Below are 288358 nucleotides of genomic sequence, written 5' to 3' on the forward strand. Positions count from 1 at the left end.
AAATAATGGCCTATTTACTGTAAGCATCAAGCCTCGGTTTAAAAATTGATCGTACTTAAAGCTCTTACGAATTCAAGCATCAGGAGAAAACAATAACATCAGATGCCAAGAGAAACTGATGACGAAGATCATATTTTGGTGTACCCTTTACAATTTTTTGAAAATATTTTAACCTTAAAATCCAAGTTTTGATACACGTGTCACTGTGAGCGTTGGCAAACTTCATTTGAAGCCCTTGACTGGTGAATGATGACGTCTCTATATGAAAATGATATACGGTAACAATTTTGATGAATTCTGAATGAAAAATTCTCAAATCGGTCGTAAAACAACAATCAATCAAGTATATTAATACTGGGAAATATTTGAATTGTAAAACTTCCAAAGTTGTCTATGAAATAGAATGTACTCTATGCGGACCGATTTATAGTGGGGGAAGCAAACGGTCCACTCTTCATACAAGAATGTCGGGGCATTAGTTTGAAATAAAAGATAGAGGCCATCAACATCTTTATAATTATTTAAATTCGCTAGACTACTCTATCCTTTCAATGAGGGTAAGAATTTTTGGAAAATATATCATCGAACAAATAATCTCACTTTAAGTACTCCATTCCTTAGACAGCGAAAAGAATTTTGGATCAGTAAACAAGGCACTGCATTTTCGTATGGTTGCAATGACCAAATAAATAATGTAGGTAACCTTTCAAGCATCAATCATAAAATTGTCCAAATATACTTGACATATCTTTTGATTCATTTTTTCCTTACGTCATTAAACAATTAAGTCCTCATTACATTCGCACTTAACTTTACTACTGATTTTTTATGGACTATTTGAAGAAGCTAAAGCAAGTCTATACTAGGATTCTTCATTTGCAGAATACAGTCAAGTGTTTGTGATTACTGATGATGCCAAGTAAAGGCTCTTTAAGCCACCATGTATGTTGGACGATAATACATCTGATTCAACCCTCTGTTCCTTTGAACTTAAATTTGTCAATAAAGGCATAGATGCTTTGAACATATGTAACATCCTTTATCATAAAAACGTTCAGTCTTCCACCATATTTGAAGATGAAGTCTACTCCCTGCATTTCCTACAGATATTTCCCAACTGTTGCTTCCCAACTTTTCAATTACAAACAAACCCTTTAATTTATTTAGTAATATTCTACTTTCATATGCATATAGTATTTATGTCTCCCAAATTATTAGATACTTAAGAGCATGTTCTGAGTAAGATCAAGTTTTTAACCGAGGCAGGCTACTGACAAATAAGTCGAGGTTATAGGGATTTCAACAACCTCATAACATCTTAAGTTGTTACAATGACCTTGTGAGCAGTAACAACTTAATACTGGGACGTATGTTTGACTGACATATTTCATATCAATCGTTAAGCAATTATTTTTATACTAAATTTCACTACGGATTACTCCGTCTAACTGATCAATACATAGGGCTCACGGCAGGTGTGACCGGTCGACAGGGGATGCTTACTCTTCTTAGGCACCTGGTCCCTACTATGGAATTTTCAAGGGTCTTTGTTTTATGTCCTGTTCAGAAATTTGTATTATTTTAAGGTTTTTTGAGATCTATTACTGTTATCTTCTTGTATTTCATTTGCAATTATTGCTTAATACTCGTGTGTATTGCTAATAACCGATTGCTTGTTTTTTCAGAGCAAATAATATAAGAGTTGAAAAAAATATTGTTTGAATTTACTTTAAAACGCTTTGTGATAGATTTGCTCAGCAAGACAATATGCAAATGAAAATGTAGACATTAGTCAGAAATAATTAGCCACAAACAAGAAAATGATGACAATTTACATGAACAATAGTCAATACAACATATAACCTTAACATTTCGGAAATAACTTTAAAAATTGCATGCCGGATTAACATTTCATATCTATTTACCAATTTCTAATTCACATCTATGCAGAAATCTAATGATTTAAAAACTTGTTAGACAGAAAATACTGTTACATAGATGTTGCAGTAATATTCTTATTCAGAAAATTAAAGACATTGTTTTATTACTTTTCACATCTATCTGCAATTTCTAAATCTCACTTATGCAGAAATCTAATGATTTAAAAACTTGTTAGACAGAAAATATTGTTACATAGATGTTGCAGTAATATTCTTATTTAGAAAATTAAAAACATTGTTTTATTACTTTTCCCATCTATCTACCAATTTCCAAATCTCATTTATGCAGAAATCTAATGATTTAAAAATTTGTTAGACAGAAAATATTGTTACATAGATGTTGCAGTAATATTTTTATTTACAAAATTAAAGACTTTTTCTGTTACTTTTTTGCTTCAATAAGTTTAATGCATTTAAAAAAGATATATATATATATATATATATATATATATATATATATATATATATATATATATATATATATATATATATATATATATATATAGAAGCAAAACCTTGTTATTAGCAGTAAACTATACTTAGGAAACATTGAAATATCCAATCAACAACGCAAATAAACATTATAACGATATTAATTGAATAATTAAACATATATACCCCTAAGAAATTTTATGAGAGAGCAGAACGAAGTTATAATATTTGAGTGCAAATATCAACATGTTTAAACACCATTTCCCAAGAATTCTCGATTGACACTATTCAAAATCAATGATGGAAAACCTGAAAGAATGTTACTTCATTTTTTTTTAAAAATCAAATTTCAAATTGTTTTAATCAAAAAATTCCAGAAATATAACTGACTGCGATAATTATTGCCAAAAAAGGTCCGGTTTTGCACCATAACATTTTTGAAATAATCTGATGGATACAAATTTTTGATGCGTCGTACGAAATCACTAAATTTGGAATGGTTTCATTTTCGCTGTTTTCGTGGTATGGTGAGACCTACAATTTCATGTCCTCCAGGAAATGTTTCAAGTAGAGTACAAATAAAATGAACATTTCTTTCAACACGAAATTGAATCCCCACGAATTACAATTGTTCCTAAAACCACGAAAATTTGACTCCACGAAAATGTGATTTTACAGTATTTAAATTGAGGTTCAATTGTTATAACTAATTTTAATTATGTGCCAACAACACCAGGTTATGAAGCATGTACCTATTTCCAAACAAAACAACCAAAGATTTTTTGTAATTCAGAATAAGTATGGTTTCTGTCACAGGAAACAATCTTTAAAAGTGTCTGTGCCCTGGAGTGATCGAATAATTTGATTGGCTCCTTCTTTTTATAACTTGTTAGACCCAGTTACATTTGTAGACCAACAAATTTTAATTCAATACAATCCGTTGAAGTTTTTGCATCATTTATTTTTATAGAGGCGTAAAACGAAACGTTTAATTTAAGACTATTTCTTTACAGAGGATATCAAAGCGCAAAAAAGTACAGAAAAACATTCTAAAAAGAAACATATGAACAGGTATTTATGGAAGTCAAGTAAATTAACACCGTAACCCAGCAAAATATGAGGAAGAATCGGTAAAAGAAATATTGTCTTGCTTTTTACATTTTCGTTTTGTCGTCTGACGGAAGGCGCAACCCGTGATATTTTTACATGAATCGATAAGAACATTTCTCTGTAAAAAACATTCACATTTTCAAAAGAAAAAGGTTACTGTTGTCGCTCATGAAAAAAATGTATCAATGCACTCTCCACATATTCCTGCTTAAAACACGCAAAAAAGAACACCTATAATGATTGAGTATTGAAAAATGTATCGAAATAATACAAAAGCAACCCCCCTCTCTCTCCCCTCTCTGTATGATACCAATTCTTAGGTCATAACGTATCATTCATGTGACTTCTTTTCTCATTTGAACTGTACTTGTTATTTTCAAGTACAAAATAGTTTAAAGGAAGTTTTGGCAGAGTATTTGCATAAATATCCCGATCGCCCCTATTTGAATATCCTGTCTGTGTCTTTAGATTTGCATATTTTCCAGTGTTTTCCTCGATGTTTCCTGTAATTCTAGAAGAATTGTTCGGATTCAGTGCAAGTGTAATATAGCTATCCCTAAGGCCTCGTGTATTATCAGCGATTGCATTTTCCTGTTTTCCGTCGATGACTTCCTTGATAGCATTTGCAGAAAACAGCACTTTGTTCTGCCTCAGTGCTAAGGAAACATAACTGTCCTCAGACTCTTCCGTTTGACTTGAAATAGCGACGCAACCTTGATCGTAAATTTCGCCTTCCTCTGTGTCATTGATTCTAGAAACTACGTTAAATCTTTTGTTGAAGCTCAGTATGTTGTAGTTGTTAGAGGCCCTTGTCATCTGAGAGTAGTCCTCTTGCGGCTCCTCTGATTCACGGCTTGAATTGTCGTTTCCAACATAGTTTGTCCCTATTCCTTCGTAAAAGATTGCTTTTATTTTTTTTTTCTTCAGAATAAATTTTAAATTTTTTTGAAAGATTTTAATAAAAATTGGTCAGTGAATATGTAATCCTTTATTTGTTAAGTTTCAAAAATGAATTCTCAATTTGGAAATTAATTCTTCAAATTTTATTTGTTTGATTTTAACAATATTATGCGAATACATGAACTTACTACTTGTCAGATACTGGCGTAGAAACTTTAATCTGTAAAGTCAGATGTTTCGATATTAGAACAACCAATTCTTTTTTTTTTTATTTTTAGCATGAAGAATTTATCTAGAGAATTTTGATGACTTTGACGCAAAGTGTTAAAGTGCTCCATTATCAACTGTGTTTCATCACTCCTGCGCAGTTGTTCTGTTTTCGTGTTCAAAACATTTTAAGAAACGACTAAGGCAATTCTGATTGGCTGCTTATACCTACGACGATCCTATTGGCTGCTTTTTAAGCGCCATGTTTATTTTACCAAAATACATAAATCCAATGTTAGTATAATGGGAAAATCAGGATCTATAAGGATCTATAAGGGGTGCGAGGTAGTGACCGTTTTTTTCCTCAAACTCCGGTTCCTTTATCTTTTCATATTTCAAGAGACACTCATATTAAAAAAAAAGAACAAGCAAATTCAAAGAATCGTGGTCCCCCGCTTTCGGTGTCTAAGTGGATTGGAAGTCGTTATTTATGGTATATTGTAACTGTCTTGTTTATGTGTTTAATTATTATTTATGCATCATACAAAAAGACATAAATTATTGAATTAATAACAGTTATGGCAAAAATTATATCTTCTCAAATCTACATCAAACTTCAAGGTCATGGGGTCAAATATAAATACAATTCGAAAGGTCTTGTCACAAGTAATGCACATGTGAAAAAATAGAATCAAATGTAAATGCCATCTTCTCTCCATCAAAAGTAATCAGCAATGTTAATTTTTTTGAAAATTAGGTCAAACTTCAAGGTCATGGGGTTAAAAATCAAAGTACATTTGGAAATGCTTGTCAAAGGTAATTCACACGTCAAATATGAATCCCCTATCTTCACTCCCTCAAAAATTAGCTACACTGATAAAATGTTTGAAAATTAGGTCAAACTTGAAAGTGAAGGTCACGGGGTTTAAATATCATGACATATATGAAAACATTTTGACACGGGTAATAATCACCAAACTTAAAATTTTTGAAAATTAGGTCAAACATAAAGGTCAAAGTCAAGGGGTAAAAAAATGCTCAGGAATATCTTGTCACAGGTAATGCACATGTCAAACATATCAAATATGAAAGCTCTATTTTTTCCTCAATCAAACGTTATAAAGAAAGATAATATTTTTGAAAAGTAGGTCAAACTTCAAGGTTACGGGGTCAAAAACCATGATATATTTAGAAAGTTCTTGTCACAGGTAATGTACATAGGTCATATGAAAGCTCTATCATTTCTCATTCAAATTTTTATGACCAATTTTAAGTTATGTCAAAATTTAGAAAAATAGGTCAAATTTGAAGGCCAAGGTCACGAGATGAAAAAATCATAGTATATTTGGAAATATCTTGTCACAGGTAATGTACATGTGAAATATGGAAACCCTATCTCTTCTCATTCAAATGTTATGACCAAGAGTTTTTGTGACAGACTGACAGACGGACAGATTTACGGATTGACAGACGAATGAGATTTAATGTCCCCTCGCTTTCGCAAAAGCGGTGTACAAAAAGGAACGAGAGATTGAGAAAAACTGGTTGCTAACTCGCGCTGGTTATGGAACCTATATATTCCCTCCCGCAACAAGTTGCGAAAGGATTACAGTTTCCTAATGTGTAGCAGAACATGCACGCTGTGTGAACAAGCTTGAGGGCAAGATTGAAAAAAAAAATCATACTAAGGATCATCATACTCTGTATAATTTTTTCAAATTGTATTAGGACATTTAGATTTAATTGTTCTTGTGAAGTTGTGTGCTATTTTTGTATATTTTTGGAATATAGTCATATTATACATATACGAGGGTTGTCCAGTAAAATCGTGGACACGTAGTTTTAAGTGAAAAATAATCAACACTGCTTTCTAAAAATATTCCCTACTCTTTAGAACATTTTTCATCAATATACTTAGCAAATTTCAAAGAATTATATGCTCAAATAAACAAATATGGGATATTCTGTAATGTGTGGTATCGCCTTACTACGGAAGCCAGTTGGTGCCAAAATAGAAAAAATATTTTATCTGGCGGTCGCCAGATAAGTTTCTGGCGGCCGCCAGAAAGTTATCTGGCGGCTGCCAGATAATTATTTGGCGACCGCCATATACTATCTGGCGGCCGCCAGAAGGTTAACTGGCGGCTGCCAGAAATTATCTGGCGGCCGCCAAATAATTTTCTGGCGGCCGCCAGATAAGTTTCTGGCGGCCGCCAGTTATTTATGTGGCAGTCGCTAGATAATTATCTGGCGGCCGCCAGATAAAATATTTTTCTGCCTGGCACCTACCGACTTCCGTACCTTACGATGCACGGATGATAACCTCAAAAAGTCTGAAGAAACGTCATGTTTCATATCGTACGCGTTGCTAAAAAAAGTTGAAAGCCATCAGTTAATTAAATTCCGGGAATTTTACTCACGCATACACTCCCTTTATTCCTCCATAAACAGCCGAGAAGCCAATCTCGCACACATATGGGGCCTTATTAAAATCTGTATTAATAAGTTATGAAAGGTACTCTAACTTTCACTAAACTAAATAGGCAGTTTTTTTGACAGTCTGCAATGACAGTGTCTTTCCATATTTTAAATACAATATAGCTAAATAATATTTACCCCAACCTTATTTATTTAATACAATTATTTCGAAATAATACTCGCATATTTCCTGATAAAATCCTGATTTATTGGTCATGCGCCATAGGGCCATACCCTGTGCACTTTCAAGTATAATAAAATCCTTATTTTTGCCTATAATAATTAAAAATATTAAGATGTACTTAAATATGATAAATAAACATTTGCTTAAATTTCAGCCCATAGCGTGCATTAACTCTCGTACATAAAAGTGATTACTGGAGGTGAACTTGTCAAGAGTTACCGAGGTTTGACTAATTAAAATAATTTGAAACATATCTAAGAATATTCCGGTTTTTGCAAAGGAATACTCTCCATAGCGGGGCATGCACTTGTTTAAATATAGCTAATTATAATAAAATTATATACAGTTTTTGAAGCGTTTGAACATTGGCCAGCAAATTATTCAAATTAAGCATAACTATTTTATCATAAACTTTTCTTTTCTCCTGAAAAGCGTAAGAGCTGTTTCCATTATTTTCAGGCCAAAGATATTTGAGCATGCAATAACTTTAAAATTACTAACCTCTCATTGAAAAAAAAGACGATGATGGCTAAAATTGATCCGACACTTAGAATTACTGCCATTGCAACAGCAACAACTGTATGAAGGTATGAGGGGTCGTTTTCTCTGTAAATCTCTGAATCTGAGTGAGATGTAAAATTTACAATATGAATATTTAATTACCTTACCACAATAACACTGCCAGAAATATCAAGTAATTTTAGCACCCCTTAATGAACCTTCCTTTCTGTTTTCACCAAAAAGGCAATGCGTCTAATTGACAATTCAATAAATCATTTGTGTCTTTATAATCACGTCAGGTTAGAGAGCGATTTCTGCTTCTATTAATTTGCTTTGACTTTCCAAGAATTACAGAATATTGAAAACCGAAAAAGCTGTTCTGAATTCAATGCAACTTGAATCTTCTATATACGGTATGTATACCAATAAAGGAAGAATATAAGGAGGCGTTTGTTGTTTACTACCATGAAGTGATATCACATATTCGAATAGTTTTTATCAGGTATTCAGTTTTTGATTTAGTGATATAACTTTTACGAATGGATATCACATTATATTTTATTTTGAATATTTGATATTACTTATTCGAAAAGGTGTTATAACATATTCAATCTATATATGAAATAACAACAGCTCCCCGACTATAATGTACTGTATGTATGCATGCATTTTATACAGAAAGTAAATAACATAAATACCTGTAATAAAAACAGAGAAATAGTATCAATAAATACAGCAACACTAACTGCAAATGAAATATACAAAATTTCAAAGGGACTGATGACATGTGATGTTTTCAAATTGCCTTAATCTATAACAGGGGAAAAGGACAGCCCGAATTTGCCTAGGGTCAATAAAAATCTAGTTTGTCATATGGGAAATCGTTGTTCTATGGGCCCTTTTCTTTTCTGTGCATTTAATGAATGGACACTGTATTCCCCCTTTATGCGAATGCCATCTTTCTTTTTAAGCTAGAATGTCTTGAAAGAGGGATCACTTATTATTCAATATAGTAAAAAATGCAAATAGAAATTCAAAAACGAAAAGGTGATTAGGTGATATCAACCATTTGAATAGTGCTATCCATCTTACATGCAACTTAAGGGGAAAAAATGATGTTTGCATACACTTATATTTACATTTGCTGTGTTTTTTTTTTTACTTAACCAACTATGACATTGATTTGAACATGTCATTTTCGTATATACTCACGCGTAGAAATATACACGGAGAAACTCGTGCTAAAGTGATGTCACAATGTGGCTACAGAGACGTTAATAAAAAATATAACAATATAGGACAGCGAGAAATTCAAACATCGAGTATATTTTGTTGCTTTTTAACATGTACATTGTAAAATATAAACAAGAGGCCCATGGGCCACATCGCTCACCTGAGCACATTGGCTGGGCAAAAGCACAAATCAGTTCAGTATTGAAAAGATTACCGGGAAGGGGGGGGGGGGCTTGAATTTTAAACTACCTGATGATGCTTCCATGTCAATATAACAAATGGCTTTGTTGTTCTTGAGAAGATTTTAAAAAAAATTTTCCCATATATTCCTTTGTAAAAATTTGATCCCCCATTGTGGCTCCTCCCTATCCCGGGGTCATCATTTGAACTTGAATCCACACTACCTGAGGATGCTTCCATATTAGTATGACTAAACATAGCTTTCCTGTTCTTGGGAAGAAAATATTTTTTCTATATGTTTCCATATCAAAATGACTAATCATGGTTTGCAGTTCTTCAGAAGATATTTTCCTTTACATTTCTATTTAAAATTTTGATCCTCCATTGTGGCCCCATCCTACCCATGGGGGTCATGATTTGAATAAAATAGAATCTACACTACCTGAGGATGCTTCCACATAATAATACATCAATCAGGGCTTTGCTGTTCCTGAGAAGAAGATTTTTAAAATTTTCCTATATATTTCTATGTAAAACTTTGATCCTTCATTGTGGCCCCACCCTACCCCCGGGGGTCATGATTTGAATAAATTTGAATCTACACTACCTGTGGATGCTTCCATATAAATATATACCATCTGGGCTTTGCTGTTCCTGAGAAGAAGATTTTTCCTATATATTTCTATGTACAACTTTGATAGTCCATTGCAGCCCAGCCCTACCCCCGGGGGTCATGATTTGAACAAACTTGAATCTACACTACCTGAGGATGCTTCCATATAAATATGGCTCATCATGGCTTTGCTGTTCTTGAGAAGAAGAGATTTTTCGTATATATTTCTATGTAAAACTTTGATCCTCCATTGTGGCCCCGCCCTACCCCCGGGGGTCATGATTTGAACAAACTTGAATCTACACTACCTGAGGATGCTTTCATATAAATATGACTCATCATGACTTTGCTGTTCTTGAGAAGAAGATTTTTAAAGATTTTTCGTATATATTTCTATGTAAAACTTTGATCCTCCATTGTGGCCCTGCCCTACCCCCTGGGGTCATGATTTGAACAAACTTGAATCTACACTACCTGAGGATGCTTCCATATAAATATGACTCATCATGACTTTGTTGTTCTTGAGAAGAAGATTTTTAAAGATTTTTCCTATATATTTCTATGTAAAACTTTGATCCTCCATTGTGGCCCCGCCCTACCCCCAGGGGTCATGGTTTGAACAAATTTGAATCTACACTACCTGAGGATGCTTCCATATAAATATGGCTCATCATGGCTTTGCTGTTCTTGAGAAGAAGATTTTTAAAGATTTTTCCTATATATTTCTATGTAAAAATTTGATCCTCCATTGTGGCCCCGCCCTACCCCCGGGGGTCATGATTTGAACAAACTTGAATCTACACTACCTGAGGATGCTTCCACATGAGTTCCATCTTTCCTGGCCCTACGGTTCTTGAGAAGAAGATTTTTAAATGATGCCATTATTTTTTCACTAAACCCTAATTATCTCCCCTTGAAAGAGGGCGTGGCCCTTCATTTGAACAAACTTGAATCCCCTTTACCCAAGGATACTTTGTGGCAAGTTTGGTAGAAATTGGCCAAGTGGTTCTTGCGAAGAAGTCGAAAATGTGAAAAGTTTACAGACAGACAGACGGACAGACAGAGGACAGACAGACAGACAGACGGACAGACAGACGGACGCCGGACAAAATGTGATCAGAAAAGCCCACTTGAGCTTTCAGCTCAGGTGAGCTAATAAAAGGGATGTTTTTAAATTAAGTGTGAATTATTGGTGTGTAAATCACACAGACTTGCACGTAGGCATATTTCTCTTGAAGCGCTAGCGTCACACAGACCTACTAGACAGGTCTGTGTGATTTACACATTAATAATTTACACAAAACTGTAAAAACATTCCTTAATTAATATCATTCAATACAAGGAAACAATCTAAAGTAAATCAAACCAGTCAAAAAGATTCATCCGGCTTATTAGAAACTTAATATACATTTTCTTTTAATAAATTGATATAGATTTAACAAAAATAGGTAAACGTAATAGATAGAAAAGCATTTTATTATATCACTCAAAAACATATCGCGTGACATCGTTAAATTATATAAGTCTTAATAAGGTAAATTATTCTTTCAATAAAAATATCAAGTAGTTTTGGAGATGGGGAAACGTGTATGTTCTGTTGCTACCATGTACAGTAAACAGAATTCAAAGCACATACCCAAATAAGAAAGGCAAACACAGAGAATTTCGTTAAATATACTTCAGAGCTCAAAAACAGTATAATACAGCATATTTTTCCCTGGATGCAAGCACTATCGTTTTAGATTCTCTGGGCATTTGGTATGGCTGCATGCTCTTTAATGTCTTGAAATGTTATATTCCCAAGTGCAATTACATACTTAGTAACAGTACTTAAAATAACTTTTTGATCGCGAGAACTTATTTTTGCATTATTACACGATACTGTCTACTCGCGAAAATTTCATTATCGCGTAAATTTTTATTAGTATAGATAATATACACCAATAACCAGAATTCGTAAAAATTTTGTCTCGCTTATAGAGACCAAATGCCTCAGAAATATATTAAAAAAAATAAGATGTCGCGGAAATAAAAAGCACATGTGGCCATTTTTCTTTTTTGGACACATGTTTTTGCCTAAAAAGTAAGAGTTTTTATTAAAGTGTAAATTTGCAAATAAGAGACAAATAATGTGGACTTAGAGATTTAAAAGTATTTCTGATTCTACCAGTAAGTCCTTACAAAGCATGCATTCCTTGTCAGAAAAACTGGTACAACTTTTGGGGAAATGATTTATTTCGAAATGATACTGTTTGAAAAAATTGATAACAGCCTAAAAATGCCCTTTTTCATTTGCCTAGAGCCAAATGTTTTCCAACCAACTTTTTGCCTAAAAGGTAAGAAAAAATATCTCAATATTTCATACGTGTTACGAGTGGTAATCAAAAAGTTCGGAAACTTATTGAATTGCTTCCATAAAAGAACTAGAAAAGCTTTTAAGGTTTCAGTGTTAATTATTTTTTAAAGCAGTCCTGTCCGATTTTAATGCATATCTGCCACCGTTCTGCCCATGCGCTAATCACGTGATCCAGGCGGTCAGGTGACATGCTCCGTAGCGTTCTATTCACAGAAGCTTAAAGATTTTTCCGAGTCCTATATTTTTTACCATGAAAGTTATTTTTTATAACAAGAACAATCCATTTGTCAGAAATGGCTAAATCTCGGCAATAGGATGGGTGGATAAGGATATCCTTTCCCAGAATGAGCATGGTGACCATAAAACCTGAGTCCCCTGTCTTGGGAGCGTCGTTTATCCAATGGATAAACAGGTCAAGGAATCTACCATATATGGATATTGTTGTTATTGCGCACAGAGGTGCTTACAGCGAGCAATCGTCCAATCCAATGAATGAGCCGAAAAGCATGATGGTATACTACATGTTTATATTTTACTACAAACACGTGGGTCAGGCAAATTTAGGACGCGATTTCAAATGACTGCGGGAAAGTCAACTAATAATTATTTTTAATGTTTTTGTGAAAAACATGAAGAATAGGTACTAATTAAGATTTTCCATGCTCACATTAGCAATCAAAGTCAATTTTCCGTGTAAAATAGTACTTTAAATACCGCTCACAGTCTTCACAATTAAATAAGAACCCGGTTTTTATAACTTGAGATTCTGTAAATTTGCCATGCTACTGGTGTTATTCGTTGTTATTTTGTTATTTGTTTACTAGAAATTAAAAGTGAAATTCATACTGAAAGATAGTATAGCACGGGAAAACTGCCAGGCTATTGTCAACAAACGGACTTATACAATGGAGTGGAGAAAACCCAAATTTTACCGTTGTAAAACATTTTTATGTAAATGTGAGCATGGAACTAGTAGATAACGATGTACATATTATACTAAGTGTGTAAAATGCTTGGAAAAATGCACCATGTCTTTCCGAGAGCGATTTCAAAAACTGGCTTTTTCGAAACGTACATGTAATATTTTTTGTAGTAACCCATAATGCAACTCATTCAGCTGATTGGTCACTTTACCAGTCACGTTGGGTGCCTCGTGTAGCATGTAAATTTATTCTGACGTCACAGAAAATAGTTTCCTCGACCTGATAAAGCATATGCGCCTACTTTTTATAACATCTGATATGTTAAAAATCTAAAGTAAACGATATTTTAAGGATTTAATAATTATATTATTGTTAAGATATTCAACTATTTTCTACGTGTATCTTGATGATCTTTCATAACAAATTGCTCAACTAAGGACACATCTCTTCCCCAGCTTGCCTTAACTGGGCAACAGAACAAACATCATTTTTAACTATCTCCCTTCCTTCACTAATACAATCGATCCAATTCATGAGTGAACTTCTGGCAAGTATTTTGTCTTCATAAACCTTGTACAAATTATTATATGTTAATATATGTTATATTTGTATGTATATGCAAAGGAATTTCCAAGATATACGAAAAACTCTACAGCCGTTCGTTGCTCGAGTGCGACTGAGTCAACCATTTTTTGTCACAAGTCATCCATATATAGACTTCATTTTCACACCGTAACATCACAAACATGGAGCAAAACATCACATAACATCTGCTATTTATAGAAAATTTGTACGACTATATGTATGCCAAATTTCATTCTGATCTGAATTATGGTTTTGTAAATATAGAGATAATTCGCGAACTTTTTGATCACCCCTCGTACATCTGACTAACGACTCACTGTTTGTTTTTATTGTTTAACGTCCCTCTCGAGAATTTTTCACTCATATGGAGACGCCACCACTTGCCGGTAGAGAGTTACAAATTTTTGACCTATATTCGGCACTTAGGGCCATTGAGCAGTGAGGGATATTTTTCGTGCCAGAACCCGCTGCGACACATGACCTCGGTTTATACGGTCTCATCCGAAGGACGGGTCTCCGCGTCCCACAGTGGGATTTCTCAATGTTTGTAAACAATGACTAAAATCAAAATATTCTGCAGATATGCTTTTTCACTATATGATGATTAAATAATGAAACTAAACTTAGTAGAGATAACTTTTTATATTCAACAGTAATTACCAGTTTTCCTCTTCAAAGTTGTCTTTTTTTCCCTAGGGATGCAAGACAGGGTTGGGGGTCGCTGGACTGTCCACTAGACGGCTTTTCAAGACTAGTGGGGTCTCTTAAGAGTGTAAGGGACTTCGCGTTAATCGTCTTAACAGGATCCGTCCATTAATATTTGGCAAACCCGGAATCTTCTGAATATTGCACGGAACACAACACTGAGTACTTTAATGGTCTTTGTATTTTATACAGATTGATAGACAATATATGAAGTCACCGTTTAGCTCAATATGATATTTACAATAGGAACAACTAAAATTAGTACATTAGAAGTAAGATCTCACTAGCAGTCATTAAGCTTAAATCCTATATAATTCCAATCTTAATTTGATTTATTGATTTCCTGTGTTTTGATTGGACGAAAACAAATTCAAGAAAAAGTTTACACATCGATAAATTCTCAATCAGAACTACCTTTCTTGACCTAGCTTTTATTGTAAAGAAAAATGAAACAAATCGTTACTTCTATTCTGTGTTTTGGCTAAACAATTACAGAAACTTGAAATTAAATAAAAACAAAACTGATGACACACAGGACTGACAGACGGAAATATTATGTTTATGTCACCGTCAGATCACGAGTGTGAATTTTTTAAATCTCTGAAGTCATATTCTCGACGTTCCTAATAGGCCTACAATACAAATCAGCTCAGTTCTCGGTAGCGCTGTGATAGGAAAGAGAAACGTACCTTAGACTCTTGCCTTATTAGCATCAAATTCATTTTTCTACATCCTATATTCTGTCCCGTCTTTGAACAAACCAGAGCAAATCAAAGTTGTCGTCGGTCTGCTACTTTCGTTTTAGAGCGTCTGTCGTTATGTCAACATGGTCAACGACGTCTACTTGTATTTACGATATTTGTTGACTTAAACAATATTCGATGAGTTTTTATAAGCTTATTTTATTTAATGTTTTGACAATCAAAGTTGAACTTTATCTACGTTCATCTCGATTGTGATTTATTTCCACATCGTGGCATAAAGTATTCCTACGCTGTACAGAAAAAACAGATTGTATGGAGGCTTCAAAGAGAAATAATTTTAAACTTCGTAATTGGAATTATAAGAATTAAACGTTCTTTTTTCAGAATTTATCGATGTGTAAGCTCATGCCTTTGTACTCACAAACTTTACATAAAAGTGCTTCGCACTTTTATTCAGTTTGTGAGTACAAAGGTACGAGTTTACACATCGATAAATTCTGAAAAAAGAACGTTTAATCCTATAATAAAATATTAAAAATGCACTGTACATGTAAACAAAGCACAACATAAGCCCTCTTGCTCTTTCCATTCAAAATGACTTCACAGCAATAAGTAACACACAAAAAAGCTCAGTTCAAGAAGGGTTCAGAGGGCATGATTATGAAATCGACAGAAGAAAATTGCAATATTACAAACACACACACAAACACACATTGATAATTTTTAATACATCAATTAATAAATGCATTGTCAATTAAAATTTTCTCTTTTTCCATTTGTACAGGTATATGTACATGTATACATTTACGTACACACAGTACAATAAATGCTAAATTGAATTGAAATCACAAAAAAAAACAAACATTATACATGTAATTATTTCACAAAAAAGTCTTGGATTAAATTCAAAGTAACGGTAATGATCGTTGTAAATTCATATGCATGTAGGTTAAAGATTTTGCACTAGTGCTGGCACCAGCACTACCTATTTCACCGAAAAAATTTAATAGAAAATCCTCTCCGTTGTTTTAAATTAGGACAAAGAGTAAAAAGAGCCTGAAATAGGGTATTTTTTAACCTCAATTAAAACTAAGATGTTCTCTGAGATTGTCCTTAGATATATCTTGATCCTAAGATACCCTTTAAAGCATGCCTGCAGGTGTGGATTTTTTTTTTTAATAAAGCAACTGTAAGATTACGGATTTTATTTTGGGGACAGAAATCTTTTAAACAGACGACAAAATATATTGAGCTGACCTAGGTCTACTAAACAGACACCAAGGAAAAATACTGACGAGTTCAATACATTTTACTCTGAATGCGTTATCATATATCTTGAACAAAACGAAGCTAATGCTGCATCGCTGAAGCAGCTGAAGATAATATATGTACACATGTAACTTCTAAATACCCTCATTTTACTGGTATGATAAGATTTCTTACCATTTAAAGTTTTGTTAACACACCCTATTTTCCTGTCACAGAATTGATTAGCGGTACAGTTACATTTACTCTCACATCCAAATCCATAGAATCCATAAGGACACGGTCCTCCTGAACAGTTATCACCATATGTACCTACTTCACAGGCTGTAACATTAAAAGAGCACATTTTAGATGTTTTGAATCACTCATTTGTTTCTTTTCCCGCGTGAGTAAGTTTTATTTGTCTGATCGTCATAAAAAAAGTATTAGAATTTTACTTCCATTATACAGAGTATTAAAAATTCTACGGCTATTTCAATCATTATATTGATTACTAGTGTGCTGCTTTTAATTAAAATCATTCTATGAAAGTGCGTGTCACTAAATCCTATTCAGTGCGCCGACTCTCGAAGTTATATATATATATATATATATATATATATATATATATATATATATATATATATATATATATATATATATATATATATATATATATATATATATATGTATATATATATATATATTATATAAATAGTGCACGTTTTTGAGGGTAACAGTTGAAATTGACACCCCAAGGAAAACCATTGTCAACCGACGCGTCAGCGGAGGTTGACAATGGTTTTCCGAGGGGTGTCAATTTCAACTGTTACCCTCAAAAACGTGCACTATTTATTTTATTATACTGAATGTCTTATTGATTTCGGGTGTCATAAAAAAATTCGGAGATCGTCGTTAAGTTCACGTTTAGAAAGCTTTCAAACTCCCCGCTTCTATTTTTCTCAATAAGAAAGCTTCGGAAAAGATTTACCAACCTCTTTATTGTTTGTTTGCTACTCAAAAAGTCCTTTATCATCTAAAGTGTGCACTCGCAAGGATGTTTCGTCTGTCGTTTGTTGTTTTCAGGTAAGCTACATCGGACGGAAGCTTTTATTGACGTAGTTTATTCGGCTTCTTTCAAACGCACAACCGACGTTTTGAGAATTCTACGGTGAACCGTACGCGCATGATTTGAACGCATGTGATATTTTCGTAATGTTACCCGTTGTCAAGTGTGTTGCTAACTCTGAGGGTAACATTACGGATTGTTAAATGCGTCTAAACCAATCAGATTTTAGTATTTAACATGAAAGTATAATAAATATATATATATATATATATATATATACCGGTATATATATATATATATATATATATATATATATATATATAGAGAGAGAGAGAGAGAGAGAGAGAGAGAGAGAGAGAGACATAGCGGGCTCCAGTAAATGTTCTATCAAGCCTCTTTCTTTACTCATCAATAAAATGTTAACAGTGAAGGAGAAACTTCAGGAGTACTGTACAACAATATATTCGAGAAGTGGTGTTAATTAATCAGTTGTGGATTCTCAAAAAACTCCAAGGAACTTATAGAAAATTTGAAATCACAATTTTTGTACCTAAATAAATAACATCAAAACGTTCGACTTTTCAACTCTTTATAAAACCATTCCCCACGATAAATTAAGGGGATGAAGGACACATGGTCACATGGCTCTGTTTAACTACGTCATAGTCTCCGTTTATATAAGTGCAAAACGTGTTAAGCATCAATTCTTGTATAATTTTTTGACATTTTTTAAAACTTGATTAACCATCTTATATAAAAAAAATTAAAAATTTTAACATTCTTGTAAACATTAACAAATTATGAAAAAGATTGATCCACTCCTCTGTTTCCCTAAACTGCGCGTCCAACGAGTCGGTGACGTCAATCTGTTAGTAGAGCAAGATCATACTCTGTGAACACAGGGGCGGTATTATTATGTAAAACAGGTCGTAAGCAGTATATGATGAAATATTTTGAGAAATGGGGAACACAAAAATTATTTTTGCATGGCTGATGACAGAAATCATATGTAGGTATATCTTATTTTCGCTTATTTAGCTTACGTGTGACGTCATAGTTGGTTTTTCCCGTACTCGAAAAATGTAACATGACACGTTTTTTGTTATGCTTATATCCTCTTTAACGATGTCCTGTGAAATAATGAGGTCAGCTTCATCATTCGAAATTTTTACAGTTAATCAACAATTTGAAGGATTTGCATTTCAACGTAAATTAAAAAATATTGAATGATAGAATTTTTTTTAAATTACGTTTTTTATTGTTTAAGTTGTCTAAAAAAGTGCGTAATTTTCCCTATCCAGAGGCAGTGTGATAGACAAAACTTGCTTTTTCGAATTTTAAATCCTAGTTATACTCTGAAATAATTTAAAAGACACATGTCCACTTTGATATTTTTATATTACTTAAAAAATCCCATTATGGACAGAGTAATGAGCCCGGAAACATGGAGAATTAAAACTCCAATTAGATACTGTAGGGCATAGTATTTGTCAATCTATATCTCCAAAATAAGGTAAGAAACCTAATGATATAACTGCTTTAAGATGTGTGGGACATACTTACTTAGAAATATACAAAATATGAAAAAAAAATGAATGACAAGTATTTTTTCAGCTCAAGGTCCTTTTCCTCCTTAAATCTAGCTTTTTGGCATCATACAGCTGCTTTTAAAATAAAAATGGAACTCGTAAATTTATTTATTTACCTTGTCATTGGTCATTTGCAAAATTACATGTATTTTAAAAAAAACCCCTCCTGATTGTACACACAGGTACTCTGAAGTAGATATTAAAAAAGATGATTGAGTTTTGATTGACAATATCTTTGTAGTTTTTAGAGATCAGGTCTTTCAAAAATCTGTCGGAATTCCCAGTACCAATTGCACCCCGTTATTAGCAGACTTAATTTTGTATTCATATGAAGTAGAGTTTATTTTAAAAACTAAAAAGGACGTATTATCAATTAACAATAATTACTTCCATGCTGGACACGTTACTACTGGTGACGTTAATATAGTTAATGATGAGGACCTTAGATCACTAATTTTAAAAGGTCCTTAATATAGGGAACCCCGATGCTTCAACTGGCGTCGGAATTTTATAAATATTATGGATTCTGTAGAGGATTACGCCAGGCGATCGCCAGACATGAAAAAAGAAGACCTTAACACTTTGTCAGAATGGATTAAATGTATCAGATGTATGTTAAAATCGCGCATTAAAAGATTGAGGGGTAATATGAGAACCATCTATTATTCTGTATTCAATAATCTAAAAGTGAAAAAAGAATTAGATAGATTACATAATCAGTACGTACTGGTCCCTGTTGACAAAGCAGGTAACAACATTGTCTTTGTTTGTAAGGCTCATTATATTAAATGTATTTTAGAGGAACTTGGATTTAATTCTACAAGTGGTAATCCAACTTATACTCATATTTCCCTTTCTAAGGAAGAAATTCTTCAAAATCATATGTCAGTTTTGAATATTTTTAATATACCAAACAACCAAAATGAATTTGAATTACCATATCTATATTGGATTCCGAAACTTCATAAAAATCCTTACAAAGATACATAGCGGGTTCCAGTAAATGTTCAACCAAGCCTTTTTCTTTACTCCTCACTAAGATATTAACAGTAGTGAAGCATATACTTCAAGAGTACTGTGCAACAATATATTCGAGAATGGTGTAAATCAGATGTGGATACTTAAAAATTCCAAGGAACTTTTGGAAAATTTGAAATCACAAGATTTTACCGAAATCGACAGCTTAAAAACTTACGACTTTTCAACTTTATACACAACCATTCCCCACGATAAATTAAAGTCCAGACATTTTGATATCATTGACAACTGTTTTTTTTTTTTTTTCAATAAAAATGGAACTCGTAAATTTACTTACATTGTCATTGGTCATTTGCAAAATTATTTGGTAAAAAACATTCTGATTATACACACAAGTCCTCTGAAGTTGACATAAAAAAGATGATTGAGTTTCTGATTGACAATATCTATATGGTTTTTGGAGACCAATTGCACCCCGATACTAGCAGACCTTTTTTTGTATTCATACGAAGCAGAATTTGTCCAAAATCTTATACATGAAAAAAAGAAAACACTTGCCGTGGCCTTCAACTCGATATTTAGATATATCGACGACGTATTGTCAATTAACAATGGTTATTTCCATTCTTATGTCGATACGATATATCTTGGTAAGCTTGAAATAAAAGATACCACAGAGTCTGACACATTTGTTTCATTTTTGGATATTTTACTTGAAAAAGATGTTAATGGTAATCTAACAACCAAGCTTTATGATAAACGTGATGACATTGACTTTAACTTTTCAATCGTCAACTTCCCTTACTTATGCAGCAATATACATGTACCTTCATCACCTGCATACGGGGTTTATATCTCTCAGTTGATTCGATACGCAAGAGCATGCTCTACCTATGTACAATTTCTAAAACGAGGTAAATTGTTGACAAACAAGTTGATGAAACAAGAATATCAGCATTCTCGTTTAAGGTCATCATTTCGTAAGTTCTATGGTCGATACAGTGACCTTGTCAGCAAATATAATTTATCATTGAGTCAAATGCTCTTGCGTTTTGTTCAGGCAACTTTGAGACAATTAATTTAAATGAATTAATTCATTATTAAACTTGTCGAGATCTTTCAATTGATTAAATGCCATACTGTAGTCTAGACATTACTGACCGGTTTATGCTTAGGGAAGAATGGAGAAAAGTAAAAAGAGCGATACAAGGGTGGCCAGGTTTTGCCATCCTGCAATCTGTGTAATAGCCACTTAAGACCACTGAAACAACTATTAATACAGTAGGCAATCATAATCATAATCGTTAGATTCATCCAAAAACTGAAAGAAAGCCGATGCGCGATTTTGATTTGTGAGCTCGTCAACTTTGTGTCAGTGTTCCCCTCACTCGCGCGTCTGTGTGCGTTATGCCTAATTTTTCAGCTTGTTAACAATGTATCTAGAGTTTGTCAAGACTTCCTCCCAAACATTCACATTAACACACTCGACTGGTGTCCATATAATCCATCTTTTTTCTCCAGTCGAACATCTGTGGGACTAACTGGACGGTAGGGTTTAAAGGCGTCGGAATATCCAAACAGTAGTTTGGATATTCCGACGCCTTTAAACCCTACCGTGTACCGAGACCAACTAAGCGCTGCCTTGCCGGATTTTTTTTTCGGATTTTAAATAAGTCATTAAAAAAACAAAACAGATGAAAACAAAAACAGAATCATCATAAGAGTCTTTTCTGGAGAAATGCTCCTTCAGTCGTAGTATCCGAGAGAATGCTCTTGTGTCCTCTCTGACTTGTTTTTCGTCTATCAGCCCCTTAGAGAAAAGTGAGATCTCTTATGCGGATGTCAGACGTCAGGGGTATGTAAGGGCTCATTCCCCTTGTAATACATTTTCAGAGTTCTTGGAAGCGTTTGGAGATTGACACTATTTTAGAAGTGACATTAATTTGGAAACTCTTGGGTATAATGTCAAAGTCTAAGTTAGGTCTGTAAATTCGAAACCCGGTGTTTTATTTTGATTGATTTTTGGTGTTGTTTCTCCATAACTTTGAATGTTGGATTTCTTTCTATTGCCATTTTGAAAACAAAATAAGATAACTGTATGCCTAACATAGGAGCAATGAACTTCATTGCTATAGGAAATAAGTAAATAAAAATGAACCAAAACTATGGAACGCCTCAGCTGCCTTATGTGGAGAACATTCATTATATGCTAATACTTTAACATTATATGCTGATACTTTAACATTATATGCTAATACTTTGTCCTTATATGCTGATACTTCAACATTATATGCTGATACTTCAACACTATATGCTGATACTTTGTCCTTATATGCTTATACTTCAACATTACATGCTGATACTTTGTCCTTATATGCTGATACTTCAACACTATACGCTGATACTTTAACATTATATGCTAAAACTTCAACATTCCATGATGATTCTTTAACATTTTAGATGATACGTCACTATATGGTGCTTTAAAAGTAGGATCGTGATACCAAAATCGCCCAAAATGCATGTAACAGAACGTGTGATAATACAATTTTAGACTTACACAATATTACATAAGTTTTTATTATTTAAAATCAAATCCGATGGAATTTTACATGTTGTTGGACGTATCCACGCCTTTTCTCAGCAAAACAGGTCTCTTTGGCCGGATTTTGAAAGTTCACGTGGACATGGACATTTCGATCGTCGTTCACATTCAAAGTCGGGTAACGTCATTTCACGGAAAATTAACGTTGTATTTTAAAATACATACCGGTATGTGTAATGCGAAAATCTTTATAGGGTGCTTCAGTGCATTTGTATTAATTCTTTTGATAAAAGTTTAGCAGATCCTTAAACCTAATTTATGAATAAAAGTATCAAGTTTGTATTTAAAAAGTTGTTTCTTGTTACGCTAATTAATGAATTTAATTTCAAAGCTGTATATGTATGTATATATGTATGTATGGCGTATCTGAGCTAAAAAATAAAAATATGATTGATTGATTGTATGTTGTTTCACGTCCCTCTCGAGAATTTTTCATTCATATGGAGACGCCATCACTTGCCGGTGGAGAGCTGCAAATTTTGTCCTATACTCGGCACTTACGGCCATTGAGCAGTGAGGGATCCTTTTCGTGCCAGCACCTACTGTGAAAGGGGACCTCGGATTTTACGGTCTTATCCGAAGGACCGGTCTCCACGTCCCACAGTGGGATTCGAACCCGCGACGTAAGGATCAACTCCTTACTCCGCGACTCTAGAGCAGACGCTCTAACCACTGTGCCACGCGGGAGACAATAAAAATATGAGACTGAGTGTAGATAAACATGATATATGTTATTTACGTTCAAATTAAAATTTTCACCGATTTTGAACTCGAATAACATCATGTTTCCTTAGTTAAATTGACTTTAAACTGTGTCTGTTATTTAAATGCAGAGTCGGTAAATAAATCGGTTGTTGTTTTAAAATTCTAGTATCTTTGAAACATGATTAATTTAAATTGTGTAATTTACAGGAAAGTCCTTTTCTTATATAAAGTAATAAAACAAATAGAAAGATCTTTTATGACTAAAGCAGTCTAAAGGATAGTGGCAAATATATGTGAAAGGGTGCCCCCCCCCCCCCCCCCCATAGCAGAAATAAGGAAGAGGATGAAAGAATGAAAAAAAAAGAAAACATTTTGTTCTTGATATTTAATAGAGAAATCCTGAGTCTTGAGAAGACCTTTGTTCTTATATACTCATTTTTACTACAAGTAATCTGAGTTTCCGTTGTCATTAATACCCCCCCCCCCCCCCCTACACACACACACACATCTTGATATACTGTATACGCCTCTGGAATGTGCTTACTGACTTACAAGTTACATAATTATATGTGTTAATGCAAAAACTGAATAAATAAATAAATACAAGTGTACATATTTTATCATGATTTCTTATAGATTAATTTATGCTGAGGTATAGTTTAATTGAAATTTAAGAAATTTTATTGAATTATTATGTTAGTTGTTTGGATGTTTAAAATTTTATTTAAATTTTATAAATTTTTAAGTTTATATTTAAAAAAATTGGTAGGGGAAGGGGGGGGGGTTGCAATATTACAACACCGTAAATATTCACAATGTTTAAACTAACTTCATTAGCTCAGTCTCGTTGTTTTACAGTTTTCCAAAACGATGGCGTGCATGGCATTGGATACATAGACCAGCTTAAAAAGTCTAGTTGACAAATGCAATGGCAGCTAGATTCTGGAAGAGGTTTTGAGTGATTAGTACCAAAATTACTATGTAGATGTCATAGCAATGAAATCCCTGAACACCAACCCCCGTCCTATTGAGTGGAAAATTACAACATATAAAAGTGCAGAGCTATCAAGAACTTAAGCGTTGACGCGTGGTTCTAGGGCCAGAACGACCATGTAATACTTGTGGGGAGGGGGGGGGGTGTCATATTGGAAATTAATAATCTGTCCTTGAAAATAAATCAATATGTCCTCCACTGGCAGGCACGTAGCATCGGAGCCCGTCCCCCATCCCAACTTTTTTCAAAACATAAGTTTTTACTATTGAAAATGTTCATTGAAAGGCCGGTTGGCCCCATCCTCCAACTTTATGTTGCAGTATAGTCAAATAAGGGTAATGTTCTAGTGTATCAATAAAATTTGTACTGAAAGAAGCTGGAAAGATGGAAACACCCATCCCCACCACCACCAAATAGGATTTTCGAGTTTGGACAATTTTTTTTTCTGCTTGTAAAGTTTTTTAGGTAAGTTGAATTTTTTTTCTCTGGCTGCCCCCCCCCCTTTTTCGAAAACGATGCTACGTCCCTGACTGGGATGGCTTTGTGACTTTGGCGTGGTGGTAGCCCCACCCCTCTCCCCAAAGAAAAAAGAAATAAAGTTTTCGAATTTGGATAGACCGTTTTGTTCAGTGTGTGTGTGAAAATAAATAATCTGTACCTGGTCATCAAGGAAATGAATAATATATGATTCACATAGTGACATGAAATAAATAATCTGACGCAAAAAAAAAAAATTGCACCCCCAAAAGAATCAAATATTTGTCCCCTAAATTATATTATTCTGCTTTCTACCATCATTGATTTTTCCAAAAACAGCCAAGTTTTATATTACCATGAATACATGTAGTTCCTGAACTTCCAAAATATCTCAAAATTTTTGCACAGTACACGCATCTTTGCAAAGATATCTTCGTTTAGTTCACTCTTAATTTTATATATTTACCCTCTATCCCTTCCAAAATCCACTACTATATTCAAGACTGTTTACATGCACCCCCCACTCTTCCCTCTTTCGTCCCATCAATTTGCCAATACATGTATATGCAGGGTATTTCAGAAAACATGCAACCAGGCGCGTAGCTGCCTATACGCAAATACGCAAGTGCGTACACATCATTTTCAGAAAAAAAAGAGATAAGAAAAAAGAGAGAATTATTCGGAGAAAAAAATCTCAGTACCATCCAACAAATATTCGTGTTTCAAATTATTCTGTGTCATACTGTGTCGATTTCAATTTTAAATTATCATGGCTGTATGACAAAATTTGAAATCTTTTATTATATAACTGCCAAATCCAAATAAATCATTCATTATTTTGTCATTGTTCTATTATACATCGATATTTTTTAAAATTTAAGTTTCAGCTACATCGTTAAATGCTATGATCTACTAGTATGATTTACAATACGATATTTTTTTGTTCATAATTAAAATTCTGTATACGTGTTTTTAAACGTTAAGAATGATTATATGAAACCAACTAATATATCGGTTAAATTTTTAGCCTCAATTATATGTTCAAGTTTCCATGGAATATTAATTTTGTGTTAAAACAATAAATATTACTATGTCTTTTATTTCCTAAACAAAAACTAAATGGCATAATTTTTATATTTCAAGAAAATGAATGAAATATTTGGTAAAACTCCTGAGCTTCTGGGCCCTCACCAGCAGGCACGTAGTATCAGTGGAGCCTCCCCCAACTTATTCCCAAAACCTAACCTTTTACTAGAGTCTATTGAAAATGTACATTGAAAGGGTGGACCCCAACTGTTTGTTGCACCATTGTTAAATCATGGTAATTTGGTAATACATTAATAAAAATTTGGTTTGTGAAAGATGGACACCCCTTCCCCCCTCAACAAACACACATCATACACACAAGAAATAGGACTTTGAATTTTGACAATCTTCCTTTTTCGTCCTTGCTTGACAAAATTTTTAAAGTTGTATTTTTTTCCTGGCTGGCAAAAGTTATATTACGCCTGACCAGAGCCCTTAAACAAGGGGGGGGGGGGCTCAAGATCCCCCTCCCCACCAAATCCCCTGCCGTTCTCTGCGTACACATCATTTCTATTCTGGCTACGCGCCTGGCAACCATTACCTTCTTTCACTATGTAAATATGCAAACAGAAACTTATAAAAGTTTTATATGAAATTATACTTAAAAGGCTTAAGATTTAATTGATAGGAAAAATTATACTAAAACTATGCAATTAAAAACAAAACTAATGTAGTAGATTTTTCCTCTTGTCAAAGAATTTTGGTATGGCGATCCCGATGTTTAATCTATTTTCAAAGCACCATATAGTGAAGTATCATCATATTTAATGTTAAAGTATCAGCATATAATATTAAAGTATCAGCATATAATGTCAAAGGTTAAAGTATAAGCATATGATGTTGAAGTATCAGCATATAATGTTAAAGTATCAGCATATAATATTGAAGTATCAGTATATAATGACAAAGTATCAGCATATTATGTCAAAGTATCGGCATATAATTTTGAAGTATTAGCATATAATGACAAAGTATCAGCATATAATGTTGAAGTATAAGAATATAATGTCAAAGTATCATCATATAATGACGAAGTATCAGCATATATATAATGACAAAGTATCAGAATATAATGAATGTTCTCCACATAAGGCAGCTGAGGTGTTCCATACAAAACCACATGTGAAGTCGAAAGATTCAAGGAACGATTGAAAGATTTGTCAACGTTACCTAAAACCCAAAGCTAAATCGTACACAAGTATTAGCTTTCCTAAAAAACTTGTCTGACTTGAGCAAACTTATTTTTACGCGAAGAATCAAGAAAAGTTAAATCCAGTGTAATCAACATGACTCTGAGTCATGAAATGAATTAGTTTGTTAAGAAACAAAAAAAGTTCAATTCTGTGGCATCAACATAAAATAAAACTTGATCACTGCATTCCTTGTAATTTCTTTCTTTTCATGGACATAGGGGGTGGGGTAGGGGTGGGGACCGTGCCCCTGATAATTTTGCCGATTTATATATATATAGCTATTTTATGTTTGTGTCCCTAACCCCTAAATCATGTAAATATTAACTTCTGAAGACTTTTTATATGCTCTATAAGGAATTTTTCCTTTATAGTGTCCATCCTAAACTGAAAATTTCTGAAATTTTGTCCAGCGGGCCTGTTCATGAATACAAAGATATAACCAATGCTTTTGAAAGAAAAAGTCATAACACGAAAAATCTAAACATCAATTGGTGAACAGTTTTGATAATTAAGAAACGTTTTATTAAAAAAAAAAAAAGAAGAAAGATGAACGTGTTACAAATGAGCTAACATCTTTGCATTTAAGCAAAAGAATATTCAACGTCTGTCCTTCATTTTGATATTTTTTTAACTATGAATAAATCACACGTCTGCAAGTTATGAATATGTGTAGATTTATAGAAATTCTAAAGATAGAAAGAATTAGTATGCATTGAAAATAAACATCCATTAGTTAATCTGATAAAGACAATCGACAAGTGTTGACCCGACCAGCTTCATTCCTTCGGTTTTGCCGAACATGAATGATGCATTCGAGAATGGCCGAATGTTATGTAATGTGTAATGTATAATGTGATAATAATAACATCAGCTCCAAAGCTCTGGCTTGTTTGGGTGTTTAGCATGTTTCCTTTTCTCAGCATGCACTCCAATTGATTAGTTAATATAGTATGAAGTTTCCAAGATCAAGTTATCACAAGAATTCTATTGAACGACTTCACCAACAAGCCTTGGCTAAATCTAGTACTGTCTGACGCCATGACGTCAGACAATGAATTAGGAATTCGATACTGAAATACAAAATGAAAATAAAAAAAAATCGAAGAAAAGAATGGAATGAATAAAAAAACACTGTTCAAAAAGAGATCTAAATGAATAGCAAGAAAACAAATGATGACCGAAATAAATAGACAAATCAAAGGCATAGAAATTTAAAAAAAACAAAACAAAACGGATAACCGGGTAGATATGAGAAGATACAATTGATGAAAAGACGAAATAAAGCACTAGAAAACCAACAACACTGCATATCCTATTTTATGTTCCTTTGTTATTCCTACAAGTCCGAAGCCAAGTCTACTGAGCTAGTTTTTGATGTACTAAGAGAAAAAAATAACAGCAGTATTGAAAGTGAAAAAAATGTCATTTATTCAAGTAAACGACGCAAAACAAAAATACACATAGTAAGGGGGGCAGAAGAGACTAGAAAAAACTTCAAAAGAACACAAAAATCTTTGGCATCATATTATTCAAGAACTGACCCCCTAAAGTTAAACATTCCATAAATCAGGCTTTGATATGCCTGCCATCAAAAAAGGGTGGGATAAAACAAAATGAACGCTAAAACAAAATGAACGCAAAATATGAACACTGATACATGTATAAGAATAATAAGAAAATGGTGAAAGAAAGGGGATGTATGGAAGGTTTTTTTTCTACAAAATTGGCGTGACTTTCTCCTTTGGTAAATCAACAATGGTAACGTGATTGGAAGAAGCCACGTTGATTGGCTGTAAATTTAGACAATCGTGTCAAAGATCAAAATTAGACAAATGATCCCGAGATAAATAGTTTGTTAACACCAAATACAAATACAACTAGAAAATCTGCTATTGAAAGCAATAGCTTATGTCACCCCGAACTGAACCATAAGCTCTAAAATTGTTCCTAAGAAAGAAAGTATTCGTAGAAAAATCTCCTGTCCTTCTCACTCAAGTTATATAAAGTATTGTCTAGAAGAAAAATGGATTTTGATAGATCTGATTGGTTTAAAGTAATTAATGTTTCTCTGATATTAGGAATAACAAGAATGTCTTCTGTAGAAGACGAAAGACCTTAATTTACAGAATGCCAGGTTCACGTCAAAATATGACTGACTAATTCGGGCATTTTTGCATAGGACATGGGCTAATTTTTTTTGAGATGATAAAATATGTGTTAACTTTTTTTTAGTTTAGCAGAATCATGAACATTTCCGGCGTGCTGAATGTACGATAGTGATGATGCTTTTACACACCTGCAAGAGGGGATCCCAAGATTTTCAAAATTTATAAAAAGATGGAAATTAAATTGAAATAATTCTAACTGATCAATGAATGAAATATTCATATGCAAGTAATACATTCACAAGAAAACGCGAAATGCTAATGAATACGGCTGCCACTCACTACTTTTCAAAGATAAAAATTCTAAGTAAAATAATTATAAATTCTAGAGACAAAACAAGAGGAAAATGAATGCTGGGAAAATATCGGAACTGAATTTTTTTCATGAAATTCTTAAGATTTCCTGTCAGTTGTAATTTTTATATCTGCGTTTCTACCTCGCAATTTCGAGGAAGGAGGGGGGGGGGGTTTAATCTTGAAATAGTATTAAGCCTTAGCATTTTGAGAACTTTGTGATAAAGGGTTGCTTATGATATGAAGTTGACGGTCATTTTACTTAGAATCCAAGACATAAAGGAAAACTTGCAATTAGGGAAAGATATATATGTATATATATAGAGAGAAGGGGGATGAAAACTGTGATTTGGACTTCTGGGGCCCGTTTCATCAAAAGTCGTAAATTTAAGCCTTAACTTAGGTGTACTTCCCGGGCTTACGCCAAAATTTAGTCGGACGTAATTTGCTTTTCACTAATTGGCATAAGTCTAGTCGTAAACGATATGCTTAGTCTCAGGACTAAGTCCTTGACAACGCTGAATTGCACATGCGCAAAAAACATAAACATATGTATTGTGTACAACGTATGTAGAACAATACACATACATAAACTTAACTGAAAAATTACATGAATTTTAAGGACCATGTAGAATACATGCACCTTAATCTAATTATTACAAAATATTAACTTCTTACAACATTCCATCCGATTAAACTCCAAAATTTAAGGTCTGAGAAAAGAAATGAATGTTCTTGTAAATGAATGGGGAAAATTTTTTTATTCTGGATGTTAACATTACCCCCCTTTTTTAATACAGAGAGAGAGAGAGAGAGAGAGAGAGAGAGAGAGAGAGAGAGAGAGAGAAAGAGAGAGAGGAGGGAGAATCCGTTTCAATTTTATGTACTTGTATATAAATATGTAACTGGGCATATGATGGACTACTAAATTATAAAGAATCGATAAAATAAAACAAAATATGCGTCATCATGAAAAAATAAAGATTTTTTTCCTTTTCATGTATGACATTACCTTGTACGCCATTCAGTTTGTTCCTAAAAATGTAGTACAAGGTGTATCATAATATATGTCACACATCTAAATGGGCATAATCTGAATATCAAGCATGATTTCAAAAATACCAAAATACCATAGACAATCATATTAATCTAAAATTATGATATTGCAAAATATCAGAAAAGTTATCATACCATGAAGTCAATGATGATGTAATCAGTGATGTCATATCAGCTGTTCTCAAAATGGAGTACAACTAGCAACAATAAATTTGATTTTGTAAACTTTTATTATAAGCACGATATCCTAAATATTGTACAGGGTGTGTCAGTGATGAAAAAAATATCCAGACCAGAAACCCCTATCTTGTTTTCATTTATTAAGGATAATTAAGAAGTCTGAAAAAAAACATAATGTAAAGATGATAGACAGTTTAATTCTTCCCCCCCCCCCCCCATGAGAACATTGTCAAATTGAAGTCAATAAGAAAACCTTAAGAAAGTCAGTTAGATCTGAGCTTAGAGAAATGGATTGTGAGAATGTAATTGTATCAAGTGTATTTAGAAATCTTGAATTGAGTGTGTCTGTATACAAAATTTCAGCATTGCAGCATTAAAAGCCAACTGACATTCAGAGTTGGTTAAGTTTGCAAAATTGATAGAAAGAGCGAAAGAAGTGGACGTCAGCACATACCGGTAGTTCTGAAATGACACATGTATTTAAATGCATCTTTAAATTAAAAAAAAATAATAAAAATGCACTTTGGGGGTTCTAAAAAGCTAGATATAAAACAAAAAATCTGTCAAGTGAAACGTACGAAGCAGTGGTCAAGAATTTCTGAACACGAGTCTCTTAAGATATTTAGGACATTGGTAGGGAAAGCACTTGTTTCCATGGTTACACTGCAAAGAAACAATTAATCCCAATTTTTCTTATGTTGTCGGTGTTGCAAGGCACTAAGGATGTATATGTACCAGTCATGAATTTTATCGTTTTTCCTCGAGATAGTAGCATTAACCCAATCATAGCAGCAGATTTTGCATAGTAACACTGTGTTACCATGGCAATCATGAACGTTATTTTAGAATAACATTGCCAATACCTGATTACTTAAGGTCAAATATTTTTCATTATTTTTCTTAAGTTGTTGATTAAGTTTGATCATGTAACATCTATCATTTGTGAATATTGAGCGTTTTTCAGCATTTTCCAGTATCTAAAATGTATTCCAAAGGTACCCATGGTTACCACTTACTTAGAGATAAATTTTAATTAGTTTCTTTATAGCATAAGTGGCAACAAGATGTCATGTTTTTGGAAGAATAGTTTGTTTGTTTTTCTTAGTCTTTATTGAGGCTTAATAAAGATTCAAAGTAGCTGAAAATCTCATTTTTGTTCAACTTTTCTGGCTGTTACCATGGCAACCAAGAAACATAGCAACATAGGTGACCATGCGTGGCAAAGAAGATTAAGTGGTCACAGAGAATTGCTATTTAAAACAGTTGATAAGTCAAGAGAGCAACGTTTCCTCACAATAAACAAAGGAAAACGATCAGTAAATGTTCCAGTTCTATGTGACAGGCATTTTAACTGCCCCACAGGGAAGAAGTATCTTTATTGAAATTTAATTGAATTAATCAAATGACTCTACTAAATTGCCCCAAATTAGAGTGCAGTAATGATAAAATGTCAAAATATTAGTTTTGCAAATTTCCTTGTGAATATTTTTAACCACACTGATGTTTTTAATTAACTTAAACAGTAATGACTACAGATTCTTTCAATTTGGTACATGAAGACACTGCAATGCTCATATTAAATAGGTCCAGTCATCCATTTTGATAATGTGGTTATGCATATTCAAAGATGCTTGTACACATCTTCTTTTCAATTTTAAAAATGAAAGCTTCATTTCCTAGTTCCAATGACCTAGTTCACTATATAACAGTTTAATTTTAGGGAACCCCGATCTTTAAACTGGCGTCATAATTTTATAAATATTATGAATTCTGTGAAAGATTACGCCAGGCGATGGGCCAAACATGAAAAAGATATTGACACTTTCTCAGAATGGATAAAAAGAATAAGATGGATGTTAAAATCTCGCATTAAGCGATTGTGGGGCAAAACCATCTATCCTTCTGTCTTCAATAATTCAGAACTGAAAAGATAATTAGATAGATTACACGATCAGTTTGTACTGGTCATAGCTGACAAAGAAATTAACAACAATGTCTTTGTTTGAAGTTCATTATCTTAATTGTATTTTAGAGGAACTGAGATTTAATTGTGCTAACGGTGATCCAACTTATACCCATAACTCCCTTTTTAAAGAGGAAATAATCATATGTCAGTTTTAAATATTTTTAATTTTCTCAACGATTAAAATGAATTTTAGCTACCATACCTATACTGGATTGCTAAACTTCCAAGCCTCTTTCTTCACTTCTCACTAAAATATTCTCACTAAATATATTAAGAGCGATGAAGGAGATACTTCAGGAGTTCTGTACAACAGTATATTTGAGAAGTGATGTAAATCAGATGTGGATACTTAAAATCTTCAAGGAACTTTTAGAAAATTTAAAATCACAAAATTTTACCCAAAACAATAACATCAAAACGTACGACTTTTCAACTCTTATACAAACATTCCACATGATAAATTAACGTCTAGGTTTTTGGCAGCACAGGCAACTGCTTTTTCAATAAAAAAAATGGAAATTGTTAATTTACGTACATTGTCATTGATCATTTGCTAAAATCACATTGTTAAAAACATTCTGATTGTTAACAGTACTTTGAGGTTGATATTGAAAAGATGCTCGAGTTTCTGATTGAACATATTTATGTAGTATTTGGAGATCAAGTCTTCCAACAGTCTGTTAAACTTTCATGGGTATCAATTGAGTCCCGTTAATAGCAGGCCTATTTTTGTATTCATATGAAGCAGAATTTATTCAAAAACTTGTACATGAGAAGAAGAAAATACCTGCTATGGCCTTCAACTCGACTCAGTGAACACTAGTTGATTCCATTCATACTCATATGGGCAGCATTATACTCGTATCACCTGCATTTGGGGTTTATGCCTCTTGACATTGAATTGATTCGATGTGCAAGAACATGTTCTACGCAAGAACAATTTTTGAAACTAGACAAGCTATTGACAAACAAGTTGATGAAACAAGAGAATCAACAGTTTCATATTTAAACAATATTTCGCAAGTTCTATGGTCAATACAATGACTTTGTCAGCAAATGTAATTTATTATAAAGCCGAATGCTGACTGATGTTTTATATAATTGTTATGCCATTATTTACACATTGAATTGTCTACGGATTTTTTTTCCGATCATGACAAGGAGCACATACATGTAGCGGGTGTGACCGGTAGTCATGGGATGCTTACTTCTCCATGACACCTGATCCCACCCCTGATGCTTTTAGAGGTCCGTGTTTACTCTGCTCCTGATCTGTATTTTTTCTATGATTTGATCTGAATTACTGTTCGTTATCTCCATATTTGATTTTACATATTGCATTCAGGTACTAAAATTACACATACTTTTAATTTCATATTCATAACAGATGCAAGTAAATGCTATTGTCTCCCCTGAAAATGCTTTTTTTTTTTAAATTTTCAATATCGAAGAACAGTTGTCATTGACTTACGATTGCAGTTGCCCTCCTTAGGTTGATAGTTTGTACAGCATTTTAGTTTTCCTCTGCAGTTAAACATTAAAATGCAATGAAATTCCTACTGTCGTGCAAAAATATTCACTTAAAAAAGTTGATATTTAACAAATTTGAACAATGCACTTACCCGATAGTCTTGCAAACCCCGGGTCCGTCATTGAGTACAGTTTCCACTGTGAAACATAAAGTAAATGCAAATACATAACACAGCGGAATCAGCTTCATAATGTTTCACAGATAGTATTGGTGTTGACGTATATCACAACACATATATGAATTACAATGCTAAATATCCATTTCCTTCCGATATATTTACATTAAGGAAATTAGACATACATAACTCAAAAAACTGTTTACCCTAACATACTTTTGTGAACTAAATAAATGTACATTTTGGAAATGAATATACTGGTGCTTTGCAAATGAGTAAAGAAAAGATATAATTTTTGCAGTTTTAGTCAAGATTTTATATTTATGATGAACTGTGTAGTTTATAGTTGCTAGCCTTTTTGCAATTAGGCATGTTATGAAGTAAGTTTTCACAGAACGTTTTTTATGAATTGAGTACCAGTCTCGCTGATGCATCGTTCACATGTCTTCTTTAGCCATTGGCTGGTTTTTACTAAATTCCTCATATTCCATCCTTAAATGTTCCTTGAATTGCTTTAAATTGACTTTCAGTTGGAATTACAAGGAGAGAATCTTAAGATAACAGATGTACAATATACATTAATTCTCATATATCGCTCAAACGAGATGTGAATAGGAATTTTCCTAAAAAGATTGTGCAAGCACTGCACAGTATTATTAAGTTTTATTAGATAACTATTTATTGTTTTGTTACGCGTAGAATATAAAAATTAATCATGCAACCCAACATGATCTCTCATCCATAAAATATTTTGTCAAAATGAAAATAAATCTAGCATTATGCCTGAATAGACAACTGAGCATTTTTTGGGTCTGGAGTGTAATTCCCTAAACTGAAATTGAGATTTTATTTTATTGTAAAACTTTTCACAAAGCCAATCACTTTCAAAAAAATTAATAATAATAACGTATCTCTTAAAAAAGAAAGCGCTTCAGAGAAGAAAAAAATGAGAAGAGGACGACAACCAAATAATTTTTTTTCTATCTATGAACTGATTTGCACGAGGCTCAGAGAGACTTCAAAATATTTCAACAATATTCACATGATTTGCAATAAACAGGAAAGAAATTATATAATTCCATATGCTTAATCTTATGTTTTAGACATCATAGTTTCCGTGTAAATTATTTAATCAATCTACGTTGCCCTCTTCATCTGATATTGTAAACTTTAGTAGCTAACGGTTAAGCATAATCAGAAAACTCATAGGTAAGGATATAGAGATTTATTGTTCAAAGGATGACTGCACTTGACGCCTGTTTTTGGGTCTTTTTGGGTTGCTTCTGATGCTTTTATATCTAAACCTTATCTCACATTTGTATGTTTATGAGAGAATGCTGTCAATTTGGAACCACCTTTAAATCTTAAAATGATTTTAGACTGTGAAAAAATAAAATTATTCAAAGTTTATTGTCCTTACTGCTTTCCAAATATAGTTAATTTACACTTACCTGCCCTTGATTGAACATTAGGCATGCATGAGAGGTGGAGCTAATATTGTAAGAATGGGTCTAAAATTAGACTTGATAAATAACAATGACATGTTTGGAAAAGCGAACGTGATCACTCTTTCCAATCTCTCTCTTCATTCCGTATGGCACAAATACTCTTCCGACAAAGGTTTCAAAACGAAATTAACAATATGAGCACGTCAATGTAATTAAATCAGATTTTATATTAATGCCAGATAACCTAACGTATTCGAACACAATGTTCTAGTTAGCACAAAACATGCTACCTTACAAGGTGAAACATAATTATTTATGCAAATATACAGCTACTGTTAAACGTAGAGCAATAGACAAACATGTGCTGACTATGTGTAAAGTCAGTAAAAAAGTAGGCGTCCTCATTATCGAACGGAGATTCAAGAAATTGTGATGACCCCTGCCTTTGAAAACAGATTCGAACTTCGTAAATACACACTTTTATTAAACGTAATTACATAAAGCTGTAGATTGGATGTTGATCATTCTTGCAATGAAAAGAAAAATGCTTGTTTTGAAAGTTTATTTTGTCGCAAATTCCGCATGTCCTTAAGTGAAGTCATCCTTTCAATTTTACATCAGTGTTAGGAAGTGTGTGTGCACTTATGAATTCTATTTGTTTGTTTCCTTGTTTAACGTCCCTTTGAGAATTTTTAACTTATACTGAGATGCCACCACTTGCCGGTAGAGGGCTTTACACAGCTTTGAGCAGTGAAGGGTCTTTTTCGTGCCAGCACCTACTGCGACACGTGACCTCGATTTATACGGTCTCATACGTCACACACCAGTGAATTCACAACGCAAGGATCAACTCCTAACTCCGCGAGAGCGAACGCTCTAATCTACGAAAGCCCAGAAGGCTCATTCGAAATTTGATTTTCCAAATACGTGATTCGACTTTCGAGATGTAAGATCTAAGCCAATCAATTATGTATATCAGAAGGAAGTTTAAAAAAATATTGGGGTTTTGGTCGCAAAATATGCTTAAATTTATATTATAACATCTTAAAAATATAATAAATTTCTATCAAGAATATCTATATCTATTATCTAGTTTGTTTACAGAGTCACTGTGGGGCAGGAGATGTGATCATTATAAATCTTGTTAGTCGGATTCTTTGAAAGTGAAAATAGGATTCGTATTGTAGTTGATGAGAATTATAAGCGTACAATATATCAAGTGAATAGAGAGTCATTGTAATAAGGTTTTAAAAGTGGATTGTTTGTGACAAGGTATTACAAAGTAGCTAGTGAACAAGTTTGAGAAGCCAAGATATAACCCCTTAAGTACGGGTGATTGAAACATACATGTTTGATAAAGATAATGATTTCTCTTTGTTCAGGCCCGTAGGAAACAAAGGGGAAGGAGGCACGGACCCCGTGGTTCTAATGCCATGTTGTTTACTTTTACAAATGTTGAAAAGTGTTCATTAATTTGTATATTCAACATTCATTGTCAATCTTGTGATGCATGGACAAAATGGATGCGAGGACAAAATCATTAAATATACGGTAACTATAAGAAAACCGCTCGGGTTTCACACGATACATAACCAATCAATACACAAGTTTCAATGTAGGGCATATATTGATTCACAGAATGCTGTTTTTTTTTTATCCCCCTCGTTCAGAACTGGAAAGGGTTGTATGGGTGCAGCTGAGGCCAAAATCTTGGAAAAACAAGCAAAAATCTGGGGATGCCCGGGTGCATTTTTGGCACAAGTTCACTCATATATGTAGATTATATGTTACAAGTTGACAAATTTTTTGAGGTATGGGTATATGAAGAGCAATTAAATAGCCTCCAAAACTGTCCCCACGTATCTGTTTTTATTCACCTCGTGTATATGTCTGTTTGGCAAAGGCTCAGTGAGAATCCACATGAGGTCGTATTTATTTGGCGGGATTATGGCAAACCCATTTTTATTTTATTTAACAAAGAGATATCTTTTTCAATAAGAGAGATATCTCTTTTTGCGAAAGAGATATATCTCCAACTTAGAGAGTTAGAGAGTAATCTCTTTAACTTAGAGAAATATTTCTTAAAGCTAAAGACATATCTCTTTAACGCTGAGAGGTATCTCTTTTTCAGCTTAAAGAGATATTTAGGTTAGAGGGACATCTCTTTAGATTTTCAAAAAGAGATTTCTTTCTACGTTAAAGAAATATCTCTTTTAATGAAAGAGGTATCTCTTTTTCATTAATCAATAAAATAAGATAATTATGTAACCGATTCTTGCAGAAATAAAACTGCAAAATGGTATAGGACTGGATTAGCTCTTTAATTCAATCTAGATATCAAAAAGAAATTTATAGATGATAATTTAGATGTTAACTTTGAACCCTAAAATAACAATAACATCATATAAGTACCAGACAACATACATGTATAATAGACAAGCACATTCACTTTAAACACAAAATGATCACAATTCAAACACAAAAACATTCATTTAGGCCATTACTTGACGCATCATACAAACACATTCGAAGGACAATAACTCTTTGAAACTCTTAGATAGAATAAATAATATTTCTCTATTGAAATATTTACAATACTTTAAGAATATGATAAGTTAAACACTGTAAAAGATACCAGATTATGGAACTGAGTAAATTAGCTCTCAGGATGACATTTACAATTATTTACAGGATGACCTACTAAATAAAATGAATTCATTGTAATTCAGAGCCAGATTTAATTCCAGAACATCTACATGAATTGATTGAAGTTCGAATCTCAACCTTATAACTTAAATAATTTTTCACTCTAAACCGTTCATACTCTTTTAACAAGTTTAACAAGTTAAAATTAAAATATCTTATTTCATCATTATCTTTAATTTTAGTTTTTGATAAATAAACTTAAGGATTATAATAAAGGGTTTACTTACAGTTTATTGGTGTCAATATACTCCATATCAAATTATAACACAATCAGAAACACAGATCTCCGACAAAATCTTTGTATAGAATCCTTAAACAAAGGATTACCTACTGAATGGACATCACTGGTCAAGCAATGACAACTGACCAAAAGAATTTATGTAGATGGAATCTACCCTTATTTATAAAAAAATGATCCTTAAAACTACCTTAAGTCATATTTTTTGGATTTAACCATTACTTAAATAGGGATCTAGGATTTTAAACAATAATAAATAAATAATAATAATAAACCTTGACATATTTGTAATTCGCAGTGCTTTGTGAAAATGTATGATTGATTGATTGTATAGTGTTTTACGTCCCGTTCGAGAATTTTTCACACATATAGAGACGTCACCATATGCCGGTGAAGGGCTTCAAATTTAGAATTTTACTCGGCACTCAGGGCCATTAAGCAGGAATTCGATTAAATTTTATTGGAAAACAGTTCAAATATAATTCATTACTAAATACTGATTACTCTTTACTAAATTTATCAACATCCTTGCTCCGCGTTGGTAGATAAAAATGTTAGGAAACCATCTAATTCTTTGCTATTGACTGCATTTTGACGTTAACCGCAGTGTTTACCCCTGTACTCAGGTTCTGACATGTAGGGATAAATATAAGAATAGGTCGAAACCACTTGGGTCGTAACCATGCGGGTTGAACACAGATTCGGAATGTAACCACCCGACACCATTGAACTGAAGGGTTCTTTATCGTACCAACGCCTACCGTGGCACGGGACCTCGGTTTTTAAGATCTCATCCGAAGGGCTCGCATCTTTCACTTCAAAGTTCCGAGAGCTTGGCGAAGGAACAGTTGCTACCTATTTTTATCGACTTAGATCATTCACGGCCGTGATTCGAACACACGACCTTTCGATCACAGAGCGAGCGCTCTAGAGACTGAGATACCGTGACGGCATGTAAATGTATAAATGAATGAATGAAAGAAATTCCTGAAATAAAAATATATAGCATTATTTGAAATAAAATAAAACTAAGTACAACTACTACAACTATTTCTCCATCATTCCACGAAAGCGAGGCTAGACGATGACATGGCAGTAAATGAGAAAGACAGTTTGGGCTCGGGATTTCGAGAAATATGGATGAAAAAGAAGACAGGTTCCGAAGTTGTAAATATATTGAACCATTAGTGTATTGTGTTTAAGTACAGGTATGTAAGATGGTAGAAGTTCAATGCTCGCGAATTCGTATCGGTTTATTTGTTCATTCCTGTAAAAAGTGGAAATAAAAGACTCATCTATGCAGACATGAACAGCATGGTTTCAGACATGGTGGAAATGGAGGCTTTTGAGCGTGGCGATGTTATTATCTAGTTTGTTACTGGGGATTGAAGTTAATCCTAGCCCGGCTGACCATGGACAGGCTGACAAAAAATACTACGCAAAGAAAGCTACCGTTTGAAAACAACCCCACCATCAGCAAGCGGACAGTCACATTGGTTCAAATTATTCGTGAATTGAAGGATGAGTTATGTAAACGGTAAATTAGACCAAAAAAAAAAGGAATCTAGACAGAATGATAGGCACAAATGATAGCTACAGTTATGAGGCTAAAACTATGGAACGCCAAATTAACATATATTCAAATATTTGAACCTATCTTCAATTAATTATACCTATCTTCAAATCAATTGTACCTATCTTCAAATCAATTGTACCTATCTGTAAATGAATTAAAGATAGGTTTAATTCAATTATACCTATCTTTAATTCATTTGAAGATGGTACAAACGATTTGAAGATAGGTACAATTGATTTGAAGATAGGTACAAATTCCATGAATTAAAGATAGGTATAATTGATTTAAAGAATTGAACCTATCTTTAATTATAAAGACACTGCAATAACAACTACTCCCCATAAAAATGCATTGTTCGGTTCCCTCCATGTTCAAGTCGCTGTTAGAGGGAGCTTTCATTATTTTCTATAACGCAAAATGAATTGAACCTAGGTATAATTGAATTGTACCTATCTTCAAATCCTTTGTGGATATGTTTCAATTGTACCTATCTTCAAATCAATTGTACCTATCTTTAAATCAATTGTACCTTTCTTTAAATCAATTCCACTATCTTCAAATGAATTAAAGATAGGCATAATTCAATTGAACCTATCTTTAATTGAATTAAAGATAGGTGTAATTCCATTAAAGATAGGTGTAATTTATTTGAACCTAGGTTTAATTATTTAGAGATAGGTATAATTATTTACACCTATCTTTAATTCATTTAGACCTATCTTTAATTCAATTGTACCTATCTTCAATTCATTTAAAGATAGGTTCAATTATTTGAAGATAGGTACAATTATTTGAAGATAGGTTCAAATATTTGAATATATGTTAATTTGGCATTCCATATAAAACACCAAAGACGAAATAATATCCTGATCGTCTTTGGGAAAGAAGAAGAACAGAAAGACACAGAAACTTAGGTTGAATGTGTTAAAAAAGGAAGACTATGATTTAAAGACATTCTTGCTATCCAGAGTGCAGATGATGAAGATAGAAAATAAAATCGTACTCGAGAGGGCACATAAACTTGGACAAAAACAGCCAAATAGCTCAAAAGCAAGCTGCATCATTGTAAAATTTGGAAGGTAGAAAAATTGACAAGTCGTTGGAGCTACACGGAACCCCTAAAGAAGAAAGAGAAAACAGAAAACATTATTTTCATAAGCGTGGACTTTAGCATGGAATCAAGAGAAGTTAGAAAAAGACTATTTATTTATTTTTTTCATTAGCACATTGACAGCATCCGTAGTAAATATAAAAAATGTAGTACTAGTCTTTGCCAAGATTGTGACAAAGGAACCGTACACAGTCTGCTGCACAGTCTGTGCCACTAGTAGGCATGTGGGAAAAATTGCAAATTATTTTCATGAATTTATTATGAAAATATTTAAGAGTCATTGATGAAAACATCATGTGTCCTAATTAAAATAATTTCAATTTATGGGGAAAAATAGCAGGAAATAATCAATATCAACATGGCATAGACAATGTCATTTAAAACTAATTTATATCCACATGTATCTGAATGTATATCTTGCAAGAATTGCCAGAAGCAAGTGCATTGAAAAGTCAAATAATCAGTGTATTCCTAAGCAACGGGCAAAAATTTAATTTGCAAAAGCAGAAGCAAATATGTAATTCTTAAAGGCAAAAAGCCTTGGTATAAGCAAATGCAAAAATCTGTACGGCCAAAGTATTCCTTTTCAGAAAGAACAATTTATCTTGATGGCAAAAACATTGCCCTAAAAATGTCAAGCTTAAAGGCCGTATCATAAGCAACAATTAATCTTGAGGGCAAAAACATTGCCTAAACAAAATGACATTGTGCTATGACAAATAATGGATGCGAAAACATCAACAACATAGTTTTTAATAATTAGTCATGATGAAACAAACAGAAAAGCAGCCATATTAAATGAACTAGTATGGCTGAAACTATGACCCCATAAATAGTTACAGCGCAGCCATGGCCCAAGGTATCCCTCTGCTGATGAAGCAATTAAAATCTGGGTTTGCTAGGGAAACCTGTAAAACTGGCTTAAAACTTAATAAAACAAGTTTATTTTGTAATGATTCAAGTTCATTGTTGACCTAGATATCAGGGTACAAGATATATTTTCCCTTGCCCACAATAATATTGATGACCAATCTATATTTTTGATGGCAACTGTTGTGCCAGCCTATATGCAGTGTGCAATTTATCTGAAGCTGTATTTGAGTGACAGGTATGTAGAACTTTACTCCCATCAGGAAAAACTAGATACTAAGTGAGGATTAAATCATAATCTGTGTATTTATTTTACCTACATCTAACCCAGCACCTTCATGAAGCACAAAAACATACAATGTATTATTAGTTACATAGGTTTTTAGTGACAGGGTACGGGATGATACCTGGTTAGTAATTTCATACCTGGCGAGGCGAAGCCGAGCCAGGTATGAAATTACTAACCAGGTATCATCCCGTACCCTGTCACTAAAAAACTATGTAACGAATTTACCCCACCGATAAAATATTTATGGATTGTCTGTGGTTTGTAAAATTGTTTTTCTCACTATATATATGTTTCATCACTTATACAATGCCTATTATGACGTCACGTTGTGTGACGTAATGTTGTTTTGCGAGTGTTTCGTGCTGTAATAACGTACTGACAGTTTTGAAGACTTTCAGTAAAGGGAGAAAAAGGTTCCATCTTCGTTACTTACATTAGTTAACTGTAACATTGTCAACAGACACTCGGCAAATCGCGTGAACTCGAGTTGCTCGAACGTTACAAAAGAACGATAACTCCGTATCTACCATGTATTGATTTTCAAGCGACTAGGTATAAGTAATACACCCCCTTCACGTGACTTCAACCAATCGTAAGCCAGGATTTCATCGAAAAATCAACAGAGGTGGGGTAAATAACAGTACATTCACCTGATCATGAAATGTTTTGCCTAATAGCCAGTGCAAAATGAGTGAATTTGTAGCATTTTCTAACTAAATTTAAGCTCCAAAGCAACTACAGCAAAAAATAATCCAGTTTATCCGGATAAAAAGTTTTAGACTGTCTAAAAAAAGTCTAAAACTTTTTATCCGGATAAATTGGATGGAATGTTTCAGTGTTAAATAGTTATCAGGAAAAATAGTTTTAGACTTTTTTAGAGGTCAACCGGGTTCAAAAGCAGTTTTGAATGAATAAACGAATCCGGTGACACAGATATCGCAAGTAAGTGTTCTACCGTGATGAATGTTTTTTTAAGTCAGCAGAATCGGTATTTTTGATCGCATTTCCATTGCAAAACAACATCTGTGCATCCAAAATATGTCTATGATAATCCATCAATCCTAAAACACCGATCGAAGTGGGACCCGGTTATGGTTCTTCATTTAGTCAATTTCTGAACTGCTTTCATTAGGCCTTTTGTGAGTGGGGTCTGTCAGCTAACATCCGTAACTGTACTCGGCAGTGCTGGTACCGGACATCCATGACTGTACTTGCTCACTAATATCAAAAACGGAATGTCAGAGCAAGATTTTCCGGATTGTTCAACATATTAAACTATATGTTGTTAATTAAGTATGGATTGTTTTTTAATGAAAAATACGAAATGTGTTAATATGAAGGAAAGAAAATTTCTGATTTTAAATAAATCTACTTTATGGAAGGCTGTAATTGCCAAAACGGTAATGATAACTAGCTTAGTGAATATATCGCGGAAAATATCAATGACTGTATACCTGTGCCTGATATACAACATCTGCGACTGTACCTGTGCCGTACATACACACGACCACTGACTCAACCCGCGCTTGATTAATAACATCCACAACAAAAAAATTCTGTGGATTTTCTCCGATTTAGATTTAGACTGAATTCAATCAAAGCGCAATTAACGCTAATCTTTATATTACCCATGACAGTGATACCGAGACAAACGATGTCAGCAGTGATTAGGGAAGGATCCAAAACTTTTACAGATTTAAATTTAATGTTCTTTATGCTCAGAGAACAATATGAGCCAGGTCTTTATTTATTTATTTTTTTTGGGGGGGGGGGTGGGCCCCGGGCATGATTTCAATATCCTACGTGCTCAATAATAATGATGACTTTAAAATGAAACGTGCTAGTATAATTATAGAAAATATACGAGTAAACAATAAACAAAGTAAAATAAAAAAGGAAATTAAAATAAATATTGGAATTAATTTGTAATCCTTAATTTTATGTTAGAAAGTATAAGTACGTCACAATATTATCAATTTCACCCATTTCATTTATCACACAAGTGGTGTCAATGAAAAACACAGGATTTTTTCCCCATAAATATATGTCTTACGATATATACGGGTGGAATGGGCTGATCCACGCGTTTTCAATGTGTTATATAGAAACATCTCAAGTGAAGTAGCCTCCTATGCCCTGAAAAAGAATAGCTCCTGACAACAAAACCTATATTTATTTACAAAGTACATAAAATTTACTAGGCACAGGTATCAAAGTTGTAAAAATAGGCTGGGTGAACACCCCCCCCCCCCCCCAAAAAAAATTCTCAAAAGAAATAAAAATTAATTTTATATGCATGGAACAATTAACATCTTGACTGGTCGATAACCGTGGTATGATACCTGAAATATGTAGTGTATGGTATTAAAATAAATGATCATATTAAAGGAAATCAATGCTATAATAATCGATAACATCCGAAGAAAATATTTGTATAAGTAAATATTTTTATTAGATCCACCTCTCTAAGATTCTGCAATCAATTGTCTGGAATCAATCTATAGGGAATATCGGTGAATAGCGTTAATAGCACCTTTATTGTGTTCAGCTCAAAGAAAATCGTAAGGAATTTCTTGGGATGCAACATCCACAACTGTACCTGTCCTGACAACTCTAAAAATTTTACACCATGACTGTACCGGTGCCTGATTGACAACATCCACGACTGTACCTGTCCAGTACACACACTTTGTGCCTTATAAACAACATCCCTGACTGTACCTGTGCAGTATACACATCTTACTCTACATCCATGACTGTACCTGTGCCTTATAAACAACATCCACGGATGTACTTGTCCAACACACACACTTTTTTTCTACATCCATGACTGTACCTGTGCCTTATTAACAACATCCACGACTGTACCTGTCCAATACACACACTTTATTCTACATCCATGACTGTACCTGTGCCTTATAAACAACATCCACGAGTGTACCTGTGCACTATACACATCTTACTCTGCCTCAATGACTGTACCTTGCCTTATAAACAACATCCACGACTGTACCTGTCTAGTACACACACTTTATTCTACATCCATGACTGTACCTGTGCCTTATAAACAATTCCACGACTGTACCTGTGAAGTATACCCATCTTACTCTACATCCATGACTGTACCAGTGCTTATAAACAACATCCACGACTGTACCTGTCCAGTACACACATCTTTCTCTGCCTCAATGACTGTACCTGTGCCTTATAAACAACATCCATGACTGTACCTGTGCAGTATACAAATCTTACCCTACATCCATGACTGTACCTGTGCCTTATAAACAACATCCACGACTGTACCTGTGCAATACACACACGTTACTTTACATATATGACTGTACCTGTGCCTTATAAACATCATCCACGACTGTACCTGTTTTGTATTCACACTTTATTCTAAATCCATGACTGTACCTGTGCCTTATAAACAACATCCATGACTGAACCTGTGCAGTATACACATCTTACTCTGCCTCCATGACTGTACCGGTTCTGTATTCAGACTTTATTCTACATCCATGATTGTACCTGTGCGTTATTAACAACATCCACGACTCTACCTGCCCTGTATTCACACTTTACTCTACATCCATGACTGTACCTATGCCTTACAAACAATATCCACGACTGTACCTGTCCAGTACACACACTTTATTCTTCATCCATGAGTGTACCTGTACCTTATAAACAACATCTCTGACTGTATCTGTGCAGATATGCACACTTTATTCTGAATCCATGACTGTACCTGTGCCTTATAAACAACATCCACGTCTGTACCTGTCCAGTACACACACTTTATTCTACATCCATGACTGTATCTTTGCGTTATTAACAACATCCAAGAAAAGTTACTCAAGGCCCTACTAAAAGTTTGTTCTTTTGTCCTTTGTGACCCGAACTCTCACCCCCAATGTAACCCCCACCGCGTCAAAAAAATTGAATCACATGCATGCAAGAAAGCGTGGGATTTAGACTTTTGTTTTTAAGAGGAAATACTCCTTCTTTCGATATACTCCATCCTCGCCTTCACAACCTCTGCAAAGTTTTATTATTATTGTAGAAGAGTTTATAAGTAATGGATTATTTATTTTAAAACCAGTGTCAAAAAGTTAACTGCTCTTATTTTAAACTCTTCTCATAAAGAGGGGGAAGGGTTAGACAATTTTATAAATTGAAATCGGGCTTTAAACATAACGAGTGAACCAGATTTTCAAATACTCATGGAAATGGATAATTAACCATCAAATCTCTCGGTATGTTTAACTTAACTTAAAGTCAACTGACATATTAGATTCATTGGCAATAAAATGACTATTTTTGCTGCTTTTATTCTGTAAACATATGTTCTACACCCACATCCACCCCCCCCCCCAACCCTTCCAACAACCTACTCCCCTGAAACAACAAACAATTGGTATAAATTTGAATTTATGAAATAACAATTCATAATACTTGAAAAAGGAATTGTTGTTTCAGTGAGGGGGGGGGGGTGGAATAAAAATATTTTCCGTTGATTTCTATAGAGATGAAGTTGTACCAAAATTATAGACTTATCTCTCTTTGTTTTCCCAAATAAGTTATGTTTTTTTGATAAAATTCACATAAATATTCGGTATATAAATATGAAAAAAATCATTCCAATATGTTAACTTTCTAGATTAAATGTTAAATAATACATTATACAGAACATCTGCTTTTTGTAATATGTGTGATGAAATTGAAGATATTAGACATTTACTTTTTGATTGTGCACATGTTCAAATACTATGGAAAAATCTGAGTTCTGTGTTAATTTTGATATACAGTGGAAACATGTCATATTAGAGAAATACCACATCTTATGAACGAACGTAACTCGCCCTAACTTCCCGTATCTCTGTAGTTTTCAAGGGACCAGTTATTGCACCTAGTTTAAAATTAATAAATCGGAAAAATTAAGTATATGTGTATAATAGATCGGACCGTATTTTAATCACTTTGTAAATGATTATTTCTCCTGTCTAATTTTCTGTAATTACTTACAATGTATTTAACATCGGACAAATAGAAGAAAATACGCCAAACTACCTATGACGGGTTAGGAAACACATTTGTCATGCGTCAGTGGTTATACGTATACATGTATATACTAGTGTGCGCTGTGTTCATTTGGGGAAAGTTACGTTTTTTCTAGCAAGGATAAAATCTAAACTCATACCCTGTATAAATCCATGCAAAGGCAACAAGTTACTAGGTGATGCGCTTATATATGTCTTGTATTTAAAAGTGTACATTTATATGTTTGTAAGAGAGAGAGAGAGAGAGAGAGAGAGAGAGCACAATGGACAATAATTGTTGTAATGAATTATACAATGTAGCATTGTTTTCTAACGTTTCAGAAATCAACCATTAAAAATCAGAAAATAGTTGGCACTTCTCCGGAAAACGTAATATTCTTAAAGTGGTCGCGTGTAGATGTGTGTACTTGGGGAGGGAGAGGGGGTCGAAGCTCAACTAATCGAATCAAATGTCCATATTCATTACATCTAAGTAAATACATGGAATACTACGATCCATCTACTATACAATCCTAATAAAAGTGGAATATGGCAATGCATGCATATGCAATATTTTTTTTTTCCATATCGTATCTAGTAAAAGAAAAAGTAACATCATTAAGAAAGAAGGGTAGGTTTTCAGTCCTCTACCTGTGAAACCGGAGGGACTATAGGTTTCCTCCGAGTCCGTCCGTCCGTCTGTCTGTATGTCCGTCTGTCTCTGTCTGTCTGTCCCCCTGTCTGTCTGTCAGTCTGTCCCACTTGGTTTTCTGCACTTTTTTTCTAAACGCTTGCAAATATTGAGCTGAGTTTTGGAATGTGAGTGTATCTTGGTGAGTTACAGATAAAGTTTGAATTTTGTTCTGCTTCAATGATTTTTGACGGAATTACGACCTTTTCAATTTTTCAAGGTTTTCCAAATTTTTTTTCTAAACGCTTGCAGATATCAAGCTGATTTTTGGTATGTGACTTTACCTCGATGAGTTATAGATCAGTTAAGTTTGCATTTCGTTACGCTTCATTGATTTTTTAAGGAATTATGGCATTTTCAATTTTTAACGGGAACCAGATTACACTTGCCGGTAGGGGACTTGTATTGCTAATGCAATACTCTCAGAATGCTAGTTCTTTATGTGAAATATCACTTCAAAGAAATAAATGAGCATTCATATGATAGACAGTGTCTTCTTGGATGATGGATTATGTTGCAATCTTCTCTTAATTTATCTTTCGGCTGCCTTTCACGATATATGTTATATCTGTATAGATATGTGGATTATAAAAGCTGCAAATTATGCATTTGGGTAGGGTCACAGACGTAGCATCGTTTTTTTTAAGGGGGGGGGGGGGCAGAGAAAAAAATTCAACTTACCTGAAAAAACCTGACAAGCAAAAAAAATTTCTTTTTTCGGTACCATTTTCCCCCCATACATTACTAAATTAGTCTTATTTGACTGTACTGTAACAAGGGGGGAGGGGGGGGGGGCAACAAGCCTTTCAATGAACATTTCCAACAGTAAAAAGTAATGTGTGGAAAAGGTGGGGGCAGGTCCCTCTGATGCTACATGTCTGTGGGTGGTGTATATTTATTAAATTTTCTTTGTACTCAAGCTAGCTAAGTACCATTATGTCATTGTTTGTTAAGCATGCATTATTCGTCAGAATATAAAATTACACTGTATACGTGAAGGGTAACTTTGACCCCGCACTCAGAGTAATTCCGACCGAAGCTCTAATGTACAGAGAATAAAAACTATAGTCGAAATTATAACTTGCGTCATCTCTAAGAAAAAAAATCATAGATTTATTTAAGTATACTGACAAAAAGATACTGTAGTTCTCAAAATGTCAATAATTTGAAGACATCAAGTGCAAGACGCTGATTCACTGAGTTGTCAAGGCATGCTTCAAATGTACCTGTACACACAGGCAAATAAAAAGAACTAGTTTTAACTAGTGTGTAGAAGTAGTTTCTACTGATATTTTTTTTTCATTTTTTAAAACAGTTATTTATTCTTTCTGGTAAAAGTAATATTGCTCTAGATTTATTTATTATATATTAGTCGAATTAGAAACATATAATTTTGGTTTTTAATAGTGGGAGGGGTTGGGGGAGCCAGAGAAAATAATCAACTTACAAGAAAAAATCTGACAAGCAAAAAAAAAAAAACAAAACAAAACAAAACAAAAACAAAAACAAAAAACGAAAAAAGGGGGTTGGGGTTCAAAGTCGAAAATCCTTTATTCATGGGGGGGGGGGGGGTCCAACTTTTTAGGGAACAAAATTTTCTTCATACTCTATCATATAAAAATTGGGTCAGTAGATAGGTAATAAATTTTTTTCCAGATTTTAACATTCTTATTGATGGAGAAAGAAAATTCAGGAGAAAAAATTATCGTTTCCTCAGGTTAAACAAGTTTTGAGTCGGGTCATTTTTACCCAGTCGGTGAGGGCAAAGAAACAATTTTTTAAAGATGGTCTAACCTAATTTGGCTGATACCACGTGTCTGGAAATTACTCACCGAAGCAGCATTCATGTAGACAGGAATTACTTAGGCCAATTTCTGTTCAGCTGATTTGCATTGCATTTTAATTTGTAAAAAACTGAATATTTTGAATGAAATGTGCATGAGTTTCAGTTGCAAAAACATTCTCATATATATCACGTCAGGAATGGCTATTGATTAATTTTCTATACAGATATTGTCAGAGGTGATAATTCCTTGTAATGGCTAAGAAGACTATCAAAATGAAATTAAACCCAGCTTCAATATACATGTACATGTATTATAGCCATATCATGAATCCGTGGGAAAAAGCCCGTTCGTAATTTTTTCGGTTGATAAGACTTTTTCTTAGAAGCATACGATCCTTCGACTTAATTTTTCTCCAGTCTTTGCCCCCTCCCCCCTTTTCAGCTCTTTGATTTTTTTTCATTAAATATTTCGGATTTCCAACGATTCGGCACGAGCATTACTGTAGATTCCTAAATATGTGCGAGGAATAAATTATCGCGTAATTATGCGGGAAGCACTACTCGCGAAATAAAATTCCTCGCTTTTATTTTTTTGTGCTTTACTGTATGTAAAATCTCTAGATAAATCACCCATTCGCGAATTATTGTTCTCGCGATTTGACGCCCTTCAGCCAATTTGCGATATTAAGTTCTCATGTAAAATAAGGAATCTACTTAAAAGACATGATTTGTTTAAAGAGACACTGTGACGGACAAACGGGAAAATTGACAGAAGTAAAATTTTTGCAAGACACATGCAAATTTTATTCAATTCTTGAAAGTATTGCCATTTTCCTTTTACATCTGTATTTCCCTTTTTGGACCCCCTTTGCTCGCTTAAATGTCCATTGAAATGTATTGTAGCGTCACGGTAGCGAACACGACAAGAAGTAGTTTTGAGGTATCCTGCGGGGATTTTATCTTTTGAAATCGCAATTACATTGAAGAATTTAATAATGCAAATGTGAATACAATGAACAATCCCCTTTTTTGGTTACGTTCGTTCGTAAGATGTCGGTATTTCTCTATTAGGGTTTTATTCTGAAAAGAATTCCAAAATACAATTTTTGAATACCTTTGTGTCTTTCCTAGCGTATAAGATATATAAATTTAAAATGTTTTGTAGATGTCAGAGCAAAACTGAAACAAATGATATTTTACTCTCTTATGTAAAAAATAATATTAAAAAAATATGGACTTATTAATGAAGTTAACGAAAACTCATATGTTTAAAAATAAGATTATGTCATTTGTAGAATTGCTATAATAAATATTTGTTACTCTGTTATTTATGTTATACTAACTATCCGGACCCGGGATAGTTGGAAATTGTAAATGGGTTTGCATAATGATTAAAAAAAAAAAAAAAAAAAAAAAAAAAAAAAAAAAAACTTTCTAGATTAACTCTGCGATAGGTGGCAGAATTTTACTATCATTCTTGCTATCATATGGTTTATTCAAGCATGCGTATTAAAGCTATTGAGACAAGCCTTCTGCATAAGCTATACTAGTCCCCTATTGGCAAGTGTAATCTGGTTCCCATTAAAAATTGAAAATGCTGTAATTCTGTCTTAAAATCATTGAAGCGGAACATAATGCAAACTTGATCTGTAACACATCAAGATACACTCACATACCAAAAATCAACTCAGTATCTGCAAACGTTTGGAAAAAAGTGTGGAAAACCCTTAAAAATTAAAACGGTTGTAATTCCCTCAAAAATCAATGAAGCGGAACGAAATTAAAAACTTGATCTGTAAGTCATCAATACACACTTACATACCAAAATCAGCTTAATATCTGCAAGCGTTTAGAAAAAAGTGCGGAAAACCAAGTGGGACAGAGGGACAGCTAGGCGGACAGACAGACAGACAGACAGACGGACGGACAGACTCCGAGGAAACCTATCGTCCCCTCCGGTTTCAATTTATTTTATGCTTGATGAAAGGGCAGATTACTCTATTTGCATAAATGTACCACAAAATTAGAACTCATTAGTGTGCAGTGTCTAGAGGGCTCTTAAGCGCATGACATAAAAAATTCCAACTTTTTCCTCATTTTCCCCTCCTGTTTATGTCATGTTTCATCATTGGGTTATTTTTTAATTCTTTTGAATGCCATTTAAACATTGAATTGTGACGTGTAGATACATGTAGTATTACATGTACTGCAATAATTATTTTCAATAGGTCTTTCTTTGCTAACAAGATGAAATGCACTATTCCATCCTAAAATGTTTTTAACTATGAAAACATTTTTACACCTTCTTCTGTGCCAACCCCAAAGTTGCGGGGTATTATTATCATACTTTACAACTGATTATACGTCAAACGTATACGACAAATGTTTATTAAAATTAATAATAGTAATTGGCTATGAGTTGACTTATAGCTTTGAGTTTTCCACCTGTACACTGATGATTATTCGTGTCTCGAACTTCATTCTAATTGATTTTCATGGTCAAATTTTAAGAGTCAAGGACACACTTAAAGATCAAAATTTGTCAGTGAAGTGAAATTGTTTAAATATTGTTGTTTTTTTTTAATGGTAGGATGGTCCAAAAACAGTATACAATACGTACCTCTTAAACCCTGAGAAGTTTAATGTGGGTAAATCTTGATTATAAGGCGTAGGTATAGTCATAGATATAGTGTGTGTCATGCACAGGTACAGTTGTGGATGTTGTTTATAAGGCACAGTTACAGTCATGGATGTAGAATAAAGTGTGTGTACTGGACAGGTACAGTCGTGGATGTTGTTAATAAGGCACAGGTACAGTCATGGATGTAGAAAAAAAGTGTGTGTGTTGGACAAGTACATCCGTGGATGTTGTTTATAAGGCACAGGTACAGTCATGGATGTAGAGTAAGATGTGTATACTGCACAGGTACAGTCAGGGATGTTGTTTATAAGGCACAAAGTGTGTGTACTGGACAGGTACAGTCGTGGATGTTGTCAATCAGGCACCGGTACAGTCATGGTGTAAAATTTTTAGAGTTGTCAGGACAGGTACAGTTGTGGATGTTGCATCCCAAGAAATTCCTTACGATTTTCTTTGAGCTGAACACAATAAAGGTGCTATTAACGCTATTCACCGATATTCCCTATAGATTGATTCCAGACAATTGATTGCAGAATCTCAGAGAGGTGGATCTAATAAAAATATTTTCTTATACAAATATTTTCTTCGGATGTTATCGATAATTATTGATTTTCTTTAATATGATCATTTATTTTAATACCATACGCTACATATTTCAGGTATCATACCACGGTTATCGACCAGTCAAGATGTTAATTGTTCCATGCACATAAAATTAATTTTTATTTCTTTTGAGATTTTTTTTTTTTGGGGGGGGGGGGGGTCACCCAGCCTATTTTTACAACTTTGATACCTGTGCCTAGTAAATTTTATGTACTTTGTAAATAAATATAGGTTTTGTTGTCAGGAGCTATTCTTTTTCAGGGCATAGGAGGCTACTTCACTTGAGATGTTTCTATATAACACATTGAAAACGCGTGGATCAGCCCATTCCACCCGTATATATCGTAAGACATATATTTATGGGGAAAAAACCCTGTGTTTTTCATTGACACCACTTGTGTGATAAATGAAATGGGTGAAATTGATAATATTGTGACGTACTTATACTTTCTAACATAAAATTAAGGATTACAAATTAATTCCAATATTTATTTTAATTTCCTTTTTTATTTTACTTTGTTTATTGTTTACTCGTATATTTTCTATAATTATACTAGCACGTTTCATTTTAAAGTCATCATTATTATTGAGCACGTAGGATATTGAAATCATGCCCGCCCCCCCCCCCCCCCCCAAAAAAAAAATAAAGACCTGGCTCATATTGTTCTCTGAACATAAAGAACATTAAATTTAAATCTGTAAAAGTTTTGGATCCTTCCCTAATCACTGCTGACATCGTTTGTCTCGGTATCACTGTCATGGGTAATATAAAGATTAGCGTTAATTGCGCTTTGATTGAATTCAGTCTAAATCTAAATCGGAGAAAATCCACAGAATTTTTTGTTGTGGATGTTATTAATCAAGCGCGGGTTGAGTCAGTGGTAGTGTGTATGTACGGCACAGGTACAGTCGCAGATGTTGTATATCAGGCACAGGTATACAGTCATAGATATACAAAATATAGGCATAGTCAAGTTTTCATATATTTTCCGCGATATATTCACTAAGCTAGTTATCGTTACCGTTTTGGCAATTACAGCCTTCCATAAAGTAGATTTATTTAAAATCAGAAATTTTCTTTCCTCCATATTAACACATTTCGTATTTTTCATTAAAAAACAATCCATACTTAATCAACAACATAAAGTCACAAGCTCCAGACAGCTCAGTATTACGTTACGATCATTATTCGTAGGAAAAGTAGTCCCGGAGAATTGACACTGTATGGAGTTTGGTGCACAGGCACTTGGGGTCTGGACCCCCCCCCCCCTTTTCCATTTTTTTTCTTTTTAAATATGGGGTCGAGTCACCTTTTTCCTATATTCGTGTTCTAATATGCACTACATGTTATCGATAATGTAACCCTTTTGTCTCTATAAGCTGTTTTTAAATATCTCGTTTTCGACTGATACATAAAAAGAGAGAAGGCTTGCAACTCTTTTCTCGTCGTCTACCTCACCTCGCTTAAACTTCGCCTGATTATTTATCTAAAGCATAAGAAAACATGGAATATGTATATGTCAATAAATTTGTTACACATTCTTCTTTCTTTTCATATTTCCATTTAATTTTTATGTGCCCCCGATTTGTAAATATTTCGATTAAATCGCCCACATCTAGGGTAAATTTTGTTGATGTGCACCAGCTGGGACGGAAGTGCCCGGTATTTTCGGGCGTCATCATTAAGTGTAATGTCATTCGGAACATTAAATCAAAGAGGGAATAAATCCCGAATTTTCTCTTCATCTTACATATAACGATAAGTTCTGTGTATAACAAGATAACTGTAACTAGCAGATTCTGATGGATGAAGATTAATATTTAACATACAACCTAGACAACCAAATTTCACAATATTGTTATTACAAAGCCTGGAATTTTTTTTAAATGCAGAACATTTGTAAAGTTAGAGTTACCGTTATTGCACTTCCGTCCCAGCTGGTGCACATCAACAAAATTTACCCTAGATGCGGGCGATTTAATCGAAATATTTACAAATCGGGGGCACATAAAAATTAAATGGAAATATGAAAAGAAAGAAGAATGTGTAACAAATTTATTGACATATACATATTCCATGTTTTCTTATGCTTTAGATAAATAATCAGGCGAAGTTTAAGCGAGGTGAGGCAGACGACGAGAAAAGAGTTGCAAGCCTTCTCTCTTTTTATGTATCAGTCGAAAACGAGATATTTAAAAACAGCTTATAGAGACAAAAGGGTTACATTATCGATAACATGTAGTGCATATTAGAACACAAATATAGGAAAAAGGTGACTCGACCCCATATTTAAAAAGAAAAAAAATGGAAAAGAGGGGGGGGGGGGTGTCCAGACCCCAAGTGCCTGTGGTTTGGTGCAGTCATGGATGTCCGGTACCAGCATTGCCGAGTACAGTTGCGGATGATAGCTGACAGCCACTGTTGCCTTTCGTAGAGAAGTTGAGGGGGAGTATAAAACGAGCCATCAACTTCTCAATAGAGAATAGGTGATAACAAAGTCGTGTCTGCACAAACCATGCAGGTAGAATATGAATTCATTTATTAACGTCTTTTCGACACTTCCAAGCGTATAGTATCCATAAATGTTATGATGATTTCAAAAGTTTTGATACACTGTCTGGTATAACGTGTATACGTCGTGATGAAGTGCAGAATTTTTCAGATGAATTCGTTGATCATACACGTGAATGTTCTGTGAAAACGGAGTGATGAGATATAGAACTTTACATGACAATAGTTAAACAAAGAAAGGCCGAAAATTATCCAGCATTACAACGTGTTACGTTTCAAGGGACGTTTGTGACATAATTCTCACCGTATCAGAATTTGTTTTTCAGAATCAATCGTTTCTCCGAGTAAGGGAGGGAAGTGGGGGGTGGGGGTAGAGGGTGCCTCCATTGACAAGCAAAAAAATAAATGATAAACTTAACAAAATGCTACTAGTATTTCGTGGGGAGTCGGGGGGGGGGGTCAAATAATCTTTTCGTAAAAATTGTTCAGTATAAGGATTTGCCAGAGTTCAACCTTAATGCAACAAAAACATGTTTACATATACGTATATATATAGAGAGAGAATTGGGCGAGAAGTATTCACAGGGCAGGTCCAATTTGTGTGTAGGAGAAGGGGTGGAGGCTCATGGCATAAATTTTGGAGAAATTTATAAAGTTTTCATAGACATTAAAAGAGACAGATGAAGTTTTTTTTTTTATTTATGAACATTTTTATCAATAATTTGAGTATAAAGGCTGTTAACATGTGACCTATATTATAACAATAAATACATATTTCTTTCATTTTAACAGACACTCAACATAGGAAACGGTAGACAATAAATAACTTGAAATAACACAAGATAATTTCTTTAAAAAAATGATATAAAAAAAGGCATATAAATGCACAAATTTCACATCATTTTTCATTCAAAGCTGTAAAATCTGGCAGAAAATAAGCTTACAAAAGGCGGATGAACCATCCCCCCCCCCCCCCCCCCGCTCCGTTGATTTTTTTTTTCTTGCGGTTTTTGTAAATATCTCAGTTTAGTCTACATAATATCTGGACTGTTTTAAAAAAAAACTTGCAGAGAAAGTCAGAACCCCCCACCCCTACCCCCATGAAATATGATTAGACGGTCTGTGACGGTACATATTGTCGTTTTGTACATATTGTCGTCGGCGGCAATGTGTACCTACCCTCACTGCACATACTGTCGTCCATCGGTACATATTGTCGCCGGCTGAAAAGTTACACATGTACATATTGTCGCTGGCGATATTATGTGCCTCACCCTCACTGTACATATTGTCGCCCCACAGATATTGTTGCTTAAAGATTTCTATTGTTGTTTTTTGGTAGCTTTGTGATTGTAACTGGTGTGTGAATCACACTGACGTGTATGCTATTTTATGCAGCGTGATTGTGACGATACATTTTGTCGTCCTGTTCATATTGTCGCCGGCGACAGTGTGTTCCTACCCTCACTGCACATATTGTCGTCCATCAGAACATGTAGCATGACAATGCACGGCAGTGAACCGTATCAATATGGCCAGAGAAACCAAAAAAAATAAAAATGGTCATATACACTTAATTTGCTCGCCGAAACAGGGCTGAAATATTGACGACTCGGCGTTAAACAATAACAATCAATCAATCAATGAACCCATATATATATATGACTAATCATTGCTTTGCTGCTATTGAGAAGATAATTTTTAAAGCATTTTCCCACATATTCCTATATTAAAACTTTGATCGCCCATTGTGACCCCACCCTAGACCTGGTTTGATTTGAAGATACTCGAATCTGTGCTACCCGAGGGTGCTTCCATATAAACATCACTAATCACGGGCCTACTGCTGTTCTCAGCGGAGGGTCCAGAAATAGCAGAAGGGAGGGGAAGGCGTGCAGGCGGCTCAGAATGTTTTTTGACAAGCAAAACAATTTTTAAAAAGGCATTTGTATGTAAAGGTGTGTTACTGTATACGTTAAGTGAATTATTTGATTATTAAATTTTACCTATGGACTTAACTGAGAGTATATGCGAGTTAAACAAACAGAATTTACCAAAGCAGAAGAATTCAAACCACTGGGCCGGGGTGGGGGGGGGGGGTGCGCCAGTGCTTCATCAGTCTGGTTTTTAAGAAGATTTTTGTAAAACTTTGATCACCCATTGTGACCCCATCCTACCCCTGGGGTCATGATTTGAACAAAATTGATTTTGGTTTTGTTTGTTTGTTTGTTGTTAGAATGTCCATCTCGAGAATTTTTCATTCGTATGTAGACGTCATCACTTCCGGGTTGAGGGCTGCAAATTTAGACCTATACTTGGCACTCAGGTTCATTGAGCAGTGAGGGATCTTTTCGTGCCAGCACCTCAAAATTGAACGTACGCTATGTAACGAAGATTTCAGATAAGTATCATCTCTTCTGACCCAGTACTTCGTGAAAAAAATATTCTATGAAAAACTTTGATCACCTATTGTAGCCACACCATTCCCCCAAGAGACATGATTTGACTAAAACTGAATCTACACTTCATAATGAAGCTTTCACATAAGTTTCAACTTTTCTGACCCAGTGGTTCTTGAGAAGATTTTAACTACTTCCCTTGAAAAAGGGCATGACTCTTCATTTGAACAAACTTGAATCCCCTTTATCCACGGATGCTTTGTGGCATTTGCTTGAAATTGACCCAGTAGTTCTTGAGAAGCAGATGAAATTGTGAAAAGTTTACAGACAGAGGGACGGTCAGACAAAATGTGATCAGAAAAGCTCACTCGAACTTCCAGTTCAGGTAATCTTAAAATGAGAACCCCAAGACCAATTATATCGGCACATAACTATATATAAAAATGAGGCAAAAAAATTCCAAATAATCATTACTACTGAAAAAAAAATACACGTACATGTATTCAATCTCCAATTATATATGACAAGTAAAAAAAAAGAATAGGCTGATTATCAGATACACATGTATCTCAAGAATTACTGTCTCTTGACATATCATAGTGATGTACACCAATCCTGGACACAATTTTCAGACCAAAAAGTTTTCTCCCTACAGTATTACAAATAATGCTGTGTGTCTTCCTCCTGTACGTGTGTATGTGTGTGTTTGTCAATCTCTCTTTCCTTTCTCAAGTAAATATTCGTCAAAGCAATATATCGACGACAATATATGCCGACCTTGACTGTACATATTGTCGCCCACGACAAGATGTGCTGGTTATTGACTGTACATTTTGTCGTCCATTATGCAGGAGGAAAATAAGGCTCGTCTCGGTTCATATTGTCGCCGGCGACCGATGGATGACAATGTGTGCAGTGAGGCTAAGTACATATTGTCGCCGACGACAATATGTACAAAACGACAATATGTACCGTCACACGGTCACCCCACCCATCCACTTTTTTTTTACTTGTCAAAAAATTAAAAAATCCCCTTTTCTGAAAATTCTAGATCCGCCACTGCTTTTAGTCCTATTCAGACAGAAATTTTCATAGGATTATATGTTTATATTTCACAGCTTTAATATAATATGATTGTCAGCATTTGCTTGTATTTTGAATACAAATGTGTAGTACATTTATTCACACTTTTGATGAGTCGTGATTTCATGATTTCATTTTTATTTTCAGAGCGAGATGGGTTGCTTCATGTGGCACATATCAAGTCAGTGCGGGAGAACACTTTGGGAAAGGATGTTATATGGACTCATTGGTTTTTAAAGAAGACCAATGAACCTTGATCAGAGTCATGATCAGAAGTAGGCACATCTCCTCAAAGTTTCACCTTTGGATGCAAGTGATCGGCTGATATACTGTAAATGTCGTGCAAGAGTATAGTAGGAATATGTGCCCACATAGCTGCTTCAATACAGTTTCTTGGTCTTGGACCATATGGGACAAGTTCATTGACAATACAGCATTTATTCAAGATGCATTTGACAAGTATGAATCAGATACTGTTTAGAAGAAAAGCAATGACCTGCTCTTATATACTACATATATATACAACCTACATTTTGAAAATAAGCTATTAACATTTCTGAATCTATTTTATTAATAAAAAAATTCTGCTCTCTTATTTGTAAATACATGTATATTTAAAAAACTCAATCGGGTTCATTTTTTTAAAATGCAGGTTTATATAAATCCCTTCTGTGAGTGTAATGTCGGGTGCTGTAAAAGCCCTTCCACATGTATTTTATTTCTTAATCTAAAGATTAAAATAAATACAGTGAAATATTTTGCCAAATGTATTTACTTTTTGAATGAATAAATCATAATTTTGATCAAGAATTCATTATTATTTGTTTCTAAGCTGTTGAATTAAAACCCGGTTTAATGATCAACGGGCTAGTAGGGGCTGAATTCCGTGCGTTGGTCTTAATATTCACGTTTGAAATATGACCCCCCCCCCCCCACTCCATATATATATATATATATATATATATATATATATATATATATATATATATATATATATATATATATATATATATATATATATCCCATGATCTAGAACTTCTTTAAAAACTGCTAATAATTTTTTAACTAAATGCCTAAATAAATCTAAGAGTGGTTCATTATTTATTTGCTACTAGCATTGAGTTCATGCATTTGCGTGCAAAGAACACAAAACATCTGCAGATGGTATAAGACTGTGTTAGAATTTGACAATCACAGAAAATTTGCTTCCTTAACCCCCAAACGAACAATTAAATTGAAATTATAAGGAATAATAATTTAGTACAAAAACCATATCTGCTTGAACTTTCAGTAAGGCGTGACAATCTCGGCGATACATAATTAACGTCTCTAAATGGTGACCTAGATTCTAATTGGTTAAGAAATTCATAACATTAGCAACTTTAGATTGTTGTTAACAAACAATGAGATGACATAAGCCACACCTCTTTACTGTAAGAAACGATAAAACCGGTTCCTTGCGTCACTCGTTGACGTCTGAACCATTTTTATTCCATGTGTATTTCACCCGTGAATGAAAGCTGTGTAAATTTCAGTGTTGATGAGCTAATATGGCAACCAATGAGAATCTAGGTCACTATTTGAGAGACGCTAATTATGTATAGCCGAGAATATCACGCCTTACTGAAAGTTCAAGCAGAAATGGTATTTGTACTATTATTTTATTAATGCATGTTTCGAACAATCTTCCAAAAGACATTTCTCTCTGTGACCTAAACACACAACCACCTACTGGAAATATCGAAATAGGTTATCACTGCAGAACGCCCGAAAAACATTGCCTGTCACTTTAATGTACAGTCAAGTTCTATTCATATCTTAGTAAAACAAATCATATGTGTACGAGATGGATCCCTGGTCTGTATATGGAAAAATAAAGGGGAATTCAAATGTGCTCAGAATGAATCGAAATTCCCGAATTTAAATGGGGGCTTTCGAAGGGGATGAAATGTGACGTTGCTTTAGACACTGTGATGTTATCATCCGAACACAACATAAACCCCCGTATTTGGCTTATATATCCATTTGAAATTTGTTATAGATATTGACGCAAAATGAAGGAAAGTGATGTGAACATTTTAGACCGTGGTGTTGATTATTTTTCAATGTAGACAACTTTTCCACGAATTTTACCCGAGAAACCTCATATATGTAGACTGCATAGCGCATTAATAATTAGGGAAATGTAAACATTTATTTCACATAATGATCAACTACAAAGTCTTCCACATGCTACATGTACAAAAATACATGTATACAAGAGAGTTTTAAGTGATATGAACATACTTTTTTCCTTTATTAAGATGGCTTAAAATTTAGTAACACTGTTTTCAGTTGCATTTCTTCACGATAACGTTATCAGCATCATGACGTCGTAAATAGACGACGTCGATAAGAAAACTATGCTTCATTCAACAATATGGTTTGGAGTGAATATATATCCGACAAAAATAATCTTAGTAAATTTTCATTCTACACATTCCTAAGTTAAAACTAGTGCTAATTGTAACGGGAACCGTTACAGATGTTCCCCAAACGGCTCCCCAATCCCTTATGATGCCCAATTCCCTACAAGCTTCAATAAATTAGACAATACTTTTGTAATATAGATGGACACTTTATTTTTAAGGGTATTTTATTGGAAAACTACTCCGATATAGCCATATGGGTATTAGCCAATCAAATTTCAGTGCATGTGCTTGCACGTGTTTTCTACATTTTTCACATTTAATTTCTTATAGTGTCTCACAATACATACATTTGTTTTAAATATTAAAGAATTTCATTGATAAATAAGAGAGATGTGACCATTTAAGTATTAGCCAATCAGAATTCAGCATACGCGCATGCATGGCCTTGCATTCAATTTTGATAGTATCATAATGTAGGAGCTCTATGTGCCTATCCATGTCGTAAATTTCATCCTGTTTTGTTGAAAACCAAGGGAGTTATAGACATTTAAAGTTTCAACCAATCAGATTGCAGCACACCTGCATGCACATGTTTTCAAGAAATTTCCTATATAACATGTTGTAGCACCTTATAATATATACTTATATTCTAAATTTCAAAGTATTTTGCCAAAAAAACAAGGAAATTATTGAGATTTTTGTATCAGCCAATCAGAGAAGAGCGCACGTGCATGTGCATGAGTTCACGCTAATTTGACCATGTCAACTTGTCTTGACTACTAATATATCTTTATATTTTGAGTTTCAAAGCAATTCATCAAGAAATATAAAAGTTACGGCTTCATCAAGTATATCAGTCATTTCACTCATTGCACGCGCGCGCACGTGCATGCATGTGCGCGCAAAATGACCTTCGTTCCGAACACCTACACAACATGCCTATTAACCCTAAAAAGGTTTCATGTCAATCGGATGAGTGGTTCTATGAGAACACTCCCGGACAAAAAAGTACCGGAGAAGAAAGTAGAAAAAAAGAATAATAATAATAATAATAATAATAATAATAAGAAACAGAGTAAAAACAATATGTTCCCAAACTTCGTTTGGGGAACATAAATATACAATAATTATCTTATTTGAAAGAGGACCGATTTTTAAAGGAACTGAACCTTGTTCTTTATCGCTAGGTGGGAGACAAGTGAGCTTCATTGATCCTTTCCATATTTTGGAATGCCTAATAAAGATCGATTATTGAGTCATTGGTTTTTTTTTAGACAAACCACTTGTAATCTTCTGATATTATGGAATCGAGACAGTTAAGGCTGCTTTAAGGATAATCTTGCGATAGAATGTCATTATGGCAAGAAGATGAGTTAGACAAACCTGAAGGAGATAATCTTTCCTCCTACACTATATACATTCTTATATATTGATAATTCTCTACTCATATCTTGCACGTTATACAACAAAAGCCCACAAGAACTACTAAAATATTGAAGTTAGTCATTTTACCTTGTAGCTGACTCCTGTAATTTTCCTTTATGCTATAGCTACAAAAAAAGGTCCCAAAACTTGGTAGATTGTCTTTCAGAATATTGCCCCATGCAATTAAATTGGCTAATAACCTTAAATATGTTAAAGGAAACAAATACTTTTTTGAATAAGAAACTGTAACAGCTCAGCAATGTTATTTTTAATCATTCGATAATTCATATTGCACATGAATATAAATAACCAAAATTTATCTATTTATTTAATTTATTTATTTTACTTAAAATGATTACCTGAAACATGTGCCTGGACAGCTAGCAGACCATTCAATACAAACCTTTTATGTGATGAAACATTCTTTATCTTTTTCTAATTATTTGCATGTAAAAAGTCTCCTAAAACTATATTCTACAGATATTGAGTTTATAATTTGCATGTCACTAATATATGGATTTCAAGCTTTTTAACATTTTATCAACAGTTTTGATTTACTACCTTTAGAAAAATAAGACATCTTGTAATGATTAACTTGGGCATTTGTGTACAGAAAAAAAAACACAAAGAAAAATCCCTCCAAAAACACAACCCCCCAAACCCAAAAATTAAGAAAAAAACCCCTCTAAACTTAGAAATATGAGCTAGGGGCATTTCTTATTTGCTAAAAAAGCTTCCATATCTGTTTAATATCACTAGAGACTTAAAGCTTAAAGTCATAATAATGAAAATGGAATTAAAATCAGATTCTTGTTGTTGCTCTCTCAGAAGATATCAACCTTTATAAGAATGGATTGAGTAGGAAAATATAAATAAATCATAACTAAAACACTATCCTTAGATATAACTGGTAGCACATAATAGCTATTTAAAGATTTTGATGTAACATGTAGCTACAGAATACCGATACAAAGTTCTTTAAATATGGAAAACTATTGTTTTACAGATTCAAAATAGAAAATTACTTGAAATTCTCAAATCCTAATTAATTCAGCAAGTTTTAGATTAACAAGACAAAGAATTTTTGCACACTCATTAAAAATTTAAAATTAGCAGATATTGAAAGTATATAGTCACATGAATAATGTATCTCAAAAGTATCTTGTTTTAGTCACTTATAAGAAAAAATATTATAGAAGATGAATTATAATCCATTGATATATATTATTTTTGTTCTGCATATCAAGATATATAGAAAAAAGTATGATCTAAAAATCAAAGTACCTGTAATTACATTATAATAGAAAATCACTGTAAAAAAAATTATAATGTGGTTGGTGAACCTCATACAAGAAGGTAATAATATGAAATGTTACATAAATAGTTTAAATTGCATTCTAAGAATAGAATTTGACTTCACCATGTTTATGTTAACACTAGTACTTATATGTATGCTTTAGAATTATTATTTGATAACACTGAATTTCTCATATTTATATGAAACATGGTTATATGCCCATATGTATGGTGAGTGAATAAAGGAGATTAGATTGAATTTTAAACTTGGAAAATAAGGGCTGACCAGATCTACTGCAAAATAAATTAAATCAACTAATTGAAGCTGTATACAATTTCCTAGTGAAGTCCTACAAGCCATATTTTTTTTTAAAAAGTAGTTTTCCAGTAAGTTTATGTGTACAGCTGAAAGCATTGAAAGGATACAAAAGTGGTTATACTGACATTGTCATAAAATTTAAACAGTGTGACCTGTTTTTGTGATGACTGCAAATTGACAGGATTGCTGAACTTAAAATGTACAAAAAATGTTGTAAAGCAGCCAAAGCTCCTGCTCAACTACTTAATAGTATTGATGAGTTGTATTGTTTTGAATCTGAATTGTATGATGTCCAAGTCATACCATCTTAAAATCTTGACAAAAACTAATGTTCCTACCTGGACTATGTGTACCAGGGTATATATATGAACAAAAGATACTACTACATGAAGGTGAGCCAAAGCAAATATAAATCTATATATATACAAGTCAACCGTCACGGTAGCTTAGTCGGTAGAGCGCTATCTCCGTGTTAGGAAGGTCATGTGTTCGAATCACGGCCGCGACTGACATAAGTCGATAAAAAATAGGTAGCAACTGTTCCTTCGCCAAGCGCTCGGCACTTTGAAGTGAAAGTTGCGGGTCCTTCGGATGAGACCTTAAAAACCGAGGCCCCGTGTAACGGTAGGCGTTGGCACGATAAAGAACCCTCACTGCTCAATGGCCCTAAGTGCCGAGTAAAGGTCTAAATTTGAAGCCCTTAACCTTTTTCACTTTGACGTCTCTATATGAGTGACAAATTCTCGAACGGGACGTAAAACAACATACAATGAATCAATATATACAAGTAAAAAAAAGCATCTGTGCAGACTTGTATGTTTGTAATCCCTCTAGCTTCAAATTTAGTTATCTAAAACTTCTGCTAGCCTATACTGGTATGAAAAAAAATATGTGGCCATTGGAGAAAGTGTATGGGGCCCAATAAGCAAGATACCTGGTAAATAATAACAATAAAAGAACGTTGCATTACCTGAAGTTTAGCTGAAATCAATTAGGTTGCTTGTCCTAAGCTTCAATCTTTATAGTTAAAACATCACCCTCTTGATGCCCGCTCGTTTGCTCTGGTATCAAAAATTGATGGTTGAAGTGTGGCTGCAAGGCCAGGGTTAAGTCCTACAGTTGGCCTAATTGGGGATCTATACCATACAGAGGTCAAGGTGTGTAGCCGTATAATACTGCCTGCACAGTTCGTAAAATCTTGGACAAGTTTCGCTGTTCCGGATTCTTTCAGTCTTGGGCTGGGAATTAGGGCCTTGTATGTTTTCACTTATGCGTCGTCAGTCTCGCATATACATGAATATGAAATAAAAAATAATAGATAGAAAAACAAAATTGAATGATAATGAATGATTAATGAATGATAAATATTTGAAATTAAAATAATACTAAAATGACATTTCTTTTTTTTTTCCATGTAATATAAAAGCCACGTGCTGCCCACGCATGGTTGTGATGAGAAAATTTCCTACACATAATTGATTACAATCCGACAGAAATTGGTCGCTCTTTTACCTATTGAGATAAATGAATAAATCAATCGCCTTTTAAGTAGTCAACGCATATAAATATGCTATGAAATAGTCGACAACTTTACAAAAAACCTTCTTGGATTTACAAGACATCCTTACCTATGAAAGTTTCAGTAAAAACTGACGACGAATATGTAAAGTGACTTTAGAGTTCTGTGCTAGGTGCTTCTAATATCCCCAAGTATGACTAGAACCGATAAATACCATAACATACGCCAAGTAAAACTACATGCAGTATCGAGCAGACCAGAGCATCCTTTGATAAATAGATTTAACATTAAGTAGTTAAATCCCATTAGACTCCGCTAAGTTTGACATAGATAGTGTTTTTGAAACAAAGGCCAAAAACTTTCTTAAAGAACTTGAAGGGGGAAAATGAAAAAAGAAGTAAATGAATTGGACAAATTAATCAAACTGTGGAAAGTCAATGATGTACATAGTAAAGTGAAAAACAAGGAAGCACCAGAAATCAATGAATTAGTAATAGAAATTCCAAAATAAATAAGATTACTTAAAACTTTTTATTGTAATCAATAAGTGTTCTCCTTGAATGTTCAAGTAAGAAATATTGTATAGTGATGTATTATAATGGTCATTTTGTTTCATGTCTTAGGAGAGGCAGAGATTGACCATTCAATTTGTATGCGACGGAGTTCATCTGACCAAAAAGGGAATGTACATTCATATAGGAGTATAAGAGGAGTCAGCGAGAATTTCAGCGAGAAAATATATTTTCTAGAAAATGGAACAAGATTGTCATTTTTATCCTTTGTTCAAAATCATTTGGATATGGCACATGAAACAAGTTTAAATTTTGCAGTTTTTGTAAATTAATTATTTATTAAAAAATAAAAGAAAGGAAGAAAATTTGAACTCTGTTTATCAGATATTGGCTTGCCAATAATTGCCCTTTTTCATTTTAATTTCAACCTTTGCGTGTGAAATTCATTATTAAAACTTTTGTGACTTTTACAGTACCATAGGCATGACCTACTGTAGGTATGTGTTTCAGGCATTCAATGTGATTGCCAGTTTAAACCCGTTTGAGTTTTGAATTAGTAATAGAAATTCCAAAAAATTCTTTTAATAAATTGTTACACACCTTGTTAACTATTTAACATTATATCAGAAACAGGTGTTTTTCCACGCAAATGGGGTAAGGCTATTAAATACCTTATGTATAAGAGTGGAGACAAGAATATAACAGAAAATTCTAGAGGAATATCATTAATGAATGTTTTTAGCAAAATTTTCACCAAATACTGAATAATAGATCGGTATGTTGGGCAGAATATGAAGGAGTACTGTTTGAACAACAATCTAGTTTTAGACAGACTCGCTCTACCATTGGTAATTGCTTTTGTTCTCCGAGCAAGTATATTTCAATACATAAATAAAGGTAAGATAGAATATTTTGCTTCTTTATAGATGTCTCAAAAGCTTTTGAGTGCGTACAACATAATATTTTATTGTTTACACTATTAAAGAAAGGCGTCAGTACAAAACTTTTATTGATTTTAAAGTCAATGTTTTCCCAATTATCATCAAGTATTAGAAATCAAAATCATATTTTAAACGTTTTTCAATGCAATACAGGTATTACACAGGTTTGTATGCTAAGTCCTCTCCTATTTATCATGTTTTGGTGAATTTACAGAACCTATCAGAATCAATGGAATGCAAAGGAAAATACAGTGAAAATGCATTGACGAGGCTTTTCCTAATATTATTTAGGTATTATTTTCAGATGATGTAAATTCTGCCTAGTTATCAATTTATTAAATCAAGTAAAAGTGTTAGAAAAAATTCACAATAAGTATGGTATGAAAATTAATTTGAAAAAGTCAAGGACGTGAAGGTGTAATAAAAAGTACAGAGAAATGGCTTTTTGATGGAATGGAAGTTGAAATTGTACCGTTTTACAAATATCTAGGGTTTTATATGTATTTCAGAAGTTCAGTGTCATGAGAATTGACAAGGAAGTCTCTGTATGGGTCAGCGGAAAAAGCATTCTTTATATATATTTTTGAAGATGTACAATGCATCATATAAACAAATCTTTTGTGTTTTTTGATAAAATGATTCTACCTATATTGATTTATGGTGCAGAGATAAAGGGGTTTGAAGTTTTGTGGAAGAGTATTTAGAATTAGGATCACCACACTTAAAACAACTGTTTAGGGGATTCGGGCGATATCCTTTTATGGTACAGCACTTTAAGTAATTCATTGCATATTGGTTAACGATACATTGTATGGAAGATAATTGATACCCAAAAAGATGTTACTTATTTTAAGTACATTTAAACAATATTGGTAGAATTATAAGTAACTAGGCATCAGATGTTAAATCAACGTTATTAAGATATGGCATTGATAATGTAAGGCTATATCAAGGTGTAGTTGAAAATAAAGAGTTCGCACAAAGAGTACAGGATAACTAAATACAGAAATGACACTCTTCATTGACCTCCTATAGTAAATTAGACTTTAATTTGAATGTAAATTAAAAATTATTTCTGAACTAGTAAGGTACATAAATGTCATAAATAACAAGTCCTGGAGAAGCACTCTGTAAATTATATAAAATGAAGAACGTACCTCTAGTCATTGTTTGGAAATTGCATATAGTCGACTTAGGGGTATTCCTGGGGAAAACAGGCACTGTCTCTTGCGCCAGATAGAAAATAAAACTTATGATAATTGATTGATCATAAATGGCATGTTTCCAATCTGCATAAATTTAATTATATAAGCTTGCAGTGTGTTTGGGTGCGCTCTTGGTTCACTGTGCGTTCGCTCGGGGTCAGGTCTAAGTCCGCTTGAGCGAACCCGGCGTTCGCTTTCACTCAGTCGGGAAGCGGACGGACCTCATTTTCTCTTACCGCTTGCAAGCCGTACACATTGTATTATTTGTATACTCTAAATATACAGTTGTGAAATGATTCATTGTTGCTCAGTGGCAATAGGAATTACGTATACCTGTAGGCGACAAACAAAAAATTACCAGACTTTTCATGAATTTTAAGAAAATTACAGTTTTATTATACCTTTAGAAGTAATATAATAATTTACTATATTTGAAATACAAATTGCTTAAAGGTAACTCTTGAAGTTTCTTGTTAAAATATCATGAATAAAATCAAGAAAAATTGAACTTTTTGTCTGTGTTCAACAATTTCCAGTACATTTTTTATGTTTCACTTTCGGATTTAGAAACAAGAGAATAGCATTCTCTCAAACCGCCATGTGTTCTAGCCGCGACATACTTTTCTTTATCATTAACATTCCCATTGTTTAGAGCATTCGTAGACAACATCACTTGGTTCTCTCTGAGAGGTAGGGCAACGTTACCGTCCTGAACCTCTGCCGTCTGGTTAGGAACAACACTTTCACCATGATCGTAGATGTCTTCTTCATCTGTTTCGTTTACTTTAGAGACTACATTATATATTCTGTTGAAGTTGAGCATGTTGTAATTGCTTGAAGTCCTTGTCATCTGAGAGTAATCCTCTTGCGTCTCCTCTGATTCACGGCTGATATTGTTGTTTTCAATGTGGTTTGTTCTGAAACCTGTATTTCAATATTTTTTTCTATTTAAAGATGATTTTAAAATAACTGAAAGTAATACATAAAATCTATATCCTTTTAAAAATTAGGTATCATTTTGAGCAAATTACCTGAATTTTTTCGGATTTTTTTCATGATAAGTATGTTGACAATAAGTTCATGTTTTGCAAAAACACTGTAAATTACTTACTTGTCAAAACCTTTATTCTGTAAAGATTACCAAGAACAGAACAATACAAAAATATTTTTAAACATAAATACATTGTATATCGAGAACTAAGAATTCACTTAAAACTGAAATTAGTTTACAAGGCGTGTAAAAAACATATATTGGTGTATTGCAGGTACCATTATTTATCATACAGGTACCAGTATAAGTACAGTTTATGAAATTTTTGAAACATAGCAGTCGTCAAATTACATGACTATTTCCGCACAGTACATAATAAGCTTCCCTTAAGCTTTTACCTGAAGAAGACAAAGAATCATTTAGTCTGATTATCTGTTTCAACGCCAGAGATATACATAAATGTGCATGCAATACACACTTACCTTTCATTGTATAAAATAACAATGACGACTAAAAAAGATCCGACACTGAGAATCACTGCCATTACAACAGCAACAACTGTACTAACGACTGAGCGTTGTTTTCGTCCAGAAATATCTGAATCTGAGTTTCAAGCAAAACATACAATTTAGCTGTAATATTACCTCACCACAGTAAAAATCATAAAATGTATTAAAAAATTTTATCCTCCCTTTATTAACTTTGGTTTCTCTTTTACGATAGAAGCAAATGCCTGATTTGAAAATGCCAATTTGCCATTTTAATTGTTAAAATAAAGGATTCGATTCTTTATAAATATCAAATTCAGAAGAGAATTTCTGCTGCTTATCACTTTGCTCTGGCACTCCAGGAAGCAAAGGACCTAAAAAGAACCGTAAAAACGTATTTAATTTGTTCCAATTTGAATATTTCTTAAACGGACATGTGTTAAATCATGCATGTATACGAGTTTACTTAAAAAATGTAATTAGAAAAAAATGTTTAAGAAATTATTAGAAATGAGCGGAAACACCAGCTCCTGGTAAAGTATCTTGCTAAAGTATTCTTGAAGTCTTCTCAATATACACTTGAGAAATAAAATAAGATAATATGCTTGCAATAAAAACATCATCACAATGAAAAAATCGATTAATGTCATACTTAGTGTGGAGCCGGGGCATTCTCATCAAAATTATTTATTATAGAACTAAGAAAGCGTTTGCTGAATTTATTGTGGTTTTCAGATAAATACCGCTTTATAAACGATATTTTAAAATATATCATAATAAGCTTATCTATTCTTGTGAACAATCTTTTTATTCAGAGAAGAGGACAAAATATTGGTTATCTTCGTACACTTTGTTTTAATAAATTAGCATAAACATTAAATTCATTTTGCATTGTGTACAAATTGTTTAAATTCTTTGTTGACATGACCAACCAAATTTAAAGAAATTCGATTTTTTTAATCATCTCCACCAGAAGTCAAAACAAGCCCACTTTCTACAAAATATACATAACTTCAATGATGCTAGATCCAATATAACTAAAGAATTTTTTTTTCAATATTTTTTTCAAAATCGTCAATCATTTTCAACATTATCCTAAATATTGCCAATAATTATTACTGTAAATTATTTGATTTGAAAATATAGCACCTTGTTTTTTTTATGAAGAAAACTAGTTTGAAAACGTTTTATTTTATTATTTTTTTTTATTTTGATCCACCAGCAAAAAAAAAAAAAGATAGACACGTTCTACACTTTTTTTTTTTAAATAAACATGCGTTTACATATATAAAAGTTGAACAAATAAAGCTAATACTGCCCCTTGAAAACAGTCGTAAGATCATAAATAAATTCTCAACACCCTTGTCTTAATGATCATAATAAAAAATCTTACCCTTAGTAGCATTATGAGTACATCCTATTCTCCTGTCACAGTATTGATCACCGTTACAGTTACATTTACTCTGACATCCAAATCCATAGGATCCATAAGGACACTGTCCCCCTGAACAGTCAACACCAAATGTACCTACTTCACAGGCTGAAACATCATGAGATTATATTTTAAATGATTCGAATCCCTCATTAATTCCCTTTCCTGTACTATGAATTTTATAATACAGTGATAAGTGAACTTGATGTATTTCATACACAATTTATAATAGAAGAAAACTAACATTAAATTACAGTGGACAGAATATTATAATTCTCAATGTTGTAGTATTAGTAAACTCATGAAGTTTGCTTAATTAGAGCGTACTCTCTTCGAATAAAATCCCTTTACCATCTATACAACCAAACTTGAAGGTGAGTAATCGTAATCAGATGACGAAAACGTCTCATAATCTTATTCAAACTGTCTTCCTCGTGACGAAGTGATGTAGTCCCTAACTATGATTCAAATTTAAATCAAATGTTAGTGAAAGAATAGTTGTTATATACAAAGTATGGCATATTGCTGCACTTATACACTCTTAATGTTTTTTGCTTTTTTCTTTACGCACTTTGGCCTTTATTTTGGCATAACCCCAGCTTGATAGATTTATAATAAAGTATACTGCTTCACATCTCAAACGTTACCGATCAGGACATAATTGTAAAAGCGTAATCAGCTTATAACTTTGTGACCTTGTAACTTTAAATGGTTTAATTCATTCATTATAAGATTTGACAAGATTTTGTAATTCATTCAGGATCATAATACACTTATCTTGAAATGATTCTTATAAAGAAGCTTAGGGAAGAAAGACCCTAACAAAAATTTACTATAGTTAACTATAGTTTACTAAAGTTAACCACACATAACTAAGGTAAATATTTTAATATTTTGATTTACCATGAAACTTTACTTTTGAACTCTTTTGAAATTTCGTTGCTAAAAAATCTCTTTAATTCAATCCCATTGAGGTAATTTTTTTAAAATAATAATTATGCTAAAATACAAGTAATATTTCCATTTGTTATCACAAACATGCGTATATAAAATTGAGAACATAAAATATAGCAATCAGGAATCCATAGTTAATATACTTTGATTTACTATAGTAAAAACTTTGATTTACCATGGTAAAACCTTTCATTTACCATAGTAAAATCTTTGATACTATAATAAACTATAGTTAACTATAATAAACTATAGTTAACTATAATAAACTATAGTTAACTATAATAAACTATAGTTAACTATAATAAACTATAGTTAACTATAATAAACTATAGTTAACTTTAGTATTTTTTGTAAGGGGGTGGGGGCATAAAATCAATGAAAGTGATCAGATTCCTTACTTTGTAGTACATATATAAGTTCTTGCATGAAGATGAAATCTGTTTCTATGCATCAAAAGGTGACGCATCTACAGTGTACCTTCTAAACGAGATTTCAAGAAATATTCATATCTGAATTAAGTGTTGTAAGGATGATATATTTTGATTTACCCATTCTTATTCCTATTTATTGGACATGTCGACTAATATATAGGAATTCTAACCCCAATAAGCTACGTAATTGTAATATGCAACCTCTGCAAATATCCTGCTTAAGGTCAAGATCTAGTAAATGAAAGGTGCCTACAGATTTCTCAAATTTGAGAAATAAATTCCTTTAATGGTGCTTTATAACTTAAGCTTCGTCAGATAAGGTGTTTCGGGGCATAATTTGTAGATGAACAAGACGAAAAATCATATTTTAAACTGTCATTTTCAATGGAAAATTAAGAAAACTAGTCATGAATACGGGATTTTTTTTTCCATATCAGACAAAGAAATGCATCCAGATTGCCTACAGTCTCTCAGAAAACGGTAATTTGTATGTTCTTGGCCTCTTCTTTAAAATAATATTAAATTGAATATAGGTATCGGGATTACTTTTCACATGATTTCAAATTGAATTCTTTTAAAGTACTTTATTTTCTACAAAATTCTACTAGAGCCGTAAAGTACGGGAAAGAGAAAGTTAAAATTGATTATGACGTCATAATGGATCTAGCACCAAAAAGTTAGTCTGAAGTCATTTACTAGATCTTGACCATAAAGAGAACGCGTTTCATTAGGCTAGGAAGTATGGACAATGTGTTAATTACAATGGAATCAATCAGACAATAAGTTGGAAATTGACAGAAATTTTGAGACGTAACAAGAAATATGCTATTTCTGGAAAACAGAAAAAGGCTCCAAATGAAGATTCTGCATGATTTAAGAAAGCATAGCATTAAGTCTTCATGCTTCAAAAATCAATTTAAAATACATTAATTGATCAGCATTCAAAGCAGTAATTGCAGCATTCAAAGCATTATTATTTTTTTTTGAAAAAATAACTAAAACTCAATATTGAAATGGGAAATTGAGACTCAACACCATGGTATAGCGATATGCCACTCAAGATGGTTCGGATAGGATGGTAGTCAAAAAAATCGAGTGAGTAAGGTTGTCACAATTAACTCTACTAAATGCCTCCCTAGAACACCCTGTTTTGTTTCCTAGTTAACTGCATGGGTGATAACATAAAGCAATGTAGACCGAGTGGTCTTGTCAACATACAAAAAAACCTGCTCTGTACTTTCAGGGAGATAGTTAACAGTCAATATTGTTTGAAATAGCTTCGGAAAATAAATATTTTAAAAGACAGAAATTGAATAAAATTAACAGAACTCGGTATTAATATCTTAATGTAGAAAAGATAATTAAGACACCAATTTTTTAAAAAATATATCATCACATTTTTATTGGCAATAATAAAGAAAGAACAAAATCAATACTTTTATAAAAAGTTATTTATATGAGTCAAGTGGCTCTAAATTTAGCACAATTAGACTGCTGATATGCTAAACAGCTGGCTAATCAGTAGTTCAGGTATTCATCTCATTAGGAAAAAGAGAATTTAGAAATTATTTGTTATTTTTATGCAAAAGAAAAAAATGAAGCAAATTCTTTTCAATTTAGAATATGTTTTTTTAATACTGAATGATAATGTGATTGAGTTTATTTGGATTTGTAATCTTTTTTAAAGTCATACATGTACCAAAAACTTACTTATTTTCAATTAATCGAATACTGTGAGGTCATTAATTTTTTGAGAATTGACTATATTTTTTTAGGATAAAGAGACCCACAAAATTCACAGTATATATAAAATGTTCAATTTCAAAATTAATGTATAGCAACTCTACACCCCTTCACCCATGAAGACAGATCCCCAAGTACCAAAAAGTTTAACCCAACGAAAAATGTCATTTTCAAATCTGTAATAAAATAAGTCAACTTACGTTGGCAGTGTCCGTCCTTGAATTGAAAGTTTGTGCAACATCTAACATTTCCACTACAGTCAAACATTGAAGAAAGCTAGAATATTATTAATACCATGCAATAATATTTACTTATATAGGTGAAACAAAATAAAAAAATGATTAAAGTAAATGCAATTACCCGATATCCTTGCAAAATCCTTTTCCATTTAAAGGTTTAAATACTGAAAAAAAATATTGTAATCAAATACGTAGTATTAAAAGCAGATATTTGCAAGTACATTTTCTTCGTATATGAATTTTTTTCTGAAAAAATGAAAGCATAGTTTATTTCAATGCCATTACTATTTTGAGATTTAGTATCAACAATGACAAATCATTTACAAATCAGTTCTTTGTTATAAAATGTTATCGATTTCGATCGTCACGGGTCTATGTCATATCACGTCACTTTTCAAGTTCCTTGAAATCTTTTAGATGGTTGTAATTGTTAAACAGTTTCATCCACTGGCTTGTCAGAGAATGGTGTAGTGATCACCAATTTTAATGTTTTTTCGCAAGGCTATATGTAAAACCTGATTTCACTTAAAGCTACTAGAAAATGTTTTAGTTTTATCTGATTTTCTCTAACAACTACCAAGGTTAAAGTGGATTGATTAATGCATATCAAAAATCTTATAGTTTTTTTAAGTCTCTGATGCAAATACTGATGAAAAAATAGCCTGCTAAAATACTGCATAAGTATACATGAAATAGAAAAAAAATTATATGTAATAATTATAGCACTGTGTCATGTGAAAGCTAATGAAAAGTCCATCTTATGATTAAGAAATGAGCAATTCGTTATTTGCTTAAAGAGAATATATTGAAGTATTCCTGTAAAGCTAAACATTTCCAAAACTAATCAGTGTGACAATATCATTAAATACATAAAATCAGTGTATTTAATACAGGGGGTATCCTTTATACGGGCACCAATAACTCGGACCTTTCACCTCTTGTGTGGGGAAGAATTTATCTACATGTACACCCCTACTAATGTGTTCGGAACCTTTACTTTTTCTGTGTTCTTCAAATTATAAAACCCGAGGAGTTCGCGATAGCTCTGGCAGTAGTTCTGGCGAGATGTAGCGAGACTACAGCAAGATAAGGTAAATTATTTACGGAAATGTGGCTAGGAAGTGGCTAGCAATCTGTGGCAAACAGAAAAGATATATTGCGCTTCAGTTTTCACCACTGTAAAATATCTGTAGAGATGTACTTCAATCTCTCTTGAATTTATTCAAATTTCAATAAGTATTCTTTATGACATTCGTTTCTGCAGTATTGCATTAAAATTTCTTTTTGGACAAACATATACTTGCATGGGAACTGGGACTATATTTTTGGCGTCAGATTAGCAAATGAGGTAGCATGGCTTAAACAGGCATATCAGCTGAATGAGTTGAATTGCATTGTGGGTTACTATGGATACTACAGGAATTTTAAGCTTGAAAAAAAAATATAAAAAAAAAAAAACAAAAAAACAAAACGAATCTACATTGCAGGCGATCGGAAAGGCACAAAGAACTTTCTTTTCTATGCATTTCGTAGATGAATAGCAATCTGTCCATTTTTATTCTATTCCATGCTCAAAATTAAGACAATGCATTTGTTAAATAAAAGTGGAATTCTAGGTTTCTCAAAGCCATACTGTAAGGCGATTTGCGTATGTATTCCTTAGTTGTACTATCGGTGAATACAATTTTCAGGTGGGTTCCCTGGCCAAAGACACATGTGATCACGGGTAATGTAATGTGAAAAAAAACCCTCGGTTGTTCATTTAAATGCCCAAGAGATGCTCGTTTTCCTTAACCTTGAAGCGCTATTGTTCTGAACGTGGCATAGACTATACACTTTCTTAGTTTCTAATCTTTGTATTTTTTTCATATTACAGTTTTTTTCGAATTGGTTCTTTGCAGTCAATTTAAAATATCAGATTGACCCTGAACCACGCGTTCGAAGTAAAATGTAAATATGTAGTTGTTCAGTAAACATTGCTATTCATTCAACGATTGGTCAATTGTTCGTGGTAAGATCCACTGTGCGCATTTAAACATGCAACAATTGCCATATAAGGTAAACAAAGGTTTGTCATTGTAGAAAATATTACACATTTTTTCTACCAGCGTATCGGGCGATTTTGGAAAAAAATGTCAACATTGAGCAGTCTTTGCCGTAAATGATCACAAAAGCGAAGATTAAGTAGATTGTGATTTTTAACCCCCCACCCTTTTTCGTTTAATATCATGAAAATCTTTCAGAAAGGTCTAGAAACACATTTTTCATAGGACATGTTTTTAAAAGAAACAGAGTATAGTAATTTCCTGTTTACTGTCAATTTTATTTATAAAACAGGTTCTACCCTATAACCTTTGAATGAGTCAACTTACACCACGTGTCTTGAATTTAAATCACAATAACATTAGTAGGGGTGATGTATGAAGGATGAAATTTCAGTATGCACAGTTTCGACTGGGGCTGTGCAATAATATCGATATTCTGGTATATTGCGATTCGTTAAAAAAATGCAATACGTTTTTCCAGTACCGATTCACCGGAAAAATGCTTGCGTTTGGGATTTCTAAAATAAAATATAAAACTTAAGATGTCAGAAATGTTTTCAATCATGCAAACAGTAAGGTTTCTGTTAAATGGTTGCATTCGTTGCAAAACTGGAGTGAAATCAACAAGAATTTTTTTGCTACAATATATTATTAACAGTTACAGTCACTGAAACGTTCTACTTTCCCACTTGAACGGTGAGCGAACGCTGAACGAACGCAGAGCGAACGGTGAGTGAACGATGTGTGAACGTTGAACGCAACTTGGTGAAACGATGTGTGAACGGTGAACGGTGAGCGAACGCAGAACGCGAACGGAGCGCGAACGCGAACGCAAAGTGAACGGTGAACGAACGGTGAACGCAAGATGAACGATTTATTCGGAATGCTTCTGATCTTTTCCTTGCATTGAAACCATTCTGTTGTATTCTAATGTCAGGTGCCAAAAAAAATAAATAAATAATAATTAAGTAAACAAATCAATGATTAAATAAATATATGCTACAAAATTTTCTTAAGAAAGATGATATGCACATTAAGTATCTTTCTTGTATGATGTTTAAATTCAACTTTTTACGTGTAATCACGCGATTTTTATAAAAGATTGTACATGTAATTGTTACCGAACGCTGTAGTATAAAAGATAAAATTATTTTAGTTAGAAAATAAATATGTCCATTCTTATTTGATATAAATAACCATTACAAATAAGAGAAAACTTCTGAATTATAGAATGAATTACAACGGTTGTAACATCCATTCATATATTTCCGTGCCAAGGCGATTCCGTGTAAAATAATGAAAAAGAGATTAACAAAGGTCCGTGGACGTATTTTCATTAATACACTCGTATTTTAAATTCTTAATGCAATAATATATTTATGTGTAAATTCTATTTTTTATGATGATTTATTGAGCAGACTTCTACATCTACCTGTAGATATTTCCCCGTGATTTTACTCAGACAAGATAATACAAAGAGGCATATTCATATTATTTGTTTTAGATAAAAATTTCAGAACTTGATATATGCTGTCATCGTTTTTATTAAACAGACAAATGAAAGAGAGAGAGATTCAGTCCCCCCCCCTTTTCAAGCTTCACAAAATGTTTGTACCTATATCAAACGAAAAAACTTATTTATGTTTTTGTCTAAAGAGCTAGGTTCACTTTATGCATAAAATGGCCCTGTAGATATACCAATTTTTTTACTAACATTTTATGTTCCATTTTAAACATCCATATAAAGTAGAGACTTAGTGCTTTCATTTCCCATTCAAAATTTTCTCCTTAAAGCCAAGGTCTTGGAAAACAGGCTTCATGGAATTGCGATGTTCTTGAATTTTAAGGAAAACAAGTATATTTGAGTACTTTTAAAGAAGAGAAATAATATGAGCGCACCCTCTGATCTAAAAAATAAAACATGTTTTGTAATCCTCAGAAATAGTTCTATCATTTAATAGTTGCATATTTTAGATCAGAGGTTGCGCTCTATATTAAATATCGGAAAATAGCTTTAAAAATTGGCCGTTTTGTAAATTTTTTCAGGATTTGAGAAAAATGACGCATTTCATGACGTCATAATTCATTGACTAGCCAGAAAATTACGTCATTTTTGATAGATACGCAGTCACCAAAGATCTAAATGATATTTAATGCATTGTCAACTAAAACCAAGCAGTTTCAGTATTCTGAAATTCACAGGGCCAAAAAAGGCCCTAAGTGAACCTTGTTCTTTATCAGACAATGATAGTAACTTTTTTTAATCAACAAATCCATTTGTTTGACAGTCATACTCGTTCTTTTATCTTGTAATTTTCCTGCTTCAAGTTCACACGAAGTCCACGTGCTTGTCCTGTCAATCAAAATCATTCGACACTGTGCAGGTGTGAAAGTCTCGTCACACCAAAGACGAAGCGCTAGTACATGTATTTCCAACAAGTTTTAACATTTTTTTTTATCATTCCTAGATTTGATTCCAACATTTCTAAAAAAAAAAATGATAATAAATAAAATACATTGGGCATTAACACTTGAAATTGAAACGTACTCTTTGCCAATTTAAAATACCAAAGCAGACACGTGTATATTTTGAACTGCTATTGTTTAATGACTTTTTAGATGAATGTTGTTTTAACACTGCAATTTTTGTGCTACAAAACATATTAACTTCTTTTTAAATGTGATTAAAATATACTGGAAATACTGGCTAAGTAGCCGATTTAGGGGGGGGGGGGGCTCTTAATCATATCGAATGTCAAACATTTAAAGTTACGGTGAAGGAAGAATTTTTTCTCTAACTATAGACTTTATATATTATAGTAGAGAAAATCCTGTAGTGTATTACATTTTAAATAAATATTTTTTATATCACACTATCAGTTCAATTCGCTCCAAAGATATTTAATGAACAGAATATCCGCAGTATTGTGTATAATTCTCAGAACCAGTTTTATCATGTATTTCTATAGTATATGAAAAAAAAATGTTAGAAATAAATATTTTCGTAATTTTGCTTGTTTGTAAATTAATTGACTTGGATAATTATCTATGCATTAACGATTTGTCGTCTTTAACATAACAACAAAATGTTGCAGTGTTTGAAGTATCTTAATATTGCTCGTATTTAAATTTAATTTTTCAGCATCGCTCTAAATATGTACATACTTATAACAACATTTATTTTCCAGAGTAAATTACCTTACAGCCAAGTTAGATAATAATAAGTTAGAATATTGTGAATAATTCTTTCCCTTGAGATAATGATTCTTCAAACACGATATGTTAATTATTAAATCAAAAAAGCTGTTAAACCTTACTAACAAAAAGATAATATGTCCTTTCACTTTGGACTTCCGAATGACACTGAAGACTGAACGATAAGTGAACGCTGAACGCAAGGTGAACGAAAAAATAACGAACGGAGAGCGAACGCTGAACGCACGGTGAAACGAACGGTGAACGCACGCTGAACGAATGGTGAACGAACGGTGAGCGAACGGAAAAATGGGAAAGTAAAACGTTTCAGGAACTGTATATACGCTCTGCTTATAAATGAAGGTTAATAAAATAAGAAAAGGGCATCTAACTGTTATTGATAATACATGTGTATCGCAATAAATCGCAATACGAAATTCCCAGCCGACACCCAGCCCTCGATTTGAAAATCTTTTAAGTCGAAGGAATTGACCTAGATGAATTATGCTTATCATAAAATAGGAAAAGATGAAGTTATTTTGTGTATTTTCATTTTGTTTTCAACATGCACAATTATTGACAAACAAATATGACATGTCACCAGAAATTTTGAACAAATGAGAAATTTTTATGTTTGAGGGCGCTTCATCGTTCAAAGAAAGTCAAGAAAGAAAATACTAGAAACCTTCTTAAATTAATACAAATTGATTAAAATCCGCTAATTTAAGAACTCGCTAATATATGATCAAAACTAATAACTATACTTGTTGAGACTCTAGTATGGAAATTAATGATTACGCTACACATTTGAAGAGGATGATTGCGCTAAATTCTAAGTGCGCTAATTAATGTATATTTAAGTACGCAAGAAGTCGTTTAACATATTGTGGGATATGGAGCAATGCGTGAATACTTGTACTTCTTCAAAAGAAAATTCTCTTTTAAAAGAAATAAATGTATTATGAAATTTATGACAAGCAAAAGCTCAAAGTAAATTTTCATAAGCATTCAGTATAGGTTTCTAGGTTATAATGAGTGTTTTTTTGAAAACATATAAACTATTATTCTGTATATTGGGATTGAACTTTAAAAAATGTCATAAAAATTAAAGGGGAATAATATGCAGACTCATAACATATATTGCTCAGACAAGATGAGAATTAGAAAGTCTCCAAAAAGTTTGTAATTACCTGTACATTGTGCAGCCTTATCAAACATACTAATTAATTGCTGAAGTGCAATGTAGCATCTAGAAAACGTTTACTTAACTCTCTCCAGAAATAACTACATGTTACCTGCAGATTCTAAACCCTTTTTTATCAAATTAAATTCAAATAGCCTTTAAGCACAATCAAATAAAAATAATTATGTAATGAAATATGTGAAGATAACGAACAGTATTCGAGCTCAAAAGTCAATTAAACATTACAAAATAGGAGCAGAGCAAACACGGACCTCTAAGACATCAGAGGTGGGATCAGGTGCCATGGAGTAGTGAGCATGTAAGGATCATAAGAAATTATCAAAATCCAAACTTCTTTTCCTCACTCATTTGTTTTTGCATCAAGACCAAAGTCTATGTAAATTTTCTGAATTATGAAATTCTCTGACCATTTTAGTAATTTGTATGAATAGCAAATTTGAATATTTATTTATCGTTAGAAATCGTGTTCTTATACAAACCATTATTTTAAAAAGTAGTTGGTTACGTAAACTATAGCTAAGGGCTTGTTTGATACTGAAATGTACAACGTTGGCACATCCTAGATGAAATATATGGAAATAACGAACAGTATTCAAGCTCAAAAGTCCATAAAATAATACAAATCAAGAGCAGAGCAAATACAGACCTCTAAAACATCAGAGGTGGGATCAGGTGCCATGGAGGAGTGAGCATCCCCTGCCGACCAGTCACACCCGCCGTGTGCTCCTTGTCATGATCGGGAAATAACGGAAAATCCAACGACAATTCAGCGTGTAAATAATGGCCAAACAATTAGTATGAAAAAAGCATTTGACTTAATGATAGATTGTATTTGCTGACAAGGTCATTGTATCGATCATAGAACTTACGAAATGATGATTTTAAACGAGACAGCTGATATTCTTGTTTCATCAACTTGTTTGTCAATAACCTACCCCGTTTTAGAAATTGTTCATACGTAGAGTATGTTATTCCGTATCGAACCAACTGAAAGATATAAACCCCGTATAAGGTAATAAAGGTATATTGCTGCATAAGTAAGGGAAGTTGACGATTGAAAAGTTAAGGTCTTCACTTTTGTCATAGAGCTTTGTTGTTAGATTACCATTGAGTCTTTTTCTAGTACAATATCCAAATATGAAACAGACGTATCCAACCTTATGGTATCTTTTAAAATAAATAAAATAAATACAATCATTTAAAGACACAATTCTCAATTCCCTCACCCAAAGTACAAATATGATATGTCCTAAGCATTTTATATAACTATCATCAATGAATTTTTTGATTTTGTGTTTTTGCCCTACAAAACATTTTGAGGTCAATTATCTATTATTACTTGATATGGCCAGCGACTCTCTCCGGAGATTTTTTTAAATACCCCTGTTACCAAGGAAACATATTTTTCATGAATTAATTCGTGTTAATAACCAAATAAAATTTTACAAAAGCTGGATAACAATGGCAAAACTGTAATCCCTTAATAAAGATCATTGCTCTGTCGCCTGATAGATAATAAAGCAATGGAACAAGTGTTCATTACAGAATACCAAAAATAGTGTTTGTTTCGTTGCAAAAAATGTCAACGTTTCTTAGAGGAGGTATTTATGATGGTCACGTTTGACTAAAAGTCGGTAAGAACTTCTTGAGAAAAACAACAACATAAAAATAGAAAATAAATGCAGCCGAAATGAGGCAGAAGTGATACAGCTATGTTTTTTTTTATATTTCAACCCTATAGATTCTACGGAAGCCGGTAGGTGCTAGGTAGATAATAATTTATCTGGCGGCCGCCAGATAAATAACTGGCGGCCGCCAGAAACTTATCTCGCGGCCGCCAAATAATTTTCTGGCGGCCGCCAGATCTTTTATCTGGCGGCCCCCAGATAAAATATTTTTTCTACCTGGCACCAACTGGCTTCCGTAAGATTCACTATTATTCCTTCAAAAGCTTTCATGGAAATCCACTTGTCAATTACTAATGACGAATAAAATAAATATTATTATTAAATGTAGTTTGAAATGATTCAGAATGGCTCTTAAGTAAGCGAAAATAAAGTACTGTAATGCTAAAATGTGCTTATTCGGTTTACATGTAAAAATCTTTTTAAAATTATAACAAACTTAAAGCTCTCATTATTGCTTTTAAGTTTTCCAGTATTTATGAATTAAAGGAAATTACTTTTATATTTTAAATTCACACATAGCTCATAACTCCTCATAAAAACACAAATGAGATAATGTTACAATCTCAGCTAAAATGCAACAATTTTGTTATATACATGATCTCCAGATAAGAGTAAACTTACATATGCAGGAGCCGTCCTTTTCTACATAGTCTCCACAACATCTCAGTTTCCCCCTACAGTTGAACATTAAAAATGCAAGCACTTTGATATTGTTATGAAATAATATTCACTTATTAGAGAACTGTAACTTTGATAATCATTTTTGCAAAATGTACTTACTCTACATCCTTACAAACCCCGGGTCCTTTAGTGAGCCCAGTTATCACTGAAAAACATGACTGCAAGGCAAAAACAGCACACAGGGGAATCAGCTTCATAGTGTTTCACACATATTGTTGTTCTTGACTTTTATACAACCAATAAGTGAATTACAATACTAAAGTTATTTCCTTCTAATTTAGTTTATAACAAGGATATAATATAAATCGATGCTATCATAGATAGGATTCGTAATTTTTACAATTTCCCAAAGAGACCATATACTGTCAATTCAAAGTCAAATTGAAAGAGAAGAGGGTGGGGAGGTTGGGGTTCATCGTCAATTAATGTCGTTTTGATGAAAAAAAACTTTTTAGACAAAGCAAAAATAATATCTTTGCCCCCACTTTTTAAAGATACCTGACTAATGTTTTACTCAATATCATTGTTATTTTTTTTTTGATTACTTTTCCTACCTTAAAGATGGTTCAAGTACATCTATAATTGATTTAAAGATCATTACTGCTTTAATGTTTGGGTAAAATTAAACAAAAAATCAAGTGATAAATTTGATTCAATGCATGCGATTAAAAAATAAAATGACGAAGAAAGCATAAAATTTAGCTATCGTATGCCGGTGTGAAGACGAATAATGACCCTCATAGAAAAATGACCGGTGTCATTTTCCAGCGTTAACAAGCGTTTCCAAGCGGTAAAAAAAAAGGTTGTTTTGTAGAAAAAGAGCCCTAAAAGCCAGTTTCCTATTTCTGTAACCTGTAGGAAATTGATCCCAGTTTAAAAATGAAAGAGGTGTTTGATCACAAAATTTGGGTCTCAACGTTTAAATCTCTTGCGTTTTTCTCCCCCCCCCCCCCCCCCCAAATCGTGAGGATAACAAATAAAAATGTATGTTTTCATTAGTAAAATGAAAAAGTTCTGCTACAAAAAAATTATTTTCCATTCAAATTTCTCAATTATGCTCCATAAAGTGATTAACCCCCCCCCCTCCCCCCGAGATTTGTAAGGGTGGTGGCAAAAAGGAAGAAATATGAAGGTAAAAGAATGTTTACAATTTCTTAATTTTAGAGCTTTGATAAATGCATCATTTGCAACTAAAATTACTCCAAAAATTTACACGAATTCTTACATCCAATATTTTACTTGTAGTATAGGTCTTTAAACTTAAATCTGAGACATTAAGTTAGATATAAATATATCACCTTAGTTTTCTTCTTGCCCCTTAGCCCAGGGTCTACATCAAGTTCATTTGCTTAAAAGACAAGATTTAAATGAAATATATGGAAAAAACGAACAGTATTCAAGCTCAAAAGTCCATTAAACATTACAAAATAGGTGCAGAGCAAACACGGAGGTGGGATCAGGTGCCATGGAGGAGTGAGCATCCCCTGCCGACCGGTCACACCCGCCGTGTGCTCCTTGTCATGATCGGGAAATAATGGAAAAATCTGTCGACAATTCAGTGTGTAAATAATGGCCTAACTTACATTCTTATACGTATCATAAAGAATGTCTTTAGCCCTCTAGATCCTCAATTTAAGAAAATATCAATATTCTTCACTTTATTACATGCTTCTTTTTTTTTTTTTTTTACAGAATTATTCATGAAAGTGTGAAAAATAATATCTAAAAAATCATATTTTAAAGAGGGACATGCGCTTTCTATTTAAAAAAGAAAAAAAAAACAAGTTAAAGCAAGAAAATAGGTGATATAAAACTGAAATGTATTTCCTAGAAACTTGTTGCTAAAGCAACAAGAAGGTCTTCGGTTCTTACTACCTCAACATAGAAGTTTATTATGGACTAATAAAAGAACATACAGTACCGTACTGGAGCGCCAGTATCTCGACAATTCAACGGACATAAATGAAAATAAACTGAAATAATTTTAGAAATTACAGATCGAAAGCAAGTGCGTGTACAATATTTTCAAGTGGTAAATCTAATTTCTTTTTACTCGTATCAACACACTGAAAATATGTCTAGAATTGTCTACCCACTCATATAATACCACACAAAAATATTGAATGACAAAACAGTTGAAATTTTCAATTTTCAATTTTTTTTTCTGTCGGCAACTGTAGGTACCGACGACGAAAAATATAACCTTCTACACAAGAATATATCTCAGATATTAATACAGTAAATTATTCTTGAGATAATCTATGGACATAGCTGCATTCTGAAGTCAGAGAATAGTGCTAAACTGAAACTGGAGGTAAGTTTTTAATTTGCTCCGTAGCAGAAATTCACAGACCACTCACCCGAATAATGGAAGGGAAATTCAATGTGATTGTTCAGAATTATGATTTTTCATCGTCAACTTCCCTTATATATGTAGTAATATTCCAACATCACCTGCATATTATGGTGCTTATGTCTCCCAACTGATTTTATACACAATAGCATGCTCTGAGTACGATCAATTTTAAAACCGAGGGAAACACTGACAAATAAGATGATGTTTAAAGGATTTCAACATCACCGTTTAAAGTAAATTCATCGGTAGTTATAATTACCATTTTTGAAATACAACCTATCGTTGGATAATATTTCTGTCTGGCATGCTTCATACTATTTGTAAGTTCATTGCTTTTTAGCTAAATTAAATTACGGATTGTCCCGTCTGCCTGATCAATATATAGGGCTCACGGCAGATGAGATCGGTCGACAGGATGCTTACTCCTCCAAGGTACCCTATCCCGCCTTTGGTGTTTCCATGGATCAGGGTTTTTCCCTGTTCACGATTTGTTTTGTGTAATGGATTCATATGATTGATCACTGTTCGCTATCGCCACATTTTTCATTAAACGGTACGAAAAATTGATTCCTGTATAGAAAACTAGCAGTTAGATTAGTTTGAATGTGTTCTAGGCATCAGAATTGAATTGCACCTCTGGAAATTGCATTTTTCAAGTTCTATATTCCAGATCAAATTCATTTAAACTAATAAACTGTATTGAGAATCTTACAGATCATACCAGTGAGTGCTATTTTGCTAACATATATGATATAAATGATGATACCAGGAGAAAATAGGGGATTTTCACAGCAAAGTCATGTTGGTATACATAATTATGAAAGGTATCTTTTATTTACTTTCGATTGAAAAGGAAACTTTTCTTCCACTTAACAGCAAATGTGTTCAAAACTTTTGCTGGGTACTCAAAGTAATTGTACTGTCCTTTTTGACAAATGCCTCGAAAGAGAAAGCATTATTAATATGTGTATCTTTACTCCTAATTCCACAACCCATATCTTTTATGGTTCTTAAGATAGTCTACCTTGAGCGTAAACTGTGCAATCCGTTGCAATTTTTAGAGCTTTTATCATGCTTGATTTTTTTCATAATATTAAATAGGATCATAAATTACAATGAGATAGATTATTTGCTGTTGAAATTTTATCTTTAATCAAATTAATGACCTTACACTTCTTTTGAGATAAGTGTATTATAAAAACCTTTAGATTTTTGGAATCATCGAGATATTTCAAATTTGATTGCTAAATCTTCCCTGTATTCCAAGCGTCTGTTGTATTTCAATTGTAATAGAACTTTCACCAGAACTAGGATAATTAATGAAAATTTCCATACTTTCTTTTAGAAAGTTTATGTTAGTTTCCTCATAGTATATGTTTTTGTTTTTTCAACACCGTTCAATTCATACAGTTATGCCCAAACTGTTTCTTCCAAACTTTTCAAACAAATCTTATAGTTCCTATATATTATAATAAAATCCTCTCAGGTCTTCTTGCTCTTCCTCTTTCAACTAAAGTCCTGCTGGATACGTCATTACCGTTGATGTTCATATTGTTGAAAATGAAGACCTAAAAATAATCATCTTAAAAGTCTTTAATACATGGAACCCCGATCGTTCATTTGGCGACGGAACTTTATTTCTATTATGAATTCTGAAGATTATGCCAGATGTAGGGTTAAATATGAAAGTAAAGACCTAAACACTTTCATATAATGGATAAAGTGTTTTAGGAATAAAGTAATTAAGGAACCGAAGAGGAAAGTTAAAGGCAATATGCAAACTATCTATCCTTCCGTTTTCACTAAATAGAGGAGATAAAAGAATAAGAAAGACTACACGAAGAATATGCTATGGTTCCAGCTGACAAAGCTAGTAATAATATCGTCTTTGTTTATTGGGTTCATTATTATGACTCTATTTTAGAAGAGCTTGATTTTAATTCTTCGTCTGGAAATCCAACATATACTCGAATTTCACTTTCTGATAAAAGTCTTTAAAATCACGTTTCAGTGTTTAAAACTTTTAACATGCCAGTCAATCAAGATGAGTTTGATCTTCCCTACCTATACTTGATTCCTAAACTTCGAGAAAAAAAATACTTTAAATCAGAGATAAATTGCCGGTGTAACGACGAAAAGTGACCCCCGTAGAATATTGACCGAGGGGTCAAATTTCTCCGTAGAAAAATGACCCCCAGTCAATTTTCTACGGCAAGTAGGGTCATTTTTCGACCGTAGAAACCCCTTCCAGGTCGGTAATTCTACGACTCCAAACACGTTGAAAAATGAGCCCATAGAAATCTGACCCCCTACTTTTTTACTATATTTTATAATTAAACCTTTAGAAATGAGATGTGATATGCGTTAATCCGATGATTGGGAGGGTCGGTGAAGGCCTAGAGTCTCCTGATTTTTTTCTTTCAAATGTATATTGGGGGAGGAGCAAAATATCTTCCCCTCCTTACGCCACTTCCCAATACTAGCATCATATACAATGTACGTGTTATGGTTTTTGTTTGTTTGCATCCCATTGAGTATACATTAATGATGAGCATAAATTCATAATTCATATATATATATATAAAAAATCCTTTTTTTTTCTTGGTTTTTGGTTTTTTTCTCACAGGTTTTGTTCTGAAAATGACATAATATGTTTCTGACGACGATATACCTGTATGGAATGGATTTTATCGGAAACTATTTAAAGGACAAGTTTGTGGCCCCATACTTCTAGCTTAAAATTTGTGCCCGCTTTCAACCTGCCTTCACCCCAGCTTTTACATGTATCAGTTTCTAGATACACCAATGTATTGAAACAAAAAAAAAGTATTATTATTTTTAGATAAGGAAAAAATTGGTGAAAGCATGGCATGTGAAGCGTCAAATATGGAAATGCTATGAGTGTTTGTGTCTGTCTGTTTCGTTGCAGTTTTCTCTGCAAAAGCTCATCGCAGATGCTTGAAATTTCAAAACACTCTTTAGTTCGGCATGCTATTCAGTATTATTCATTTTGGTACAAATCTTGTCCGTCTCTCTGTGAGGGTAGGGTATCACTAGAGAGCACTGGCTCATATATTTCTTGTTTCCCCTGTAATTTGTGTACTTACAATTATTGTCTGTAGAATTATATTATTTCTATTGTAGGGAAAAAACGAATGTATCTAAATAACGTTAACTATGAAACACTATACATATTGTTTGTATGAGGATCGCTATATGAAAAACTCTGATAGTATCTAACAAAAAACAAAAACAAAAACAAAAAACTATAATTTACAAAAGTTAACTATAGTTTAATGCAGTATCAAAGTTTTTACTATAGTAAATCAAAGTATTTTTTTTTTGATACATGATTGTGATATTTTATGTTCTTAAATTTATAAGTGCATTTTTTTTTTTATATTTTAGGGAACTACGAGGGGTGATCAAAAAGTTCGTGAATTATCTCGCTATTTACAAAACCACAGTTCAGATCAAAATGAAATTTGGCACACATTTAGTCATAAACATGTTCTATAAATAGTAGATATTTGCTTCACGTTTGGACGCTACAATTAATATAAAAATAACTCAATATGTAAATAACGTGACAAAAAATGGTTGACTCAGTCGTACTTGAGCAACAAACGGCTTTAAAGTTTAACGTTTATCTTAGAAATTCCTTTTCAGTGGCATATAATAATTTGTACACGATTTATGAAGTCAAAAAGACATCGCAGAAGTTCAATCATTAATTGGATTGATTGTTTTAGTGAAGGAAGGGAGGTGGTTAAAATGATGTTTGTTCTGGTGCCCAGTGAAAGCAAGCTTGGGAAGAGATGTGTCCTTAGTTGAGTATTTTGTAATGAAAGATCGCCAAATTACAGTTAGAAAAATAGTTGAATATCTTAACAATAATATAATTATTAAATCCCTAAAATATCGTTTACATTAGATTTTAAACATATGATAAAAAGAAGGAACCCATACTTTATCCACAATGGATAAACGACGCAGCTCAATACAAAAGAGTCGGGTTGTGACGGTCACTATGCTCATTCTGGGAAAATATATCCTAATCCTAATTGTAACAAATGGGCTACTCTTGTTATAAAAAAATAACTTGCATGGAAAGAAATATAAGACTCGGAAAAATCTTTTAATTTCAGTGAACAGAAAGCTACGGAGCATGTCACGTGACCGCCTGGATCATGTTATTCGTGCATTCAAATCGGAGAGGACCATTTAAAAAAAAATAATAAACATCGAAATCTGATTTTATTTCTTTTATATAAGTAATTCAATTAATTCGCGAATTTTTTGATTACCCCTCGTATTTCTTGTTCATTAACATATCATCCCAAAATTTTACATTACTGATATCAATTTAAGAAAGTTTCAGCTTTGAAATCTCAAAAAAGTTCCAATAGTAAATATTAGTAAACTATAGTTAACTATAGTTTACTATAGTAATTTTTTGTTAATATTTGTTAGGAGTGCCCTTCGATTGTGATAGAAATACTGGCAATATACTCCCCTTCCTTGATCATTATATATAGATACATGTATAATCTACATCATCATGCATATATGCATTATGTAACTCTTTATAAGTAGCGTTTTTGATGTAAGAAAAAAGATTTTTGTTTACTTTTATCCTAAAAACTCTTATATTTTTAAAACCTCGTATCACACAGCAAGATCGCTTAATTTGTGTATAGGAAAGACATGGCCAGATTTTTTTTTCTTTAGGCTAGCAAATTTAAAGAGTGGGTTAAATTACATCTTCGTTATCCACTCCCTCAAAACTTACCACTATAGATACGCTGACACGAATCACGTATTGATTCGAACACAATATGTGTTGCAATATTTTTTGGCACAGTTCTATGTAGTCTTGCAAACGCAACTTCAATCGTGCTAATATTGCCAATTATACTTAGGGGAAAAATATGTAAATTAGGCAGAGAAGCTTTTTCATAATGCAATATTCGGTTTTTTCTATTGGTAAGAATTATTATGTGTAACTAAAAAGGGGAAATACGTACTACTGTGTATAAACTTGTGTCAGTTCTCAGTATACGAAACACCTCTTTTATTAATTAATCAAATTTTATTATGTAAAAAGCCTCATTTTGTTTAGGCTTTGTTAAAACTAGCAAACGACAAAAGACATTGGTAAAGATTTTGAGCTAACCATTTTTTGTGTCTCTGAGATGGAATATCAGAGGAATTTTGATTTAGTCCTATCTGTTATTTTTACACAAATTTAATCTTCCTTATATCTTTATGAGAAGTTTTTTTTTTTTACTAGAAAATCAAAGATATATTTTGAGATCTAATATTCTTAACAATTGTCCATTTTTTTTTTTCACGCAGATTTATTTGGGTAGGGTTCGAAAACATTAATCTTTCTTGTAACTTCTGAAGAAAAAAAACGCTTGAGGCTTGATTTTCGTTCTTTTTTTTTTTTTACATTATTTACCCAGAGTAAAATTTAAAGAGGATATTACAATCATACACAGAAACCATGCATTTTTATTCATATATAAGTTTCTCTCTCTGACACCAGCTAAGTAAATAATCTCTTTTTTTAAATGACAGACTCTGGAAATTGTTTTTATATAAAGTTTGATAAAACAAACACGTGTACTTTTGCTCTTTCATTGTGTATATATAGTCATCGAACAGCATAATACCCTACAGTGATTTGTTTTCTTTTAATGGGATAAAACATCTTGTATTATTGATGTACATGTAAGGTATAGTGTAACCTTTTGTTACTTTAAACTTTAAAGCTTTTATGCTGCGTGATTTTACCTCTACGTATTTGCCTAACAAGAATATTCCTACCAAAACCAGTTTTTTGTATAAAAAAGAGACACTGGGTCATTATTCTACGGGGTCATTTTTTCTACAACACACACGGAGAAAAATGACCCCCAGGCCATAATTTCAACGAAAAAGGGGGTCATTTTTCTACGTAGAATATTGACCAGGGGTTCAAATTTCTACGTAGAAGAATGACCCCCGGTCAATATTCTACGGGGGTCACTTTTCGTCGTTACACCGGTGTAACGACAAAAAGTGACTCCCGTAGAACATTAACAGGGGGGGGGGGGGTCAAATTTCTCCGTAGAAAAATTAATCTTCCTTATATTTTTATGAGAAGAAGTTTTATACTAGAAAATCAAAAATATATATGAGATCTAATGTTCTTAACAATTTTCTATTTTTTCACGCAAATTTATTTGGGTAAGGTTCGAAAACATTAATCTTTCTTATAAGTTCTGAAGAAAAAAAAAGCTTGAGACTTTATTTCCATTCTTTTTTATAAAATTATTTACCCAGAGTAAAAGAGGATCATTATAATAATACACAGAAACAAGTTTCTTTTTCTTACACCAGCTAAGTAAATAATCTTGTTTTCTAATGACGATTGTGGAAACTTATTTTATAAAATGTGATAAAACAATTCTAAGAAAAGGTGTATTCTTGCTCTTATAGTCATCAAACATCATAATAGCCTGATTATTTATTTTCCTTTAGTGGGATAAAACATCTTGTATTACTGATGTAAGGTATAGTATAACTTTTTATTATTTAAACTTTCAATCTTTTAGGCTGCGTGATTTTACCCCTATGTATTTGTCTAACAAGAATATTCCTACCAAAACCAGTTTTCTGTATAAAAAAAGACATAGGGTCATTATTATACGGGGTCATTTTTCTACAACCCAAACGGAGAAAAATGATCCCCAGGCCATAATTTCTACAAAAAGGGGTCATTTTTCTACGTAGAATATTGACCAGTGGTGTCAAATTTCTACGTAGAAAAATGACCCCTGGTCTAACGACTAGTGACCCCCGTAGAATATTGACCGGGGGTCAATTTTTCCATAGAAAAATGACCCACAGGTCAATTTTCTCCTGCAAGTAGGGTCATTTTTCGACCGTAGAAAACCCTTGCAGGCCGGTAATTCTACGACTCCACACACGTTGAAAAATGAACCCCATAGAAATCTGACCCCCTACTTTTCACTAATTTTATAATTAAATTTTTAAAACTGAGATGTGATATGCATCTGGTTGGGGAGGGTGGGTGAAGGCCTAGAGTCTCCTGATTTTTTTCTTTCAAATGTACGTTGGGGAGGGAGCAAAGTATCTTCCCCTCCTTAACGGCAAAATATCTTCTCCTCCTAAACGCCACTTCTCAATGCTAGCATTAAATACAATGTACCGTACGTGGTATGTTTTTTTTGGTTTGCATCCTAATGAGTATACATTGTCGAGGAGTACAAATTCACAATTCATATATATATATATATATATATATATATATATATATATATATATATATATATATATATATATATATATATATATATATATATATATATATATATATATATATATATGACTTCAGCCTGTGCATCCAGAACTTTTCCTTGCCTTTTCTCTGCGGGCAAGGAAAAGTTCTGGATGCACAGGCTGAAGTCATTCCGCCCTAATGGTATTAACAAACTTAATGACTTCACCAGGATGAACGTGAACTAGACCCAATCCCGGATTGTAACAAACAAGTTCATTCTCTCTATATAGTGTAAACTTTACCGTTAATTCGTATTAGTAATCCTGGAACAACCTACGCAAATATTTACAGCTCACATTTTTGTTTATTTCTTTTTTCCGATTTCCAAATTTATAATATATCCAAATTCATATTTCAAAATTGTCCTTCCATATTATCTTTCTTTAATTTCTTTTTATCATGTAGAGTTACGCTATTTTGAGAGAATAAGACAATGTACGATTTACTGTTGGCCGTAATTAATTAGCGATAATTAATTCGTTCAATTATGTAAATCACACCTTACCAGAGTACACCCGATAGACCGGACGCAATTCATAGCGCTCCGGATTTCTTTGTTCACAACTGTTTATAAACTCCAAATTAAATATGTAACATTGTAAATATTTAGTGTTTGGTAGTTTAGTAGTAGTGCTAGTTGTTTTTGCTTCTCTATTTCCTTTGCTTTTATGACTTCTTAACTTTTTTCTTTGTCCTGAGGAAGGGACAGGTTGTCCCGAAAATTTGACAATTATTATTGTTCGTGTCGTTGGTCATTTTTAGTGCTTTACATAAATTTCCATCCGTGACCTTGTATCTACTTAGTAGATCCGACACTTAGGATATACAGTGTTGTTGGTTTTTAGTGTTTTATATATATATATATATATATATATATATATATATATATATATATATATATATATATATATATATATATATATATATATATATATATATATATATATATAAAATCCAAATTTAAATGAAAAACTCAAACTTTAATCTATAGAGCTTTCACCCCATGCGGGCTCATCAGTAGATTTGGAATAATTATTCCAAACATGATTATTTCAAATCTACTGATGAGTCCGCATGGGGCGAAAGTGCTAGAGTTTAAAGTTTGAGTTTTTCATTTCAATTTGGATTTTATTTTCTCCCTATACCAAGGAAAAATATTTTATTGAATATATATATATATATATATATATATATATATATATATATATATATATATATATATATATATATATATATATATATATATATATATATATATATATATATATAAAGCACTAAAAATGACCAACGAGACGAACATTAGAAATTGTCAAATTTTCCTCAGGACAAAGAAAAAAGGTAAGAAGTCATAAAAACAAAGAAACAGAAGAAAAAAAAACAAAACAAAACAAACAAACAAACAACTAGCACTACTATTAAAACATGATTGTGACATAAACCTTTTCTTTATATTTAAAACATGATTTCCTTTGTTCTGAGAATTAAATAAAAAATGTATAAAACTGGTATTAGATATTAAAGATTTTTTTTTTGGTACATTTTTTATCTAATTCTCTGAACAAAGGAAATCAAGTTTTAAGTAGGAGAAAGGCCTCAAACTGTCCATTCTGTGAGAGAAAGAACAAATCTTGGGCCTACGAACTACGATTAGTTCTTTTTCTCAAAGAATGGACAGTTTGAGGCCTTCTCCTTCACTTAGATATTAAGAATTTTTTGTTAGGTACAACCAAACAATGTCAAGCTCATTGTTAACAGAATGGTCAGTCACAGGTAAGCTAGGGGTGTACAGCAAATTGTTGAATAGCCATTGTGTTGCAAAAATAAAAATCAAAGTACTGTAAGTACTGATAGACGGTGGCATGAATGATTTTGTTTGTTTAACGTCCCTCTCGAGAATTTTTTTACTCATATTAGAGAAATACCGACATCTTACGAACGAATGTAACCAAAAAAGGGGATCGTTTATTGTATTCACATTTGCATTATTAAATTCTTCAATGTTATTGCGATTTCAAAAGATAAAATCCCCGCAGGATACCTCAAAGCTACTTCTTGTCGTAGTCGCTACCGTGACGCTACAATACATTTCAATGGACATTTAAACGAACAAAGGGGTTCCGAAAAGGGAAATACACATGTAAAAGGAAAATGAAAAATGTCTCATTTGGAAGCATGAAGTCAAAGATTCTGTCTAACGAAAAAGAGGGCAAGGGAGAGTTAAAAAAATAAACATAAAACAATGGCCTTTTTGTTCATGCTACTGGCTAAACTTTATACATGTAAATCGTATACGGTGTCAATTTTGATGCACCAGAGGCGCATTTAAAGTTACATAGTGAGTCAATATCATGTGTTCCTTTTAAGTTTTCTTTTTGTGTTGGGGCAAACTAAAATTATTTTTACTTTTATTTTTCTCCACAAAAGTTGCTTTTTTAGGTTCTGAACCTGTAATTTTCTGAAACCTAATACTTTCAAGAATTGAATTAAATTTGCATGTGTCTTGCAAAAATTTTACTTCTGTCAATTTTCCCGTTTGTCCGTCACAGTGTCTCTTTAAACAAATCATGTCTCTTAAGTATATTCCTTAATTTACGCGAGTACTCAATATCGCGAAATGGCCGAAGGGCGTCAAATCGCGAGAACAATAATTCGCGAATGGGTGATTTATCTAGAGATTTAACATACAGTAAATCACCATAAAAATAAAAGCAAGTAGTTTGATATCGCGAGTGGTGCTTCTCGCTTAATTACGCGATAATTTATTCCTCGCGTATAATTAGGATCTACAGTAATGCTCATGCCGAATCGTTGGAAATCTGAAATATTTAATGGAAAAAAAATCAAAGAGCTGAAAAGGGGGGGGGGGGCAAAGACTGGAGCAAAATTACGTCGAAGGATAGTATGTATCTAAGAAGAAGCCTTATCAACCGAAAAATTACGAACGGGCTTTTTTTCCCCATGGATTCGTGATATGGTTATAATACATGTACATGTAAATTGAAGCCGGGTTTAATTTTATTTTGATATTTTTCTTAGCCATTACAAGGAATTATCACCTCTGACAATATCTGTGTAGAAAATTAATCAATAGCTATTCCTGACGTGATATATATGAGAATGTTTTTGCAACTAAAACTCATGCACATTTCATTCAAAATATTCAGTTTTTTACAAATTAAAATGCAATGCAAATCAGCTGAACAGAAATTGGCCTTAGTAACCCCTGTCCACATGAATGCTGCTTTGGTAAGTAACTTCCAGACACGTGCAGAAAGTCAATGGTGCACTTCGTTAAGTGAAGAACAATAAAGCACCAGAAATCTGTTGATTAGTAACAGAAATTCATAAAAATTTCTTCTAATCAATTGTCACACCTTGTAAAACTTTTTAATATTTAATCAGAAACAGGTGTTTTTCCAAGCGAATGGGGTAAGGCTCTCAAATACCCTATGTATAAGAGTGGAGACAATAATATAACAGAAAATTATAGAGGAATATCATTACTGAATATTTTAAGCAAAATTTTCACCAAAAATATTGATAATAGATTGGCATGTTGGGCAGAATATGAAGGAGTGCTGTTTGAACAACAATCTAGTTTTAGACAGACTCGCTTTACTATTAGTGATTGCTTTTGTTCTCCGAGCAGGCATATATAAACACATAAGTAGAGACAAGGGCAGAATATTTTACTTTATAGATTTCTCAAAAACTTTTGACTGCGTACAACATATTTTTTTACTGTTTACACTATTAGAGAAAGGAGTCAGTACAAAACTTTTATTGATTTTAAAGTCAATATTTTTTCCAATTATCATCATGTATTAGAAATCAAAATAATATTTTAAGCGTTTTCCAATGCAATACAGGTACTAGACAGGGTTGTATGTTAAGTCCTCTCCTATTTATCATGTTTTGGTGAACTTAAAGAACTATCAGAATCAATGGAATGCAAAGGAAAATAAATTGCCTAGGCTTTTCTTAATATTATTAAGGTATTATTTTCGGATGATATAAATTCTGCAGATATCCTAGTTATCAATTTACAAAATCAAGTAGAAGTGCTAGAAAAAATTTGCAATAAGTATGGTATGAAAATTAATCTGAATAAGTCAAGGACGTGAATGTGTAATAAAAAGTACAGGGAAATGGCTTTTTGATGGAAGAGAAATTAAAATTGTACCGTTTTACAAGTATCTATGGTTTTATATGTATTTCAGAAGTTCAATGTCATGAGAATTGACAAGGAAGTCTCTGTGTGTGTTAGCGGAAAAAGCATTGTTTATATATATTTTTGAAGATGTACAATGCATCATATAAACAAATCTTTTGTGTTTTTTTTTAATAAAATGATTCTACCTATATTGATTTATGGTACAGAGATAAAGGAGTTTGAAGTATCTAAAATTCTTGATGTATTGAATCTATGTATACCAAGTTTTGTGAAAGAGTATTAAGAGTTAAGATCATTACACTTGAAACAACTGTTTAAGAAAATTCGGGCGATATCCTTGTATGGTACAGCATTTTAAGTAATTCATTGCATATTGGTTAACGATATCTTGTATGGAAGATGATTGATACACAATAAGATGCTACATATTTTGACTACATTTAAACAATATTGGTAGAATTATATGTAATTAACTGGGCATCCATTAGAAGTGAAGTCAACATTATTAAGATATGGCATTGATAATGTAAGGCTATATCAAGGTGTAGTTGAAAATAAAGAGTTCGCACAAAGAGTACATGATAACTGAACGCAGGAATGGCACTCTTCATTGACCTCCTATAGTAAATTAGACTTTAATTTGAATGTAAATTAAAAATTATTTCTGAACTAGTAAGGTACATAAATGTCATAAATAACAAGTCCTGGAGAAGCACTCTGTAAATTATAAAATGAAGAACCTCTAGTCATTGCTTGAAAATTGAGTATAGTAGATTTAGTGGTATTCCTGGAGAAAACAGGTACTGTCTCTTACGCTAGATAGAAAATAAAACTTGTGATAATTGATTAATCATAAATGATATGTTTCCAAACTACATAAATTTAATTATATAAGCTTGCAGGCATGTTTGGGTCGCTGTGCGTTCGCTCGGGGTCAGCTCTGGGTCTGCTAGAGCGAACCCGGTGTCTGCTTTCACTCAATTGTGAATTGGACGGACCTCCTTTTCTCTTACAGCTTGTAAGCCCTACTCATTCTAAATATACAGTTGTGAAATTATTCATTGTTGCTCAGGAAGTACGTATACCTGTAAGCGACAAACAAAAAATTACCAGACTTTTCATAAATTTTATAAAAAAAATTACAGTTTTATCATACCTTTAGAAGTAATAATAATTTACTATATTTGAAATAAAAATTGCTAAGAAGGTAACTCTTGAAGATTCTTGTTAAAATATCATGAATAAAACCAAGAAAAATTGAACTTTTTGTCTGTGTTCACCAATTTTACATTTTTTTATGTTTCACTGTAGATTTCGATGAATTGTTCGGATTTAGAAACAAGAGAATAGCATTCTCTCAAACCACCATGTGTACCAGCCGCGACATACTTTTCTTTATCATTGATATTCCCATTGTTTAGAGCATGCGAAGACAACATCACTTGGTTCTCTCTGAGAGGTAGGGCAACGTTACCGTCCTGAACCTCTGCCGTCTGGCTAGGAATAACACTTTCACTTTGATCGTAGATGTCTTCTTCATAAGTGGCGTTTACTCTGGAGATTACATGTACATTATATATTCTGTTGAAGCTGAGCATGTTGTAATTGCTTGAAGCCCTTGTCATCTGAGAGTAATCCTCTTGCGTCTCCTCTGATTCACGGCTGGTATTGTCGTTTACAACGTGATTTGTTTTGAAACCTGTATTTAAATATTTTTTAAATTCTATTAAAAGATGATTTTAAAAGAAATAGATTTTTAACCTAAAAGTAATTCATAAAATCTAAATCCTTTTAAAAATAAAGTATCATTTTGAGCAAATTACCTGAATTTGATATTTTTTCTTCGGATTCTTTTTCATGATAAATGTGTTGACAATACGTTCATGTTTTGCGAAAACACTGTAAATTCCTTACTTGTCAAAAACTTTATTCTGTAAAGATTATCAAGTACAGAACGATACAAAAATATTTTCAAACATGAATGCATTGTATATCGAGAACTAAGAATTCACTAAAAAACTGAGTTTAGTATATCTGATATGTAAAAAAAAAAAAAATCATTTATTGGTGTATTGCATGTACCAATAATTATCATACAGGTACAGGTACAAGTACAGTTTATGAATTTTTGAAACTTAGCAGTCATCAACTAACATGATTTTTTCCGCACAGTACATAAAAAGCTTTCATTAAGCTTTTACCTGAAGAAAACAAAGAATCATTTAGTCTGATTATCTCTTTTAACGCCAGAGATATACGTGAACGTGCATGCAATACACACTTATTACCTTTCATTGTATAAAATAACGAGGACTAAAAAAGATCCGACACTGAGATTTACTGCCATTACAACAGTAACAACTGTACTAACGATTGAGAGTTGTTTTCGTCCAGAAATATCTGAATCTGAGTTTCAAGCAAAACATACATTTTAGCTGTAGTATTACCTCAACACAGAAAAATCGTAAAATGTATTAAAAAATTTTATCCTCCCTTTATTATTTCTGATTTCTCTTTTTACGATAGAAGCAAACGTCTGATTTAAAAATGCCAATTTACCATTTTAATAGTTAAAATAAAGGAATCGATTCTTTATAACCAGCAAGTTCAGGAGAGAATTTCTGCTGCTTCCCGCTTTGCTCTGGCACTCCAGGAAGAAAAAGACCTGGAAAAAAAGCACAAAAACGTATTTAATTCGTTGCAATGTGAATATTTCCTGAATGGACATGGGTGTAACGTTAAAGCATACACGAGTTTACTTAAAAGAACGGGGTAATGAAATAAGAAAAAAATGTTAAAGAAATTATTAGAAATGAGCGGAAACACCAACTCCCTGTAAAGTATCATGCTTAAGTATTCTTGAAGTCTTCTGAATGTACATGAGAAATAAAATAACATGTTTGCAAAAAAAAACATCTATATAATAAAAAAATCGATCAATGTCATACCTTAGTGTGGAGCCGGGGTATTCTCATCAAAATCATCTATTATAGATCTAAGAAGGCCTTTGCGGAATTTATTGTGGTTTTCAGATAAATACCGCCTTACAAACGATACTTTAAAATATATCATAATTGGAAATTGTATTTGTAAATATCTGTTTTTAATACTACGTATTTAATTACAATATTTTTTAGTATTTAGACTTAAAAATGGAACCGGAGTTTGCAAAGATAGCAGGTAATTATATAATATATATAGTTGATCAATGTAAAGCTAATACCCTTTGAAAACAGCCGTAAGATCATATATGTAAATTCTCAACATCCTTAATGTTCATAATAAAATATCTTACCTTTAGTAGCATTATGAATCCACCCTATTCTCCTGTCACAGTATTGATCAATGGTACAACTACATTTACTCTTACATCCAAATCAATAACGCCCATAAGGACACGGCCCTCCTGAACATTTAACACCAAATGTACCTACTTCACGGGCTGAAACATCATGAGATTATATATTTTAAATGATTCGAATCCCTCATTAATTCCCTTTTCTGAATTATGAATTTTATAATAAAGTGATAAGTGAATTTGTTGTATCTCATTTTCATTCACGTATTGGTATGGCATATATCTGAAGTGGTTTTATGGTTTTCACTAACCAATCTTGTTTTTCATACACAATATATAATAGAAGAAAATTAACATTAACTTACAATGGACAGATTATTATTGATGCTGTTGTTATTAGTAAACTCATTAAGATTGCTGTAATTATGATGTACTCTCCTCGAATAAAATCACTTTACTATCTATAAAACCAAACCTGAAGGTGAGTAATTATAATCAGAAAACATTTCATAATCTTATTCAAACTACGCTGTCTTCCTCGTGACAAAGTGATGTAGTCTCTAACTATGATTCAAATTTAAATCAAATGTTAGTAAAAGAATAGTTGTTATATACAAAGTATGGCATATTGCTGCACTTATACACTCTTAATGTTTCTTGCTCTTTCCTTTAGGCATTTTGGCCTTTATTTTGGCATAAGCCCAACTTGATAGATTTATAATAAAGTATACTGCTTCACATCTCAAACGTTACCGATCAGGACATAATTATAAAAGCGTAATCAGCTCATATCTTTGTGACCTTGTCACTTTAAATGGTTTAATTCATTCATTATAAGATTTGACAATATATTGTAATTCATTCAGAATCATAATACACTTATCTGGACATGATTCTTACATACAAGATTAGGGAAGAAAGGGCCCTAAAAATTAACTATAGTTAACTATGTTAACTATAGTTTACTATAGTTAACTACACATAACTAAAGTAAATACTTTAATATTTTGATTTAATATGAAACTTTACTTTTGAACTTTTTCGACATTAAATTTCGTTCCTAAAAATCTCTTTTATTCAATTACATACTAGTAATATTTCTATTTGATATCACAAATAAGCATGTATGAATTGGAGTACATAAAATATAGCAATTAGATATCCATTGTTAATATACTTTAATTTACCATTGTCAAAAATTTGATACTATAGAAAACTATAGTTAACTATAGTAAACTATAGTTAAGTATAGTAAACTATAGTTAACTATAGTATTTTTTGTAAGGTGGGGGGGGGGGGGCATAAAATCAAAGAAAGTGGTCAGATTCCTTACTTTGTAGTACATATTTAAATTCTTGCATGAAGACGAAATGTTTCTATGCATCAAAAGATGACGCATCTACAGTGTACCTTCTAAACGAGATTTCAAGATATATTTGTCATATCTGAATTAAGTGTTGTAAGGATGATATATATAATGATTCACCCATTCTTATTTCTATTTATTGTCGACAAATATATAGGAATTATAACCTCAATAGACTATAGTAATTTTCATATGCAACCTCTGCAAATATTCTGCTTAAATAGAACGCTCTTCATTAGGCTAGGAAGTATGGACAATGCGTTAATTACATTGGAATCAATCAGACAAAAAAGTGGAAATTGACAGAAATTTTGAGACTTAACAAGAAACATGCTCTGTCTGGAAAACAGAATATGGCTCCGAATGAAGATTCTGTCTGATTTTAGAAAGCATAGCATTAAGTTTTCATGCTTCAAAAATCAATTTGCAGCAATTAAAGCATTGATTTTATTGGAACACTAATTAAAACTCAATATTGAAATTGGAAAATGAGACTCAAAACTATGGTAAAGCGGAAATGTCACTCAAGACAGTTCGCGTAGGATGGTAGTTAATATAAAAAATACGAATGAGTAAAGTAAATACAATTTACTATTCTTAATACCTTTCTAGAGCATCCTGCTTTATTTCCTAGTTAACTGGGTGATATCATAAAGCAATATAGACCGAGTGGTCTTGTCAATTTACAAAAAAATCTGTTCTGTACTTTCAGGAAGATAGTGTGCAGTCCCGATTGTTTGAATTAGCTTCGGAAAATAAATATTTTAAAAGACAGATGTTGGATAAAATTATCAGACCTCAGTATTAATATCTTAAAGTAGAAAAGATAACTACGACACAAACAATAATTTTTTTTTTTTTTTTTTTTTTTTTGAAAATACATCATCACATTTTTATTTGCAATAATAAAGAACAAAATCAATACTTTTATAAAAGGTTATTTGAAAGAGTCAAGTGGCTCTTAAGTGAGCAAAATTACAGTGCTGATATGCTAAACACCTGGCTTATCAGTAGTTCAGGTATTCATCTCATTGGGAAGTAGAGAATTAAGGATTCATTTTGTTATTTTTTATGCAAAAGAAAAAAATGAAAATTCTTTTCAGTTTAGAATATGTGTTTCTTTAATATGTGAATGATCATGCGATTGAGTTTATTTGGATTTGCAATCTTTTTCAAAGTGACCAAAAGCTTACTTATTTTCAATTGATCGAATACTATGAGGTCATTAATTTTTTGAGAATTTAATTTTTTTTTTTGTAGTATAAAGAGGCTCACGAAATTCAGAGTATTCATAAAATGTTCAATTTCAAACTTAATGTATAGCAACTCTACACCTCTTCACCCACGAAGTCAAATCACCAAGTACCAAGAAAATCTAACCCAAGGGAAAATGTCATTTTTTAAATCTCAAATAACATAACTCAAATTACGTTGGCAGCTTCTGTCCTTGAATTGATAGTTTGTGCAACATCCAAGAATTTCGCTAAATTCAAACATTTAAAAAAGCTAGAAAATTATTAATACCATGAAATAATATTTACTTACATAGGTGAAACAAATATTTAAAAAAAAAATGATTTAAGTAAATGCAATTACCTGCTATCTTTGCAAACTCCGGTTCCATTTTTAAGTCTAAATACTAAAAAATATTGTAATTAAATACGTAGTATTAAAAACAGATATTTACAAATACAATTTCCTCGTATATGAATTTTTTTCTGAAAAAAAAGCATTTTATAGTATATTTTAATGTCACTATTTTGAGATTTGGTATCAACGATGACAAATCATTTACAAATCAGTTCTTTGTTATAAAATGTTATCAATGTCGATCGTCACATGCCTATGTCAAATCACGTCACTCTTCAAATTCCTTGAAATCTTTTAGATGGTGATAATTGTTAGTTTTATGCACTGGCTTGTCAGAGATCTAGAATGAATTAGTGAAAAATATTATAGTTTTATCCTGTTTTCTTTAACAACTACCAAGGTTAAAATGCATTTATTGATGCATATCAAAATTCTTATAGGTTTATTGAAGTCTCTGATGCAAATATATGTACTGATGAAAATATAGCCTGATAAAATACTGCATAATTTTACATGAAATAGAAAAAAATATATATGTGATAATTATAGCACTGTGTCATGTGAATGCATTTACTAAATTCTACTGAAAAAATCATTTTATGATAAGGAAATGAGCAATTCGCTATTTGCTTAAAGAGAATGTGTTAGAAGTATATATTCCTGAGAAGCTAAACATTTCTACAACTAACCAGTGTATCAAACATTAAATATTTAACAGCAGTGTATTTAGTACAGGGGTAGCATTTATACGGGCGCCAATAAATCGGACCTTTCACCTTTTTTGTGGCCGCTAAATTAAGTACAAGCTAATATATGATTAAAACTAATAACTATCCTTGTTAAGACTCTAGTATGGATATTAATCATCACGCTACACATTTGAAGAGGATGATTGCGCTAAATTCTAAGTGCGCTAATTAATGTACGTTTACAGTTCGCGAGAAGTCGTTTAACATATTGTGGGATATAAAGAAATGCGCAAATACTTGTACATGTACTTCTTCAAAAGTAAATTCAGTCTAATAAAAGTAAAAAATATATTATTAAATTGATGATAAGCAAAAGCTCAAAGTAAATTTTCATAAGCATTTAGTATAATTTTCTAGGATCGCTTTATGTACAATAAGCGTTTTGCTGAAAATATATGAACTGTTATTCTGTACAAATATAGGATTGAACTTTAAAAATGTTATAAAAATAACGGGGAACGATATTCAGGTTCATGACATATTTTGCTCAAACAAAATGAGAATTCTCAAAAAAGTTTGTATTTACGTGTACATTAATTGTGCAACCTTATCAAATATAGTAATTAATTGCTGATGTGAAATGTGGCATATAGAGAACATTTATTAAAAGATTGACTCTTTCCTTTACTTTTTGCGTTTAAACGCAATAATTTTTTAGCTTTAACGCAATAATATTGCGATTAAACGCAATAATTCTTGCGATAAAACGCAATACTTTTGCGATTAAACGCAATACTTTTGCGATTAAAGGCAATAATCTTTGCGATTAAATGCAATAATCCTTCCTTATGTTTTGCATCTAAACACAATGATACTGTAGTTTCAAAATCAAATATCAATTAGCCAAAGCTTATAATTACATGTACATGTACTAGGATCCTAGTAATTATACAACATTACTGAAACATTCAATTGATCAGAGACTTCATTAAGAGTGTTGGGTTCTAATACGTTTAAGACATTCAAGTTGTTAGGATGCCATTGTATTACTACAACTTTCAAAAACGGGAAAATTTTGCAAAAAGACACAGAATAAATCAGATCTTCCTTGCTTACGTATCACAACTTATAGATAATGTTTAAGTGGTATTAATGGCACTTGTCAATTTGGTAGTACACAGCGATCAATCTGTTTTCATTTGATTTTGATCTCATATCTCATATGAATCCATAATCTATGTTCTTGTGTTTACTGTATGCAACCCTAAGAAGGGTTGAGAATGCACATTTAAGTCTAAATACTACATGTTGTACGTAATTCCAACATTTCATCATTCCTTTTCTAAAAACCCTTTATACATGGGTTAAACTTCGTGACCGCAACGTAGGAGATAGTTTTTTAACAGAAGCAACAGACCAAAACCATTAAGAATGTAGAAATCTAATAAGCTTAAGACATGTCTCGTTCTTAGGTTGCCTTTGTTTTTACAACCCGACATGTCGCCCGCGTGGCGCAGTGGTTAGAGCGTCTGCTCTAGAGTCGCGAAGTAAGGAGTTGATCATTACTTCGCGGGTTCGAATCCCACTGTGGGACGCCAGAATTTTTCACGAGAGGGACGTTAAACAACATAGAAACAAACAACCCGACATTTTTTTTCTCTTCTATAATTTCATATAAGTGATTTATGATTGATTGTTGAATAATTATTTGTTGTTTAACGTCCCTCTCGAGAATTTTTCACTCATATGGAGACGGCACCACTTGCCGGTGAAGGGCTACAAATTCTGACCTATACTCGGCACTTACGGCGATTGAGCAGTGAGGGATCTTTTTCGTGACCAGCACCTACTGCAACATGGGACCTCGGTTTATACGGTCTCCGAAGGACCGGTCTCCACGTCCCACAGTGGGATTCGAACCCGCGACGTAAGGATCAACTCCTTACTCCGCGACGCTAGAGCAGACGCTCTAACCACTGCGCCAAGCGTGATTTATTCTTTCAGAGAGCGTTTGCTCGAGTAAATCTGATTCTATAAAGCTAGACAACACACAATTTCCCAATTGGGTCCATTGTTCTCTGCAAGGTTTGATACAAATGATTGCCTGTAAACACAAAGATTATTGCGTTTAAACGCGACGATTATTGCTTTTAAACGCAGAAGTATTGTCTTTAATCGCAATATTACTGCGATTAATCGCAATATTATTGCGTTTAAACGCAAAAACTATTGCGTTTAATTGCAAAAATTATTGCGTTTAATCTCAAAAATATTATTGTGTTTAATCGCAAAGTTTTTGCGTTTAATCGCAAAATATTGCGTTTAAACGCAAAATATTGCAATCTTTTGCGTTTAAACGCAATGATTATTGCGATTAAACGCAATGTTTTGCGTTCAAACGCAATAATTATTGCGTTTAAACACAATAAAAAATATTTCTTTCTCTGAACTGGCCTCAACGGGCTTCCGTTCTCACTCTCACCGGAACTTTTTCTGAATACCCCTGCTACTAGAACAAAAATACTTTTTTCATGAATTAATTCGTGTTAATTATGAAATAAAATGTTGTAATTTGACAAAAGCTAGATAACAATGGCGAAACTATAATATCTTCCTAAAGATCATTGCTCTGTCGCCTGATAGATAATAAAGCAATGGAACAAGTGTTCAGTACAGTATACCAAAAATATTGTTTGTTACGTTGCAATAAACTGAAAGAAAACGTCAATGTTTCTTGGAGGAAGTATATATGATGGTCACGTTTATCTAAAAGTGGGTAGGTACTTCTTGAGAAAAAAAATTATATACACAAAATTAGAAAATAATTGCAGTCGAGATGAGGCAGAATTGATACAACTATTTTTTTTTTATTTCAACCCTGGCCTATAGATTCACTATTATTCTTTCAAAACCTTTCATTGAAATCCACTTGTCAATAACTAACAACGAATAAAATAAATATTATTATTAAAAATAGTTTGAAATGAATCATAATGGTTCTTAAGTAAGCAAAAAGGTACTGTAATGCTAAAATGTGTTTATTTGGTTTATATGTATAGATCTTTCTAAAATTATAACAAAAGCTCTCATTCTTGCTTTTAAGTTTTACGGTATCTAGAAATTCAATGGAATTACTTTTATATATTAAATTCAAACAATAGCTCATAATCCTCATGAAAAACACATATGAGATTATGTTACAGTATCAGCTAAAAATACAACAATTTTGTCATATACATGATCTCCAAATAAGAGTAAACTTACATAATATGCAGGAACCGTCCTTTTCTTCATAGTCTCCACAACATCTCAGTTTCCCCCTACAATTGAACATAAAAAATGCAAGCACATTGATATTGTCATGAAATAATATTCACTAAAGAACTGTAACTTTGGCAATCATTTTTGCAAAATGTACTTACTCATCCTCACAAACCCCGGGTCCTTTAGTGAGCCCATTTATCACTGAAAAACATGACTGCAAGGCAAAAACAGCACACAGGGGAATCAGCTTCATAGTGTTTCACACATATTGTTGTTCTTGACTTTTATACAACAAATAAGTGAATTACAATACTTAAGTTATTTCCTTCCATTTATAACAAGGATATAATATAAATCGATGCTATCGATCATAGATAGGATTCGTAATTTTTACAATTTTCCAAAGAGACTAAATACTGTTAATTCAAAGTCAAATTGCAAGAGAAGAGGATGGGGAGGTTGGGGTTCATAGACAATCAATGTCGCTTTGATAAAAAAAAATGTTTTAGATATAGCAAGATTAATATTGCTGCCCCTCTTTTTAAAGATATCTGACTAATGTTTTACTTAATATCATTGTTTTTAATCACTTTATCTTTTATGTTTGAATACATATATAATTAATTAATCCAAGTATGAAACATGTGGCAGACTCGTGTCTTTTATTTCAAATTCACTGGGATATACCTAGTCGACATGTGAATTGAAATAACTATTGTTAATTGATAAAACGTCGTCGATATATTTGAATATCGAGTTGAAGGCTACAGCAGGTGTCTTCTTCTCATGTGAAGTTTTAGAATAAATTTTAGCTTAAAGGTTGGGGGGATTTAGGAGCAGAAAGATTTTGAGCCGGAAACAGGACAAAGAAAGCATTGTATAAATTAATGACGTAAAGCATTTGCTAGAGCTGTAATTTCTCTACTTTGTTCTGTATCAATTTACAAGGATATAAGCAGAATAGAAACTTTGTAATAGAGCTAAGTTTTATGATACTCGACTTTAATATAATATCATTAAGCAGTGCAAAATGTTTCTCACGTTGCAATTTACACAGTAAATGATCTGCATGTAGTGTGTGACCTTTTCAAATGCATACTGTGAACTTCATTTTCAAAGGACAAGGTTCATTTGATATATATGGCCCTGAGAATTTCTAAAAATTAAAGTTTATGCTAAATCAAAACATTACATTGAAAATGAAGGTTGGATATATGCTTGTTAAAAAAATAAACCCAAACTTTGAGAAAGTGTCCCCTGTATACTGTTTATTCGTGGTCAAATCATGCACGGAATGCTTGTAGGATAATAAATAATTATAATTTGAGATCTTTATAATGCGTTCATTTCCAATTGTGTAATTTACAATATTTTCGTAACTTTATTTGGTAACCAAAATGAATAAATTTCCAACTTTATTTTTAACTGACCAAGTTATAGCGTGTATATCTTTAACTAGAAGCGACAGTGGTCCGAGTTAGACTATATCTGGACGTTAGGTGGTTGAAAAAAGTAGCAGTTCAGAAAAAAATGCAGTAGTTACACTTGTTGTATAAATATTATTTTACATCTAGTTTATTTATTACTCAGTGTCTGTGTCCATATTCATGTCAAGCTGAACATTTTAAAATGTACGTCATTTTTTGAAAACTGACATCACAATGGTTTCGCCGATCTATTTGGCCTGTTGGGAGAACGGACCATTTACGTGTACAAGAACATGATTTTTTAGCTATTATTAATAGTCATTAGAGGTTTTAAAGTTTTCAAGATAGAGGACAATTAAATTGGCAAAATATCATAATAGATTTAACAGTGCGTCTCTCAGTATAAAATATGTGCAATGTAGATCAGTTCCGAACCTAATCTAGATTATCATCAATGACTTCAGTTAGCTTTTTTGAAGAGTTCCATAAAAATACCCATAAAGCCATATACGTCACATAAATGTATTTCGGTACCGGTCACATCATTTCTCGAGATGGTCAAAAAGGGGTAATATATAGCATTCTGTGTACTTAATAGCGATTAAATAAAGGTTGGAAATAATATTTACATAATGTAAAAAAAAAAAAAGAAAGAAAACAATAAACTTGGGGAGTTGTGGGTGGGGTGGGGGAAAAAATATTTATTACTACTTGAGTGAGGATATCGGAGGGGGGGGGGGTCATGTCCAATTGCTCCTCTTAATTTATATTCTTAATATTACTGTAGATCGACAGACCTAAATGAATTGTGTATAAAAACATAATATAGAAGTAACGAATGGCAGAGGATAAAAAAGTGTTTCCCTTTGATTGTCAAGAATCACATCGTTTGCTTGTTATCCTTCTGTATTAATATCCGAAAAAGTATTGCCTACATGTATCTGCATGTATCTGCGCGCAAAAGCAAAACTGAAATTCTGACTTGTTTACTAAAACAGGTATTAATCTTTGCTAAGAAATGATAAGTATATATCCACTGATATCTGTGCATAAGTGAAATATATTCTCGAACAGGGCTCGTAGATGTAATGCAGTGATCGTGGAAAATATAGCTGATTTTATTCTTGTTAATTGTTTCAACTGGACGCAGCTAGGTTAAGGACGCCCATGAAATATACGCCTTAATATATTCAGGGAAAATGAATACAATTTTAATATTTTTTTAACAGCATTAGATTTCAAAAATGTGAATTGTGGTGTTTGCACTTATATATATCGGGTCTCTGCTAAGTTCGGCCAAAGCGACATCGCTTACATCAGCTGTTTGTCACGTGACAGGATTAAAATTAGAACATATATGTACTGTTACAAAGATCGTAAAAGTTCAACGATATACGGGCATCTTTCCGCTATAAAATTTACTCTGATTTCTTTGAGACAAATTCCTTAACACGAAAAGTGCTGGGAGCAACTTCCTCATGCTCGGGAATTGTCTAAAATTAAGCCGTCTTTCCATAAACTCAAGACAAAAATGTAATACGCATTAAAATAATGTTACATTACGGAATAAATAAACAATGCACAACCAGCTCCCAGCACTTTTCAGAATAGTAGGAATAATACCTACACGTGTTTAAAAATTCAGTATTCATAGTGAAGCAGATATCGTTGAACTTTTGATATTTTCGAGAGGCTGAACCTGTCATTCTAGCACGTTACTGTACAAATGTGCTCCCTAAGGCTTTATATAAAGTCTACACATTATCAATTTAGTTTGACAATTAAATGTGGATTGATATATTTCAGAATATGTCTTTCTTTTGGTCGGATTACGCGTGTTTCGTATTTATTTTTATTTTTACATGCTACGATAAAAGCTTGATCAACGCCTCAAGTACAGAGAAACTGCGTGTCAAACTAAGAAATGACGTCATCTCAGTAAGTACAGCGAGATCAAGCTGGCTTTCATTCTACATATGCTAAGTGCTATTATGGCAAGATAAGTTGCACATCCATTTATCTTTATAATATTTATAAGAAACGAAAGTATTTAGTGTGCTTTAAAAAGAACATATAGTATTTATTCATCGATATTCATTTGTATTGTTTTAATGTGACGTCATAATAGCTTTCCCGAACCTCAGCATAGGCTGACGTATATATGGTAGTCCTTAACCTAGCTGCGGAGGGAAAAATTAAAATAAAATATAAACAGGGTGTAATAGAACATAGAAAATTATTTATTTAATAAATGCATTTACGATGTATAAGTGTTGGGTTTATTGCGAAATGGATTCCACGGTGCTGGATTTTGTAGAAAATGTCGTTCTCACCATGCTTACTGGTTACTGAAATAATGACTTCCAGGATATCAATATCAACAATCTAGTACGTACATGTATTCAAAGTCGAAACTAGCACCGGCGTGCCAGGCGTCCCCCTCCCCCCCTTTTTTTTTTTTTTTTTTTTTTTGCTTTTGTGTACATTTTGTATGTTTAACCTAGCTGTTTATACTCTCAATTTACGTAATGTTCAGGCACGTAGTTTCAATGCATTCGAATTGTTTCATGTCGAAAAATTTTTAACCTACCCCCTACATGTGTAAATGGTAAAGTTTTAATTGATATTTCATTACCGCTACGAACATAATGATACTTTTCCCACGACAACTTTTTCTTAAAATTTTTTAAGGTTTGTCATTTTGAAAATATACATTTAATTAATTATCAATAGACTGAATGTAGAACTTTCGGCCCAAGTATACTATACGTTTAAGTAGTTCCGGGGAACAAAGGTCGACAGGTCAGCAGGTCCATAAGTCATCAGGTTAGCAAAAAAACATGTACCGGTTGACAGATCGACAGACAAGCAGGTTAGTAAATAAGCATGTGTACAGGTCGACAGGCAAGCAGGTCGACAGGTAAGCAGGTTAGTAAATAAACGTGTACAGGCCAACAAGTCAGCGGGTCAACAGGTAAGCATGTCGACAGGTCAGCAGTTCGGAAGGTAAGCAGGTCAAAAGGTAAGCAGGTCGACAGGTCAGCAGGTCGACAGGTAAGCAGGTTAGTAAATAAGTGTGTACAGGTCAACAAGTCATTGGGACGACAGGTAAACAGGTCAGCAGGTCGACAGGTTAGTGAATAAATGTGCACAGGTCAACAAGTCAGCGGGTCGACAGGTAAGCAGGTCGACAGGTCAGCAAGTCGACAGGTTGGCAGCTCGACAGGTCAGCAGGTCTACAGGTAAGCATATTGGCTAATAAACATGTGTACAGGTAGACAGGTAAGCAGGTCGACATGTCAGCAGGTCGACAAATCAGCAGGTCAATGTAATTTTATTAGATTTAAAAGTGTACAGGTAGACAAGGGAATAGCCATCAAGTATGCAAATGAAATAGTGGTATTTTGGTCAAAATTTATTCAAACTTTCAGTTGTAAATTAATATATCAACTTAAATTAATTTGATTTATGATATCCGACATCCTTAAATCTAAATAACTTTGAAATCATAGTAAGAATTCAAATAACGAAATTTAACAAGTTGGACCGGGTCAAGTTTAATTAAATATATCTGTGGTGAATATCTATACATGTCGACCTGCTGACTTGTTTACCTGTCGACCTGCTGACCTGTCGACCTGTTGTCCTGTTTCCCCATATTTATTGTTAATTCAAAACTTAATGAATATGTATCTTATGTAAATGTTATGAATAAATATGTAACTACAATAAATATTCATTATTTAATAGGGTCGATTTGAGGACTTTTTACTCATTTTTTTAAAAATGAAAATCCGCAGGAACTACAATACCGTATACTGCACTTGAACCGAACAGTTCTTCTACGCCTACAATATGTGATACAGGAACTATAAATATTTCATGTAATCTAAGTTATCATTGAATAGACACCCCCCCCCCATAAAACATGTAAAAAAAGTATCAGCTGTACTGTCTGCTTCCTTTCCCCGAATAACAAAATAAAATTAATATTGCTTTCTGTTTGTTATGAACAAAAGGCCATCTACTTTCAAGGGTTAACTTAGGTTCACAATATTAAATTGAGGTATTCTTAACATTATATTAGACTAAGTTAAAGTAATTGAATACAGTATTTACATATTGATTGCCGATAAAGGTAAACAACGGTGAAATCTCTTCACTAACACTTGATTGTCTTTGAACAATTTTCCTGGGGAAATAATTTATTTTAAGGCAGACACTTTATCCTTGAAATGAACTAGATAAGCTCATAATGTACACCTTTATATAATAAAATGTTCTCAAAAGTCTAAAAATTGTTTTTTTTCCTAATTGGTGTTTAGAGCTTCCTTAAAACACACGCTTGCGTAGGTTGTCGTCACAAAGGTATCGATTACTTAGAGGAAGTAGTAAGGGATCCGCAGGGGGGGTTATCCGGACCCCACCCCAACACCCACCACTTGTATAAAATTCATATGGTTTTTACCAAAATTATGAAGGGGGAAGGGTTAAGAAAACTTTGTAAACTTTGTAAGTTATGTAGGAAGGTAAAGTGACACCCCCCTTTCAAAATAGGTTTTTCAGGTTTTGGTAAGTTTTTTTTTTAAGTAAGGTTTTCTCCTTTGGGTCGATCTTTTTTCTTTTGAATTGGTATGGAACACCTCACTCCCTTTTCTGGGAAAAAATAGGAAAATTTCTCAATTGCGCTGTTACATTTTCTGCTAGTCGACATTGTTTTTCTGCGAAAAATCTTTCTTTACTGTGAAGTATACTAGTATTTTTTTCTTTTCTTTTCCGCGAAATCCTCTATGAACCAGGTAGTGCCTTTTGCTCCCCCTCTATCACGGGGATGCATTGATGTGAAAATCTCTTAAACATCGTTAAAAGACCAAATAGGTTGTAGGTCATCTACGTATTAACCTATACATCTTCACAATGTCAAGGTTTTGTGAAATCCTTCCTATTTAAAAAGGTTTGGAGAGAAACGATAACAGAAAAGAGGGTGTTGCAGAAACTCGCCATTATTCCCTAAATCGAGAAGGGCATTTAAGGAGGCTGGGGGGTCAACAAATTAACCACAAATTAACCACCAGATTTAACTTAATTTTTTAGATAGGATATCTTAAGCTGTCAACTATCATTTGGCAAAGAAAAATTTCAAAAATTTTAGTTTTAAAATTTGATCATTTTCTATATCTTCATATGGAGCTCTTCTTCTAAAGGAGATCAATATAGTCTAAAAATGGCCACAAACCCCCAGCCTCTTTAAATACCCACGACGCATGAAGAGTTATCTCTAAATATAGATAATGCTACGTAGATGACTTTATTTATACGACGGGTATGCCCAGCTTGATATGACAAAACATTTCACATATTACGTTTATTTCATGCATAGTTTTTTTCCTAACATAGACTGGCGACCTGTAAGTAAACTTTTTTTTCACATCTATGGTCACTGTCGCCATATTGCACGAGAAAAGTTAGAACGATAAAAAGCACAATTAATGGCAAGTGCATCTCGCACATCATTTTGAAAGATGTACTGTAGACAGCGTGCGTTAATATTTTTTGACATATAAAAATGTGTCCGATAATCACGCTGTTGGTGCAATATCCAAGAAATTCCACTGAGTCATTTCAATTTAGTTGTTTCGAGTCAAATCTGGGCCACTACCCATAAAGCAAAGTCAAAATAGTTAGATTAAACTATGCTACCTTTACGTTTATATAGAACAAAAATAAAGTTTTGTACATGCATATATAACACTGCGACATTTAAGTCCGGACACGACATAGTCCGGACTTTTAGGTACTCTTTCAAAAAGACATAATTAAAAAAAATTCCTGGATTTTGGTGGGATTTTTTATTCTCACCCCATAATGTCAATCTTAACTTCTACAATGTTGTAGTTTTCTTATAAACTTCTCCCAAAACTTAAAATCCCATGGGAGAATGGGGGGATTTTTCATCCCACCTGAAATCCCACCAAAATCCCATGGGAGAAAAAAATATGTGAGGGATATTTCCTCCCATGGGATTTTTTTATCCCGTCATGGGATTTTTTATCCCATCATTGGAGAAATAGGATTAGAAATCCCATTATTAGCTATTCTTAGGATTTAAAGTCCTATGAAGTATCATTTTGGGAATTTTTATCCCATAGGATATAATATACCTTGCTATATTTATGTGTGTAATGAAGGGAATGCTTTGTTTGATCACAGATTATACTGGCATCCATTACAAAACAATAGGAGGAAACACACAAAACATAGGTAATCAGAGATTACAGAGCTCACCTCAACAAATTCCCACACTAAACTAATAATCTAGTGGTGAGCATCCCTAGATGCAACAATTATGTAATTTTTTTCTGAAGGAGGTTGCTGATACTTGGAAATGAACTTATCTAAAATCTCTAATCTAGTCAATCATCCAGAAAATGTAAGTCAAATCCAGCATTTCAATCAAATTTTAGAATTTTTATACCTTGATGCATCATCCTTGTAAGTTTAGTTCAGATATAGGTATTATAGTTTCTTGGTAATGGACCTGCTCCAAAAACTTTAACCTGTTCACTCATCTGAAAAATGTAGGTCAAATCCTGTATCAAAAGCAACTCTGGTAGTGTTCATCAATAAATGTCTCTTCAATCCAAAGTTGGTTAAGGTATGGCTTTTAGACACTTCAGAGAGAAACTGCTCTTAAAAACTTTTTATCGTGGTCACTCATTTGAAAAATATAGGTCAAATTCAGCATCTGAAGCAAGTCCAGTAGTGTGCATCCTTAGATGTATCATCCATACAAGTTTGGTCAAAATAGGGTTTATAGTAATAGTAACTTTAGAATGAGAATGAACTTGCTAAAAAAAACATTAACCTGGTCTTTCATAAGAAAAAATGTAGTTCAGATCCAGCATCCAAAGTCTGGTAGTGTAAAATCCTTAGATATGTCATCCGTGTAAGTTTGGTCAACATATAGCATTTAGTTAGTTTAGAATGAACATGCTTCTTAAACTTTAATCTAGTCACTCATCCAGAAAATGTAGGTCAGATTCAGCATCCAAAACAAGCCTGGTAGTGTGCATCCTTAGATGTATCAGCCATTCAAGTTTGATCAATATAGGGCTTATAATTACTTGGGAATGAGACCTGCTCCTAAAATTTTAACCTGCTTCAAAAACATTAACTTGGTCATTCTTTAGCTGAAATTGCAGCATCTGAAACCTTGTCTGGTACAATGAAACACAATAGAAGCATCCTCCATGCATCTCTGATTAATGTAGGCCATATAAGTACAGTGTATATTTAAAAAGAAATCTGCTCGAAAAATTTTAACCTGGGATGTTGACACCCCAAACTTCATTAAGGTGAGCTAAATATCCCACAACATATAAATATTAATTTCAAATAGCTTCTGTACTCTACTCAGTTAAAAATATTTACATTTTTGGATTACCGGTACAACTATAGGATAGAAAATGATAAGCTTATTTCACCTGGTATAAACTATACTCATAAGTCATCTGTTATCTGTTATTAATAACTTTACAGTCTCATCCAGGTAAATATTACCACGAAAAAGAAGAAGAATTTTTTTTATCCACTAGATACTTTAGATCCCTTGTGCATATACATGTATTTGATTTAGGTTTTAATGTCCACTTCCACTCCCATTGGATCCACCGCTCACTACACTGGATTTTAATTTAATCTTTATGTTTCTCTTTGAATTCAATGATGAAAGTAAAATATATACTTTGATCAACCAAAAAATATTTTGGATTCCAACAGTTAATATAATAATTTCCATGTTAATTTAAAGTACAGTGAAATAAATACAATAATTTAAATAAATGAATATTTTAAAACTTTGATCCCCATTCCCATCATGCCCATCGGATTCTACATGATGTATATGGAATTAAATATACCTTAATCATAGCATCAAATGTTAGATTTTAGTCACTGATTCAATCATTGGCACATGCAGCTACCATGTACATGTATGCTTGTATTCCAATGCATCCTCATTTTCAAAAAAGATAATAATAATTATACATATGAATGCTAATTTCTTTGAAAAAGAACATATTATATTGAATCAAAACATTTGTTTCATTAAACAACGGTAAATGAATTGCTCTGTATGTATTATCTTCAAACTGTGCAACCTTATAGACTCATCTAGCACATTAATTAGTACATGTTATATTTGTTGGACCAATAGTCATACAATAATTGCTGTATCTGGAAATGAAGCGGGGGCGTGACGAGTGCCCGCAGGGCACGAGGTCACGACCCCGTTTCAATTCCAGATACAGCAATTATTGTATGACTATTGGTCCAGCAAATGTTTTGTGGCACGCCTACTTTCACGAGCTGCAGTGGCATTTTTCGCGCTTCAATTTAGTTGGGATTGTTTTAAGCTAAAAGATGGACGTAGATTTTTTGGATAATGACTTCAAAGTTGAAGAAATAGACGACATGACATTGTCTCAAGTGTGCGACGAAATGGAAGCTTTCGACGGATTACTGAACATGAGCCTTACACAGACGCTAGCAGAGTACGACACAGGATCGGAGCATGGTGAATTTAAGCTTGAATGGGACTTTTTGAGTGAAAATGAAAACAGTTCGAATTTGCCGACCACATCGGGTGATCGTTTTGCGCCCCCCAGTGACCGAGAGTGAACTGAAATCTCTAATTGAAAGCCAGGAAAACATAAACACTAAACAAAACACTAGATGGGCGGTCAACGTGTTTGAGAAATGGAGAACAGGCAGATCCGAAACTATTCCAGAACTTCAATTCCAGGGCAGCGAGGAAATGAATTACTGGTTACAACGCTTTATAGTGGAAGCTAGACGGCAGGATGGTAAGGACTACCCCCCTAAGAGCCTGTACTTGATTTCATGTGGACTACTTCGTTTTTTGCGGGACAAAGGTGTGTACGACAAAAACTTTTTAGACGAAAAAAACACAACTTTTATTGAATTTCGGAAAGTTCTAGATGCAAAAATGAAGTCGCTGATTGAAAAAGGCATAGGGTGTACTACGAAGCAGGCTGATCCTATTTTACTAGAAGACGAGGCCAAGTTGTGGGATGTTGGAGTGTTTGGAAAGAAAAATGCAGAACAACTTCAGAAAACGATTTTCTTTTACGCCTGTAAAATCTTTGGTTTGCGTGGGTGCGACGAACATCATAACCTGGAATGTGAACAGTTTACTATTGGATCAGATCAGCTGGGAAAATTTATTGAGTTTACGGGTCGAAAAACCAAAACGTACAAAGGAGGGCTCGGACAGCTAAATGTGTGCAACAAGACCATTAAACATCACTGCCAGTCCGGTAAGAGAATCTCTCTCTCTGTCTCTCTCTCTCTCTCTCTGTGTGTGTGTGAGGATGTACGCTTGCTCGCTCGCTCAGCTTACAAATTCAAAATTTTCTTGTAGGTAAGAGATGCATTGCTGACTATTTCGATCTATATCTGGATTCTCTTGGACGCCAAGGAACATTCTATCGAAGACCTCTGCCCGCAACATCTGAGGTGCCAATCCGATACGGAAATCAAGTTGTGGGAATTAACAAGCTGAAAAACTTAATGCGAATCATCTGCACGGAAGGTGGTTTACAGGGTAATTATTCGAATCATAGCGGCAAACGCACTTGTGCGACCCAGCTATATATGTCTGGTGTTGAAGAGCAGCAGATAATGGATCGGACTGGTCATCGTTCTCAAGCAGGTGTCCGTAAATACAAAAGATCCAGTGCGCAAATGGAAGCTAATGTGTCAAAGATCTTGGATCCGCCCAAAGAGTGTACCGAGAATTCTACTCCGTTAAATACTCTAGATGGATGCACTCCAGGTATTTCAGATGAGTGTCCCGTTATTCCACAGACTGCAGCAAATGTCCAGGGTGAGGGGGAACCTCAGAGCAAGAGATTCAAACCGAACAGATTCCCGTTTGGAGAATTTAAAAATTGTAACATTACATTTCAGTTTTAAAGTGAAATTTACACAAAAATCAATGACTAGCCAGATAGCTTGTTAAACTACCTAAACCTGATATTTCAGAATTGAGTCTTTTTTTTCCCTTTTTTTTTTTCTTTTTTTTTCTTTGTCTTGTAAAAATTGTACAAGGACATTAAATTTAATTTAAAGGTTTTGTTGAAAAATTTAACTTTACAATGGTTGATTAAATGATAAATTTTGTGAGGATTTGATTTTCTTACCTTACAATAATTCTAAAATTATTGTACGGTATAATTACCACGCCTCCTTTGATACAGTGCAATAACTTGCAGTTTCTGAAGTTATTGTACGATGCTAGGCTACGCCTACCTGGGTACAGAACGAGTATTGGAAATCACAGTACACTAGTCATCAAAGAAAATACGCCGCATAAGTGCCACAAGTATGAATTGTTGTCAGTTAAATTGCTGTGGTACTTCAGGGGGCTTGATCCCCTCCCTGAATTATTAAATTGAATTGATAATTTCATGAAAATATATACTTTCTCAAAGTGTTTTGAGGAATAATATTTAATTTTGACACGGGGCCGAATTTTGCACCAAACACACCTTGTCCTTTGAAAAAAGGCTTGTAGATTTAATAGCCTTTGTCACTGTAGCAGACCTTGTTATTGTGGTTGAATAACGATAGCTTATCCTTTACATTTGCAAGTTGTAAGATGTATATTTGACAATATTTACATTTAGTGTGATCTTCTTTATGAAATCCATTAGAAATCTACAACGTTCAAATCTGTGTAACACACGAAACCTTGTCACTGCGCGGTAGAATACACAGTAGGAACTATATCTAGGAACACCAAAATGCATATTGTTTTGACTCAGTTTAATAAAAAATACAATAACCATGTTAAATTAACGTAAAAATACAACAACTGTGTGTTTAAAATTAATTTGTCATTTTTTTCCTTCGCAATTTTCATTTGCGTTATTTAACTTTCCACGTCACAAACGGCTCTTACGTCTATTAAGGACATCATTTATGAAAAGCAATAAGTTCATAATCAAGAATAAGGAAATAAACATTTATGAAGAGAGAAAATTAGAAAATGTAAATATAAGCGTTAATTTTCTTATTTTTGGATGCCATTGGTCCTATAACACAATTGCCCGTGCCGACAAATCATCATACCGCAGTAACTCGCGGTATTCAATTTGTCGGCACGGCCAGGTGTGTCATAGGACAGACGTCATCCAGAAATACGAATTCAATGCTTAAAACAATTGTTGTGGCAGAAAAAGGGTAAATCATTTGCAATAGAGAAGACATACACTTTCTTATGACAAAGCAAACCGTTTTTATATCGATGACCACTTGTGGATTGCTTTCTTTTTTATTTCTTCCTTTGCCCATTTTTTAGCCGGGCTTTGCTGAAAGCAAAGTCCTGGCTGTAGGCATCGTGATCGACTGCCTTACTATAAATAGCACATGTTCAGAAAAGTAAACAAAAAGCCTAACAGCGTCAAAGCAGACGCTTCCGATAAACAAAATAGTCACATTGAAAGACGATACTTAAACAAATATTTTTTTACATCTCAAACTACGGAATTGTTAATTGATCAATATTTTTGTTGGAAATTAAATTGAAAGAGGAATTAGATATTTACTTTATTAGGGTAATCGTGATATAACAATTTGTGCACATACGCTACTGAATGCATATTGTAAGCGAACTATTTTCAATAAGCGCGGGCTTTTCGTCAGGTTGCCTATATTTCATATCGTTTTCGTCGATGTTATGTGAGTGGTTATATTCTCTGTTTTGTCTTTCAGCAAATAAATAGATAAGTAAATTGGAGTTTAAAGAATTAATTAATGTGCGTTATGCCTGAATTAGGTCGCCTGACAATTGTACATGGTGTATCTGGTGTATCTAGTCGGCGATAAAAGTACTGTTTGTTTGAAACTTTAAGAATATCTCTAAAAATATGTGCATTTCTTTAACTATGAATTACATAAATTATTAAACCAATATGAGAATAATTTTTTTTTAAATTAAATTCTAATTCAAATCTATCTAAAGAAAAATCAGCAAACCATATGGTTCAACATTCTTTAAAGAAAACGTTTGGCAATTGACAGACAAACATTTTTTGTAAAAAATTAATTGTTTTCTTAAAAGTTAAAATTAGTGACCTTAAATGTTTAAATTAATGACATTAAATAAAACAAAGGACTTATATATTCCCTTCACTAGCCATATGTTATTGGTAGAATTAAAAAAAAAATTATGACATTTTTTGTTCGTTTACTGATATTATAGTATAATTAGTCTGAATTTACGTCCGTGATGCATGTATAAACAGTAAGCTCACTGACAATGTCGTGATATCTGTAATTGTTTTTTTTAAGATCAGTATAGCATTAAGGTGTCTTGAATGGCAAGACATTTAATGTAATAATGAATTTTAAAAACATCGGTGGTCATTTATCAGATGTAATTTGGTACGATACCGTGTTAATTCCTGCTGATATTTTCAGGGTTGATCTTGTGAAAACGGCTTAACAGGAGACAATTTATTAAATTTTTCCTTTCAAAATAATTGCAAAAAGATGATGATTTTATGATTATATTAACGGCATAAAATAACAGCGAACACCGACTTCTTGCAGCAAACAAGTGCGCCGCCATTACGAATTCGTAAAACAAAGAGACAGTTACGGATACTCGTAATTTTCTGGGAAAAAAATGTGTAGGAGGTCAGTCGGGTATAACCGGAAACAAACACTTTTTTTTAGCCTAATGATGTATGTATGTAAATATTCATGAAGATTAATCTTACAGTTGTAATACTGGTAATGCTGAAATGTTTTCAATATATTACTACTCAAATAAAAAAGTTAAAATTTGAATGCGTTTAAAGAAAAGGGTTTGAAAATACGGTATTACTTCGATAACCCTGAATGCAATTAAAATAACTTTCTCCTTTCTAATAAATAATTTCGAACAAAAATCCTTATGATGGTTAAGATCTTGTGTTTGTTTGTTTGTATGTTGTTTAACGTCCCTCTCGAGAATTTTTTCACTCATATGGAGACACTACCACTTGCCGGTGGAGAGCTCCAAATTTTGTCCTATACTCGGCACTTACGGCCATTGAGCAGAGAGGGATCTTTTTCGTGCAAGCACCTATTGCGACACGGGACCTCGGTTTATACGGTCTCAACGGAAGGACCGGTCTCCACGTCCCACAGTGGGATTCGAACCCGCGACGTAAGGGTTAACTCCTTACTTCGCGACTCTAGAGCAGACGCTCTTACCACTGCGCCACGCGGGCGACTAAGTTCTTGTGTAAAGGTGATGTAAATGAAGTTCAAAACTATTTGTTTTCTTTCATAATATGAAATAAACAATGCGATTCCATTTGTTTAATATTTTAATTTAATAGTATTAATTTAAATGACTGGGATAAAGATTTATATTCTGTGAAGCATGGAATATAAATAAATAAAAATGTAAACTTTAAGATAGAAATTTCATCTGAATATGTTTATGTATAATATATAAATTATTTATACCCATTTAACAATCAATTTAGCGTCGAAAATTTTTATGCTTACAAATTCAGATCAAATTTTTAGTGAAAAGTCAATGGTATGTTTTGAATGTGAAAATTTTGTTCGAGACTTCTCACCTTGGATTCATCTCGCATGTGCTCCCAAAGCGCTTTACAGTATATTGAGCGTGCGCGCGCATTCCCCAAAAAAAAAAAATTGGTCTTAAAACACATGCAAGCTCTCAAGGGTGCTGGGAAATAAAAATCGTTTATGTTAATATATAATTAAAAGAAAACAACATATAAAAATGTTCATTAGTCTTTATCTAAGTACAACACATAATTTTTCAGAAAAAGTTGGTTAGTCTTTGCTTCAAAACTTCCTGTTCAGAATGAAGAGCCATCTATGTACGAGCCATGAAGACCTGAATACATCATGATTTTCTCAGGCAATGACCATTATGGCCGAACCTGGAACTAGAACTAGACTCATATTCATGTCATAAAGATTAGATAATTATAATTTTCGTGCAGCTGGTTTCCTAGAAGACCAAAAATAAAGAATATTTCTTTTCTGATTAATACAGGCATGTAGTATCATTATCAGAAAAAAAGGAGAATTGTCCAAACCCGAAAATCCTATTCCGTTGGAGAAGGAGTAGGAGTGGGCTACAACTTTCTTTCACATTTCGAATTTCATTAATTCATTACCAAATTACCGTACTTTTAATATGCTACAATAAAAGGATGGGTACAATCTAATTAAAATTAGACTATCCATTTTGCTTTTAGTAAATCTGTTCGTCGCTCGTGATAAACACCTGGTTTATATTACAAAGAGTGAGATGACAGTTCCAATTTAAATTTGATTGCGAAGAGTCAATAAACCTTTCAATGTACATTGTCCATTGTAAAAGTTTATGTTTGAAAAATGGTGACACCCCTAGCTCCTCCGATACTACAGTACCAACCAGACCCAACCTGACACCAAAGCAGTCCCAGAAAGCAGTCCCCGGGACTGCTTTGGGACCGCTGTGGGACTGCTCTGGGACCGCTGTGGGACTGCTCTTGGACCGCTATGGGACTGCTCTGGGACTGCTCTAGAAAGCAGACCCAGCAGTCCCTGGGACTATTTTCTGGGACTGCTTTGTTCACTCATGCGTGAAAAAGGTTCTGAGTGACATGATAGCTCCGCCCCTTGTGTACTGTAGATTCCTTATTTTACGCGAGTACTTAATATCGCGAAATGGCCCAAGGGCATCAAATCGCAAGAAAAATAATTTGCGAATGTGTATTTATCTAGAGATTTTACATACATTAAAGCACCATAAAAAGAAAAGCCTGCAATTTTATTTCGCGAGTAATGCTACTCGCGTAATAACGCAATAATTTATTCCTCGCATATATTTAGGAATCTACAGTATTCTGAATTTGCAGCTCCTTGTTGTTGTTTTGTTTACTTTCTGCAGAGAGGTGTTTAAGATAAAAGCAAATATAAAAAAACAAGTATTAATTTCTTACAAAATTAAATAAATAGATATAGTTATACATGTAATTACTAAATGTCTTCAGAGGGCTGTAAATTTACACAATTGTAGTATAGAATTAATTTTAAGAAAATGAAAGTAGTTAAAAAGGGAAGTCATGGGATAATTTTTATCCCTTAAATTAAACTTCAATACAGGTGTTTGAAAAAAAAATTATCTAGGCCTATTTAATAAATTAATGCTGTCAAATTACTTATGTACTCAAAGTTTGCATTAGCACTATTTAAAAGAAACAAACAAAAAACAAACAAACTTGTCATTTCAGTAAGATACATGTATTCAGAGGAACGTACTGTACTGGATGGATTTTTTTCTTAATTGAAAAAGCTAATACCATGCTTAAAAAAGAGCACTCCATGCTATTTTTTACCACCCTCAAATAAAACCTAATAATTTATTTAATGACCATGAAATAAAATTATTCTACCATTCTTCTGTCACATAAACAATGTGAACAATTATTCGGGGATTTATTTATGAATTAGTTTTTAATTTATAATTTTTTTTAATTTATATATCATTAAAAGAGTACATTTATTTAAAAAATAAACATTTGAAAATATCGGGAATTGTGACTTGTTTCTTATTTCTTTTGTTTGTGTTTACCTGGCCGGTTAATACAATGGGATTGTATAAAATGGTGTCAACACCTGAGGTTTCAATCGCCTTTGGGCATAATTACATGTACCAGAAAGTCAATGCATGTTATTTGGATATCCGTGTTACACATCACTGAACACGCTGGTCAACATTGACACTAATTTCAATCTATGTCCTTCAAAAAATCTTAGTTTCAGTAATTGTGTATAAATTTATTTCGGGATTAATTAATTTTGAACATAATCTGAGGGTTCCATTTGCGTGATTTACAGAGGTACACTCGAACATTTATATAATAAAACACTTAAAACTGAGAATCTAAAGATAATTAAATTGGGAAGTCATTGAAAATAAACATGACTGAAATATAATACTCGGCAAAGTTTAACAAAGAATTTTTCAAAAGCTCCAATACTTAAGAAAAATGCATTCAAAGTATAGTAGGGGAATCGGCCTTGCTCTATAATTATTATTATCTTTTTAAAGCTAATTCTGGTATAAAATAAACAATTCAAGTTTAATTTTCTATATAAAAAAAAATAAATATGAAAACCAATATCAATCACAAAAAATAAAGAAATTGGTTTATTTTGGTTAAAAATTAATATACCAAATAATTGTGTTTAAATATTCATGTTATTAATAGATGTGAACGTCTTCTTCATTCAATAATTATAATTTGTTTCTATACGTGTACTGTGATTTTCTTAACAGTTCAGAAATGACTGTCGCGTAAGAATTGTAAATATTTGTTGATACTACTCAGAAAGAATTGCTCATCAATTTCAACTGCCTTTTATACAGTTACATTGTTTATTGGTAATCTCATTCTGAGTAAGCTCCGCCCATTAAATTAATTAACCCCGCCCACTGGGACTGCTTTCTGTGACTGCTGGGACTGCTTTCTGGGATCGCTCTGGGACTGCTTTGTGTCAGGTTGGGTCTGGTTGGTACTGTATATATGTGCCTGTATGAATCAGCAAAACCACTCAAAGTGCACTGTTACCATGCATAACCATTGTGAGCTTAATGTTTAGAAAGGTATAAATGTATTTTCATTAAAAATATCACCAAGTCCTATCCTGGGGTCTTAACGTTGGGTTCTGGACCGTAAATTTTAATTATTGGTAGATGGGTTATTGTTAATCATAATCATACAAACTCTACCTGTTAAATATCAATGGTCAGAAAGAAAGATTTTCAAATATGTACTAATTTAGGATTAGACAATACACTCGAACATATTAAAGCCCGGCTTTCAGTACTTTCAGTACTTTGATTTTGTTGTTGTATTCTAAAGAAAACCAGAGGCACTGTGAACATTGAGCTCACAAAATGACACCCTTGCTCCAGTAGGAGTAAATTGGTAAATTACATTTTGGGCAGTATGTATTAAGGAGATTCTGTAAAGTCTCATAGATATTCATTCAAATGTTAAGAAAGAACTGCTTTATCAAAATGGATATCCCCTTGGGCAAGAATAATAGCAAAGTCCATGTTTTGATATAAGAAATCACAAATATCTCTCCGATCAAAACTTAAAATAAAAGGTGCACAATGGCACTTTAAAATGAGTACCAAGTAAAGGTCTAAATTTGAAGCCCATCACGGCATACGGTGACGTCTCTATATAAGTGAAAAATTCTCGAATTGGACATTAAACAACATACAAAAATCAATCAAAGGTACTACTATCAAGTTATGTGATGAAAAATCACTTCCTTTCTTATTAAAAGCATGAGCAGGGTATCTCTTTTAGTTTCAAATCTTTCAAATATCGCATCGTAGATTGACCTAAGCCACGCGTTTAAAGTAAAACGTAAACATATAGATCTTTGGTATTCATTCAAAAATCGGACAATTGTTCGTGGTAAGATCTTCTGTGCGCAATAATAACAACAACCATATATGGTTAGTTGTTTGATGTTTAACGCGACTCTCGAGACGCCACCACTTGCCGGTGGAGGGCTGCAAATTTTAAACCCATACTCGGCACTCAGGGTCATTGATCAGTGAGGAATCTTTTTCGTGCCAGCACTTACTGTGACACGGGACCTCGCTTTATACAGTCTCATCCGAAGGACCGTCCCGCAGTCGGATTCGAAGCCGCGATGTAAGGATCAATTATCTCCTTATACTGCGACTCTTGGACAAAATAGTCGCTACTGCGCTTCAGTCTTCGCCTTCATCGACATTCCCCAACTTCGGATTAACGCATATCACAGATCAATTCTAAAGGTTTAATAATAAAATATAGTAGGGGATCGGATTTCTATGGGAGTCATTTTTAACGTGTGTTGAGCCGTAGAATTACCGATGTAAAGACGAATAATGACCCCATAGAATAATGACCGAGTGGTCATATTTCAACGACAAAAAATGACCCCCCAGCCATGCATAGAAAAAAATTATTTTTTGCAGAAAAAGAGACCTAGGGGTCATTTTTTTATGTGTGCGTCCTCTTATAAAAAATTGACCAAAGTTGAAAAATGACCCCCTTTCCAACAGAGTGCATGATATAATATTTATAACGGGTGATTAATCAATGCCAAGGTTTGAACCTCAATGTTTGATATTCTTCTTTATGCCCTTTTTGACCAACACTGGACGAACGCGCAATTAAAATGCAATAAAACCGCATTACATTTACCTGCATATTTTTATCTTTTAAGCCTATTGTGTTCTCAGCATATACTGAAAATCGCAAAGTGGCTACTATTGGTTATAACTGTTAACGTAATTTCCCTTTATGACTGTCTTCCATTTGTTTTTATATTTAAATATTTGACTGATTTTAGACATTCATAGCTAAATAACAGACAAGCGGGATGTTCTGGCTTATCATTGGTAAACATGTCTCCCAAAGTAATCAGCATGCTTTGAGTAGGATCAACTTTTTTTTTTTTAAAAAAAAAGACGGAAAAAAAGAAAGAAAAGTTTTCAGAAAAAAATACGGAAAGTTATGCAATGTGATAAATATGTATATTTTGAATGACATAAAAAGTCGTGCAAATGAGGTAGAATGTATCGAAAATGACGTAATAACTCGTGCGAACGACATACTGTGGTTATATATATTTCTTAATGAACGAACAGTGATGATTTTAAAATATCCACAAGCAGTACAATTTTGTTAACAGGACATAAAAAGGACCCCCGAAAATTGCAGAGGTGGGATCAGGTGCCTGAAAAGAGTAAGCATCTCCTGTTGTCCCGTCACATCCGCCGTGACGCAACACAGGTAAGGCTACAAAAAGGGGGTGGAGCCTAATTTGTACGGGAAATATTAACTATGACATTCTACAAAAACCAAAATTTCTTTAAAATGGTACAAAATGAAATAGTTTGCTATTTTAAACTATAGGATACCATCGAACTACATCAAAACTTACTATAACACGCTGTTTTGACTTTAGTTAAATCCCACAAAGCAAGGTATAAACAAGACACTGATCGCGATGCACTTGTCGATGTGACGTCATTTCGTAAAACTTGACGCAGTTTGTATGCAGTGAGAGGCGGATCAAGTAATATCTTCACAACGAAAAATGTATTCTATTATTAAACAAAATATTATTTGAAGATATATAAGAGGTCATTAACTTAGATGCAATGTCTTCTTCATGATTTTATTCTCATATATACCGTACATTTCCTATATAATTGATACTGTCATATATTTGTATGCAAGTACATCGTAGGGCAATGTAAGGGTCATAATAAATCGAACTAGTGCAAGGGCATACACTAAATTGATCGCAGTAAGCTTTTACATATAAACTCTAAAAGTATTAAGGTATCAGAAAAGTGCTGCGATTCTGTTGAAATCTTGAAAATGAATTAATTAAATCTATATTTAATGCCGTTGACCAGCAAAAAATAAAGCATGCAGTCATACAAATATGGTTTTAACAATGAAATAGCAGAATCTATGGAGGATCGCAGCACTTTTCAGAAACTACAATGTGTGTTGAAAATATTTATACACTAAATTTAGGATCTAAACTTGATTATGCTCTTGCGCTAGTGAAATTTATAAGTGACCTCGATACTACAAGTATATGTGCTAAATCACGTGACTGCCGCATCACGTGACAAGTTTAAACATAAAATCTTATCGTCCTCAATATGTAGTTATTAACCATAATTACATTTGTCCAATATAAATAAAGTACCTAAAAGAATCGCCATCCTGATTAAGAATATATTTTTTATCACAAAAAGTGCCGATATTTCCATTGCGCACCTTAACTGTACTGCGGAGCGCTATGAATATATCAGGTAAACGGGACATTCCGTTGTCGAATTTAGTATAAAAACAAGAGCCAAATAATTGACCCAATTATAGGTTACATTTTAAAACTTTAAAATCTCAATTTCACTGATAAATTGGCATTTTCTCTTTACATTTGTTTTGAATCCTAATGTATTATGTTATACGTTTTGTACTTCGAGGGTGCTTTGTTTCTATTTCTGCTAATGATAAAAGAGATGGATATGCACATTTTCGTGAATTTGTCAACACATGGGGGGGGGGGGGGTTGTATTAAAAATTAGATTTTCACACCTTAAATTATGTATAGACCTAATATTTAATACAAAACACTGTATGCAGAAAAAATTGAAGCATATTTTTTAAAAGCTAATTTATCCATAAAACCATATCCATCACGTTAATTAATTTACATTTTCTCTTTTGCAATTTTATTATAACTATATAAAATTTTGTGCTTCTTGCCATGATGCTCTCGTGGTAAATATGTACATTTTACTGTCTTACTGGTAAATTTATTAGCACAACTTACTAACAGCCTTTCGATATTTAAATTTATTATACCTCTATTAATAATACTAAAAGTTGATTGGCTTGTTAGAAGGCTTTTAAACTCAATAATGATTCCAAGAAGTACCATTTACAGCAATAATGACCGAGGGATCATTGCACTTGGGGTATAATGATCTGGTCATTATAAATAATGACCGCTAAAAATGACCTGTTAATCTAAATTCTATTTAAATTGAAAATTTATGCATACAGAAATGATTGTTCATTACAAAAAAATGCCGTTATAAAAATATGTACAGGTAATCTTTTAATGATAAGGAATACGATTAGTCTTTAGATGCGTCATAAATATTTATCGTTTTCATTGACCGTTCACGGTAGCTCAGTCGGTAGAGCGCTCGCTCCGTGATCGGGAGGTCGTGAGTTCGAATCTCGGCCGCGACTGACCTAAGTCGATAAAAAATGGGTAGCAACTGTTCCTTCGCCATGCGCTCGACACTTTGAAGTGAAAGTTGCGGGTCCTTCGGATGAGACCTTGAAAACCGAGGCCCCGTGTCACGGCAGGCGTTGGCACGATAAAGATCCCTCACTGCTCAATGGCCGTAAGTGCCGAGTAAAGGTCAAAATTTGAAGCGCCTTCACCGGTATATGGTGACGTCTCTATATGAGTGAAAAATTCTCGAATGGGACGTAAAACAGCATACAATCAATCAATCATTTTCATTGAAACTTTCGTTACAATGTCAAATTCAACGAATGCAGACTCGGCTCTTTTGTACAGTAATTGTCATTGTACTCGGGAATGGTATTTATGAATTTGTTACTGACAATTACAGAGTGTTTTAATAATCAGCGGTGCAAAAACGTACAAGACTTGCATTTGAAACATTTATTCACTTTAAGGCCTCACATGAAGCATAAAAGTACAAAAAGAAATAAATCAACAATGAAAAGGTAACAAAGGAACAAAGGATTAACATATATACAATATTAATTTAGAGGTATTGGAAGGAATTTCAAGAGTGAAATAAACACATTACAATCTTACAAAATTTAGCCAAGCCAATTAAGGTAAATTTATCATCACTGTTAAACAGGTCAGCAAAACTATTGATAGTTTTCACTTTGTAAACTTTTTCAGGTATGTAATTTCTTCTTTCATCATTGAAAAAATTGCAATTAAAAATATAGTGAAATTCATCTCCAATTTCTCCAACACTACAGAGATCACATAATCTATCTGCTCTATCTATATTTAAAAACCTTCCACATTCAATAGGTAATCTGTGACTAACACATCGAAATTTGCTTAAACTATAAACAAGATCAAAGGGTAACAAAGAAAAATATTTCTCTAGACCAAAGTTTGTTTTGTAGATCCTATAATTCACACATTTAGGAGAATTAAAAATATTTAACTTCGAGTCTGATATAAAAGCTTCTTTACATTGGTCTTTAACCTTTTTAGATAAGCAAACATTTTTTGGAACAAATTGATCATTCCAATAATTTCCGAAACCATATTTGATCAGTACGTTACTGACATGTGACAACCACTTGAATTGGAAAATGTCCCCTTTATCAAGATTATACATAATTTCATATAACATTCGAGAGATCTTTACATTTTTTCCAGAAACAATTCTTTGCCAAAAGCCAACCATCCTGGCATTTATAGATTCAGACAATGGCACTCTACCTAGTTCACCATACACAATATCATTATGAGTAGATTTTTTCACTTTCATTATATATTTACAGAATTCTAAATGTAATGACTCAATAATACTATTGTTCTCGTATCCCCAAACTTCTGAACCATACAGTAAAATAGGAGCAACCATTGCATCGAACAATTGTAATAAAATATCAACAGGCAGACATAGCTTTCTAGCTTTACTTTAAACACTAAACATAGCTTTCCTTGCTTGTTGTACAAGTCTTAATTTATTCTTCTGAAAGTTGCCCTTCCTTGAAAAAATAATGCCAAGGTATTGAAACTCTTCTACAGTTGATAATTTCTCACCATTGTACATGAAAAAAGTATTTTCAGGTTGTCTACTTTTTGAAAATATTACAACATTTGTTTTTGAAGCATTAACTTTGAGATTCCAAGTTTCACAGTAAATATACATAGCATTCAGGGCTTACTGTAACTCAGATGCAGTTTCAGCAAATATAACTGTGTCGTCAGCATATACATGTAGTAACAAATACAACTTAAAAATCACCTCAATATCCATTATATGCATGGGACAAGAAATCAGTCTTGCAGGCGAAAAGTAAACAACTTCACTAGCGAATCCCGATCCCGATGGAACACTGATAATAACAGTTTGTAGGTCTAATACACAATTGATTATTTTAGGAATTATGCCTGCAAAAATTGCATTAACTTATATCGGTATAATAAAACAATTGATTACCCCTTATGAGTTCAACATGGTGAAATAAGGACCCTCGACCTGGCCCACTCGATGACCTGACCTGACCTCGGCCGCTACGCGGCCTCGGTCAGGTCAGGTCACCTCGAAGGCCAGGTCTCGGGTCCTTATTTCACCATGTTAACCTCATGAGGGGTAATTAATTGTATAATATTCCTAACTTTTATTGTCATCAATTGCTTTACCATTATTTTCATGCCCATTCACATCAAAAACATTTTTATTTTCATGTAGTCTTATTAATCGCCTTGTTTTTTACTTTTAACATCGGGTTCGATGCCATCTGACCACATGCTGACAATCTAGAAATCTCCATGAAGATATAGACGTATTAAACTAAGATCGGATACTGGTAAAACGATCTGCACATTTTGTTTTTTAATCAGTAACTTATTATTTCCTCTGTATCACTTAAATCAGGTTTTCACTGAATAATTCATTAATGACATTTATCAAATAATTAAACGATTGCTTGTCGTCAGTTTCAATAAAAATTGCCAGTAACTTAGATCCGCCAACCATAATCACCCTCTCTCTCTCTCTCTCTCTCTCTCTCTCTCTTTATTTCACGGCTGTTTATCAAAAATGAAAGTAGACTTTTTTAAAATGAATTTTACGATAATTAATATCCGAATGAAATGTAGTTTACGGACATCATCTCATATCTAGAGGAATAATATTCGATTAAGTATGAACTGTGCTGCAGGTGTTTCCGAGTTTATTTGCAAAATCAATTAATTTATAAGTATAGATTAGAGAATGGTATTAGAAAGTTAAAAGGCAATATGCAAATCATATATCCTTCCGTTTTCACTAAATCGGAGAATTAGAAAGACTACATGAACTTGTGATGGTTCTCGCAGACAAGGCTTGTAACAATACCGTCTTTTTTAAGGCTCATTATTATAACTTATCTTAAAACAACTTGATTCTAATTCTACACTGTACGCCTGGAAATATAACTTAATATACTCACAGATTACTTTCTAAGGATGAAATTCACAACAAACACATTTCAATGTTTAATACTTTTAACATTCCAGTCAAGGTGAGTTCGATATATCCTACCTATACTGGATTTCTAAACTTCATAAAGCAAATGCTCTACAAAGCCTCTATTTCTAGTCCTCACAAAAATACTAAATGCTTTCAAAGAGAAACTTTAGACATAATGTGCTACAGCATATTCTAGAAGTGAGGTAAATCAAATGTGGATTCTCAAAAAATTCCAAAGAACTTTTCCATGAAAACTTAAAATCACCATTTCTTTTTAAAAGTTTTTAAAGTCAGAACGTAGGATTTTTTTTACACTTTCTACAACAATTCCTCACAATTCCTTGCCATGAATTAAAAACAAGATTTTTTGATATCATAGACAGCTGCTTCTTCAATACAAATGGAACTCGGTAATTTTCATACCTTGTGATTGGTCATTTACAAAATTACTTTCTTCAAAATCACTCTCATTCTACACTTATTTTCTAGGGATTTAGGGGGAAAATGATTCGCGGGGATTTAATTTCGTGGGTGAAAAAAAAAAACTGAGTTTCTGAAATTTATATATAGTGGAGGACATAATTTTGTGGATCTCTTCACCACGAAAACAACGGAATCATGAAAATCACTGATTTTACAGTATTTTTGAGACGAAATATTGCCTCAATTTAATGAATTTTCTTTCACAAAAGTTTATCTTGAATCTGAATGAGAGTAGACACATCCTTTCTGTTAGCTAGAATTTTATTTTATTTTATCATTTTTTTCTTTTTTGCCATGGACTATGGAATGAAAACCGTAAAAGAGATTATTCTAAATGTTTCCTTTTTATAAGCATGATTGAATTCTCAAGAAATTAGTAGTATACGATAGTCAAAACATATCGACATTTACCATCTCTGATTCTGACCTTTTGTGTGTTAATTTATTAGACAACTTACTTGTTTATACATGTTAAGATATTCAAGCGCCCATGCAATCATGCTCAAAGCACTACATTTCACCACAGTCAAACTTGAAGGGAAATATTTATCAAGTGATTTTGCACCTATTTCATACTAAAGCTATTTATCATACTTTCATGTATTAACAAATATGGTGCCTATCGAGCTATGTTATGTATTTTCATTACAGATATATTTCGCCCATGGGATAGAAGTCGAAAGTGGACTTGGAGTCTGCAAGAATACGTAAGTACTTCATTAAAAGTACATGTAATCAATTGTAGTGAATTACAAAAAGATAGGCTCTCAGTGTTACGATTTCTTTGCATTTGCAGTAGAGGGCAGCCGAGATGTTGTACGAATTATCAGCAAAAACAAAAACATTGCGTTCGTAAGTTGCAATTGGTGGAGATTAATAAATACTTCTAATACATACGAACTGTGTTTTCAGAATCTAAATTCATCAAATGAACTATACTTTACAATATCTTGTCGTTTTCTTTGTTTCTAAATGGAATGTGTACATTTCTTTTAAAACCTTTCTGACGATCGTAAGTCTAATCACTACTATTTACATGAAAGCTCTTCTATGAATATGCCAGTGAATGCATCAAATTATGAAGTCATGTAGCCTTTTTCTTATTTTGTCAATAAGCATTTATATTTTGTGAAGGTTAATGTTTATAATAAATAGTAAGTCGATTTCTCTACGCTTGTTAATTAAGTAATGACAAATTTTGCCTTAGATAAAGGATTTATTTACAAAATTAGTTTGCTAAGGCCATTGGAAGTTTGAGCAAATTCAAATCATGTGTGTACTTCAGGAACACTAACGAATAAGTATTCATCAAATACTAGTGTTAAATGCAGAAAAATTATTTCTTTTTGCGCAATAACGTTTTTTTTTCCTGGATATCATATCATCACGTAGCAAACACTGAATAGTTACACGACACAATTACATAGAAAGCAATGAAAGAGAAACATTACCTTACAGGCACATGCAAGTTTTGATACATTATTAAACATAAAATGTTATAATGTACTTGTATATAACTATTTATTGAATTATTGTGTTTGAAACACATGATGCTATAATCCAAACAGTGTTGTTTGTATATTGAACAAGAGTACCGCAAAACGGATCATCCTCTGGCAAAAGAGCACATTGATCCCAATGCATGTTATAACTTGATGTGTAACTATCATTACACACTCACTCACTCGCCCATGCATTCAAAAAGACACACATTCCAGCGCGTTTCTATCCTCCAAATTGCGAGGGGTTAATAATGCCAACAACCACTAGTGCTAGACACATCTTAATCTCTTAAGTATTCTTAAATTCCGATATCACTTTTATTTGCAAAAAAGAGTATTGTTAAAATCTTACAATGATTCACGAATGTTACAGCCTGTGAAGTAGGTACATACGGCGATAACTGTTCAGGAGGACCGTGTCCTTATGGATCTTATGGCTTTGGTTGTCAGAGTAAATGTAACTGTACCATCGACCAATTCTGTGACAGGAGAACAGGGTGTGTTAACAAAACTTCAAATGGTAAGAAATATTCATTTTTGATTAGTATTGTTAGTATGTAAACATAAATAAAGACAATGAATAAAGAATAATAAAGCAATGGATGAGTCAATAATTCACAAAATATCAAATGAGTCACGGATCTCACAGTCTGTAATTCATATGTACGTCTGGACACTGCAAGATCTGGGAGGTAACTCCTCTGACTTCTTTTTAGGTCCCAATATTAACTTATGGTTGGTTATGACACCCTTCATGTGTTGGACTTCTTTATCTAATGTTTTTGAATCTTTGTCTAAGGTGATGAGTGCCGCTTTTTTCTCGGCACAGCCCCTTAGGAAGGCATCAATAGTAATGGCGCTCCTTAAGTATTAAAGGGTGCCATGGTAGCCTTCAGTTGTAAGCTCTTCAATTCTCTCAGCAAACTCTTCTACTGTTTCATCCAGGTTCTGTTTTATTTCTTGTGACTGTCGTCTGACGATGTGGGGTTGATCTTTCTTGTCGAACCCCTTCTTCATTTTCTTGCATAAGATATTATAATCTTTTTGCTCATTCTGTGGTCTGAACTGAAGAATTTCAAAGTCTTCTCTCTAAAACATTCTATCATTTTGTCTAATTTTTCTTTTTTATTCCACATGTATTTCTTTGCAATATGAGTAAATTGCAAAAAATAGGGTTTCCACTCTGGTTTCCCATCATATGCACTGATTTTCTTATCTTTTGTGTTTTTCAATGTTGTGATAACATTTTGAGGAGCCAACCTATTTATGTGCGAAATGTATTCTTCATGTTCTCTCTCTGCTTTCATTTGTCTTAAATCTCTATCTCTCTTTTCAATTTCTTTCTAAGATCTACTTCTCTCATTCTTATTCTGAATTGTTCATCTTTTTCTATTCTTTCTTTTTCATCTAATCTTTGTACCCTCTCTTTCTGATGTACAAATCATTTGTTCATCTTATTCTCTTTTTCTTATAGAACATTTTTCATTCATTTCTTGCTCTTTCATTTGATTTTTTCTGCATCTCTTTAAACATTCTGTCTGCTTTCTCTCACCAGCAATCATGCTCTTGTGTAATAGACTTAAATTTTCTTCCTTGTTCAACCACATATCTTTCTCCCACAAAAGTTTATCTTTCTCCTTAATTTCACAGAATGGGGTTAAATCTAGTATGGGGTTCTGGCCTGGGAGTATTGATGTGAGCTGAAGAATAGCCTATTTCCTCAGCTCTTGAAAGATTAAATTTTTTAGATCTTGTGGATGACTGTGAAGGTGATTTGTGTTTTTTTTTTAGGGTGATCTTGATCTTGAGTATGCTTGACGTAAACAGTCTCTTGTATAGTGGCCTATCTCACCACACTTGAAACATTCTCTCTCTCTCTCTCTCAGGTCTATATCATCTTGAGTGATTAAGTCTTGTAGGAGATTGTGATGGTGATCTGTATCTTGGTCTTGGTTCCCTCTATGCCACAGTCATGCACCTTCAATCTTTCTTAAAATTTCCATAAGCAATATCCTGGACTCTTTCTTCTCATTTTCTAAAGCTGTCATTTTTCAATGAAGGTACAGGCTTTGGTGTTGTTCTACTGATAACCCTTATGCTGGTATCCTCTAGTATAGGTGGAATTCGAAATCTTAAAAACCATCAGAAATTTAGGCGACAAAAGGGCTAAAGCAATATTAGAGATCAGAGATAAAAATGGAAAGTTAACATTAAATGATCCAAAGGAGATGAGTAAACAAGGCGTGCAGAATGCCTATAGCTTCAGATATATAAAAATCATAATCAATTTGTGAATTTAGCAATTAGAAAAAAGTTCTCATTGTTGAAATTTATGAAATTATGGTAAACAAAACTTTTCTGAGGAATATTTTTTCGGCAAAATTATTCTGTTATTAAAAAAAATGATGTGGTATTCGTGGGGCTCGAAGCCTAGCAATAAAAATCCTAAGTGTCATTTTCCTTTGAGACTAACACGCTAACCACTACACTACACAGCTCTTGTGGGAGAAAGATATGTTTTTGAACAAGAAAGAGGAAGAACTAACTCTACTACACAAGCGCATGATTGCTAGTCGAGAGAAAGCAGAGAGAATGCTTGATTAGATGCAGAAAAAGTTTGAAATGAAAGAGCAAGAAATAAATGAAACAATTTCTATAAGAGAAAGAAAGTTAGATGATCAAATGATTTGTACATCAGAAAGAGAGGGTACAAAGATTAGATGAAAAAGAAAGAATAGAAAAAGATGAACAATTCAGTAGATCTTACAGAGAAAGAAAGTGAAAAAAGAGAGAGATTTAAGACAAATGAAAGCAGAGAAACGACATGAATTAATACAATTTGCACTTAAATAGGTTGACTCCTCAAAATGTTTAACACAACAGTATTTTGATTAGTTAATTTGTATCAAGAAAAAGTTTTGATATACCTTTATTCATTATTTATCACAGACTACATATAAAAACAAAAGTTATTTTATTGTTTCCTATCTATTTATTTCTAAAGTTTGGCATTAAATGACCACGGCTGGTTAAAATATCTAATTAAATTACATGTGTTCAGTGGGTACCGACCCAATTGGTTTTGGCATGCCTCCAATCAAAGCAAACAACAAACAATCATTCAATATTAACTGTACACATGTCAGAGCGTTTGCTTCCAAATTCTACAGATGCGCCAACGTAATCATTAAAGTTCATAAGGCAATCAATGGTCACAGATAATTATGCATCAATCAATCAATGTTCATTTCAATCAATCTATGTTCAATCAATGTTCAAGTCAATCAATATTCATTCAATCAATAGTCAGTTCATTCAAATCAATGATCAATGTGGTAAGCTCATGTTTAAGCCAAGCAACATTTCAATAAATCAATCAATATTCAGTGTTAATTATGTACAAGTTCATTGTGTTCCATTCAAAATCATGTTGCAGTTGCGCCCTGTTATCAGCGGCACATAGTTATTTGATACAAATAATTGCAAATTAATTTAGGAAATGTCAATATCGTTACAATTAAAATCAAAATCCTTTAAGTAGAAATTCAAACGCAAGTTAAGTATATCACTGGGAAAAAAGGAAAAAAAATGGACCTTTATATATCTTTTTAGATACTGGCTCTAAAACAAAATTAAAGAAGTTGAAGTATCTTTCAATCATTTATCTTTGCAGCTAGGTTAAGAACTCTGCCTAATGCAGAGGTTCAAGAAACCGGTTATGATGTCACCTTAAAACTACACAAATGAATCTCGGCGAATAAATACTAATGTTCTTTTTCATACGCGCTTAAATACAGTCTTTCATAAATAATGTAGACATAAATCGATGTGTAACTTATCTTGTCATATAATTATACTATTTGAATGTACAATTAACGGCACCTTAATCTTGCTGCGTTGACTGAGATGATGTCATGGACACGTTTGACACGCAGTTTCTCTGTACATGTACTTTCAAAAAGCATAGATCTTGTGAAATTAAAATAAAACAAGCGTGATCTGACCAAAATGGAGACATATTCCTGAATGTATTATTCAATATTCTAAAGTTTAATTAAATTAAAAATGCATAGACCTCATATAAACCACAGTAAAGATATGCTTATACAGAAACATACTAGAATGACAGGCACACCCCCTCAAAACTCTCAAAAGTTCAACGATCTCCTCTTCACTATAAAGTTTGAGATTTAAACACGTGCAGCTATTATCCCTAGTATTTTGAAAAGTGCTGGGAGGTGGTTGTGCGCTGTTGATTAATCCGTAATTAAAATTATTTCAATGCGTACTATGTCAATGTAAGAAGTTTATCGAAAGACTTAATTTTGCTCCAGTACTTTTCATTTTAAGAATTTGTTTCAAAGACACAATTTCTTAGCGAAAAGATATATCGTTGAACTTTTACGATCTTTGTAGTCGTACACTGACATTTTTTTCTACTTTTAAATGCCACAATGAAGTCGCTTTGGCCAAACTCAGTAGAGTATGCCACTGGCGGATTTAAGGGGGGGGGGGGGGCGTGGGGGGCGCACGCCCCCCCTAAAATTTTCAAACTATGATATGACTAATATTAATAATGCCATACTTAAGTATATAACTAACCAATACCACTATTTTTGTGCCTGGTTTTACTCTTAAAATACACGAAAACCCAGGAGCTTCCGGGGGCTTCGCCCCCTGGGCCCCCAACAGGGCTTCGCCCTGGACCCACTGGGGGCCTTAAGGCGGCCCCCAGACCCCCTGCCTGAACGAAGTTATCCACGCCCCCCCCTAATCACAAATCCTGTATCCGCCCATGTATGCAAATAGTATTATCCCCATTTATCAAACCTCAAACTGTTTTAAAAAAATATATCAACACTATATTTATTTTCTCGGACTATTTTAAGGTCCTTTTCCTTTGGGGGTCGTTAGCCTTGTTGCGTTTCTATCTAAAATAAATCTTTCTAAATTTTGTTGAAATAAGTTGTCGCTAGTTTCAACTTTTTCTCAACTCTCTACCGAAGTATCCCCACGTGGAACTTGAGGTAAGAGATCGGATTTGATGCATTTTTGTTTATTTGGATTGCTTAGATGTACAAACCATTGATCAGTTTTTAAACACGGAGATTTCTTGCGTTTTCTTAATTTTGGCAAGTAACAGTTTCCACAGTCCCTTTTTAAAATGATCTTTGCACTTCGAAAGCTCGCAATCAAACCCACCTTATATATATTCCACTGTTTTGGACAATATTTAAACCCTGCATAGTGAACATTCTTTGTGTTAAGTATTATTTTTACATTCATGAGATGTTTAGACGAGAACCAAGATGTATGAAGCAATTCAAATGTATCAATATTTAATATTATACTTTCATGTAAATTAGTCGAATATGATACATCGAGAAACATTTGTTAAAAAACACTATTACCTGCTGAATAATGAAGCCACGCCCTCCAGCTTAGCAACAATTAACATTGCTTGACGACGGGTGATATTCCAAAAAATATTGACTGCGCTGAATTCATGCGCGCAAGGTTCACTGTAATATGTTTTTGCATAAAACATTCAGTATAACATAATAAATACTGCATGTAGTTGAGTGTAACATTGAAAATTTTCATCCCTCGAATACCAAATCAGCCTCGGCTGCGCCTCGGTTGACAATGAGTTTCTTTGGGTGAAAATTTTCAATGTTACACTCAACTACATGCAGTATTTATATATTATACGATTTCAAAAGTAATGTTAACGGAGAGATAAAAACACAGTGCTCAAGCAATATTTTCTTTCAATTATAGAAAGCATTTTTATGATACATTGTACCTATTGTACTTTTTTTACTTTAATGTTTATGTCTCATTTCCTTATGGAAATTTAAAAAAAAAGATATGTCGACAATTTTCTGATTGCATCGTTATAGAGAATGCAAAATAGCAGTTCATAATAAAAGACATGTCTACTGTAAAAGATTTATTTATGGACTGGAACACAATTTACTTGCCCCTTTTAAATTCAAGTTACTTATGATAATTTTTAAAGAAATGAATATTCATTATCCTTGAATGTTAAAGTCTGATATACATGTATTATATGGAGTTGCATGCATAATGGCCTGCTGAAACTGTGATTTTGTGTAAAATCTTGGGAGAGGCAGATATTTGCCAATCAAAATGTAACATCAAAAATCTGGCGCATCACTCTGCCTTTTCTCTCACCTACATGTACAGCTTTGGAGGACAAAGGCTTTTTCGGTTTTGTGAGTAACCCTCATTCGCCAAATTTTCGACATTTTTTTTTTGGTTGATTTATATTTGTTAGCGTTTTCAGACTAACATTCATGATTTTTATGGTCTAAATTTAAGTGACTGCAAGGTTGGATTATCTTCATTTACAAAAATGTTTTCCCCTTATATCTATTTTTGTGCCTGTTAAAATTATGGGACATTATTAATATTACTGGAATTCTGAGAATTTCAAACAGTTAACGTCACATGGGAGCAACACATATTAAAGTGTACCGACTTTTTATTCATCAGGTTGAGATAAGTATATTTTCTGATAATAATTTTAATATTAAGACATTTTGTAAATGACGTATAATCTATCATTTCTATGCTTAAATTTACTAAATGTAGTTCATGAAGCCTCCATTAAAACACTGCACTGTTATTGTTAAAAAAAAAGACAGTACAGCAGTAAGTATTATTTTTTACATGATAATCCTGGTTTTGTTAAAATTGTCTTTTTTTAAAGAAAGTAAAACAGATGGAGATTGGACCATTGCTGAGAAAATTTTATTCAGTGTCCTAGGAGTTTTAGTGGGTGTAGGATCGATAAGAACAATCATACATGTCTGTAAAAGGTATTTTTCTCATATTATCATCATCATCTGTGCACTTATAATTACAGTCATGTGATTTAAAATTCTAGTTAAGTATTGGTACATGTACATGTATATGCGACAAAAAAAATCTACAAATACTTGTAAACGTACATTATTGAATATTGTCTGAAAAAGTGAATAACTGAAACATTGGGTATTCATTAATCTTTATTTCAGACTTTGAAATAGAAATTGATATGTGAAGGTTTCAAAATATATATAAATTAAACCTCAAGATTTCACTTTTTTTTCAGAATAAAATCTCAAATTGCGAAGAGATACATCGATACAATGTTTCTTGCTCAGCCGTACGATCAACCAGTTTATGAAAGGGAATCAGAATTATATATTACTAGATGAAATCCCGCGCAAGCGCTGGGAATTGAATTTACACCACTACCGACAGAAAAAATCCAATAATATATATATTGTGTATACATTTATACATATACATAATATACATAGTTTTTACTGACAGCCTACAGGCTATAGCAGGAAGAAATACTTTGTTCAAAATCCAGCATGAAGTAGAAGTACGTCTCCACCTCCACCTTTGTAAAACTTAAATAATTTCATTAATTGACGTTTATTGTGAAACCTGTTATATACTATGTTACATGTATGGATATTGTATATATTGTGTTATGGATATTGTACTTCAGATGCTCTTATTTCATTTCCGTCAAGAAATGCACATTTTGCTGAGAAATTGATTTTTTTTTTTTTTTTTTTTTTTTTTTGGTGAAAATTCACAGGTACTTGGGTCTTGGTTTATAAATATGTATGTACCTTATTGATATGTAAAAACTGTAGCTTACCTCATTTTTTTTTGACATATCAATAAGGTACATACATATTTATAATCCAAGACCCAAGTACCTGTGTAAAAATTAGCTTTTATATAACGCCCTATGAGTACACTGGCGGATTTAGAGGGGGCAGACCCCCTCCCGTTTTGTGTCCAAAATATACATAAAATTTAATAAGTCATTTTTTTTTTTTGGGGGGGGGGGTGTGTGCGTGGGCCCCTACCCCAACTCCAAACTGCCCCCCCCCTTTCAAGATTCCTGGATCCGCCACTGGAATAGGCCGAGTATTTGACACAAAAGACTATATTCAGAAAAAACTGAAATGTATTGATTAAAGCACAAAATTTAACAGCATAATTGTATTTGAACAATGCCTTATTCATTAATTTTCTCTTTTCATGTAAGCAAGTTTATTACAAAGTACAAACTGTACTTCGGGTTCGTTGCCACGATGCTCTCAGTGAGGAATATATACAAATTTTGCCGATAAATTTATCAGGAAAACCTACTAAATATAAGTAATAGTCTTTCGATATATAAATATATTCACAACTTACAGTGTTATCAATGATTTACCTATTTCAATGACCATTCACACAAAAGCTTTTTTTATGTTAAAGCAGCTATTTTCTTTTTAACATCGGGCTCGATGCTATATGATGTTCTAGAAGCTTCCGTCAATATTACGATCGGTGAATGACGGAAATAATTTGCACATTTTCCTTTTTAATCGGTTATCACAACTTATTTCTTTTATATCATTTAAATCAAGTTTTGATTGAATTATACAGTAATGACGTTTAATGAAATAAATAAACGATTGCATGTTGTCAGTTTCATTAAAAATTGCCAGTAACTTAGATCCGCCAACCGGAAACGCCACCGTACTCACGTTTTTGCTATTTCATGGCTGTTTATAGAAAATAAAAGTAGACTTTTGATTTAATGTACGATACTTACAATGCAAGTGAAATCTAAATATAGTTTACGGACATCATCTTGTATCGTGTGTATTCTTAGAAGAGTAAGTAAGAATTCTGGTGCAGGAGTTTCGGACTTTATTTGCAAAATGTATTAATTTATAAGTATAGATATGTAATTTCAATGATACTATTCCGAAAAATGAAACAAGTATCAGCATGTCTGAGAGTAATAAGCAGCTGGGAAACGATTATTTGGAGCTCGTTTGAATGATACGAACTAGTTTTTCAACCTTCTAAAACGAGTGTCTTCATCTTACGCCAATTAAAACAATTGTTTTATTAAAAATAAATAGAAGTACATAGTTTTCAACTTTGTTCTAAGCGAAACATATTCAATCTAAACATTGCCATACTATTTCCATACGATATTGATTCAGATATTGTGACAAATGAACACATCTTATACATGTATCATGACATTCTAAAGAGTACAGTCTGTGAAATACTTTTATAAATTATTTTGATCCTGAACTCTAACAAACACTAACACTAAATACCCCTGTCTAAGAAAACTAGCATAAATATCAGATTAAGTCTATATTTTATGTCAATAATAGCATACTTGAATTTAATTCCCATATATTCATCATAAAAAATAGGCTGGATATTCAAGACATATAAAAGTGACAGTGATGGAAGTCATGCTCAATCCCACCAAAGTTATATATTCCATTTTAACAATCATGTGAATGTAAATCACATTTGGTTATTACTTTCTCTATCAATAGTTACTGATTTATTCTTTTTCGATTGAGAATGTAATTTTTTTTGTTCAATAAAGTAAATATATGATAATTTGTGATTATTCAAGATTAATTTTACTTTCCTGGATGTTTAATATCTTAAGAATAAAAGCAGCAAAATTAATAGTGAGAGAACAACAATATCTCTTCAACTCTTTCCACAAAACACACACCCTCACACACAGAAAATTGGTACGGTTTTGTAATCGAATTTCACTAATTAGAGTTTAGACTATTAACCTGAATGTAAATTACAGAGTTCTGACTATGTTTAATTTATTGTTTAAGAATTGATTTGTATGGCATGTAAAGGCCCTTTCACAATTTTGCTCACTAGGAGAAGCGACAGAATATTCGTACGAGCGAATTTTTTATTCCGATCGTAAACTGTCGCCGAAATAATCGCATGTGAAAAAGTATTCTTACGAAATTCGCACGATTTAAAGCGACGGTTGTGCGATGCACACGCATTAATTCTTTCGATATGTCTTGCGTCTATATGCGACTGTTGTACAATGAAAGCAAGTTTTGTTAGATAATGCGATAGGATCGTGCGAGTGAACAGGTGATCGGACGATTGAACGTGCGCTTTGCGTTCATGCGATCATGCGTTCCATGGTAAGTCAGAGGGGTATATATATATATATATATATATATATATATATATATATATATATATATATATATATATATATATATATATATATATATATATATACGAGGTGAATATTGTACTTCGAAGGTGGCGAAATCATCGTCTTGACCTCAAAAATAGCAATAATTGTTTTTTTGTTTTATTATATGGTTCAACAATTAAATGATACGAACTCATTATTTATTACGCAAGTCATGTCATTTTACTTGTTTACATTTGCTGAAGTCCCAGCTAAATGCAAGGAGAGAAGCTGGGATAAATAAACATTACCAGTCGTATTAATTTGGATTTTTTAAAATTTACTTTAGTTGCTATGAAAAAAAGAAATTATGTCAGGCTCTTTTATAGAATATATTTTGAAAGGAGGGAGGCTTTATCGGGGGAAAATGGCAACTGAAAAAATCTTTGATTAGCCCCTACGAAAAGAGAAGTGACGCAGTGGTTAGAGCGTCGCGGGTTCGAATCCCACTGTGGGACGTGGAGACCGGTCCTTCGGATGAGAAAGTATAAACTGAGGTCCCGTGTCGCAGTAGATACTGGCACGAAAAAGATCCATAACTGTTCAATGGCCCTGAGTGCCGAATATAGGTAAAAAATTTGCAGCTCTCCACCGGCAAGTGGTGGCGTCTCCATATGAGTGAAAAATTCTCGAGAGGGACGTCAAACAACAAACAAACAAACGAAAAGAGAATTTCTTTTAACTTCAAATTTTGTTTTAGGGTTGGGGTGGGGGGATTAAGGTTAATTAGTGGGTGACCAGTCTTTCAGTGATGAATTTAAGTCTAAATTAAAAGTAAAAGTTTACGCATCGTCGGAAACCCACGGCTGATTACGCTTCGTTCCTCTCTCCATCACGGAGAGAGGAACGAAGCGTAATCAGCCGTGGGTTTCCGACGATGAAGTTTACGTTTAGAATTTTTTTTTCGGAGGGAGGTCCCCTGCATCCACCCACCCCCTACAACCCCCCCCCCCCCCCACCAATGATTATATATTCCCTAATGTTATGTTCACATGAGTGAAAGTCGGTAGCAATTGAAATAGCTTTCCAAAACTATTTGTATCAATTTGGAATTTCCCGATCTATTTTTGGACCAATGTAGAGAAAATAAATCCCTTTATTCACCTGGAAGGTCACATGCAGGTAAATTTAACGTAGTATTTTTTCTACATTGTTGGATCTCAGCCAATCAGAGAGATAGAAATTATTCAATAATATAATATAATATAATATAATATAATATAATATAATATAATATAATATAATATAATATAATATAATATAATATAATTGTGGTCTGAAACAAAGACGCTTATACAGGGTATATATACTCGTGACAAAGCATGGCAAATTGAAGCAGATAAATTGTGCAATAATAGTTAAACGTTGCAAGATTACATGAGACACGTTGAGCAACAGACTAATGGTCGCAAAACACACACATAGACAGTTGCGATTCATCTTACAACCTTTAAATCACTCTTGCGAGTACACAAAACGTTGTAAGACGTTCTTACTAATGTTCGTGCGTTGCAGTGCGATAATTTGGGTCGCATTCGGTCGCGTCTGAATAGTGTGCATGTCCACCATATTGAGGAGACTTGATGCGACCACCAAAACGAATTCGAGACATCGTGCAACATATGCGAGAGCTCGTGGAAGCTAAAACATTCCGATCGCAAAGTGTTGTAAAGTGCTCTTGTTCCAATTGTGAAAGGGCCTTAAAACGTTGTATTATATAAAATCATTATACTTTTTCGTTATTCAAAGAATTTATTATTCTTATTCTAAAACATAATATTTTGTTCAATAAAATGTGATTCTTATTCGATAAGTTGTCATTCCTTTTTGAAAAAAATGTGATTCTTATTCGATAATTTGTCATTTCTATTCGATGAATTGCTATGCCTATTGGAAGAAATATAATTCCTGTTTTAAAATATATCATTTATATTCAAAGATGTGATTCCTATTCGATAATTATGTCATTCCTATTTGACAGTTTTGTCATTCTTATTCGATAATTATCTGATTTATATGCAATATACTTGCTAATTCCTATTCGAAAACATACAAAGCTTATTCGATAATCTTGTTATCTTATTCGATAATTTTATCATTCCTATGCGATGTTTTCTTATACTCATTCAATAATTGCATTCTGGGTAATTATGTTTTTGAACAGGAATAACAACTTATCGAATAGGAATGATAAATAATGGAATAAAAAAACACATTTTTCGCCTAAGAATAGCAACTTTTCGAATAGAAATCACATTTTATCGAACAGGAATGATAAAATGTTTTAGAATAAGAATATTAAAAGTTTTGATTATGAATAACCATAAAGTAAAATAATGCAAATTTATATTTGCCATAGATTTGGAATATAAATTTGTGATTAAAATATCATTTGCCTATTAATATATTTTACACTCACATATTTATCAACCTTACGTTTATACAGCAAAAAACAGAAAAAGTACACTTTTAAGCATTTAGAATTCTAATCAGGAAATATTACATTTCATCCTAATTTCTTCCTGTTCTTCTTTTCTATTATCCATATGTTGTGTGTTTTGATAATTAGACAACGGAAATGAAAGAATTCCCCAATTTTTAAAAAATAATTTCAAGTATGTTTCCTTATAGCACCATGTTAAATTTCTCGGCTAATTATAAATGACGCAGGTCCGTCCGTCTATCACACTTTTTTCTTCCTCAAACTCCTCTTTTATTTTAAGCAGAAACCAATTAATATTTTCGGAATGTGATAGGTGGTGTCCTGTAGATGTGTATTAAAGTTTAGGAATTTTGATATTTCCCCAGAGGCAAAACGGGGGCCAAAAATGACGTTTTTTTCTACAAAAACCTGGTTCCAAGAACTTCTCATATTTTACCCAGTAGACTACTCATCTTTTGGAAGATGATTGGTGGTGTCCTGTAGATGTTCAATAAGGTTTCATAATTTTCATTTTCACCCTAGGGGTCAAATGGGGGTCGAAAATGACATTTTTTTTTTTTATACAAAAAGACCCCAGGCTGGTTCCGATAAATCCTCTTACATTTTATGCAGTAGCCAAATCTTCTTTTGGAAGATGGTTGATGGTGTCCTGTAGATGTGCAAGAAAGTTTCGGAATTTTTATGTTCATCTTGGGGGCAAAGAGGGGTCGAAAAATGACTTTTATCTGCATTTTCAACTACTTTTAGTAACCATGGCAACATCATGCATGGATATCAAAAATTAATAACTATTGAATTATGCACTTATTTAAGGCGGATCGTGCACAAAGTCATTGAAATCGAACCAAAACTCTAAGAGGAGTAGTGGTTTGAGTCTTGGAGGAGTAGTGGTTTGAATGAATTCTCAAAATTATCTTATTTTACTACATGTAACCATGACAACAGTGTTCAAAGAAATCAAAAACCGATTAACAGAATTATGTATCTTAGTATAGTCTAATTGTGTTCCAAGTATTAATGAAATCCAGGGCCAAAGCTGAAGAAGGAGTAGAGGTTTGAAAGAACAGATCTGATTCTACACTATGCCCGAGTATGCTATGAAGTTTTCACAAGTTTTTACATAAGTTTAATTTATTTTTCTTGCCCAGTGTAGTATTCCTGAGAAGATTTTTGAAGATTTTTTTCTTATACATTCGTATGTAAAACTTTGATCCCCTATTGTGGCTTGAATTAACACTAAGTTAGAACTTTTTGTAGAGGCTCACGTACAGCTGTATGATAATTAAATAATACCCTGAGGGATATTGTTACCTGTCTCGACAAATCAGATGAGGGTTCAAAAAGTTGCTTTCAAATGATTAAATACAATTGAATTCATTTTTGCATACTCTGAAGACAGTCCTATCTTTTCTAAAGGATTAAAGTGAAAAATTTATAAGTTCTTGAGTAAAAGGAGTTCAATGTGACACTTGTAACATCATGAAAAAGACTTCTGGCTGTGTCCTTTTGTAATTAGATGTAGATCAAAAACATGATTGAGAGTTAACTTTTTTTACCTATCTGGGAGGGATTTCATTCTACCTGCAGTATGAATTACACAGTATAAAATCCTAAAAGTTGATCAGTTAAAAAAATCTTATATTATTCCATTTTAATTTTAGATGTTAGAAATAGAAAAGGAGAGAGAGAGAGAGAGAGAGAGAGAGAGAGAGAGAGAGATACCCCAAGTTTATAGAATTTTGCAAAACTAAACACTTATGATCACAAGTGCTCGGAAAGAGTTACAATATTTGAAAAGCAATTTTTCGTGCATTGTTTTCAGAATAGCTTAAAGCTGAAAATGTATACTATGTCACCATAGTATGACTTTTATCCAACCTGAAGAAATGCATATTTTAGAAAACAGTACGGTTATAAATAGCTAATCAAGTTGTAGATTAATAGCAAAATCAAGCTATACAGGTATAACTAATCCACACACAGAGCTTAATCAATTTTAAGATGCAAAGACCTGTTCAACTCTTAATCATTCTTAAAATATTGATATCATTCCAGATTGAAGGGAGAACTAGAAATATTTCCAAAATGTTTTATCTTTTGTCTAATAAACATGTACAAGTATGTTTGAGAAGAGTAAATAATGATAACAAGTCAAGAGTGGGAGTTAATATTTACAAATTTTAGAGTTATCAACAATTAAGACATGCAAAGATAACTCCTACCCCTCCTACCCCTTTTCCCCCGTCCCAGCCTCAAGTTTGTTTATGTATGCAAACCAATACTGTGTTTTGACAAAACAATTATGAATATATACAAAAATGTGCACAAAGTTTAATGGTGTGTATCACTGAATGGTTTTATTTAAAGCTATTTGAATGTTTCCATATTCAGGGATATATCATCGTGTATATCCCAACATGCAGGGTGTATATTATTTATATAGAGGATAATACAAACATGATTTTAAACACGTTTATTGTGATATTGGCGATTGCTGGTCGTGGCATTTTTAAAAGCTGCAAGGGGACGCCAAGCGTAAAGGGCGACCCCAAATTACAACATGCAGCAGCAAACAACATAAAAGCATATACATATACTATTAATAAGCATAAAAATGGCCGTTCCGGCTATACCTCGAACGGTAATTAACTTTCCAATTATATTTTATGTATTTTACATAAACTTTACATGTATGTAGAGTTATCGTTCCGGGTTAACCGCGAACGTTATTCAACATATACATGTATTTTAGCAAGCAAAGCAATGCATGAATTTGTTGAAAGCAGAACAAATTTTGCACAATTACTGGCTTTGTTTTAAGCAAGCAAAACAGACCAGTTCATGAATTTGTTGAAAGCAGCACACATTTTCACAGTAAATAAGTTTGTTTTAAGCAGCAGCACAATGAATTATAGCATCAGTTGAATGGCTCGGAACTGAAACATGAGATGACACAACGGAAAAAAACAAAAACACATTTTAATGGAATGCCATGCTGGATTTCTTCACGCGAGGCTGAACACAATAAAAAGTCACAGCATACAAAGTCAAGCCAATGGAATGCCATGACGGAAATCATCAAGTGAAGTGAATCCTCTAGTCAAAACCTGAAATGATAGAAAAAGCCCACAGCAGACAAAACTTCTGCTTCTTCTTCTTCTTCTTTTTTTTGTTTTTGTTTAACTCATGATGCAAAATTCTACCTTTCCTCTTTACCTTTTGGAATGGGATGGGTTGGGATTTAAGAAAAACTGTGATTGAAAGTATATTTTTTCAAAAATTCTGTCTGCTACAAAATTCCTGTACCTTTCTTTTTTGGATCCAGGGCAAAGAGGATGAATCTGAGATATTCCTATCCCAATCTTATTATTTTCTAGCTAACCCAACTCAAATAGCAGAAACTAAGTTTTCCTCAGAAAATAAGAGCATTGATTTTATACACATTTATTATGATATTGGCGATTGTTGGTCGTGGTATTTTTAATTGCAACAAGGGTTCGCCGAGCGTAAAGGGCGACCCCAAATTACAACAAGCAGCAGCAAACAACATGAAACCATATACATATATTATTAATAAGCATAACCAGAAGTCTCCGAGGAGACTGTAGTTCTACTGGTTGTACTTATAAAGTAAGATAAAAGTAGCACTTGGACTTGAAACTTTGCAACAGCAAAAAATATAATAATGATCCTTGGTTTAGTCTCTTTTTGTGGCAAGATTTATTGCAATCAGACCAAATCTGTAGGAGGAGTAGCCTTTTAAAACAATTTTACAGAAATTTCAATTTAAGTAACCGTGGCAACATAATTAACAAAAGCAAAAAAATTAATAAATAAATGAAAATAAAAAAACAATAACGACAATATGTATCTCAGTGTAGTCTACTTGTATGCCAAGTTATACTGAAATCAGACAAAAAGTATAGGAGGAGTAGCGTTTTGAAAGTATTTCAAGAAAAATTCTATTTTTAGTAACCATGGCAATACTGTTCATCGAAATCCAAAACTGGTATAGAGAATTATGTATCTTAGTGTATTCTACTTTCGTGACACGTTTCACTGAAATCAGATCAAAACTGTAGGAGGAGTAGCATTTTGAAAGTATTTCAAGGAATTTTCTATTTTTAGTACCCATGGCAACACCGTTCATCGAAATCAAAAACCGATACAAAGAATTATGTATCTTAGTGTAGTCTACTTGTGTGCCAAGTTATATTGAAATCAGATCAAAACTGTAGAAGGAGTAGCGTTTTGAAAGTATTTCCAAATCTCTATTTTTAGTAATCATGGCATAACCGTTCATCGAAATAAAAAACCGATAAAGAGAATTGTGTATCTAAGTGTAGTCTACTTGTGTGCCACGTTATACTGAAATCGGACCAAAACTGTAGGAGGAGTAGCGTTTTGAAAGTATGATAAAAATAGAATTTTCTGTGAAGTTGGCACATAAGTAGACTATAATAAGATACATAATTCTGTATATCGGTTTTTGATTTCAGTTAACAGAATTGTGTATGTAAGTGTAGTCTACTTGTGTGCCAACTTATACTGAAATCAGACCAAAACTGTAGGAGGAACAGCGTTTTGAAAAATTGTTTACAGACGGACAGACAGACAGACGGACGGACGACAGACACCTTACTATCGCATAAGCTCTTCTGGTCTCAGACCAGTAGAGCTAAAAATGGCCGTTCCGGGTATACCGCGAACGGTAATTAACCTTACAATTATATTTTATGTATTTTACATAAACTTTACATGTATGTAGAGTTATCGTTCCGGGTTAACCGCGAACGTTTCTCCACATATTTTAGCAAGCAAAGCAATGCATGAAATTGTTGAAAGCAGTACATATTTTGCACAGTAACTGAGTTTGTTTTAAGCAAGCAAAGCAGACCAGTTCATGAATTTGTTGAAAGCAGCACACATTTTCACAGTTAATAAATTTGTTTTAAGCAGTAGCAGCGCAATGAATTATAATATCAGTTGAATGGCTCGGCTTTAACACCACATGGCCGAAACCTGTGGAAACCACAGGTTTCGGTCACCCCATAAAATGGGGAAGCCGCATTCAACTGACCCACGACCAACAGAACTAAAACATATCTTATTTAATGGGTAAAACCTTTTTAAACACTTACTGTATCCCCTTTTTTATTTCTTGAATTTAAGAACCCTCTCTACAGTGCACACTAAAGAGTTCTGATTATGTTGTATTTTTCTGCAGTTAAAGTGATCTGCCATTAGACCTGAATTCAAATAAATTGAAATCTTCATTGTATTACTCAATTTGTGATCAATTCAAGCATTCTGAGCATTTTGAATAGCCAAGAAAAAGTAGTTGAACAGTTTATTTGAATGGATTTTCCCAACTAAAGTAAACAACAGTGATTTCTGTTCATTGATACTGTGTTGTCTTTGAACTTTTTTCCGGGGGTAAATGCCACGTACTATATATTAAAAAATTAAATAGATAAGCTCAGTATTTACATATTTATACAGTATAACTTTCGCAATGTCCAAAAAACATTTTTGCACTGGTTTATAGAGGGTCCTTAAAGATATCAAATATAGAAGGAAAATATACTATTTTCTTCTTGATGTTTTAATATGCAAATTTTACGTGGAATTAAGGAACAGACTTTCATTAGATTTTCCCTGGATTATTTTATAGCAAATATATATATATATATATATATATATATATATATATATATATATATATATATATATATATATATATATATATATATATATATATATATATATATATATATATATATATATATATATATATATATATATAATGAATAACTAAGGTATTAAGACGCATTACATCTGGAGCAAACTATTGGCCTGTCATTATAAAATGGCTGGCTCTAGTACACCCCTCTCATTTCAACAACAGCAGCTGATTTAACGTAGGTCGCGGGTTTGCTGACGTCATTAAAACTGGGTACGCAAGTTATATGGTTTGGGCGTCTTTCTTGTGCACATTTGATTATGACGTGACAATGAAAAAGAAATTTCAGTACATCATCATCTAGCAATAACTTTTGTTGGAATTGGTATTTTATTGTTATATTATTTAAGGCACAACTTATCACAAATAATGAAGGCTTTTTACGATTTGAATATGTAGTCGATACAATATTTAGATATAACTTTTGTTGGAAATGGTAGTTTAGTGTAATATTATCTATAGAACAAACTGAATTTATCAAATATAATGAAGGCTTATTACGATTCGAATCCTACACTGGAAGTATTAGAAAGCGTTTCATTATGTGTTATCAATCGCTCGGAATTTTCTGCTTGTCAGAAAGGTCCGCAAAATTGCGATTGATTAGATCTATATCACACGATATCGCGAAACGATATGGGCACAAGTTTCAACTGACCTCTTTTCCTTTGAACGTATTTGAATTAACAGTTTGTTTAATTAATAAAGAAATCGTTATATAAACAATCGCAAATACACCTATTACATTAAAAGTTTAACCTTTATTTTTAAAAAGGACATTTCAAAAAATATTTAAAGGTTTATCACAAATTAAAAACTGCTAAGGTACTATGAAACATAAACTAATACATTTTTTTTAGTGACACTGACCTCCTGTAAGTAAACATGGGCACATGGGCACTTGGGATATGTATTCTAATACCGACAACTTACCCTAAGGCCTAGTCCGAAATATCTGATGTTTTCCAGGCTTTTTTCACGATTTTGATATTTTACGTGCCATGAAAACGTCAGAACCGGCGCCATTACGAAAACTGGGAATTCGCCGCCTCCAACCAGAGGCGGCATTCTCGGGTTGATTTTCGATACTTGCAAAGCGAATGAATTGTCAAACTCACAATTTATCAATAGTACAATGCTTTTAGTACTCACCAACATCGTTTTTATGGTTTGTTCATAAAATATACAATCCGATGAAAACATTTTATCTGACTGTCGAGATTTGTTTTCATTTCGTGCATTTTAAAATCTTTCAAGTCCTATATCGAAATGATGATTGATGTTTTTTTTCATCGATATTGGTGAGTACTAGATGCATTGTGCTACTGATAAATTGTGGAAACAGCATTCAATTCGGTTCCCAGGTATCAAAAATCAACTCCGATTGGAGACGGCGAAATTTCCAGTTTTCGTAATGGCATCGGTTCTGACGTTTTCCTGGCACGTAAAATATAAAAATAGTGAAAAAGCCAGGAAAACGTCAGATATTTCGGACTACCTAAGGCCGTAAAGATACCCTTAGATGAGGGTGATTTAATCGAAATATTTACTAATCGGGAGCACACGAAAATTGAAAGGAAATATGAAACGGAAGAAGAATGTGTAAAAAAAATTAATGTCTGCATAGTACAAGTTTTCTTATGCTTTAGATAAATAATCATGCGAAATTTAAGTTTAAGAAGCGAGTTAAACGACGAGAAAATCTCTCTTTTAATGTATCAGTCGAAACGATATATTTAAAAACAGCTTATAGAGGCAAAAGGGTTACATTATCGATAGCATATAGTACATGTCAGGATACAAAAATAGGTAAAACGTGACTCGATCCAAGATTTAAAAAGAAAAAAAGGGGGGCATTTTTATGTATCAGTCGAAAACAATATATTTAAAAACAGCTTAAAGAGATAAAAGGGTTACATTATTGGTAACATATAGTACATATTAGAATTCGAAAATAGGGAAAGGATGACTCGACCCAAGATTTAAAAAGAAAAAAATGGAAAGGGGGGGGGGGTCAATACCCCGAGTACCTGTGTAAGTAACGGCTTACAATGCTGTTATCTACAGATTTTATTCCCTACTTTGCTTTCCATGTCCAACCAGTCGAATTATATGTTATATACATTGAAAGTCTTTTGAAACCAAAAAAAAAAAAAAAAAAAAAAAAAAAAAAAAAAAAAAAAAAAAAAACTGCCTGTTGATTACGTCACATAAAATTAATTTTTAGATTCTCGTCCCATTTACCCCTCTAAAAATGTCTCGTTCGTTTGTTTTTTTTTTTATTCTTATACGTATAATCATAAAATCAAGTTAAGATTTATTTAGTTATGTCTGTATGTAAAAATAAATAAAAACATTTTTTTAAATATATACTGAAAATACGATGTATTTAGCCGGGACGATATTTGGCGGAAATTCATTCATTAAGAAGATATCGTAGCTATGAGCGCATTGCTGAATGTTTTAAATAAAAACATTTCATATGTATACTTGAATAAGAGGATAACGCTTTTCCGCCATCGCGCTGAAAAAATACACAGCCAAATGTTGGATATTTATCTACGAAAAACAAAAGAAAACAAAACAAAACAAAGGAAAAGAAAACAAAATAAAACAAAAAGAAAAGAAACGGTAAGAAAACAACACATAAAGAAAATACATTGAAAGAAAGAAACTAAAGGACTGATTGTCGATAACTGATTGAGATAATTTTCACTAATATGAGACATGCAAAGAATATTAGAAGAGAAACATTTCTAATAATCATTTCATTGCTATTGAATTATTATGATACGATTCGTGGCTCGAAGACATATTAATTTTTTCACATAGATTTATTTCAAATCAATTCTATTTTAAGATACCAAAGGGGGGACAATTTCGTCTGCACCATTTAAAGGTTAATGATATTCTTTGAAAAGAAAAAAATCTTTCCTGAAAACGAGCCGAAATCGGCGTTTTTCCTATATAATTCAATACAATAACGTCGAAAATGTTACTACAACAATGGCATCTTTGGAATTTAAATACATAAAAACAATGCAGACGAATTTTATAAAATTTTCAGAGAATGTAAAACAAAGGCAGAGGAATCATATAACTAATTTTCATGGTATGTTTTCTTACACTTTTAAAAGGCCTGCAAACCCGCGACCTACGTTAAAGCAACATTGTTCTGGGGACAAACTATGTTTCTTATACTGCAGGATTATCATTGTAATTCTTTGCTATCAAATAAATCATGTTACTGTATTTTGTAAAAGGTCAGCCATTAGGGAATAAAGTCTCGCTTATAGTGCTTACATGTATGTATTGCTATGTAAGTGGTTATTGTATCCAATGCTTTTTATCCCCACAGTGAATCACAATGAAATCTTGAAATTTTCTATACTTGGTATGCCAGATAAAAATCTTTCTTATTTAGGATTAAATGAATACCTATAAGCAGAATAACCTTGTCACCATATTTGAATTCTATTTTTATAGGTTCTAACTCTATTCAAATTCCTGTTTTTCAAACCAAAATAATCTTTATAATTGAGGAGCCTACACACTTGACCCTTCCAGCTACTGAAACTACATGTACCAGGAATATAGAGCTTGTAAAATGTGTCTTCTGATGTCTCTTATAGACTCATATGTCATATAGAATGCCTTCACTACCTAGAACTATGAGAGAAACAGGGCAGACATCACCAATAAATGACTCATACACAGAGCAACCCCTTTCTCCTTATCTTACTGGATTGCAAAAAAACATTTTACTTCATCCTACACTTATAACAAATACGAATTATTGTGTAGACATTGTCGGACAGTGCTCACAATCCTCAAGGTATAGAGACTAAGACAAATCAAAACAAAATTTGCTCAATTTAGACAAAAATTGAAGATGTGATGGGAAGAAGAACTTTCTGGTTAATAAAGGCTTAATCCATGCCTTGAACAAGTTTGCAGCTAAAAAGTACTGTTAAAATATATGTGACTGAACCATTTACACTTTTGTCGTGCATTCAATCTTAAAGCTGACAAAAAGAATTTTACTGTTGATTTTGCATGAATGACATGTTTAAAGGGTAAGAACCTAACATAACATGACAAATGCTTTAATTCCTAGTCAATAAACAATTGTTTTGTGTTTTCCTAAAAGTATGCTTGTAGCAACTTCTTTGACTAAAGCTGTAGCTATTTGGTGAAATTCCAATGGGCTGGATTGAAAATGTTTCTGCCCCTGGATCTTATATTCCTGAGCAATTCACAAGACTTACCAAAGAAATTATGATGTAAAATATCACTTTCAATTGGCAAACAGCCGGAGCTAATGAAATCAACTCCAAAAAGTTTAGTCTTTTGAATAATTGCCTTCTGGTTTTATCAATTAATTGGCTACTTGGAAAAAAGGAAACATAAATTATGCCTTCAGTCTTACTTTCAAAATTCCCTTACTACCTGTACATGAATCAGTTTAGAGTTGTAATACTTATGTGTACTTGAAGTGACGTACATTAGACCTTGAAAATAATAAATCTCACTGAACCTTTGAAGAAATAAATATACTCCCAACCCTGGTACATTCTACTGTCATGATGGGCTCAAATGCAGCATTCCTTGCATAGTACACTCTCCTATTGAAAACCCTGTCCACACAGAATTATTATTTCAACCTGAGAGTTAGATACTAATTATCGTACAATAAAATACTGTTTGTTCCACAAATTTTCAATGAGTTGCATTTTTTTTTGCTATTTTATGAGCTCTGAATTAATATGTCCAAAGTTGCAGTAATATTTTAAACCCAGGCATGTGTTTTAGTCTTCTAATCTGTTTTAAATTGTTCCATGAACTTTCTTAGGTCCTACTAAGAAAATGAAATTACCAAGACAGTGGTTTAGCTTATTTAACTCTGAATTATTTTTAGTAAACCATTAAAATATGGCAAATGTTTTAACTGAAAACAATCGCTGACAAACCTAATATATCAAATATCTATACAAGAAGATAAAATCTCCATTAAACACAAGTATTAAACCTGACTGAACTTTTTACCAACATAATTTTGTTGTTGGGCAAGTAAATCACTTTTTGAAGCTTTATTTAAATAACTTTGTCAGAAGCAGAGAATTGGAATATTGATGAATATACACATTCACAAACGGCAAATGGTTCCTATTTCTGGGTCACACACAACACCTATAAACTTTAAATACCTACCCACAGCTTAAAGAATAAAATTTGTCAATAAGCTGGTCATAGAAATATAGCAAAGATATGTTCTTTTACATGAACCCTTGCTCTAATTGATCAATGATCTCTCAGTTTCCTTTATTAACAAGCCTATATCTCCCTAATTTTCCCAAACCCCAAATAAATTTGAAAATTCAAATTCTTGTTCACTAGTGTAGTTAGATGAACTGCTAGACTTTAGAGTAAAAATGATTAGGTGAATCAACATGAGGGCATAACATAGGTCCTTAAAATGCTAAAGTAAAATACCCTTGCCCTTGGCTCGATTCAGATTGTACAATGTTAAAGGATGACTGCACTTAAGGAAATGCGGAATTTGCGACAAAATAAACTTTCAAAACAAGCATTTTTCTTTTCATTGCAAGAATGGTCAACATCCAATCTACAACTTTATGTAATTACGTTTAATAAAAGTGTGTATTTACGAAGTTCGAAGCTGTTTTCAAAGGCAGGGGTCATCACAATTTCTTGAATCTCCGTTCGATAATGAGGACGCCCACTTATTTACTGACTTTATACATAGTCAGCGCATGTTTGTCTATTTTTCTACGTTTAACAGTAGTTGTATATTTGCATAAATAATAATGTGTCAAAAGGAGATTAATGGACAAACATGCGCTCATGGTTAAAAAGAGAAAAAACTGCTTCTTCTTACATTCGCTCTCTGTGTTGTAACCAAGGATTGTGACATGTTGAATATTATAATTCACCACGTGATTTCTTACCTCAGGTAACTTTGTGAATACTAAATTCCGTCACGTGACTTGTAAGGAAGCATGTGAAGTGCTAACTAGGACATTGTGTTCGAACACGTTAAGTCATCTGGCATTGATATAAATTTGCTTTAATTACATTGATGTGCTCATATTGTTAATTTCGTTTTGAAACCTTTGTCAGAAGTGTATTTGTGCTATACAGAATGGAGAGGGAGATTGGAAAGAGTGATCACGTTCGCTTTTCAAAACATGTCATTGTTATTTATGTAGTCTAATTTTAGAGCCATTCTTACAATATTAGCTCCACCTCTCATGCATATCTAATGTTCAATCAAGGGCAGGTAAGCGTAAATTCACTATATTTGGAAAGCAGTAAGGACAAAGAACATTGAATCATTTTATTGTATCACAGTCTAAAATCATTTTAAGATTTAAATGTGGTTCCAAATTGACAGTATTCTTTCATAAACATACAAAAGTGAGATAAGGTTTAGATATAAAAGCAACAGAAGCAACCGAAAAGGACCCAAAAACAGGCGTTAAGTGCAGTCATCCTTTATTGTATGACATACACAGAGGAAAATTCATTAGCTCTCAACGAGCAACTGAACTACCTTTGATAGCAATTGAATTTGATAAAGCTTACTAGTATGTTTAGGAACCAAGGAGCAACTACACACTTAAGAAGCTCTTAATTTAATTTTCAGTTTACATTTGAGGTTAAAATATTCAAGAGATTAAGCATTGGCTTTGTCCTGTTGGTTGATTTGTGTTGTTTAATGTGGAGGACAATATGAAAGACCTGAACATAAGTCATAAATGCATGAATAACACATAAGCCTAATTTATGGTGAACAATATCCCTCCAATATTGAATTTTCCATGTTAATAATTAAAGCTGGAAAGGTATAACTTTGCTTCCAAGCCCCCCCCCCCCCCCTTTAACATTTCTAGGTGTTTCTAATCTGAAAAAATGAATTTTTTTTTAATTAAAATTCCCTGGTATAAACTAAGAATGTTCAATTTTATTAATGTTGTGAAAAATTACAAAAGATCATTATAATGTTTTAATGCCTCTATACTCCCCCATCCCTTTTAAAACATTTTTAATATTTTTTTTTAGTAGAGACAACAAAATACTCATTTTTGTAAAATAAATATAATGTACGATCTAAAAATGTGAAAACACGACTTCATAAATATTCCTGAAATATGTTTGCATGTAAAACAACAAAGTTTCAATAAAGATCACGCCACATGCTAACATGGAAACTTTCAATCCAAGCCAATCGTGCATTACCCCGTAAAAGAATAATCCATCGATGCGTTTAATCATCCAATCTGATATTTGTCGACGATATTTTATTAAATTATTTTTTTTAAAAACTGTGATTGAAAGTATATTTTTTTCAAAAATTCTGTCTGCGACAAAATTCGTGTACATTTCGTTTTTGGATCCAGGGCAAAGAGGATGAATTTGAAATATTCCTATCCCGATCTTATTGTTTTCTAGCTAACCCAACTCAAATAGCAGAAACTAAGTTTTCCTCATAAAATAAGCACATCTATTCTTTGAATTAATAGATGCTATTATGTTGTGCACTGGGTGTATGAAGCGTTTCGAAGCGATATAAATGGGATTGAGATATGTTTTATGTCCAATTTCTCAATTTATGGACATATTGCATGCAATCTGTTGGACTCGAGGAGTATATATACCCCTTCTTTTTCTTACAAATGTTAGTTTGAAATATCATTGAAAATGTTACAGAATAGAATAGAATTTATTTGCCAATCATGGTCCCACTTGGGGCATAACACAGATACAAGCATAATTTGTTAACACTCAAGAGGACAAGTAAACACATAAACATACAGCAATACAAAACTGAGTCTAGGCAACATAGAGGTGATGAGTAAATTGAATTATCTCCCTTACACCAGGAAGCTATATATGGCATTTCAGTGCTCTAGGATATGCATGCCTCAAGAAGTGCAACTGTCTGGACAGTATTCCTCCTCATAACTAATGTAGATCAGCAATTCAATAATGCATGTGTCACATAAAATTGAGAAAATATAAATAACTGAGCAAAATTTAACAAATATTGCCATGTTGGTGTATAAATGTAAATAAATGATAAGGATGTATTTATGGTTGCTAGTCTACAGAAGACAACAAGGGACGGTGCTCTAGGAAATGCATGATCCTAGTCAAATACATAATAGGGATAAAAGGTTGCATTCATCCTCATGTCTAATTGTAGATAAGCAAAATGAGCAAAATCATATTTACAAAATGTAACAACTAAATATAAAATTGTTTCAAAAGTCATATACAGTGTTTTGATATGAATTGACTTAGTATTCTTAAGATTGACTCATTTTCATTTGATTGATTGATTGATTGTTTATTGTTTAACGCCGAGTCGGCAATATTTCAGCCATGTTTCGGCGGACAACTTATTTTAATTAATCGGTTTATGAAAGGTTTTTGGTTTCTCCGGCGGCCCCCAGTGAGCCTACTCTTTTTCGAAACCCAGAGAAACGATCTTTTCGGGCTTGTAATCCTTGACACGGGGCACCATTTAATGTCCCGTCCGACGGACTTTAAAATTTAAAAATATGTAAACTGTTAAAGAATGAAATTGATCTTTGTACATGTATTTCTCATCAAAATTGTTTTCATTATTTTATTCTAAATTTTACTGTAATAATCAGTTTCTTGTAGATATTCTAAAAATTTTATAAACATGAACATTTGTAAAAAGTTCATACATCGTTCTCACATTACCAAAAAGTCTACTTCGAATAGGTGTAAAATCGGAACATTCTAAAAGCAAGTGGTTTATAGTTATCGGACAGTCACAGGATATACATTCAGGCTGAGACTCCCGATTCAATAAGTATTCATGTGTAATTTTCGAATGACCAATACGTATTCCTGAAATAATTACATCGTCTTGACGTTTCAGACCGAAGTCGGATGATTTGTTAACTTTGTTTTCAATAGCATAAAGCTTACTTTCATCACAAAAATCCCAATAAATTTGCCAAAGAGAATCAACATAAATTTTAATAGCGATTCTCTGTAACCACTTAAACTTCTTTGCCACGCATGGTAACCGATTTTGATGTAACTTTGCCCATTATTACAACTTGACATCAGAAACATATATCAAATAAAATTTCGTTGCTATGTGTCTTGGTTGCCATGGTAACAGCCAGAAAAGTTGAAACAAGAGGCCCATGGGCCACATCGCTCACCTGAGCACATTGGCTAGGAAAAAAAGCAAAAATCAGTTAAGTATTGAAAAGTTAACGGGGGGGGGGGGTTGAATTTTAAACTACCTGATGATGCTTTCATCTTTCATATCAATAAAACAAATTGCTGTTCTTGAGCAGAAGATTTTTTCCTATATATTTCTATGTAAAAATTTGATCCCCCATTGTGGCCCCACCCTACCCCCGGGGTCCCTCACTTGAACAAATTTCATTCCACACTACCCAAGGATGCCTCCATATCAATTTTACTAATCATGGCTTTTCTGTTCTTGAGGAAAAGATTTTTTCCTGTATATTTCTATGTAAAACTTTGATCCCCCATTGTGGCCCAACCCTACCCCAGGGGGTCATGATTTGAACAAATTTGAATCTACATTACCAGAGGATGCTTCCATATAAATATGACCAATCATGGCTTTGCTGTTCTTAAGAAGAAAATTTTTAAAGATATTTTCCTATATATTTCTATGTAAAACTTTGATCCCCCATTGTGGCCCCTCCCTATCCCCAGGGATCATGATTCGAATAAACTTGAATCTACACTACCTGAGGATGCTTCCATATAAATATGACTAATTATGGCTTTGCTGTTCTTAAGAAGAAGATTTTTAAAGATATTTTCCTATGTATTTCTATGTAAAACTTTGATCCCCCATTGTGGCCCCACCCTACTCCCGGGGGTCATGATTTAAGCAAACTTGAATCTAAACTACCTGAGGATGCCTCCATATAAATATGACCAATCAGGGCTTGGCTGTTCTTAAGAAGAAGATTTTTTAAAATATTTTCCTATATATTTCTATTTAAAACTTTGATCCCCCATTGTGGCCCCACCCTACCCCCGGGGGTCATGATTTGAACAAACTTGAATCTGCACTACCTGAGGATGCTTCCATATAAATATGACCGATCCTGGCTTTGTTGTTCTTAAGAAGAAGATTTTTAAAAATATTTTCCTATATATTTCTATTTAAAACTTTGATCCCTCATTGTGGCCCCACCCTACCCCCGGGGGTCATGATTTGAACAAATTTGAATCTACACTACCCAAGGATGCCTCCATATCAAATTTACTAATGCAGGCTTTTCTGTTCCTGAGAAAAAGATTTTTTCCTGTATATAAAATAAAATATTTTCCTATATATTTCTATGTAAAAATTTGATCCCCCATTGTGGCCCCTCCCTACCCCCGGGGGTCATAATTTGAACAAACTTGAATCTACACTACCTGAGGATGTTTCCACATAAGTTTCATCTTTCCTGGTCCAGTGGTTCTTGAGAAGAAGATTTTTAAATGATGCCATTATTTTTTCACTAATTCCTAATTATCTCCCCTTGAAAGAGGGCGTGGCCCTTCATTTGAACAAACTTGAATCCCCTTCACCCAAGGATACTTTGTGGCAAGTTTGTTTGAATTTGGCCCAGTGGTTCTTGAGAAGAAGTCGAAAATGTGAAAAGTTTACAGACGGACAGACGGACAGACGGACGACGGACAAAAAGTGATCAGAAAAGCTCACTTGAGCCTTCGGCTCAGGTGAGCTACAAATTGAGATTTTCAGTTACTTGAATCTTTATTAAGCCTTAATAAAGACTAAGAAAAACAAACAAACTATTCTCACAAAAACATGACACCTTGTTGCCACTTATGCTATAAAGAAACTATTTAGAATTTATCTCTAAGTCAGTTGTAACCATGGGTACATTTGGAATACATTTTAGATGCTGAAAAATGCTTAAAAATGCTCAATATTCACTAATGATAGATGTTACATGATCAAACTCAATCAACAACCAAAGAAAAACAATAATAATATTTGACCTTAAGTAATTAGATATTGGCAATATTATTCTAAAAATAACTTTCATGGTTGCCATGGTAACACAGTGTAACCATGCAAAATCTGTTGCTAAGATTGGGTTAATGCTAGTATCTTGAGGAAAAAACAATGAAATTCATGACGGGCACATATACATCCTTAGGACCTTGCAACACCAACAACATAAGAAATATTGGGATTAATTGTTACTTAGCAGTGTAACCATTGAAACAGCGTACCAGTTGTTTAAAGTGATATTTTTTTGCTGCTTTAGGAATTTACTTACCTTTTAATCAAGAAACATATTATTTGACTCACCTTGAATAGTGCTTATCTGGTAGAACTAAAATTGAATATCATATATAGATAAAGTTTGTTGAAAAATACAACACTGTTGCTATGGTTACCAAGAAGGGAAAATGTTCGATTTTGTTAATTTTATATCAATATTGAATCCTATGTGCCAGCTTTTTGCATCCAGTTAGAGATTGGTTGTTAGTCAAAATTGAAAGTCAGGTTAGTTGTTCATATATATCATTCATAAAAGTTTTGGGATTCTACATACAAGGGTACGTATCCAAGGAAACGAAATATTTTTTCAGATTCGGCTAATTTCCATAGCAACGCTCTATTTAAAGGATTGAATTAAATTTTTTGAAATGTCAAAATTACGGTCACACCAGCACCTTTAAAAATTGATCATCAGTTATATAGAAATGTGCTTTTTAAAAAGATAGGATAAGAATAAAACACTAAGAAATTAAATCTAAAATAACTTTGTGGTATTAAAACCATGGCAACCATTGCCAACCTATAAGAAATATCATATTTCGTCCTTGGTATATGTTACAAGGATCTCTTGTCTATTATTTCCTTGCATTTCAACCTTGAAATTTTTTCATTCTTAAGTGTACGACTTTATAAAATTAAATAAACAAAATTATTACCTTTGAATACTTTGTTTCCATAGTAACGTATGTAATAGTTGATTTACCAAACATGTTTATCATGCATTTAGGACACAATACCTTCAACTTTTAGAAACAGTCATTGCCACTTGTTTGCTTTGCTGCAAACGTTAACTGTGGAACTCTGAACATGTTGAAAAATGCCATTTTTCAAACTTTAGGACATGTTACTATGGTAATCATGATACGTAACAACCAATTTTTGCCTGATTTGAGTTTACGGTATCAAATACTTTTATAATAGAGAGTTTGGAAAAATTCTGAGACTATGCGTGCCACAGTTCTTATATAAAAGTTAAAATCATGACAGAGAATGGCTCTTAATTAGATATTTCAAATCGGTGTAAGGAATTTTGAATAAAGTGATTTCATGTTGAAGTGCAGTTTTTGCAGCACTGTCGGCCTTTAAGTGTTTCCAGGGATGCCGATATGACTCAGAATCCAACAGAAGTCAACTGTTTTACCTTGTTGCCCGAAATGATGATATTGAATTAATATATCTAAAATGTAAGGTTGGTCAATGCTCTTATTTTGTATAGATTGTAAGGAAGAGAGCGAGTCCGAAAATATTGTAAAATTAATATGTTTTCTCTAGAAGATTTGATATATTCAAATGCAAGTTGAATGTCTTTTGCTTCTGATGTAAAACATTTTCATTCGAAGATATAGCCATATAAGCTTCTCATTAAAATCAAGATTAGGGAAATTGGTACAAAATTCGGAGACAGATTTTAAGAAAATGTCTCGTTCACCTTTGAAATTAGTGCATTTGAATAGAAAATGTATTTCATCCTCCTCCTCATTTAAATCACATTTTGAACATAATCGCATGTGTGCTGGGATGCCCTGGAACCTTCCATCTTCAATTTGTAAATGCTGTGAAGAAATTCTAAATCTACTCAGATATTTCTTCAACTCAAAATTCTTAATGATATTAAGATAATTTTCGAAAGCAAATTTATCTTTGAAGTACGTAGTTTACCATCCATTGTCATGCCATAATTTTATGTAAGTTTTCTTCAGAATTTTTTGAATTGTATATATTTACTAACTATTTTTCCTGTAATTTAAACATCCCTTTAGTTCTGGTATATTTTCTAGGATAATGTGTAGTGACCTGTACCAAGAGGACCTATTATCAGCATATAGTTTCTTAGAATGTTTATATGCATTTCTGAGTAAAGGAAATTCTCCATCATTTTCTTTCAAACTTTCAAGTCTGCGCCAATACCTAACCATGCTTTTTTCTATGTCAGAGTGTATTGGGAATCTACCAAACTCTGATAAAACAGCAAAATTTGTAGATTTTTTATGCACACCAAGGAGAAATTTACAAAACTTTATGTGAAGTTTTTCACATATGGTATTAGAGTATATATGATCCGAAGAGACCTTATTCCCTTCTGAATTTACTTGCTTTAATTGCAATTGAATGATCACCAAATCTCGCATCCATATAGAAGAATTGGTTTAATTGTGTGATCAAATACTTGTAGGCAAGTTTTAATTTTGGGATTCATTGAAAGAAATTTTTTCTGCAGTTTGAAATATGCTTTTAAAGCCTTTTTATACATGTATACATACAAATGTATAAGCGACATGCAGAAAGTGTTTAAAAAAAGATCTTAATGCCGAACCAAAAATTAATTTCCAAAAACATACTGACGTTCAAAATAAACAAGCTCAAAAAATGAAAAGACTCAATTAAAAATTGCAAAAGAAACGTTCACCGACAACCATTAAGAAATTTGGCGCTAGATGGGTTGCAAAGAACAAATTGAATTGATGCTAGATGGTGCAGTGGTTTAAATCTTCGTAATATACGTAATCATGGAATCAATCTAATTAAATTTAGATGTTCCGAATCCGCTACCGCTTCTCAAACATCTAACAACATCCCATTCGGGGTCACGTCAGAGCGACCTTTCGATTATGAATAAACATGAAAATATTTGCCAATCAGACTCGAGCTTCAGTATACGATTCTAAACTTAGGTCCACGACTACATCTTAATATTATTGATGCTCAGTAGTCTGTCTTACGTTGAATTTAATTAATTTTGGTATAAACTGAATGAATAGTCCGCCAATCTGGCATTCTTACCTGAATAACGCAAACGAAAATGCACATACAAGATAACCCGCACGTCACATTAATACATAGTGCATATTTTGTTTACTAAGAAACTCCTCGGCCGCTTAGGTTTGGCAGTGAAAAAAGAAACGCATCTAAACTATAAGCCAAGATTTCGGAGGCAGCGATTTCATTGGCTAATCGAAAGGTCGCTCTGACTTGACCGCGAATGCATAGCTCTGATCCTTCGGCGTATTTGGCTTCAGTCTTTGGCACCTTTTTCAGCTTTTCAAAGTCTTTTCTATTTAAATATTTTGGATTTCCAACGTTTCGGAATGAGCATCACTGAAGAGACATAATTTGTCGAAATGCGCATCTGGTGCATCAAAATTAGTACCGTACATGATTTACACTATAGCCGTCTTCTGCAATTATTTCTTGTTGTTTAATGATTTGTTTTCTTAATCATTAATATGTACATGCATTATAAACAGAAAAGTTTATAGATTGGATTCAACAGGTATCATTATGCATGCATTTGTTTGTTTATTCACAGGAGTCGGCAGTTTTGTCCATAAAGCAACTTAAACAATAACCAATGAGCTTCGCGAGCGTAGCGAGCGAAGCGACAGGAATGCAACCCGTTTTGAACGAATTCTGCTCTGGCGCTTTATTTGATAAAGCTAACGACAATACGCGGTATATCGATGTTTCTAACTTGATTTCTGGTCCGATTTCCCTCTCAATCGCGTGGCGCAGTGGTTACAGCGTCTGCTCTAGAGTCGCGGAGTAAGGAGCTGTATGGATCCTTACGTCGCGGGTTCGAATCCCACTGTGGGACGTGGAAACCGGTCCTTCGGATGAGAAAGTATAAATTACCGAGGTCCCGTGTCGCAGTAGGTGCTGGCACGAAAAAGATCCCTCATTGCTCAATGGCTCTAAGTGCCAAGTTAAGTTCAAAATTTGTAGCTCTCCACCGGCAAGTGGTGGCGTCTCCATATGAGTGAAAAGTTCTCGAGAGGGACGTTAAACAATAAACAAACCAAAACCTCTCAATCGCCGTACTAGACCCTAAAATCTAACATTAACGACATCTTGAAAAGAATCAGTCACCATGAGGGTCTGCGTGACGTCAAGCCAATCGCCCCTGAAGGATTTTGAGTTGATTTTTTTTAAAAATAAAGTTATTTTTTAAAATATATTTAATGTGCAATCTATGCAATTTTGTGTTTGTTATTCTTTAAAATAATAGGTTAGTAATAACTGATGTTTAAATGAACGTAAAAGTTTACTTGACTAAAGAACACCTTTTAAAAATGAAGGGAGACCATTTTCAAGGTTTGATGTTGTGCATGTTGTGCAGGATTTTTTTTAGACATTTTTAAACAATTATTTTTAAAAAATCACAAAATTTAATGGATTAGTCGTTATACATGTATATATATTTCAATAAATTATATATAAAATTCAACTCAAAATACTTCAGGAGCGAATGGCGTGAGGTCACGCAGACCCTCATGGCGACTGATTCTTTTTGGGATTCGTTAACGTTAGATTTAAGGGTCTACTTCGGCGATTGAGAGGGAGAGCGGTATTAAAATTGCATGAAGTTAACGATTAAAATCTTGAGATATATTGTCTGAAATGGTTTTGTTTATGTTTTTGATATTCTTCTCTGTATGCCATTCAATTATTTGAAATAATACATGGTCTTTAACACATATTATATTTACAAAATGATGTTTGTAAAACACATAGTATCTTAACTTTCAGAAAAATATCGCAAGAAAAACTTATTCTGTAAATTAATGAGAAATTAAAATTAAGTGCGAAATTTCTCTGCATCTCCAAACTTTACGTTTGTTCATTTTATTCAAATAGCATAAAACTTTTAAACTGATAATGATCTATGACATGACTATTTTTTTCATTTCGAACAATATTTGATAGAAGATATTGTACTTTATATCAATCCGCTTCTGTCAACTAAAACCTCGAGTAAAGGTCATCCTTAAGTGTGTATTGCATGCCAAATTTGTTTTAACATCACACATATTCAAAAATTCATTTACTTTAAAATATGATAAATCCTTGAGTTTCACCCGACATATAAACCTTGTAAATAGGGTTGATACATGTTATCTACACAAATACAAGTAACAGAAATGAATCAAGGTCAAATATCGTTTCACAGCCAAGTTATGTGTTTCATTTTAACATTCATGTGAATGTCAATCACATTTGTTTATGCTTTCTCTATCAGTTGCTGTTGATTTTTTTCCCGAATGTTACTTGAAATAAATGTTCAATAATTTTTGATTAATTAAGAAATGAATTTAATAGCTACCCAAGTTATACTGGTATAACCTGGGTTGGGGCAGTTTACGCTTTATAAACCGCGAAGCTTTTAAATTCATTCCTTATAATTTAATTTTCCATCATTAAGTGTAAAAAAAATAAGACAGTTTCTCCTTCGAAAATGCCTTCAAATTATACGTATTTTAAATGTAACGTCAAGCGGATTGATATGTTTTTGACCTAAGTCATTGTGACGTACGCAACCCAGGTTATACGATTTATTCTAAATTTTTTATCCAATCAAATGACGCGTTTTAACCAAAATTATATTATTCAACAGTTACTTTACTCTCTTGGCTGTTTAATATCTTAAAAATCAAAAGCAGCGTTATAAACACTAGCAGAAACAATGTCTATCTGTGTCCTTCTTTCCACACACACACACACACACACACACACAAAGAAATTGCAGTGTGGAGTTTTCATGAATTTCACTTATAGCTTAAGCTATTTAGTTTCATGCAATGTAGAGAGTTTTTATTATGTTTAATTTATTGTTGAAGAATTGAATTGGAATATAATTTGTGATGAAAATTTAATGTGCCTATAAATATATTTTATATTCAGATATTCATCAACCTTATGTACCTTTAAAAAGCAAAAACCAAAAAGAGCAATGTCCATTTTTAAACATTTAGAGTGCTAATCAGGAAATATCACAGTTCATTACAATTTCTTCCTGTTCTTCTGTCCTCATATCCCTAATTTATGTTTTAAAATTATATGAAATTAAACAACAGAACTCAAATAAAAATTCTTAATAATTTTATTTATGCGTCCTTGTAACATGTTAAATTTTACGGCAAGTAATAAACGATACAGCTAGGGTATGATACTAGTATATCTATGTAAACATATATAGAACTCAGCTTTCATACAGAAAGCCATTTTATTTGTCCACTAAAATAAAAAATAATGAAGCAACCCCTTCCACTCCCCAAAGCGAAAATAAATCTAGAATAAAGATATAATATTATTCTTTCAAAATAATAATAAAAAAAGAAACTAATCAAAATGACACACAGATATGCAGTAAAGAATTGAAATAACAGAATTGTTCCGTTAGACAACATAATCTCTGTAATTAAGAATTGTTCTTGATAAAAGAGAGTCAGTACTAAATGTACAACTGGAAGGACTTATACATGTAAGATTTGGACTAGGAGATGCAATCCTTCCGTAAGATGTTTTGATAAAATTCTATCAGCGATGCATAAGAACTACAGAAAAAATTGTTTTAACATGAAGAAAGAAAATGATGTGATCAGATCAAAGCAAAAGTAGAGCGGCGCTCTAGAAAAAACTCCGTCCGTATTTGGTAACTCAAAAATATTTTTTTTAGCTCACCTCACCTGAAAATTCAGCATTTTAGACTCCAGAATCACTGGGCCAATTTCAACCAATCTTGTACATGTACATAGGTATCCATGGGTAGAAAGAACTTACATGTTAGTTTGTTCAAATAAAAAGCCTTACCCTCTTTCAAGGGGAGATGATTAAGTTTTACTTAAAATTTGGTGGCATCTTTTTAAAAAAAAATCTTCTTAAGAACCACTGGGCAAGAAACTATGGAACCTCTATAAAAGCTCCACTGCATACTGAAGATTCCAATGTGTTCAAATCATGATCCACGGGGGTTAAGCAATGCAAAAAAAAGAGATCGATGTTTTAAATAGGAATATTTGATAAAAAAAACCTTTAAACATTTTCTTCATAAGAACCGCAAATCCATGATTTGTCATATTCATAAGGAACCATCCTTTTATATACATGTATAGTGTAGATCAATTGTTTAATGAACACTTATTGTTATATTCACTTTTTTGATTTAAATCTTGGCCCCTGGTGGTAGTTGGGCTACAAAAGAGATCAAAGTTTTACATAGAAATATATAGGTAAAAACCTTTAAAACTCTTCTATTCAGGAACAGCAAAGCTTGTTTAATCATATTAATATGAAACAATTCTCAGGTAGCCCTGATTCAAGTTTGTTTGAATCATGCCGCCTTGGATAGGGTTGGACCCTAAAGCGACATAATTTTATAAACATTACAGAAACAATTAATGGAGTAAATAGGGAAAAATCTTTTAAAAATTTTCTCAGAAACAGTAAAAAATGAGTCAAATCAATTTGATTAGGAAGAATAAATTCAAGATTGTTTAAATCATGCACTCCGAGGGTAGGGTCGGACCAAAGAAGATGTTTACTTAGGAATATATAAGAATGAAAATTGGTGAAAATAAGGAACAGTGATCGATCTAAAAAAAAACAAAAAAAAAACAAAACAACAACCTACAAACAGTACAAATCCGTGAACAGGGCATAAGACACGAACCCCCGGTAACTGCAGAGTTGGGATCAGGTGACTAGAAGGAGTAAGTATCTCCTGTCGACCGGTCACACCCGCAGTGAACCTTATGTTTTGATCAGGTAGACGGAATATTCCATAGTTAAACTTAATATAAAAACAAAGGCGTAACAATTGGTATGAAATATTTTAGACAAAATATGACCTTATGATATGTTATTTAATATGCTAACAAGCTAATTATAACGACCAAAGAATTTACGAAATGCTGACTTTAAACGAGATTGTTGAAATCCCTGAAACATCAACTGAGCGTAGCCTGCCTAGGTTTAATAATTGATTGTATTCAGTTGTATTCAGATTATGCTCTAGTGTATTGAATAAATTAGGAGACTTAAACACCATATGCAGGTGATAGCGGGATATTACAACATAAATACGGCAAGATGACAATGGAAAGGCTGAAGTCATCCCGTTTGTCATAGAGTTTAGTAATTAGTTTTCCATTATCGTCTATAATCAGTAAAATATCCAAATATGAAACAGGCATAGCAAACTCTGCAGTGTCTTTAATTTCGAGTTCACTGGTATATATCGAGTCGACATACGAATGAATGTAACTATTGTTAATTGATGAAATGTTGTCGATATATCTAAAATATGGAGTTGTAGGCCACAACAAGTGTTTTCTTCTTTTCATGTAGAATGTTTTCAATAAATTCTGCATTACAGAAATATAACAAGAGGTTGACTGATAAAGGGGTACAATTTGCCCATCGGAATTCCAACAAATTATTGGAAGACCTTATCTCCAAAGACTACATAGATATGTCAAAGAGGTATTTCAGCATCTCTTTAATATCAACTTCTGAGTACTTGTATGTACAATTAATCTGAATGATTTTATAGAAAGTAATTTTGTAGTTAGCCGATCACAATCACAACTTCAAAAAAAGCTTATAAATGCCAGATTGGCACACATTTTGACCTTTTATAACATTTTCCTAGTAAAGTTGCCCATCAATTTTATTTTACACACGAGACTTATAGATGACCCCTAACATTCATCATCCAAGCGTATATAGTGATGAAAATATTACTTTGTTATTTCCATGTTGTCATGGCAACATTATCACTACAGAAATGTTGTTTTTGTCATTTTTGTCAAATAAAGTAATTCATTCTTTCAGCAAATCAGGGAATCAAAATACCTTATCATGTACAGAAAACATATTCATATAAAAATGGCTAAAAATAATTTGATTTTTATGAACATTTATGAGCCCGTAACTAAGGGCATGGATTTCCTGGGTTACAATCCCTTAATATGTCCAAAATAATTTTTTAATTGTGTCTGAGCATCAATTAGGATAACATCAATTATAAACCAAACGCTTTTGAAAACATAAAATTTTGACTTTCCATGAAATGCTCGATGCTTACTGATTTAGACTCAAATATCTAACAAATAATTAGATAGATCTTACATTAACTGAAATTTTTCGTTAACACTGCTTTATTTGAGTTGATTTTAAAAAAATAAATTCTGGAATTTCTTTTTTTAAAATTACAAATATTGTACACAATGTCAGTAATTCGGAGCCTTTGACTGAAATATTTGGAAGTCCTAAAAAAATTGTAAGCTCTTTTTGCGTGGGAGGCAGGAAAAAATAGTGAGTGGAGTAAAGTCAACATTTTTAATTGCTAATTTTATATACTGAGTATATTTGGATTCAATCGCCTATGTAATCATGCTAAAAATACTGAACGACATTTTGGAAGGAAATATTTAAGTAATTTGTACACTTATTTCATATTTTCCTTATTCATTTATCATCTTGCTTTCATTTACAAATATGTTTTTTATCGAGCTTTGTTTCATGTTTTCTTTTCAGATATATATTGCTTATGGGGTGAATAGAATCAAAAATGGACCTGGAGTCTGTGGAGATGTAAGGTAGGTTATTTAATCAAACTTTAATTGATCATAAAATGAAATGTAAAGATAAAGAACAATGATCTTGCTCAAAACTCCATTCAAACAAATCAAACTGTGGACAAAGCCACACAGTGCCTTGAAAGAGTTCATTCATTGGGAAATCTTAAATTATGTTCTAAGCTAGGAGGATATGTGCAGACTTAAAAATATTATCCATTTTCATCAACAAAGATGTCATAAAAATGACGTCAAAAATGGCATAAGAAATTCAACATTTTCATTGTTTAGATAGGAAAAAAGCATTATGTTGATGGTTGGATTGGAAAATATCCAAAAATATCTTCTCAGGCTTCATCTTTTCATATAATGTGTAAAATAATAATATTGATGAAATAGGTGAAAACAGTTCCTGAAACAGTTCCTGAAAATGTTTTCTGTAAATCTTAAGTAAAAATTAAACAAACTTTGTTTATTTCGTCCTCTTTTAAAAGAATAACGGGAAATCCCAATAGTTTGTGACGTCACAGAGTCAAAAGTGTAATTTTTTTTAAATCCATAATAAATTTTGTTAATTCGGATATTTTTATACACTATATACAATAGAGAACATTTCAAAACACACTTGGAATTACACTTTTATGGGGGTGGGAGGGTGGTTAGAATATGCCTTTATCGTGAATAGTTCTTTAACGCGATTATTATTTTTTTTTTTTTTTACATTTTCCTTGCATTTTATTGATCATTTTGCAGTAAACATCAGCTGAGATGTTGTACAAATTATCAACAAAAACAACGACACTGCGTGCGTAAGTTGTATTATTTCTTTATGATTGACTGAATATTTATTAATGTACGAGCTGTACTTAAGCAGTATAATTTCTAAAATAGGGTGCATTTCATAAGCAATCCTCCTTTACTCCTGATCATAGTACTTAAATTAATGAATTGTTTGTTTTTGAAACCTTTCTTACACTACTGTCTAAATATCTAGCAGCATTGGCTATTCCTGGAATGTTTCCGTTAGTCATCGAGTTTGTATACCGAGTTGTGCAGCCTTTTTCTTCATTTTCAAACCTTTTGCGTCCCATATGAGTGAAAAATTCTCGAGAGAGACGTTAAACAACAACAAACATTTCAATATGCTTAATGATTGATATAATATGTGAATTTATTTACTATTGAAATTTATGTACCATTCTTAATTTAGTGAAGACAGAATATTTATTCAAGAAGTTAGTTTGAAACATCTATTGTAATTTCAGTTAAATTGATATGTTGTACTATTTATGTAATGCTTAAAATGTCAAAGTTTGAAATAAAATTACAAAGGATGAATCGTTTAAACGTCCAAATCTGGCCCCCCGATAATTTACAAAAAATTAAATTAAAGATTTTCTACATATTTTTGCTTCAATCTTTCCATCAAACATTGTAGTTTATTAATTTCAATTTCAATTTTTACTTCCTTGCACTGTAATTAGGTATTTATCTGATTAATATAGCAGGGGTATGTTGTTTACATCGATTTCTCATAGACTTTAGGCCACACCCCCATTTTGCAAGCCCATTTTATATATGAGCGCATGGATGTTTCAAGTTGTCGTAAACATGGTCAATGTAAAGAGTTATACTAGTCATTTACATTCATGAAAGAAATTGAAACAGTCTTGCGCTCATTTGCATCCAAAAAGGTGCAAAATCACGGGTGCTTGTCTCCATAGTAAAGACACCTTGCTTACAAATTTCAACCCGTCTTTGACCTCATGAATAACAAAGCACTGAACACGTGACTCAAATTACTGTGGGTACATATTATACATTTGCCCTTGCCCCTAAATATATATTAGTGCTCCGTTCATTGACTTGGAAGATATGAAAGATTTTTTTCAGTTAAAACTGTCATTAATTTTATAGTCCGTTATTTGAAAAACACCAATTCATCATATCGTTAGAAAAATAAATTGCTTGTTACAAGTGCACAAATGCATACTTCCAATAGAAGAAACCTTCAGGGAAAGAAATTGAAGTACGGAGCGCTCAAAAAAAACCTGTGTATCGGATGAAAAGTCACTGGATGAATACATTTGCACAAAAAGCACCCCTTATTTGAATAGAGGGAAGCTACGGGTTTCTTCTGAAGCAAATGCTATAACTTTTTACATCGTCACAAAATTTCACTTTTTTTTTTGCAGATCATGTAAACAAAAGTCCATGTTCGCAGGTATTTTTAAATCATAATGTTTAAAAGCAAGAACATGCATTTGTATGACCCTTTCACATGTCCGATCAACGTAGATATTTGTAAAAAAAAAAAAAAAAAAATCAGTCGAATGAAAAAGGGCGTTGAAAATACCCCGGAGTGATTTATTATTTATCTTACTATCAAAAAGTACAGGAGTGGATTTCGACAATTAATGAATTCCTAAAGAGGAAGATCATATTAACTTGTCTGGCATGAATAAACAGGATTTTTGAAACAAAGCAATTTGGACTGTACAAAGTACACTGACACTGATGTTTCTTTATCCACCAGCGATGATACCGACGTTAAACTGACGTTTAATTAACGTTTAAATTTTCACTTTCTTAACTATCTATTTTTTATACACCGAGTGTAGTTTTATATCATAATTCAACCGCCTACGTGTATTTGTTGTAGCACTCGGATTTTGCAAAATTATATATATGTATGACAAATTTCTAATTATGTAATAAGCTTGAATGGATTAATTATCTCTTTTTCAAAAAAAAAAAGTTTCTTTAAAGTATGAAAAATAGTGTATCCTTCGTTATACGTTGTTTCCAAATTCCACTGTGTATTTAATGTATAAAGAATTTAACGAATTTCTAGTAAATCATTTCAAATACGACTCGTAAGTTAAGCAGAAAAAAAAAATCAAAATTAAGCCAGCCAAATTAAAAATGTATGCTTATATTTTGTCGGTCTCTAGCATGAAAAAAGGCTTTTTAGGTGTCAGTTAATCATAAAACTTAGTACACCTCGAACACACGCTAATGTATTCATACTAATCGCACGCTTGATAGACGCTCCGCCTTCTCATTCAAATAATACAATGACCTACAAAGCTGTAATGGCGAAACCGGGATTTTACAGTGAAGTATACGATTTTATCTAATCGATATAATGTATATATTGAAAGTCTCTTTCCCCAAAAAATCTTTTATGAGTATCTATACAGACTATTCTTGAAGACTTCAGCTATAATATAACAATGTTCTGATTTGAAAAGGTAAAATTCTGCATTTAGAAAGGGGCAAGAAAGCAGTGTTATGAAGATTCATTCTTTATTTGCAAATGAAGAAACATGTAATGATACTAAAATAGTATCTTTTAAAATGTTTTAGCCTGTGACGTAGGTACATACGGAAATAATTGTACTGGAGGACCTTGTCCTGAAGGAATCTATGGATTTGGTTGTCTAAGTAAATGTAACTCTACCACCGACCAATACTGTGACAGGAGAACAGGGTGTATAATTTACAATACGGCAAAGGGTGAGAAATTGTTTGTTTCTTGTTATGTCCATTCATTGTTTAAGTTGAATTGCTTCATTATTATTTAAATTGATCAGACCAATCTGATTTGATCTCATTGATTAAAATCTTTAATAAAAATATAATGGCACTTAGATTTCCCACAAACGACCGGAAAGACTTTTTCTGTCGGATTTTTGTCTGAGAAAATACATGTACTAAAAAATCGCTTGACTTGCATAGATGTCTTAAAACAAATTAAGAATTCTAAACAGCTGAGGGACGAAAGACAGATACCTCTTGATTAATGAGAACCGATGCACCTACACAATATTTTATGCTCATGCCTTGGAAATTGCTGAAAACTATAAACATATGTTTAGCAATATCAAAGCCTTTTACTTGAAATTTAAAAGCCGACAAATCACTTTTTAAAAAAAACGAATTTAAGGAATCTATGTCTGAATGTACCGACTAAAAATCAGTTTCTTTCGATGTAAAACTGTTAGATATGAAAAAAAATCTAGAAATCAAAATAATCTTTAAAAAATAATGTTTCTTGAAATAATTGAGTTGAAGTCAGGGTTCCCCATCATTTCAAATTTAACTGTGGCGCAAGAGTTACGCAAAGTTCCAATATTAGCGGTCATTTCGCGACCAAATTCGCGAAAGAACCAAAAAAAAAAAAAAAAAAAAAATGAAAAACACATAACCCTATGAATCAATGGTTTAATACATAAATGGCATTAATTATTTGGCAAATTGGTTCCTAAATTTAATAATAAAAACAATTAACATAGTGTAAACATAGTGTGAAACAAAAATTTGGATGTTTCCAAAATATATTTGTATACTGTGAAAAAGACCCCCCTCCAAACATATACGTACAAATATTAGCTTATAGAATCTGAAAATAACTGTGGCGCTAAGGAATTTAACTGTGGCGGGGCCGCCACGTTAAACAGCCCATGGAGAACCCTGAGTTGAACACATTAAAGTAGATTTCTGTAACTTTTTTCACCCGCTCCCATCTCTAAGCCAAAGAATCCCTTCGTGAAACTTTAGGTGAAATACGAAACAAAACCGGTTTTCATTTTTCTTTGGTATAACTATTTACAAACTATTAATCAGTATTGAAACATTGCATTATCTTGTGGCTTAAAAATCTATGGCAACATTCAGAAATCGTATTATCATAATACTCCATTGTTCTGGATAGTGGGTTTTGATACTGTAAATCAAAGTATTGATTAAATTTGTCCTCATTGAGAATACTGTTTTTTTTATTGGATTAACATAATCAGTAATACTCGATTAAACTTCAGATTACAATTAAACTTCTCGGGAAATTGTATAACATGACTATAAATCACAATGCAAAATGTATGTAATATGCTATTTTGCATTTTCAATTTATAGCAAAATATTTTGTGAATATTAAACTGTTTAAATAAAAACCTTTCCTGTATTAAAATCCTGGATATATAGGTGAAAAAGACACTAAGACAGATGGAATTTGGTTCATCGCAGAGAAGGCTTTATTCGGTGTCATAGGAGTCTTCGTGGGTGGAGGATCAATCATGACTATTATATTCATCTGTGAAAGGTTTTTTTTCTACCATCATCATCTTATCTACTCACAATTATAGTCGTGATATTTGAGAATACAGTTAAGCAATATATCTATGCGACATAAATCTACGAAAGAAGTGTTAATTGAGGAAGAGTACAAAACTTAAATATTGAGTTTTCGTTTTGCTTGAAAATAAAATAGATAAGTGAAAATTCTAATTTTGATTTTGAATATATCATTTATTTTCCCAAAAATGAAACTCATATGTGTGTTGCTCTTTTTCAGAAGGAAATCTCAAAGTGCGTTGAGATACATCGATACAACGTTTCATTCGCAGGTGTATGATCAACCAGTGTATGAAAGGTAATCAGAATTATATATCATATGTGATTTAGGGGATACTGTTCCTAAAAACGAAACAAGCATAAATACGAGTATATCGGAGACTAAAAAGCAGGAAAATGATTATCTGGAGATGGGGTGACTGATAAAAATGATTATTTTCAACCATGTTAAACCAATGTATTCATTTTACTAGTCAGTTTAAACATTTTTTGGATAAAATATACATGTAACTAACGTGCATAGATTTTAACTATGTTCGAAGTGAAATTCTTCTCAATGAAAACATGTATATGCAGTCAATACTTTGCAATGTAAAGCTCATGTAATCCTTCTTTCAAATTAGATACTGGTACAAATCTTAACGTGTATATATGTATATTCTCTGGTACAATCAAAGTCAGTTAAAATTTTGAAAATTTGTCCATAAATCATTATGATTTTGAATAACAACAAACCGAATAATGACAAACCTCTTTCTAGGAAATCTAGTTATAGTATAAGTATCAGACTGGGTGTGTAATGTGTAATGCAAAATCACATTTGGTTTTAATAAGAATTATAATTAAAGCAGCATCAAATAACGGTTTGCATCGGTCTTTGCATACAAAAGAAAGTGTAAGGTCTGTTTATATTTTTCTTAGAGTTCACATTATTCGTTTCAATGCAAATTTTAGAGATTTCACCGTGGTAAATTTACTGCCTATGAATTGAATTCGACTATAAATTTGTGATAAAAAATAATTGCCAATTGATATTTTTTTTAAATACAATACCAACAACTATACAGAGCAAAACATTGGGCAAGGTACATCATAAAACATTCAGAATTTTTATCTGGAATTTTCATATTATATCACCAATTTCTTCGGTTCTTTTTTTTCATCTTATTCATATGTTCTCATCTAAATTGAATAAAGCAGGCAACAGAAATAATTATTCATAAAGATAGATCTACTAAATTATTTCATTTTGTGCTTATATAAGTGTTTCAGAAGAATACATTGTAATTTTATTTCTGAAATCGAATAGAAGGTATTTTAAGAAGGAAAGTACTGGACAGTCAGTGATGTGCGAACACTCAGTGTTACTAGATCTGTATTCGGAAAATATAATGAAAAACGGCTGATAAAAATTGACCGCTATTTAATAATACTAGGTTAATTACAACACTGTTCCAATTGAATCATCATAGTTATTCCTTTCGTGTATTCCAGAATAAACCTCAAATATTTGAGTCATAAATCCACATTTGAATATCATCAACTCATCGAACGCATAATCGAATATTCGTTGACTCTTACTTAAAACCAAAGTGTTTTTTTCATATTTTATTTATTATATACTGGTTTGAAAGAGAAATTCAGATGGGAACATTTTTATTTAACAGCCTATAATCCCTTAGAAAAAAAAATTACAAATATGAAAAACAGTTAACTAGAGATTGCTATGAAACTGTACATTTTGTACATTTAGAGCTTAAAGCAATATGAGCTGCAATTTTTTGTTGGAAATTTTTGTGGCAATATTGTAATTAACTATTTCATTGACAGAAAAAAAGAACCTTTATAATCTTTTATTGTTTATATTTGCGATGGAAGAACTATTAATAAGCTTTAACTTTTGTTGTTTATATTCGCGATGGAAAAACTATTAATAAGCTTTGATTTAAGCAAAATTACATTATTGTGGTCCTGTACAAAACTGATTATTTATATAATACTATACATTCCATTGTACAGAAATCTTTCTTCTGGAAAAAAAATGATTAATACATTCTTTTAGTCTAATTGATCATAAATGTTGAAATTACATGTGGATGAATTATAAGCAAGTTTTAACAGCAAAATGAAATTCTCAGAAATGCAGCTCATATTGCTTTAACTACCTCTTAAATTACATACCAATGATGTAAAATTTGAAAGTATGTGAATATGCAAGCAACTTTCCTTTTAATATAAAACAATTGCATATACATGTAAAAGTATAAAAGAAATTAAATGTACCCTAGTTGTTTTGTTTTTGTTTTTTGTTTGTTTGTTTTTTGTTTTTTGTTTTTTTTTTTTTGTTTTTTTTTTTTTTTGTTTTTAAAGTCTTTTTTTCTTTGTTAGGGATGATCACTAAAAATATTGACTGAATGAGTCTTTTTATGGCATCACGCTTAAGTTCTATATCTATACTCATTAATGCAAATATCCCATTTTATTTCAATGATCCACTATAAGATGTATGAGTTCTAAAATTTATATGCACACATTGTAACTGATGGAAAAATGTGAAGATAACGACAATAATTGATCCAAAAAATTGATCAAAAAGTACGCCAACTAACTAAATTACTTCCATATGAGAAATAAAATTATGTTTCAGTATTATGCGTTCGATCAGCTGATATTTTTTAAAGTACTCCTCTCCAATATTAATGCACACCTGCCACCGTTCTCTCCATGCGCGAATCATTGGCGATCTTTTATAAAAAATTGCTCAACTAAGGACACATCTCATCCCCAGCTTGCCTTCACTGGGCATCGGAACAAATAGCATTTTTAACCATCTCCCTTCCTTTACTAAAAATCAATCCAATTAATGATTGAACTTCTGGCAAGTCTTTTGTCTTCATAAACCTTGCACAAATGAGTATATGCTACTGCAAAGGAATTTCCAATATATACGTTAAACTTTACAGCAGTTCATTCCTAGAGTACGACTGAATCAACCATTTTTTTGTCACAAGTCGTCTACATATTTACGTCATGTTCACATTGTTACGTCACGAACATTTAGCAAAACTTTACACAACGTCTGCTAGTTATAGAACATGTGTATGAATATATGTGTGCCAAATTCCATTTTGATCTGAGTTGTGGTTTTGTAAATATAGAAATTTTTTGATCACCCCTTGATCAATTTTATTCATCACCCCTTGTAAAACAATACAAATCTCTAAACATGGCACAGACCATGGACCGCCGGGTGTAACGACGAAAAGTGACCCCCGTAGAATATTGACCGGGGGGGTCAAATTTCTCCATAGAAAAATGACCCACCGGTCAATTTTCTACGGCAAGTAGGGTCAATTTTTGACCGTAGTAAACCCTTCCAGGCCAGTAATTCTACGACTCCACACACGTTGAAAAATGACCCCCATAGAAATCTGACCCTCTACTTTTTCACTAGTTTTATAATTAAACTTTTAGAAATGAGATGTGATATGCATTTGGTTGGGCAGGGTCGGTGAAGGCCTAGAGTCTCCTGAATTTTTTCTTTCAAATGTATGTTGGGGAGGGAGCAAAGTATCTTCCCCTCCTTAACGGCAAAATATCTTCCCCTTCTAAACGTCACTTTTTGGATTTTTTACGTTTCGGCTTGAGCATCACTGAAGAGATATAAATAGTCGAAATGCGCATCTGGTGCATCAAAATTGGTACCGTATATGATTTTATATTATGATCCCTGGGTCGAGGCCTCTGCTGGGGGACTGTTAGTCCCCGAGGGTCTCTACGGCCTAGTAACTAGGTCTTCGGTACCAGCTTGAAAATATGGATATATATTTAGTTTCTGTTGTAAAATTTTCAAAATTTATTTCAAAATTAAGGATTATCTCTCTCATGCATAGCTCTGATCCTTCGACGTATTTGGCTCCTTTTTTCAGTTCTTCCAAGTCTTTTTTATTTGAATATTTTGGGTTTTCAACGTTTCGGCTTGGGCATCATTGAAGAGACATCTGGTGCATCAAATTGGTACCGTATATGATTTTATATATTGAGATTTATTTTCATTTTTTTATATTATTTACCCAGAGTAAAAGAGGCTCATTACAAATATACATAGAACCATGCATTTTTTATTCATATACAGTGTATTAGTTTCTTTTTCTGACACCAGCTAAGTAAATAATCTTTTTTTAAATGACGACTGTGGAAACTTATTTTATAAAATGTGATAAAACGAAATCTAAGAACACGCGTATTATATCTCTTAAAGTCATCGAACATCATAATAGCCTAGTTATTTGTTTTTCTTTAATGAAGATAAAACATCTTGTATTATTGATGTAAGGTATAGTATTACCTTTTTTTATTTTAGACTTAAAAGCTTTTAATATACGTGATTTTACCCCTATAATTTGGCTAACAAGAATATTCTTACCAAACCCATTTTTTGTATAAAAATCAAAACAAAAGAAGACAAACATAAAAAAAAAATCCCACAAGGTCATTTTCCTACAACCCACACGGAGAAAAATGACCCCTAGGCCATAATTTCTACAAAAACTTGGGTCATTTTTCTACGTAGAATATTGACCAAGGGGTCAAAATTCAACGTAGAAAAATGACCCCCGGTCAACATTCTAAGGAGGTCACTTTTCGTCGTTACCGGAAACTCCAGAGGTTGAACCAGGTGCCTAGGAGAATTAAGAATTTCTGTCGAACAGCCATGACTTAGCAGTACAAAAATGATCACTTTAAGCATTACCTACTAATTGTTTATATTTTAATATCAAACAGATTTCGTACAGTACATATTCTATAATTGTTTTGTTATGGTTTTGCGACATTGACAGGAATACTTATTTTTCAATTCAAATGAAGTTTGCACCCAAAGCCTGGGCATCTAACCTTAAGAAAAATTAATTTTACAACATTTTTAGCAGCATACTCACCCATTTTGGTCATGCAAATAGTTCACCTACTAGTTGCGAGAAGTTCAAAAGAAATCCACGTTAAATAAATTAATATGTAATTTGTGCGACCATTGGGCGAGCGCAGTCGTGTTTTATCTATTACTAGATACCTTATTCACTTTTTATTAAAACATGTATTTGGAAGGTTTGGACTGTTACACCACATGCCATCGTATGTTAATTGCATTTCTATAACGTAGCCTAAAAAAGGGCATATTTTCAACTTTGTTTAATCAACTATCTGTCTGTAATTTCCATTCTAGCAAGGTGAGTATCTGTCTATTTGTGAAAACTCATTTAGTTCTCGCGAGAGTTTGAACAACAGAGTAGTTACTAAGTTATGGAAAAACAGTCTATTTGAGGTGCATTATGAGTACCAAGAATTCTATTGAAACAATAAACAGTAGTCTGTGAATTTTCTCTTAGCCTAGGCGTTGTTGTAAGAGCTCCTAATGCAAGCTGCGCTATCAATGTAGGACCAACTTCAATAAACCGTAAAATGAACAGTGAACGGTCTCAATTTACTCTTTTTTCCCCCCAAAATTCTTACTAGAAATTACTTGTTGCGAAATACTTTATCTACCGATTTTTGATAGCAAAAGTTGGAACTGCGCCGCCTCATTATATCAGGTATTTAATTCTTTCAATTAAAAAAGATAAAGCTATTTAATAAACATAATGAACATTTTTTACTTTATATTAATCAGTTATTGCTAGTTTTATTTATTTCTCAAGTTTTATTATTTTAGGAGATTGGGTTACTACAAGACGGCGCTTGTCTACGAAAGTTTTGGGAACCTCATATGTAGTACTCCCCTCCATCCAAAAGTTAAGTAACAGTTCTATCAATTTATACTTTTAAATTTATACATTGTGCTCTTTTTTTCAAATATTGAAAATATTGCCTATTTTTGAGGAAAATATCTGTAAACAGAAAGGCGCAAATTATGACGTCGCAATGTATACACTAGCATGAAAATTACGATATTTTTGAAAAATATATTATGATAAAGAATTCAAATTACATAAAGGTGCGAGTTTTTATCTTAAATTGACCAGTTTCTTTTTTTTTTAACTTTTAGATAAGACCAAACAGCCCTTTAGTAACCTTGTTTATATAGAATCGATAGCAGGTAATCCTTTTAATTAAATAAAGGACATGTAACTCTTGAACTTCTCGTAGGCTGTACCTTCATGTAATCTTACTACATAAAACGAGATGATCATAAGCGCAATGGTTTTTTTCTTTGGTTTCTTTTTTAAATTTTCGTTTATGACGACTTCCACTTAAAGAATAACTATTTTATGGAACTTTTTTAATTTGTATCACTTCGTTGTTTCATGTATATCCTTCAATAAAGAACAATTTTTATTCATGTTCCATTTAATGTTTTTTCTTTCTTCATCATGTTTCAATCATATGCCTCTTGCATTCATTCCCAACCTGTTATTTTCAAGTTCAAAATAATCTGAAGGCAATCGTATCAGGGAATAAATATTTTGGTTGTCTCTTTTAAATTTCTGTATCCTTTGGATTTCAATGCATCAAATTAATGACGTCATATTTCCAAAATGGTACTCCTTCATGCCTTATTCTTCCCTGATTTATCACAGTCATATACTCAACTAATATTTGAGCCAGTTTCAAAATTGTTTGAAAAAATTAAATTTGAAGGGCACAATAAAGCTAAAATTGTACCTTCTTCTTTTAGGTGGAGCAATTCGAGCTTTGTGAATTTTTTTGTGCACTAGAAAAAGCCCCATGCAACGTAATCAGTCAGCATTATTAAAGTGGAGTACTTATATTATCTATTCATGTGGTACTGATATATCTGTCACATTAGTCACTCAGGCTTCTACAATACCACATTATCCCTATCTATGTTAGTTACACGATTATTCAATTTCAAGAAAAGTTTAACATAAGCAAGAATATCATCATCCTATTACTATTTTTTATACAAATATGAACACAATAAATAAATATGTCAACGCGATGACACTAAATGACAGTTATATTTTTTGAACAATTTAATTGTTAGGGCCCTGTTATACACTGAAGTTTCTACGGATTTCTCCTTTTGTCCGATCATGACAAGGAGCACACATGAGGTGTAACCGTCGACAGGGGATACCTACTCCTCCATGACACCTGATCCCACCTCTGATGTTTGCTCTGCTCCTATTTTGTAATGTTTAACGGACTTTTGAGCTTGAATAATGTTCGTTATCTCCTTATATTTCATTGTTTAAATGGACTGCGAGCTTGAATACTGTTTGTTATCTTCATATTTCTTTACACCTATATGTTTCAATCGATTATTAGCCTCCCTCCTCTCCTACCCATCTCTCAAATATATGCATAATTATTCCTTAATTTACAAGTTAATCTTAAAATTATAACCCTACCTTACTAAAATTATATAGACTAAAGTCATTTCGTAAAATTGAGTGCAAACTTTTTTAATGCAAGGGAAAAAAGTTGCTTGATCCATTTCCAAATATTTGAATTTGCATTAAATCACACGGTTTTGAGGGATAAACTTTAAAACAAATGTTCCCGAGATTCTTGATTGTATGGAAATAAGTAAACTTTACAAAAATTGTTTGTAAATATCAAATTTTTTACATAAATATCATTTCATTTCATGAAAGCGGCAATCTCTCATAATTTTAACATTCATTTTAAAATATAAGCTGTTGCACAAGTTATCGACCACTTCAGGACTTCCTTGTGCATGAGTTGATTTCATTTTATAGTTACTGGAATTTAGTGTTTTTGTATTTGTAGATCAAAATAATAATAAAACTAATACTTAATAATGTATCAGGGGATGCTGTACACTTTATGATATTTGAAAGCCATTATAAAACAAATATGTCACATTAATATTCATTTATACTCGAAAGATGTAAACAATTAAGAATCTTTAGTTGTTTCTCACTAAAGATTATTTATATTAACGCAATAAAAATTGTAAAAGCCAGTTACACATTTTCCTTATTTCTTCCGTAAACCTCTCATTACTAGGAACACCTTCAATAGAAACTTAAATTTATCAACATACAATTACTTTCAAATACGATTATATGGATTAATGTATTTAAATCTGAGCTCTCGACTTAACATAGGCTTCTACTAAGCTGATAAATATGTTTGATTTCTAATTCAGAATTTACATGCATGGTTTTCTTCTCTTCGACGTTTCAAAACAGAACAAATAATCCCTATTTCGTATTACTTGTTTGTATTCATTTAACACCTTTGTCGACATTTTATATTTATAATGAAGCATATATTACTTTAAATAACACGATTACTCAATATCATCCAATATGTAATTTGTTTATGCATATGTGAAAACAATTCACAAATACAGGGGAATGTTTAAGGAAATTCAACATTCTGGTTTTGATCGCTATGTTATAGCCTGTGAAGGTAGATATAGGGTTAATTGTGCAGGATGCCCATGCGAGTATTGCTACTAAAGGTTTGGATGTAATGGTAAATATAACTGTGATACTGACCGATACTGTGGCAGGAAGGCTGGTGCCTAGTTAATCCTACAAGAGGTAAGAAATATCTGATGTTATGTTAAGAATGAAAAGTATACAGTTAGGTATAGCAAAACATAATTTAAAATTGAAGATAGAATTAAAATACATTAGGCATAATTAGGCAAAATTAGGCATAATTGTTAAAAAAAATAAAATCGGAAAATTGAAAATGTAAACAAGAAGTTAGAATTAAAATAAGAAAGAAAAACTAAATGATTTATTTAATCTGAAAAATAAGAAGCTACAATAAAAATAGAAAAAAAAGATTTAAAAAGAATTGTGGCACTGAATACCCTCCATAGTTTCTCAGTATCAAAATTCGACAAACGTGTAGACTTATCATTTGTAGAGCTGTAGATTGTCTTTGTATTTTAATCAAGGGATGCTCACTCCTCCATGGCACCTGATCCCACCTCTGACGTTTTGGAGGTCCGTGTTTGCTCTGCACCTATTTTGTAATGTTTAATGGACTTTTGAGCTTGAATACTGTTCGATATCTCCATATATTTCATTCAGAGAGCGGCAATATAAATTCCGGAATACAAAGTTTACAAAATCAAAAATACATTAATTCATAGTATAAACTCAACGTCAAAACAACATGCCAGGATGTCGGAATTACCTACTTGCACGTCTAGAATATGAAATGAAATATATGGAGATAACGAACAGTATTCAAGCTCAAAAGTCCATTATACAATACAAAATAGGAGCAGAGCAAACACGGACCTCCAAAACATCAGAGGTGGGATCAGGTGCCATAGAGGAGTGAGCATCCCCTGCCGACCGGTCACACCCGCCGTGTGCTCCTTGTCATGATCGGGAAATAACGGAAAAATCCATCGACAATTCAGTGTGTAAATAATGGCCTAACAATTAGTATAAAAAACGCCAGTCAGCATTTGACTCAATGATAAATTGTATTTGATGACTTTAAACGAGACAGCTGATATTCTTGTTTCATCAACTTGTTTGTCAATAATTTACCTCGTTTTAGAAATTGTGCATACGAAAAGGATGCTCTTGCGTATCGAATCAACTGAGAGATATAAAACCCGCATGCAGGTGATGAAGGTATATTGCTGCATAGGTAAGGGAAGCTGACGATTGAAAAGTTAAAGTCGTCACGTTTATCATAAAGCTTTGTTGTTAGATTACCATTAACGTCTTTTTCAAGTAAAATATCCAAATATGAAACAGATGTGTCAGATTCTGTGGTATCTTTTATCTCAAGCTCACCAGAATATATCGTATCGACATATGAATGGAAATAACCATTGTTAATTGACAATACGTCGTTCATATATCTAAATGTCCAGTTGAAGGCCACAGCAAGTGTTTTCTTCTTTTCACATATAAGATTTTGAACAAATTCTGCTTCATATCAATATAAAAAAGGTCTGCTAATAAAGGGGCGCAATTGGTACCCATGGGAATTCCAATAGATTGTTGGAAGACCTGGTCTCCAAAAACCACATAGATATTGTCAATCAGAAAGTCAAGCATCTTTTTAATGTCAACTTCAGAGAACTTGCGTGTGCAATCAGAATGTTTTTTTAACAAAATAATTTTGCAAATGACCAATGACAAGGTAAGTAAATTTACGAGTTCCATTGTTATTGAAAAACCAGCTGTCAATGATATAAAAAAGCCTGGACTTTAATTTATCGTGGGGAATGGCTGTGTATAAAGTTGAGAAGTCGTCAGTTTTTAAGTTCTTGATTTTGGTAAAATCTTGTGATTTCAAATTTTTCAAAAGTTCCTTGGAATTTTTGAGTATCCACATCTGATTTACACCACTTCTCGAATATATTGTTGCACAATCTTTTTGAGGTTTCTCCTTCACTACTGTTAATATCTTAGTGAGGAGTAAAGAAAGAGGCTTGGTTGAACATTTACTGGAACCCGCTATGTATCTTTGTTTGTAGGGATTTTTATGAAGTTTCGGGATCCACTATAGATATGGTAATTTAAATTCATTTTGGTTGTTTGAAATATTAAAAATATTCAAAATGGACATATGATTTTGAAGAATTTATTCATTAGAAAGGGAACTATGAGTATAAGTTGGATTACCACTTGTAGAATTAAAACCAAGTTCCTCTAAAATACATTTAATATAATGAACCTTACAAACAAAGACAATGTTGTTACATGTACCTGCTTTGTCAGCAGGGACCAGTGCGTATTGATCATGTAATCTATCTAATTCTTTTTTCACTTCTGGATTATTGAATACAGAAGGATAGATGGTTCTCATATTGCCCCTCAATCTTATAATGCGCGATTTTAACATACATCTGTCTGATACAAAGAAGAAAACACTTGCTGTGGCGTTCAACTCGACATTTAGATATATCGACGACGTATTGTCAATTAACAATGGCTATTTTCATTCTTATGTCGATACGATATATCCTGGTGAACTTCAGATAAAAGATACCACAGAGTCCGACACATCTGTTTCATATTTGGATATTTTACTTGAAAAAGACGTTAATGGTAATCTAACAACCAAGCTTTATGATAAACGTGATGACTTTAACTTTTCAATCGTCAACTTCCCTTACTTATGCAGCAATATACCTTCATCACCTGCATACGGGGTATATATCTCTCAGTTGATTCGATACGCAAGAGCATGCTCTACGTATGTACAATTTCTAAAACGAGGTAAATTATTGACAAATAAGTTGATGAAACAAGAATATCAGCTGTCTCGTTTAAAGTCATCATTTCGTAAGTTCTATGGTCGATACAATGACCTTGTCAGCAAATACAATTTATCATTGAGTCAAATGCTGCCTGACGTTTTTCATACTAATTGTTAGGCCATTATTTACACACTGAATTGTCGACGGATTTTTCCGTTATTTCCCGATCATGACAAGGAGCACACGGCGGGTGTGACCGGTCGGCAGGGGATGCTCACTCCTCCATGGCACCTGATCCCACCTCTGATGTTTGGAGGTCCGTGTTTGCTCTGCTCCTATTTTGTATTGTATAATGGACTTTTGAGCTTGAATACTGTTCGTTATCTCCATATATTTCATACACTTAATCAATTCAGACAAAGTGTCAAGGTCTTCTTTTTCATGTCTGGCCCATCGCCTGGCGTAATCCTCTACAGAATCCATAATATTTATGAAATTCCGACGCTAGTTGAAGGATCGGGGCTACCTATATTTAGGGCCTTTTAAAATTAGTGATATAAGGTCCTCATTATTAACCATATTTACGTCGCCAGTAATAACGTGTCCAGCAGGACTATAGTTATAGGGTGAAGAAGATCATGAACACGATGGAGGATTATGTCTCAGATATTCGATATCCAGGCCCTATAAAGTTTTCTTGTAATTAAAAAGTTTGGAAGCAATAGTCGATGTATATTTGTAGGAAATACAAGGTGTAGTCTTTAACTTGAAATGTGGTGGAATACAAGACTGGACCCTTTAGTGATATAGAATATTACTTATATTAACTGCGTTAATTCCTTTGTTGGCATATTGAAGTTTAAGGAAAAAATGGATTGTTTTAGCTGTAGTTTCTTCAGTAAAACGTGGGGGTTTAAAAAGCCTTTGATTTGCAATATCCATAATCACAGATCCGAGCCTATGTTCTGGTGTCGAGGAATCAAAAAATGGACTTTCGTTGACCTTTTCAAGAAGACTATTTAAAAGGTTTCAAAGGAACAGAGTAAAGTTTGGTGCGAATACGATGTACACCTAACTGTTGATTTACGTAAGGTAGTAATGAATCAAAAGAGACATCGCGTATTAAAGATTTATTGTAAGACCGATGCCAATGACTACGCTTACGTCTCTGTGTATGGTTAAAAAGTCCCATCACATTTACATTGTTACACTGTGGATTGGAAAGATTTCCAACACTATCGACATTGTCATTACATCCAAAGGGAAAGACTGTCCTTAGTTTTCTTATCCAAAATTCTTCTTGTTTACGGAAAGGTGTACTCAGTGATGGACTGTTTATGTGGTGGTAAATCTTTTCTAGAATTCTAACTTTCATTGACAAAATAGAATGATTAGGTAAATTAAAATGCTTGTATACAAGCTGCCAGTTCCCTGGGGAAGGGATGACCTACTGGGGCCATGACACCTATATATTAATTCAATGCGTCATGACACCGAGATATATACAATATATGTTATATGGTATTTGTATTTGGGTTAGGGTAAAGCTTTTAACTGTTTTTGAGATATTAGTCCATTTTCATTTTCGGGGGGGGGGGGGGGGATTCAGGGGTCATGTCAAAATCAAAGAGCCAAAATAAAAAAAAACTGCAGAAAATTATGCAAATGCCTTAAAATTTTCCAAATATCGACATAATAGACAGGGGCTTAAAATATGATTATTTTACCCAAACCTTTTCTCTTGAATACTTTTACTTTGCTATAATACTCGTGTATTCTTTGATGAGACCCCGGTATTTTAGTTGTGCGTCGTAGAACCATTTCCTTTGCACATTCAAGTAGAATAAAATCCTTATTTACATTTTATAAAAATGATTAAAATTTACTCAAATATGATAAATAAACATCTTGCTAAAACTTTCAACTTAGTGTGTTAATTTTCAATAAAAACGAGTTGTCTACGATTTTTCTAGACATTCATTCTTTGACGGTTTTCTTTTCTGCCCAAGGGAATATAGCGGATAAACTAAGGGCATAGCTGTGATGTGCAAGAATACCACAGTGAACAATGAGAAAATTCATTACCCCTATGTCAGGGGTTCTGGTGTTAGGTCGGGGCTCTATCGATCAGATAGTGAAAACGAATAAATTCTTTCATTTTTTTTCTGCTCCTGGGTATTAAGCAGATAAACTAAGTGCATAGTTATGATGAGTAAGGGTATCAAATCTAAAATTGTGAAATTCATGGCCCCTGGGTCAGGGTTTCTGGTGTTATGGTGGGATCTTTTGATTATGTAGTAAAAAATGCATTAATACTTTGGAAATCTACCCTTCTTATTTGCATCTAGGAGGCAAACAGATACAAAGTTGTAATGAGCAAGGGTATTTTTACCAGATTTATGAATTGGACTACTTGGTCAAGTTTTGTGTTGCTGGGAAGGGCTCTTTTATTTTGTTCGGAGATTTGAACACCACTGAGAGAAGTTATTCCACTTTGCTATTCGTCTATTATAATTTATCACTGTAAATATTGTAAGTGAAAGATCAATTATAATAAAAGAATTATAATACAAATTTTTGTTGTATAATAAAAAAAAAGTTCTTTATAGTTTTAATGATCAGATAAGATTTGTAAATAATAGATAGATAAAAAGGGAGACTAAAATGCTTTGTCTTTGTACAAATGTTCTTTAATTACCAAGAGGGGCTATTGTGAAGAGAATGAGTTAGGTTTACTGTTAGCACTCATGCAATATTGTTTTGTTTTCTCTGCATGGCGATATTCACAAATTGGGGCAAAAACGGGCAAGTAAATAGAATCCCTTTATGTTTGATACTACGTTGATCACTTATTATAATATATCTTTTGTATTTAAGCATATCTCCATCTATTAGTTTATTTTGTTTTATTTATTGTTTCTATGGATCTCCATATTTCACCCTTTACAATATTTTATTACACTCAGATAACTGTTAAAACTCTTGAGTCTCTTGTATCCATTAATAAATAAAAGTGACACTTATGAATTTCTAAGAAAATATATGATTAATTAATCAATTTGAAAGTTTTTTTCTTTTAATATTGTATTGAGAACTTGTCGACTATTACTTTTGGTTGAAATCGTATAATGAAAGAATGTTTTACGTCTTCTGGAGATTAAGGTCAGAAAAGTAACCATTCAAGACATTTTTAGTTGGCTTTTTTAATTACCTAAAATGTTATTCTAGTGATTCCAAGGAAGAAAACGTCACATTATATAAGAAAATGTAAAGGATATACCTTATGTAATCAATAACTATTAATTTCTTCCGTTTAATTTTTTAACTGTCAGGCAGCTTTCAGTATTTCTTTTTGCATAAAGATTTTGCATTAAATTTCAAATATAAATTTCAGTTACTTCAGAACTGGTTTTTAAAAAGAAAGCAATATTTAAAGTCAAAATTAAGGTAGATATGTGCATAAAACTTAACCTGTAATTCTGATCTGTTTTAAGAGAATCAGAGATTAATAAAATGTTATATGAAATATGTGGAGATAACGAACTGTATTCGAGCTCAAAAGTCCATTAAACAATACAAAATGGGAGCAGAGCAAACACGGACCTCTAAAACATGATAGGTCGGATCAGGTACCATGAAGGAGTGAGCATTCCCTGCCGACCGATCACACCCGCCGTGTGCTCCTTGTCATGATCGGGAAATAACGGAAAAATCCGTCGACAATTCAGTGTGTAAATAATGGCCTAACAATTAGTATGAAAAATGTCAGTCAGCATTTGACTTAATGAAAGGTTGTATTTGCTAACAAGGTCATTGTATCGACCATAGAACATACGAAATGATGACTTTAAACGAGACTGCTAATATTCTTGTTTCATCAACTTGTTTGTCAATAACTTACCTCGTTTTAGAAATTGTTCATATGTAAAGCATGCTCTGACGTATCGAATCAACTGAGAGATATAAACCCCGTATGCAGGGAAAAGGGTATATTGCTGCATAAGTAAGGGAAGTTGACGATTGAAAAGTTAGTCATCACGTTTATCATAAAGCTTTGTTGTTAGATTACCATCAACGTCTTTTTCTAATAAAATATCCAAATATGAAACAGATGTGTCAGACTCTGTGGTATCTTTTATCTCAAGCTCACCGGAATATATCGGTGGACATAAGAATGGAAATAACCATTGTTAATTGACAATACGTCGTCGATATATCTAAATGTCCAGTTGAAGGCCACAGCAAGTGTTTTCTTCTTTTCATATAAAAGATTTTGAACAAATTCTGCTTCATATGAATACAAAATTAGGTCTGCTAATAAAGAGGCGCAATTGGTATCCATGGTGATTCCAATAGATTGTTGGAAGACCTGGTCTCCAAAAACCACATAGATATTGTCAATCAGAAAGTCAAGCATCTTTTTAATGTCAACTTCAGAGAACTTGCGTGTGCAATTAGAATGTTTTCTTAACAAAGTAACTTTGCAAATGACCAATGACAAGGTAAGTAAATTTACGAGTTCCATTGTTATTAAAAAAGCAGCTGTCAACGATGTCAGTAAGTCTGGACTTTAATTTATCGTGGGGAATAGTTGTAGAAAAAGTTGAAAAGTCGTAAGTTTTGATTTTGGTTAAATTTTGTGATTTGATAGTTTGTTTGTTTTGTAGAATATTGTATATAAAATTCTTGCCATGTAGCGTGTCACTCTGCCTCCTGTCGCACTCAGTCTTAGATAATGGAAGACTGTACAAGTTTACTTCGTCCATTCACAACGTTCTTCGCCAATTTTTATGGTATTCAGTAATGGCAAGTGTTTTAGATCCTTTTTTATGCTTAATCTAATTTTTAATCCATGACAAAAAAATTTTTAACAAATTTTGAATATAAACAGTCACAAGGAAATGAATTAAGAAGTTCATTTTATGGAAAGCGGATGTCTGATGTCAAAAAGCCTGATCTTTAATTTATCTTTTTGAACGGTTGTACATGTATAAAGAGTTGAAAAGTCGTACTTTTTGATGCTATTAGCATTTGAAAAATTTCGTAATCTGAAACTTATTTTTTAAATTTCCTTGTAATTTTTAAGTATCCACATCTCAAATATGTTGTTGTATAGTACTTCCATAGTTTCCCTTCACTAGTGTTTATATTTTGTTGAGGAATAAAAGAGGCTTGGTTAAAATTTATTAGAACCCGCTATGCATCTTTGTTTGCAAGGATTTTTATGTAATTTAGAGATCAAGTTTAGGTATGATAATTGAAATTCAATCTAATTGTTGAGAATATTAAAAATAAATTGAAATTATGATTTTGAAAAATAAATTTTAATTATGATTTTGAAGGATTTCCTCGTTAGAAAGGAGTATAAGTTGGATTAAGAACAATATATGCGAATTACTTCATCAATACTTACAATTAAATGAAATTCACTAAGGCTTTAATTATTGTCTTGAAGTGAATATTGTTTTTTTATGGTACCATTTTTGGTACTTATGACTATTTACTCCTTTTTAATTACAAATTATTTGAAGAGAATTATGGAAGGATTTCGAAGAGCATTGAAGTGGTAAAATCATACGATTGAGCTTTTTTTAAACGTCAGCTGCTACATAATAAAACATTCATTTCTTTAGAATAGAAAAAGCAGCATTCATCGATATATTTTATGTATCGCCACTCTCTTAAAGACCCAATTTTTCTACCGTACGGTTACCTGAGAAGAGGGAGTGGTCTTATTAGTACAGGTGTTATTTACCTGGAGTGCCCTAATACTCAAGATTCCAAAAATTCATATACACATTGCATTATACAGTAAGTCTTTATGGTGATCATGTTCAACATTACACACATTTCCTGTCTTATTCTGAGTGAAACAGTAGTGAAACCAAATAATACTTTTGCATGAAATTGATAAACTCAACATTTTCATCGATATTTTTTTCACAAAAAAAATCATGTATAAAGAAATACTTTTTTCAAAAAAAAGTTATATATATATATATATATATATATATATATATATATATATATATATATATATATATATATATATATATATATATATATATATAGAAAGCTCGAGTGTAAGCTACAAAGGAATCCTATCAATGACTTTTTAATTGTCAGTTAAAAAAATAATTACAAGGTACACTGTACGTGTAAATATTGAAAAAGTTCCATTTCTCTTGAGTACATTAACCATCTAGAAATTATTAATTTCCGTGGCTGACACTGGTGCCCATGATGTTCATTTACGAATAAGGAATTTAGAGAAAATTCGAACTATGATTTTGACATTTCTTCCACTACGTGGTGAAGAGTTATTGATAATTTTTGTACTCCAAATTTCTTAAATTAAAAAATGCCATCCGAAAATAGTGCAATTTAAAAATAAACCCCAATCTATTGTACACCAAAAACAATATTTATACGTATGTGTACTATTTGTGTTTTTTTAACATCTGCATCCACAGATAAAACTTGTGACAAAGGTAATCTTCATAATTTCCAAACATAATTCATGCCATCAATGTCTAATTATCTTCTTTCAATTATTTTATTCCATTTTGTGTTCATTCATTTTAGGGGGAGAGGGGGAGGGGCTCGCTATATTATTTCCAGATGACGGCGAATTTCTGAGGACCCAAGCGACAAATCAAGCAGGACACATAAAAGAGGTGTCGTGTGGTCTAGTATGGAAACATCCAATCTCAGAACATCAGGTAGCACAGGTAGGTGGCCTGTCGATCAGATCAGTAGCTATTGTTTTATTTATGATTGACAGGCGATATATTATTGATCTTGAACCAGCTAGAGTTTGGGGGCGTTAACGTAAAATTGGGTGTTTAAGCAATATCTTTCTGTCACAATCTCTTTATAATCCCAGCTCCAGCAAAGCCCACCTGTTGATTGGCACCTTCTTAATATTCATCACTGCAGAGAGAGAGAGAGAGAGACTTTTTCTCTTCTTACCTCAAAGATCCTATTCACAACAAAACTCAAATGATGCATGGTTGCAGAGAGTGGCCGTCTTAACCAAAGACAAATATTCTTTTGTTTTTATTTCGTAAGAAATGGGTGTGTCTATGTAACAGCTTTGGTTAAGGAAGCATTCAAACGGAAAAAAATACATTGTATCCTGATTAACTTTTTTTTTTAAAACTTCCTGCCTGTATTCAACAATTTCAAGTGCATTCCTCATTCTTCCTTGTAAATTCTGATAAATTGTTCGGATCTATAGCTAGAGCAAGTGAATAGCATTCTCTTGATCCACCACTTGTGCTAACAGACATATCTTTTTCTTTATCATAAATATTTTTCGATAATCCCAAGCTATTATTAGCTTGACTCTTTCTGAGAGCTAGGGAAACGTAACTGTCCTGAGACATATCAATGTCGCTAGAGGTACCGGTGGCAACATGATTGTAGACGTCTTTCTCGTACGTTGCGTTGACTCTTGAAAGTACATTAAATCTTCTGTTGAAGCTGATGATATTGTAGTTGTTTGAGTCCCTTGTCATCTGAGAGTAATCTTCTTGCGCCTCAACCGATTCATGGGGGTTTGTTTCTTCGTTTTCAAGCCTGTTTGGCCCCAGTCCTTCATAAAAGATTGATTCTTATTTGATTACTTAATCAAACAAAATAATCTTGAAAAATAAAATGCCACAATAAAACGTTTTTGAAAGAGTACTTTAATTTTTATTGTATACGTAATCCTTGATTGTGAATGTCCCTAGCATAAATTCTAAACCAAAAACGAAATCAATTTTTTTTTTTTAGAAAATCAATCAATTAAATTATTCTTGGGAAAGCATTCCCCTTTTCTTCATATTTTAAAGCATTTTGACTGCTTATACAGATACTTACTTGTCAAATACCGGCGTATAAACTTTGATCTATAAAATCAGATGTATTAATATCAGAAAGATAGACGGTTTCCGTTTTATAAGAATAAAGATACATGTATGATGGTAACGAAAAATTAATGTTGTAAAGAATTTTGTGATTTGTTTAATTTTATCTGGAGTAGGCAACACATCAATGCAATTAAATAATGCATATGATATTAAGTTCTTTACAGTATCTGAAATTTTTGAAAAGTTACAATCATCAAATCACTTTATTCCAAATTCTGCCCCACGAAAAGCAAATGAAAGTAAAGTTGGACAAATTTTTCGGATTACATACAAGTGCAACATTTACTTAGAAATAAATTCTCAAAATAACTTACCTTATATTATAAAGGAAGACAATGACGATTAGAATAAAAACTACACTGAGCATTGCTGCCATTGAAACAGCAATTACTCCAGTGTTATGTGACTGTACCTCTTCTGAAGCATTCTCAGTGTCTGAGTGTAAATTAAATTATTCAATAAAAATCTTCAAATTCTCCAATCAAAAAAGTTCTTACAATAAGCACCAAATAATTTTATTCTCTCTTTGTACTATCTATATGAGTTTTTCACCCCAAACTCAAAAGATATCTTCTGAATACATCAAGTTTGTCTCGATTTTTTCAGCTGCCTTTTATGTTCACAATATTAAAATTTAAAACTTACCAACCCTAATTGCTAAAATGTGTAACAATTTTGTTTCCTAATCGTCATTAAAAAGGGCGAAGACAACGAAAAGTGATCGATCTCAAGAAAATCTATAAATAATATAAATCTGTGAAGATGGAATGAAAAAAAACGGACCCTGGGAATTTCCAAATGTGAGATCAGGTGCCTAGGAGGAGTAAGCATCCCCTGTTGACCGGTCACAAACGCCATGAGCCCTATGTATTAATCAGGTTGACAGAACATTACAAACTCGAATTCAGTATAAAAACAAAGGCCTAACAATTGGTATACGAAACACGTCAGGAAATATACGACCCAATGATAGGTAATCTTTGCTAACAAGGTCTTTATAAAGACCATAGAATTTACAAAATGCTGAATTTAAACGAGTTGAAATCCCTGTAACATCAACTTATCTGTCAGTAGCCTGCCTTGATTCAAAAAATGATCGTATTCAGAGCATGTTCTTTAGTATCGAATAAGTTGAGAGATGTAAACACCATATGCAGCTGATATCGGGATATTTCTACATAAATAAAGAAAGTTGACGATTGAAAAGCTGAAGTAATCTCGTTTGTCATACAATTTAGTTGTTAATTGGCCCTTATCGTTTATAGTCAGTAAAACATCCAAATGTGAAACATGTGGCAGACTGCGCGTTTGGTGTCTCTTATTTGAAGTTATATAATGAAACAAATTTTAGCTACACACCACTTCCATTTGGCATTCCAGAAAATAGAAAATGTGATAAAATCGCAATAACGACATTTCATGTTGATAAGGAGATTAAGCAAACCAGCATGTACGTGTATTTGTACGTGTAGCAGGGTCTCCCCCAAGAAATATGTGTGTTATGTCTTCACCGAGTACATGCAAGTACGAACTTGTAGCCTATATTTTTCTTATTTGATGATCATTTCAAGGAAAGATAATGATATTCTGAAACCTAAAGATTAATTGCGAATATACTGAAAGAAAGAACTAAATGTTTCTCTATTTAATTGAGTTGCTCACTCCTCCATGGCACCTGATCCCACCTCTGATGTTTGGAGGTCCGTGTTTGCTCTGCTCCTATTTTGTATTGATTAATGGACTTTTGAGCTTGAATACTGTTCGATATCTCCATATATTTCATTGCAAATACAGTAATGTTGAGTATAAATTTATCAAAACATGTTAAGACGAATCAAGTTTATGAAAACTTTTAAAAACATAATTCGTTGAAAATCTATGCATTTATTTATTCAAAGCAGTGATATACTTTATAAATCATATGTGTAATCATCATTATTTTTTTTATTCTTGGAAGAGAGAAAGTCTGATGCTGGGGGGGGGGGGGGGGTGGAGGGATATATAATGGGATGTAATTGAAATAATACAGACTCTGTAAAAATTGTCATTAATGGTCGCTGTATTAAGTATATATTTCCGTATTTGAAAATATGTCTGAGCGTAAAATACAAAAAAAGATTTTCCGAGAGGGATAATTTGTTGCTTTTAAGTGAAGTTTTGGGTTTTGGCCAAAAACCCGTTTAAAGACCGAGCTAAATGGTCTGATGTTAGCGACGTTGTTAGCATAGTTTAGTCTCCCTTCCACTAGGTCATAAAATTGGGCAATTATTCCGACTGGGGCAGTGATACTTTGAAATTTAAGGCCATCGACACGTTTATGGCACGTAAACAATTCTCTATTTGTGCGCTGGACGACACATTGGCCGAACAGTACCGTCGAGGAAACCCCAACAGTTTTCTAGAGGAGCATTTTTATCACGAATAGAGGTAGCCATGACCTGAAGCTGTTCAAGTGACAGCCAGTATCTGTCTAGTGTATCGAGAAGATACGCATAATTGTTGTATATGTAATAAAGTGCTGTATTGAATATGTTTGAAAGTTCTTATTTTGTTTTGCCAAACAGCTGATAGGTCCTCAAAACAATTAGGGTGTGTAAGACGCCTCATAATAACGCACAACTCCTCCATTACAAATGTGCGATTTCCACAACGAAAAACCTTTTGGATTTCCATCACATATTTGATGTCATTCAATCCAGTTTTATCAAAAAAGAAATAAATTCTTATGTTGTGCCTCTATAATGTCCTCTAATTGTTGTTTTGTTTTGTTTTTTGTTTTGTTTTTGTTTTTGTTTTTTTTTGTTTTTTGTTTTGTTTTGTTTTTGTTTTTGTTTTTTGCTTACAGTAGTAATAAATTGTCATCTTCTCATCTTCTGAAATTGCTGCTAATATCTTTAGTGCGAATTAAAATTAAAGCTGATTAGATATAACAGATACCTAAAATTATCAAATGCTAAATACTTTTACATTAAAAAGATTCCACATAAACGTACACGTTTTAATTGTTAAACAAGAGCATTAATAAAAACGTGAACGTGTAACTACATTATAGCTTGCAATTCACACGTATAAGTACGCGTACACGTTGGTTTGCGTAACCTCTCTAGTATTCCTTAAAACAAGAAAGAAATTCAGAAGTTCAACCTCTAAAATGAGATTGGTTTCAAATATGAACAGTTCTTACTCTTTGTAGTGTTGTAAACACATCCTGTTCTCCTGTCACAGTATTGGTCGGTGGTACAGTTACATTTACGTAAACATCCAAATCCATAGAATCCATAAGGACACGGTCCTCCTGTACAGCTATCTCCAAATGTACCTACTTCACAGGCTAAAACATCAATGAACCAAATTTTATAATGTTTTTCTTATTTTAAATTTATTAATATATATTTTTCAAATCAAAGCATACATTGAAATATTTATTTCAAAATCAGATGAAAAGGGTACGCTTTAAACGAATCAGTACTTGAATATTTTACCAAAAAAAAAAAAAAAAAATACTGGATTGTAACTTATAGTGTACAGTATATTGACATTTCAGCAATTGTGGTACCATCTCATTCTTTTTGTTCATTAAAACTAAAGGGTATGTTCCATAAAAATTAAGTACTTTGATATTTTGTAAAAATAAGGGAAATGTTTGAAAAAGGTTGGTAACGGTATCATTGGCAGCAACTTTCAAGTGAGTTGCTTATGAGGCCTCTAGCCTATGAAATCTAAGAGAAATGTAATGGTGTCATTATCTTTCATTTGATTAAAGGATTTAACACCACAATTCCTCAAGAAAAATTTAAGAGCAATGAAAAATGGTACTCGCAAATTTGCATATCTTGTGATTGATCAGTTACAACATTGTTTTTTTTTTTCAAATCAATATATGCACCTGATTCCACGTCTTGTGTTTCCAGGGGTCCGTGTTTTTGCCCTGTTTACGATTCATTTTGTTTCCTTGATTTATGAAATTGATGGCTGTTCTTTATCTTCACATTTTACATTCATCAAAATTTAATATACTAATTTTTCATGAATTTGAGAATTTTCTAAATCTTTGTAAAGTTTTGGGCACAACTATGTTAAAAATGTACTTTTATTTGCCGTATGTATTTGCATATAGGTCGGATCGATAGTAGGTCGGTTGTATTTTTCAGATTATTTTGGAGGAATTAATCATTGACTTGCTAATATGTCGTACGTTTTGTGTGTGTGTGTGTGTGTGTGTGTGTGTGTGTGTGTTTTCGGTTTTTTTTTACCCAAAACTGTTGCCAATTTCAGAAAAATCAAGCTAAAAAATCCATTGAAACATTACAAATTGTAAACAGAGGAATCACTGACCTCCAAATACGATAGAATGTTGCGTTTGCAATCTTCAAAATTCATTTGCAGTTTAAAAGTATATTTTGGGATATGATATCGATTTTAACAACTTGAACAGATGTAAGGTCATTTAAATCTGTAAGCACTAGTGCTTATAGTAGCATATAGTAATCTTGGATCAAAAGTAATATATTTTCTCTTCCAGAAAAAATACTGAATTTTCTAGGACTCGCTTACAAGACGGACATATATTTTTAGACAATAATTTAACTCAGTCCCTGAAATCAGACTAATAGCTGGTATATACGGTATTTTGACGTACGAGTATAAAATCATAGCATGATTTCAAAATGAAACGTCTTTTCAGACTTGAAAGTAATTGTGTAAGAAATGTTTAGATCATGTTGCAAATCATCTTAAGAAAATAAAGATTGACAAGAAATTAGATTTTTCATGCATACGTTAATACCCATTTATGATTTGTAACATTTTCTTGATTATAGTTTTACTAAAAGGTCAACTATCTGTGTAATGAACTTGATCCTGATCTTATTTCAAGGTGATGTTACTTATAAGAGAGAGAGAGAGAGAGAGAGAGAGAGAGAGAGAGAGAGAGAGATACGAATAATACATGCAGAAAAGCATAAGATAATCAGCAATTATATTTTCCGTGAGATTAATAAGTCACAAAAGCTTTATGGATATATTGCAAAATACTCTAATACAAAGAGATTCAGTTATGTTTAGATGTCTAAAATTAGGCATGTAAGGACTTGCGAGTGTTTTTGTTTTTTGTTTGTTTTTTGTTTGTTTTTGTTGTTGTTGTTGAAAAGTTAGAAAAATATTACATATATGTTCCTGTACAACATGACTTTTTTATCATGCGAATGTGCCCGAGTGCCATACAAGTCTTTGTAATTAACAGATTGATATTTTCCCAAGTATTTCACAGAAATGTTACGCATATTCAGTTTCTGTGTACAACAGGTATATCAAAATTTGATTTTTCAGGTTTCCGTCCCTGTGTATCAGTTTTCATACCAATAAAAATAAGTAATGTGAAAAGTTTATGAATAGAGAATCCCTCTCCACAAATCAATTTAAAATGCTATACGTATATGATTTTTTATTTTGTTTCAAGCTTAAAGTAATATGCACTGTTATTCATTATGATAATTTAAATCAACGTTAAAACTTGGTAATAGCTAAGTCCTTGGTATCTTCAAATATACTTCGTAATTCGCTATATCCATATCACGAATTCATTAAAGTATACATAACGAATTCACAAAATAGATCTTTTTTTCTTAGGTATGACTACCAAATGTATTTAGGGAGGTACTGAATACAAAAGTTACCTTGAAGTTCAAAAGTTTTTTTTATGAAATGAATTTCAAATATTGATATTCAAAAAATATTGTCAGTTCAAATAAGTTCAAATAATATTTTTAGTTTCGATATATCCAAAAAAAAAAAAAAAAAAACAAAACAAAAAAAAAAACAGACAAAAACAAAAAACAAACAAACAAACAAACAAAACAAAACAAAAAACAAAAATCACTTACGCACGCATATGTCGTTCTTTTGTCGATAATCTGTGCAACATTTTAGGTCTGTTCCACTGAAGTTAAAAAAATATTTTTTTTTTCCATTTTTAATATTTTAATATTGTCATGATAAAGAAAGTAACCTAAGATTAATATATATATTATTAATTTTGTTTTGTGCACTTACTCTTCATTTTTGCAAACTCCGAGTCCATCTTTGAGCTTAGTTTTTCCATAGGCAAAATAAAACTGGATGACAAAAACATTAAAGTACTCCGTAAGACTCATTGTAGGTTTGTAGATAGTATTATTCTCGACTTTTTTCTGCAAAGTGTATGATAAACAATCCTGAAAATCCATTTCCTTCCGAGGAACATTAAATAAGGAAATTTGACATATTCATGCTACATCTATTTTACATCCATTTTGACTCAAATTTAATCCTTCAGTCATGACTGTATTATTGCTGTTAAAGTCTTTGCCACTTTTAAACTTGCTAATATGCAGAATTTTTAAGAAAGAAAAAAACTTTTTAAAAAAATCATATACGAAAGCACACAAATTTCCAAGTTAATGCAGACTTAAATTGTCAAAAGCATATGCTTTTATACTTTCTTGATGTTGAATATTAAATTCTTTGTAGTTTACAAATATATAGGGGGGTCTTTTCTGTAACATAGAAATATTTAAAACTAAGACTGTACTTAACTAGGATTTTTTCCAGCTTCAGCCTCAAAGGGTTATAAAATAAAAATACCTGATAGTAATTTTACGCACGTAAGGTCGCAAATGAGATTTATATATATCTGCAGTTAAGTCCAGCACAAGTCCAACATTAATTTAGTACGTCCTGGAACATATCATAAACCATGCTATGCGAGGTCTTAGCTTAATTAAATCGATGTCCATTTTATCTCCAGCATACCTTATTTATGTAGCCATAAACCATTATCATCTGCATATGGTGTTTGTGTATCAGTTGACTCAACACATAAGAACATGTTTTGCGTGCAGTTGACTCAACACACAAGAACATGTTTTGCGTGCGATCATCATCTTAACCGATTGGATGAGACCGTATAAACCGAGGTCCCCTGTCGCAGCAGGTGTTGGCACGAAAAAGATCCCTCAATGCTCAATGGTCCTGAGTGTCGAGTATAGGTGTATTATTCGCGTATACTAAATTGCAACCACTGATTAATAAGGCTTAACTGCATATATTCTGTGTAATATATTAATGAAGAATGTTTTTGAACCAAATCTAACTAAGGATAATATGCAATATTGCATAAATTGCAAAGCAGAGAAAAAAAGAATAGTAAATGGATTGTATTTATTATGTTCTTCACGGATATTGATTTTTAGCATGTAAGTGTAGATTTAAGTAAGTGCATTTCGAATTGTGCTAAATGTAAATAAATGTATATAAGATCATGCGATGATGTTGATTCAGCGGAAGCTGCTTTCCGCAAAAGGCGCTAATAGACAACTAAATAAGATACATTTACGGTACCCCCAAATATGTGGAAAAGTTGAAATTTAGTACAGAAGTAAAACCCAGACGTACACAAAGCAATTTTCCGATACATGAAGATATGATTTAATTATATTTGTAACAAAAACACAATATTTCTGTTTCACCTACACCGAAGCGATTTTTGAAACACATAGGGAAATGTGTAATGAAAAATGAAGATAACGAATAACCTCGAAAATCCATTTAAACAATACGAACGAGGAGTAGAGCTAGCACGGACCTCTAAAACCATCAGAGGTGGGAAAAGGTGCCATGGAAAAGTAAGCATTCCCTGTCGATTGACCGGTCACACTCGAAAAGTGCTTCTTGTCAGGATCAGGCAGATGGAAAAATCCTTAGATAATTCAGTGTGAAAATAATGGCCTAGCAATTTGTATGAAAAAAGTAAGTCAGTATTAGACTTAACGATATACATATACTGTATTTGCTGACAAAGTCATTGTATCTAGCATAGTATTTGTGAAATGTTTACTTGAAACAGGAATGTTGATATCCTTGTTTCATCAACTTATTTATCAATAGCTTGTCTTGTTTTAGAAATTGTTGTACGTAGAGCATGCTCTTGCGTATCGAATCAACTGAGAGACATAAACGCCATTTGCAGATGATCTGGTTAAATTGCTACATAAATTAAGGACGATAGAAAAGATGAAGTCATAACGTTTATTTAAAAGATTTGTTGTTAGGTTGCCAAGAAGTTTTTCTAGTAAAATGAAACGAAACAGATGTGTCAGGTTGTGTGTTTTATTTCAAATTCAAAGAGATATATTGAATCAATGTAGGAATAAAAGGAATATTGTTAATTGATCAAACGTCGTCGGCATATCTTAATGTCCGATTGAAGGCCCCAGCAAGACACTTCTTCTTTTCAAGTAGAAGTTTTTAAATAAACTCTGCTTCATAAGAATACAAAAATTATAAGGGCGCTGTAAATGTTCTGTAATGTAGGTGTCCGTCATGTTATTAATCGAGCAATGTGACAAAAAGATGCATTAATATATTGCTGATAAAACATTTTTCGTAATTAAGGGCACAAAACTTTCTCATGAATGATTCTATTGTACATTTGTACTTTTGCTGTATTTTGTTAATTTGATACGTAAGGTATGTTCTACATACGATCAATTTTTAAAAAGAGACAAACTATTGACAAACAAGTCAATGAAACAAGGACATGGACAGTCTCGTTTGAAGTCATCATTTCTCAAGTTCTATGGTCGATACAAAGACCTTATCAGCAAACGCAATCTATCATTAGGTCAAATGCTGACTGACCTTTTTTATACTAATTGTTAGGTCATTACTGAAATCACTAGGGATTTTTTCCGTTTAACGATCATGACGACGAGCAACACCCCATGCATAAATAAATCACATAATATAATAACATAATCAAATATCATATGAGATATACTATACATCATAATCATATGTAATTGTTTTAATACAGGTTTTGCAACGCAGTACAGTTAAGGTGCCAAATGGAAATATCGGCGAATTTTTTAGATAGAAAATACATTCTTTACAAGGATGAGCGGTTCTTTTTAGGACTTTACTATTATCGGACGAATGTAATGTGATTGAAAACTACATGTTGTGGAAGATTAGATTTTTTTATTTAGACTTGTCACGTGATGTTGCAGTCACGTGATTTTAGCAAAGATATCTGCAGTATTGAGGTCATCTATAAACTCCAATATTGCAAGGGCATAACCGAGTTAAAAATTTAAGTTTAATTTATAATTATTTTCAACACCTTCTGTAGTTTGCAAAAAATGCTGCGAACCTATATAGATTCTACTATCTAATTTCTAAAATTACATTTGTTAGACCATATGTTGAATATTTTGCTAGTCAAGTACATTAAATATAGACATAATTAATTCACTTGCAAGATTTCATCAGGTTCGCAGCACTTTTCAGATATCTTCATACTTCTTGACTTTATGTGTAAAAGCTTGTCTAAATTCATTCAGGGTATGCCCTTGCAATATATCGATTTATAACGACCCTTCTATTACCCTTCAATGAATCTGCATACAAATATACGGTAGTATCGCTTGTCTAGGGAATGTACGGGGATTATTTGATTAAACTCATAAAATAGACATCGCATCCAAGTTAATGGCCTTTTATATATCTGCAAATAATATTTTATTTAATTACAAAATACATTCTTCATTGTATAAAATATAACTTGTCCGCCTCTCACTGCATACCAACTGCGTCAAATTTTCCGATATGTTTGTTTGTTTGTATGTTGTTTAACGTCCCTCTCGAGAATTTTTCACTCATATGGAGACGCCACCACTTGCCGCTGGAAAGCTGCAAATATTGTCCTATACTCGGCACTTACGGCCATTGAGCAGTGAGGGATCTTTTTCGTGCCAGCACCTACTGCGACACGGGACCTCGGTTTATAGGTCTCATCCAAAGAACCGGTCTCCACGTCTCACAGTGGGATTCGAACCCGCGACGTAAGGATCAACTCCTTACGCTGCGACTCTAGAGCAGACGCTCTAACCACTGCGCCACGCGGGCGACTTTTCCGATATGACGTCACATTGACAAGTGATTGCGATCAGTGAATTGTTAATATATTGCTGTGTGGGATTTAACCAACGACAAAAATACATGCAATAGTAAGTATTGATGTAGTTTAAAGCTATCCAACAGTTTCAAATAGCAAATCCTTTCATTTTGTGGTAATTTGAAGAACTTATATTTTTTTTGTGATGTCATGGTACGCATTTCCCGTATAAATTAGGCCCCGCCTCCTTATTGTAGCCTTAACTGTGCTGCGAACTCTCTTCAAATCAACGGAAAAGGTCAAGATAACGAACGATGACCACTCTCATAAATCCTAAATAATACGATTTAAGAGTAGGTTAACAATACGATAATAATAATAATAATATTGATGATGATAATAATAATAATAATAATAATAATAATAATAATAATAATACATATAGTCTTAAATAGATTACTAGGATGTATATTTTTTTTTAATATTTCAAATCACATAAATTATATCCATTTTTTATTTTTTACGTCAGTTCCCTTATTTATGTAGAATTGTTTCAACGGCATTAGATGTTGTGTTTATGTCTTCCATATAGAAAAATACGCAGAGTCTTGCTCATAGACAGATCAATTTTTAACTGAGGCAAGCTACTGACAAATAAGTTCATGTTACAAGGATTTCAACAATCCCGTTTAAAGTAAAAATTTCCGCACATTCTTCGGTCGTAACAATGACCTTGTTTGTAAATACAACCTATCACTAGGTCGTATTTGTTTGATGTTTCATAATATTTGTAAGGTCATTACATTTATTGTAAATTTTATTACTGAGTACTCGGTATACCCAACCAATACATAGGGCTCACGGCGGGTATGAGCAGTCAACATAGGATGTTTTCTCCCCCTTAGCACCTGATCCTACCTCTGGCGTTTCCAGGGGGTCCTTGACTTGCTATTATCACGATTCATTTTCATTTAGACTGATCATATGCATGTAAAAAAAAACATTTAAAGGGTGTCAAATATCGGTATCCGGCGCACGGCCTTTTTTTAGTTTTAGAAATAGCAATGTCAGTGAAGTTTTCTTTATTACCAGGCTATACGGAAATATAATGTGGAAAAAATTACCTCCATAAAAACTCTATGATCTGGAGTACTCATGTGTAAAAATTCATCAATTTGGCATCACAAGTGACAAAAATATGACGTTAGATACCAAAACACTTTTGCTAAGTTATTGTCAAAAATGGTGGCGTCGGGCGATAATGCGGAGCATCAATTTACCAAGCAGCGATTTTCAGCGGGATATGACTCCTGTCCATATGATTAATTGATTGATTGTATGTTGTTTTACGTCCCATTCGAGAATTTTTCAATCATATAGAGACGTCACCATATACCGGTGAAGGGCTTCAAATTTTGACCTTTTTTGACTTTTACTCAGGGCCATTGAGCAGCGAGGGATCTTTATCGTGCCAACGCCTGTCGTGACACGGGGCCTCGGTTTTTAGGGTCTCATCCGAAGGACCCGCAACTTTCACTTCAAAGTGCCGAGCGCATGGCGAAGGAACAGTTGCTACCCATTTTTTATCGACTTAGGTCTGTCGCGGCCGAGATTCGAACTCACGACCTCCCGATCACGGAGCGAGCGCTCTACCGACTGAGCTACCGTGAACGGTCCTTGTCCATATGAGAAAAGAGATGTAAACGATGGAACGACACAAATATATATCTCGAACACAGATTTATACCTAGTTCAAGAGGTTCGAGGATGGCTTGACTGGTTCTTCGATGGAAGAAGCGTTTGGTAGACCAACAAACTGAAAATTCAAATGCTGGACGTCATACGTGGCGACCGCCGTTTATAACTATATAACTATGCGAGCAGTTAGGTAAACTTATGACCGGGGTTGGGGAATTGTCTATTAAAAGAATTCATTCTGCGATCTTTTGGAAAGGCTAATATCTGAAATGGATAACTTTGTAACTAAAAGAACATTAAATGCAGTGTCGAATTTATGCTTCAAACAAATTTTATCAGACGCATGATTCCAAAAAAAATTCACAAACGTCCCGAGCTACGTTTTGACGTCGTCAGTGTTGCACCGACAGCTATTAGGTGAGAGTCGTTTACCCGAGAGAAAAAAAATATTTATAGAGATATTTTATTGAATTTTTACGCATTATTCAAAAAATGCTGATTATGGTGTTTGCCAATTTTTAACTTTATAGCATTAGTGAAACAAAAGATGTTGTTAATTTTCGCGTTTTTCTGGGACAACCCTCGTACCTTAATTTATCGTGACTAGATGTTGAATTTCCATTATAAGTAAATTTTTCCTTAAAAAAAAGAAAGACAAATCTTACTGATGGATGCATTTTTGTACAAGCACTGAACTAATAGGTTTATTTAAGTTTTGTTAAACTGTTCTTAAATTATTTCATGTCTAAACTTCCTACAATGTAAACATTAAACGATTTTTTTTACAACCGTCAGTACTGTCCATATCAAAGATCTTTTAGTAGTTCATTATGTTAACTGTTCATATATTGATTTGTTCAGATGTGAAACTCTTATTGTACTAACATACCCCATGTGGGGGTTTTAGAGAAAATAAAAGTTTCAAGTTTCACAGATAACAACGTAATATTCTGACTTAAAGAGCAGCACTTTGTTTTGTTTTCTTATATGAATTTAATAGGCATGTCACTAAATAGTATATTCATATATACTTCACATTTTTGATTTTATATTGTGATAATTACTTATAACTCTTTCTATTCACGATATCAATTTATGTCATGGTTAGATATTAAAGGACTATATTCGGTATTGACCAATATTTGTCCCCCAAATCAAACTTTGACAGAGAAATCTAAAATTATGTTATAAACCACGGGGATATCCACATACTTCAAAACATTAAATATTTTCATGAACCTGACACCATACAGTAGATATGACGGAAGCGAATGAAGTAAACTCAAAATTACAATGATTAATGGAGAAAAAGATGTATATTACGTTGATTTTTTTTTGAGTAATGAAATATGGAGATAATGAGAAATATATTCAACCCCAAAGTCCATTAAAACAATACAAATCGGGAGCAGAGCAAACATTGACCTCTAAAATATTAGAGGTGAGATCACGAAGGAGTAAGCTTTTCATTCCACACCCGCCTTGTGCTCCTTGTCGTGATCGGGAAAAACTGAAAAATCCGTAGACAATTAAGTGTGTATATAACGGCCTAACAATAAGGATGAAAGATGATAGTCAGCATTTGACTTAATGATACTAGGTTGTATTTGCTGACAAAGTCATTGTATCGACCATAAAACTTGCAAAATGATGACTTCAAACGAGACTGTTGATAGCCTTTTTTCATCAATTTGTTTGTCAAAAGCTTGCCTCGTTTTAGAAATTTGTCATACTTAGAGAAGGCACATGCGTATCAAATCTACTGGGAGTCAAAAACCTCATACGCAGGTGATAAGGGTATATTGCTACATAAGAAAGGGAAGTTGACGAGTGAAAATTTGAAGTCCTCACGTTTATCATAAAGCTTTTTTGTTAGGTTTCCATCGAAGTCTTTTTCTAGTAAAATATCCGAATATGAAACAAATGTGTCAGACTATGTGATATCTTTGATTTCAAGCTCACTAGGATATATTGAGTCGTTGAAAGTTATTATTGCTAATTGATAATACGTCGTGGATATACCTGAATATAAACTAGAAGGCCACAGCAAGTCTTTTCTTCTTCTCATGTACAATATTTTGAATAAATTCTGCTTCATATGAATACAAAAATAGGCCAGGTAATAAGGGGTGCAATTGATATCAATGTGCATTCAAGCAGATTGTTGGAAGACCTGATCGCCAAAAACTACATAGATATTGTCAATTAGAAACTCAAGCGTCTTTGCAATATCAACTTAAGAGAATTGGCGTGTACAATCAGAATGTTATAGCAAAATAATTTAGCAAATGACCACTGACAAGGTAAGTACATTTTCGAGTTCCATTTTAATTGAAAAAAAGCAGCTATCTATGATGTCTGTTGACTACGGATAATTCCGTCTACCTGATCAATACATAGGACTCACGGTGGGTGCAACCGGTCAACAGAGGATGCTAATTACTCCTCCTAGGCACCTGCTAGTCCCACCTCTGGAATTTCCAGGGGTCCGTGTTTTATGCCCTCTTCACATGTTTGAATTGCTTGTGGATTTTTTGAGATCGATCACTGTTCGTTGTCTTTACATTTTTTACATATCAAAAAGCCTGGACTATAATTTCTCGAAGGGAATGGCTGTATAAAGTGTCGAAAAGTCATATCTTTTGATGCTATTGATTTCGATAAAATCTTGTCATCTCAAATTTTCTAAACGTTCCTTCGAGTTTTTAAGAATTCACATCTGATTTAAACCATTTCTTGAATATACTGATGTACAGTACGCCTTAAGCTTCGGCTTCACTGCTGTAAATATTTTAGTGAGGAGTAAAGATAGAAGCTTGGTAGAAAATTTAATTTATTGGAACCCGCTATTTATCTTTGTTTGTAAAGATTTTTATTGAGTTTTGGAATCAAATATAGGTTTGGTAATTCAAATTCATGTTGATTGTTGGGAATATTAAAAATATTTAAAACTGACAGATGGTTTTGAAGAATTTCCTTCTTAGAGAAGGAGCTATGGGTGTAAGTTGGATTACCGTTTGCAGTATTAAATCCCAGTTCTTCTGAAATACAATTCCAATAATGAGCCTTACAAACAAAGACAAAGGCTTTGTCAGCGGGGACCAGTACATACTGATCGTGTTATCTATCTAATTATTTCACATCTGCATTGTCGAAGACTGAAGGACAGATGGTTTTCATATTGACCTTCAATCGATAAATGCGCAATTTTTGGGGTTTCCTAAACTTTGACCCTCTAATAATAAGTGATTTAAGTGATATAAGGTCCTCATTATTAACTATATTTACGTCCCCAGTAGTGACGCCAGCAGCTGGACGATAGTTATAGGTTGAAGAAGAACATGAACACGTTTACAGATGCTCGATATTTAGGCACTGTAGATTTTTTTTTAATATTTAAAAGTTTGGAAGCAATTGTCGATGTATATTTGTAAGAAATACAAAGGTGTAGACTTCAACTTGAATTATGGTGGAATACAAGTCTGGACCTTTTTGTGATTAAGAATATTACTTATATTTACTACGTCAATTCCTTTGATGATATATTGGAGTTTATAAGAAACAAACCAGTTGTTTTAGCCGTATTATCTTCCGCAAACGTGGCGGTTTAAAGAGCTTATAATTTGCAATATCCATTATCAGAGATCCGAGCCTGTATTCTGGTGTCGAAGTATCCAAATATGGACTTTCCCTGACTTTAACAAATAGACTATTCAAAACTTTCAAAGGGACAGACTAAAGTTTGGTGATGAATTTCGTGTGTTGTGTGTCATTTCCCATTTTTAATGCTCGGAAAACTGCAAAAAAAGGAAAGAAAATGCCTTCAATTTTTTCAAATGTCTACATAAAAGACAGTACTTAAAACATGATATTTTTACCCCAACATGATCTAATTCATACTTTTATTTTGTTATGATAATACCCCGATATTTTGGTCGTGCGCCGTAAGACCATTCCCTGTGCAAATTGAGGTATAATAAAATCCTTATTTTTGTCTAGATTTTATGAAAAACAATTATGATGTCCTAATGTATTATGAATAAACATGTGCTGAAGATTTCAACTTAGTGCGTGTGTTGAATTTCAATGATTTTACTGGACATTAATTCATTGAAAATTTTCATCTCTGCTCATGGCCATTTAGCATGTAAACTAAATGCAAAGCTATAATGAGCAAGGGTGCCTATCCAAAATTGTGAAATGCATGGATCTCGGGTGTAAGATTCTGGTGTTAGAGTAAGGCAGTATTGATCAGATGGTGAAAATTCACAAATTCTTTAAAATATTCTTCTATGCCCTTGGGTATTTCGCATACTTATTGCTTGGTTACGATAAACAAGGATGCTTCTTTCAAAATTATGAAATTCAAGGCCCCGGGGTCAGGGGGTTTAAGTGTTGGGGTCGGGCTGTACTGATGTAATAGTAAAAATGAGTTATTTCTTTGAAAAATCTCTGTCCCTGGATTTATTGCAAATATACAAAGTGCATGATTATTATGAGTAAGGGTGTCTCTTCCAAAATTGTAAATTTCTTGATCCTTGGGTAAGAGACTCTAATGTTACATGAAGTACAGGGCTGATTTGGTCAGATAATGAAAATGCATAAATTCTTTAAAAATCTTATTTTCTATCACTGGATATTTAGAAGAATGATTGCATGGTTATGATGAGCAAGGATGCCTCTTCCAGAATTATGAAATTCACTGTTCCTTGGTCAGGGCTTTTGGAGTTAGGGTCGGGCTAGATTAAATATAGTGAAAATGCATTATTCTTTGAAAATCTTCTTCTCTGCTTCTGGTTATTTAACTGATGAGTACGTGCATACTCATAATGAACTAGGATGCTTCTTTCAAAATTATAAAATTCCTTGCCCTGGGTCATGAGCTCTCGTGTAAGGGCCGAGCTTGATTAATTACATAGTGAAAATGCTTTTATTTCTTTGAAAATCTTTTTTTTTTCTCTGCTCCTGGGTATTTAGCAGATGAAATATGTGTAAAGGTATGATGAAAAAGGTTCAAAATTGTGAAGTTCATGGCCCCTGGGTCATGAGTTCTGGTGTTAGGGTGGGGCTATCTTGATTATACAGTAAAATTACATTACTGCTTTAGAAATCTTACCTTCGTATTCGCATGTATGAGCCAAACAGTATACAAAATTGTAATTAACAGGGCATTTTTGCCAGAGTTATGAATTCAGGACTACTTGGTTCAAGTGTTCTGATGCTGGGTAGAGCTCTGCTGATCTTCTCTGAAAATTTGAACTCTACTGAGAGAAGGTATTTCCTTTTGCTATTCATCTATTATAATTAATCAATCTAAATAATGTAGTTAAAAGATCAATTGACTAAAGCATTAATAAAAGAATTTTGATTGTATAATACAAATACTTTTTTCATAGTTTTAATGAACTGTATGCATTAAATGCTCTCTAAAAACAAGGTAGGTTAATGTATTACGGATTGAGTTAGGCTTACTATTAGTGCACAAGCACTATTGTTTTGTTTAGTCTGCATGGCTATATTTACAAATTGAGGCAAATACAGGCAAGTCAATAAAACTTCTTCATTACTGTAAACCAACTTTTATTCGCACGCAAGAAATATCCGCGAGTTTCGAAATCTACTTAAACTCGCGAATATTAATCGCCTCGAACCATTTGTTTTGCTTTGTATTTGTAGAGAATATTTCCTCAGTCGCGAAAATTAATATCGTCACGGATTTCAATCTTACTAATCCGAATTAAAGATGACGCGAATAATAGTTGGTTTACAATATTTGATACTAAGTACAAGACTTACTATTTTGATGATCACTGATCATTCTAATCTCTTGTTTTTGGCAACATCTGTTCATCAAAAAGTTTATTTTGTTTCATTTTATGCTTTCATGGATCCCTAAGAGTGTTTTATTATACTCAGGTGACCTTTAAAGCCTTGAGCCTCTAAGTATCAATTTATAGATGAAAGTGACGCATTTTAAATTTTTAACAAAACATATGATAAACAAATAAGGTTAAAAGTTGCTTTCTTTTAATATTGTTTTGAAGAAAAGACTTGCTGTGGCCTTCAACATGACATTTAGATATATCGACGACGTATTGTCAATTAACAATGGTTATTTCCATTCTTAAGTCGACACGACATATCCCGTTGAGCTTGTTATAAGAGTCTGACACATCTGTTTCATATTTGGATATTTTATTAAAAAAGACGTTCCTGATAATCTAACAACAAAGCTTTATGATAAACGTGATGACTTCAACTTTTCAATCCTCAACTTCCCTTACTTATGCAGCAATATACCCTAATCACCTGCATACGGGGTTTATATCTCTCAATTAATTCGATACGCCAGAGCATGCTCTAGGTGTATGAACAATTTCTAAAACGAAGTAAGTTACTGACAAGCAAGTTGATAAAACAAGAATATCAGTAGTCTCGTTTAAAGTCATTATTTCGTAAATTTTATGATCGATACAATGACCTTGTCAGCAAATACAATCTTTCATTAAGTCAAATGCTGACTGACTTTTTTCATACTTATTGTTATGTCATTTTTTACACACTGAATTGTCGACGGATTTTTTACCGTTATTTCCGGAAGAAAAGACACCACAAAGTCTGCCACATCCGCTTCATTTTTGAATGCTTCACTGACTTTAGAGGACAGAGGCCAACTAACAATTCAATTGTATGACAAACGAGATGACTTCAGCTTTCCCATCGTCAACCTTCCTTATTCATGTAGTAGTAGTCTGCAATCATCTGCATATGGTGTTTATGTCTCCCAACTTATTCGATAAAAGTACTCAAGAGCATGTTCCGAGTACGATCAATTTTTAAACTGAGGCAGGCTACTCATGTATAAGTCAATGTTACAGGGATTTCAACAACTTCGTTTAAAGTCAGTATTTCGTAAATTCTATGGTTGTTTTAATGACCTTATATGCAAGTATAACCTATCACTGGGTCGTATTTTGGCTGACTTGTTTCCTTAAAAATTATTAGACCTTTGTTTTATACTAAATTTGATTTCGGAATATTCCGTCTACCTGATCAATACATTTATACGCGGGTGTGATCCAACCTCTGAAATTTCGAGGAATCCGTGTTTATGCCCTGTTCATAGATTTGTATTGTTTAAAGTTTCCATGAAATCGATCACTGTTCGTTATCTTCATCTCTTTTCAACCGTTCACGGTAGCTCAGTCGGTATCTCGGCCGCGAGTGACCTAAGTCGATAAAAAATGGTAGCAACTGTTCTTACACCATGCGCTCGGCACGTTTAATTGAAAGCTGCGGGTCCTTCAGATGAGATCTTAAAAACCAAGGCCCCGTCTCACGGCACGATAAAGATCCCTCACTGCTCAATGGCCCTGAGTGCCGAGTAAAGGTCAAAATTTGAAGCCCTTCACCGGTATATGGTGACGTTTCTATATGAGTGAAAAATTCTAGAATGTGAAGTAAAACAACATGCAATCACCAATCAATCATCCTTTTTCCTTGTTTGTTATCTTCATCTTTTTCATTTAAATACTTAAAAGTTATTCTAGTAATTTTTATGAAGAATCCATCACATTAAACAAGAAAATATCAAGGATCTACCTTATTTAGTCAATAACTACCAATTTCTGCCGTTTATTTTTTTTTTCACTGTCAGACAACTATCCGCATTTCATTTTTGCATAATGATTATGCATTAATTGTCAAATATAAATTTCAGTCAGTTAAAAAGTTGTTTTTAAAAGCAATATGTATCCACTTGACTGTTAAAATAACGTAGACCGATGCATAAATGTTAACCCGGAATTCTGATCTAGGTTTTAAGAGAATCAGAGATTCACAAAATGTAACATGCAGGTGATAAAATTGTTTATTGCTATATGGATAAGGAAAGTTGACGATAGAAAAATTGAATTCATCACGTTTTCATAAAGTTTATTTGTTAGTTTACCATTAATGTCTTTCTCTATTATAATACCATTAATGTCTTTCTCTATTAAAACGTCGCCCGTATGGCACAGTGGTTAGAGCTTTTGCTCTAGAGTCGCGGAGTAAGGAGTTGATCCTTACGTCGTGGGTTCGAATCCCACTGAGGGACGTGGAGACCGGTCCTTCGGATGAGGTCCCGTTTCGCAGTAGGTGCTGGCATGAAAAAGATTCCTCACTGCTCAATGGCCCTGAGTGCCGAGTATCGGACAAAATTTGCAGCTCACTACCGGCAAGTGGTGGCGTCTCGATATGAGTAAAAACTTCTCGAGAGGGACGTTAAAGAATACACAAACAAACAATCTCTATTAAAACATCCAAATATGAATCAGATGTGAAAGGCTTTGTGAAGTCTTTCATTTCGAATTCAAAGGGATATTTCGAATCAAGGTAGGAATGAAATGATAAAACGTCGTCGATATATTTAAAGGTCGATTTGAAGACCACAACAAGAGTTTTCTTTTATTGTAAAAGTTTTTGAATAAAGTTTGCTTCACATAAATAAAAAAGCAAGTCTCCTAATAACTTGGCACATTAAGTACTCATAAGAATTCCAACATAATGTTGGAAGACTTGATCTCCAAAAATTACATAGATGCTGTCAATCCGAAACTCTAGCCTCTTTTTAACTATCGATTTTGGAGTTCTTGAATAAAGAATTAGAATGTTTTTTTAACAAAATAATTTTGCAGATGACCAGTGACAAGGTTAGTAAATAAAAGAGTTTATTTTTTGAAAAAGCCGTTGTCTGTGATGTCAAAGAGCCTGATCTTTAATTTACTTTGGGGATGGTTGTATAAAGTATTGAAAAGGCGTACATTTTGATGTTTTTGATTTTAGTAAAATTTTGTAGTTTAAAATTTTTAAAAATTTCCTTGGAATTTTTAAGTGTCCACATCTGATTAAAACAACTTCTCAAATATGTTGTTGTACGTCAGTACTCCCGAAGTTTCCCCTTTACTTCTGTAAATATTTTGGTGAGAAATAAAGAGCTTGGTGGAACATTCTACCTTGGATGTCAGCATTACCGCTATATTGCAAAAAAAAAAAAAAAATTAAACTCATTGCCGCTTCTTTTCCTCGAAATTTCTTGTTATCATTACCGTTACATTTGTAACGGTAATGATAACACGATTTGTAACGGTAATGATAACACGAAATTTTGAAGAGAAGAAGCGGTAATGAGTTTAATCTATTTGCAATATAGCGGTAATGCTGACGTCCCAGGTAGACTACTAGCCCTCAAGGCTTTCACACCTGTAAAATTAAGCCCAACCTTCACCTTAGATTTACTACCCGGTAAAAATTTCTGCCTTTAAGCAACACGTGGGCTTTGTTGAAGCTGGGATTTTATGAAGAGATTGTGACAGAAAAATATTGGTTAATATTTTGGCTGACAACTTCATGATATTCATCAAAGCACACCCACACACCCACACTCACACCCCCCCCCCCCCACACAGAGAGATAGAGAGAGAGAGAGAGCTCTTTCTCTTCTACAGTGTAACTTCATAGGTCTCGACTACTAGTCCCCGAGGGTCTCTACAGCCCAGTAGATATAAGAACTTCGGTACTTGCTTGAAAATACGGATATATTTTTAATTGCTGTGTAAAATTTAGAAAATTATTTCAAAATTAAGGATTATCTACCTCATGCATAGCTCTGATCCTTCGACGTATTTGGCTCCAGTCTTTTGCACCTTTTTTCAGCTCTTCAAAGTCTTTCCTGTTTAAATAATTTGGATTTCCAACCTTTCGGCATGAGCATCACTGAAGAGACATAATTTGTCGAAATGCGCGTGCAACAAAATTTGTACCGTACCTGATTTACACTATAGCTGCCTTCTGCAATTATTCCTTGTTGTATAATGATTTGTTTTCACTGGATATCTTTATCTACTAGTTAAATTATTTAATAAATATACAGTAGCGAAATCGGACAGACGTAGGAATGTTGCGTTTAGAAATATTTAAAAAGAATTATTCATAAAACGTTAAATATCAGCCTTGCGAATTAAACTTGGTGTTATACTGGGGGAACGACCAATATGTCAAGTGATATACGACTGGCAATCCCGTCAATGTCCGTTATCTCAGAGAGGATATTCTCTTCCCCTGGTCTTTGTTTAGCTTGTTTGTCCTCTTCTCTAAATGATCAAATAATTTTCCTGAACTAGAACTCTGTAAATAATTTGTCATCATATGTATATTACATGTAATGTCTTTTGTGTTTTTAATTTTATAAATTTAATACATAAGGTCGTTCATTTAATTTTGTTTGGTTAGATTAAGTGTATGTTGTTTAACGTCCCATTCGAGAATTTTTCACTCATATAGAGACGTCACCATATACCGGTGAAGGGCTTCAAATTTAGATCTATACTGGGTACTCAGGGCCATTGGGCAGTGAGGGTTCTTTATCGTGCCAACGTCTACAGCACTGTGACACGGGATCTCGGTTTTCAGCGGTCATTTCCGGAAGATCCGTGACTTTCTCTTCTAGTGCTTTACATATAGGCGCATGACGAAGGAACAGTCACTACCTATGTTTACGTCTTAAGTGTGACTCGGCGCGGCGAATGAGAATCGAACCCCGGCCTCCCGGTCACGAAGCGAGCGCCCTACCACTAGGCCACCGTGACCGGTCTTTGTTTGGTTAGAAGATTTCTTAATCATTAATATGTACATGCATTATAAACAGAAAAGTTTATACGGGTTGGATTCAACTGGTATCATTATGAATGCATTTGTTTGTTTGTTTATTCATAGGAGTCGGCAGTTTTAACCTTAAAGCAACTTAAACAATAACCAGTGCGCTTCGCGAGCATAGCGAGCGAATCGACAAGAATGCAACCCGTTCTTAACGAATTCTGCTCTGGCGCTTTATTAAATAAAGCTAACGACAATACGCGGTATAATTCACGTCAGTCGATGTTTCTAACTTGAAATCTGATCCGATTTCCCTCTCAATTGCGTGACGCAGTAGTTAGAGCGTCTGCTCTAGAGTCGCAGAGTAAGGAGCTGCATCGATCCTTATGTCACTGGTTCGAATCCCACTGTTGGACGTGGAGACCGGTCCTTTGGGTGAGACCTATAAACCGAGGTCCCGCAGTAGGTGCTGGCACGAAAAAGATTCCTCATTGTTCAATGGCCCTAAGTGCCGAGTATAGGTCAAAATTTGCAGCTCTCCACCGGCAAATGGTGGCGTCTCCATACGAGTGAAAATTTCTCTAGAAGGACGTTAAACAATAAACAAACAAAAACCTCTCAATCGCCGTTCTAGACCCTTAAATCTAACATTAACGACATCTTGAAAAGAATCAGTCGCCATGAGGATCTGCGTGACTTCACGCCAATCGCCCCTGAAGTATTTCGAGTTGATTTATTTTGAAGAAAGTTATTTTTTTAAAATATATTTAATGCATAATCTATGAAACGTTGCGTTTGCTGTTTTTTTGAAATAATATGTTAGTGATAATTGATGCTTAAATGAACGTAAAAGTTTACTTGACTAAAAACACCTTTTAACAAGATGTGTTTGTGAAACACTGATTCCCCCGTATGGCAGCTTATGGCGAAGGTTAAAGTTTCTCAAATGCAAGTCCAAATCCAGGCCAAAAGATAAAAAATGTTAAATTTGAAAGCCCTAGCTGCAACTGTTCAAACGTTATGGCGAAGGTTAAAGTTTCTTAAAAGTAGGTAAAACATCAAGGTCAAGGTCAAAACTGTTGGTATCCAAAGGAAGGTCTTGTCACAAGAATTACATATGTAAAGTATGAAAGCCCTAGCACCAACCATTCAAATGTTATGGCCAAAGTTAAATTTTTTCGAAAGTAGGTCAAACTCCTATGTCAAGGTCAAAGGATCAAAGTGGTTGGTATTCAAAGGAAGGTGATGTCACAAGGATTACATATGTGAAGTATGAAAGGCCTAGCATCAACCATTCAAAAATTATGGCCAAGGTCAAAGTTTTTCAAAAGTAGGTCAAACTCCTAGGTCAAGGTCAAAAGGTTGAAGTTAATGGTATCGAAAGGAAGGTCTTGTCACAAGGATTACATATGTGAAGTATGAAAGCCCTAGCTCTAACCATTCTAAAGTTATGGTCAAGGTTAAAGTTTTTCAAAATTAGGTCACTCCTAGGTCAAGGTCAAAGGGTCAAAGAGGTTGATATCCAGAGGAAGGCCTTGTCACAAGGAATACACATTGGGGTTTGAAACCCCAAGCACCAATTGTTCAAAAGTTATGGCCAAGGTTAAAGTTTTTCAAAAGTAGGTCAAACTCCAAGTCAAGGTCAAAAGGTCAAAGTTGTTTGTATCCAAAGGAAGGCCTTGTCACAAAGAATATACATGTGAAGTTTAAAACCCCAAGCACCAACTGTTCAGAAATTATGGCCAAGTTAAAGTCTCATAAAATTTTGCAAAAGTGGGTCAAACTCCAAGGTCAAGGTCAAAAGGCCAAATATGATGGTACCCAAAGAAAGGTCTTGTCACAAGGAATACACATGTGAAATATGAAAGTCATAGCTCCAACCAATCAAAAGTTATGGGCAAGGTTAAAGTTGACAACAGACAGACAGACAAACAGATAAACAGACAAACAGACAGACAGGACAAAAACAATATACCCCCGGGATCTTTCGATCCGGGGGCATAATAAAAATAAAGGGAGATAATATTCAAAGTTTGATGTTGTGCATGTTGTGCGGGATTTTTCGGTCATTTAACACTATTTCCCACTAAACAGTTATTTTATTTTTTTTAAAAAGCACAAAATTTAATGGATTAGACGTTATACATGTATATATATTCAAATAATTTACGTATAAAACTCAAAATACTTCTTAAGAAGCGATTGGTGTGACGTCACGCAGACCCTCATGGCGACTGATTCTTTTGAGATGTCGTTAACGTTAGATTTAAGGGTATACTACGACGATTGAGGAGAAGAGCGGACCAGGAACTATTTATAGATTCAGATTTATTGCCCTTCTATATCTTGCTTGAGATATATTGTCTGGAATGGTTTTGTTTATGTTTATGATATTCTTCTCTGTATGCCATTTAATTATTTGAAATAATACATGGTCTTTAACACATATTATATTTACAAAATGATGTTTATAAAACACATAGTATCTTAACTTTCAGACAAATATTACATGAAAAAATTATTCTGTAAATTAATGAGAAATTAAAATTACGTGCGACTTTCCTCTGCATCTCCAAACTTTACGTTTGTTCTTGCACATTTTATTCAAATAGTATATATAGCATAAAACTTTTAAATTGATAAAATGCTTTATGACATGGCTATTTTTTCATTTAGAACAATTTTGATAGAAAATATTGTACTTTATATCAATCCGCTTCTGTCAACTAAAACCTCGAGTAAAGGTTATCCTTAATACAAGTAACAGAAATTAATCAAGTCAAGGTCAAATATGGTTTCACAGCCAAGTTCTGTGTTTCATTTTAACATTCATGTGAATGTCAATTACATTTGTTTTTGCTTTCTCTATCAGTCGCTGTTGATTTTTTTTCCCGAATGTTACTTAAAATAAATGCACAATAATTTGTTATTAATCGTCAGTAACTTTACTCTCTTGGCTGTTTAATATTTAAAAATCAAAAATAGCTTTATGAACACTAGCAGAAACAATGTTTATCTTTGCCCTCCTTTCCACACATACAAAAAAAATTGCAGTGTGGATTGTTAATGAATTTCACTTATAGCTTAAATTATTCAGTTTCATGCAATTTAGAGAGTTTTTATCATGTTTAATTCATTTTTAAAGAATTGAACTGGAATATAATTTGTGATGGAAAAATTCATGTGCCTATAAATATATTTTCCACTCAAATATTCATCAACCTTATGTCCCTTTAAAATGCAAAAGCTAAAAAAGGGCAATGTCCATTTTTAAACATTTAGAGTGCTAATCAGGAAATATCACAGTTCATCACAACTTCTTCCTGTTCTTCTGTCCTCTTATCCATGTGTTTTAATTATATCAAATTAGACAACAGAAATCAAATAAAAACTCTGAATAATTTCAATTATGCTTCCTTGTTGTACAGTACCCGCGACGTTATTCTTGACATGATGAACGATACGATAGGATACACGCACGATACGATACATGTTAACTTTTATGGCAAGTAATAAACGATGCAGCTAGGGTATAATACTAGTATATCTATATAAATATATTAAGGACACACCTTTCCTGCAAAAAACCATTTTATTTGTCCACAAAATATTTAAAAAATGAAGCACACCCCCACCCACCCCGTGAAAAAGCGAAAAGAAATATGGAATATTGATATAATATTATTCTTTCAAAATAAATAAAAACCCATCAAAATGGCACACAGATATGCAATACAGAATTGAAATATCAGAATTGGTACGTTGTATAAAATAACCTGTGATATAATTAAGAATTTTTCTTGATAAAAAAGAGTCAGTACTAAATCTTCAACTGTAATGACTCAAAAATGTAAGATTTGGACTAAGAGATGTAATCCTTTCGTAAGATGTTTTGATAAAATTCCACCAGAGATGCATTAGAGCCATAGAAAGAATTTCTTTTTCTTTAACATGAAGAAAGAAAATGTCGTGATCAGATCAAAGCAAGTGTAGAAAGGCGCTGTAGAATAATTTCCGTAATTGGTAACTCAAAAAGTAATTCTTTTAGGTCATCTGACCTGAAAGCTCAGCATTTTAGACTTCTTCTTCACTGGGCTAATTTCAACCAATCTTGCACATAGGTATCCATGGGTAGAAAGAATTTACATGTAAGTTTGTTCAAATGAAGAGCCTTACCCTCTTTCAAGGGGAAATGATTTAGTTTTACTTAAAATTTGGTGGCATCTTTTTTAAAAAATTCTTCTCAAGAACCACTGGGCAAGAAATATGAAACCTTTATAAAAACTTCATTATATACTAAAGATTCAAATTTGTTCAAATCATGATCCACGAGGGTTAAGCGTTGCAAAAAAAGAGATCGATGTTTTAAATAGGAATATTTGGGGGAAAAAAACCTTTAAAAATCTTCTTCACGAGAACCGCAAATCCATGATTAGTCATATTCATATGGAACCTTCCTTTTATAGTGTAGATTCAGTTGTTTAATGAACTCTGTTATCTTCACTGTTTTTGTTTAAATCTTGGCCCCTGGTGGTAGGTTGGGCTACAAAAGAGATCAAAGTTTTAAGTAGAAATATATTGGGGAAAAAAACTTTAAAACTCTTCTTCTCAGGAACAGCAAAGTGTTCTTAGTCATATCTATATGGAACAATCCTCAGGTAGCTCTGGTTCAAGTTCGTTTAAATCATGACGTCTTGGATAGGGTTGAACCAAAATTCGAAAAAAGTTTATAAACATTAGCAGAAATAATGGAGTATATATATATATAAACAAATCTTTCAAAAATCTTTTCAGAAACAGCAAAAAAAAAAAAAAAAAAAATGATGAGTCAAATTAAATTGAAAGCATCCTTAGAAATTATAAATTCAAGTTTGTTTAAATCCACAATAGATGTTTACTTAGGAATGTATAGGAATGAAAAAAGGTGATAAGGAAAGTGATCGATCTAAAAACAACAACAACCTACAAACAGTGCAAATCCGTGAACAGGACATAAAACACGTGCCCGCGGATATTGCAGAGGTGGGATCTGGTGACTAAAAGGAGTAGCCATCTCCTGTCGACCGATCACACCCGCCATGAACCCTATGTATTGATCAGGTAGACGGAATATTTCATAGTTAAACTTAGTATAAAAACAAAAGGCCCAACAATTGGTATGAAATATTTTAGACAAAATACGACCTAATGATACATTATTAAATATGCTAACAAGGTAATTATAACGACCAAAGAATTTACGAAATGCTGGCTTTAAACGAGATTATTGAAATCCCTGAAAAAATCAACTTATTTGACAGTAGCCTGTCTAGGTTTAAAAATTGATTGTATTCAGAGCATGCTCTTGCATATTGAATAAGTTATGAGACATAAACATCACATGCAGGTGATAGCGGAATATTACTACATAAATTCGGGAAGTTGACAGTGGAAAAGCTGAAGTTATCCCGTCATAGAGTTTAGTTATTAGTTTTCCATTATCATCTTTAATCAGTAAAATACCCAAACATGAAACAGATATGGCAGACTCTGCAGTGTCTTTAATTTCGAGTTCACTGGGATTTATCGAGTTGACATACGAATGAAAGTAAATATTGTTAATTGAAGAAACGTTGTTGATATATCTAAATGTTGAGTTGTAGGCCACAACAAGTGTTTTCTTCTTTTCATGTAGAATGTTTTCAATAAATTCTGCATCATTAAAAATGTAAATAGAGGTTGGCCGATAAAGGCGTACAATTTGCCCATCGGAATTCCAACAAATTATTGGAAGACCTTATCTCCAAAGACTTCATAGATATGTCAAAGAGGTATTTCAGCATCTCTTTAATATCAACTTCTGAGTACTTGTATGTACAATCTGAATGATTTTATACAATGTAATTTCGTAGGTAGCCAATCTCAATCACAGCTTCAAAAAGCTTATAAATGCCAGATTGACTCACATTTTGACCTTTTATAACATTTTCCTACTAAAGTTGCCCATCAATTTTATTTTACACATAAGACATACAGATGACCCCTAACATTCATCATCCCAGCGTATATAGTGATAAAAATATGTATTTTGTTCTTTCCATGTTGTTCGTTCACAGTTGTCATGGCAACAATATCACTACAGAAATTTTGTTATTTTTGTCGAATAAGGTGATTCATTCTTTCAACAAATCAGGGAATCGAAATACCTTATCTTATCAAGTACAGAAAACATATTCATAGAAAAATGGCTAAAAATAATTTGATTTTCATGTAAAAATTTATGGGCACGTAACTAAGGAAATGGATTTTCTTGGATACCAATCCCTTAATATGTCCAAAATAATTATTTAATTGTGCCTGAGCATCTGGTAGGATAGCATCAATTTTGAACCAAAAGCTTTTGAAAACATAAATTTTTGACTTTCCATAAAATGCTCGATGCTTACTGATTTAGACTCAAATATCTAACAAATATAAATTATCTTACATTAACTGAAATTGTTCGTTAACACTGCTTTATTTGAGTTGATTTTAAAAAGAAATAAATTCTGGAATTTCTTTTTTGAAATTACAAATATTGTACACAATAATTCTGAGCCTTTGACTGAAACATTTGGAAGTCCAGAAAAAATTTGTAATCTCTTTTTGCGTGGGAGGCAGGAAAAATAGTGAGTGGAGTAAAGTCAACATTTTTAATTGCTAACTTTATTTACCGAGTATATTTGGATTCAATCGCCTATGCAATAATGCTCAAAATACTGAACGACATCATCGTTGGAAGGAAATATTTAAGTAATTTTTACACTTATTTCATATTTTCCTTAATCATTTATCATCTTGCTTTCATTTACAAGTATGGTGTTTATCGAGCTATGTTTCGTGTTTTCTTTTCAGATATATGTTGCTTCTGGGGTGAATAGAATCAAAGATGGACCTGGAGTCTGAGTAGAGATGTAAGGTAGGTATTTAATCAAACTTTAATTGATCATAAAATGAAATGTAAAGATAAAGAACAATGATCTTGCTCAAAACTCCATTCAAACAAATCACCGTTCACGGTAGCTCAGTCGGTAGACCGCTCGCTCCGTGATCGGGAGGTCGTGAGTTCAAATCTCGGCCGCGACAGACCTAAGTCGATAAAAAATAGGTAGCAACTGTTCCTTCGCCATGCGCTCGGCACTTTGAAGTGAAAGTTGCGGGTCCTTCGGATGAGACCTTAAAAACCGAGGTCCCGTGTCACGGCAGGCGTTGGCACGATAAAGATCCCTCACTGCTCAATGGCCCTGAGTGCCGAGTAAAGGTCAAAATTTGAAGCCCTTCACCGGTATATGGTGACGTCTCTATATGATTGAAAAATTCTCGAATGGGACGTAAAACAATATACAATCAATCAATCAATCAATCATTCAAACAAATCAAACTGTGGGCAAAGCCACACAGTGCTTTGAAAGAGTTCATTCATTGGGAAATCTGAAATTATGTTCTAAGCTAGGAAGATTTGTGCAGACTTAAAAGCATTATCCATTTTCATCAACAAAGATGTCATAAAAATGACGTCAAAAATGGCATAAAAAATTCAACATTTTCATGTTTTAGAAAGGAAAAAAAAGTTTTATGTTGATCGTTGGATTGAAAAATATCTAGCGTAGTTTTAAGACTCCATCTTTTGATATTATGTGTAAAATAATAATATTAATGAAATATGTGAAAACAATTCCTGAAAATGTTTTCTGTAAAACTTAGGTCCTTTAGTCAAAATTAAACAAACTTTGTTTATTTCGTCCTCTTTTAAAAGAATAACGGGAAATCCCAATAGTTTGTGACGTCACAGAGTAAAAAATGTCATTTTTTTCTAATCCATAATAAATTTTGTTAATTCGGATATTTTTTATACAATATATACAATAGAGAATATTTCAAAACACTCTTGGAATTAAACTTTAATGGGGGGGGGGGGGTTAGAATATGCCTTTATCGTGAATAGTTCTTTAACGCGATTATTATTTTTTTTTATTTTTTTTTTTTTATTTTTTTTTTTTTTACATTTTCCTTGCATTTTATTGATCATTTTGCAGTAAACATCAGCTGAGATGTTGTACAAATTATCAACAAAAACAACGACACTGCGTGCGTAAGTTGGCAAAGTTCTATTATTTCTTTATGATTGACTGATTATTATTATTAATGTACTTTAGCAGTATAATTCATAAAATAAGGTGCATTTCATAAGCAATCATCCTTTACCCCTGATCATAGTACTTAAATTAATGAATTGTTTGTTTTTTACACCCTTCTGACACTACTGTTCAAATAACTAACAGCTTGGCTATTCCTGGAACGTTTCCGTTAGTCAGCGAGTTTGTTACCGAGTTGTGCAGCCTTTTTCTTCATTTTCAAACATTTCGCAAGTTTTGCAGCCTTTTTCTTCATTTTCAAACAATTTGCGCTCCATATGAGTGAAAAATTCTCTCGAGAGATGTTAAACAACAACAAACATTTCGATATGCTTAATGATTGATATAATATGTGAATTTATTTACTATTGCTATTCATGTACCATTCTTAATTCAGTGAAGACAGAATATTTATTCAAGAAGTTAGTTTGAAACATCTATTGTAATTTCAGTTAGATTGATATGTTGTACTATTTATATAATGCTTAATATGTCAAAGTTTGAAATAAAATTACAAATTTATTTGCAAATGAAGAAACATGTAATGATACTATAATAGTATCTTTTAAAATGTTTTAGCCTGTGACGAAGGTACATACGGAAATAATTGTACTGGAGGGCAATGAGGGTAATGATACTATAATAGTATCTTTTAAAATGTTTTAGCCTGTGACGAAGGTACATACGGAAATAATTGTACTGGAGGGCCTTGTCCTGAAGGATTCTATGGATTTGGTTGTCTGAGTAAATGTAACTGTACCACCGACCAATACTGTGACAGGAGAACAGGGTGTATAATTTACAATACGGCAAAGGGTGAGAAATTGTTTGTTTCTTGTTATGTCCATTTAGCGTTTCAGTTGAATTGCTTCATTATTATTTAAATTGATCAGATCAATCTGATTTGATCTCATTGAATAAAATCTTTAATAAAAATATAATGGCACTTAGATTTCTCACAGACTTAGATTTCTCACAGGCTTTTTTCTGTCGGATTTCTGTCTGAAAAAATACATGTACTAAAAAATTGATTGACTTGCATAGATGTCTAAAAACAAATTAAGAATTCTAAACAACTGAGGGACGAAAGACAGATACCTCTTGATTAATGAGAAACGATGCACTTACACAATATTTTATGCACATACCTTGGAAATTGCTGAAAACTATAAACATATGTTTAGCAATTGTCAATATCAAAACCTTTTACTTGAAATTTAAAAGCCGACAAATCACTTTTAAAAAAACTAACTTAAGGAATCTATGTCTGAATGTACCGACTAAAAATCAGTTTCTTTCGATGTAAAACTGTTAGATATGAAAAAAAATCTAGAAATCAAAATAATCTTTAAAAAGTAATGTTTCTTGAAATAATCGAGTTGAACACATTGGAGTAGGTTTCTGTAGCTTTTTTCACCCACTCCCATCTCTAAGCCAAAGAATCCCTTCGTGAAACTTTAGGTGAAATACGAAACAAAACCGGTTTTCTCTTCTTCTTTTTTTTCTTTTCTTTTCTTTTCTTTTTTTTTTTTTTTCTTTTTTTTTTTTGGTATAACTATTTACAAAATATTAATCAGTATTGAAACATTGCATTATCCTGTGGCTTAAATATCTATGGCAACATTCAGATATCGTATCATCAGAATACTCCATTGTTCTGGATAGTGGGTTTTGATATTGTAAATCAAAGTATTGATTAAATTTGTCCTCATTGAGAATACTGGTTTTTTATTGGATTAGCATAAACAGTAATACACGATTAAACTTGTATAATATGACTATAAATCACAATGCAAAATGTATGTAATATGCTATTTTGCATTTTCAATTTATAGCAAGATATTTTGTGAATATTAGACTGTTTAAATAAAAACCTTTCCTGTATTAAAATCCTGGATATATAGGTGAAAAAGACATTAAGACAGATGGAATTTGGTTCATCGCAGAGAAGGCTTTATTCGGTGTCATAGGAGTCTTCGTGGGTGGAGGATCAATCATGACTATTATCTTTATCTATGAAAGGTTTTTTTCTACCATCATCATCTAATCTACTCACAATTATAGTCGTGATATTTGAGAATACAGTTAAGCAATATATCTATGCGACATAAATCTACGAAAGAAGTGTAAACATTGTTAATTGAGGAAGAGTACAAACTTAAATATTGAGTTTTCGTTTTACTTGAAAATAAAATAGATAAGTGAAAATTCTAATTTTAATTTTGAATATATTATGTATTTTCCCAAAACTGAAACTCATATTTGTGTTTCTTTTTTTTTTCAGAAGGAAATCTCAACGTGCGTTGAGATACATCGATACAACGTTTCATTCGCAGGTGTATGATCAACCAGTGTATGAAAGGGAATCAGAATTGTATATTATATGTGATTTAGGGGATACTGTTCCTAAAAACGAAACAAGCATAAAAACGAGTATATCTGAGAATAAAAAGCAGGAAAATGATTATCTGGAGATGGGGTGACTGATAAAAATGATTATTTTCAACCATGTTAAGACAATGTATTCATTTTACAAGTCAGTTTAAATATTTTAATGATAAAATATAACTACACGTGCAGACATTTTAACTATGTTCGAAGTGAAATTCTTCTCAATGAATACGTGTATATACAGTCACTATTTTGCAACGTAATGCACATTTAATCCTTCTTTCAAATTAAATACTTGTACAAATCTTAACGTGGATATATGTATATTCATCGGTACAATCAAAGTCAGTTAAAATTTGAAAATTTTGTGCATAAATCATTGTGATCTTGAAAAACAACAAACCGAACAAAACATGACAAACCTCTTTCTAGGAAAACTAGCTATAGTACAAGTATCAGACTGGGTGTGTAATGTGTAATGCAAAATCACATTTGGTTTTAATAAAAGTAATAATAATAAAAGCAGCATCAAATAACGGTTTGCATCGTTCTTCGCCTGTCTTTGCACACAAAAGAAAGTTTATTTATATTTTTTCAACTAGAGTTCACATTATTCGATTTAATGACGTCGCTTGTCTACGAAAGTTTTGGACAACCTCATATATAAGTACATCCCTCCATGCAAAAGATAAGTAACAGTTCTATAAATTTAATTTATACCTTTCAGTTTGTACATTGTGCTCTTCTTTCAAATATTAAAAATATTGGCCGTATTTTAAGAAAATATCAGAAAATAGAATGGAGCTAATTATGCCGTCACAATATATACACTAGCAGGAAAATTACGCTATTTTTTTTGAAGATATATTGTGACAAAGAATCCACGTGATATGCTCCGAAGTGTTCTGTTCACAGAAGCTAAATGTTTTTCCGAGTCTTATATTTCTTACCATGCAAGTTATTTTTTTTTATAACAAGAACAGTCCATTTGTCAGAAATGGTCAAATCTCGGCAATAGGATGGATGGATAAGGATATCTTTACCCAAAATGAGCATAGGGACCAGCACAATCCTAATCCTCTGTCTTGGGAGCGTCGTTTATCCACTGTGGATAAAGTATGGGCGCCTTCTTTTTATCATATTTGATATGTTTAAAATCTAAAGTAAATGATATTTTAGGGACTAAATAATTATAGCCCCGTATGGAAGATTCGGGGGTATATAGTTTTTGCCCTGTCCGTCCGTCTGTCTCTCTGTTTCTCTATTTGTCCGCAAAAACTTTAACATTGTCCGTAACTTCTGATTGGTTGGAGCTATGGTTTTCATATTTCACATGTCTATTTCTTGTGACAAGACCTTTCTTTGGGTACCACCGTATTTGACCTTTTGACCTTGGAGTTTGACCCAGTTTTGCAAAATTTTACCCAACTTTAACCTCGGCCATAACTTTTGAACAATTGATACTAGGGCTTTCATACTTCACATGTGTAATCCTTGTGACAAGACCTTTCCTTAGATACCAACAACTTTGACCCTTTGACCTTGACCTTGGAGTTTGACCTACTTTTGAAAAACTGTAACCTTGGCCATAACTATTGAACTGTTGGTGCTAGGGCTTTCATACTTCAAATATGTAATTCTTGTGCAAGACCTTCCTTTGGATACTAACAATTTTGACCCTTTGACCTTGACCTTGGAGTTTGACCTACTTTTGAAAACACTTTAACATCGGCCATAACTATTGAACGGTTAGTGCTAGGGCTTTCATACTTCACATATGTAATTCTTGTGACGAGACCTTTCTTTTGGGTACCAACATATTTGATTTGCATTTTAGAAAGATTAACCTTTGCTATAAGTTGCCATAGGGGGCATCAGTCTTTCACAAACACATATTGTTCAAACTGTAACTTGGCGATCTTTCATAACAAATTGCTCAACTAAAGACACATCTCTTCCCCAACTTGCTTTCACTGGGCAACAGAACAAACATCATTTTTAACCACCTCCCTTCCTTCACTAAAACATTCAATCCAATTAATGATTGAACTTCTGGCAAGTCAATTGTTTTCTAAAACCTTGTACAAATTATTATATGCTACTCCAAAGGAATTTCCAAGATATACATTAAATTTTGCAACTGTTTTTTGCTCGAGTACGACTGAGTCCGCCATTTTTGTCACACGTCATCTACATGTTGACGTCATTTTCACATTGTGACGTCACAAACATGGAGCAAAACTTTACATAGCATCTTCTATTTATAGAACATGTGTATGACTATATGTGTGCCAAATTTCATTTTGATCTGAATTTTGGTTTTGAAAATATACAATAGTTCGCAAACTTTTTGATCACCCCTCGTACTTCAATAAAAAGCAAATTTTTATTCATATTCCTTTTAATATTTTTTCTCTTTCACATATTGTTTCAGTCATGTGTCTCTTTTTCCATCCATTCCAAACCTGCTTTCAAGTTCAAAATAATTTGAAGGCAATCGTACCAGGGAATAAATATTTTGGTTGCCTCTTAAATTTCTGTGTCCTTTGGATTTTAACAAATTGTTCTGATTTAGAGCATTGTTATTTCCCAAGTCATGCGTAGTATCAGTAAAAACAATTCTTTATGTTCACTTTTTACATATTTCTGTCTCTTTTTTTACTTTTCTCTTTGTTGTACAAATTAATACATACTCCTAGATTATCCGAGAATATGGACAAAGTAACTATCTTAGGACTCTTCTGGTTGACTATTGGCAAAGGGACGAATATGATCATAACTGTCTTCCTCGTCTGTGTAGTTAACTCTGGATACTACATTAATTCTTTTGTTGGGGATAAGCATGTTGTAGTTGTCTGAGGCCCTTGTCATCTGAGAATAGTCTTCTTGCTCCGATTCACGGCTTGCATTGTTTACGACTCGGTTTGTCCCCAATCCTTCATAAAATATTTTTTATAAGTCTTGAAAGGGTGCTATGATAAAACTATTTCAGATGTTTCTTTTTTCCCATAGCCCACAGAAAAAAAGTTAACGTTCTTAATATCATTGCTATAAAAGATTACTTAGAAATTTCAATAATTACCTTTCTTTTTGTTCTAGTATGTGTTTGTATTAACATACTCACTTGTCAAATACTGATGTAGAAACTTTAATCTGTTAATTATAATGAACCATGATGAGAGACATCAACAGTTTCAGTTGTATGAAGATATATAAACAAATTAGAACTTAAATGGAATATTACACACATATATATGTACATTAAATAAAATTAGGTCCTAAATGTATATGCGACAATCTTATTAAATTTCTGAAACAACAATAAAACATGGCTGTATTATTGCTGTCATCAAAAGGTTACCTTCCTGTCAAAGGGTCAGAGACCGTTTACATGTAGAAAACTTGGATGTCAAGAAAATATTAACATATTAAATTGAAAACACACTAACCTTTCATTGTAAAAGAAGACAATGACCACTAAGAAAGATCCGACACTGAGGATTACTGCCATTATAACAGCAACAACTGTACTAATGTATGACCGTTCTTTCTTGTCAGCTATTCCTAAGTTTGAAAGTAAATAAAATAAATAAACAACCCCCCCCCCACACACACACATATATATATATATATATATATATATATATATATATATATATATATATATATATATATATATATATATATATATATATATATATATATATATATATATATATATATATATATATATATATATATATATATATGAAGAATTCCATCATAGAATGAAAACAACAAAACAACTAGAGCGAGTGAGATAATACCTCTTAAAAAGTGGAATTGGATTGGCCATATACTTAGGATGGAGAACTACAGGATTTGTACTACTGCAATGACATGGCACCCAGAAAGAAAAAGTAAAGTAGGCCGGTCAAAAATAACGTGGAGAAGAACAGCGGAACAAGAAAGATTACAGCTAGGTTAGAATAGCTGGCCACCAGCGAGGGCAGCAGCCAAAGGCAGAGGCATGTGGAGACAGTGTATTGGGGCCTTATGTGCCAGCGGGCACGAAGAGGAAAGGTGAGGTGACGTGATGTTTTACAGCATTTTGAATTTGCTTTCATATCAATTGCAAATAGTCTTGCATTCACTGTATCTCAGATTTATAAAAAAAAAAAGAGTTCCTACCCTTTGAAGTTTTGTTAACACACCCTGTTCTCCTGTCACAGTATTGGTCAGATGTACAGCTACATTTACTCTGACATCCAAATCCATAGAAGCCATATTTACATGATCCTCCGGTACAGTTTACTCCATATGTACCTACTTCACAGGCTGTACCATTAAAAGAGTATATTTTAGATGTTTCAAATCTATCAGTAATATACATGTATTTTCCTGTTAATTGCATCTATTTAATCTTGCATTCATAAATTTTTGGGAAATTGGGATAGCTGTTATACGTAAATAATGCATGATTTTAATTTTTTTAGAATAATGTCGAAATATAGTTACATTACAAAGATGTATAACAAACCCAGTCATAAATACAGGGGTTTTGTAGGCGCAATATACATGACGTCATAGTACGAGCTAGTAGTTTTATTGAGAGTTTAAACACACATGCAATGAGGAACCGTAATTCATAGCTGAGCCATGAACATCTATTACGGATCCGAAGTACCCTGAGGATAACATAAATTGTCCAAAACATTTATTCTCATTATCTTAATGTTTCCTATTATATCAGAGTTGCTTTTTTCTATGCAAAGTAAATGTTTGACAATTTTTTGTGAGGTTATTTTCTTGCTTTCCAGCCATGAAGGAGGTGTAAGGATTAGTTTTGATTTCAACGTACTGCAAAATATCAGAAACAATCAGACTTGATCAGAGGGAAGAAATAATATTATCCTCAATATGGATTACTGTACTATCCTTATAAATAAACATTTCCAGAATTTGATATACATCAATGTAAACATTTTCCATGTAATATTGGAGCTAGTGAACTTTAATGATCTAATAACTTCTAGGTCACTGCGTGCCAAAACATAGTGATAATGAGGGGTCGTTTTTGTAACATTTCTATTCGAATATTCGTCTCAACTGAAAATATAAGTAATAAATAACAATGTTAAAAAGTTCACTGGGAAATGAACTTGGTTGGTACGTGGTCACAGGATTTGATCACGTGACCAACCAAGTTCATTTCCCAGTGAAATTTTTAACAGAATTATTCATTGTTAAGTAATGTGGAATTGCAGCAAAAACGTAAATGCAGAAAAAGTCGAATTCACATTTTTCTGTCATGAAAAATTAAATCGAAAATCATGATAATCATTAGATTATCAGACTTATAATTCATAAAGATACGTGTAAACTGTGTCATTTATGAGGCGCCGTTTTGGTATTTATTGCCATTTAGTGATATCACCTAATCGAATAGGTGATATCACCCATTCGAATAGGTGATATCACCTATTCGAATAAGTGATGTCACTCACTCAAATTGAATAGATGATATCACTTGTTCGAGGAGGCGATATCACTTATTCGAATAGGTGATATCACCTTTTCGAATTGGTGATATCACCTATTGGAAATGAATAGGTGATATCACCTATTCGAATATGCAGGTGAGTTAAGGCTAGGTATAGATAATCTAATTAAAATGCCTAAGGACTGTATCTATTATATAGAGAAAGTTAAAACTTATTGTCTAATACATATTTGGTACCCATGACATGAGATAGCCAGTACATTATGACGTCATATAGTGACGTCATTGTTCTTTACTACACAAGATTATAATGAACATCAACAAAAGTGCTTCGGCGCAAGGGCACTATTTTATTTTACTGAAACAAGGTATATTTAGAAGCAAAATATTCCAAAGTTCGCTGATATTGCTGTACAAATATCAACAGCTCAATTGTATAATTTCTGTTTGTAAAGTTTTAAGTTGAATAAGGGTAAAAATGTACAGTCCGGTATAAGTTTCCTCAAATTCCGATCAAATGAGAAAATGCCTAGGATTTATGCAGCAGTTTTATTAATCTTTAGAATTTTCTTTTTAGCATCATACAATTTTTATGTAAAAATAAAAAGGGTCATCCCTTGCGCCGAAGCTCTTTTGTTGATGTGTTTTATTACCTCCAGTAGGTAAGATTAGAGACGTCATAATATGACGCTATAATGTGTACTTGCTATAACATATCATGAGAACTAAGTATGCATAAGAAAATAAATCAAAACTCACTGAATAATAAATATACATCTTAAGCGTTTTTATTAGCTCATTTGCATAGAAACGCCTATACCTAGTCTTAACTCACATGCATAGGCGATATCACCTATTCGTGCTAAATAAGTGATATCACCTATTCGAATAAGTGATATCACCTATTTACATTTCTTTCAACAATAAATAATGAATGCTCCCTTCCTCAAGACTATCTAGTATTCCATTGGAACCAAACAAATTCGGACTGTCCGGTTTTCCCCTGTATTTTAGTCCGAGACATGTTAAATACCTTATGTTTCAGATCCCTGTAAAGTTATATAAATTTTATAAATTATACCCAGCTGGGGTACACCAGAGTGGCATACCTTTCTCTCTTTATAATGTAAAGTAGGGCATTTTCCGTATGGAACAGTTATTATGCGTTTTTCATGATTCTTCCTTTAGTGTACATGACAGATAAGTGTAATAAATATAACTTGTGAGCAAATTATACTATAACTTCTACTGGGGTGCTTAAAACTAAATGCGAAGCTAAATCCATTGTCTCCAAGAACGCAAAGTTATAAATAGAAAGTGAAAGTAAATGAGAGTCATGGAAGCAGTTGTTATTTCATAAATAATTTGAATAGGTGATATCACCTATTCGATTAAGTTATATCACCTATTCAAGTTGATAAGGTGATATCACTTATTCGAATAGGTGACATTACCTATTTGAATTGGTGATATCACCTATTTAATTTGAATAGGTTATATCACCTATTCGAATAAGTGATATCACATATTCAAAAGGAATAGGTGATATCACCTATTTGAAGAGGTGATATCACCTATTCGAATAGGAGATGTCACCAATTCAAATCAAATAGGTGATATCACCAATTCGAATAGGTGATATCACTCATTCGAATAGGTGATATCACCTATTAAAATAGGTGATATTACCTGAAGCTGAATAGGTGATAACACTGATTTGAATAGGTGATATTACCAATTGAATGGGTGAAATCACTTATTTCAATAGGTGATATCACTTTTTGGCAGTAAATACCAAGACGGCGCCTCATAGTCATTACACATTGAATCTATTAATTCCAGACATATCACTGTTGTATAATTACATCTATTGAATATTTTCTCTTTTATTTCTTTAGAAAACCATAGTCGTTTATCAGTCAGTAAACACCGCTAAGCATATCACCTGTACAGATTTCTTGAGCAGTGACTCTTCAATCAATGAAATTAAACGTTCAATGTTGTACATATCAATAAGGTAATATTTAATCTATTTAATCCTACTTTAGATGATTATGTAAGTATTTTTTTCTGCAACATTTGCAACATTAATTCTTATCCTAACAACCAAAGAAAACATTTTATTGTTTAATTTATTGTATGTACCGATCAAAATTGCAGGGGAGGGTGAGTGTATAAAGGTGATGTTGTAAGAATTTGAAATTAATGCTACTACTCTTTCATCTCTTTCGGAAATTCCCCAGCGTTGCCTTTAGTGATGAAGCGAGAGAACGATTTATTCTGATTGTATATCAAAGAATATCGTTGGTTGGTATGTTATATCTGAATGATATTTACTTCGATTATTTTTCAGGAAGAATATACGGCTAAATTTCCATGATACTGGTTCAATGGCTCTGTTGAAGAAATGTACACAGAAGACAGCAGAAAATTAAATGCTATTAAGACAGATGGCTTTGCTTGGAAAAGGTTACTTAGTCTTGTCGTTAGAAATTTTAACTAAAGATTCAAAATAAAATAAGATGATTTAAAAATACAGATAAGAGCTCAGTTAATTGTTTTCATTACATGTATGTACAGGAAATCAAGATGTATATAAGGAAGTATATTTCACAATTAGTACATACTATTATTTCACTGAAAGTGAAAGTTTGTAGCGTCTAGTATCTCTAGATATAAAAAAAAATATATAACCATCAACTTACGTATGCAGAAGCCTTTATCTTGTCGATAATTTGTACAACAACGTTGTGTTCCACTGAAGTTAAAATTTATAATTTAATAAAAGTAATTTTTCACTTTCGCTTAAGTGCTTAATTCAAAGATTTTAATATCAATTTTTTTTTTGTAATATATACGCACTCCTTCTTGCAAACACCGAGTCCACCAGAGAGTCCGGTGATCAGATAAACAAAATATAACTGTAAAGCAAATATTACATAACAAAGTTGAATCAGCTTCATAGTCACTGTTCACATAAACTTGTAGTGATAAATACATGGATATGGATAACAATACTAAATAACCATTTCCTTCCGATATCTTTTACGACAGGGAAATTTAATAAAATTATACGATCATAAATTTCAGTTAAATTTAAAAAAAGATTCTCAGAGGCATTTACTAATTATTCCAAATTAAAATTTCCGTGAATGAAAATTAGTGACTAGAATGGGTTTTAACTTTACTGTCCTCTAAAAAAAGTTTGAAAACATTTCAAAACTGAAATATAACCATACCTTTACTCAGAAAAAATATAATTATATCTGTAAAGGCATACAAATTTATTTACGTATGCAGATCCAGATATGTTTTTCGCTCTCGGCTGCATCAGCATCAGCAGCTTTGGTAAATCGTTGTCAAAAAACTCCGCCTCCACCAGTTTTTTCTTTCATTCTTTGATTGTTATGATCACTTCTAAAACTGAAACTGGTTTATATTCCAATGGTCTAACAGCTTTTTATACCCTCGCAATGGAGTTAGAGGGGATAAAGCAACGCACTTAAGAATGTGTGGGTGAGTGGAGGAGTAAATCATTTTGTGTATCTATCTATCTATCTATCTATCTATCTATCTATCTATCTATCTATATATATATATATATATATATATATATATATATATATATATATATATATATATATATATATATATATATATATATATATATATATTAGGAATGTCAATTTTACTTGGATAGCTTAGTCGAATAGTCGGAGGCTTTAGTCGAGCGATAGTCGAGTACTCGTGGAAAATTTAATTAGTCATGCCATTTCCACTATTTGTCTTTTACTGGCTGCTAGTTCAATATTTAATGTAAGCTATCATCATTAAAGAACGAATTTCCGAATCGTTGACATTTATATAGACCAAGTAATAAATACACATATACATGTATGTATCCAATGTGTTTGATTTCAAATATAATATCTATTGCACATTTTATCTAAATAAAGGATTGTAATTATTATATCAAACGCTCGTATTTGTCCTTTCTATTCAGGATGCTAGTACATGTACCTGTCATTAAATAATCGATCACCTGAGGCCATTTGATCGTGTCTATTCAGTGACCCATGACTGGTAAACGGTTAAAGCGTGCCTCTTGTGAAAATATATAGAGAGCTTCCGATAAATTTTAATTAGAGATTTTGTGCAAACAATCAATACAATCTTGAAATGACTGATATTAACATCAGAAAGAAAAATCATTAAATTACGCTCCTAACTTTCCCAATTTACATACATGTACACATATGTAATAGCTGTTTAATTATTATTAATTAATTAATAGTTGCATTAGACGTACGTGATCTTATTGCATTGCGGGTTGGAAATTTATAATTTTGAGCTATCAAACCACCAAACAGTTCTTGAAAGCCCTCTCAATTTACAACACTAAGAGGTAGACAAACCTTTAAAATCATGTTTGTGAAAGTAATACTTTTTTGGTTCTGCACATTGGGATTTTTGCCAAGAATTTTGCGAAGAATTTAGGAAAGTTTCGATATGTTTGGCAGATGTCGACATGAAATAATTATGTTACAACATATATGATGTTCCACCCCAGAATGCAATTTCAGTTTCACATAACGTACATTTAACTGTTTTTCAACTGTGACATCTTTTAAAGTACATCTAGACTATGGATTTTGGAGGCATGTTTGCCGACCAACAATCGACACGCGAATGATTTCCTTTAAACAGTTAACTTAAAACATTAGGATGACATCACCTTTTTTCCTTTTAATACTTTCTATTCCTTGAAAGGCCAAAGACAGTCCAATAAGTTACCTGTAACCGTCCAATAATTAAAAAAATATCTGTCCATTGTTAAAAATAATGGACAGTATCTAATAACTTATTGGACGGCTACAGGTACATGTAAGTTATTGGATTAAGAAAACACAGACACAGTTAAATATATATTTGAAGTAATAAATCCAGCATGTTTCACAATGTAATGAAATATATATTCCGAGTCACAGAAACAAAAATTGAAAATTATGAAATGTATACTAGTATTCCAAAATCTCAGTGAATGTCAAAACTTAAATTTGACGGAAATATCTCCGAATTCTGTGTAACTTGCACCAACAAGACACTCGGGGATATCACTTCTCTTTTTTTAATACCTTCCTGTCAAGAATCAATCGCTACTTCGTTCTCACTAGGACTCCGAATAATTTTGCTCACTTTCTGCAGGAGCACATCGTTTCTTCTGTTATAAGAATGCAGGGTATTTGGTCAATAGCCTTTTCCCGATTCGTTTCTGACTTCAGCGATGAAAAAAATAATAATTTTGTTCATTTCTTTATCACCCAATATCGTGATGTCCTTAAGCATGAAAACATTAACGTGGGTACTGTGCAACATTCTCCCTGACAGTTAAATAATAATCACTGCCCATTTACATTTATCCGTTTTCTGCAAAAAGCCTTTTCTAAATCCTCTAAATATTGTTGATTTAATTAAGCCTTTCCTAAAAGTTGAGAAATATTTGAAGAAAAAAAAAAACGTCCACTTGGAGTTCAAAGTTCATTATCTTGACAATCCTAAGCTCAAAATCCAAAATTCACTTCAAAATGACATTTGTATTTATTAGTAGATTGCTCATCCTATCTGAATATGATTCGCATCAGATATTAATATGCTTTCTCCCTCGGAAGAAGACATGCTTTTAACATTGACAATCGCAAGAAAATGATTCTGGAATCTCATAGCATTGTGGTTAAATATTCTTAAATCGTTTATTTAAAATTAGCACTTACATGTACCTGTAACTGTCCACTAAGTTAGCAATTACAATGAATTTAAGTTTCTTTTGATTGTCAGTAACCTTTACCTGAGAGAGTCCAGTAAGTAGACAATGCTTACTTAATACAATGGATGAGAGACAATTCTAAGAGAGTACATTATAAACACAATAGGGTAAATTTTTTAAGTATTTTATAGGCCTCAAACTGTCCATTCTTTGAGAAGAAAGAACTATTGTCGGGCCTAACGGCCCTCCAACAGTTCTTTCTTCTCACAGAATGGACAGTTTTCGGCCTATAACCTTTACTTTGTCCGGTTAAGCCTTACTTTACCCTGAGTTTTACTCACCAGTACACTGATACGTTAAGAAATGAATTATACAGATCCAACTTTATTACCTGGATTTTAAGATTTTTATATTAAGAAGCAAATTCTAAACGAATAATCGAGTAAAAAAATTTTAGTCGATAGTCGCTATGATCAAACGATAGTGGAGTACTCGAATATTCGTTGACATCCCTAATATAGAGCCTCTATATTTACATTATATTTCTGATGTCTTGCCACAAATTTTTGTCATTCAACGATCATTTTTGAAGAAACGAATTTTGCATTATGTTTTGACTTCAAGTACATTACAATGGAGATATTCTTGCTCATCCGTGTGGTAGTTCATGAGAACGCGAACTGTTTTCTAATTTGCAAAGAATCTTAAGGGAAAATATTTGGAAATGTAAATATTCTTGTATAAACAAAGAAAACATTTTTTTGTTTAAATATAAAAGAATTTATACTGTTCCCCTCCTTATATGCCTTTTTAATGCCTGCTTCTTTTTTTTAATTTTATATAATTATACAACAAATTTAACAACAAATAATAGAGTTCTTGATGAAATATGATTTGTGTAACTGATCAATGTTCTTGTGTTTATCAAAGAAAATAAAGATAATCATATATACCGTAAAAATAGTTAATGAGAATACAAGCAGTTTGCTTAAACAACCATGTTATCAAATCCTAAATTCCTACAAATATTATTTCCTTAAATTCACTTTAAACACACTTTGTGGCAAGTCCAACGCTAGAATCCTGCGATTAATTACTCCTAATAAACTAAGAGATTGTAATCATAACAAATATTCAAAGAGAGATCAGACAAGATAGAATTTTTTCGAAGAACTTCATGCAATACGAAATATGAAAAAGTTAAAAGATACTTCCGGTAGAGAAATTCATATTCCTCCACGAATCACATCTGAAGTTTATATGTAGCGATGCAGAGCCTGCAAAATATTGCCGATTGCTTTAAGGTTAGAAATGTTTATGAGCCTGCGCTCGGCCTTTTCATTTCCCATCTTGTTTCATTTCTGCAAATGATTAAAAAAATCAAGTGTAATCAGCCATGTTTTGTATCAATCGAAGAAATCGAAGTATTGAAATAGTATATAGTGAACATAAATTCAAATTAAATGAATCTGTTAAAAAATTATTGTCTTATCCTTCAAAAATATTGTTATGCAAAACAACAGAAATTTTATATTCATTACTTGGTTAAATAGATAGCATGTTAAAAAAATCATAACTAGGAGTACGCAGTTTCGATTCTTTATTGTATATCTGCAAGAAAATGAGCATGGAATTGTTAAGAGTGGGATCTACAATCGATCAAAATCTTCGAATTCAGACCACGAGCACGTCCACCAGGCCCCTGGGCTCGCCAAGTGCAACCAGCACGCAATTTCAAAAATTCTTTTTTAGTGACAGATGATTTAAAAAAAAAAAAAACAGACACGTTATGATAGCATCAAAAACGCATTCCCACTATCTTCTTTTTTTTTCTTATCAACGCATTCATACCATCATTTAATCAATACCACTACTATCATAATAGCAAAAGCCCAAGAAAGTGAATGACTTCGGCTTTGAATCAACAAGAATTTTCATTCATGAAACAAGACCTGAATGCACGAAAAGACATACGTCTTCTGCAACTTTACAATAAAGATTCGAAAATTATATGAAAAGGATAATTTCTTATAAATGTCGGGAAAAGGAAGAAAAATAGTTTCTTAGCATCATGATAAGGTATTTTCTGAATGAGTTCATAGATAACTGCTGCTAAAAAAATAGTAGATTCTGGTAGATTCTTCAGAAATAGTAGTTATGCTTAAAATTAAGTTGTGACAAGCTGATATTGACACTAGAAACACCGTTTTATTGAAACAAAATTGACACGCTTTTCAATAGGTTTTTTCTAAGTGTGCAGGAACCAGTAAAGCTAAGAAAAGAAGATATCATAAGCCAGATTCGTATGATCTTGAGGCATATATAAATCTATAAGTAGCAACGTCTTGACCTAAGGACTACATTTTGAAAAGTTGCTATGGTTTTTATAAATTTTTTTTATCAATTCAAGTAATATTTTCATGCCATTCTTACTGTTCACGGTAGCTCAGTCGGAAGAGTGCTCGCTCCGTGATCGGGAGGCCGGGAGTTCAAATCTCGGGCCGCGACTGACCTAAGACGATAAAAAATGGGTAGCAACTGTTCCTTCACTCGGCACTTTGAAGTGAAAGTTGCGGGTCTTTCGGATGAGACCAAAAAAACCGAGGCCCCGTGTCACTGCAGGCGTTGGCACGATAAAGATCCCTCACTGCTCAATGGTCCTGAGTGCCGAGTAAAGGTCAAAATTTGAAGCCCTTCACCGGTAAATGGTGACGTCTTTATATAAGTGAAATATTCTCGAATGGGACGTTAAACAATATACAATCAATCATGCCATTCTTACCTATAAAATGAATCTGTTTGATTTAATAAGTTTAATACGGTCTGTAGTTTGGCGTTTAATTTCCTAGACAAATTATTTATAAATATAGTAAATTCTCGAAGCTCGTATGAAATTAGAGTATTAAGTACAACAAAGGTCGCAAAGTAATTTTGAGCTCTGTTTACTTATTCCTTGTATAATTTAAGAGTTCCAATAGTTGAAGGATCTTTTTTTATGTATAATGATGCTATTCAAACTCTGAGGAAGTACCAGTGATCGGAAGGTCGTAGGTTCAATTTCCGGCCGTGACTGACTTAAGTCAATAAAAGAAATAGGTAGCAACTGTTCCTTCGCCAAGCCCTCGGCAATTTTAGGTTAAAGTTTTGTTCTGTCGGATGAGACCTTAAAAACTCAGGCTCGTGTCACGGTAAGTTAGCACGATAAAGAAATATGTCTAAATCTAGAATATTAGTGTGTACCTGGTTGCACAATATACTGTTTAGTTCAGGAAAACGTTTGTTTATCTTTGCTATAGGCTAACCGCACTCCAGTTTTTTCTCTTAAATATTTCTAAAATTCGTAATTGTAGTATTTGGGAAATGTTGGAGGTTTGAGGCATGATGCATGTACATTTTCATGCATGCATACTTATTCATGTACAATGTTAGTACCTATATCCATCTTGAAAACTGGGATTTTTTATAACAGCTTAAAGTGATCTTTCTAGCTACTGGACTTTTATCGCTTGGTTCACCAAAAAAATTAAACAACAAACAACGTGTCACACACTTATTTATTTTGTTAGAGGATCGCCCCTCCCTTTATTGGATTTTCAGAGTTTAAAATCTATAGAAGATGAAAGTACCATGAAATATATGGAGATAACGAACAGTATTCAAGCTCAAAAGTCCATTAAACAATACAAAATAGGAGCAGAGCAAACTCGGACCTCCAAACATCAGAGGTGGGATCAGGTGCCATGGATGAGTTAGCATCCCCTGCCGACCGGTCACACCCGCCGTGTGCTCCTTGTCAAAATCGGGAAATAACGGAAAAATCCGTCGACAATTCAGTGTGTAAATAATGGCCTAACAATTAGTATGAAAAACGTCAGTCGGCATTTGACTCAATGATAAATTGTATTTGCTGACAAGGTCATTGTATCGACCATTGAACATACGAAATGATGACTTTAAACGAGACAGCTGATATTCTTGTTTCATCAACTTGTTTGTCAATAATTTACCTCGTTTTAGAAATTGTACATACATAGAGCATGCTCTTGCGTATGGAATCAGCTGAGAGATATAAACTCATTATGCAGGTGACGAAGTATATTGCTGCAAAAGTAAGGGAAGTTGACGATTAAAAAGTTAGTCATCACGTTTATCATAAAGCTTGGTTGTTAGATTACATGTACTATTAACGTCTTTTTCAAGTAAAATATCCAAATATGAAACAGATGTGTAAGACTCTGTGGTATCTTTTATCTCATTTTACACCCAATGTAAAATTTATCGATCCCTTGTAAGTACTTAAGAAATGCATCTGAAGGAAATCGACAGGTGCTTTAGAAGTGTTCATTATCCCCTTATCTCATTCCGCTCCCGAAAAAAAATTCTTTTCTTTTTTTTTTCTTTTTTTCTTTTTGCTTTGTTTCTGTTTCTTTTTTATTGGTTTATTTTGCATGTTTGTGGCTGTGTATTGTTTTGTTAATCTTTTTTTTTTTTTCGTTTATTTTGCTTACTTTGCACTTGTCTGGCTTGGACACATAACCCTAATTTTCAGCATTATTTAATTTTTATATAAAGTGGCATTGGACTCCAAGAAATCCGTCCTTGAAAATTTATGCCCTGTTCACACGGAAAGTTTAATTCGCAGTAATTTAATGCGAAGTAAAATAACGCGAATTAAACTAATTCGAATTAATTTGCGTTCACACGACAATTAATGCAAAGTAAACTAATGCAAAAAATAAATATTTTATTTTTACAGTATTCAGTAAGGTTATAATGACGTCATTTTCAAATCACGTCACCTAATGCACAGCAGATCCATTTGACATAATGTGTCTGTACAATTTCAGTGAATAATTTAATGTTGTTTGTATTCTAGCCTCTGATTGGTTAATATACAAAAAGGAACACAAATTATTTCTGTATAACCTGGTTTGGTATGGGGACCCCCCCCCCCCTGACAACCAGCTGAATCATCTGTATCCATACAATCCTCTCATTTCCAGTCCTCGGGATTCATGGAAAATTCCAGATTTAATAAATGTACTTTTAACTTCAAACAATAATTCGATCTTACCACATGTAAACAAACAACAAGGCTGCTAGGCCTATGTATCAGTTTTTACCTCCCCTCGCTTCCCATCACTTCCGTTACTTCCGTTACTACGGTTGTATTATTGAGCGACAAATCTGAACTAATAAAAAGCAACGAAATTTTACACCCATAGTTATTTAATGATTTTAAAATTCAATTATAAGGAATAACTCTAATTCTTGGCCAATTATTCGAGTATAACCTGGTTTGGGTCAGTTTACGCTGTTTTATAATCCGTTTCGCGGATTATAAAGCGTAAACTGACCCAAACCAGGTTATACTCGAATTATTGGCCAAGAAATAGAGTCATTCCTAAATTAACGTAATTTTCCTTTGTTTTTCACTAAAAAAATAGCATAAGTACCTTTGTCTGACCACCGACATGTGGCATGTGACTTATTTATGCCCTGTTCACACGGAGAGTTTAATTCGAATTAAACGTAAGTTACTGCCAATTAAATTTGATCCACGTTCACTCGGAGAATTTAATGCGAATTAGTTTAATTCGAGTTTGTTTACTGCGCATTAAATTACTTCGCATTAGCTCCGTGTGAACGCTAAGCGAAGCTAATTCGAATTAAATTTTGACGCATGCGTAAGGGCAGAATCAAGTCACAGGCCACATGTCGATGGTCAAATATAGGTACATGTACTTGTGCTATTTTTGAGTGGAAAACAAAGGAAAATTATGTTAATCACTAAAATGTGTACAGACACTATGACATTATGTCAATTGTATAATCTGCTCTGCACAATATGACGTGATTTGTAAATGACGTCATAATAGCCTCACTGAATAGAGTTGTTATAGAAATAAAGTTATAATTCGCATTAGTTACTTCGCATGAGCTGTCGTGTGAACGCAATTTATTTCGCATTAGTTTATTTGCATCATTTTAGTTCGCATTAATTTACTGTGAATTAAATTCTCTGTGTGAACAGGGCATTAATTCGAATTAGCTTCTCTTAGCAATCACACGGAGGTAATGCGAAGTAATTTGATGCGCAGTAAATTAATTCGAATTAAACTAATTTGCATTAAATTCCCCGTGAGAACGCTGTTTAAATTTAATTCGCAGTAACTTACATCTACTCGAATTAAATTCTCCGTGTGAACAGGGCATTAAACTAAGCTGTCCTCTACTAGCAAGAACTTCTGGCCAATAGACTTATGGAATCTGTAGGGTTTTCTTTAATTTTTTGTTGTTTTTTGTTGTTGTTTTTGTTTTTGTTGTGTTTGGCAAAAGTTTCAAGAAAGGAAACTAAATAATCTGTCCGTCGTCACCTTGGAAATAAGTTATCTGTCCTAAGAAGACATGGAAATTGAAATAAATAATCTGACTCGAAAAAAATACCACATCACCACCCATTTAGAATCAAGTGGTTGTCTTCTTAGTGGTATCGGTACAATTTCATAACAGGATACCGAGTTCATAGTCATGGTGATTATTACCGGACAAAAGTCGACATAAAGATCTGACATGCTGACCCAAATATCGGACAAGATTACAAAAAACATGAGACAAGTCAAAATGAACATAAAAAAACTGCAAAGATATACATTTTGGGAAAACTTAATCCATGCAAAACTGCCCTTAGTTTTTACAGTTAGTAAGCTGTAAATCACAATAGACGTAGAAGAAGTAGATGATAAAGGGGTCATATAGATCATCATTCTTGTAATTAATCTTTAATATCTTTATTATTATATGAAATTTATAAAGTCCTTAATATAATTCTAGAATTATAATACGTTTATTACCTTGAAGGTGTTTATTATTTATGTGAAGCATTACTATGTTATAGTTTGAATAGTAAGATAAGCGGACCTAAATATTAAGTTTGGCATGTTATTTCAAACTAAATGTCCTATGCGCGTATCGTTGTAAAGCCTGCCCAGCTGTGGTCAGCCGACCAAATCGTGGACATTTGAACTATAAATGTTTCCGTACACAAGACTCCTGCAGATCACACGCCAAAATCGCTCACCTGCTTTACGTGATTATCATATCATATGGTATTTTGGATGTTGCTTTTTCACAAAACTGTGAATTTCATGGTCCCTTCCCCTTTGGGACGGAAGTGAAAATGCCTTATTTCTTTGAAAATATAATTCTCTGCTTCTGGGTATTAAACAAATAAACTTAGTACATAGTTATGATGAGCAAGGGTGCCTTTTCCAAAATTGTGCATTTCATGGCACCAGGGTCAGGATTCTGGTGTTAATGCGGGGCTGTATAGATCAGATAGTGAAGATGCATAATTTTTTTTTAAAAAATATTCTTCTCTACCCATGGATATTTTGCATAGTTATGATGAGCAGTGATGCCTCTTCCAAAATTTTGAAATTCATGGCCCCTTGGTCGGGGATTTATTTATTTGAAATCTGGACAATAATTGAAATTTTCCCACAGCCGCTTTAAGATCTCATATTCGAACTTTAATCTCATAGTGAAAAAATGCAAATTATAGAGCGTGGCACATTAAAGATATAAAATCAGATGAAAGGTTATTTGCACATTACCAGATGTGGTAATTTGGTAGAACCACTCTGAAAGAGTGATAGATGAATGTACGAATATCCAGGCAGGCACAATTAATATTGAAAAACTAATTTATCGAAATATGTTCATTGCCTTTAGTTGAATACAGAGTGTCTAGTGGTTTCTGATTATACAGATGATCCCAACAACAAATAATTGATATTTGGTCTGTCCACTTGTAACATATCTTGAGTACAGTATACCAGTTAAACATTAAATTTGTGATATGGTATATAATTAAGTTTTTTAAAATGTTTTTCTTAGAAATTGAAAATGATGAAAAGTTTTGCAAGAAATTGTGCAATAATTAAAATAGCCTGTTTTCGTGCGCTCATAGTTAAGAGGAGAAAAAATTGGTTCATCCTACATTCGCTCTCTGTCTTGTAACCAAGGGTTGTAAAATGTTGAATATTATTCACCACGTGATTTCTAACTTCAGGTGACTCTGTGAATACTAAATCCCGTCACGTGACTTGTAAGGAAGCGTAATATGCTAGCTAGAACATTGCATTCGAACACTATATATTGCATGTGTTACATTGATTTAAAATGTTCGCGGGCGCACTCTTATTGTTAATTTCGTTTTGAACCCTTTGTATATACATGTAGTATACTTATGCCATACAAAATAGAGAGGGGGTGGGAAAGAGTGGTTATTATTTTTTAAAATAACATGTCATTGTAATTTATCTTGCCTAATATTAGACCCATTCCTGTAATGTAAGCTCCACCTCCTATGCATACATAATATGCAGTCAAGGGCAGGTAAGTGTACATTCTCTAAATTTGGAAGCAATAAGGACAAAAAACATAGAATTATTTTTTTGTTTCATTTTAACATTTAAAATTGGTTCCCAATAGACAGGATTCTTAAATATATATGCAAAAATGAAATCGGATTAAGATATAAACGCTACAGAAGTGACCGAAAAAGACCCGAAAAGCGGTGTTAATTGCCGTCATCCTTTAAATCTTTGAATGATTTTAGACTATGATACAGTAAAATGATTCAAATGTTGTTTGTCCCTACTGCTTTCCAAATAAAGAGAATTCACACTTACCCGCGCTTGATTAAACATTAGATATGCATGGGAGGTGGAGCAAACATTGTAAGAATGGATCTAAAATTAGACTAAAGAAAGAACAATGAAATGTTTGGGAAAAAAGGTGACCACTCTTTCCAATTTCCCTCTCCACCCTGTAATGCACAAATACACTACTGACAAAGGTTTCAAAACGAAATTAACAATATGAGCACGCCTCTGTAATTAAAGGAGATTTTATATCAATGCCAGATGATTTAACGTGATCAAATATGCTACCTTACAAGTCACGTGGCGGAATTTAATTAGTATTCACAAAATTACCTGGGGTAAGAAATCAGGTGGTGAATTAAAATATTCAACATGTCACAACCTTGGTTACAATAGAGAGAGAAAGACAGCGAATGTAAGAAGACGCAGTTATTTCTCTTGCTATCCATGATCGCATGCTTGTCTATTAATCTCCATTTGACACATCATTATTTATGCAAATATACAACTAATTTTAAACGTATAACAATAGACAAACATGTGCTGACTATATATGAAGTGAGCGTCCTCGTAATCGAACGGAGATTCAAGAAATTGTGATGACCCCCGCCGTTGAAAAAAGATTCGAACTTTGTAAATACACACTTTTAATTTTTCATGGCTTTCATTATTCATTATATCATTTCATTATATCAAAGTGATTCAAAATTTAAAAAAAAAAAAAGACATGCAACGATGTGATCTTAAAATTTAAAAATTTTGAAACAATTGCTTGCAGGCCACAACTTTGTAAAATTAAATATCTTGTTAAATACTACATGTACATTACATTATATTTTATACTACAGGGATATGTCATGAAAGTAATACTTTGACAGCCAGATTGGGGTTCTCCATGGGCTGTTTAACGTGGCGGCCCCGCCGTAGTTAAAAAAAACCCAGCGCCATCGTTTCGCAACAGTAAAATATTAGCGCCACGGTAAGATTGTCGTCGATCATGAGGACAAATGTACATGTATAAATTTTTAAACTTGAAAATGAACCTTCAAAATATGCACTAATGCTAAACCGTTATTTTACTTTAATTGTATGGCTTGCACAATCAATTATCTTCTAGGCTTCGCTGGACTTTACGCATAAATGAAAAGCTTGAGACAAGCCATTTTTTTTTTCTCACTCCCCGGAAATTGCAAATGATTTTTAATACTAATTTTTAAAACTACTAAGCTTTACTAAAGATAAAATTGCATTGGCACTGAGAGGTTTTTTTTAATTAAAAAAATGTATTGCTGTAACAAAAGATGCATCAAAATAGTTTTTATGACTCCAAACAGTAAAAATTAATGCGTTTTTTTTTAAATATATAGATGAAAGCTTGATTGTGTGTGTTGTACCAGAAATTCCACTAATCAAAATCATTAAAAAAAAAAAAACAGGTTAAACACTGAAAACATGTTTTTACTGGAATCAATATTTTCAGATTTTATTAGCTTAATATATTTGTTTATTTATATAAGTACATGTGTAAGATGGGGGAGGGGGCACAGAACACTTATACATGTACAATGTATACTAGAAACGTTCTACTTTTTCTTGTACATTATGTTAAATTCAATATTCATTATATAATTCTTTTTATTATCATTCAATTATTTCAACATCTTATAGAGCTCTAAACAGCTTGTTGAAAGTGCACGTAAGGGAGGGCACATTAAAATCTACACAGCACAGAGATCTCATCGAAAAATGTGATATGGAGAAAATATCTACTTACTTCAAAGATAAGCTGCTTAACCCCATGCATTTATGAGTATAGCAAGATATGACAAACTGCACTGTAAAGCAAGAAAAGACACGATAAAAGTACCGGAAAATCAAAGGTTGTATCTACCGTTTCGTTGTTATCGTACATGTCAAGGTGAAGCCAGTTTTATTTTTAACGTAAACGTGTAAACAACATTCAATTGGAGCATGCAAAGGTGAGAAATATGTTCTAATAATCTTTTTTGGAGATTGTATCAAAATTGTTGGTCTACCGACATTCATTTATGGTACTTGAGACCATGGTAACTTCTTCAACTTTTCTGCGCACGCGTACAATACGGAGGAAGAAGTAAAGCAATATTTTCGTCTTGGGCCATACAAAAATTATTTTCCCCATAAAAGTTGATTTTTGAGGATCCGAAACCTGCAATTTTCTGAAACTTAATACTTTCAGGAATTGAATAAAATTTCAACAGGTCTTGCAAAAATTCTATATTTGTAATTTTTCCCGTTTGTGCGTCACGGTGTCGCTTTAAGATTTTAAAAAAACAACGGAAATTTGTGAAATTTTTTTTTCGCTTCCATCATACCAAATACCAAATAATATCTTGCTAAAAAATAAGGTGTCGAAAAAAATTAATGGTCACAGTATGTTAAACATGAAGTTCTGTTTTATGTTAACATGATTAATGTCTAAAGATATTAAAGCGGAAAATGGACACATTTAAAGGTGTTATTGAAAGAGAAAACTTTATCTAGGGCAGAATATCATTCTAAATCATCAGAAAAAATTCCATTTGAAGAACAGTATCAAAATTACTGGAAAATCTAAGTAAAAAACAGTCAAAAGTGTGTTTTTCAAGATATTTGAAATTTGTCTTGACATACCTTTGCAGCCATATATGTACTTCCCGACACGTCAAAGCTCGTCTGAAGGTAGGGAAGTGGCTGCTTATAAATTCAATGTATTTTCTTACCTGTTTATGCATTAATACTTTTTGTAAGGTGCCACTGAAACAATAGGACACTTCTCTGAAATTTAAAAAAATCAAAAAAAATTCCAAGCATTTTCTTCTCAAGACCCACATCATAATTTTGTTGCTCAATTGAATATCCTTTGTTCCAAACTTACTGAATTTCGTTATCATCAGCGGACATCATTCTGAGGACAAATTCACAGTGCACACATTTAACTCAACTTTAATTTATACAAGGCCAAGATATTGAATGTTTTAAGATAAGTAAATAAAAAAAAAAGCCTGATATAAATTCAATAAGCCTGACTTAAATTTACTTATTGATTGATAATACGTATACATGTATCTAGAATACATTTGGTAATAGCCCCTCTACTTTATGAAAAAAATGTAAAGAATTTAAAAAAAAAAAGGATGCAACAAAGCACTATTAAAATCAGGTCAGCAAGATTCCCTTCTTATAATATAAAACAAATCTTTGTTCTAATGATTATAAAATTTCAAATAATGAACATCAGATATTTTGACGAATGTGAATACTACATTTATCACATTGTGTATAAACTTGATGTTCATTATGACGATTTGAAGTGCAGGGAATACTAGAAGTTACACAATCTATTCTTATTAAAAGTTGGAGGGGAAGGAACTTTCTTATTACAGCTAGAAGATCTAATGTAAACAAACAAATCAAAATGCAACATTCCTCCCGACCCTGCATACAGTGTATGTTATACTACCATACATGTACATATTCATTTACTATGCAAACATTCAAACCCCAGTACTGAGATGTCCTCAACTCTAGTTCAGAATTTCATAGTATCAAGATTGAAAAGGAAATATTTCCTCTGTAATTTATACATACTTTTAAGTAAACGAAGGTCATTCTTCATGTAGATTTGTGTTTGTAAACATCTATGGGGCTTGTTGAGCATGTTTCTAAATTTCGTTTCAGTTTTGTTTTGCTTCTTTTGCTTATGGAATCGCGGATATTTTTGGAGTTGTAAAGACCATTTGTAAGTTTATTTTATAACACTATTGCAAATATGAAATCACAAGAGCTACTTCAAAATAACGATTGGTATAATATACTTATTTTCTATAATCTTTTGTAGTGGTGGACTGAAATGTTGTAAAAATGATCAAGAAAAGGGAGACTTGTGTGTTCGTAAGTTGCTAAGATTTTTTCAAAGAATAATCAGGGACTTGCTTTATAAAGAAGTGTTTAAAATCATAAAGTTTCGAAAATTATGCTTTGGTTAGTTTTAGTGGTAAGACACTACATGATAACATTACAATTTTGCAAGACTCGTGCATTTTCTGTTGAATTTTTGACTTTCTGAACTAGCCTTTCTGGTATAAGTATTTTTATTAAAACAATCTTTTTTTTAAATTATGTTTTTACTTTTCATTAAATCACAGTCGGTATTATTTACTCTTGTTCACGCATTCATTAACAATTACAATGTAGCTTCTCCTGAAATCAAATAAAATTTTCACAGAGGAACATCTAGGTTGGCGCCTTAAAAGTGTAATTTTAATATTTGTGATAGTAATAGGTTTTAAAAAAAATTATATTATCAAACTATCAGTAAAATGTTGTGAAAGAATTTGAATAAATGACGGGAAATGTATTTAAATGTATTGGAATACATATTTTTTTTAAAAAATGAGTTTACAATGCTTTGTATTTCTATTGATTTGCATTCTTGTTACAGCTTGTGAATTAGGTACATCTCGGGTGAGCTGTTCGATAGGACCATGTCCTTCTGGATACTTTGGATTTCGCTGTGCTTACAGATGTTACTGTTCCACTGACCAATACTGTGACAGAAGAGCAGGATGTGTTTATACTACTACAAATGGTAAGAACGTTTATTATATACAGTAAAATAAAGACATTAAGTATCTATCTATCTATCTATCTATCTATCTATCTATCTATCTATCTATCTATCTATCTATCTATCTATTTTATTTTATTTTAAAATTATTTTGAAAAAAAAAACATTTCAAGAAAAAATTCTCAATAATTTCTGGGAACACTAAAAATATAGAACTTATCCGTTTAATATGTTGTTTAACGTCCTATTCGAGATTTGTTCACTCATATTGAGACATCACCATTATATAAAAGTGAAGGTAGAAGCTTCAAATTTAGACGTTCACTTGGCACTCAGGGCCAGTGAGAAGTGAGGGATTTTTATCGTGCCTACACTTGTCGTGACACAGGGCCTCCGCTCTTACGTTCTCCTCCAAAGGACCTGCAACTTCACCTACCAAGAGCTTGGCGAAGGAACAGTACCTACCTATTTTTTTATCGAGTTGGTTAGTCGCGGCCGGGGTTTGAACCCACGACCGTCCGATTATGGGAGAAACGCCCTACCGAATAAGCTTCTGTGTCGATACTTTTCTGTTTTGTGTTTGTCTCTTAAGATGAACAAAAAAATTGAAAGATTAAAATTAACGTTATTAAACTTGTTTTCCATAGTTTTCTTAAGATTGATAAAATATTTGTCAAATACAAAAAGACTATAACGCGGCAATTCACAGTAACATTACAAGTTTGCCTTAGACATTACACTCACGAGGATTTGGCCGAAATAATTCTTACACCTGTTATGTTAGAAAGTTAGAGGGAGTACGTAAAATGCAATCTACAAATTCTGTGAAAAAAATTATGGATACCAAATACAATTAGATAGTAAAACTTAAAATAAAATTAAAATTTTGAGTATGCATATTATCTTAATTTATTATACAGAGATTAGTTTATGTTCTCCGCATAACAAACATTTCTCAAAAGATGATCATTTAAAAAAAAAAACAATGCAACTTCTTATACAAAGATGCAAACTATTATTAATTATAAATCAACTGATGTAGATTTAATCATATTGGTCTGAATGTATAACGTGGGAAGAGTTATGCGCTAATTTTTTCGCAATTTTTAACACTTAAGTGCCCTGCAAATAAAAGCTTGCCAAAATTTTCTTCCAATTGTTTTTTAGGTCACCTGAGTCACTCAGATGACCTATTGCTATCTCTTTTCGTCCGTCGTCGTGCGTCGGTCGTAAACTTTTGAACATTCTCAGCTTCTTCTCTGGAACCAGCAAACCAATTTCAACCAATTTTGGCATATAGCATCTATGGGTGAAGGGGAACAAAAATTGTGAAATTCGTGCCCCCTGCCCCCCCCCTCCCCCCTCTGGGGCCTGAGGAGTGGGGCCAAAACCATACAAATTAATGCAATCTTTAAAAATCTTCTTCTTTACTCCTGGACATCAAGCAGTCAAACCGTTGGCATGATTGTAATAAGTATTGAGCCCTCTACCAAAATTGTGAAATTCATGGCCCCAGGGTCAGGGGTCCTGGTGCTAGGGCGCGGCTATATAAATCATATAGTGAAAGTGCATTATTTCTTTGAAAATCTTCTTCTCTACTCCTGGGTATTATTGAAACAAATTGAATACACAGTTATGATAAGCAAGGGTGACTCTACCAAAATTGTGAAATTCATGGCCCCAGGGTCAGGGGTTCTGGTCCTAGAGCGGGGCTATATAGATTATATAGTGAAAAGTACATTATTTCTTTGAAAATCTTCTTCTCTACTCTTGGGTATTATTGAAACAAATTAAATACATAGTAATGATAAGCAAGAGTGACTCTACCGAAATTGTGAAATTCATAGCCCTAGGGTCAGGCGTTCTGGTGCTAGGGCGAGGCTATATAGATCATATGGTGAAAGTGCATTATTTTTTTGAAAATCTTCTCTACTCCTGGGTATTATTTAAACAAACTAAATACATAGTAATGATAAGCAAGGATGGCTCTTCCAAAATTGTGAATTTCATGGCCCCTGGATCAGGGGTTCTGGTGTTAGGGCGGGTCTCTATTTATTATATAGTGAGAATGCATTAATTCTTTAAAAATCTTTTTCTCTGCTCTTGGGTACTATTTAATCAAACTAAGTACATTGTTATGATAAGCAAGGATTCCTCTTCCAAAATTGTGAATTTCATGGCCCCAAGGACAGGGGTTCTGGTGCTACGGAAGGACTATATAGATCCTATAGTGAAGGTGACTTATTTCTTTGAAAATCTTGTTCTCCCCCAGGGTATTATTTAAACAAACTAAGTACATTGTTATGATACGCAAGGATTCTTCTTCCAAAATTGTGAATTTCGTTACCCTTGGGCCAAGGGTTCTGGTGAAAAGGGGTGGGGGAGGGGGGGGGCTCTATTGATTATATAGTGAAAAAACAAGATTTCTTTGAAAATATTTTTTTCTCCTTCTGGTTAAAAAGCAAAAAAGCTAAGTGTATAGTTATGATGAGCAAGAGTGCTTCTTCCAGAGTAGTAAATTGCATGACCACTGGGTCAGATGTGCTGGTGTAAGGGTGGGGATCTTGATAATATAGTGAAAATGCATTAATTCTGTTAGATAATCCTGTCTGCTCCTTAGTGTTAAGCAGATAAACACAGTGATTACTTATGATGAGCAAACTTCTGGCCCCAGGGTCAGATCTAGAGGCTCTGGTGTTTCTCGGTGGGGAGGGGGGGGGGGCTCTATTGATAATATAGTGAATCTGTAGTAAAAATGCATTATTTCTTGAAAAATCTTCTCAGCACCTGGACATATCAGAGGAAAAAGAGTAAAAGTTTTAATAAGGAAGGGTATTTTTACCAGATTTTTTAACATCTGGACCATTTGGTCAAGTGTTCTGGTCCTGGCCAGGGATCTATTTATTTGTATTCTACTGAGAGGAGTTATTCCCCTTTGCCATTTACTTTTGATAATTAATCACTGTAAATAATGTACTTGAAAGGTTAATAGAATAAGAGAATTATGCAAGAAATTTTATTGTATAATACAAAAGGTATTTTCATAGTTTTGATGATCAGGAAGACTTGTAATTAATAGATAAATAAAAATGAGACAAAAATAACTTGTCTTATTAAATGTTCATCAAAGACCAAGAGAGGCCAATGTAATTTCAACATTTCAACAATGTAATTTCAACATTTCAACATGGAATTTTACTAGTACAGAAGCATTGATAGTGTGTTCATATACTATATGGTGACAGTGATAAATGAATACCAGACTAATTATTTTGTTGATCCTGATCACCCTATTTTTCTTGCTTTTTGGGCAACAAAGATTCCTCTCTCAGTTCATATTATACTCTATTGATCCTCTAAATTATTGAATTATACTCAGGTGACCGTTAAGGCCCTTGGACCTCTTGTCATAAAATATATTCTTTGTTAGTCAAGTGATTACATATGCCAATATACTTTAAATGCTATTGCAATATTACAATGTAATTGTCTTTTTTTCTCTCTTTATTCAACATTTAGCCGGTATGCTTTTTCATTATAACATGCTTTATTAACTCATAATTATAAGGCATATTTTTGATATGTATCAATTAATACACTTCCTTCGAATGTGTAAAAGAAATTAATATAAATCCACAGAATTAACATGAGTGTACAGGTGAAACAAGCTTTAACATATATCGTAACAAAAATTTGAACTGCTTCTTCCTGATCCTTGATACCGTTCACGGTAGCTCAGTCGGTAGAACGCTCGCTCCGTGATCGGGAGGTCGTGAGTTCGACTCTCGGCCGCGACAGACCTAAGTCGATAAAAATGGGTAGCAACTGTTCCTTCGCCATGCGCTCGGCACTTTGAAGTGAAAGTTGCGGGTCCTTCGGATGAGACCTTAAAAACCGAGGCCCCGTGTCACGGCAGGCGTTGGCACGATAAAGATCCCTCATTGCTCAATGACCCTGAGTGCCGAGTAAAGGACAAAATTTGAAGCCCTTCACCGGTATATGGTGACGTCCCTATATGAGTGAAAAATTCTCGAATGGGACGTAAAACAACATACAATCAACCAATCCTGATCCTTGAGATATCGTGGTCGATAAAAGAAAAACGTTCTACATTCAATTGTCATCTGTAAATGAAGCAAACGACAAGATTTATTAGTAGTGGATTTAGCGGAGAGAGAGGGGGCACATAACTTGTAAAATAAAAAGTGAAATTTACATTATGTTTCATTATTCAGTATTTGTCAGATACATTTGTAACTTTTAATTGTTTTCTTGCAGGAAAAAGTTCGACTTGTAAAAATACACCACACCTACTCCAATTATAATTTCTTTTAAAGGACATTGCTATTAAAAGCTGTACAATTTGGTTTGAAATGAGCTAAAAATCAGTTGCAGCATCATATACCGATATCATATAATCTATTATTACGGCGGATCCAAGACTTTAAGTTTGGGGCTGATCAAAGAGTTAAATGACAACAAATATTCACAATAATTGTAATAAATATTAAAATATTTGCCTTTTGCTGGTTTTAACAATTCAACTGTAGGAGAATAATTGTAGTTTTTGATTTTTTTTTAAAAATATGAATGTATCAATGGAGCCTACACCACACATCTCAAGAACTTGAATCTTATTATTAGATAATATTGTTTTTACTTTGATGTACTATGCCAAAATAGTAGTCAGGGTGACTCATGGTGCACAAGCCAAAGGCTACTATTTCGGCATAGTGCATCCAAATAATAACACTTATGTCTATTATAATTTTTATGCCGACTGTTGCATGTTTATGACAATTTAATTAAATTTCTCAATTCCAAATTAATCTGTTTGTAGACGTTACATTTAAATGAAAGTTTTCTCAAACATTTTACAATCAAGCGTTCTATCAAAAAGCGTTTTATTGACTCCGAAGCACATGTACCTGTTCATTTGCAAGTTTTGATATCTATTTGTTAGAGAATTTTTCTTCAAGATCGCTCTCAATCAGTCTTTTTGAGATGACATTAATTTGTTTATTGTTTTTTTTAAAATGTATGAAACTATGTTTATATACTTGAAAAAATATTTTTAACGAATTAGTGCTTGTGGCGTAGTCGGAAGCGCGTTGCACTGACATTCTTGAGATGGTGAGTTCGATTTCTAGCGTGGTTGCAAACATAACTTATTGTCTCTAGAAAAATCATCCGCGTACTTTTTTCGGCACAGTATGCTTACATTATATAAATCCTTTGTATGCTACGCAAAAATAGTAGGTTGTTGATTATGTAGAGACCAACAGACTGGGAGCATGATAATAACAGAAACGTGGTTTTGTGTCTTACATGCCTGATCCATAATGCATATAATCTTTAAAAAAACAAAAACAAAACAAAATTAAAAAACAACAACAAATGTTTCGTAATTCCAACAGTTCTTTTTTTTCCTAATATGACAGAGAACCCCTAATGAGCATTTGAGTGGTTGCCGTAATAATCGAAACAATCTTCGAAAAACGATTGCTTTAGAAGTGCATGAAAATATACCACAATATCACATGCACTTGACGTTATATATTTTTCTTTTTTTAAGAAAATATAACCCCATTCCTTGGTATGGGGTTATATCTTTTTTAAATAAGAAAAATGTGTAACGGCATGTGCATAATATGTGCTCTTAGGCTACCGATTTTTCAAGTTTTTTGTTCATTTTTTTAATGTTAAAAGACACTTGGCAGACCTTTTGTCTTTTGATATCAAAATAGCTAAGTAACTCGAGTACGAAATAAAAACAGTAAGTAAGGAGCACGTGATATGAAACCTTTAGGGTCATATAATTTATTTATGTGTTGTTATACATCATAGCCAACATTATATGGGGATAACAATGAAGCTATTCACCCAGTATTATGCATATGTCTTATTTTTGTTTCACAGAAACTGTACTTACAAATGGAACCGGAGTTTGCAAGGATGCATTGTAAGTGCGTTTTACATATTGTAAATATATCAATATTCTCAAGTGAATTTAATTATTCGATAGTAGCACTTTCCTTACATATTTTTTTATGGTCAACTGAAGTGGAACACTGAAATGCTGTACTGATTTTCAACAAAAGGACGGCTTTTGTAAACGTAAGTTGACCTCTAATTATGGAGATAATGAAAATAACAGACAACTTGATTGTTCAACTGAAACAATAACATTTAATTGCATGTATTTTTCATTGGAAGTTATAGGCCGTCACGGTATTTCAGTTGGTAGAGCGCTCGTTCCGTGATCGGAAGAGACGTCACCATATACCGGTGAAAGGCTTCAAATTTAGACCTTTAATCGGCACTTAAGGCCATTGAGCAGTGAGGGTTCGCCTACACGGGACACGCACGGGCATCGGTATTTAAGGTCTCATCCGAAAAAAACGCAACTTTCACTTCAACATACCGAACGCTTGCCAAAGGAACAGTTGCTACCTATTTTTTATCAACTTAAGTCAGCTGAGCTACCGTGACGAATGTACAGTTGTATTTATTGAATTATAATCATTTTATTTTTGGTATTAATTATTCTCTTCAAAATACCTGTGAAAATTATTTCACGAGTGGGACAGGATTTTTTTTATATTTTCACGAGTGTCAAGCACGAGTGAAAATATCAAAAAATCCTGTCTCACGAGTGAAGTAAATTACATATTCAACTACAAAATATTGAATATCCTCTATATATAAATTGATAATGCATCCTCGCCATATTCAAAATACATGCGTATTCAACAAAGTATTGAATTTTCTGTTTATTACACTTTGTTCGATTTTCCCTTTGCCTCTGTCTTTTCTTAACATGGTGTCATATGCTGTCATTAATCAAGCGGTTGAAACGACTTATCTAAGGGATTGCGAGATTAAAACATTGTAAACATGGATTACAGCAACATATTTGAAGAAAGCAGTTTCAGTCTTTGTCAGGATGATTAATTCATTCTCTCTATCTGATAACAGACCAGGGAGTATTTTTTACAACACTCCTCGTGAGGGGAGGAAAATCTCGAGTTTTGTTACACTTCTGATATTCTCTCACACTGTGGCAGAATATCATTTTCAAATCCTTTCAACTGTGACAAGCTATGACTATTATTCAATAGATAAATTAAAGAATTTAACTATTGAAAATGTAATAAAATTGAATATTTTAATAATGCATAACATAAACAGTTAAACAAATAAAAGTTAAAGTAAAGATTTTTGTTCTAGTTTGGATGGAAGACTACTGCAGTAATTCAATTGGTACTCAACATAAGTGTTCCGGGACGAATCAAATTTAACTAGGACTCAACTTTCTCAGAAACCTTGAGTCCTGAGACTTAAGTTAGCAAAATCCTATTGAGAACATATTGAAACCAGCTGTCTATGATGTCAAAAACCCTGGACTTCAATTTATCGTTGGGAATGGTTGCATAAAGTATTGAAAAATCGTACGTTTTGATGCTATTGATTTTCGTAAAATTTTGTGATTTCAAATTTTCTAAAAGTTCTTTGGAGTTTTTAAGTATCCACATCTGATTTACACCACTTCTCGAATACATTGTATTCTGAAACTTCAATAAAATTCTTACAAACAAGATGCATGCAGGTTCCAGCAAAAACTCTACCAATCCCTTATTTTTTACTTCTCACAAAAGTATTAACTGCTGTGAAGGAGAAACTTAAGACGCACTATGCTTTAACATATTCATGAAAATGAGTTAATCATATAAATTATGGATACTAAAATCTCTGACGAACTTTTACATTTTTAAAACATTTAAGATTACATTTTCCCCCAAAGTCAGTAGCACCAAAACGTATGATTTTTCAATACTTTTTAAGCCTTTCCTTACGATGAATTAAAGATTTAGTGTTTTGATATCATAAAACGGCTTCTTCAAGAAAAATGGAACTTTGGAATTTTCCTGTCTCGAGACTAGTCATTATACAATTAATATGTTAAAAATAGTCCTTAGTCTCTCTTTTACAAGATCTATGTAGTCTTTGAAGACCATGTTTTCCAACAGTCTTTTGGAATTTTGTTGGGACCTAATTGTACTCCTTTATTTACAGACGTATAATTCTACGAAGCAGACTTTATTCAAATACTTCTACATGAGAACAAGAAAAATCCTGCTGTGGGTTTTAACTCAACATTCAGATTTTTTTTAGTTTTATCAATTAACAATTATTTCTTTCATTCATATGTTGACTCAAAATAACCTAGTGAACTCGAAATAAAAGACACCACAGAGTCCACAACATCTTTTTCTTCATATTTGGGTGTTTTACTGACTATAGACTATAATGACCATCTAACAACTAAACTGTATGACAAATAAGATGACTTCAACTTTTCCATGAAAAGTGAAGACAACGAACAATAATCATGTTGAAGAGTCACAATAAAAATTGTGAGCAGAGCAAGACAAAATTTTCTTAGACGCTAATTTAAAAACTGATGTCAGCTACTGTAATATACAGACCCATAGGGTTACTCCCAGCAAGGGGGGTCTATTGCGATCGTAATCAGAAAATCAGCAATAAATATAAGCCAGCTAAATGCCGAAAGGTTTTTACTTAAGCATGCATGTTAAACTCCATCGTCTCGAGCCCTTTCTCGAGGTCTTCATATAGCATGTATAGCTTTCTCTTCTACCGGCCAAAATGGGAGAGGATCATACAATTATTGCCATTGTCTGTGACGATGTTAAAACTCATATTCAAAAAGTTTTATTGGATCATTTCTTTTCAAGAAACTTTGATTTTATGAAATATTCTTTCAAACTATAGATGTAATAATGACAAGTATTGTTTACACGATTACATTTTTAATGTGTACTCCATTGTACAATTACGAACTAAATGTCTAGACTATATTATTTCTAATGAGGGAGAATTTAAAAATTGACAAACAATTGACCACATCACTCGTCCAAACTGCGTTTCACGATTGTCGATTTTCTAAAGCCAACCATTACATGGGACTTTTATTGTTTTATTGGCCTACCTCAGCTCTGTGTGCACTGACTCGATGCGAAATTTCGTTCGCAAGTGCGTGACTAAAAAAAAACAAACAAGGGGACAAAGAAAACAGAAAACATGTTCATTACTAATTTTTAAAATGTTTTCTCCTCTGTAGGAGAAAATGTTGAAAAAATTGTTAGTTCCGGAATTTAATGATAGCCTACGGGGCGAATATTGTTCTCCTGGATAGCTGAAACACTGTATGCCCCCCCCCCCCCCCAAAACGGAAATAATTTTGGAATACATATTCCTTAAATTTCTAGTATTAAATATCCAATTAATAATTCAAACTCAGACAAGGCCAAATTTAAGATGTGGCCTGGCAACACCACAGGTAGGATGGGATGCAAAATGGAAGAATGGGCATTACTTGTAATTCGGTTCTGATCAATGATCAAAAAGTTATTACCGGAAGAAGATTAAAAATATGATCTCAATTTTCATTATAGTATACACTGTAGTCTGTACATGACAATTAATATAAAAATCAGGGTTCTTCATCATTTCAAATTAAACTGTGGCACAAGATTTAAGCGAAGTGCTAATATTCGCGGTTATTTCGCGACCTAATTCGCAAAGGAACCATGAATTAAATTGAAAAACACATAACACATATGAAACAAGCATTTTCAATACAAAAATGGTATTAAATATTTGACAAAATAATTGATAAATTCAATAATAAAAACAATTAATCGAAAATTAGGATGTTTCCAAAATATATGCATACTGTGAAAAAGACGCCCCCCCCCCACCCCCCCACCCCCCCCCCCCCACCACCACCACTTACAAACACATGCGTACTTGTGAATGTACATTTATTAGCTTATAGAATCTGAAATTAACAGTACTAGTAATAACAAGTTTTAAGCATTTAACCTTAATTTGAAACAAAATAATTTTGTTTACAAAAGGTAAATTATTCACCTTCAGTGTTCATTAAAGGACAGAGGAAATTCTGGTAGGTCACACAACCAAACTTACATCAGATCTATATTCTTACTTTTATTGGTCTAAAGACTGAAAAATATTAAAACTTGTGTATTAAAAAAATTAGCAGTTTAGAGTCATAAAATTATATTTTGGTGGATTTGTTTCTAATTTTTCAATGAATTATATGGAGATAACGAACAGTATTCAAGCTCAAAAGTCCATTAAACAATACAAAATAGGAGCAGAGCAAACACGGACCTCCAAACATCAGAGGTGGGATCAGGTGCCATGGAGGAGTGAGCATCCCCTGCCGACCGGTCACACCCGCCGTGTGCTCCTTGTCATGATCGGGAAATAACGGAAAAATCCGTCGACAATTCAGTGTGTAAATAATGGCCTAACAATTAGTATGAAAAACGTCAGTCAGCATTTGACTCAATGATAAATTGTATTTGCTGACAAGGTCATTGTATCGACCATAGAACTTACGAAATGATGACTTTAAACGAGACAGCTGATATTCTTGTTTCATCAACTTATTTGTCAATAATTTACCTCGTTTTAGAAATTGTACATACGTAGAGCATGCTCTTGTGTATCGAATCAACTGAGAGATATATACCACGTATGCAGGTGATGAAGGTATATTGCTGCATAAGTAAGGGAAGTTGACGATTGAAAAGTTAAAGTCGTCACGTTTATCATAAAGCTTGGTTGTTAGATTACCATTAACGTCTTTTTCAAGTAAAATATCCAAATATGAAACAGATGTGTCAGACTCTGTGGTATCTTTTATCTCAAGTTCACCAGGATATATCGTATCGACATAAGAATGGAAATAGCCATTGTTAATTGACAATACGTCGTCGATATATCTAAATGTCGAGTTGAAGGCCACAGCAAGTGTACAGCAACATTACAAAAATACATATTTACGATACACATCAATGCGATGTTTTCACCCGCAATGCCAATGTAATTTTAAAGACGCGTTTATCTTTAGAACTATTAATTAAAAGGATGAATTAATTGATATTTAGAATTTCATTTGTAAATATCGTAAAGTGTGAAAAAATGGCTTATCTCTTTTCATTCATGTGTCAAGCGGGGTCTTGAAGATAATTGATTGTGCACGCCAAACAACAGCTGAACAATGGGCTCTAATTAGAGTTAATTAACAGTTTAGCATTAGATACTGAAAAACGGTACATAATCTTGAGGTTCATTTGATTTATAAATTTATATATTTATCGTACTGACAACGACGATCTTACTGTGGCGCTAATATTTTAAGTGTGGCGGAACTATGGCGCTGATTTTTTAACAGTGACGCTACAAAATTTAACTGTGGCGGGGCCGCCATGTTAAACGGCCGCCCATGGAGAACCCTGAAAATGTTAAAATATTTGCCTCAAATTTGAATTATTATGGTTAGGGACTTCATTAAAACGTCACCTGGAAGAAAGGGCAATTTTAAATTATGGGATTTGTTTGTATCATCAGAGCTCCTGGGAAAGAATAATCTTTCTTAAATTTTACAAGTATAAAATATAGAAAAAAAATCTAATTCTAAGGCAGTGACTATGAAAATTTCATAAATAGATTTATCCTATACTAGAAAAGCAAGAAGTTTCATGTTCAGTGCATTTCAAGTTAAAATTTGATAGGGTTTCTTCCATAATTTATGAAAAACCCATGCGTTTAAATTAATCGGAGATTTAAAAATCTAAAATATGCTCTCTTGATGTTACAGCCTGTGAAGTAGGTACATATGGTGATAACTGTTCAGGAGGACCTTGTCCTTACGGATCTTATGGACTTAGGTGTCGAAGTAAATGTAACTGTACTGCTGATCAATACTGTGACAGGAGATCAGGGTGTGAATACAATAATACTAGAGGTAATTATTAAAAAAAAGTTCTTCAGTCAAGCTGAATGGGAAAAATATATTTTACAATAATTAATTAACCTTTTTCAACTGATTATCAGTTCTAAAGGCAGGGAGCGGTTGACAATAAAATTCAGTTTAGTTTTACTTAAAGCTAGTTGAAGAGACCATCGTCTGATTGCAAGTTTAACTTTACATAACTGAACTTTCAGAAATTTTGAAATCACATTTTCTTCCAAAATCAATAACTTCAAAACATACGACTTTTCAACATTTATGCAACCATTTCCCACGATAAATTAAAGTCCAGGCTTTTTGAAATCATGGACAGCAGCTTTTTCAATAAAAATGGAACTCGTAAAATTATTTATCTTGCAGAATTAATTTGTAAAAAACAACATTCTGATGATACACACGAATACTATGAAGTAGATATTAAATAATGCTTGACATTTAGATATATCGAATACGTATAATAATTTAACCATATTTACTTCCATACATATGTCGACAAGATATATCCCAGTGAACTTGGAATAAAAGATACCACATAGTTTGACACATTTGTTTTATATTTGGATATTTTACTAGAAAAAGACGTCAACGGTAACCTAACAACAAAACTTTATGATAAACGTGATGACTTCAACTTCCTTTGCTTATGTAGCAATATACCCTTGTCACCTGCAAATGGGTTTTTTATCCCCAAGTTGGTTCGATACGCAAGATTATGCTCCACGTACAAACAATTTCTAAAATAAGCAAGCTATTGACAAATAAATTGATGAGACAAGGATGTTAACAGTCTAAGGTCATCATTTGACACGTTTTATGTTCGATACAATGACCTTGTCAGCAAATACAATCGATCATTGAGTCGAATGCATACTGACGTTTCTTTTTCTTTCTTTCTATTTTTTTTTTTTTTTTTGGTGCTAATTTTCTGCCATTATTGTGTACAGATTTTTCCATTCGTCCGATCGACAATGCAAACAATGCTTTATAACATCAAGCGAAATAGAAGAAATAGGTTAGATACACGAGCTTCTCAAGGAGTAAATTGTAGTGATCGAACTTTTTTTTTAAAACTAAACAAAAAGAGTGTAAAATGTCAACTTCAGGGTCTTGTGCATGCCACCGAGAAATGATAGTTAGAGGCAATATACAGACAAATATAAAAAGCAAAAACTCACATTTCCTGTTTAAAGTCTGATGGGCAAATCTGATTTTTGAAATCTCGATTAAAGATTGAATTATTAATTTGTCTTTTTTTAATTAAAGCTGAATTTAACATTGTGGTACTTGGTAATAGGATACATATTCCACTCACAATTTCCCCTTTCTGATACCACACTAAATACTCACCCTGTATGGGTGTATTCCAAAAGTGACTGCCTATCAGAGACCTCCTCTAAGTTTGCAATGAAGAGTTTTTCATTTAGACTGCGCTTTGACTGGAATTTACGTAGGTTGCAATTGAGAGCTTGAAACATGCGGTTCTCTTTCCAACAATCACGTATTTTTTGTGTCACCTGCAGAGCAAAGCGACACTTAGGGATCATTGTGCGGTATCTCTCTATCTATATATCCATATATCTGTACATGTCACACCTTATATATTGAGAACTGTTGGAAGTATGGATTTGATATTTCGATTATATTATGCTTGGAAACCGGTTTTGTAAAATAACAGGGTTACCGACCTCTTGATTGGTGAACTCGATCTTTGACCCATTTTTAATAATACTTCATAGTGCCAATATACAGCATAGTCTTGAACTTTGAGAGGTGAGTATATACTGTTTATCATATGCCCTGCTTGTCATTAGATATTTTTGAAAAATCCCAGGAAAACAATCCACTTTATCTTGGCCTTTGACCTACTTTTCAAGAATACTTTGAACTTTTGATTTATCTTATATCTTTTGAATATGAGAGGAAGTGCTTTTATAGCAAGCATATATTAAACCTGTTTAGGACATCATGACTTTCAAAGTGTATGATACATATCTACCACACGAGCTGAAATTTAATTTCTGTTAATAGTGGACTTTTGCGAGAAGCACTGACTTTTACAGTCGACGGCTTACTTTGACATTTAAACCTGCCTAATGCACGGAGGTACGGAATTGATAATAGACAAGAAAACATTAATAGTGGTTATAGGTATGGTATTAAGGGCACTAACATGATTTACCGGTATGCAATCAACGCATGATATGATGGGAGGCAGAATTACATAACTTAGAATATCTTATTCGTGAAGGGTAGTATCTCCTTTCAATCTCATTTTCTGGAGGAATCAAATAATAAAGAAAAAACATTCCGGAAAGAAAACTATAAGCAAGAGTTGGTCATTGTGGGAAGAGAGGGGGTTGAGGGTAGGGTATCTGGCTGCCCTTTCCTTCCTAGACAACGCAATATGTTCTTCGAAATGGCCCATTATTATCGATTAATTAACTGTAAAGCTTAATATTTATATCGCAAAAGAACTTCCGTATATTATCTTAGTGTAAAAGTAAGCCGTCGATTGTAAAAGTCAGCGCTTCTCGCAAAAGTCCAGTATAAAACAAGTTGCTCTCCTTAAAAAAGGACCGCATTACGTGGACCATGTGCACATATGTCTTTTCTAACAGAAATCTGAAAAAAGCTATATGTTGTATTGAAAATATGTACAATAAAATAAATTTCTGTTATCTTGAAACATGCCATTTTTTCAATTAAATTCATTAAAGCACGGCCTTAATGTAAAATGTTGATTTATTTGTCTATTTTGTGCGTCAGGCATGACCATTTTATTACTTGATTATTAAACAGGATTTAACGTATCACAATTGATGTGAACTTTTTTGAAAAAATTAGCAGTACCCCCACCCCACCCGAAATAACCCCCCCCCCTTATTCTTTATCCAGATCGCCTAACTAATTTGCTTGTAACATAAACATTTCCAATCTTAATTGTTTGATATAAATATTTCTACTATACTTTATTCATGTATACCACAGGCACTTGTTTCGTATACGGGGCACCGGGCACCCCTACTTATTTTTACCTCAATTTCAGGCACCCCCGCTTCAAGCTCGTATTTTGTTTATATATCAATCATTAACCTACTTTAAAATGACATCGTTCGCTTCGAAAGACTTTTTTCTTGTCAGATTAATCGTTTCGGACGTCTCTGGTCGATGCTCTTTATTGTAAACAGCTCATTTCTTCCTCGAAAATTATCTCGATACAAAATAAGACTACGAATGGGATACATACACCTCGGATACATGTATACATGCACATAGCTTAACTCAACGTTCACGGTAGCTCAGTCGGTAGAGAGCTCGCTCCGTGATCGGGAGGTCGTGAGTTCGAATCTCGGCTGCAACTGACCTAAGTCGATAAAAAATAGGTAGCAACTGCTCTTTCGCCATGCGCTGGGCACTTTGAAGTGAAAGTTGCGGGTCCTTCGGATGAGACCTTAAAAACCGAGGCCACGTGTCACGGCAGGCGTTGGAACGATAAATATCCCCCACTGCTCAATGGCCTTGAGTGCCGAATAAAGGTCAAAATTTGAAGCCCTTCACCGGTATATAGTGACGTCTCTATATGACTGAAAGAATTTCAAATGGGATGTAAAACAACATACAATCAATCAATCAATCATATCTTAAGTAGAATTTTTTTATTTATTATAAATCAGATATATATGTATGAGAGAAGATTTGGAGCTAAATATATACGTATGGTATTCAGAATTGTTGCTATCATGCAGATTAAAAGACGTAAACATTGCGTTTAAATTGCAAGAGAGTGTTGTGTTTGTGTATGTAGCGAGTTGTCCCGACGATGATTGAGTTCCTGAAGGTGGGTGTGCATTTTCCTTAGGACGAGTTGTCATAGAAGCGACCTGTCTAGCATTCTGGAGCATGCGCAAGTGACTTTTCTCCATTCGGTTTAACCTCGCTTATATATTATACGCAGAAACAAAGCTGAGGGATTATACAATTAAATGCTTATGAATAAATGATTATTTTTTAAGAATTGCAATATAGTTATTTAATTTAGTTTGAGGGGTGAGAAATGATATTTTTCCATTTTATTTTCACCTTTGATGATAAATACTATTCTTTTCTCTTTCTATTCACCTTGGTTGTTTTTATTTTCTTTGCAAGAACTATGATACTAGTTTGTAAGAAAAAGAATGCACATATTCACATATATTGCTAGGTGTAAAAGAACATTTGTCTTGATGATCTTAGTGTTCAAGCAAGGTTTAATGGTGAACGATAAGCATAAACAAGGAAATAACAGATTATAGTTATTGAATGGATGTATGTTTGAGATAGTACGTGTTTATGCCAAAACACCGGATTGTTGTAGAAAAAGGGACGTATTGCCAGATATCTTCTCTTTTTGCGTCACGGGAAACATTTCTTTCATCAATTTCAAGATCAGTTAGCATAACAATTTTTAAAAAGCATTTAAGATCATGAACTTGTAATAAAATGCATTAAAGATCATTGATACTCTGATAAAAGAGGTAACTCTTAATGGGATAAATTTCGATTTTTCATTTATTTTGTAAAGTTGAAATGTCTTTTTTGCTCAATTTTGCTCCACAAGCTTTGTAAAACGGTTTGCATTTTACTAATTAAACTACTAACTAAAAAGAAATGTATTTCTTTTGTAAAATCATAATTTTTATAGCAACTTGAATATTAGTTAACAGAGTAATTATGAACCTTAAATTGAATGGTAATACATTGTTATTTTATTTAAAAAGGGGAATTTTTTTTTTTTTTTTTTTTTTTTTTTTTTTAATTTTTTGAAAATCCGGGATCCTTGTTTGTTATATTAATATGAGTGTTTTAATGAAAGACATTTTAAATACTATAAATATGTATTAGGAAAAGAAGCTGAAACAAGTGGAACAGATGGAATGGATCCCATTGCAGAAACATTATTCGTTGTCCTTGGAGTTTTTCTAGGGGTAGGACTGATCTTGACAGTTCTCTTCGTCTATAAGAGGTATCATCTATCTTCATTTCTTAATTTCTTCTTAAATTTAATATTTGATACAAACACATTATAATATATATATATATATATATATATATATATATATATATATATATATATATATATATATATATATATATATATATATATATATATATATATATATATATATATATATATATATATATATATATGTATATATATATATATTTGTTTTTTGTTGTTTTTTTTTTTGTTTTTTTTTGTTTTTGTTTGTTCGTTTGTATTTTTTGTTTTGTTTTGTTTTTTGCATTTACGTATTTTATCGAAAAGCTGTATTGACCTTCACAAAATATGAAAATGTTATATATAAGATTTAAAGGTGAAAACTAATATATAACTGCCCTAAGTGAAGAAATATTGATATATAATTATGTTAGTTTAAGAGTTGTTGTGAAATGTGCTTTATAAAATAAAAAAAAAATTTCATTACAACGTGTATTGGTAACGATTCTGTAATAAAACTAATGTCCAAATAACTGTATCTCACTTCCATTCTCAATGACCGTGTAGTGTAGAGCAGCGCCGCGAGAATTCCATCGGCATCGAAAGCAAGTTTTTTGACTTGCCCAGATAGCCGAGCGGTCTAGCGCGCTGTTCCTGTACTGCTAGGAGACAGATTCCGTAGGTCGAGAGTTCAACTCGGACTAGGGCGGAAGTGGGTATTCTTATAAAAGTGAATTTCTTTGTGCTTTCTATATATATATATATATATATATATATATATATATATATATATATATATATATATATATATATATATATATATATATATATATATATATATATATATATATACCTTTGGTCGTAAATTTATTTAAATAATTTTTTCGACTTTTCGATATAATATGTAAATGCAAAACAAAACCAAAAAATACAAAAAAAAAAACAAACAAACAAAAACTAACAAACAAAAAACGCAGACCCTCATTATTTGTTATTATTTTTCAGATTAAAATATCAAAGAGGGTCAAGGTACAGCGTTTCTATGTTTTCGCAGCCGGTATATGATTATACAATTCATGAAAGAGGAGCAGAATTAAATGTGAAACATTACGTCAATGATACTGTTCCGAACATCGAAGGAAGCGGGAGAAATCCTGTAGCTAATAAGCAGGATAATGATTATGTGGAAATAATTTGAAAGATATTACTATTTACATTTTCTGTAGATTTTTTTTTTTTTTTTTTTTTTAAATTTTGATTTTGTGCACGTTGATCTAGTGATTTTTGACAAAATATGATTTTCTAAAAATACATTTAATGGATGCAGTACATTATTATGCCACAGATATTAACAACAGAAAAAAATTTCAACACAACGACTCTTCTCGTTAATTATACCCCCGCTCCGAAGGAGAGGATGGCATACTGTTTTACCCTTGTGTGTCTGTCTGTCTGTGTGTCTGTCTGTCTGTCCGTAGCAAATTGTCGTCGCAGTTTTCTCAGCAACTACTCATCACAGATGCTTGAAATTTTAGCACAATCTTTGTTTAGGCATGCCATATGGTGGGATTCATTTTTGTTCAAATCCGATGTCAACTTCCTGTTTATCCGTGCGTCTGTCCGTACCAAATTTACGTCGCAATTTTCTCAGCAACTACTCAGCGCAGATGCTTGAAATTTTAGCACAATCTTTGTTTAGGCATGCCAAATGGTGGGATTCATTTTTGTATGAATTCGATGTCAACATGAGAGGGTATATTCACATCAGAGCGGGGGTATTACTAGTGAGCATTCGCTTACAGACTTCTTGTTTTATTCTCTTTTTGTAAATAGTTAATGTTTTGAATATTTTAAATGAAAACAGTTCATGTAAAATAAAATATGAATTCATTTGCAAGTTTTTTCTCATGTATGAAGTAGGCTACAAACATCTTTAATTTCTCAAGTAATGTAAAAGTATAAATATACTCATATTATTCCCCTCCTTTAATTTAACCTCTTTCAATCCCAGTTTTTATTTCTATGTTTAAGTATTATAGCTTTCACTGCAAAGGAGTACTTAAAGAAATTTAACTTATTTTATTGCAGTATATATTTCTCAAGGAAAATTTGGAAAGTTGAAAATATCGCAATATGAAAGAAAGTGTTTTCTCAAAATACAAAGAATGAGATGGACTGAATGACAGGCCAAAGCAATTCCCAATAACTGATTTTTAATCGCCAATATAACACGACAAACAGAGTGAAAGGCATGAAACGAAGATTCTTTGACTTTGAGTCAATACGAATTTTAATTCATGCAATGTAGTTTTGATCGTATGGAAGAGAAAAATATCAGGTGCATTTGACCTAGTTATTTGAAGATAGTTAACCACACAGTTCTGGAAAACAATAATAATGTAAATACTTTCAGAGTCGGACAGAACGGATAGAATCTCATGTTGACTCAGAATCACTGCTTAAACATAGAGCATAAATAGCATTTATTTTTACCTTTTTAAAATTTCATCACAAGAAATAGAGAAAGTTGACAAAGATTTCCTAACAAAATTTCATCAAATATCATTATTTCATTAAATAGCAATCACTCACGATTATGCATCAGTACATAATGCTGGAGATATTGAGGCTAGAAAACTGCTATAACCCAATAGCTTAGAAATTGTGTACCATCAACAATTTTGTGGATAAAGATAGATCATAAATAAAAATTACAATGACCTTTGGACATAGAATAAACCTAACTGTTATATCCCCGTGCATCTCATGGTTACCCTATCAAAATTTTTCGATGCATGTTTACAATGATTAAAGTAAATAATATGATTGTTCTCAATAATTTTCGGATTAATTTAATACATATCTAGAACATAAATGTGTGTGTGGGGGGGGGGGGGTTAAAATTTTTTTTTTTGATCCGGAGGTCGTAGATTCAAGTCCCGGCCACGACAGACCTAAGCCGATAAAAAGTAGGTAGCAACTGTTCATTCGCCAGGCGCTCGGCACTTTGAAGTGAAAGTTGTGGTACTTTCTGATGATGCCTTAAAAACCGAGGCCCTGTGATGGTAGGTGTTAGCACGATAAAAAAAACCTCACTGTTCCATGGACCTGAGTGCCAAATATAGGTCTAAATTTAAAGTCCTCCACCGGTATATAGTCTATGGTTTCTCTATGTGAGTGAAAAATTCTTATACGGGATGTAAAACTACATACAATCAATCATTTTATTTTTTTAGCTGATGATATTATGGTTCTAATAAAAGCGTAATTTCAAACCTTATATGTCATGGAAAATCAAAAAATTATAGTAATAAAATTTTGCGACACCCACAACTCTAGCTTTATGAGGAGCAAAACAAAGTATGAATATAAGCAGTATACTAGTTACAGAATTGTACTGGGTGTTTAGGGAATTTTAATTCATAACAGTTTTCACGCGGCGAAAAAAACTTTGATGTTCTATTAAGATTCTTCTAGTACAAATTTTTGTCGTAGATAACCTTGCGCTTTTTTTTTTTTTTTTTTTTTTTTTTTTTTATAATAAATATTCAAGAAATCTTTATTTACCAACACACCCTTTTAGTCAGAATAACTAAATATTAAGGACAATTTTCTCGCAAAATCAGCTTAATGAACATCACCACAATATTACATATTTCACTTTGACAAAACTCTTACATTACGGACCACCCTATTCTTAAGATATGAAATGAGATAAATGAATATTTATTTACACATTCCTGAACATAAGACGTATATGGGTGAATTTTAAAAAATGACCACAAATTGAAATTTTTTTTTAAAAAAATCAATTAACCATATTTTTCACTTAGATCATCATACTGAACATACTAGTTAAAAACCCTGAAGTGGCAATAGAATAGACAATTGCATAAAAAAGGTTCAGAATGTTTATAAGTAAAACCCTTATTTGAAAAAAGAAAATATCACTACATCAAAAAAGACTTTCTAAAATACATAATCAAAAGAAATCATAGTTTTTGTGCTTCAAAATGGTGGCAGGAATATAAGTGATAAGATCTAAACCTTGATTGAGTTTCTTTTCTTGTATATGAGAAAGAAATTGGCTTTTTGATTATCATTTTACATTATTTTTTCAATTCTGGTTTGAACAATTTTAAAATCACTTAAAAGAATTTAGAAGAATGCCGTAGCACAGCACTGAAGTTTTAATGTTCTACTAACGGGTATGGTTAGAAAAAAGTTAAGGAACCTCCCAGTTATTGCATTTTGTTAGCCTCACCTTGCTTCGAGAAAAAAGAATATCAAAGCTGTCTTCAGCTCAGAAAACTTCTCTTCTGGTAAGAAAATGGATAGTTTAACTGTATCGATACCAAGTTCCATGAAAGTTAAATTTGTAATAGTCCCTTTTTTTTTTTTGTATTTATAGGAACGCCTATTTCTTGATACGTTATTTTAATTATGGGCGAGGTTCGAACAATATCTTGTGATTTTTGCTTGCCATCGAACAATAAAGTCTAAGTAATGAATTACATTACTATTGTTTGACTCTTTGGCTTATAACCCAATGAAGTAAAAATGAAATCTTCTCAAAATATGAGAGTTTCTTCGTGATGCCACAAGACAATTTGTTTAAAAATACCTGTAGATGTTCCTTCAATCATAAATTAAGTTTAAATTTCATGAAATAAACGTAAAGAAATACAGATTTATTAAGAAATTCCCTTAAATCTCGTGTTTTACATCAAATTCATGTCCTTTATCATATTTCAGAATATATGATATTTTATGTTTGTGTCTAAGATTGTTCAAATATTTAGGAATTGCTTATAAAATTAAGTTAAATTGAATTTCCTCTTAGAGATAGAACATCTCAAATAAACATATTTCTTAAGAGACATTATAAGTTTCTTTCAAAAGTTACAACAACAATTTATGTTAAATGACTACCGGATTAATTACATTTTTATATGATATGAAATAAATGTAGTTAATGAAACAATCTATCACTTTATAATTTCTGATATTGTGTCTGCATTAAATTGTAAAAAAAAAAAAAAAAAAAAAAAAAAAAAAAAAAAAAAAGACTACATCTAATCTAAAAAAAAAAGAATGACGACCTCAGTATGTCCTATCCTATTTGTCGCAAATCAAACAAAAGCAGATAAAGATATAAACTTGGACCAAAAATGCTGTTAAATATTTATCTGGACTTATCAGATAACGTCCTTGTGACAATATTTCGTCTTTATAAAGAAACAGAACTACCATTAAGAATTTAAATAAAAAAAAGTATCTCACAATATTTTTTTCTCTTATTTGCAGATAAAAGGCGCATAGGGAAAACATATGCATTTGAGCGTAGGATATTGATCTTATATTTTTCAGAAATTTGTAGAGGTAAATGGACATCATTTTTTTTCTTATGTTAAATACTACAAGGGGTGATCAAAAAGTTCGCGAACTAAATGAATTGCTTCCATAAGAGAAATAAAATTAGATTTCAGTGTTCATTATTTTTTAAAGTAGTCCTCTCCGATTTTAATGCACAACTTCCACAGTTCTGCCAGTTCGCGAATCACGTGATCCAGGCGGTCACGTGACATGCTCCGTAGCGTTCTGTTCAAAGAAGCTTAAAGATTTTTCCGAGTCTTATATTTCTTTCCATAAAATTTATTTTTTATAACAAGAACAGTCCATTTGTCAGAAATGGCTAAATCTCGGCAATAGGATGGGTGGATAAGGATATCCTTTCCCAGAATGAGCATGGTGACCATCAAAACCCGAGTCCTCTGTCTTGGAAGTGTCGTTTATCCAAGGTGGATAAAGCATGTGCGAATTCTTTTTGTCATATCTAATATGTTTAAAGTCTAAAGTAAACGATATTTTAGGGATTTAATAATTATTATATTATTGTTAAGATATTCAACTAATTTTCTAATTGTAACTTGGCGATCTTTCATAACAGATTGCTCAACTAAGGACACATCTTTTCCCCAGCTTGCTTTCACTGGGCAACAGAACAAACATCATTTTTAACCATTTTCCTTCCTTCACTAAAACAATCAATCCAATTAATGATTGAACTTCTGACAAGTCTTTTGTCTTCATAAACTTCGTACAAATTATTATATGTTACTGCAAAGGAAATTCCAAGATATACGAAAAACTTTACAGCCGTTTGTTGCTCGAGTACGACTGAGTCAGCCATTTTTTTTTTTTTTTTTTTTTTTTTTTTTTTTTTTTTTGGTCACACGTCACCTACATATTGAGGTCATTTTCACATTGTGACGTCACAAACACGGAGCAAAACAGTATATAACATCTGCTATTTATAGAACATGTGCATGACTATATGTGTGCCAAATTTCACTCAGATCTGAATTGTGGTTTTGTAAATATAGAGACAGTTCGCGAACTTTTTGATCATTTGATGCCTATTTTTCACCAAAATATATTCAAATTGACATTTTGAAATGGTAATTCGGCATATTATGTGCTTGGAGATTCTTTTATTTTCTCATGCTGAAAAGAAAGGCAGCAAATGATAAAAATGTGAAAATAACGAACAGTGATCGATCTCAAAAAATCTACAAACAATAAAAATTTGTGAACATTAACCATGGATCCTCGGAAATTTCAGAGGGGAGATCAAATAGCATCCCCTATTGACCGGTCATAATCGCCGTAAGCCCTATGTATTGATCAGTTCGATGGAACTTTCCGTAGTCAAATTTAGTATAAAAACAAGGGCCTAACAATTGGTATGATACATGTCAGCCAAAATACGACCCAATGATAGATTATAACGACCCTTGAATTAACGAAATGCTGACCCTAAACAATGTTAATGAAATCCTTGTAACATCAACTTATCTGTCAGTAGCCTATCTTGGTTTAAAAAATGATCGTACTCAGAGAATGCTCTTGAGAATCGAATAAGTTTGGAGACGTAAACACCATTTGTAGTTAATAGTGGAATATTACTAAGTAAATAAGGAAAGTTAACGATGGAAAAGCTAAAGTCAGAAATAACCGAAAGGGCAGTTTTGCGAAATTGTCACTATAAATTTTCAATGCAAGTCAAAGAATAAGAATGCATACAAATATGACGTCTTTTCCATTCTTTATGTATAAATAAAATAGAAAAGACACGAAGGACTCGTCATTTCATGTAAAGAAAGTAAGCTTGATGTAAATATCTCTTGAAGGCATTTTTTCATTATTGGTCGATGATCGACCCTCTAGAAATAAAAAAAATGGTTGTGGCCATCGAGAAATATTTTAGCGTATATATGTATAAATATTGCGTTTATCTATTTCATTTTCAACCTAGGGTATATGTACCAGGTATTTAGCCCCATGAAAAGAGACAACGAAGTATGGGTGAACAGAAATCAATTGAGTTGGGAACAAAAAATACATGTAACAGTAAAATGTTTCATAAATTTATCTTGGCCTAATAAAATGTTGATAGATTAACTTGATCAAAAATTGAGTAATACATTATAGAGTTTGGTTTATTTTCTTCTAAATCTCAGGACATATCACTATGACTGCATAAAAATACCACACAAATGTTAATTCATTTCAACTGTATCTAATTTAGAACATGCAATGAAAAGTGAATAAATTATTTGATCTCCTCATATTGCTATAAATGTCATTAACCCGATTACAAAATTACAATATATCAATTCAGGGTTCGTCATACAAATTGTAAGACTATAAATAGCGATAGCCTAACATTCTAATAAGTGTCATTACAAGGACATAATATCCACTGCTCTATCGATTTGAAATAATACATACATCTCAATTGAAAATTTTCTGAATAATATTGAAATATTTTAAAAACTTTCACATTCTTCTAGTCATCAAACATCTTTAAGATTATTATCGATATCCTTTAAGATTAATATTGCACAGTGTTCCGGCTAGCTAGGAGAAAATGTAGGGGCGCCGGGCCCTCAAATCAGTGCGCCCCCTGTGCCGCCCACTCACGCCCCTATGTCTCTTGTTTGCTCCCTGTATTACCTTTGCTTTCCTTTGTTTTTTCCCCTTGGAATAATATGTGTAACCGAAAGATCGGTGTACCTAAGCAGATTACTTAACAATTAATGTATTCCACCTCCTAGTCTTGGACATCGACGATTACGCAGTAGAAGATTTACAAAAAAGGTAATGTTCGCATTAATACCAATATCAGCTATGAAGTTGTTACTTTGATCACTTGAAAAACTAAACAGGAGTTAACAAACTAAAACTCAAGCTTAAATACTATTAGCGTTGTCCAAGCTAACTGTTTTAATTAATATAAATAGTCGAGTCTTCTCGGCAATTTCACATCGAAACTTAAAGGCAAAATGTTTCTACAAATCATTAACTCGTGCAACTCGAGAACAAGAAAAGAATATTTAAGACCAACCATAGTACTACTACACTCTTTCTAAAAGATAATATTTCTCGGTAATATATATTTTTAATCTTAAAACTCGGTAATATATATTTTTAATTTTAAAAAAAATCTATATCTCATTTACTTTCCAAAACATTCCAAATATAGACACAAGATAAAGTACAAGACGTATTTGATACATATTAATTAATGTGGTATTATTCAAAATTAATTTTACGTTCACGAATAGAAAATTGAAAAAAAAAATTAATTAGAAAGAACAACAAAAAACAAAATTATATAGTCTCTTTTATCAAAAGTATTTTTAGAGCAATGATGAAGTGTATGAAGTCATTGATAACAGAACCATATATCACCTTGCCATCTTCACCCGTTTCATCGACCTTAAAGGAGAAGTTAAGATTGGATTCCTGACTGACAGAATTATAAAACGTGGAGAAGCTGAATTCATCACAGACACCCTCAACAAAGAGTTCAACAACCGACTACTGTGTCTCAGAACGTGGCAGGTTTGCATCTGATTGAGCCTATGTATTTACTGGAAAGAAGACTGGTTGTGCAACTCAACTCAAGAATCTAAACCCACACCTACTTATTCACTACTGCAGAGATCTCAGCCTGGCCCTTCCATGCAGAGACAGTTTCAAAAGAATTCAATTCATGAATAAATTGGATGAAACACTGGAGTCCCTGTATAAGTACTACTACAAATACAGCTGCTAGAATAAGGAGTCTCAGAGCTGTGAAGAAGACTTTCAATGATGTTCCATTTACCATCAAGCAGGTTAAACACCATCGATGGATGAGCCATGACTAAGCAGTGACTTCAGTAAGTGGACCTACAAGTGCCTTATCATTGACCTAGTGTCCACAGGAATTAGTTCTGACACAGTTGGCCATGATTGATGAAGAATTTGAAAGGCCATGCACGATATCCGGTTTTTTAGCAGATGTACTACCCTAAATCAACAGCATTATCATGGTCATTCGAAGAAGATGTCCACCTTGGAAGCATCGAGATAAGTGTAGAAAAAAACCATCACAATCCTAGAAAAATGAAAAACCCAACCTGGACTCTGGCTACTCAAAGAAGAAAAACTCAGGACAAATGCCAAAATCACAGCTCCATACTCTACTGATTTTAATTCAGCTATTCGAGAACCCTTACTAGAGGAACTATTTAACAACACCAGACAGATATTTACGGATACAGATATACTTAACTAGTTAGCCACCCTAGACCTATCAAGCACCGACACAGTGGATACTATATGGTTAAACAAGCACAGAGACAGAGGCACTCTTACAGAAATTCGACATGAAAAAGACAAAATCCATAACTGCAGTAGCAAGACTTTCTTGAATTCATCAATTCTAGAACACCAAGACAACTTTCACTACTTTATGAAACTATCTGATTTAATTTTGTATTATGACATACTCTCCCATCTTAACCCTTGATCTAGGTGTTTAAGTATCTTCATTCTCCTTTCCTACATTTACGCAGTATTACATAATTGAGTTATCTAAATAATATCTATCCTGACAGTTTTGGAAATGTTATTGGACTTGTTTTCTGCTGTGTTTTTGTCTTTTCAGAAGTTAGCCGTACTATTGAAGTAGACCAATGATGTCAATCAGGGATTCCTGTTTTTTTTTCCATAAGTACCCCTTGGAGGATTTCGGGGAAATACACTAAGTCATTTTGGTCAAATTGGCGAAATCGTCAACTTAAATTTAACCATTGAACTGTTAATATTATTGACTTGTTGTGGTTGATGTTGATATATGTGATGGTTGTTGTTAATATATGCTATGTTGACTTTAAAAATTATAATTGAGTAAATCTAAAGCAAAATTATACATTTAAATTAAAGATTATTTGTATTGAAATATGTCAGTAGCACAATTGCGGTCAACCCAGCATGCTACTTTTCCCTTCAGGGAAGGTACAGCCTTAATTGCTGATGTTGTGGGTATGCCAGATTGCCGGCTGCCGCACTGTTGTGTTGACCACAGTGGAAAATACTTGCCATCTCAATTAAAACATTAAAATCAAATAATTGTTTTGATAATTATATTGAATAAATTTATGTCTGATTAATGAATATAGAATATAATTTGAATGAGTTCGTTATTATCATGAAGAAAGAATAACTTACACTATATATATATATATATATATATATATATATATATATATATATATATATATATATATATATATATATATATATATATATATATATATTTATTTATTTATTTATTTATTTATGCCTCCTCTTTCCCTACCTACACATCAAAATTAGACAAACTCACATGTGTGTTGCAAAAATGTTTATTGATCAAAATATGATAATATTCTGATCAAATCAAATCATAAACTCGTACAAACTTTTAAAATACAGTTCCAGTATAACAAAATGGATTTCACAATGTAAATATGCAAATTACAGTTCCATTATACAAATTGGATGGTACAGTGTAAATTTGCAAGTGAAGTTACAGTATTGCAAAGGAGGGATTTGTCAATGTAAAGAAACAATTGTAATCAGCAAACATATCACACATAAAATACAAGAAGTAGAATAATACTCAAATTACATGAAAAGAAACATATGCTCGATATCCACAGACTGCATCACATAATGAATATCTATAAAGCATGTATCAAAAAACTATAGGATAAGTGTATTTACACAAAAATCGACTAGTTGCAGAAAATTGCATCCATCCATTTTTTATAATTCTAGTTTGAACATTATTGAATGATTATAATCATCAAGGCAATTCAGCATAATTTGAAAGTTCCTCCACAAGGTCATCATACGTGTTTTGGATATAGCAGTCTGTTATATATTCATGAGATCCATTTAATGGTCGAATTTTGATGCTGTAAAATCAAAATGACAAATTGTAATTGGTATTTGATAATAGGAAAATGATAAAATGTAATTGGATTTAAACTTTATATGACTGTGATTTAAATGATTTTTTTTTCTGCATTGGTAGGTATTTATATGGCATTTTATCTTGTTAAAATTTTCCCTTTATTCAACATACCATATTTTAATGATAAAAACCGTCATCACCACGAATCCTATTCCAACAGCAGAAGATGCAGCTATTCCAATGATGAACCACATTGATTTCTGCTGTTTCAAATGTTTGATATCCTCGAGGAGAGATGAAAGACGCGAACCTGAAAAGTTTGATTCAGTATGCATGCACATATTCATGTCTAATCCTGGCATCTTTGTCCGAGTCGTACTGCTATTCTGTGTTACAATGGTTGGATACCTACTGACTGCAAAAAATAATGATAATAAGATTAAAAAGTATAGTAGTAAAAATTGACAAAGATAGTTTCGTTCCTAAAATATTTTCAAATTTAATTTTAAAGTATTTATAGAAAGAAGGTCAACCAACCACACGAAATCTTTACAAAACAGTTCTTTTCTGTGAGTTCATTACACTAATTTATAATGCTATATATAACTCTTTATCTTAATTGTACGTTGAGAGTTTTAATATGTGTGTCCACAAAAGAGCAAATCTTGATTAGCTTCATATTTACCCTTACTTGTCAGTTTAAGATAGTGCGATTAAGTTATTTACTTTGATTCTAGTAATTTGATTTAAAAAGTTTTGTGTATTTCATAATTTGTTTTTGTTATTTTTTTACTAGATAAAACTGCAATATTGAACAACAGCAAATCCATCTTTTAAGTGTTTGTAATTTTCTTCTGCATATTTGTTTTCGATCATTTTCCTGTCAATTATGTCAATCAATAGGACTCTCCTAAGTGTTTATCTTTAGCTAAAAATTATGTGCGTCAAAAAATATCAATTAAGTGCAAAAGGAATGATTAACTATAATGAAAAAATTATTTTCAACGCCCTTCAACATAATAAAAGATCCTAACTTTTCATAGTAATACGTAATATGTTCTCACAAAAAAATATCATTTTTCATTATTTGACCCATGTAATAGAAAATTGAGATAAAATTTGAAATTTTTTATTTTACTTTGCCATAAACTATCTCCACTGAAACAATAGCAAATTCAAATCAAATAAGATATACATGTATATATCATCATAATAGGCATTTTTTGTGTATAATTATTGCTTGCACAATCAAACAAAATATGTACTTGCTAACGAACTTGCATTCAGCAATCAAAACACCTGTAAACAACCAAATCTGGATTGTCCCAAAACAACTGATCATACGTGTACTAATGAAGAGAGTTGTGCAATTCAGCAAATAAGCACTATGAAACGTAGAAATTATTTACAAAACAAATTCAAAATTTTAAGACTCGTACCATCTTGAGTTTGGTTTACACATCCCTCTGTCCTGTCACACTGTTGCTGAGTGGTGCAGTTGCATCTAGTTCTACATCCGTGTCCATAAAAACCAGCAACACAAGGTCCTCCCGTGCAGTTATCTCCATAGCTACCAATACAAGCTGGAATATTTAAATATAGTAATATTTAGATGAATAATTGAATAATAGTAGGCATTTACAATAAATAATTTTTTTCTACTGCAATGATAAAAAAGAAATGAATTCCAAGATAGTTTGTACAATTTTGATAGAAGCACCATCAAGCCAATATTTAATAATCAAGACTGCTTTAAAGGACATGCATACGAAAGCCCAAAAGGCTCATTCGAGATTCGAGTTTCGAAATACGAGATTCGAAATTCGAGTTTCGAGATTCAAGATCCAAACTAACCAATCAAAGAGCGGTTGAAGATTCAATTACTCCTCTTTGCAAAGTTTTGACCTTCTAGAAATCGTTGAATATATTCAAACCGAAGAGGTCATTTGATTATATTACAATGCAAGAAAGAGTGTTATATATATCAGAACGAAATTAGAAGAAATATTATGTTTTTGGTCTGCAAAATATGGTTAAATAGATGTTATAACTTTTTAAATATTATAATAGATTTATATCAAGAATATTTATATCATATTATCTACTTTGTTTACAGAATTGATGTGATAATAATAATAATAATAAATATTGTTAATCTGATTCAAAAAGCTTGGGGAGGGGGGGGGGGTATTGTAGTCGATGAGAATTATGAGTGTGCAATTAAACAAGTGACTAGCGATTAAAAATAAATAGTAATACGGGTTTCAAAGTGGATATAGTTTGTGACAAGGTATTAGAAAGTGACCAGTGACCAATACGGGTTTCAAAGTGGGTATAGTTTGTGACAAGGTGTTCGAAAATGACCAGTGACCAAGTTTGTGAAACCAAGAGACAGCCCCTTAAGAACGGATGGCTGAAATATACATGCTGAATAAAGATAATGATTCCTTGTTCAGGCTGGTCCGTAGGAAATAATTATAAAAATCACTGTAACGCCCCCCCCCCCCCAAAAGGCAACAGGGGATTTGACGTTATTTTTGAAAGGACAAAAGCATAAAGTTGCTATGTTTTCTATAGTATATTATATCCGTAAAAATATTAGGAGAATGGGGGGGGGGGGGGGAGGTAGAGACACGTGCCCAGGGTCCTATGGCTATGTCGTTTTATTACAACGGGAGACAAATGTTCGGTTATCACCATTCAGTGTCAATCTTGCGATACATGGGATAAAAATTATATATTCGATAATTATTTATAAGTAAACCGCTCGGGTCTCGCAAGATACATATTAACCAATCAACACACAAATTTCAATACATGATGTAATGGCCATCGAGAAAAAAAGATATAAAAGTATTTAATAATGATAATAAATTAATTATTTTAACAAAACAATGGACCCTCTATACACCTTTAGGACTTTGAAAAAATCAATACAGACAGGAATTTATTTTATTCCATATCAAATAGTAGATCAGTCTAACTGCACAAATGCACCCTTAAATGTAATGAGATGTATCCTTAATTAAATTACTGTGCAGTGTAAAGACGATCCTTAGTATTTCATACCAATAATAATTTTCTCTCTCATCAATGTGCTTATTAAATAATTTATTGACCTACTAATTTCGCAATTCAACGATAAGACCATATAATATTCTATATATGTATCTATTGTATCTATTTCATTTTTATTTTGTATTTAATACATATAACATTTTTTCTTGCATTATTATTTAAGCAAATGACCCATTTGTTATAAATATATTCAGTGATTTCCTGATAGTGAAAACTTAATAAAGGGGAGTAATCAAATATTGAATCCATCTTTTGATTGGTTAGTTTGGATCTTGAATCTCGAAATTCGAATTTCGAATCTCGTATTTCGAAACTCGAATCTCTAATGAGCCTTCTGGGCTTTCGTACATGCATGTACCGGGTAGTCCCGAATTGTCACTAAAATGAAAATTAAATAAAAAATGGCATTGTCAAATGATAAATTTTATTTAATTGTACCTACTCATTTTATTGTACGTCCTTAAGTAGGGACTCTTATATTTATTGTATTTAAAAATTCATTAAGTTTGAACATAATCAAAAATAAAATATCAGTAAGTGGTGGTATCATTTCGGTAAGAATTTACCGTCTTATTTTGTAGATAGGTCATCAGGTCAAGGTCTTCATTTTTTCTCGACATTAAGCATTAAAAATTGCTGTTGCCTTTCTTGTTATTCCTGCTTTATTCACAGTATTATTTGTTCATCATTTTTACAGAATGGTTACACTACAAAATTTAGATAAATAATTTGACTAAAAATATTTTTTTTAATCCGAATTACTTTTAATTTTCTCAATTTTAATGGAATGTTGTAACAAAAACAATATATTGACCATTAAATAACAGAGAAAAGTTTTATCGACTTTTTTCACTCAAAATTGTTTATAAATTGAAAGTTTACAAAAGCTTGTAAGATTATAGTTTGTTTGAAAAAATCTGATTTATATAATGCATTCTAAAAGTTTTAAAATCCCTAATTATAAATTTCATTCACTTCAGAAAATACTTAGAGATTCTTTAAAACTGTACAGTAAATTTGAAAAGCAAAACTTTTGATATTTTCCTACGCTGCTGTCCCGCAAAAAGTATAGTCCCTGCTAGATTACTATATATCTTTGTCAAATCGTACAGTTGTAAGAGGGAAATAATATGATCTTATAAATTACTAACATCTCAATATAAAAGACATCTATGTAAATATAATTAAGTATTTTAATTGGTCAGAAACAGGACAAGAACAACTCCCTACG

The 288358-nt window shown here is 32.8% G+C and overlaps 2 protein-coding genes, 1 long non-coding RNA gene and 1 pseudogene across 3 annotated transcripts; 2 read left to right on the top strand and 2 right to left on the bottom strand.

Moving 5' to 3' along the window:
- Positions 1–3803: 3803 nt before the first annotated feature.
- Positions 3804–239657, bottom strand: LOC133204583 (uncharacterized; the record flags this gene model as incomplete). The annotated part of the gene is made up of 5 exons (XM_061340336.1): positions 3804–4372; positions 4571–4602; positions 7753–7873; positions 16444–16641; positions 239594–239657. Coding segments are annotated over 5 exons (984 nt in total), but the record flags the coding sequence as incomplete, so codon positions are not given.
- LOC133171859 (uncharacterized) lies at positions 117910–197512 on the top strand (annotated as a pseudogene).
- LOC133205655 (uncharacterized) lies at positions 233810–236549 on the bottom strand. The gene is made up of 4 exons (XM_061341501.1): positions 235577–236549; positions 234856–234970; positions 234531–234559; positions 233810–234342 (listed from the first exon to the last, which is right to left on the bottom strand). The coding sequence occupies exons 1-4, from the start codon at positions 235797–235799 to the stop codon at positions 234137–234139; spliced, it is 573 nt and encodes a 190-aa protein (XP_061197485.1). The 5' UTR covers positions 235800–236549; the 3' UTR covers positions 233810–234136.
- A 22306-nt stretch (positions 239658–261963) lies between the features above and the next one.
- LOC133171879 (uncharacterized) lies at positions 261964–273999 on the top strand. Its single transcript, XR_009718886.1, has 3 exons — positions 261964–262026; positions 272660–272780; positions 273762–273999. It is a non-coding gene; the product is annotated as an uncharacterized LOC133171879 (long non-coding RNA).
- Positions 274000–288358: the final 14359 nt, after the last annotated feature.

Source organism: Saccostrea echinata, unplaced genomic scaffold (assembly GCF_033153115.1).
Source record: "Saccostrea echinata isolate AGI-Se365-2 ecotype Australia unplaced genomic scaffold, CSIRO_AGI_Sech_v1 ptg000054l, whole genome shotgun sequence".
Lineage (NCBI taxonomy): Eukaryota > Metazoa > Mollusca > Bivalvia > Ostreida > Ostreidae > Saccostrea > Saccostrea echinata.

Coding starts and splice junctions, on each gene's coding strand:
- LOC133205655 (XM_061341501.1), bottom strand. CDS start 235,799: ATGCAATTAACAGGAAAATACATGTATATTACTGATAGATTTGAAACA. Junction 234,971..235,576: donor TGTTAACAAAACTTCAAAGG/GTAGGAACTCTT, acceptor TTTCAAACTTAG/GAATAGCTGACAAGAAAGAA. Junction 234,343..234,530: donor TCTACATCAGTATTTGACAA/GTGAGTATGTTA, acceptor TATTTTATGAAG/GATTGGGGACAAACCGAGTC.